The 271,057-nt window shown below is 40.5% G+C and overlaps 1 protein-coding gene and 1 non-coding gene across 3 annotated transcripts; both read right to left on the bottom strand.

The window, feature by feature from the left end:
- Positions 1-84,513: 84,513 nt before the first annotated feature.
- NEDD4 (NEDD4 E3 ubiquitin protein ligase) lies at positions 84,514-250,106 on the bottom strand. 2 transcript variants are annotated; one of them, XM_003266957.4, is made up of 29 exons: positions 249,903-250,106; positions 224,495-224,568; positions 209,625-209,703; positions 209,490-209,528; positions 182,475-182,528; positions 132,078-132,128; positions 130,575-130,636; positions 127,762-127,864; positions 121,122-121,288; positions 118,877-118,994; positions 118,623-118,790; positions 114,324-114,389; positions 110,370-110,489; positions 107,921-108,121; positions 106,185-106,265; positions 105,900-105,954; positions 105,751-105,809; positions 104,348-104,413; positions 99,323-99,552; positions 98,635-98,756; positions 98,476-98,546; positions 96,412-96,507; positions 96,009-96,082; positions 95,690-95,750; positions 91,818-91,877; positions 91,629-91,736; positions 90,598-90,694; positions 88,094-88,166; positions 84,514-87,582 (listed from the first exon to the last, which is right to left on the bottom strand). In XM_003266957.4, exons 1-29 carry the CDS (start codon positions 249,945-249,947, stop codon positions 87,480-87,482), a joined length of 2,703 nt encoding a protein of 900 aa, XP_003267005.1. In that variant the 5' UTR covers positions 249,948-250,106; the 3' UTR covers positions 84,514-87,479. The 2 variants fall into 2 exon arrangements, with proteins under 2 accessions (XP_003267005.1, XP_003267006.1); XM_003266958.4 differs by lacking the exons at positions 182,475-182,528; positions 209,490-209,528; positions 209,625-209,703; positions 224,495-224,568; positions 249,903-250,106 and adding an exon at positions 172,872-174,623.
- On the bottom strand, positions 213,701-213,804 carry LOC115835781. Its single transcript, XR_004030800.1, has one exon. It is a non-coding gene; the product is annotated as a small nucleolar RNA U13 (small nucleolar RNA).
- Positions 250,107-271,057: the final 20,951 nt, after the last annotated feature.

Here is a 271,057-nt window from a genome sequence, read left to right as displayed (position 1 = left end):
AAACTAAATCTGTGGCACATGATGAGGGCACAGGCTAAAAGCTAGCTTTCTTAAAAGCTGCTGATGGAAATCTAGCTTTGGTTACCAAGACGTCAACACACTAACTGCCTTTAGCACGTTCCAGAAATCCTCCTGGGACGGTGCGGTGGCCTATATTTGTAATCCCAGTACTTTGGGAGGCCGGGGCGGGCGGATCACTGGAGGTCAGGAGTTCGGGACCAGCCTGAGCAACATAGGGAGACCACCCCCCCCGTCTCTACCCACCACTGACCCCCGTACCCCCAAAACTTAGCCACTCCGGTAGTCCCAGCTACTTGGGAGGCTGGGGTGGGAGGATCACTTGAGAACAGAAGTCGAGGCTGGGGTGAGCTATGATCAGGCCACTGCACTCCAGCCTGTTTCCAATAAATGAATAAATAAACCCTCCTGGTGAAGAAGTAGTGAAAAGAAATAGTTTAGAACATTAGGATAGCACTACCTTCCCCCCTTAAGCTCATTATAGTAAGGAACAGCCTATTTAGCAATTTCAACTTAACTGCATGTAAAACAGTAACATCCTTGGTATATTGCTTCTAAAACTGTATTTGAAACTTAAATGAATTTAGACTATTTCTAAGCATCAGAATAAAGGTATGTGGGAAGGGAAAACGTTGAGAGGTAATAAAATGAAACATTTGCAAGTACGTTTTAAATTTCTGATAATTCAAATTTATACAAAATGATATTCCTGTTTGCCATTAAACTATTTTTTTTTTCGTTGTATCGCATTCTCCCTCTTCCCTTTCTCCCTGTTCCCTTTCAGTCGATCCCAAGTGCTCATATTTCCTGAATAACACAGTACATGTCTGCTTGGACACTTACATTTTCTCTCATGTATAATACTTGTCTTATATCATGTACTAGGCTACATAAGCTATTTAAGGACTTGTTATCTAGTTCTGGGATGCCCCACAATTTCCATCCAGCACAGTATCTTGCATATAGTGTGTAACACTGAGGTAATTAAAAGTCTGGTTTTTGGTATCTAACAGACTAGCATTCAAATTTTTGCGTTATATAGACAAGTCACTCGTGCACTCAGACCTAATCCATTTAATGGGAATAAGAATAGTATTGACAGGCGCCAGGCACGGTGGCTCACGCCTGTAATCCCACCACCTTGGGGGGCCAATGTGAGTGGATCACCTGAGGTCAGGAGTTCGAGACCAGCCTGGCCAACATGGTGAAACCCCGTCCATACTAAAAATACAGAAGTTAATTGGTGGTGGCACGTGCCTGTAGTCCCAGTTACTCAGGAAGTTGAGGCAGGAGAATCGCTTGAACCCGGGAGGCAGAGGCTGCAGTGAGCCGAAATTGTGCCACTGCACTCCAGCCTGGGTGACAGAGCGAGACTTTGTCTCAAAAAAAAAAGAATACTGATGAGCTGCTGTATTATAAAATGATGCATGCATGGAAAATACCTGGTGCATAGCTCTATAAATAATTGCCATTATTATGTTTAGTAAATAAATATTCCCAATAGTGGCAAATTTTTGTCCTTTCAGAGTGGGCTTGATATTGAAAAGTTTTTAGGAGTCAAAGCTAATTAATTTGTTTGGTGATTATGCTGATGGTGACTCTCATGACTTCTTTCAGTAGTTTCTAAGCTGGTCCTGAAAGAGGTTAGAAGTGCCTGGGTGTCTAACTTCCCAAAGCTACCCATTTGGAGGATAAATGTTGAGATAAACAACAAATATTGAGATAAACAACTACCTAAGCCCTATTTTGCTTTCATATTCTAAAACAATTATTTTTAGACCAGAAAGAGTAGAGTCTATATAGTTAAAGAGAACTGAAATCTGAGGGTAGGCTTAAAATAAATATACAGAATTATTTCTTTAACAAACTCAAGTCTTATGTCCCAACTCTGAGGGGGAAAAAATCACATAACTTCACCCATCAAATTATAGAGCTGTAGCAAATATCTTCAAGCCCTTTGACCTCTCAACATTATCTGGTTCTATGAAATCACAAGGCCATTTGCAGAAGTTTATGAATCACAGTGGCAAAAGACAGCAAAAGTCTAGTGAGTTGTTCAATTTTTCATTTAACAAATAATTATTGAGCTCCTACTATGATGATTAGAAGACCAAGCCCTGATGAGGATTACCTGCCACTATATTCACATTTCAGTAATCACTCCTGATGAGCTTAATATTTGTCATCAGAAATATTTTGAAATTGGTTATTTTAAAAGTGAGGCTGGGCGCGGTGGCTCACGCTTGTAATCCCAGCACTTTGGGAGGCCGAGGCAGGTGGATCGTGAGGTCAGGAGATCGAGACCATGGTGAAACTCAGTCTCTACTAAAAATACAAAAAATTAGCTGGGCGTAGTGGTGGGCGCCTGTAGTCCCAGCTACTCAGGAGGCTGAGGCAGGAGAATGGCGTGAACCCGGGAGGCAGAGCTTGCAGTGAGCCGAGATCGCGCCACTGCACTCCAGCCTGGGCGGCAGAGCAAGACTCCGTCTCAAAAAAAAAAAAAAAAAAAAAAAAAAAGAAGCTCCTGGCTGACCAGGCTGAGGCCCAAAGGTCTCAGACCAAGGAAGCACGCAAGCGCCATAAAGAGCGCCTCCAAGCCAAGAAGGAGAAGATCACCAAGACTTTGTCCAAGGAGGAAGAGACCAAGAAATAAAAGCTCCCCCTTTGTCTGTACATTACTAGCCTCTGTGATTACATAGTTCAGGCATTAAAATAAAACAAGCCTTTATCTACAAAGAAAAGAAAAATATAAATAAAAACAAAAGTGCGTTGTAACTGTTGGGATTGTAAAATGGTGCAACTGCTATGGAAAACAGTATGGAGTTACTTTAAAAAAAGTTAAAAATAGGCCGGGCATGGTGGCTCACACCTGTAATCCCAGCAGTTTGGTAGTCCCAGACAGGTGCATCACGTGAGGTCAGGAGTTCGAGACCAGCCTGACCAACATGATGAAACCCCATCTCTACTAAAAATACAAAAACAATTAGGCGGGCATGGTGGCAAGTGCCTGTAGTCTCAGCTATTCAAGAGGCTGAGTCATGAGAATCGCTGGAACCCAGGAGGCGGAGGTTGCAGTGAGCTGAGATCGCGCTACTGCCCTCCAACCTGGGTGACAAAGCGAGACTCCATCTCAAAAAAAAAAAAAAAAAAAAAAAGAGGGGCTGGGTGCAGTGGCATGTGCCTGTAGTCCCAGCTACTGAGAGGTTGAAGAAGGAGGATCACTTGAGGCCAAGAGTTTGAGGCTAGCCTGGACAATACGGTGAGGCCCTGTCTCTAAAAATGAACAAATAAACAAAATAAAAATTATTGATGGTAAATTTTGTTATGTATTTTTTACCACAATAAAAATAATTGCACATAAATGCATAGTAAATACAGTGATGGAGGCCATGCATGGTGGGTCACGCCTGTAATCCCAGCACTTTGGGAGGCCAAGGCAGGCGGATTGCCAGAGGTCAGGAGTTCAAGACCAGCCTGACCAACAGTGAAACCCTATCTGTACTAAAATAGAAAAATTGCCGGGCGCGGTGGCTCATGCCTGTAATCCCAGCACTTTGGGAGGCCGAGGTGGGGGAATCACGAGGTCAGGAGATCAAGACCATCCTGGCTAATGAGGTGAAACCCTGCCTCTCCTAAAAAATACAAAAAATTAGCCAGGCGTGGTGGCGGGCGCCTGTAATCCCAGCTACTCTGGAGGCTGAGGCAGGAGAATGCGTGAACCGGGAGGCGGAGCTTGCAGTGAGCCAAGATCAAGCCACTGCACTCCAGCCTGGGTGACAGAGCAAGACACCATCTCAAATAATAATAATTTAAAAATAATAAAAAGAAAAATACAAAAATTAGCTGGGTGTGGTGGCACGCACCTGTAGTCCTAGCTACTTGGAAGGCTCAGGGAGGAGAATCACTTGAACTGGGAGGCAGAGATTGCAGTGAGTCGAGACCACACCATTGCACCCCAGCCTGGGTGACAGAATGAGATTCCGTCTCAAAAACAAAAAATTATCCAGGTGTGGTGGCACCTGCCTGTAATCCCACCTACTCAGGAGGCTGAGACAAGAGAAACGCTTGAACTCAGGAGGCAGAGGTTGCAGTGAACCCAGATTGTGTCATTGCACTCCAGCTGGGCAACAGGAGCAAAACTCTGTCAAAAAGAAAGAAAGAAAGAGAGAGAGAGAGAAAGAGAGAAAAGGAAGGAAGGAGGAAGGAAGGAAGGAAGGAAGGAAGGAAGGAAGGAAGGAAGGAAGGAAGGAAAAGCAAAACATTTTTATTTCAACAAGACATTTGATCACTCAAATCTCATGAAATTCTTAAGCATTGGATGAATAAATGTTGATTGAGTACTAAAGGGATTATGCAAGATAACATTGGATGGAAGCTCCTATTCGCTCCCACTCAAAAACTCTCTGTTGCCAAGTACCTCCCTGGAACCTTTTAAAAATCCACTCTCCATTAAGTTTCTCTTGCTGCTGCCCATGTTTCAGCTCTCAGTGCCTCTCATCTGAGCCATTGCATTAGAATGGGCTCTCAATAGACTTCCAACAAACCTTCCAATCTTTTCATATGCCTATCCATGTTTATAGTCGCTACCAGGTGAATTTTCCTGTGATACAGTGTTTCTGCTGATCAAAATCTTTCACAGCCTCATTACCTGTAAAACGTCCTCTTTGCCTATAAAATGACAAAGTGTTCATTACAAACTTCTTAATTCAAAGGGCCCTCTGATCTGCTCCCAAACTACCATTACAACTGTACAGTAAATTTTTCCCTATATGTATTAAACACTCAGGCCAGGGTGAGCGATCTGGTGTTTTCCTAACAGCACTTGAATTGTCCTGACTCTGAGCTTTTGCAGGGTCTCTTCCCTAAACTTAAATACTCCCCTTACCCTTCACACCCATACTGACATTGAGACCTTTCCAAATCTTAATACATGTTCAGGGACAGTGCAGATGTGATTTTATCTGAAATCTTACCGTACTTTGGTGGCACATAACTTGTATGTATTTTATCGCGAGCCAGGAAGCATCTTGAAGTCACAAATCATACCTAATCCACCTTTGTGTTATTCACAATGTGAAGGACATTGCCTTGCAGTTACTAAGAATTGAATAGATGTTCGTTGACTAAAGGAATAATGAATTACTATACCAAAATGCTGATTAAATAGATGGAGAGCAATTGGGAGAAAGCTCTCTGGGAGAGGATTACAAAGTTCTGTATTTGGGGTTTTCTTTGTCTAGTCTACATTTATCGTCATCAGCTTAAGGAGATGTTTATCTGATTTTGCATTTAACACGATGTGTAATTAATATGTTACATGGGCTGGGCGTGATGGCTCACGCCTGTAATCCCAGCACTTTGGGAGGCCGAGGCAGGTGGATCACCTGAGGTCAGGAGTTTGAGACTAGCCTGGCCAGCATGGTGAAACCTCATCTCTACTGAAAATACAAAAATTAGCTAGGTGTGGTGGTAAATGCCTGTACTCCCAGCTACTCGGAAGGCTGAGGCAGGAGAATCACTTGAACCCAGGAGGCGGAGGTTGCAGTGAGTCGAGATCGTGTCACTGCACTCCAGCCTGGGCAACAGAGTGAGACTCCATCTCAAAAAAAAAAAAAAAAAAAAAGGTTACATAGAATAAGAGTTTTCTCCACTCCTGGTAGTTGTCTAGGAAGTTGGAGACTAAGAAAAGAGGTCCTGAGGGACTCCTCAAGTGAAGATGAGGAGTACAACAATTTCCAACAGAGAGGAAGAGAGGAGGAAACAGGAGCCAGAAGTAATTCAGGCACCAGAAATGAAAGGGCAGGAAAAGAGAAGTGATGAAAGGTGTGCAGGAGAGGGGAGCATAGGATGTTTAGAACTAAGGCCAAGGGCACTGGGCATCCCTGTGGAATATGCCAGCAATGGGAAGAGTCTTAGAGGAACAGCCGAGGGCTGGCCACAGTCACTCATTCAACAAAGTTCTGAGCATAAAATGTGTTTCAGGCATGGATAGATGTTAGAAATACAGCTATAAGAAAATTATATAAATACTGACTGGGTGTATTGGCTCACGCCTGTAATCCTAGCACTTTGGGAGGCCAAGGCGGGTGGATTACCTGAGGTCAAGAGTTCAAGACCAGCCTGGCCAACAGGGTGAAACCTCACCTCTACTAAAAATACAAAAAATTAGCCAGATGCAGTGGCACATGCCTGTAATCCTAGCTACTCAGGAGGCTGAGACAGGAGAATCACTTGAACCCAGGAGGCAGAGGTTGCGGTGAGCTGAGATTGCATCACTGCACTCCAGCCTGGGCGACAGAGCAAGACATCGTCTCAAAAAAAAAAAAAAAAAAGAAAGAAAGAAAGAAAGAAAGAAAGAAAATTATATAGATACTGAATATTATGATGAAGGCTGTAATGTTCAGGATAATATAAGAACAGAGTTTAAGGAACAATTTATATTCCTATGGTGGAATGAGATGGGAAAGGAGAGAGCATGCTACCAAAAAATGTGAGGAGTCTCAAATTTTTTCTTGCTTGCAAGCCAACAAGTTAGCCTACCACTGTTTCATGGATGCAGTGTCAGAGATGAAGGACATTATTTTGTTCATGGCAATAGTAATAATCAGAGTATCAGCAATTTTGCGTCAATTCCCAGGTCTCAAATCCCACAGAGCAACACAAAGGGAGCCGGCAATGGGAAGAGTCTTAGAGGACTCTTCTCCTGTACGTGCAGTGGGTTGTGTTACAAAACTTAGAGAACCCAAATATTTTATAATGGGCCGTAAGCATGCCTGCCTTGCTTTGGAGGGAGACACTATTTTTGTCTTCCAAGGCTGTTCACTATACAAACATTCTTGAAGATACAGTTCACATCAAAGTGCACTCAGTGTTTTTCCTGCAAGTCGTGCAAGAGACTCATGGAGAAATATCACCTAACATGTGCTGCACAGGGGAGCTTGTATCTGTGGTGAAACTGGAGGGTGAGTTGAAGTTTTCTAGTTGGACTGGATTGGCCTTCCAGAGAGAACAATAGGAATAAGGCATTGAAGTATGAAAGACCGAGGCATATTCAGGAAACTACAGGTAGTTTAGTACAGCTAGAGTGCAGGCCACATTGGAGAGAAAAGAGGCATGCCATGCAAAGGAGCTTGAACCTTTTTTTTCTTTGAGATGGAGTCTCGCTCTGTTGGCCAGGCCGGAGTGCAGTGGCGAGATCTCGGCTCACTGCAAGCTCCGCCTCCCAGGTTTGCACCATTCTCCTGCCTCCTCCCGAGTAGCTGGGACTACAGGCACCCACCACCACACCCAGCTAATTTTTTGTATTTTTAGTAGAGATGGGGTTTCACTGTGTTAGCCAGGATGGTCTTGATCTCCTGACCTCCTGATCCGCCCGCCTCGGCCTCCCAAAGTGCTGGGATTACAGGTGTGAGCCACCACACCCAGCCAGGAGCTTGAACCTTGTCCTGGAGGCCTTGATTTCCCAAAGGCCACCCTTTGGAATAGTTGCCATGTTTCAGCTCTCAGTACCTCTCATCTGAGCCATCGCATTAGAATGGGCTCTCAACAGTCTTCCAACAAACCTTCTAATATTTTCATATGCCTATCCATTTTTATAGTTACTGCTAGGCGAATAGATGCCCTGTTCCAGGTGCTTTAGCAGTTTTATCTCACTCAATCCTCATAACTAGATAAGTCTGGTAGAACTACTCTCATTTTACAGATGAGCAGAAGCTCAGAGAGGTTAAGTCGCTTAGTCCAGATCACACAGCAGATAGATGACAAAGGCATGATTTTCCCCCAAGTCTACCTGACTTAGAGTTTTTGTCCTTAGAATTCTGAGTATACTGTGAAAAGTAGAAGAGAGAGAGGAGTGATAGCTAGATGCAGACAGATAGAACTACTGACAGACTCTAACAAGGTAATTTTTATTAGCTGAGAGTTGATTCTCTATTTCCTGCGCTCTGAAATGACACTTCTCACTGGTTCTTTCTGTCACACTCCCCATTCTCCTCTCAATCTACCTGAGACTGCCACCTTTTTTCTGCTTTGCATGGACTAGTAAACCACAGACAACTTGTAGATAGGGGATGTGAAATATCTCCCTTGCTTTTCATGTAGCATGGAATTTCACTGAGATAAACATAAACTCCTACTCTTTGGTTAATTCAGTTGCATTGATGGATAAGAGTCAGGGTCGGGCATAGGGAAACCTGACTATTGGTGCAGTTGGTGAGAAGACTTGCAGGTATTGATTACAACTGAACCAACAATGTGTGTGATTGTCAGTCTCACTAAGGCAAACCTGTGCTGTGCTCATTGATGCGTATTGCCCAGGACAAGGAAAGCTTAGTTTCATATACACCACTTTGGTCATACTAGGTCTGGCATATTATAGTCATCTCTGAATTCTACGTTTTAAGAGGCAAAGACAGCCAAGAATGCAAGCAGAGAACAACTAAGAAGGTAAGATGTTTGGAAACCAAAATACAGAAGGTCTCCAACTTACAATGGATTGACTAACAATTTTTTAACATTACAATAGCGCAGAGACAATACACATTCAGTAGAAACTGTACTTTGGATTTTGAATTTTGATCTTTTCCCAGGGTAGTGAAATGCGATGTGATGCTCTCTCACAATGCTGGGCAGCCTTAATGGACCACAGTTCCCAGTCAGCCACATGATCAGGAGGGTAAACCACCATGAGATAGTCAGCACTTTATTATGAAATAGGCTCTGTCTAGTTCAACCATTGTGGAAGTCAGTGTGGCGATTCCTCAGGGATCTAGAACTAGAAATACCATTTGACCCAGCCATCCCATTACTGGGTATATACCCAAAGGACTATAAATCATGCTGCTATAAAGACACATGCACACGTATGTTTATTGCGGCACTATTCACAATAGCAAAGAGTTGGAACCAACCCAAATGTCCAACAACAATAGACTGGATTAAGAAAATGTGGCACATATACACCATGGAATACTATGCAGCCATAAAAAATGATGAGTTCGTGTCCTTTGTAGGGACATGGATGAAACTGGAAAACATCATTCTCAGTAAACTATCGCAAGGACAAAAAAACCAAACACCGCATGTTCTCACTCATAGGTGGGAATTGAACAATGAGAACTCATGGACACAGGAAGGGGAACATCACACTCCGGGGACTGTTGTGGGGTGCAGGGAGGGGGGAGGGACAGCATTAGGAGATATACCTAATGCTAAATGACGAGTTAATGGGTGCAGGAAATCAACATGGCACATGGATACATATGTAACAAACCTGCACATTGTGCACATGTACCCTAAAACCTAAAGTATAATAAAAAAATAAAAAATAAAAAAATAAAAATAAAAAAAATAAAATAAAATAGGCTCTGTGTTAGACGATTTTGCCCAACTGTGGGTGAATGTAAGTGTTCTGAGCATGTTTAAGGTAGGCTAGGTCAAGCTGTGATGTTTGGTAGGTTAGGTGTATTAAATGCATTTCTTTTTATTTCTTTTTGAGACGGAGTCTCACTCTGTCGCCCAGGCTGGAGCGCAGTGGTGCAATATCGGCTCACTTCAACCTCCACCTCCTGGGTTCAAGCGATTCTCCTGTCTCAGCCTCCTGAGTAGCTAGAATTAACAGGCCTGCATCATCACATCTGGTTAATTTTTATATTTTTAGTACAGATGGGGTTTCACCATGTTGTCCAGGCTGGTCTTGAACTCCTGGCCTCAAGTGATCCGCCCACCTCGGCCTCCCAAAGTGCTGGGATTACAGGCGTGAGCCACCGCACCTGGCTAAAATGCATTTTTGACAATATTTTCAATATACGATGGGTTTATGGGCGTTCCAACCACATTGTAAGTTGAAGAGCATTTGTGACACTAACATCAGCAACAGCAATAGCTAATCCATTTTACAGAGAAGGACACAGGTTTGGAGGGGTTAAGAAATTTTCCCAGCCGAGCGCAGCAGCCCACGCCTGTAATCCCAGCACTTTGGGAAGCGGAGGCAGGTGGATCACCTGAGGTCAGGAGTTCAAGACCAGCCTGGCCAACATGGTGAAACCCAGTCTCTACAAAAATACAAAAAAAAATTAGCCGGGCATGACGGCAGGTGCCTGTAATCCCAGCTACTCAGGTGGCTGAGGCATGAGAATCATCTGAACCTGGGAGGTGGAGGTTGCAGTGAGCCAAGATCGTGCCATTGTACTCCAGCCTGGGCAACAGAGCAAGACTGTCTCAGAAAAAAAAAAAAAAAAATTCCCAAGGTCATACAACCAGTAAGTGATAATGGAGAGAATTCAAATTTGGGCTTCTCTGATCCGTGCTTTATTGCTTCATGTATATTCTTTCCTTAACAACACCAAGAGTGGCTTTATCCCTGGGCCCCTATTTGTGTAGGGTTCACAGGTCCATAGTAGACAGGATTTAATATCAATTAAATTCTTATTTTAGGGATTCAACCACGATGCAAATGACAAGCAAAATACACACACGCATGAAAATATAGGGTGCCCGAATATAACTTCTAGGATCTAAAAGGGAATCATCCCCTCCTCTTCAGCAATGGTCTTATCTTCCTCTAAGAGTCCTATTTCCGGCTGTTTTATATAACTTAAGGAGAAGAAAGAAAAAACTTAGGAAATGAAAAAGTTGAGGAGGCTGAAGAAAAGAGTGATAATGAGAAGAGGTGGAAGAAATGTATAAAGAAGTAAATAAAAGTTGTGGGAAAAAAATCACAACAACATCAAAATAGCTGTGGATTTTGAAAAGTCTCCATCTGGGCTGGGTGCTGTGGCTCATGCCTGTAATCCCAGAACTAGGGAGGCCGAGACGGTGGATCACTCGAGGTCAGGAGTTTGAGACCAGCCTGGCCAACATGGCGAAACCCCATCTCTACTAAAAATACAAAAAATTAGCCGGGCATGATGGTGGATGCCTATAATCCCAGCTACTCGGGAGGCTGAGGCAGGAGAATCACTTGAACCCGAGAGGCAGAGGTTGCAGTGAGCCGAGATGGCGCCATTGCACTTCAGCCTGGGCAACAAAAGTGAAACTCTATCTCAAAAACAAAAAACAAAAAGAAAGTCTCCATCTGCCCACCCACCCTACTGCAGATCTCCTGTCCATTGAAGAGGTGCAGGGTCCTACTTGTGCTCTGTTTGGCGGATGAGAGAAGAAAAAAGTGGTGGTGAGGGGAGAAAATGCTGTGGACTAAGATACTGGCCCCAACACCTTCATGCTTCATTAGAGGCACTCTGGGGGTTTAAAGGGACTTCAGCACTCCATTTCCAGACACACCCATGCTAAGCTTTTACTTAGTACTTTCATAAATCTTTTATGACCGTCCTCAAATAGTGCACCATGCCTCAACACCTTTACATAGCACCTAGCAAAGTGCTTTGCACACAGCAGATGAGGGGGTCCCCAAATTTTTGAGGGGAGGAACAAATTGTTTTTCACTTTGTCCCCTGGTGAATGGAGAGGTACGGATAGTCTATAGTCCATGGTTGGTTCGTGTGTGGTGGGGTGATGTGGCAGTAGGAGTAGGGAAAGGAAAGATCGTTCACAATTAGAAGCCTCTGAACTGTGTCCTCCCTACCCCCAACTCACCTGGCCAGCATCTCAAGTGCCAAGCCTTCAAGGAACACCACACTCTCTCCACTTTCTGCCATGGGAAATTGTGATGATGCACGTGGAGAGAGATATCATGGCAACTTCTAGCCCATACTTTACTGACGTCTCAATTTTATGAACCAATCATTTTCCTGATCAGCTCCTCAAGGACTTCTACAAATTGTTAAGTATTTAACGTCTCATTGAAAATGGGTTTTATATCATTGGAAGATTTCAAACTTGTCACTCTGTATTGGTCTACTATTGTTCCTGCTCCTATCTACCGTGAACCATAGCATTAGTGGTATTTAGTAGTTGCTGTTTACTCTCTGCTGGGTAGCTGTATCCACACTGACCGCCATTTAGGAACCCAGAAACCTGTAGATTCTTGACACTAAGTACACATGCTTCCAGCTAACAAACATGTTTGTGTATTTCTCTAGTTTGTAGGTTGATGGCTATCATTGGCAAGGGATACTATGTGCAGGAGGTTTGGGGAGAATAGTTGTAATAATTATAATCAGAGACATAGACTTTTTTAAAGGTTGTATAAGATTTCCAAAGATTTTTAGACCAGTGCAAGGTATTTTCTAGATCTCTCAACTATGAGACTTAGAAAAGACAAATGAAAAGGTAATAAATGTAGGGGAATATGTAACTGTTAAATTATAATCCTATTACTTGGGTTTTGGGATTTTTCAGAAAACTGATATTCTGTAGGTTTACATTTTTTGTTAAAATAAAGACATGACTAAAATGTTGGTAACTGCCCTGTATTTGTTTTAAAAAAATACTGCCTACCAATAAATACTCATTTTTAAATACTCACAAGGTAAAGCAGCTGTCTTTTGTAGCGTTTTTAGTGTTAACATAAGAACTGTGAACAAAGACTGAGTATTTTGGTATGTTTTCATTTTTCTGAGATAATAATGTATGCCTATATATTTGGGGGATTAGTAAGTATGAGTTATCACAAGGAGCAACAAAAATTAATCCTTTTTGATTATGTATGTTTAAAAAATTAGAGGAGTTTTTTTTTTTTTTTTTTTTTTTTTTTGAGATGGGGTCTTCGCTCTGTCACCCAGGCTGGACTGCAGTGGCATGATCTTGGCTCACTGCAAGCTCTGCCTCCTGGGTTCATACCATTCTCCTGCCTCAGCCTCCAAAGTAGCTGGGACTACAGGTGCCTACCACCACACCCGGCTAATTTTTTGTATTTTTCAGTAGAGACGGGGTTTCACCGTGTTAGCCAGGATGGTGTCGACCTCCTGACCTCGTGATCTGCCCGCCTGGGCCTCCCAAAGTGCTGGGACTACAGGCATGAGCCACCACGCCTGGCCCTTTTTTTTTTTTAAACACAGAATCTCATTCTGTCGCCCAGGCTGGAGTACAATGGTGAGATCTCGGCTCACTGCAACCTCTGCCTCCTGGGTTCAAGCAGTTCTGCCTCAGCCTCCCAAGTAGCTGGGACTACAGACACCTGCCACCGCACCCGGCTAACTTTGTATTTTTGGTAGAGACAGAGTTTCACCATGTTGGCCATGCTGGTCTTGAATTCCTGACCTCAGGTGATCCACCCCTCGGCCTCCCAAAGTATAGGCATGAGCCACCGTGCCCAGCTGGAGATCTGAATTTTAAAGCTCAATTCTTAAAAGTTTTCCTTTAGGTTTGATGTCGACAGAGTAATCATATTGCTGTTTATAACAACCAAATCCCATTTATCACTGAATGGCAACCAACATGGAATGGTACCCTGGGTCCTCGCTTTTAGTTCAAAGCCCTTGTACTGGTGAAGAAAGTGTTGATTTCTTCAAAGTCTTCACAGAAGCTCCTTTTCAGCCTTTGAGAATGCAGGGACTCCTTTTCTGAGTCCCACAGAAATTGTTCTGCTTTATCACCTTAAATATAGGGAAGGAGGGAGGAGTTGCTCTCTCTTCTTCCTCCTCTACTTGAGGAATCTTACTTCGCTCAAGGGTGTTCTGACTGAAATCTTGCTGTGTGTTTTTTTAGGGCTGCCCTGTTTGCTAACAGAGTGAAGGGAAGCAGAGGAAGAACAGGGAGGAAGGGAGGTAAGACCTTCCCTGGCCATCTAAGGTACCACCCCATTCCTCCCCGCTGATATTCCCTCTCCTTACCCTGCGCTCTTTCCTTTCCCAGCACGGCATTCCTGCATGTATTTATTTGTGATCAACCTATTTCCTCTCCCTCCCACTACAGGACTTTTTCTGGCTTGCAGCAAACACAAGAGTTTCTGGACCAGAGTGAACTCTCAATATCTGTTAAATGAATGGAAAAAATATATATATATAAAAAATATTTATTTATTTATTTATTTATTTATTTTTTAGATGGAGTTTCGCTCTTGTTGCCCAGGCTGGAGTGCAACGGCGAGATCTCGGCTCACTGCAACCTCCGCCTCCCTGGTTCAAGCAATTCTCCTGCCTCAGCCTCCTGAGCAGCTGGGATTACAGGCACGCCACCATGCCTGGCTAATATTTTATATTTTTAGTAGAGATGGGCCTTCCCCATGTTGCCCAGTCTGGTCTCAAACTACTGACCTCAGGTGATCTACCCACCTCAGCCTCCCTAAGTGCTGGAATTACTGGTGTGAGCCACCGGGCCCGGCCTAATAAATTTTTTCTTTTAGAAATAATCATTTCCTGGCCAGGCATGGTGGCTCACGCCTGTAAATCCCAGCACTTTGGGAGGCCATGGAGGGTGGATCACGAGGTCAGGAGATCAAGAACATCCTGGCTAACACAGTGAAACCCCATCTCTACTAAAAATACAAAAAAAAAAATTAGCTGGGCGTGGTGGCGGGCACCTATAGTCCCAGCTACTTGGGAGGCTGAGGCAAGAGAAGGGCGTGAAACCCGGGAGGCGGATTTTGCAGTGAGCTGAGATCGCACCACTGTACTCCAGCCTGGGCGACCGAGTGAGACTCCGTCTTAAAAAAAATAAAGAAATAAAATAAATAAATAAAAAATAAAAATAAAAAAAATTAGCTGGGCCTGGTGGCCTACACCTGTAACCTCAGCTACTCAGGAGGCTGAGAGAGGAGAATCGCTTGAACCTGGGAGGCAGAGGTTACAGTGAGCTGAGACCGCACCACTGCACTGGGCAACAGAGTGAGACTCTCTCTCAAAAAAAATAAATAAATAAAAGGCTGGGCATGGTGGCTCACGGCTGTAATCCCAGCACTTTGGGAGGCCGAGGCAGGCAGATCACGAGGTCAGGAGATCGAGACAATCCTGGCTAACACAGTGAAACCCCGTCTATACTAAAAATACAAAAAAATTAGCCGGGCTTGGTGGGGCGCACCTGTAGTCCCAGCTACTTGGGAGGCTAAGGCAGGAGAATGGCGTGAACCTGGGAGGCAGAGCTTGCAGTGAACTGAGATCACACCAGTGTACTCCGGCCTGGGCGACAGAGGGACACTCCGTCTCCAAAAAAAAAAAAAAAAAAAAAATTATCCCTTTCTCCCCAGGGGCCTGAAAGCTTGAAGGGCCGAGTAACTCCTCCCTTCTCAGGCCCAGTCCCAAGGCACAAGGCCACTTGGGCCAACAACATGTGTCAGCAAGATAGCAGAAGCAGGAAGAGAGCCGGCCGGAAGACACCTACCCTGGTCGGAAGACCCGTACCCAATGAAGATCAGGAGGGAGGCCGTCCGGGTACCGCCTAGCAGTTACATCAGACTGAGACACTTCCTGTTTACAGGAGACTATAAAACCCCTGCCCCGTCGTCATTTGAGGCCCTGACACCATTTTAGGCCTCAGCCCGCAGGCACCAGGTGCTCATTAAAACAGCATGTTGCTCCACCCAGCCTCATGCGGTCTGTTGGCACGCCGTCGGGGTTGGAACCGATACAAGAACCTTTTACTGTCCACTGAGGCTCTCTGCTGGATGCTGAGAAAATCAAGATGAATTGCATGGCCCCGGCCCTTGTTTTTTTGAGACAGAGTCTCACTCTGTCGCCAGGCTGGAGTGCAGTGGCACGATCTCAACTCACTGCAACCTCCAAAAAGTCATGATGAAACTGGGAAGTTCAAGCAATTCTCCTGCCTCAGCCTCCTGAGTAGCTGGGACTAAAGGCGTGCACCACCAAGCCCAGCTAATTTTTGTATTTGTAGTAGAGATGGGGTTTCATCATGTTGGCCAGGATGGTCTTGATCGCCTGACCTCAGGTGATCCACCCGCCTCGACCTCCCAAAGTGCTGGGATTACACGTGTGAGCCACCGCACCTGGCCGAGCGCCGGCCCTCTTAAAGCCCACATCCTAACTGTGGAGATAAACAAATGCTGATGAGGCCCTGTAATGCATGCTGCAACAGCTGTATGTACACAGTACAGGGGGGACTTGCTTGGGTAGGAATGCATCTAGGTGGTGGTGAGGACAATTCAAGACAGGATATAACTGTAAATATTAATGTAAATGGTACTAAAGTAACACATGTGTATGGAGCAAAAAGTAATGATGAAACTGGGAAGTTCTGTACACTTCCTTGCCTCCTGGCCAGAGGCCTCCATCTCCCTGCTGCAGCCTGGGCTGGTTACTTTACTGACCTGTAGTAGCTGTTTTCCTGGGACTACCCTTTCCAGGTCTCCAGAATTGCAGCCGTGTTTCCTGGATTCCATGTCTACTTCTTTCTTGCTTATTTCTGTATTTTGCTAAAGCATATCCTTGCAGTATGTCTCAAGAAATGGTGCCTGGGATGTATCATTTGAGTAATTATATATCTAAAAATGTTTTTGTTCCACTCTCATGCTTGATTGATAGTATACCAAGATATAGAATTCTAAATTGAAAGTCATCATCCTTCAAAATGTTAAAGGCATCCACTGTCTTCTGGCATCAGTTTGCATCGAGGAGTCCAATATACTGTTCTGACACCTCATTCTTTGACTGTGGATTGTTTTGTCTCTCTGGTTGTTTTCAGGATTATCCCTTCAGTCAAGGTGTTCTGAAAATTCACCATCACATGTTTGGATGTGGGTTATTTTTCATTCATTGTTCCACAAACATGGGCTCCTTCTGAGTGATTTTTTTTTTAAGAGACAGAGTCTTGCTTTGTTGCCCAGGCTGAAGTGCAATGGCATAATCACAGCTAACTGCAGCCTCAAACTCCTGGGCTCATGCAATCTTTCTGCCTCAGTGTCCCAACTAACTGGAACTACAGATACGGGCCACCAGGCCTGGCTATCTTTTTTTTCATTTTTTTTAGAGACAGAGTCTCACTGTGTTGCCCAGCCTGGTCTCAAAATCCTGGCCTCAAGGAATCCTCCCACCTCCAAGTCTTTGGGATTACAGGCATGAGCCACCACGCCCAGCTCGAGTTACTTTACTGACTTTTATCAGTGTCTTCCATGGTTCCTTGTGAGATTGTGTACTCATGACTTTAGAAAAATTGGAGAACAAATTTTTGTATTTTGAATAGTTATTTTCAGTTGTTTTCCTTAGTCCAACTTTAAATATTTATTATATGAAAGAAATTCCAAAAACAGAATTCTTTTCCACAAAATAAAAAATATATCATAGATTAATGTCTTCCATTTATATAATTTTTATAGTTTAGTGTTTTCAAAAACTTGATCCGATACAATATCTTACCAGCTATGTTGTAATATTTTAAAGAAGATAGATCACAACAACTTATAAATCAATAAAAGCTTACAGGCTGGGCACGGTGGCTCACGCCTGTAATCCCAGCACTTTGGGAGGCCAAGGCAGGCAGATCACGAGGTCAGGAGATCGAGACCATCCTGGCTAACACGGTGAAACCCCGTCTCTACTAAAAATACAAAAAATTAGCCGGGCGTGGTAGCGGGCGCCTGTAGCCCCAGCTACTCGGGAGGCTGAGGCAGGAGAATGGCATGAACCAGGGAGGCAGAGTTTGCAGTGAGCTGAGGTCATGCCACTGCACTCCAGCCCGGGCAACAGAAACAGAGCGAGACTCCATCTCAAAAAAAAAAAACCAAAAAAACAAAAAAACCTACTTGACATTTTCTTTTTTCTGTTTTTTTTGAGACAGTTTCGCTCTTGTTGCCCAGGCTGCAATGCAATGCAAACTGGTGCAATCTTGGCTCACTGTAGCCTCCACCTTCTGGGTTCAAGTGATTCTCCTGCCTCAGCCTCCTGAGTAGTTGGGATTTCAGGCGCCCACCACAACGCCTAGCTAATTTTTGTATTTTTAGTAGAGACGGGGTTTCACCATGTTGGCCGTGCTGGTCTCGAACTCCTGACCTCAGGTGATCCACCCACTGCAGCCTCCAAAGTGCTGGGATTACAGGCGTAAGCCACTGCACCTGGCCTCTTTTTCTATTTTTGAAAAAAATAGTAGGTATATGTGTAATTTTCTTGTATCAGGGATTTGGTTAGTATTTTCTTTGCTCTAGATAAACGAAAAGAACAGAAAAGAAAGGGCTGTGTGGTGAAGAATGTAGAAAGCAAAATGGGTAATTTGGGGGTGGAAGTTGAAAATCCAGAGAGAAAGAAAAATACACACACACACACACACACACACACACACACACACACACACACACACACAGAACTAGTAATCTGTGAGAGGAACCAGGCTAATGTCTTAGAAGACAGAGACATTGAAACAAAATGTACTTTACGTACTAAAGCGACAACAAGGTTTAGCTTCATGAATTTGTAGAGTCCAGCTTGTCTGACAGCAGAATAAGCAATGAGTCCTCCACTTTTGCTGCCTGAACATGGGGTGACAATTTTTTTCTTCAGTCTTTGGTTTCACCACTAACTAAATATCGTCTGGGTTCCCATCCAGTCTGAGAACAGAAATATGTCACTTGCCTTGGTTTTAGGTTTAGAACTAGATTTCACAGTTTCTAAGTTATATGAATGCTACCAAAAGTAAAACAAAAATTGAAATTTTTATTAAGCCCATATCTCATTCAGTTATTTTTGCTTAATGTTTTTTTCTTTTTCAGCCCAAGAAAAATCCAAGTGTTAGACTACCTTGGCAAAAAAATCTTAAAATAATAATGCTCAGGTGCCTGGGGGTGGTGGCTCATGCCTGTAATCCCAGCACTTTGGGAGGCCGAGGCAGGCAGATCACCTGAGGTTGGGAGTTCAAGACCAGCCTGACCAATATGGAGAAACCCTGTCTCTACTAAAAATACAAAAATTAACCGGGCTGTGGTGGCACATGCCTGTAACCTCAGTTACTCAGGAGGCTGAGGCGGGAGAATCACTTGAACCTGGGAGGCGTACATTGCAGTGAACCAAGATCATGCCACTGCACTCCAGCCTGGGTGACAGAGGGAGACCCTGTCACAAAAAATAATAATAATAATAATTTAAAAAAGAATAATGCTCAGAAGAGTTAGAAAGAATAGTTAAAATGAAAAAGTTAATGTTAAAAAAATTTAAAGAATACTTAAAATAATTTTAGCTATTCATTTGATTAGGAACTAATTATATACAGTACTTGAAGGACTGTTCCCAAATTTCCTTTTTTTTTTTTTTTTTTGAGATGGAGTCTCGCTGTGTTGCCCAGGCTGGAGTGCAGTGGCATGATCTCGGTACACTGCAACCTCCGCCTCCTGGGTTCAAGCAATTATCCTGACTCAACCTCCCCAGTAGCCCCCCACCATGCTCGGCTCATTTTTTGTATTTTTAGTAGAGACATGAGCCACCTTGCCCAGCCCCAAATTTCCATTTTGAAAGTCACTGTAGCTATTAAAAGCTAATGTCAGGGCTAGGCTTGGTGGCTCACACCTGTAATCCCAGCACTGTTGGATGCCAAGACTGGTGGATCACTTGAGGCCAGGAATTCGAAACCAGCCTGGCCAACATGGTGAAACCCTTCCTCTACTAAAAAATACAAAAATTAGCCAGCTGTGGTGGCACATGCCTGCAATCCCAGCTACTTGGGTGGCTGAGGCATGAGAATCGCTTGAACCCAGGAGGTGGAGGTTGCAGTGAGCCAAGACTGCACCACTGCACTCCAGCCTGGGCGACAGAGCAAAACTGTGTCTCAAAAAAAAAAGCTCGCTGGGCACGGTGGCTCACGCCTGTAATCCCAGCACTTTGGGAGGCTGAGGCGGGAGGATCACGAGGTCAAGAGATTGAGGCTATCCTGGCCAACATGGTGAAACCCCATCTCTACTAAAAATACAAAAATTAGCTGGGTGTGGTGGTACCTGCCTGTAGTCCCAGCTACTCGGGAGACTGAGGCAGAAGAATCACTTGAACCCAGGAGGCAGAAGTTGCAGTGAGCCGAGATTGCGCCACTGCACTCCAGCCTGGGTGACAGAGAGCAAGACTCTGTCTAAAAAAAGAAAAAAAAAAAAGGCTAATCTCAGGTGTGACCACTTGGGTTCAAATATTATTTATGTCATTTACTGAGTTTTATGATCTTAGGCAAGTTGCTTAATCCCCTGAATCTCTGTTTCTCCACCTATAATATGTGGATAGTGGCCAGGCACAGTAGTTCACGCCTGTAATCCCAGCACTTTGGGAGGCCGAGGTGGGCAGATTACGAGGTCAAAAGATGGAGACCATCCTGGCCAACATGGTAAAACCCTGTCTCTACTAAAAATACAAAAATTAGCTGGGCATCGTGGTGTGCACCTGTAGTCCCAGCTACTTGGGATGCTGAGGCAGGAGAATCACTTCAACCTGGGAGGTGGAGGTTGCAGTGAGCGAAGATCGTGCCACTGCACTCCAGCGTGACGACAAAGCGAGACTATGTCTCAAAAAAAAAAAAAATGTGGATAGTAATAGTACCTATATAATAGAGTTGTCATAAAGATGAAATTAAATAATAGATATAAATAGCTTGGCAGAATGCCTGGCACATAATAAATACTCAACAAACGTGAACCACATTACATCTGCATAGATAATGCACGGTTGAGTTCCACATTCAGTTAAGCATTTAATACTCTGTAAATGCTCAGATTTTGTTTTCAGTTAATATAATGAGGATTCTTGGATTATAAAAGGTCGGAAAAATATCCGATGCATCCTTTCCTATATGTGAACTATCAGAATCAATGCACAGGTATCCAATTCCATGTCTGTTAATGACCAAGAAACTTCAAATCAACCTGTGCTATCAAACAGGATTACAAACCCACTTACAGAGTGTACTTATACACATCTCTTCCAGATAGCTATGTTATGTATAATGATCACCTTAGATTATAAGAATTTACTAGTTTAAAATAATTTTTTAGATATTTGAAGCAACTATGACCAGATACAAAGGTGCTTAGTATAGGAAGGTGCTGAGAAATTTACGAAATGAATTTATCAAGTTTTGTTTCTGCATGCTGTTTTGTTAGGCCCATGTATTACTTACCATAAATAATGATAGCTGCTGAAATTCTCTGGTTTAACACAATAAAAGTATATTTCATGCTTGTGCTGTATCCAGTGTAAATATTTGTGATTGGTAGATGCAGAGCCACATGGTCATTCAGGGACCCAGAGAGTAGAGGACCATGAAGGAAGTTTTTATAGGCCAGTTCTGGAAGTGCAGTGCATTATTTCAACCCATCTTGTATTGGCCAGAACGCAACCACATGACCAACTCTTACAGCCTGGAAGCTGGGAAATGTAGTTAGATAAGTTCCAGGAATAAAAGACATGGGCCAGGCGTGGTAGTTCGCGCCTGTAATCCCAGCACTTTGGAAGGCCAAGGTGGGTGCATCACTTGAGGCGAGGAGCTCGAGACCAGCCTAGCCAATGTGGCAGAACCCTATCTCTACTAAAAATGCAAAATTAGCCGGCTGTGGTGGTACATGCCTGTAATCCCAGCTACTCAGGAGACTGAGGCAGGAGAATTGCTTGAACCCGGGAGTCAGAGGTTGCAGTGAGCCGAGATCGCACCATTGCATTCCAGCCTGTGTAACAAGAGTGAAACAATGTCTCAAAAAGAAAAGAAAGAAAGAAAAAGAAAAATTAGCCAGGTGTGGTGGCCCATGCCTGTAATCACAGCTACTAGGGAGGCTGAGGCAAGAGAATTGCTTGAACCCAGGAGGTGGAGGTTGCAGTGAGTTGAGATTATGCCACTGCACTCCAGCCTGGGTGACAGAGTGAGACTGTCTTAAAAAAAGGAAGAAAGAAAAGAAAATAAGTGGGTTTTAGTGAACATATAGTCTCTGCCATACCCTAGTACAGAAAGAAAGCCAACAAATATTCTTAGAAGCTGTCAGAGAGCTGACAAGTCTTCAAGGTCTGGTTAGAGAAAAAGTTTTGGTATCCATGGCAAAGTGACACAGGAATAATGGTTTTTGGAAGCAGTATGCTCACCAGCTGAGTGACATTGCTAAGTTCCTTGATCTTGCTGAAGCTGAGTTGTCTTGCTCAGTAAAATAGGAGTAGTATATAATAGCATCTCTCTCTTAGGGGTGTAAGTATTATAATGTATATAAAGTCCCCAGAACATAATAAACACTTAACAAACGTTAACACACTGGACAAAGGGATGATTTATGTCCTGGTGGGGACAGAGTGGGTGGCACAAGATTTCCTTTTTTGTGTGTGATGGAGTCTTGCTCTTTCGCCCAGGCTGCAGTGCAGTGGAGCAATCTCAGCTCACTGCAACCTCTGCCTCCCGGTTTCAAGTGATTCTTACCATGTTGGCCAGGCTGGTCTCGACCTCCTGACCTCAGGTGATCCCTCTGCCTCGGCCTCCCAAAGTGCTGGGATTATAGGCGTGAGCCACTGTGCCCAGCTGGCACAAGATTTCATCATGCTATTCAGAATGGTACACAATTTAAAACTAATAAATTATTTCTGGAAATTTTTTTTCTTTTTTGAGACAGTCTCACTCTGTCGCCCAGGATGGAGTGTAGTGGCACGATCTCGCTGACTGCAACCTCCGCCTCCCAGGTTCAAGTGATTCTTCACCTCAGCCTCCTGAGTAGCTGGGCTTACACGTGCCACCACCTCACCCGGCTAATTTTCATATTTTTGGTAGAGACGGGGTTTCACCTTGTCGGCCAGGCTGGCCTCCAACTCCTGACCTCAAGTGATCCACCTGCCTCGGCCTCCGAAAGTGTTGGGAGTACAGGCGTGAGCCACCGCGCCCAGCCAGTTTCCAGCTTCTAGAAGCTGCCCACATTCTTGTGTCACGTCCCTTTTTCCATCTTCAAGGCCAGCAGTGGCTGCTCAGGTTTTCACATCACTTTACTCTGACTGTCCCTTCGGCTTCCCTCTGTCGCATTTAAAAGGGCACTTGTGATTACACTAGGCCGACCTGGATGATCCAGGATAATCTCCCTATTTTAAGGTCTGCTGATTAGCAACCTTCATTCCACCTATTACCTTGATTCCCCTTGCCATGTAATGTAACACAGGTTCTGGGGATTACAACATGGATATCTTGGGGAGGGAGTGCCATTCTGCCTGTCACAGTGGGTTAGAATTTCAAGAGCATCTTAACTCAGGTTTTCTCATGAGGGTGCAGTCAAGATGTCAGCTGCGTCTTCAGCCATTTGGAGGCCTGACTGGGCCTGGAGGGTGCCTTTCGTAGGGGACTTATCAAGTTGTGCTGGCTACTGCTGGAAGGCATCAGTTTCTCCCCATATGAGGCTCTCTTCTGCTGCTCACGTGTCCTCAAGACATGGCTATTGGCTTCCCCCAGCACAAGTGATCCAAGACAGCAAAGCAGCAGCAGCAATTTGGTCTTTTCTAATCTAGCCTCGAAAGTCACACACATTTCCACTATACTCTATAGGTCAAAGACTAAATCATACAATGCAGGAGGGGACCATCCAAAGTGTGAATACCAGAAGTTGAGACTAATGGGAACATATTGGAGTCAGGCTACCACACGACCACACCCTTCCTGTGAAATCTGTTCTAACCACTTCCCTACCCCCACCACACTCCTGCATGATTCTCTCTGCCCTCTTCTAACTTACACTACCCTTTATTTCACTCACGTGTCTACAGGTCAGTTTCCCTTTTCCTCATTCTGAGCACATTGAGGTTAGAGATAATGCTTCATTTACTTCTGAATTCTTAACATTCAGCATAGTGTGACTGAACTGAATTGAATTAAGGAAAGAAGTCAAATGACCAGAACTTGGAAACAAGCCCCAGTCTTTTACGGGAGCCTTGCTGAATGTAGATGGTAGATTACTTGAATTGGAAGACTAGCCAGAGAGGCTTCGTCTGGTAAATCCCTTGAGAAGTAAGGTATCTTTACAGCAGGCAACTCTGCCTATGGAGCAGCCATTTTGCTTACACTGTTGCCCTAATAAGCTTGCTTTCTTTTTTTAAAAAAAGAAGTTATCTTTATAGTAAATATAAGGAACGTGAGGGCTGAGGACTCTGTATAAAACTTCTTTTTATTACTTTCCTGTATTGAATAAAATTGAAACTTGATAACCATGCTGAATATCTGCAGTCTTTTTTTTTTTTTGAGACAGAGTTTCACTCTGTCGCCCAGGCTGGAGTGCAGTGGCGTGATCTCAGCTCACCGCAACCTCCACCTCCCTGGTTCAAGTAATTCCCCTGCCTCAGCCTCCCGAGTAGCTGGGATTACAGGCGCATGCCACCACACCTATCTAATTTTTGTATTTGTAGTAGAGATGGGGTTTCACCACGTTGGCCAGGCTGGTTTTGAATTCCTGACCTCAGCCAATCTGCCCACCTCGGCCTCCCAAAGTGCTAGGATTACAGGTGTGAGCCACTGCACCCAGCCTTTTTTTTTTTTTTTCTGAGACGGAGTTTCTCTCTTGTTGCCCAGGCTGGAGTGCAATGGTGCGATCTCGGATATCAGCTCGCTGCAACTCCCACCTCTCAGGCCAAGCAATCCACCCGCCTTGGCCTCCCAAAGTGCTGGGATTACAGGCGTGAGACACCATGCCCAGGCCTTTTTGTCTATTTTTATGTGGAGGCTACTCACCATAAACAAGTCTTTTTTTTTTTTTTTTTTTTTTTTTTTTGAGACAGAGTCTCACTCTGTCACCCAGGCTGGAGTGCAGTGGTACGATCTCCACTCACTACCAACCTCCACCTCCCGGATTCAAACGATTCTCCTGCCTCAGCGACCCGAGTAGCTGGGATTACAGGCATCCGCCACCACGCCTGGATAATTTTTGTAGTTTCTGTAGAGACAGGGTTTCACTATGTTGGCCAGGCTGGTCTGGAACTCCTGGCCTCAAGCAATCCACCCACCTCAGCCTCTTAAAGTGCTGAGATTACAGGCATGAACGCCCAAGCCCGGTAAAGTCATTCTTGATCTTTCAAGATTTAACTGTATGATGACAACTAATAAATAAGGATGACTTTTCTGCCTTATTTAGGCCCCTACTCTTTCTAAGCATCTTTCCATACACCAGAGAGACTGTTGACAATTCCTCCAAAGACAGGACTTACTTGGACCCCTAAAATTTAAAGTTTCTAGCTATTCTACGTTCTCTTCTTGGATGGCAGCATGAAAGATTCCAGGGCCATATGCTGTGTTTGCTCTGTGTGTCTCCATGTGAAATGTATGCAGTTTCCCAAACAGAGTATTAGCCTAGACTTTCTAGACATGCCTGTGTTAGTGAAAAGTACTGTAGCATCTTGTGTTAGTGATAATGGTTTCAAATTAGACAGCTTGAATTTCTTAATAGAAACCAAAGAGACTTTTGGGTAATATGTGAACCGAAAGGAAAGAATCTGCCAGTTTCTAGCCAAAAGGTGACCCTTTTAAAGACATATTTGTTAGTTGTGAGTGACAGAGGTTACAGAGTCAGCCAGGACCATTTCTAAAGTGTTAAACTGACCTTAGGTAACAAGGTCATGAGGTCAGTAGGGGTCAGGATTGGTCGAGGAGAACTCTTTGCCTTTTGTGGAGAGCTTTAAAAGGCTTCAACTTCCCGTCCCTCCCTCTCTTCTTTCTGGTCTCACCCTGCCTGGGTGTTTTCTAAAAGCCACCATGATTTGAAAACTGACTCATGGGCTGACCTCCCCAGCCTGAGGGCACACGGACAACCAGATGCTGTAGTTCAAAACATATTCCTGTGGCAGGGTGGCAGGAACCAGGAAGCCTGGAGATGGGGACTCTCCTCATGCCCCTTGCAATCTGTAAGAATTGTCTAATGAAGGCCGGGCGCGGGGGCTCACGCCTGAAATCTCAGCACTTTGGGGAGGCTGAGGCGGGCAGATCACTTGAGGTCAGCAGTTCAAGACCAGCCCGGCCAGCATGGTGAAACCATGTCTCTGCTAAAAATACAAAAATTAGCCAGGCGTGGTGGCAGGCGCCTGTAGTCCCAGCTACTTGTGAGGCTGAGGCAAGAGAATCGCTTGAACCCAGGAGGCAGAGGTTGCAGTGAGTCAAGATTGTACCATTGCATTCCAGCCTGGGCAAGACAGTGAGACTCAGTCTCAAAAAAATAAAAATAAATAAAAATAAAAAGAGAGAAGAGAGAGAGAATTGTTTTATGAAGATATGACCTTCAGTTCTGTTCTTACTTTGTTTTATTTTGTCTCTTTATGTTGCCAGGCTAAAGTGCTGCGGCTATTCATAAGCACAGTCATCACACATTGTAGCCTTAGTCTAACTCCTGGGCTCAAGCCATCCTCCTGCCTCAGCCTCCTGAATAGCTGGGACTACAGGATCTCACCACCATACCTGGCTTAGTCATCAGTTGTTTATATTATTTCCCTTTGGCTTCTCTGTGTTTATAAATGTTTGAATTGGTGTCTTTGATGAAGTTGAGCAAATCATTAAACCTTTTGGGGATTAACTTTTTTCTCATCAACAAAGTGAGAAAAACTGCATAAGCTGTTTTTGCTTCATGTTCGTTTGAGTAGCTAAAATGTCTATACTTTTTTTGTGCTTGATTAGTAAAAATTAGAGAAGCCTCATGCTCTTTTCTATAATATCTAAATCGCTCGGCTGGGCACGGTGGCTCATGCCTATAATCTCAGCACTTCAGAAGGCCAACGCAGGCAGATCACCTGAGGTCAGGAGTTCGAGACCAGCCTGGCCAACATGGTGAAACCCTGTCTCTACTAAAAATACAAAAAAAATTAGCCAGGCATGGTGAACCCAGGAGGCGGAGCTTGCAGTGAGCCGAGATTGCGCCACTGCACTCCAGCCTGGGCAACAGAGACAGACTCTGTCTCAAAAAAAAAAAAAAAAAAAAAAAATTAGCCAGGCATGGTGGCAGGTACCTGTAATCCCAGCTACTTGGGAGGCGGAGTCAGGAGAATCGCTTGAGCCCAGAAGGCGGAGGTTGCAGTGAGCCAAGACAGCACCATTGCACTCCAGCATGAGTGCCAGCATGGGCAACAAGAAACTCCGTCTCAAAAACAAAACAAAACAAAACAAAAAACTATATCTCTCTAGAAATGAAGACACTGTAGTACTCTTGCTCCTGCGAACAATTCTCTATGTATAATTACTGGCTTTACAGAAGGTGGAGTAAGACATTTGCAACCCTGCCCAGGTACTGACCCTTTGGTTTTAGCTCCCAATGACTTATGAAACTTCATAAATTCTTCTAAGCCCTTGCACATGATATATGCTCAGCATATGACTGTGTTTGGTTTCTCTGGCATGTAACTTGTATATTACTTATGTAAGCTTTACCACTTTACAACAGTGCTTTGGACAATGATTTCTTATTAAAAAGACTTTGGCTTTTCCCCTCCTGAACATGTAAAGCACATTTGAACTGACATCTTTTAAACAGAGAAATTGTGATTTGCTCACATATAGCTTAACTGACTCGGGGATATTTCCTCCTCATTAACCTGTCCCCATCAATTTGAAGAGGAAATCAGTAAGACCTCACCATGAATCCTCTTTACCTCTGTATTTCCTTTTTTCCTCTCTTTGAAAAATCTGCTGAAATCTGGGTCTGACATTTGAGTATTTTCCAGGCTTCCAGCCATAGTGATCTCAGCTCCCTAAGACCATCGTGGTCCGCAGCTTCAGGGCTCCCCATAGGAGTCTGGTCCAATGGCTGGAACCCCAGAGGCTCCTCCCTGCCCACCCCCACTCTGTGGTGTTCGACTGTCCAAGACTCAGGCGGACATAAGGGCAGTTCTGGCTGCCAGATGCTCATCCAATCATCTAGTTCCTTCCGCCTCCGTTTTAGGAGAAAATAACCAGGGAAAGAAGAGGAAATGATTGTGTTAATGATCAGGGCCCCAGAAAAATCTAGTGTATATGCTGGAGGAATAGAATGTGGGAAAGGAGGGCCCTGAGCACCTGATTGAGAAATTTCAATTTGTTTCTATCTGATTCACTTTAATATTTTTATGAGTAAAATTCTGTAATGTGAGCAGTGGAGATGCGTAAGACACACAAGAGGTATGTCCACATGCAGATCCACAATCCAGTGGAGGAGGAAGGAAAATACAGACAGAACTTAAATATAACCATATTAAAAACCTAGAAGCAATGCTCTGTGGGAATAGAGAAGAGGAAGAAAGTTATTTCAATGGGAAGACTCTCGGAAGGCTTTGTGTAGGAGGTAGCATTTTAGCTCAGTCTTGAAGAATGGCTAAGATTTAATGAAAGGATTTTTCTGGGAGTGGGGGCAGAGGTCAGGAAGGATATTCCTGGGAGAAAGGAGAGAAAACAGCTTGAATAAAATCCCATAGAAGAGACAGCAAATGAGGCCGGGCACGGTGGCTCACGCCTGTCATCCCAGCACTCTGGGAGGCCCAGGTGGGCAGATCACGAGGTCAGGAGATCGAGACCATCCTGGCTAACACAGTGAAACCCTGTTCTACTAAAAATACAAAAAAATTAGCCGGGCATGGTGGCGGGCGCCTGTAGTCCCAGCTACTTGGGAGGCTGAGGCAGGAGAATGGCGTGAACCCGGGAGGCGGAGCTTGCAGTGAGTCGAGATCGCGCCACTGCACTCCAGCCTGGGCGACAGAGTGAGACTCTGTCTCAAAAAAAAAAAAAAAAAAATAAGAGACAGCAAATGGTGACAGACAGACAGGTAGGAATCAGTAAGTTCTTGAACAATTAATTTTAGCTTAAAAATCATACGGCAGGCCAAGTGTGGTGGCTCATGCCTGTAATCCCAGCACTGTGGGAGACTGAGTTAAGAGAATCACTTGGCCAGGCGTGGTGGCTCACGCCTGTCATCCCAGCACTTTGAGAGGCCAAGGCAGGCAGATCACTTGAGGTCGAGAGTTCGAGACCAGCCTGATCAACATGGAGAAAACTTGTCTCTACTAAAAACACAAAATTAGCCAGGCGTGGTAGTGCATGTCTGTATTCCCAGCTACTCGGGAGGCTGAGGCAGGAGAATCGCTTGAACCTGGGAGGCGGAGGTTGCGGTGAGCCGAGAACATGCCATTGCACTCCAGCCTGGGCAACAAGAGCAAAACTCTGTCTCTAAAAAAAAAAAAAAAAAAAAGAATCACTTGAGCCCAGGACTTTGGGACCAGCTAATACAAAAATTAGCCAGGTGTGGTAGCATGCATCTATAGTCCCAGCTAGTTGGGAGGCTGCGGCAGAAGAATCATTTGAGCCCAGGAGGTCAAGGCTGCAGTGAGCCATGATGGTGCCACTGCAGTACAGCCCAGAGTGAGACCATGTCTCAAAAAATAAACAAAAACCAAAAGTCATATTGAGGAAGAAAAATATGAAATTATAATAGCTGCATGGAGCACAGAGAAAAAAATGAAAAGACTGGGTAACTTTGGAGGTTTCATTTAAAATAATTTTTGTTAAGAAAACACGGCAGGCTGGGCACAGTGGCTCACGCCTATAATCCCCAGCACTTTGGGAGGCCAAGGTGGGCAGATCACGAGGTCAGGAGATCAAGACCATCCTGGCTAACACGGTGAAACTCCGTCTCTTCTAAAAATACAAAAAATTGGCCCGGTGTGGTGGCAGGCGCCTGTAGTCCCAGCTACTTGGGAGGCTGAGGCAGGAGAATGGCGTGAACCCGGGAGGCAGAGCTTGCAGTGAGCCGAGATTGCACTCGAGCCTGGGTGATAGAGTGAGACTGCATCTCAAAAAAAAAAAGAAAAGAAAAGAAAACATGGCAAAGGCACCTTGGATGATATAGAACATCTTGGGAAATGGGTTATTCAGATACTATAAGGATAAGAGTAGAGGTTGGAAAAAGGAATAATACTATATGGGATAACAATTCTTATATTTAAGATTACTATAAGGATAAAGAAGGTAATTTAGGTAAAAAGCTTAATACTAACTCCGTAAATGGTAGTTGCTATTGCTATTATTTTTGAATTGTTTATTGCTATTGTTATGTTTATTGCTATTGTTTATTGTTACAAACTTAAGCATAAAAAAGCAAGACTTGAAAAATGCTCGTCTATGAGAAGAGGGGGCGGAAACTATCAAAACAAGACCCTAGAGCCGGCTCAGTGGCTCACACCTCTAATCCCAATGCTTTGGGAGGCCAAGGCAAGAAGATTGCTCGCATCTAGGAGTTTGAGACCAGCCTGGGTAAGATAGCAACCCTGTCTCTACAAAAATAAAAATAAAAAAATTAGCCAGTCTTAGCAGGATGTACCTGTGATCCTAGCTACTCAAGAGGCTAAGGTGGGAGGACTGCTTGCACCCAGGAGTTTGAGGCTGCAGTGAGCTACGGTTGCATCACTGCACTTGGCAGCCTGGATGACAGAATAAGACCCCTTCTCTGAAAAAAGAAACAAAAAACAAAAACACAAAACCAAAACATGACCCTAAGGATTTGGAGATAGAGGTGCCATTGGATAAAGAATACGGCTGAGAGATCTGGGACACTTTAGTCCCCTGCAGATCCTTTCCTCCAGCTTTGTGCTCTTAGCCTGCCCAGCTTTCTTCAACTGCCAGAAACCCCTTCTGTTTCCCCAGCAATTTCCTACCCATCCCTCTAAGCCCAGGTCAAATGCCACTCCCCTCCTAGAGGCTTTTTCCTTTTATCAGTCAGAATGCATGAGTGTTTCTTGCGTGTTCTCAGAACATGCTACTTGTGCTTTGATGATGCAAATATTCGTGTGTCTGTCTCCCCCACTGGATTCTTTTGGGTTCCTCGTACTTAGTGAGTGCTCAAGAAGCATTTATTGAGATAAAATGTGACACATAGTGAGTTTAAAGTTTACTATACATAAATTTTTTCCATAGATGTTAGGGTTAGCCTCAAGCCCCAGATGTGCAAAAAAGTAAATTTACTTTTCTGTAAGTCCCATTCATCTCTCTCAGGGTGACAGATAATTAGTAGTAGTTAGGGGTATCTCCTGCTTTCCCCCATGCTGCCTGTAAGTGCAAGGGGGCTCACTAGAGCCCTGTCTTCAACCTACACAGCTCATGGCTGAGTTGTCCCTGTTCCTTGAGACTTCTCTATGCCTCTCAGGCTCAGAGGAACTCATTCTACGGCCCCTGTGCTGTTTGGACCCAGTTGCTGAGACACTCTCACAGACATACCTGCTCTGGGCTATGCTGTCTTTGGGGTCTACAAGAGGACAGGGGCACCCTTTTCCCTAAGCCTCCCCAAATCCATCAGTCCATCAGTGGTTTCTGTTGTCATTTCCCACCACTGCCCCCTGAGGCCAAGTCATAAAAGGCAGGCTAGGAGCGCTTTAATCCCAGCACTTTGGGAGGCCGAGCCGGGTGGATCACTTGAGGTCAGGAGTTTGAGACCAGCCTGGCTAACATGGTGAAACCCTGTCTCTACTATAAAAACAGAAATTAGCCAGGTATGGTGGCGGGCGCCTGTAATCCCAGCTACTCGGGAGACTGAGGCAGGAGAATCGCTTGAACCCGGGAGGCAGAGGTTGCAGTGAGCTGAGATGGCACCACTGCACTCCAGCCTGGGTGACAGAGCAAGACTCTGTCTCAAATAAATAAATAAATAAATAAAAGAAAAGGCAGACAGAGCCCAGGCTTCCTTTCTCAGGGAGCTACGTGCTAATGATTTTTATCATTGTCTCCCTCCCCAGCCTGGACTTTCCTCCTCCCTTCAAAGCAGAAAACTTTCAAACTAGCCCAAGAGTGGGAAAACTTGCTGTGATGCATATGTCAAGTTTTTTTCTGTGCCCTAGGGGTTCCTTCAAGGCCTGGACTTTTAAATGTCAAAAGCCTTTCTCCCACTTATTAAGGTACTAAATGTCCTCTAGTGTAGCTGCCCAATTAAAGGAAGAGTGGAGGGGGTAACGGGAAATACTGCAGTGGGAGAATCTTTAATATTTCCACCATGCAGGCATCTGGTGATGTGCAACTCATGGTAGAGAATGGCAAATGTAAATCTGGGAATCAAAAACTTATCCTCGCAATAACCAAAGCTAAGAATGACTCTCCATGCATGTCAAAGGGGAAAAAGAAATCAATCAGGTAATTTTTTGAATTAAGCACTGTGCTAATTACCCCTAGGGGACAGACAGGAAGCTTGCAATTTAGTTATAAGAATCTTTTGCAATCTGGCCCCAGGCTCCCTCTGTAGTCTCTTTTGTCACCACTACCTTCCTTGACGGCACTCTTCTCAGCACTCTGCCTTTGCCAGCCTGTTCCCTGAGGCTAGAATGCCTGTGCTGCTTTCTCCCCTGTCTTCCCCAGCCGGCAAACTCATCCTTAAAGGAGATCACATGTCTTCTTCTCTTGAAAGCTTTCCTGATGCCTGTGGCAGTTTTGTAGCTCTCCCTCCAGGCCCGCATTATAGCAGCAACCACTGACCTGTGAAGAATCTGAGGGCAAGGACTGAGTCTCTCCCCAGCACCTAGTACATAGAGCTTGGTACACAGTAGATACTCAGTAAATATTTGTTGACTGCATAAGGGAATAAAATACACACGCAAAGCTGTCATAGAACAATGATACCTGAGCAGTCAACAATAGTAACAGTAAACATAGTAACTAGTGAACATTTTTCTTATGGTCCAGATACTGTTCCCCACCCCCACGCCAAGACGGAGTTTCGTTCTTGTCGTCCAGGCTGGAGTACAGTGGCGCGATCTTGGCTCACTGCAACTTCAGCCTCCCGGATGTAAGCGATTCTCCTGCCTCAGCCTCCGGAGTAGCTGGGATTACAGGTGCATGCCACCACGCTCAGCTAGTTTTTGTATTTTTGGTAGAAATTGTGTTTCACCATGGTGGCCAGGCTGGTCTCAAACTCCTCACCTTATCTACCTGCCTCGGCCTCCCAAAGAGCTGGGATTACAGGTGTGAGCCACCATGCCCGGCCTGTTTTGTTTGTTTGTTTGTTTGTTTTGAGATTGAGTCTCCCTCTGTCACCTAGGCTGGAGTGCAGTGGTGGGATCTCGGCTCACTGCAACCTCTGCCTCCCAGGTTCAAACGATTCTTCTGCCTCAGCCTCCTGAGTAGCTAGGATTACAGGTGTGTGCTGCCACCTTACCCAGCTAATTTTCCTATTTTTGGGAGAGATGGGGTTTCACTATGTTGGTCAGGCTGGTCTTAAACTCCTGACCTCAAGTGATCCACCTGCCTCAGCCTCCCAAAGTGGTGGGATTACAGGCGTGAGCCACTGCACCCAGCCCAGATACTGTTTTACCACTTTACCTTCGTTTATTTAGTCCTGGCTACAACCCTATGAAATAAGCACAATTTTTATTTCCATTTACAGATAAAGACCACTGAGGGATAGAGAGGTCAAGTTACCTGCTTAGAATTACTTGTCTATGTAACAATTTAGTATGGTAACTTAGTTACTAAATTAGGATTACTTAAATTTAGTAATAATTAAAGAAACAGTTGGACAACTGTTCTCAATTTTTTTAGACTAGTTTCCTCCTACCCAAAGTGAGGGGATTGGACTCTGTGATTTATAAGATCACTTTCAATTTGGAAAATCTCTTAATCAACAGTCAAGGATGTGACTAAAATGCAATGTATGCGAATGGTGGAACATGGGTGTCAAGAGCAGGGCTTGGAGGGAAAGATATAGTCTGTGAGCCAGGTGTGGTGGTGCACACCTGTAGTTCCAGTTACTCGGAAGGCTGATGCAGGAGGATCCTTTGGGCCCAGGAGTTCAAGGCTACAGTGAGCTATGATCATGCCACTGTGCTCCAGCCTGGGCATCTGAGCAGGGGAGGGGAGAGAGGGAGGGAGAGAGGGAGGGAGGGAGGGAGGAAGAAAGAGAGAGAGAGAGAGAGTCTGAAAGCAGGTGCTGAAGTAAAGTCAAAGGTCTAACTAACTAAGGCTCATGTCCTTTCAAAGAATCAGCCCATGTCATCCCCTCTCACAAAGGAAGTGGCTGGGCTGCACCTGTTATTTCCTTCTGCATGACCTCTACATGATTCCTTCAGAAAGGTACTGTGCAGTTTCTTTTTTTAACTCCATACTACCTGATGCTCACTTGCACTGCCTCTCCTTGTGGAATAGTGCTGCAGAAGCAGGTAGCACAGGACGATTTGCCTAGGATACATCCCCTAACATGGTTTCAGGCCCCACATCTTCCTGGGCACAACCCAGGCCAGCTGGTCATAGAGACTAGAGAAGTGGTGAGTATTAGGATGGAAAGAGGTCCCTCTAAGATGGCAGAGGATGGTGGATCGTCAGGGCTAGGCAGAGTGTGAGGGTGAAGAAATGGATCATTGGAGGTGCTCACTTCCTCTCTGTCTTCTCTTGCCCTCTTGTGTCCACACATCCAGTCAATGAATACACACCACCCATTCAGAAAGTCTGTGCCTGTCTCCCCTCTTTTCCACCACCTCCATGTAGTTTGGATTTTAAGTGCTTCTTTGGTTTGCAGAAGTAACTTCCCTAACAGTCTCCCTGTTTCCAGTTCATCTTATACCAAGCTGACAGGTTTGTTTTAATCACAGCTCTGATCCTGCAACACCAGGGCCACCAGCCTTCAATCCCTTTCCATTCTCCAAACTTCATATTCTTCATGTTCCAATTCTTTGTATTCTCATATTGTCATTTCCTAGTATGTATAGGGAAACCAGATGACTAACGACTCTTCCAACTTGCCCCTGCCCTCTCTCTCCACATTTGGGCTCAGGCTCTGTGTCTGTTGAAGTCCTATTAGACCCAGTTCAAATGGTATGGGTTTGAGTTTTTCCTTTTTTCTTTTCTTCTTTCTTTTCTCTCTTTATGTCTCTTTCTCCTTCCTTCCTTCCCCTTTTCTTTCTTTCTTTCTTTCTTTATTTCTTTCTTTCTTTCCTTCCTTCCTTCCTCTCTCTCTCTTCCTTCCTTTCTTTCTCTCTTTCTTTCTCTTTCTTTCTTCTTTCCTCCTTTCTTTCTTTCTCTCTCTCTTTCTTCTCTTTTCTTTCTTTCTCTTGAGACAGTGTCTTACTGTGTTGCCCAGTGGCAGGATCACAGCCCACTGCAGTCTCATCCTTCTGAGCTCAAGAGATCCTTCCAACTCAGCCTCCCAAGTAGCTGGGACTATAGGCACGAGCCACCATACCCCGCTAATTTTTAAAATCATTTTTTGTAGGGAAAGGATCTTACTTTGTTGCCCAGGCTAACCTTGAACTCCTAGGCTTAAGCGATCCTTCTGCCTCGGTCTTCCAAAGTGTTGCAATTACAGGCATGAGCCACATTGCCTGGCCTATGTTATGGTTTTTATAAAGCCTTCTGGGATATCTGCGTTCAAATTTAATTTCTCATAACACCTCATGCCTCTGTTATAGCAGAAAATCATGATCAAATTTGTTTTTAGATTTACATTTGTAAGTCTGTTTCTATTGGGTTGTCAAACCTATGAAAATAGGAATTCTGTGTTTTTATATTTCTCACAGAGGCCAGTATGCAACTTTTCATTCAGTGGGCACTTGATAGTTATTGAACATGTGACATAATGTATAAGTAAACATGCTGTGTTCATTAAGGTTGAACAACATAAACCAGCATGGTCTAGATTAAACCAACAAAGTGAATGTATAGGAGTCTATTTTGTTGAAAGCTGGATATAATGTGCTGGATAAAAGGGCACACTACTAGTTCCCATAGAGTTTTCTGCCTTTGGCTTCTACTCTAGTAAGTTGTGTTTCTCTGTATTTTCCTGTCCATCTCCTCGATTTTGTGGGCAATGCCCTGCCCGGTGGCCTCAGGTCTCTGTTGGATCTAAGAATAGTTATTGATGTTCGCTTTGCTCAGCATTTTTCTTGTACAGATGGGAGTGATGACTTCCAAGCCAGACCAGAAAGCAGGTCTCTGTAGGGTCTCTTTTGGAGTAAGAAAGACTCAGACAACTCAGATTCAGGAAGGAATGGACCCAGAGTAGTTCTGGGCACTTGTGCGGTAGAAGTTGATCTCTCTAGAGTCCTGCCATTTACATGGTTTAGCACTGACAAGGCCAAAGCTCTCCATCTCTCCCCTCCACACATTTTACATTCTAGGGAGGGACCCAAGGAGGGATTATCTACTCCTGGATCAATCAGCTATGACCAAAGTCACCTGGCCACAAAGTATGGATGTGCCCTTTGGGGGCCACCCCTGTGAGTTAGGGCCACTCTTCAGAGAAGGGGTCTTTGGGAGCTGTGCAGAATCTCAAGAAGCATCTACCTCACCATCAGAGGTCCTTGTTTGAAAAGTTTGGCAGCAGAAGAGAGAACAGCATGGGCGAAAAATAAATTAACTTCTAGAGGAGGCAAATATTGGGTAAGAAAATAGTTATTACTGGACGATGGGGAATTGTCCAACCACAGTGGCTCATGCCTATAATCCCAACACTTCAGGAGGCTGAGGTAAGAGGATTGCTTAGGCCCAGGAGTTCAAGACCAGCCTGGGCAACATATCGAGACATATCTGTTTTTAAAAAAGTTACTGTTGTCCTTAATGTTTTAAAGAATGGTAAAGTGGCAGCTGGAGGGGTCAAAAGTACATAATGAAGAAATTAATCATAGATCTACTGCTGATTTGGATCATATATTTGAAGAATCAGCTGTTAATAGAAAGAGAAAATAGGGTGGCAATTGGAAGGAGGCCATCAATTCCAGGAATTGTTCTCTTCATGTTGGTGGAAACCTTGAGGATGAAATTGGTTGGGTCAGTAGGATGGGAGGGTGAGGGGATGGGTCAAGTAAGCAGAGGTGGGGCATAGGTAGGGGAGTGTGTCCTTGAGGGGTTAGGAGATGGCTGTAGGAGCCAAGGTAGTTTCCAAAAGCAGACCTAGCTGCTAGCAGGATTTTAAGGAGTAAAGAAGGGATCAAGTTAAATTCTCTGATGGGGAGCCAAAAAAAAAAAAAAAGAAGGAAGAAGTGAGGGGAAGAAGAAGAAGGAAGAAGAGAAAGAAGGAAGAAGAGGAAGGAGGAAGAGGAAAAAGGAGGTGGAGGAGGAGGAAGAAGAAGAAAAAGAAGAAGGAGGAGGAGGAGAAGAAAGAAGGTGGAGGAAGGAGGAGGAAGAAAGAAGAAAGGAAGATGAGAGGGGAGAGGAGAGAGGGGGAGAAGGATGGAGGAGGATTAAGAAGGAGGCAGGAGAAGAAGGAGGTGGGAGAAGGAAGAAGAAGAAGAAAGAGAACGAGAAGGAGGAAAAAAAGAAGAAGAGGAGGAGGAAGAAGAAGAGGAAGAAGAAGAAGAAGAAAGGAGGAGGGAGAAGAAGAAGAAGGAAGAAGGACAGGAAGGAGGAGGGGAGGAAGAAAAGGAGGCACGTGATCAGAGCCAAAGCTTGGGTGGTCAGGTTATTATGTATTCCAGCAGATGAAAGACATCACTCTCTCTTTCAGACCACAGGGAAGATAAAGAGTTCAGCTGCAAAGGAAGGCAGTATGGAGCCTAAAGGCTGTAGTGGGGCTTATTACATATAAGCAGCCCTGACACTTTAACTGGTTATTTATTTATTCATTCATTCATTCATTCATTCATTCATTTATTGAGATGGAATCTCGTTCTGTCACCCAAGCTGGAGTGCCATGGCATGATCTCAACTCACCGCAACCTCTGCCTCCCGGGTTCAAGCAATTTTTCTGCCTCAGCCTCCCGAGTAGCTGGGACTACAGGTGTGTGCCACCATACCCAGCTAATTTTTGTATTTTTAGTAGAGATGGGGTTTCACCATATAGGCCAGGCTGGTCTCAAACTCCTGATCTCATGATCCACCCAGCTCGGCCTCCCAAAGCGTTGGGATTACAGGCGTGAGCCACCGTGCCCAGCCTACTTTATTTATTTCAAGATGAATGTGGTTCCTGTGTTAGCTTCCTAGTGTAACCAATTATCACAGACTGGGCGGCTTAAACTATAGAAAATTACCGTCTCACAGTTCTGGAGGCTAGAAGTCCAAACTCAAAATGCCAGCAGAGTTGGTTCCTTCTGAGGGCTGTGAGGGAGAATTTATTCTATGCCTCTCTCCTGGCTTCTGTTTACTGATAATCCTTTGCATTCCTTGGCTTGTAGGCACAGCATTCTAACGTCTGCCTTCATCTTCACATGCTGTTCCTCCTGTATCTTTACGAGGCTTTTTTTTTTTTTTTTTTTTTTTGAGATGGAGTCTCACTCTGTTGCCCAGGCTGGAGTGCAGTGGCGTGATCTCGGCTCACTGTAAGCTCCACCTCCCGGGTTCACCATTTTCCTGCCTCAGCTTCCTGAGTAGCTGGGACTATAGGCACCTGCCACCACTCCCGGCTAATTTTTTGTATTTTTTTTTTTAGTAGAGGCAGAGTTTCACCGTGTTAGCCAGGATGGTCTCGATCTCCTGACCTCATGATCCGCCCACCTCGGCCTCCCAAAGTGCTGGGATTACAGGCGTGAGCCACTGCACCCGGCCCAAGGCTTTCTAATAAGGATAATAGTCACATTGGATTAGGGACCCACCCTACTCTAGTGTGACCTCATCTTAACTAATTACATCTGCAATTACCCTACTTCCAAATAAGGTCACATTCTGAGTTACTGGGGGTTAAGACTTCAAAATATCTTATTTTGGGGGGAACACAATTCAACCAGTATTAGTTCTCATTATACAAATGAGCAGACTGAGGCTCAGAGAGGTTAAATGAATTGCCCAAGGTCATTCAGCTAGTGACTATCAGAGCCAGGATTTGAACCCACATTGCTTTAAGACTGAGATGCTCTTACGTCCTCTGAACTGAGGATTGGTGAAGACAGAAAAGGTCAGCAGCAGTCAGTGTGGGCAATGACCTTGAAATATCAAATGGCCAGGGCTCTACTGAGCTGGAGGACATATAATTCTTATGTCAGGTCTGCTAAATTGGATGTCAACTGATATATTTTAATGATAACTTACAATATTTCTGAACCTTAGGATGGGAATGGCAAATCTGGGGGGAAAGCTGATGAGTACTGTCTTTAGAGCAGAAGTTCAAAGAAATAAAAACAATGGTGAGAGCAATAATCGAGACTTCTATAGTACTTTACAGTTTCTACAGGATGTTCACATTCATTATATTACTCAAGTGTCCCTGTGCAGTACTTATTGCCAGCCTGAGTTTACCCACAGGAAAGTGAGGCTCAGAAAGTAAAGGACTTACCAGGACCTTCCAGCTAGTATGGAGAGGAATGGTCAGGGTTCTAATCCTATTCTCTTTCTACTGAATCACCTTAGGCATCTTCTTCAGAGAGATGACAGCTGAAGCAGTGCGAATTAGGACACATCACTGAAAGAGAGGACAGTATAGAGAAAAAAGGGCATGGGGTAAAGCCTGGGCCTCAGAGGCCGTGTTTTAAAGAGTCACGATAGAGACAATTAGAGGAACAAGTGGATGCACTCAGCAGAATCACAGAATTGAGGGAGAAAGCTACAAGGGTAAGCAATATTAAACGCTTGGGGAAGGCCAAGGAGAATAAAGATGGACAACATTTCATGGGATTTGGGAATGAGTAGTCCGCTGATGACCTCTTTAAGGTTTCAGGAGAACAGTGGGAGGAAACTGGAGTACAGGGGGTGGGGCTGAGGAAATGGGATGATGAGTGGCTCCATTTTTCATTCCGAAAGTTTGGCAGGGAAAAGGAAGAGAGAATAGGACCGTAGCTGGAGGGCACAGCAGGACCCAGCAAAGGTTTTTCCAAGGGGGAGGCAGGGGGACCTGTGCATGTCTGGAATACATCTGATCTCAAGGCTAGATTCTGTTTCCAGATGTGCAGTCACCAGTGATGAATACAATAACGTCTCCATCTGTTAGCTGACTATAGTCCTTCTCACACAAAGATGTCCATGTTTACTAGCATATGTTACTAATTTTATTTGCATTGTAGTGGACGGTATATTGCCTGACACTTGTCAGAGAAGCCCCTGCTCTAGATTTATGTCCACGTTACCATGCAGCAACATTTATTGCATAGTGATGAAGAGCTCAGTTTTTGAAGACAGAAAGACCTGGTGTGGACATTAGCTCTAATAGCCAGTGCAGCCTTGGGCCAGTTAACATCCCTTAAGCTTAGGTTCCTCATCTGGAAATCAGGAATCATATCCATCACAGAGTACTGTGAGTAGGATTAATGACCTAAGTTACGTACAGTGCTTAACTCAATGCCTGGAATATGTAAATACTCAGTACATAGTAACTATTAGTAGTTGTGGTCTTGGGTCAAGTAGTAAAAGCAATGCTACTATTGTTTTATCCTTAACAATCAAAGTGGGGCACTGTTTTTATGTGTATCTCCACACTGTATGGCAATCGTTTAGTCTCCTTTTACCAGGCTTTTAATTAGATCACAGACGAAGGGTGCCGAACTGGCTATACCCCACACCAGAGCAGACCCCTCTGCCACTTATTCCTCGACTATCAGGTTAGTCTGTGTGTGGGAAAAGAGATCTGAGTTCTTTTCAAGCAGATCTGGGATGGGGGAGAGGAGGAGGGAAGGAAAGACACCAAATGAAACTCTTTGATCTAAAAAAATGTCCTCCTCAACACACACACACAGACAAACACACACACACACACACACACACACACACACACACACATACATACACACTTGGTTTTGCTCTGTCCAGTCTGTATCCAGGAGGCCTGTATCTGAGGTCTCAGAGACAAAGATAAGAACATTGTTGAGAGTTTCAACTTTTATAAATATTAAAAATTGCAAAATCAGACTGAACCATCATAGCTCTTCCTTGGCCCATAAATCACTACTGGATTCGGTTCTTGGAAATCTTATTGAATTATAATAAACATTTTAACTTTTAGAAAAGTGATCCATTTGAGGGGAATAGATGGGGGGTGGGGTGGAGAAATGGCAGAGCTGCTGAATAGCTGTAGGCCAGACTGCCCCAGAAACCCAGACAAATATAAACAAATATCCATGCCCACTGCGATTTTCTTTCAAGTTTTCTCAGCTCTTCACAAATACCACTTCTCCTTTGATCAAAGTTTCTTCTGAAGACCTAGGGGGAAAGATGGAGCAGGCTTCCTGCTGCTCTTGCCCCATTTTATCTCATTGAGACCCACTGCTGCTTAGGAGAAGGCCACTTGGTCCAGAAGCCCACACATCTCTGCTCCTGGAATGTGCTCGCTACAGTACCCTCTGCTGTCACAGGAAGAGTGATTGCCTCTCTGGAGTGTGAAGATAAACAGATTTCTCTGTCTGCAAAGCTTGTTCCCAGCATCAACTACCCACCCCTGCTCTGGAAGAACCCTCCTAGCCATCCTGTGCTTTAAAAACAACCCCAAAATATGACAGCTCTGCCCCCAGAATCTTTCTACAGTCCCATATAATTGTCATCTCAGGATCCTTGGGGAGAGGAGTGGTTAGCACAACTCAGGCTTTCAGGAGGAGGCAAGGTCAAGACAAACTAGTTCAAAAATAGGTGAACAGGCTGGGTGCAGTGGCTCACGCCTGTAATCCCAGCAGTTTGGGAGGGTGAGGTGGGCAGATCACCTGAGGTCAGGAGTTCGAGACCAGCCTGGCCAAGATGGTGAAACCCTGTCTCTACTAAAAATGCAAAAATCAGCCAGGCGTGGTGGCGCATGCCTGTAATCCCGGCTACTTGGGAGGCTGAGGCAGGAAAATTGGTTGAACCTGGGAGGCAGAGGTTACAGTGAGCTGAGATCACACCAGTGCATTCCAGCCTGGGTGACAGAGCAAGACTCTGTCGGGGGGTGGAGGGTGGGGGAAGTGAGCAAACAGCAAAACAGAGAAGAAAGGAGTATTAACACATATTGGTTCTCTGATGTTACCATTGCCACTGTTGTTCAAATTTCTTTCTTAGGATCTACAGGGATCTTGCCAAAATCTGGGAACTCGTGTCCCTGTTATCCTGGGCTGGGTACCCAGTTGATCATGGTGGCCCCATCTCCCTCCACCAGAAGAGGAGCATCTCTGAAGCCCCAGAGACATCTTTTTTCTTTTTCTTTTTTTTTTTTTCTGTCTGTGATTCAGCAATGGGTCGGGGTGGGAATGGAGAGTGAATATCTGGAAAGGACTCAAATTCTCATATATTCTATATTGTTATAGTAGTTCAGGACAAGTGTGGTGGCTCATGCTTATAATCCTGGCACTTTGGGAGGCTGAGGCGGGTAGATTGCTTGAGCCCAGGAGTTCCAGACCAGCATGGGCAACGTGGCAAAACCTCATCTCTACAAAAAATACAAAATTGGCCAGGCGCGGTGGCTCATGCCTGTAATCCCAGCACTGTGGGAGGCTGAGGCAGGCAGATCCCGAGGTCAGGAGTTCGAGACCAGCCTGGCCAACATGGTGAAACCCTGTCTCTACTAAAAATACAAAAATTAGCCGGGCATGGTGGCATGCATCTGTAGTCCCAGCTACTCGGGAGGCTGAGGCAGGAGAATCACTTGAACCTGGGAGGCGGAGGTTGCAGTGAGCCAAGATTGTGCCATTGCACTCAAGCTTGGGCAATGAGCAAGACTCTGTCTCAAAAAAAAAAAAAAAAGGCCGGGCGCGGTGGCTCACGCTTGTAATCCCAGCACTTTGGGAGGCCGAGGCGGGCGGATCACGAGGTCAGGAGATCGAGACCACGGTGAAACCCCGTCTCTACTAAAAATACAAAAAATTAGCTGGGCGTGGTGGCGGGCGCCTGTAGTCCCAGCTACTCGGAGAGGCTGAGGCAGGAGAATGGCGTGAACCCGGGAGGCGGAGCTTGCAGTGAGCCGAGACTGCGCCACTGCACTCCAGCCTGGGCGACAGAGCGAGACTCTGTCTCAAAAAAAAAAAAAAAAAAAAAAATTTAGCAAGGTGTTGTGGTGCATGCCTGTGGTCCCAGCTGCTTGGGGCAGGGGAGGGGGCTGAGGTGGGAGGTTCGTTTGAAACCAGGAGGTCGAGAGTGTGATAAGCCAAGATTGCACCACCGCACTCCAGCCCGGGGGACAGAATGAGACCCTGGAGAAAAGAAGGAAGGAAGGAATGAATGAAGGAAGGAAGGAAGGAAGGAAGGAAGAAAGGAGGGAGCGAGGGAGGAAGAAAGGAGGGAGCGAGGGGAGGGAGGGAGGGAGGGGGAGCGAGGGGAGGGAGGGAGGGAGGGGGAGGGGGGGGAGGGAGGGAGGGAGGGAGGGAGGGAATAAATAAATCCAGTGAAAATCTGACTTGCATTTCCATCAGTGAAAGACTATGGGAGGAGAGTGGGCTGGGAATAGTTTGGTTGCAAGAAGCCACGGGCCTGCTCTCAAAATTCTTCCTTTTCATGGCAAAAGCAATGGGCTTTGTTGTCGGGACAATGACAGTTTCCTACTGGCATGATTTGCAAGCCTGGATTTCACTTTTCAAAGTGAAGGCCTCACAAAAATCGAAGGAATAAACACTGTCCCCTAATGGACTCACACATGCAAATATCAAGTCTGGTGGTATAGCTAAAGCATGGAAGAGCACAGCCCCCAGGCCAGGTAGGAATTTTAAACCGATAACCTTGTCAGAATAGCCAGTTGGGTCAATAATCCCCCAGCAGCAGGTAACAAAAGGCTGCTTGATGAGTTGCAGACAGGGCTCCCTGCCAGAGGCCCCTAATGGTCAGAAGTACATTCCCTGGTGTCTTCATGCTTTTGTTCTAGGAAAAACCTCTCCAGGCTCTGTGGGTTCCCTTCTGGCGCCAGCTCCCCAGGCAGGTAGGGGAAGGGAGGGAGGGAAACAGAGAGAAGAAGGGGGCTTTCTTCTTCCCTGGCAGCAGGAAAGCCTTCTGTGGAAAGGAGGGCAGATGAGCATGGGGAAGGGGGTGTACCTGACTCTGTCTTCTGCTTCCAGTTTTGGGAGCTGTGTCCCTCACCAGTGGGCAAACTGATGACCCCCAAATACGGCAGGGAAGTTTTAGTACTCCCACCTCAGCTCTCCAGGGCAGGCAGGATAGTGGGCTTGGGGGACTGGGGACTCCACTTGTTGGGCCCCCTAAGAAAAGAGCCAAGTTCCATCTGATCTTGGGCAAGAGAAGAGAGGTGACGCAAAAGTAGGAGGTATGAAAGTTCAGCTTTGGGGCTGGGTGCGGTGGCTAGGCCTGTAATCTCCCGGCACTTTGGGAAGTCGAGGTGGGTGGATCACTTGAGGTCAAGGGTTCAAGACCAGGCCTGGCCAACATGGTGAAACTCCATCTCTACTAAAAATACAAAAATTAGTTGGGTGCGGTGGTGGGTGCCTGTAATACCAGCTACTCGGGAGACTGAAGCAGGAGAATGGCTTGAACCTGGGAGGCAGAGGTTGCAGTGAGCCGAGATTGTGCCACTGCACTCCAGCCTGGGCGACAGAGCGACTCTGTCTCAAAAAAAAAAAAAAAAAAGAAAAGAAAAAAGAAAGTTCAGCTTTGGCACCCATTTTTGTCTCCTCTTTTTCCCACCAACTCTTTGACACCTGGCACTCCCACTTGTACTCATTCTCTTGGTCTCAGCTTGAATTCGCCTCCTTTCTGAGGCATCTAAAATGAAGTCACTCCCCTCTCTCTCCCATCTTCTTTTTAGGTTCCCCTGACTCCTTCATAAGCGAGCTCAGTGAGATGTGGGATTTGTTTGTATAATTGGCTCCCTCTAGACCTGAGGACCCTTGAGGCCGAGATGATGTCTATCTGGCAGGCTTGGCTGGCACATGGCAGCCTCTCTCTCTGTGAATGCTGAATTAATGGAGAAATGAACAGTGGATCACTCCCATGATGCCTCTCCAAAGCATCCTTCTCCATCGTTCCAAAATGTCATTGTCCTTTTCAGTTAACAATAGACAGTAGACACCTGGAGGGTTTCCCAGGTATCTGGCATTCTAGTGGAGGACAAAGAGAATAAAGACTAATACGTATAATGCTCACCATGTGACACGTAGCATACTAAGCACTTTACATTTCATCTACTCATCTTGACCTCACAACTCTGTGAAGTAGAATGATTCTTATAATCTCCATTACATAGATAAAGAAACTGGGTGTATGTGGCTTTCCTGAGATCACATGGCTAGTAAGAAGTGGTGGCCTGCCATGGTGGCTCATTCCTGTAATCCCAGCACTTTGGGAGGCTGAGGTGGAGGATCACTTGAACCCAGGAGTTCAAGGCCAGCCTGGGCAAGATGGTAAGGCCTTGTCTCTACAAAAACAAAATAAAATAAAATTGGCCAGGTACTGTGGCTCATGCCTGTAATCTCAGCACTTTGGGAGGCCAAGGTGGGAGGAATTGCTTGAGCTCAGGAGTTCAAGACCAGCTTGGGCAACATGGCAAAACCCTGTCTCTATAAAAAATATAAAAATTAGCCAGGTGTGGTGGTGCATGCCTGTAGTCCCTGCTATGCAGGAGGCTGAGGTGGGAGGATGGCTTGAGCGTGGGAGGCGGAGGTTACAGTGAGCTCAGATTGTACCACTGCACTCCAGCCTGGGCAAAAAGCAAGACCCTGTCTCTAAAAATAATAATAATAATAATAAAGTGACAAAGCCCATATTTATATCACACCCCACTTATCTGGCTAATCAATCTATAGCAGCAAATGAGGTGTCCTCTACAAAGGTTGTGTTCAGAGGTTATAGAAGGGTTCTAGTAGCTGCACTACAAGACTATCAAGGAAATTTTAAGTAAAAATAAATATATGTTTGCTTGGAAGGGCTGGTTCCTACCTCTTTTTGGTTAGTTGTCATATAATAAGTCAGAATGGCGAATAGCTTGATTAGCCCCCTTCAAAATCCCCTTCCCTCAATCTTTAATATTGACAGAATAAGGCAAGGTTTATGAGAACTCACATTAAGGTGTAAAAATATCTTAATTTACTGTTCTAACTTTTGGAAAGGAGCTTGATGCCAAATTACCTCTGAATTACCTTGATGCCAAATTACCTCTGAAGAGGTAGCTCAGCAGGTTGTGGGATCTCTTGTTGGGATCAGAGATGGTTTCCTGGGGCTACAGGAAGGACACCTGGAGTGGGAGTGGGTGGCAGAGGGTTTCCTCTCCCAGGCTCCTCAGATGATCTCACAGTTTGTTACCAAAAGGACTCACTTCACAGATTCCCCCCTTCCAAATGGGATTCCCTAACAAGGCCTGACATTTTATACTTTCTACACAGTATTCACCTTTATTCTTCTGTGGGATCCTTACCAACAAACTGGTGATTGAACAAATATGAAAAAAAGGGACAGGAGGACGTTTTCCTTTTGGAAAGTTGTACTAACAAATGGATGGCCCAGGTGTGATCATGCACTGTTCTTGGGATGCCGATGGGAGTGGGCACTGCATGCTGGGCAGCAGTGGGCAGCCGATAGTAGGGGGGTGCTGTTGAGGTTATGATATGGGGCATTTTGGGAGGAGAGGAGTGAAGAAAGAGAAATGATGGTGATTTTTTAAAAAGTGTCTAGAAAGGCCGTTGGGAGCCTGATGGTGAAGGGTCTTGCCTGCCTGCAGCAGGATCTGACCCTAATCACAGCCATTCATTGCTTTTCCAAGTCACACGAGTGCCCTCAAGATGTTAGGACATGATCCAGTTTGAAGGGGTCCTATGGTTTACTAAACTTAATCTTTGGGTTAGACAAGTTAGATAGGTTCCCCCCTCATATGGTTTGGCTCTGTGTGTCCCCAACCAAATCTCATGTCAAATTGTAATCCTCACTGTTGGAGGAGGAACCTGGTGGGAGGTGATTGGATCATGGGGATGAATTTCCACCTTGCTGTTCTCGTGACAGTGTGTGAGTTCTCACGAGATCTGGTTTAAAAGTGCGTAGCACCCTCCCCCTGCCCCCGCCCATTTGTTCTCTGTCTCCTGCTCTGACATGTGAAGACGTGCCTGCTTCCCCTTCACCTTTGGCCATAATTGTAAGTTTCCTGAGGCCTCCCAGCCATGCTTCCTGTACAGCCTGCAGATCTGTGAGTCATTTAAACCTCTTTTCTTTATAAATTACCCAGTCTCCATTAGTTTCTTATAGGAATTCAAGAACGAACTAATACTGCCCCCCCCACCCTCCACCACCTGCCCCAAGAATTTCCAGAGTCTAATATATTCTAAGAGGCTTTATTATTATTATTATTATTACTATTTTTTAGCATGGAACATGATGTTTTATTATATAGGATAAAAGCATTTTTGTATGATTCAACAAATCTTCAGCACTGTATTAGCCAGGGTTCCCCAGAGACACAAAACATGCATGCACATGCACACACACGTGTACACACACACACACATACACACACACGCACACACACACACAGAGAAGAGAAAGAGAGATATTGAGATTTATATGAGCTAACCAGCAGGCTGGAAATTCCAGCAGGAGTTGACACAGTCTTGAGTCTGAAGACAAAGTTTGGTGGCAGCATTCCTTTCTTTTCTGGGAACCTCAGGCTTTTCTCTTAGGGCTTTCCCCTAATTGGATGAGGTCCACTCACATTATGGCAGGTAATCTTTATTACTCAAAGTTTACTGGTTTAAATCTGAATCTCATCTAAAAAAATACCTTTGCAGCGGGCCGGGCGCGGTGGCTCACGCCTGTAATCCCAACACTTTGGGAGGCTGAGGCGGGCGGATCACGAGGTCAGGAGATGGAGACCATCCTGGCTAACATGGTGAAACCCCGTCTCTACTAAAAATACAAAAAATTAGCTGGGCGAGATGGCGGGCGCCTGTAGACCCAGCTATTCGGGAGGCTGAGGCAGGAGAATGGTGTGAACCCAGGAGGCGGAACTTGCAGTGAGCCGAGATCACACCACTGCACTCCAGCCTGGGCGACAGAGCGAGACTCCATCTCAAAAAACAAACAAACAAACAAACAAACAAACCTTCACAGCAACAGCTAATTTGTTGTTTGTGCAAGCAGCTAGGCACCACAGCCTGGCCAACTTGACACCTAAAATTCACCATTATGAATACCCAGAAGGCACTAAACATGGCTCTAGACACTGGATGACAGAGGAGTAAACTAAAGAGACAAGCTTCCTGCCCCCCATGGAGCTTATGTTCTTATAGATGAGTCTGAATGTCATGTCCAGGATGAGTTGGGAGTGGGAGGCCAGGCAGAGAGGGAGCAGAGGAGGTTGGAGTCTAGAATGTTACTCTTGTGTTAGCATGAAAGCCAAAAGGTCACATTAAGACTGGAGTAGGGCAGTCAGCCTGGGGTGAAAGGGGCTGATAAAAGATTTGTTTTGGAAGAGGACTCAGGAATAATTAGTAATAGGACAGACACCAACTCTTCATTTTATAGGGGGAAAATAAGCTCATATAGGGTCTTGAGAGGTGACACAATGAGTTCAAGATCTCATGACAGGTAGTGACATTCTTGATTTAAGGCACTTCTCAACATGTTTGCACTGACGTCCTGGAATACCCTGAATCACAGCTCTGGGCCAAATTTTAATCAACCAAGGTTTTAAAATATGTATAAACAAGGATGCCTAATGTCTTAACAAAATACCACAGACTGGGTAATTTATAAAGAACAGAAATTTATTTTCTTACAGTTCTGGGGGCTGGGAAGTCCCAGATTAAGGCACCAGCAGGTTTACTGTCAGGTGAGGGCCTGTTCCCCACTTCAAGGTGGTACTTTGTTGCTGTATCCCCACACGGCAGAAGAGCTGGAAGGATACAAACCCACTCTCTCAAGCCCTTTTATAAGGGCCCTAATCTCATGCAGGAGGGCTCCCCCTTCACGCTTAATCACCTCCTAAACATCCCACCTCTTAACACTCTTACACTGGTCATTAAGTTTCAACACATATATTTTTGGGGACACATTCAGACCATACCACCCTATTTGGCCATAACTAAGCATGGCCTATTGTGAAAAACCAGACCAAGATTTGAGAGCCAAGCAATGGAATATAGAATGAAACACCCCCAACTTGAAAGTAATGGGATAACAAGTCAGATCACCTGGCCTGTTATCTGAAATTTGCCTCAGATAAATGTGGAGTGACCCAAAAGGAAATCAGATGACAAAGGAGCATAGCAATCCTGGTTTGTTTTTCTGATCACCCAGCCCCATTGCAGGAAGCAGAGGGAGTGGAGTCTTTGAGAAGAGCAGGCTGGAGAGAAGCAGCAGCACAAACCTCACCCTCAGTGGGTGATGAGTGTTTACGTTAGCCGAGTGCAGCCCAGGAAGTGGCAGGTGGGGCATCCTTGCCTCCTTCCGAGCCCAGCTGTAGTGTCACACTACTGGAGGGGCTTTAACTATAATTAGCATTGGTTCTGATGACATTTTGGAAATATTTTCTGTGGTAAAGCAGCACCACAGCATTTAGACATTGAGAAAACACTAGAGAGTGGACTGAACTCATCTTACTCCAGGATGGCAGCTGTCAGACCAAAGACCACTTGTCCACAGACCACTAGCCAGCCCAACACTGCTGGGTGTCCCTCATCCCCCTCCCAAAGCCTGGTGTGGGGTCAGACCACTACTACGGCTGTTGCAGCAAACCCAGGCCAAGCTGAGCTTAGAGTCTGAGTTTATTTAGAAAGGAGCCCCAGTGTCCCATTCAGTCTGGGGCCAGCTGAGATCTGGCTGTCTTCCTAGTCTTTCCCAGGCAGTGCTGAGCTAGACCACTTTCTTCCTCCCTTTTCATAAGGCCTCCACTTCCTCAGGCTCACACAGGCCCAATCAAGCTGTGAGGCAATAAAATCTTAAGACAACTTGTGATTAGGCACCTATTGTGGGTATAGCAAAGAAGAGTTTCCTGACTATAGCAAAGGATGCAGTGACTGCAGTGAGGGCAGGGAACGCATCCCAAAGTAGCTGGAAATGAAATTGAGCCTGGTTAGTGAGAACTCAGCCTCATCAGATGTTTGGAATAATCGTGATGACTATTTTTTGAGAAACTGCTGTGTACCAAGCACCCTGCTTAGCAGTTTGCATATATCTCATTCTTCATGTTCCATGAAGGCAGTTAACATGATTGCTGTGTTCACTGCTGTATCTCTAACATACAGAGCAGTTTCCTGTACATAGTAGGTGCTTAATAAATATTTGTACAATACCTGAGAGGTAGGATTATTATTTTTCTTTTTATTTATTTATTAGGGACAGGATCTCACTCTGTTGCCCAGGCTGGAGTGCAGTGGTGTGATCACAGTTCACTGCAACCTTGAACTCCTGAGCTCAAGCGATCCTCCTGCCTCAGTCTCTTGAATAGCTGGGATTACAGGCGTGTGTCACCATGCCCCGCTAATTTTTTTTTTTTTTTTTTTTGTATAGACAGGGTCTCATTATGTCGTCCAGGTAGGTCTCAAACTCCTGGCCTCAAGTGATCCTCCCAAAGTGTTGGGACTATGGGCGTGAGCCATCATGCCAGGCCATAATTTCTCTTTCACAGTGCTGAAATTTAGGTTTGGGGTGTGTTATAGTTTGGCTGTGTCCCCACCCAAATCTCATCTTGAATTGTAACTCCCACTATCCCCACGTGTTGTGGGAAGAACCTGGTAGGAGGTGATTGAAATATGGGGGTGGGTCTTTCCTGTGCTGTTCTTGTGATAGTGAATGGGTCTCATGAGATCTGATGGTTTGATAAGGGGAAACCCATTTCACTTGGCTCTCTCCCTTTCACCACCATGTGAGATGTGCCTTTCACTTTCCACCATGATTGTGAGGCCTCCCCAGCCAAGTGGAACTGTAAGTGCAACAAACCTCTTTCTTTTGTAAATTGCCCAGTCTCAGGTATGTCTTTATTAGCAGCATGAAAACAGACTAATACAGTAAATTGGTACGAGTAGAGTGGGGCATTGCTGAAAAGACACCCGAAAATGTGGAAGCGGCTTTGGAACTGGGTAAGAGGCAGAGGTTGCAACAGTTAAGAGGCTCAGAGGAAGACAGGAAAATGTGGGAAAGTTTGGAACTTCCTAGAGACTTGTTGAATGGCTTTGACCAAAAGCCTGATAGCGATATGGACAATAAGGTCCAGGCTGAAGTGGTCTCAGATAGAGATGAGTAACTTTTTGAGAACCGGATCAAAGGCAACTCTTGTTATGTTTTGGCAAAGAGATTGGCTAGGCCCAGGGTCCCTGTGCTGTGTGCAGTCTGGGGACTTGGTGCCCTGTGTCCCAGCTGTTCCAGCCATGGCTGAAAGGGGCCAACTTAGAGCTCGGCCTGTAGCTTCAGAGTGTGCAAGCCCCAAGCCTTGGCAGCTTCCATGTGGCGTTGAGTCTGCGAGGGCACTGAAGTCAAGAACTGGGGTTTGGGAACCTCTGCCTAGATTTCAGAAGATGTATGGAAATGCCTGGATGCCCAGGCAGAAGGTTGCTGCAGGGGTGGGGCCCTCATGGAGAACCTCTGCTAAGGCAATGTGGAAGGGAAATGTGGGGTCAGAGCCACCATGCAGAGTCTCTACTGGGCCACTGCCTAGCGAGTCCATGAAAAGCAGGCCACCATCCGCCAGACTCCAGAATGGTAGATCCACTGACAGCTTGCACCATGAACCTGGAAAAGCCACAGACACTCAGTGCCAGCCTGTGAAAGCAGCTGGGAGGGAGGCTGTACCCTGTAGAGCCACAGGGGTGGAGCTGCCCAAGACCATGGGAACCCAACTCTTGCATCAGGGTGATCTGCCAAAATCATAGAGTCAGGACTCAAACCCAGGTCTTACTGACCTAGAGCAAGACTCTTAATCACTCTATTGCATTGGAAACATTTGGGCTTTAAAGAGGGCTGTGCCCAGTGCCTGCAGTCTGTAGACTGGACTTAGTGCAAGGACATACCTACCTAGTTCTCTGGCAAATTAAACCAAAGAATCAACAGTATTCAGCATACTTTTTAGCCCCTTTTTTGAAACCGCCCCTCATCCCTGCAACCTGAGGGATTTTCCTCTTAGCTCCTTTTAGTCCTACAATGCACTGCTGGCACATAGTTATAATACTACCTAATGAATATTAATTTGAATAGGTGTTTGTTCCTTACATGTTGCTCATGATATTCCTTGCATTTTTTCTTGCATTTTTGAATTGCTGCTTAACTTTTTTGCATGCACACCTGGTTGTCTCAACTGGACTATAAGTAAGGACTGTGCTCCCAGGGTTAGTCTCTGTTTTATCTTTCCTACTCTATCCAGGCCAGGGCTAGTCCATTGCATGGCGTTACCAATTTTAACGCAAATGAGAGAGGCTGTTCTAAAACTCTCTGTGGGCAGGAACTCCACAACTACTCAAGGTATTTTCTTCTTTCCACTATTAGTTCTTTCAGTTGGTCCATTTGTAAGGCCTTTTGCATGTGCCAGAGGCTGAGCTAGAAGGGGTGGATGAGGAAAAGCCTGCTTCCTGCCCTCAAAGGGCATACACAGGGCGGGTTAGGTGTGACACAGACAGGGTTATTAATAACCATTACTTGAAGTAGGAAGAAATAGTTTCATTAGAGACGCATAGACAAAGCTTAGTAAAGCATGTCAGAGGAGGGAGAGATTGTTTCCAGCTGTCGAGATCAGGGAAGGTGCCTCCCAGGATGTTCACTGTCTTATGCCACTCACCCCCATCAAAGAGAGGTGACTCCGAAAGACTTCAAAGGGTACTACTAACTAAGTAGATAACTAAGCAACTGGAGAACCTAGCCTTGTCTATGTCCCTTGGAGTACATTTGGATTTGCCAAATACTGCACAGCGGAATCCTGTTTTAAAGAATTGCATTGACTATATATAGAATTCTGAGAGAAGAGAATGGAGAAACAACCTCGAGCTTTGGTGATCAAGTTAGAGGTTGTGTGTGAATGCAATTTTGAAAGAGTGGTAAGAGCAGAAGCCAGACTGCAAGGACATAAATTGGGAAAGCATGATGAGGAAATGGAGACAGTCATTTATTCAACAAATAATTGAATGCCAACTATGTTTATGCCAAGCACTAGGCTAGGCACTGGAGATACTGAAATATACAAAGCAGACACGGTCCCTACTCTTTGGAATTGGCAGCCTGTGAATCCTCTTTTGAGAGGATTGGAAGTTCCATGAGGAGAACTGGGAGGGTGGCTCCACAAATAGGTTGAGGGGAGTTTTTTTTTTTTTTTTTTTTTTTAAGTAAGAGAGACCAGCAGGAGTTAGAGATCAGCCTGGCCACATGGTGACACCTTCTCTACTAAAAATACAAAATTAGCCAGGTGTAGTGGCACATGCCTGTAATCCCAGCTACTTGAGAGGCTGAGGTAGAATTGCTTGAACCCAGGAGGCAGAGGTTGCAGTGAGCTAAGATCGTGCCATTGCACTCAAGCCCGGGCAACAAGAGTGAAACTCTGTCTCAAAAAAATGAAAAAATAAAAATAAAGTAAGAGAGACCAGGACATGGTTTCAGGCTGAAGGGAGAAAGTAAGAGATAGTTTGAAAATGCCAGGAGGGATGGATAACTAAGAATGTAAAATCCTAGAGGATATATGTGTATAATGTTTAAATCATGCCAGCACTGTGCTCCACACATCTTGTAAATGATCCTATTCCATCCTTTTTTTTTTTTTTTTTTTTTTTTTGAGACGGAGTCTCGCTCTTTCACCCAGGCTGGAGTGCAGTGGCGTGATCTTGGCTCACTGCAGGCTCCACCTCCCGGGGTTCACGCCATTCTCCTGCCTCAGCCTCCCAAGTAGCTGGGACTACAGGCACCCGCCACCTCGCCCAGCTAATTTTTTGTATTTTTAGTAGAGACGGGGTTTCACCGTGTTAGCCAGGATGGTCTCGATCTCCTGACTTCATGATCCGCCCCCCTCGGCCTCCCAAAGTGCTGGGATTACAGGTGTGAGCCACCGCGCCCGGCCAATCCTATTCCATCCTTACAATAACCCTATGCAGCAGTTATTGCTAGGTAAGGACACTGAGATGCAAGGTCACATAGCAAGTAGGTAGAAACTGAGATGTGAAGCCAGGTCCCACTGTCAAAGACATGCTCTTGAGAACTCCACTGCTTGGAGAGAATGTGGCCAAAAAAACATTCGCTGGGTGTAAAACTCACTCCAGCTGGTCTACATCGCAATGTTTTGCAATCTTCTCAGCCAATGTTTACCTGAACTTTTCACAAAGTTTTGAGCTGTGCAGCATGAGAGAGGGAGAATTACCTTCCCCTACTTCAGGCTGCTCGGAGTTTCATCTGCAATAATCTTCTGGCATAGAGCCAACCCTAGGAATAACACTGCCGGCTCCTTTTTCACCTCAGGCCCCACATTGTGAATCATCCTTGGGTGCCATTGTTGCTTCCTTTCGCACATCCCCAGCACCTGTTTTCCCAATTCATCTCTCTAGGTGTGGGCAGTCACTCTCTCTCTACCCACCCCATTCAGCACCCCCACCCCCAACTTAACACAGTGTCTAGCACACAGCAAATGTTGTAGAAATGATTAACAACATTTTACATCTCTGCAGCACTCAACTTCAACTCATATGGAATTTAAAAACAAAAACAAAACAGGATTTGGATCAGACAGAGCTAGATTTCAGTTATCTTTCCATTACCTAGAAGCAGTGTGACTCAGGACAAGGTACTCTGAACCTGTATCCTCATCGAAGAAATGAGATACCATGGCTGGGCACAGTGGCTCACCCCTGTAATCCCAGCACTTTGGGAGGCTGAGGCAGGCGGATCACAAGGTCAGGAGATCGAGACCGTCCTGGCTAACACATTGAAACCCCGTCTCTACTAAAAATAAAAAATTAGCTGGGTGTGGTGACGGGCGCCTGTAGGCCCAGCTACTTGGAAGGCTGGGGCAGGAGAATGGCATGAACCCGGGAGGCAGAGCTTGCAGTGAGCTGAGATGGCGCCACTGCACTACGGCCTGGGTGACAGAGCGAGACTCTGTCTCAAAAAAAAAAAAAAAAAAAAAAAAAAAGAAATGAGATAACAAAACCTCTTTCATACAGTGTAGTGAGGATTAAGTGAGGCAATTGATGTCTTTGTTAAATGTCTCCTTCATGGTATATTTCCAGTATAAATGGAATCAAATGTTGATTTGATTTCTGCCCCCTTCAAATGCGTTTTATTTTATGTTATTTATTTATTTTTTGAGATGGAGTCTTGCTCTGTCACCCAGGCTGGAATGCAGTGACATGATCTTAGCTCACTGCAGCCTCCACCTCCCAGGTTCAAACGATTCTCCTGCCTCAGCCTCCTAAGTAGCTGGGACTACAAGTGTGCACCACCACACCTGGCTAGTTTTTGTATTTTTAGTAGAGATGGGGTTTTGTCATGTTGGCCAGGCTGGTCTCACACTCCTGACCTCAGGTGATCCACCAGCCTCGGCTTCCCAAAGTGCTGGGATTATAGGCATGCACCACTTTGCCTGGCCCAAATGCATTAACAAAACACTATTACCCCTAACGAGAGTCTGTTGAATTAGTTTTCTGATCCTCATTCCACTCTATGGGGAAAATATCAAAGAAAGAAACAGGACCTAAAGCACCTTCCAGTTTCTCAGAAATTCAACTGAGTTTGTTTCTCAAAACTGAAAAGACTCTACCTTTCACATGCTGCCACAAAAGGCATTGCACACCAGAAGGGTGAAGTTAAAATAAGCAAGAGAAAGGAACTACCTTTTGCAAGGACTGTGCATGGTATTGATAAAATTTTTAAAAAGCTACTACAGGATTCCCTAATAGAGTTCATTTGTTGTTGGTGTCCTGAGATGCTTGGCTGACTTTAGAGTAGAACTTATTCATCAGACCAGGAGAAAGCCAAACCCTCCGCAGGGATGTCCTCTTTCCCTAAGCAACAACTGATGAAACCGTGATAATGTTCTTGCCCACAGTCATCTGCTCCCATTCTGCAGATTAGGTAGGGGCAAGAGGAGGAGGGAATGTTCTGGGATGTAGCAACCCCTGACCTCCCTACCCAATGAAAAGACAAGCCTCCAGTGAGACTGCACAATGAAGGTGCAGAACTAGCATTTTGACAACCCCCGATCCTGTTCCGCCTCGTGAACCTTGAAAGATTCAAAAGACATGGGTTTTTAAATGTAAATTTCACAGCCACATACAGAGCACTTGGTTAGTCAGTAACGAAGAAAAATGATTTTACTTAATAAGATCTACATCATCATCAATGGGACTTGACGGTGTGTGACGTGATTTCTCTAGCAATTTAAAATAATCAGGTTAGCTCTAATAGAAGGGACCAGAGAGGAAACCGTTCTGCCTGCTCTGCCTCCTTCACCATCAGCAAGGAATCACCGTGGCTTTTTTGGACAATTAAAAAAAACTTTGCATGGTGTCTCACAGTAATATTTTTCCTCTTCAGAAGGGATACATTTGAACTATTCTGCTAAGGCTAGCATTAGAGAAGAAAGTTTTCACAACCTAACATTGGAAAGGTCAGAATCAGTCCACAGGATGATTTGATTTAGCCCCTTAATTATCCAGGCTGACAACTAATAAATGTTTAGTGCTTACATGTGTAAAGGAGATAGAGCAAGCTAGAAGCAAAGACCAAATAATACATTTCTGTTTTATATTTAAATCTTAAAGCATTTTACTTCTTCTGAGAGAAAAGGCAAAATAATTGATTTGACTCAACTATTTCCAACAAGTAATCTACCTCTCTCTCCTTTCCTCTCCCTCTCCTCTTCCGTTTTTCTCCTTCCTCTCTCCCTCCCCTTTTCCCTTCCTTTATCTTCCTCCTCTTTCTTTCTTCCTCTCTTCCTCCCTACATCTTCTGTTTCCTAAACTCTCGAGAAAAGTTGAAGGGTGGGATACAGTTAGGGAATTTTCATCTTAAACTCACTTTTCATCTCCAGGACTGGCTTTGGGTAAAATGAAGAATTTGGCCCTCTTGGCCTTAAGTCCTTTTCCTACCCTGCACACAGTAACCCGAGAAGACTAGAAAACCACATTTTCTGGGCCTCTCCAGCCTAGCTGCTGCCAGAGATCTGAGGCTGCAAAATTGTATCTGTGACCCTCTGTGTGGCAATTAGGCAATTGCCAGCCTAAGTGGCCATTTGTGCCTTCTGAACAGCATGCAAATGGCTGATTGTAGGTGCAATTCAGCAGCACATGCTCTTGGATATCTGCAGTTTTGCTTCTGAGCAAAGGGAAAGACCACAGTGGGGAAGTGCCCCTCACCACCCCCCATTTCTCTCTTTACCCCTTCCCTAAATACTGAGGACTAAATATTGAGAACTGAGGAAGACAATTTTGATATTCTTGGAGCAAGCAAAAAAGTGGAAAATTCAGTCACATTCAAGAAACATCACCCCCAGGACTTAAAAAGTTAGTTTAGAGGCAGCTGCTAAGCAGGTGAGTTTTGAGGCTCCTTTTCAAAGCTAAGGGGAAATTAACAAATGGTCAGCCCACCTCCCTGCTGGAAACACGAATCAGTGGTGCCACCTCCTGGCAGAAACGACCTTCAGACCGAGGCTGGGAAAAACATGGCAGCCATTTTGTTTTGGGTGCCAGAAAGTTCAATGCTGGGAGAAATCACAAGGCTGGTTCCAGTACAACCTCGTCATTTTAGAGGAAATGAGGCCTGGAAAAGGGACATGACAAAATCTGTGAGCTGAGACTGGGCAGCGAAATGAACCAGTATGTGTTGAATCTTTTACTAAAGGCTGAACGCTGTGCAAAGCATAACTACATCCTCACAACAACTCTACGAGGAAGATATATTTTGTACCATTTTCCAGGTAAGAAAAGTAAGGATCAGAGAGGTTCAAGTGATAGCTAATAAATTACAGAGGTATCTCTACCTTTAAGACACATGATATCACATGCAACAGATATTAAACTCAGGCTGGAATATGTCTGGAAAAAATGCTGCCATATTGTCCCACTCTGGAGTCCTTCGAGCCTGAATGAAAACAGGCCCTGTTCTGTGGAGTGGGGGTTCCCCAGGGAGCAATGGAATGGTATCCTGAGAAGGCAAGTGGTTCCTGAGAAGTCGATCAGTAAATATCATTTATCCCACACCCTGTTCTCTCCATTAGTTTTTTCATAAATGTCAGACCAGCTTCTTATTTGGAAAATATGGTCGTTATGTGGAACACAGCAGAAACTCAACAGATAGTTTTAGTTAAATGAACTGTTGCAAAAGGGAATTTGGAAATCATTTCTTTATTCAATGCTGTAACCTCCTCTAACATGCATGCACACATACACACACACTTCCAATTCTTTTATTTTTTTTTTGAGATGGAGTCTTGCTCTGTCACCCAGGTTGGAGTGCAGTGGCCCAATCTTGGCTCGGTGCAAGCTCTGCCTCCCGGGTTTATGCCATTCTCCTGCCTCAGACTCCCGAGTAACTGGGACTACAGGCACCCGCCAACACCGCAGCTAAGCTTTTTGTATTTTTAGTAGAGACGGGGTTTCACCGTGTTAGCCAAGACGGTCTCAATCTCCTGACCTCATGATCCACCTGCCTTGGCCTTCCAAAGTGCTGGGATTACAGACGTGAGCCACTGCGCCCGGCCATACACTTCCCGTTCTTCATCTGCAGTCCAGCACTACCTCTGAGCTATACCCCCTCCTTACACTTCTTTTTTTTTTTTTTTTTTTTTTTTTAAGACGGAGTCTCGCTCTGTCACCCAGGCTAGAGTGCAGTGGTGCGATCTCTGCTCACTGCAACCTCTGCCTCCTGGGTTCACACCATTCTCCTGCCTCAGCCTCCCGAGTAGCTGGGAATACAGGCACCTGCCACCACACCCAGCTAATTTTTTGTATTTTTAGTAGAGACAGGGTTTCAACGTGTTAGCCAGGATGGTCTTGATCTCTTGACCTCGTGAACTGCCTGCCTCAGCCTCCCAAAGTGCTGGGATTACAGGCGTGAGCCACCGCACCCAGCCGCACTTCCAGTTCTTTACCCAGCTTGAATACCTCCAGGAAACTCACTAGTTTTAGAGGTGACCTATTTTCAGTAAGTGCCTATTATTAAAATTATTCCTGTTGTTGAGTCAGTTTGTCATCCAACAAATGCGCTCTCTTGTCCTAGCTATGACCTATTAGGCAACACAGGACCTATATTGTCTTCTACATCATAGTGGTCAAGTTTTGACCGTGCTCCTCTTCTTTAAGCTGAATCTCCTTGCTTTCTTCCATAGGTCCTCAACAAGTTTTCCTTCTCACCATACAGCCTCTATTTCTGGTGACACTGTGTCCCCAGAACCCTACCCTGCCTACTGAGAAGCTTGACTGGTGAGGAGCAGGGCTGACTTCTGCTTAGGCCCAGGAACATCCAGACCCAGCACTGCCTACCTCTGGATTATCGGGTAAGATACATGAACCTGTAGAGCCAGCTTTCTGTTAACTTACAGCTGAACACTTTCCTAACGGATACAGGTATGTGCTTTGTACCTCTCTCTGTGAAGACTGTTTACTAATGCCATCTTAATCCTGGGGAAAATGGATTAACTGTCCCCCTCTCAGATTGTCTTCCATAGAACAAAGGATCTGGGCCTGATTACCTCTGTGGTCCTTTCACATCTCTGATGTAAGTCCCATTGGCATCACCACAATAGTGCTGAGTGCCTACACTGGACTCTAATAAGCAGCAGTGGCATTTTTCTTCAGTGATTTACAGTCACAACTGCACTTCATTTGCATTTTAATATTTTGCTTCCTGAAAATAGTTTTCATAACTATTCCAGGTTATTTTGGAGAAGAGAGAAGGGTTTTTGCAGAATCTGTTCCAGCTGACTTGGAGAACCCTTAATATTCCAGGTCATCTCTCTTTTCCTTGCCCTCTTCCCACTTGTCAGCCAGCTCAGGCAAGTCACTGCAAGAACAAGTGCCCCAGACACCAGTTTCCATTGCTTGGTTGCCCAGAGAGGAGTGGGAGGTGGGCAAGGGTTGCGGTGTGGGCTATTGCCCACTGTCCACCAAGCTCAGGCGGAGGGACCACACTGAGAGTACTGTCTGATGAGCCCCATACAGCACAGGCTACTGACTAGTGTCAGGACATCTCAGGCCTGTATGTCTTCACCTGTGTGATGGGTTGGTCATGATATCCCCTGCCCTGCCTAGCCTGCCCTGTGAGGTTGCACTGAGGTTTAACGCTGTGAGGAGGCTATACAAATCAGGATTAATTTTAAGATTATGATAGCCACTCTTTCCATGTAATTATAATTTTTATGATCAAGCCTATCATTATTATTTATTACAATTCCGTAAATGTGGAATGTTGTCTTTATCTACCTATCTCCATGTGGTTAGAACATAATTTGTGCAATTACTGCATTTATCGTGACGGAGAATACAGAGAATTTAGAGCATATAATTATTCTGGCAAAAGAAGCATTTATGATTGTATCTTCCTAAAAGGGAAATGCACTCCTTTAAAGTAAATTATAGTTGCCTGGTTATGGCCATTCAAAGACCCCATTATTTCTGACTTTTTCTTGTAAATCTCTGAAAAGCAAGGCAAGGATTAAGGCTGAAACTCTAATTTGAGCCCAGCTTCAGGGCTGGAGGCTGCCACTGAGTGTTCTTGGGTTTCCCTGTGGGTAATGGAAGGCAGCGACTCCTCTAGTGGCCACCACTGCATGGGAATAATCATCAAAAGAGAGAAGAGACAAAAATACTTTAATTGCCTTGTAACCTCTTGTTAGCTGTGAAACAAGGTGGCCTTTACAGCTGCCCCCCAGAGAGACTAAACACTGGGCTGGGACTGTTTTGAATGGAAAGCTATAAAGTGCAAGCATCTAAAAGGGGCACTACTCTGTAATCGCCGCTGCTATTTATAGAGCTTGCCCAGCTCCGCAGGCTTATGGCTGCACAGGGAACACCTCTCAGCAGCTGCCTTTACCAGCTGACCTTGCTCAGCTTTGGGGTGGAGGTCCCCGTGGAACCTGCAGTTGGAGGAAACCTGGGCCCTATGATGCTGCAGTCACTCACACAAGGTGTCCCAGGAAGGGACCAGGGCTTGAGTCCAGGCTAGAGCCTTCTACCATGCCAGGCTGTGTGGGAGGAAGGTGAACAGACCGCTTGATCCCTCGTCTCTTCTCTCTGTCTCGTACACAAAACTTGGAAGCCAGGATTTATTCCCTCAGAATAATAAAATACCTAGGAGTTCTCTGCTAACGAAATTGAGCAGCTCTAGAGTTGTCTGGATTCTAGCATTTAGGGTCTGTTGAGTGTACAGCTGGCTTCCTGCTCAATCACCTGCTAGCTGACAGGCTTTTCTCCTACTCACACTCCTTAACTCCTGATTCTTTTTTTTTCTTTTTGAGATAGGATCTCACTGTGTTGCCCAGACTGGAATGCAGTGGTGCAATCTTGGCTCACTGCATCCTCGACCTTCCAGGCTCAAGTGATCCTCCCACTTCAGCCTCCCACGTAGCTGGGGCTACAGGCATGCACCACTAGGCTCAGCTAATTTTTGTATTTCTTTTTCTAGGTGAGGTTTTTGCCATGTTGACCAGATTGGTCTCAAACTCCTGGCCTCAAGTGATCTACCTGCCTCGACCTCCCAAAGTGCTGGGATTACAGGTGTGAGCCAGTGCACCGGCAACTCCTCATTCTTTTTTTTTTTTTTTCAGATGGAGTCTCGCTCTGTCATCCCAGCTGGGGTTGAGTGGCATGATCTCAGCTCATTGCAACCTCGGCCTCCTGGGTTCAAGTGATTCTCCTGCCTCAGCCTCCCAAGTAGCTGGGATTACAGGCCTGTGCCACCACACCCAGCTATTTTTTGTATTTTTAGTAGGGATAAGGTTTCACCATGTTGGCCAGGCTGGTCTCGAACTCCTGATCTCAGGTGATCCACCCACCTTGGCCTCCTAAAGTGCTGGGATTACAGGCATGAGCCACCACACCTGGCAGCAACTCCTCATTCTTAAACATGAGCAGAAGTGCAAGGATTACCAGACAGTTGGTTAAAATAAATGAAAAGGTTAAACAAGAAGAAAAATTGACCTCTAGAAAACAAAGGTAATTCAGAGAACAGAACTTAAAACAAAAATACCAGTCTGTATATAGTATGCTCAGAAGGTATCATGTCCATAAAACAAGAACAGGATGTTATAAAATAGGAAAAAAAAATTAGAAATTAAAATATGATTGCTGAAACAGAAACTAAACGGAGATATGAGAAAATAAAGACAAGGAAATCTCTCAGAAAAACGAAAAAAACAAAAAAGACAAAGACATGAAAAAGTAAAGATATAGAAGATACAGGCCAGGTGCAGTGACTCATGCCTGTAATCCCGGCACTTTGGGAGGCTGAGGTGGGCAGATCACTTGAGGTCAGGAGTTCAAGACCAGCCTGGCTAATATGGTGAAACCCTGTCCCTACTAAAAATACAAAAGTTAGCCAGGTGTGGTGGCACACGCCTGTAATCCCAGCAACTCGGGAGGCTGAGCCAGGAGAATGGAAGTTTAGATCCAGCCTTCAGTCTCCTAAGTTTCAGAAACAAAGAACCATGAACATGGAAGAAAGGAAATCATGAAGGAAATAATATAAGAAAAATTTCTAAAGCTGAATGACATTACAATGGCAATGAATGACATTGTAATTAAAATGAGCCACTGAGTGCTTAGCACAATAAATCAAGAAAACAGATGTATACCTATGTATAGCATGAAAGTTCACAATACTGAAAATGAGGAATATCCTAAATATTTCAAAGGAGAATAAAACAGGACATCTACAAAGAGGCAAGAATCAGAATAACAATAGCAACCATAAATGCTAGAAGTTAGTGGGAAAGACCTCAAAATTCTGAGGGAGAATGATTATCAACAAGAGATCAATATCCAACAAAACTACCATTTGAACATGAGAGTAAAGCCAAGATATTTTTCAGGACTCAAACAATTTCATGCAAACTCTTTCTTAGGAATTTGCTTTCAGATATGCTGTAGAAACATGAAGAGCAAAATCAGGAAAAAAATAAGATCTAAGCAATAGTGGATCCAATGTAGGGGAGTAGTCAAGATGTTCCAGATATCCCTTCAGCAAGTAGTCCAAACTGGAGCAGGAAGACAGGAATCCCAAGAAAGATCTCCAGGAAAAATGGGACACATAATAATTAAGTTATGAAGAATTTGGAAATAATTGGGAATTAAAAAAGGCAATTGGTGGAATAAACATAAAGGAAAGCAAATGAGAAATTCCAGAAAAAAACCCAGAAAGCTAAACAAAAGGTAAAACTTCAATTAAAGGCCAGGTGTGATGGCTCACACCTGTAATCCCAGCACTTTCGGAGACTGAGGCGGGTGGATCACCTGAGGTCAGGAGTTCAAGACCAACCTGACCAACATGGTGAATCACCATCTCTACTAAAAATACAAAATTAGTCAGGCATGGTAGCTCATACCTGTAATCCCAGCTACTTGGGAGGCTGAGGCAGGAGAATTGCTTGAACCTGGAAGGTGGAGGTTGCAGTGAGCCGAGATCATGCCATTGCACTCCAGCCTGGGCAACAAGAGTGAAACTCCGTCTCAAAAAAAAAAAAAAAAAAAAAAAAAAAAACGCTAGAGAAGAATCAAATAGATTCAATAAAAAATGATAAAGGGGATATCACCACCAATCCCACAGAAATACAAACTACCATCAGAGAATACTATAAACACCTCTACACAAATAAACTAGAAAATCTAGAAGAAATGGATAAATTCCTGGACACATACACCCTTCCAAGACTAAACCAGGAAGAAGTTGAATCCCTGAATAGACCAATAACAGGTTTGAAATTCAGGCAATAATTAATAGCCTACCAACCAAAAAAAGTCCAGGACCAGACGGATTCACAGCCGAATTCTACCAGAGGTAGAAAGAGGAGCTGGTACCATTCCTTCTGAAACTATTCCAATCAATAGAAAAAGAGGGAATCCTCCCTAACACATTTTATGAGGCCAACATCATCCTGACACCAAAGCCTGGCAGAGACACAACAAAAAAAGAGAATTTTAGACCAATATCCCTGATGAACCTTGATGCAAAAATCCTCAATAAAATACTGGCAAACCGAATCCAGCAGCACATCAAAAAGCTTATCCACCACGATCAAGTCGGTTTCATCCCTGGGATGCAAGGCTGGTTCAACATACGCAAATCAATAAACATAATCCATCCTATAAACAGAACCAAAGACAAAAACCACATGATTATCTCAATAGATGGAGAAAAGATCTTTGACAAAACTCAACAGCCTTCGTGCTAAAAACTCTAAATAAACTAGGTATTGATGGGACGTATGTCAAAATAATAAGAGCTATTTATGACAAACCCACAGCCAATATCGTACTGAATGGGCAAAAACTGGAAGCATTCCCTTTGAAAACTGGCACAAGACAGGGATGCCCTCTCTCACCACTCCTATTCAACACAGTGTTGGAAGTTCTGGCCAGGGCAACCAGGCAGGAGAAAGAAATAAAGGGTATTCAATTAGGAAAAGAGGAAGTCAAATTGTCCCTGTTTGCAGATGACATGATTGTATATTTAGAAAACCCCATCGTCTCAGCCTAAAAGCTCCTTAAGCTGATAAGCAACTTCAGGAAAGTCTCAGGATACAAAATCAACGTGCAAAAATCACAAACATTCCTATACACCAGTGACAGACAGAGAACCAAATCATGAGTGAACTCCCATTCACAATTGCCTCAAATAGAATAAAATACCTAGGAATCCAACTTATGAGGGATGTGAAGGACCTCTTCAAGGAAAATTACAAACCACTGCTCAATGAAATAAAAGAGGATACAAACAAATGGAAGACCATTCCATGCTCATGGATAGGAAGAATCAATAACGTGAAAATGGCCATACTGCCCAAGGTAATTTATAGATTCAATGCCATCCCCATCAAGCTAATAATGACTTTCTTCACAGAATTGGAAAAAACTACTTTAAAGTTCATATGGAACCAAAAAAGAGCCCACATTGCCAAGACAATCCTAAGCCAAAAGAACAAAGCTGGAGGCATCACACTACCTGACTTTAAACTATACTACAAGGCTACAGTAACCAAAACAGCATGGTACTAGTACCAAAACAGAGATATAGACCAATGGAACAGAACAGAGCCCTTGGAATTAACACCACACATCTACAACCATCTGACCTTTGACAAACCTGACAAGAACAAGAAATGGGGAAAGGATTCCCTATTTAATAAATGGTACTGGGAAAACTGGCTAGCCATATGTAGAACGCTGAAACTGGATCCCTTCCTTACACTTTATATAAAAATTAATTCAGGATGGATTAAAGGCTTAAATGTTAGACCTAAAACCATAAAAACCCTAGAAGAAAACCTAGGCAATACCATTCAGGACATAGGCATGGGCAAGGACTTCATGACTAAAACACCAAAAGCAATGGCAACAAAAGCCAAAATTGACAAATGGGATCTAATTAAACTAAAGAGCTTCTGTACAGCGAAAGAAACTACCATCAGAGTGAACAGGCAACCTACAGAATGGGAGAAAATTTTTACAATCTACCCATCTGACAAAGGGCTAATATCCAGAATCTACAAAGAACTTTAACAAATTTACAAGAAAAAAATCAAACAACCCCATCAAAAAGTGGGCAAAGGATATGAACAGACACTTCTCAAAAGAAGACATTTATGCAGCCAAGAGACACATGAGAAAATGCTCATCATCACTGGCCATCAGAGAAATGCAAATCAAAACCACAATGAGATACCATCTCACACCAGTTAGAATGGCCATCATTAAAAAGTCAGGAAACAACAGGTGCTGGAGAGGATGTGGAGAAACAGGAACACTTTTACACTGTTGGTGGGACTGTAAACTGGTTCAACCATTGTGGAAGACAGTGTGGCGAGTCCTCAAGGATCTAGAACTAGAAATACCATTTGACCCAGCCATCCCATTACTGGGTATATACCCAAAGGACTATAAATCATGCTGCTATAAAGACACATGCACACGTATGTTTACTGAGGCACTGTTCACAATAGCAAAGACTTGGAACCAACCCAAATGTCCATCAGTGATAGACTGGATGAAGAAAATGTGGCACACATACACCATGGAATACTATGCAGCCATAAAAAAGGATGAGTTCATGTCCTTTGTAGGGACATGGATGAAGCTAGAAACCATCATTCTGAGCAAACTGTCGCAAGGACAGAAAACCAAACACCGCATGTTCTCACTCATAGGTGGGAATTGAACAATGAGAACACATGGACACAGGGTGGGAACATCACACACCCAGGCCTGTCATGGGGTGGGGGTAGAGGGGAGGGATAGCATTAGGAGATATACCTAATGTAAATGACGAGTTAATGGATGCAGCACACCAACATGGCACATGCGTACATATGTAACAAACCTGCACATTGTGCACATGTACCCTAGAACTTAAAGTATAATAATTTAAACAACAACAACAACGACAACAACAAACTTCAATTATGGTGCATACACTGTTTGAATCAGTAGGGAACAATATTTTCCTGGTCATAATAATGATTGTGGCTTACTGATATTCACTTGTTGGGCTTAAGCAATAAGCAACACAAAGAAAACTAAGTTATGTTTTCGGAACAAAATGTAAACATTATAAATCTTCAAAATACATAAGTAAATTTAGACGAACAGGATTAGGGGAGGAAAGGAGAGGAGACCAGCTGGAGGAAAAAAGAATGGGGGTTCTGATAGGAAACCAAGAAATATTATCTATAGGAGATGGAAGAAGAGATAAAGGTATTGTCTTTAAAGTGATAAAAATGGTCAACAGAGGCCGGGTACGGTGGCTCATACCTGTAATCCCAGCAGTTTGGGAGGCTGAGGTGAGAGGATCACTTGAATTCAAGACCAGTTTGGCCAACATGGTGAAACCCCACCTTTACTGAAAATACAAAAATTTGTTGGGCGTGGTGGTGGGTGCCTGTAGTCCCAGCTACTCAGGAGGCTGAGGCAGGAGAATCGCTTGAACTCGGGCAGCAGAGGCTGCAGTGAGCCAAGATTGTGCCACTGCACTCCAGCCTGGGCAAAAGATTGAGACTCTGTCTCAAAACAAAACAAAACAAAACAAAAACAAAAAACAAACAAAAACCCCAAAAATCAGGTCAACTGAGAAATTGAGACTTGAGGGCTTACGCAGGTAAGAAAGTGACTGAGCTAAATCATCTGTTATGGTAGGAAGTAAATAGTAATGCATAAAATTTATAAATCAAGAAATAGAGGCAGGGCTGGGCGTGGTGGCTCATGCCTGTAACCCCAGTACTTTGGGAGGCCTAGGCAGGTGGATCACCGGAAGTCAGGAGTTCGGGACCAGCCTGGCCAACATGATGAAACCCCGTCTTTACTAAAAATACAAAAATTAGCCAGGTGTGGTGGTGCAGGCTTGTAATCCCAGCTACTCAGGAGGCTGAGGCAGGAGGGTCGCTTCAACCTGGGAGGCAGAGGTTGCAGTGAGTCAAGACTGTGCTACTGCACTCTAGCCTGGGCGACAGAGGGAGGCTCATCTCAAAAGAAAAAAAAAAAACAAAGAAACAGAGGCAAAAATATTGTTTATAGTTGTGGATCAGGAAAATAAAACTTCGAGGGTAGAATAGCTGTATTGATAAAAATTTCAAACGACATTATTTTCTTTATATTTTGCAATAATCTTAGATTGAAAGAAAAGTTGCAAAAAAAAAAAAAACAGTACAAAGATTTCCTATATGCTTTTCATCTAGATTTCCTTTATGTTACCATTTTACATAACCATACCTCAGTGATGGAAACCAGGAAATTAACATCGATACACTACTATTAACAAAACTTTAAGGCCCTCTCTGAATTTCACCAGTTTTTTTTCCCCTATCATGCTTTTTCTGCTCTAGGATTCAACCCAGGAACCCATAATTCATTTAGCAGTCATATATCTTTAAGTCAGCTCCAATCTGGGACAGTTATTTAGTCTTTTCTGGTCTTCCATGACTTTGACACTTTTGAAGAGTAAGTTATTTTGTAGACTGTGTCTCAATTTGGGTTTTTCTGATGTTTTCTCATTATTAGATTTTGGCAAGAAGGCCACAAGTGATGCCGTGGCCTTCTCAGTGCCTCATATCAGGGTCGGGCGGTGTATGATGTCAAAATGGCTTATTATTGCTCAAGTTAACCTTGATCACTTGGTTAAGACGGTGTCTACAGTGTTTCTCCACCATAAAGTTAATATTTTTCCTTGGCAATTAGTATCTTCGGAGAGATGCATAGAGCATATGCTCATGTCCTATTTTCTCCTCACCTTTGGCCACTTAGCATCCATCAGTGAGTCTTGTTTGCCTAATCATGCTTTTCAATTCTTTGTTCCTCTCACATTAATTGGAATTCTTCTGTAAGGAAGAGCAGTCTACCCTGTATATAGTATTTTTAATTTTTAATTTTTTTCAGGAACAGAGTCTTGCTCTGTTCCCCAGGCTGGAGTGCAGTGGCACTTTCATACCTCACTGAAGCACTGAATTCCTGGGCTCAAGGGATCCTCTTGCCTTAGCCTCTCAAAGTGCTGGGATTCCATGTATTTATTTATTCAATTATTTGTTTATATCAGTATGGACTCATGCATATTTATTTTATTCTATGGGTCACAACTTAATACTGTCATTTATTTTCTTGCTCAATTTGCTCCAGCTTTCTCTATCAGGAGCTCCTTCAGGTTGGCGCCTGTGTCCTTTTGATGTTCCTTTATTAGTTTTTGAGCACTTCCTTGCTTTCTGTAACCACAGGAGGTTCCAGGGTCATCTTTAATTTTTCCTGCCCCAGCCCTGGATTGAACTATTTTTTCCAGAGACCTGGTTCCTTTTATTGGAGAATAATAGATGTATGTATATATGTATGTATGTATGTATATATGTATGTATGTATATATGTATGTATATATGTATGTATGTATGTATGTATGTATGTATCTTTATATATATTACAAACCACAAGTTCCTTGTTATTCCTGCAGATCTAATCCAACACCATAGAGCTCCTTCTAGGCTTTCCCCTTTTTCTTATTAGTAACTTCCTTCTGGAACCTTGAGAAATGTGGCTTTCAATATCTGTAGTGTATTTACTTATTTATTCTATACTGGTATATACCTATAGTCATTTCAGAATTACTTATTAACTAGAATACAGTATTTATATAGTTTGCCTTTGGTCTTATATTATCCAATCAAAATACTGTTTTGCAAAGTTATTTAAGTTATTTCTTTTCTTCCTTACCCCTTTCAGTGAAGTTATTTGCAATTCAATTAGTTTTTTACTATTTTATGCTACTTTGGATTCCCCCCAATCCTGGTTGATTTTTTTTTTTTTTTGAGACAGAGTCTTGCTCTGTTGCCCAGGCTGGAGTGGAGTGGCGTGGCGTGATCATAGCTCATTGCCACTGTAGCCTTGACTTCCCAGGCTTAAGCCATCTTCCTGACTCATCCCCTCAAGGAGCTGGGACTACTACAGGTTTTCACATCACGCCCAGCGAATTTTTTTTTTTTTTTTTTTTTTGTAGAGAAGGGGTTTTGCCATGCTGCCCAGGCTGGTCTCAAACTCCTGGGCTCAAGCGATGCACTTGCCTGGGCCTCCCAAAGTGCTGTGATATGGCCGTCTTCTTATATGAACCCCAGTCATATTGGATTCAGGGCCTACCCTACTCTAGTATGACCTCATTTTAACTGATTACATTGGCAATCACTCCATTTCCAAATAAGGTCACATTATGAGGTACTGGGAGTTAGGACTTCAACATATCATTTTGGGAGGGATGCAATTCAACCCATAACAGTAAGCATTGTCTTTAGTTTCTGGCTTATCCTCCCTGTATTTCTTCTGAACAAACAAATACAGTAAGTTCTCACTTAAGGTCATTGACAGGCTCTTGGAAACTTCAAGTGCAATGAAGTATAACAAAACCAGTTTTACTATAGGCTAATTGATATAAATAAGCAAAGTTCTACACAAAATTTCAAATCACAAAAACATCACCAAACTTCTAAATGAAGATCCCAAACACCGGCTGGGCGTGGGGGCTCACACCTGTAATCCCAGCACTTTGGGAGGCCAAGGTGGGTGGATCACCTGAGGTCGGGAGTTCAAGACCAACCTGACCAACATGGAGAAATCCTGTCTCTACTAAAAATACAAAAGCTGGGCATGGTGGCGCATGCCTGTAATCCTAGCTACTTGGGAAGCTGAGGCAGGAGAATCGCTTTCACCTGAGAGGCGGAGGTTGCGGTGAGCCAAGATCGGGACATTGTACTCCAGCCTGGGCAACAAAAGTGAAACTCTCTCAAAACAACAACAACAACAACAAAATCCTAAATGCTTCTTCTTTTTTTTTTTTTTTGAGACAGAGTCTCGTTCTGTCCACCCAGGCTGGAGTGCGGTGGCGCGATCTCGGCTCACTGCAACCTCCGCCTCCCAGGTTCAAGCGATTCTCCTGCCTCAGCCTCCCAAGTAGCTGGGACTAAAGGCGCATGCCACCACTTCTGGCTAATTTTTGTATTTTTAGTAGAGAGAGGGTTTGGCCATGTTGGCCAGGCTGGTCTCGAACTCCTGACCTCAGGTGATCGGCCCACCTCAGCCTCCCAAAGTGCTGGGATTACAGGTGTGAGCCACCATGCCTGACCTCTCAAACACTTCTAATATTAAACATTGAAATAAATGTGAGTTATACTTATATTTAAGAAAGATGAAAACAAGATAATTGCTGGGTACAGTGGCTTATATCTGTAATCCCAGCACTTTGAGAGGTTTAGGCAGGAGGATCGTTTGAGCCCAGGAGTTCGAGACTAGCCTGGGTGACATAGGGAGACCCCATCTCTACAAAAAAGAAAAAGAAAAATATTAGCCAGGCATGGTGGCACATGCCTGTGGTCCCAGCTACTTGGGAAGCTGAGGTAGGAGGATTGCTTGGGCCCAGGAGGTCAAGGCTGCAGTGATCTATGATTGCATCACTGCACTGCAGCCTGAGAAAGACGCTGTCCTAAAAAAAAAATACAATTATCCAACTTTTGGTGAATCAGTAAGTGATGGCAGTCATAGTGATGGTGGGTTAAATCAAAGAATAAATGTTTGCAAAGGGAAATTGTAAGGAGTGCCTCCTCCCACCACACAATGCAAAAACAATCATAAATATGGTGGGCTCCCTGAGTCCTTTCACACCACGTTGTTTGTCAAGCATGTGTATAATTATCATCTACTTCATGAATTTTTATTTTACAATAACTTGTGTCCATTCATTCACTCATTTCCCAACCTGCTCATGCCAGCTCAGGATCGGAGGTGGCCCAAGTCTATCCCAACAGCTCAGGGAGGAAGGTGGGAACCAATCCTGGACAGGACACCATCCCAACACAGAGCGCACACACACACTCACTCAGACTGGCCAACTGAGACATGCCTATTCACCTAAAGGGCACACCTTTGGGATGTGGGAGGAAAGCAGAGTATCCAAAGAAAACCCACACTTACCTGGGGAGGGTGTGTGAACTCTGCACGGTGGCCCCAGCTGGGAATCGACTTATTTTCCTCATGAATCTTATAATGAAACAATGTTGAAGAAAAGATGTTATTGGAGGAACTGCTATACATGTATTTTTTCTTATATTCCTTCTTTATTGCATGTAGGATAGCATACTATCAATGCTCTTTTGCATGTTATGTTTTCACTTCACAGTATATCCTAGAATCTACTGATACCAGGTTTATAGACTCTTCTTTTTTTTTTTTTTTTTTTTTGAGACGGAGTTTTGCTGTTTGTTGCCTAGGCTGGAGTGCAATGGCATGATCTGGGCTCACTGCAACTTCCACCTCCCAGGTTCAAGCAATTCTCCTTCCTCAGCCTCCCAAGTAGCTGGGATTACAGGCGTGCACCACCACGCCTAGCTAATTTTTATTATTTTTAGTGGAGACAGGGTTTCTCCATGTTGGTCAGACTGGTCTCTCGAACTCCCGACCTCAGGTGATCCACTTGCCTCCGCCTCCCAAAGTGCTGGGATTACAGGCGTGAGCTATTGCTGCCAGCCTCCTCATTGTTTTATAGAGCCACTTAATACTTTGCTTTATGGTTGAGTGGTAGTTTATTCAATCAATCTCCTATGATTGAGCATTTAAATTTGTAATGACCAGAAATGATGCAATTAATAACTTTGTGCATATATATTTTTTCACATTGTTAGAACTATATCTTCAAGATGATTCCTAGAAGTGCTATTGCTTAATTAAATTGCATATGTAGTTTTGTTAGGTATTGCCAAATTCTCTTTGCAGTTTGCATTTCTAACAGCAGTGTATGAGAATGCCTGTTTCCTCACAGCTCACAGAATGTATCATCATACTTTTCTTTTTTGCCAATATGATAGGTGAGTATCCCACTGTCTAATTTGCATTTCTCTAATTATAAGTGAATCTGAACAGTTTTTCATATATTTGAAAAAGATCTTGCCCATTTTCTGTTGGGTTTTGGTCATTTGTCCCTTCATTATTTTTTAAACATCTTTATCAACTTCATAATATACTTTCATCCCTTTCAAGCGTACAGGTTTTAGTGTATTCACAGAATTCTGCATCCAAACACAATCTGAGTTTAGAACATCTTTGTTCTAATTTGGCAATATTAAACAAAATAACGGCCGGGCGCGGTGGCTCACGCTTGTAATCCCAGCACTTTGGGAGGCCGAGGCGGGCGGATCACAAGGTCAGGAGATCGAGACCACAGTGAAACCCCGTCTCTACTAAAAATACAAAAAATTACCGGGTGTGGTGGCGGGCACCTGTAGTCCCAGCTACTCGGAGAGGCTGAGGCAGGAGAATGGCGTGAACCCGGGAGGCGGAGCTTGCAGTGAGCCGAGATCGCGCCACTGCACTCCAGCCTGGGTGACAGAGCGAGACTCTGTCTCAAAAAAAAAAAAAAAAAAAAAAAAAAATCTTCGTTACCCAAAAAGAAACCCTAAACTCACTCCCTATTATCCCTCATCCCTCAGCTTTATGCATTTACGAACCTACTTTGTCTGTATGGATTTGCCTATTTTAGACATGTCATATAAATGAGCCATATAACATATGCTCTTTTGTGACTGACTTCTTTCACTTAGCGTAACATTTTCAAGGTTCATCCACACTGCAGAATGTACCAGTATTTCATTCTTTTTATTGCTGAATATTCCATTGTATGAATATACCACATTTTGTTTATCCATTCATTAGGCAACAGACATGCGGGCTATTTCCACTTTTTGCCTATTGCTAAGAGCACCATTTAGAAAAATGTCAAGTTTTGCTCTCAGATTTGAGATGCCACCTTTAAAATCTACTAAATTTTTGATATGTACTCTGGTCTATTTTGGGGCTTTCTATCCTGTTTTACTAGTCTATTTGTCTATTTATGTGGTACTACCACACTTTTAATCATAGAGGATTTATAGTACAATACGTTTCAATGTCCTATAGAGCTAGTCAGCTCTCATAGCTTTTCTTCAGTGTTTTCCCACCTATGGTTGGATATGTTTTTCCATGTAAACTTCGTATCAACTCATCTAAAAAAAACTTACTAGTAGGCCGGGCGCCGTGGCTCATGCCTGTAATTCCAGCACTTTGGGAGGCCGAGGCGGGTGGATCACCTGAGGTCAGGAGTTTCGAGACCAGCCTGACTAACAAGGAGAAACCCCATTTCTACTAAAAATACAAAATTAGCTGGACGTGGTGGCAGATGCCTGTAATTCCAGCTACTTGGGAGGCTGACGCAGGAGAATTGCTTGAACCCGGGAGGTGGAGGTTGTGGTGAGTCGAGATTGTGGTGAGCCAAAATCACGCCACTGCACTCCAGCCTGGGCAACAAGAGTGAATCTCCATCTGGGAAAAAAAAAAAAAAAAAGCTTGTTAGTATCATATTAGGTTTTAAATTAAGTTAGGGAAAATGACATCTTTATAATGTTGAGTCATCCTATGCAAGAATAGGAGCTATCCTTCCATTTATTCAAGAAAGCTTTTGTGTGCTTCAGAAATGTCAAATTACATTTTAAACTGTACTTGTTTTTTAACTACTTTAGGGACTGTATTGAGTTTTTCGGAATGTGATACCATACAAAATGGATAAAATATATGTCACATTGTCTGCAGAAAAAAGACCAGTATCTTAAATGCTAATCTGATTCACACAGTAAGTAATGTTTTAAAAGCCTGGAGTCTGATTGACCAGTGCCTCTGATGAAGTTTTTATCAATCTCAGCTGTAGAAGGATGCTTTGGGCAGTCAGGAAATGCCAGAGATACAGGATTATTTTCTTTTTTGGATCTTCCTCTCAGTGCTCTGCAGGAAGCCAGATCTTTCCCACCTAAACCATAAAACTTCTTAAGATAAACAGTTTCTCTCTTCTTGAAGAGAGGGGAAAGGAGGCTGATATAACCAGTGGTGTCAGTGATCTGAGATAAAAACTGTCAGAATAAAGTAAAGGAGAAAAACTAAGCATGTAAGTGTTTGTAGCCAGGTCAGAAAGCTCTTGTAATAGATCAGGCGTTGGTTATATTGCAGATAATTGACACATACACACCCACCCTTTCTACTCTCATACACATACAGAGGGGAGAGGATGACAGGAAAAAAACTTATCAAGACACAGAGAACAGAGAACTCAGAGGTGCAGAACAAAGACCCTCATTAAGCCACCCTAGCTGGAGAATCTTTGCCACGGCCTCCTCTGTAAGTTAAGTCTGGTGTTCTGAGCCAAAAGCATCTCAATACATTAGATTTCTAATTAGTTGTAATATTTAACTATTTAGGACATTTTATTTATTGCTGGTATTCAAGTTATTTTGAGAATACGGTTCACTGCAAGTCCTGGTTTAAGAATCTAAGAAGTCTATATGAAAAAATGCAAATCTGGCTAGGTCCTACTGCCTATTAGTCCTTGGATCAGGGATGGACAGTTTGCATTTCATTTATCTACACCCATTGTGTCTGGAAGAGAGAAAGAAACACTAACTATATGACTGATACTCCAAATAGACAGTTTGCCGCCAGCCCTCACCTGCAGGTCAGGCAGAGTGAGATTTAGGTGAGCTCATTAGTCCTAGACACAAGCTCTGAAGTTGAAGGGTCAAGATACCACCCAAAGAGGCCGACTTCAACTTCTAGATCTGCTCCTAATTTGCAGTGCACCCAAAGGCAAACCCTTGCTGTGTCTTATTTTCCCTTTGTGAGCTATCAAATGAGAATGAGAAAGTGTGCCCTACCTCCTTTACTGGCATTTAATAAGAGGAGACAATAAATGTGAAAATGCATTAAAGTGAATTAAAAGTGCGATCTAAATGTTAAGAGTGATTCAGTGAATTGTGTTCCAGCATTCTTCAATGTCCTAATGAGGAAGAAATGTTCCTAACGAGGAACAATTAGATAGCTTTCCAGCATATTTATCATGAATTTAAAAAGTGTCCACTCACTCAGTGGCTGAGTCACTCTTCCAACCTCTGTTGTATGCATGTTAGATCATTTTAAAAGGGCTGGGAGGCTGGGCGCGATGGCTCATGCCTGTAATCCTAGCATTTTGGGAGGCTGAGGCGGGCGGATCATGAGGTCAGGAGATCGAGACCATCCTGGCTAACACAGTGAAACCCCGTCTCTAGTAAAAATGCAAAAAATTAGCCGGGCGTGGTGGCAGGTGCCTGTAGTCCCAGCTACTCGGGAGGCTGAGGCAGGAGAATGGCATGAAGCCGGGAAGCGGAGCTTGCAGTGAGCTGAGATTGCACCACTGCACTCCAGCCTGGGCGAGAGCGAGACTCTGTCTCTAAATAAATAAATAAATAAATAAATAAAGGGGCTGGGAAACCTCTGTTCTACCAGCTGAAAAGACTTCCAAGCCCCCATAACTTGGCAAACAGGCTTCGGATTGTGGCCGTCCCACATTGCTGGCAGAGTGGGCTGAGGTTGAGTCAAAGGAAAAAAGTTATTGGCACTCTAGAAAAGATTTTGTAGACTCAGAGATGTAGTGCCTGTTATCTATAACTAGGGAACCAATATAATTAAGGAAAACCTCACATTTTTGTCTGTCCCTCTTGATGTAAGCATATTTGCCCTCTGAGTTCATGGCCATGGGTAGTAAGCATCTTTTGGGTAATTGAATACTTGGAAGTATTTCATGACATAGAGATTTGTGAAATACTTCTCCTACACAAAACCCCAAGTGAAATCTTATGCAGATAAAATAATTCAAACAATGACCTGTGCTGTGACAAAGACCATCACTGCCCACACTGGAAACTGTTCCAGCTGTTTCTCTTGGTCTGAATTGGCTTCAGGTAGACAGAGCCTAAGATAAAATGGCAATGCTGAGAATATCGGTCTTTTAGGCTCTTGATCTTCTATTTCAGGGCTCTTTTCCATCCTAGGAGAAGTGTCCCTTTTTCTAATCTCTATCAATACTGGAACAGCTCTTATCTTTTACTATGAATATATTTGGGGTCAGAAGTCTTTTCCTTTGTATTATAATTTCAGTCTTCTAAGTATGGAAACGAAAGGCCTTATTTGCTATTAAGTTCAGTCATCAGAAAACAGGTGAGAGCATATTTGGTTTCTCTTGAACCTCACCATTCCTGCTATGGGGGCCAGCCCCGAGAGGGAGCTACATTTAGTCATTTAAGAGACTTTAGGGTCACTTGTTATTTGGGATAGAAAGGCAGAGAGGAGGGGCTGTCTCTCGCTCCCCTCCAGGGTCTGCTACCTTAACCTGGTCGTCCATCCTGGGGCTGTCAGGGGCTTATTCCAGGTAGTGCTCGAGACCACACAGACTCCCTGCCAAGGAGCCTGCATCCCATGTCCTTCATGCTCTTTTAGGCCTCCCTAGCTCATCTCTAATCTCTATTTCTTTTCCTCCAACACTCTTCCAAGGGCCTCAGAGTCCATTTTCATTGTGCTTCTCCCTCCCCAGGGCCACCTGGCCGGTTGCAGCCTCCCCACTCCCCACCCACGCAAACTTCTTTATGGAGATCATAGGGCTGTTACCTAGCAGTGACGTTATCCACAGGTGCAGGGTCCAGAGCTCCTACAGCTTTTGGCCCTCTAGCACCTAGATGCCAAAGTGAAGAGCAACAAGAGGACCACTTTACAGTGCAAGGCACAGGCAGGGTCTCAGGTGAGAGCAACTGCAGGGAAATTGCGCCTCGCACCAGGGAGATTGGGAATGGGAGCCAGGTCATCAGCAGCCATCAGGTTACGGCTGTGCACACACGTGTGCGGGTGTGGGGGAGGAATCCCACCCTGAGTGGAACAGGACACAAGAGAAAACTTGGCAATAATTCTAGAACTTGGAATACCTAACAGAGACAAAAGAAAAACCTAAAAGCCTCCTTTTGGCTAGGAAAACACTACCAATTACACTGTTTATAGTCTTCCCTCACTCACCACTTATTCTATTAAGTATAAAATAGATCAGAATTTGCTTATCAGAAGTGATGCTTGATAATTCACTCAGCTTTCTTAGTGTGCTGCACATGTAACAGGGTCTCCTCACGGGCTAATGATTATTTGCTGAGAACCTCCATATCTCTACCCACCTTTAGACCCACAGCCGCCTGCCGGCAGCCTCCCCTCTGATATCTCCGTGATCTGTTTCTGTTTCAGCGGCGGCACTAGCTCTCATCCAGCTGGCCCAGTTAGAGACTTAGGTGTGGGCCTACACTCCTGTCTGTGCCCTTCCTGCCCTTCCCTCTCCAAAAACAAGGGCAGTTCAGCCTCCCCACGTCTCTGCATCCCAGCTTCTCCAGGCTGACTTCAGACTGCCACCATCTCTCCCGTGTCACTGGAATGCTCGCCAAACTAATGCCGGCTCCCGGTGTTACTGCCCCCGGAGAGAAAGAATGAGCTTTCTAAAGTGCACATCCCATCACACCACCCTTTGGCATGTAACTTTTGAATAGTTCCCCTATTGTTGACAGGATACAGATCAGATTCCTTTCACTGTCAAATCCCTACTATTTCTCTCAATATAATCTGCTATTTCACCCATTGAGAGTAACTCATAATGGCCTCTGATGATCCCTTGTTTAATTTCACTCTTTCTTTTTCATGGGCCACACGCACTGCTGAAAAGTAGAAGGCTGGTTCCAGTTCAAAGCCTTCAGCTGGGCTGAGCTCCATCTGCAGTCTATTAGCCCTTCTGATCACATTTTGTTATTCTCCTTGCACCAGAAAAAACAAACAGATGCCTCTCCCACAGTCTATGCCTTCCCCTCAGTGTCAGAGGTTGGCTCCCAGGTGACCCCCTGCGACCTCCTCAGCAGTGGCTTTACCCTCCTAGTTGTCTTGTCTCAACACTGCTCGTGATTTCTAGCCATTTTTTTTCCTTTTTTAAATTTTTGAGATAAGGTCCCACTATGTTTCCCAGACTGACGTCGAACCTCTGGGTTCAAGAGATCCTCACACCTTAGCCTCCCAAGTAGCTGACACTACTTGGTGTGCTCCCCCCAGGAGCACAGGATGGAGCTACCAGGCTTTCTGGTAAACCCCCCAGGTGCCAATGTGCCGCCTCTGTTCTGGTGATGATCCTTCAAGGTGCTAGATCCAGCACTTCATACTGGATGCTGCTTCCCAGCTCTTCCCACATGTTTGCTTCTGCCCACAGCTTCCATGACCTTCAGTAGGGACCACCTCAGTACCGGGGGGGCGACTGTCAGCAAAATTCCTGCCTCTATAGGAGCTACAGTGCACACTCAGGTATGACTTGGGGGCTTAGCCCACCTCTATATAATCTGCGTAAGCCTCTCACCCGAGCCACCCCTAGCAAACATATAACCTAAATGAAAGTCACGTGCTTACAGTGGAAACACAGCTCCTCCTCAAACCAGACCACCATCCTTAAGCTCCTGAGTGTAAATTATATTTTTTTATTTTTGGTGTAGGCATTTTAATCTGGCGGTGCGTATGTATTTTCTAAACATTCTACAATTTGTACATGTTCTATTTAAAATAAAACAGAATAAGTGATTTTAAAATTTAAAGAGGTGAAAGAAACTGTAAGAAAACAGACGCTTTAAATGAGGTGGTTTCAGCTGGGCGCAGTGGCTCACGGCTTTAATCCCAACACTTTGGGAGACTGAGTTGGGCGGATAACTTGAGGTCAGGAGTTTGAGACCTGCTTGGCAAACATGGTGAAACCCTGTCTCTACTAAAAATACAAAAATTAGCGGGTGTGGTGGCGGGCACCTGTAATCCCAGCTACTTGGGAGGCTGAGACATGAGAATCGCTTGAACCTAGTGGGGTGGGGCAGAGGTTGCAGTGAGCTAAGATCATGCCACTGCACTCCAGCCTGGGCGACAGAGTGAGACTCCATCTCAAAAAAAAAAAAAAAAAAAAAAAAGGTGGTTTCAAAAGAAGGCATAAATTTTTTTTAAACAGTTAACAATTAAATACATGCCAGAGTACTGCACAAACTTTTGGAGAACAGAAGACATGCAAAAGTACTTCCAGTCTTCAACATAAAATAAGTACGAGCATTGCTTCGTATGTTTGTTGGCTATTTGTATATTTTCTTGTTTTTTTGCTTCAGCTTTTAAGTTCCATGGTACATGTGCAGGAAGTGCAGGTTTATTACATAGGTGAACGTGTGCCATGGTGGTTTGTTACACAGATCAACCCATCATCTAGGTATTAAGCCCGGCATCCATTAACTGTTCTTGATGCTTTCCCTACCCCCCGCCCCCACTGACAGGACCCATATGTGTTTTCCCCTCCATGTGTCCGTGTGTTCTCATCGTTTAGCTTCCACTTATAAGTGAGAACATGTGGTGTCTGGTTTTCTGTTCCTCATTAGTTTGCTGAGGATAATGGCTTCCAGCTCCATCCATTGCAAAGGACATGATCTAGTTCCTTTTTATGGCTGCATAGTATTTCATGGTGTATACTACATACCACATTTTCCTTATCCAGTCTATCATTGATGGGCATTTGGGTTGATTCCATGTCTTTGTTATTGTGAATAGTGCTGCAATGAACATACGCTGGAATGTATCTTTATAACAGAATGATTTATATTCCTTTTGGTATATATCCAATAATGGGATTGCTGGGTCAAATGGTATTTCTGCTTCTAGGTCTCTGAGGAATCACCACACTGTCTTCCACAATGGATGAAATAATTTCTAAGTGTAAATTTTCAATTTCAAAACGTGACTATCTAGATTAGAATGTTGTTTGAATTTCAACATTTGGCTTTCCTGGAAGAACTTCTTCCTAGTCTCTGGGGTTCCCTGGAGGAAGCAAAATAATTTAGCAACATCGCTAGGTGAGCCACTTGTAGCTGCCTCTCAATTCCTTTATGTTGTGTGGAAGTTTGTCTTTAGGCCCATGGATTCCAGCACTGTCCAGTATGGCAGCACCAGCCACATGTGGCTATTTGAAATGTGGCCAGTCTGAATTAAGATGTGCTGTAAGCATAAGGTACATACTGGGTTTCAAAGACTTAGTACCAAAAATGGAAAATATCTCATTAATAATTTTATGTTAATCACATGTTGAAATGATTTTTTTTTTTTTAGACGGAGTTTTGCTCTTGTTGCCCAGGCTGGAATGCAATGGGGCAATCTCGGCTCACTGCAACCTCGGCCTCCTGGGTTCAAGTGATTCTCCTGCCTCAGCCTCCTGAGTAGCTGGGATTATAGGTGCCTGCCACCACGGTTGGCTGATTTTTTGTATTTTTTAGTAGAGATGGGATTTCATCATTTGGCCAGGCTGGTCTTGAACTCCTGACCTCAGGTGATCCACCCGCCTCAGCCTCCCAAAGTGTTCGGATTATAGGCGTGAGCCACTGTGCCTGGCCTGAAATGATGTTTTGGATATACTGAGTTAAATAAAATAGATTATTACAATTAGTTTTCTTTTTATATTTTAAAACATGGCTACTAGAAAATTTAAAACTACAAACATCGCTTGCTTTATATGACTATTAAATAGTGCTGGACTAGTCCTAAGATATTGTAGCTCAACTGTGTCTTAATATACCTTCCAAAGGCTTGCAGTATGTGCTGTGTGTAACTCCCTTCCCCTACCTTGTCAATGCCTATATTAGTAATTAGAGGTCTTGACAATAAATCCCAAATTCCATTTCACAATGTCCCCAGATGGAGATAGGGCAAGTATATATATTGAGCCCCTGGGGGAACCACAGATATTCCAGAGTCGTAGTAGTGGCTGAGTTAATAGAGCTTTCTTTTTTCTCTTCGCACACTTCTTTTGAAGGGGCGGACAGGGATAAAACATGGCAGAATTCCTTATAAAACCACACACCATCACCATCTCTTCACAAGCACGACCCCATTCCAACAAACAGCAATACTAAAAAAGCGAACCTATTTGGCTGCCGTCCATCAATCACTGAGAACTTGGTTATCCCTTTGGAGGGCTAAACATAGGATATTTCACTGTCATCAAGTCTGGAAGAATATTTATGCTACACTTGGACTTATGCCCAGTGACTGGGTATTAACAAAGTCATTAATCTGGATAGTGTTTTCAAGTCCAGCATCAGTGAAAATCCTGTTTGTTTAAACTGAGATTATCTTAGTTCACTGTGCTCATTACCTCCTATTAGTTTGAGAAAATACGCTTGAATTTCTCATTTATAAAATATTCTTGTTCCAGAAAAACAACTTTTAAGAAGGCATGATGTTTGCCTTTATAATAATTGATTATTTTTCAGAAGAGAACTTAAGTCAGGACCTAAGTAATGAATAGAGTATAACTCATGAGCCTATAGTTATGGCTTTAATCTTTGGTTAATTTCACCAGGAGAAAAAACTTTGTTCCAGGCTCATGTGATTGCACAGGAACTTTCATTTACTTGGGTGTTTGGAGGCCCTCCCTTGCACATCTCTCCAGAGATTTAAAGCAGGTCTAAACACATCTGCAGAGAATGTTCAGCAGCTCTGGGCTGTGAACTGCTTTCTTCCCTTCACGGCTCTAGTCTGATTTGGACCCACCTTATAATCTTGACCATGATTTCAATGGAAAGACAACCTTTCCAATAAAAGGAGCAATTATGGTTTTTCATTTCTCTTTATATAAGAAGATTGTAAGGATGAGTTGAATATAATTTCAGGCCAATGCAACCTTCTGGTATTGGGAAAAAATACAAATTGATGGCTCATCTGAGAGTAGTGACTTGTGAATTTACAGCTGCTGAAGTGGCATCTTACCGGCTGTTGTTAGCATTAGTTTATTTAGCTGGCCTTTCATTGACAAAGAGTGGAAAAATGAACTGCACATTATAAAATTAGATATATATGTGTTTTTCAAGGTGAATCTCCATAATCCTTAACTTTTCTATCCTTAGCCTTTACCTTGTGTGGAAGGCAGGATTTTCTAGTAATGATCTAGGAAATATCTCATCCTCCTAATCTATGCTGTTTATGAACATGATAAGATCTTGGTCCCATGACTGTGTTCTGCCTATGGTACAATTTTCTTTTTTTTTTTTTTGAGATGGTTTTTTTGTGTTTTTTTTTTTGTTTTTTGTTTTTTTTTTTGAGTTGGAGTTTTGCTCTGGTCACCCAGGCTGGAGTGCAATGGCATGATCTTGGCTCACTACAACTTCTGCCTCCCAGGTTCAAGTGATTCTCCTGCCTCAGCCTCCCAAGTAGCTGGGATTACAGGCATGCGCCACCATGCCCGGCTAATTTTTGTATTTTTAGTAGTGACAGGGTTTCACTATGTTGGTCAGACTGGTCTCAAACTCCTGACCTCAGGTGATCCACCTGCCTCGGCCTCGGAAAGTGTTGGGATTACAGGCGTGAGCCACTGCACCTGGCCAGTACAGTGTCCAAAAAGGAAGACTATTCAGGTGGGCCTGATCTATTCAAATTAATCTTGAAATGCAGAGAACTTTCTCTGTCTGGTGGCAGAAGAGGGCAGCCGAATGGGGAATCAGAGATTAGAAGCATGAGAGGCATTGTTGGCTTGAAGAGGCAGAGAGGGCCAATCCATGAGGAATGTGGGTGACGCCCGAAAGTTAAGAGTGCCCCCCAGCTGCCATCCAGCAAGAAAACAAGGACTTCAGACCTGCAGCTACTAGGAACTGGATTCTGCCAATAATCAGAAAGATCTTGGATGCAGGCAAGAGTCCAGACACCATGATTTTGGCTTTGTGAGACCCTGAGCAGAGAACCCTAAGCTAAGACCATGCGCACTTGTGACCTACAGAACTCTGAGATAATAAATGGGTATTGCTTTTAGCTGCTAAGTTTATGGCAATTTGTTTTGCAGCCCAAGAAAACGGATACATCTTGGTAATTTGTTGGATTCCATAGCTTTTCTTCGTTGTGGTTCATAAATCCACTGAGTTTACAAGCTGTGTGGCCTTAGGTGTATTACTTGTCCTTGAGCCTATAAAACCTGTCTCACTGAGTTTTTATGAAGATTAAATGAGATCCACACAAAGTGTTTACTGCAGAATCCAGCACTCAGCAGGATCTCAATCAAGCTCCCTCTGCTTGAATATTTACGTAGTCCCCAATGTCCACCTGAATACAGAGCTCCTGCACATTATTGCAGTTCCAGGCACACCATACGTGCTCCTAAATGGATTCTATACACAAACGGTATTTTTAAGCTCAAATTCATCAAATATTTGCATGGGAAATGAACATATGAAAAAGATGGATACATAATTGTCTTTGTCCTCAAACTGCCCAGAAGTTTGTAGGACAGAATTATATAAACAAAGAATTGTAATGCAGTCTCATCCGCACTAGTATATACCAACTGCTGAGGCCACAGCACCGTTCCACTGTGTCCAGAAAGTGGAGTGACTTATCAAGTAGACATGAGAAGCGAAAGCATTCAGGCGGCACCGGAGTCTGCAGTGATGAGGGGCTGGAAGGACTCTGATTTGGAGGGGAACCAAGGGCGCCTGAGTGAGGTATGATGGAAGGTGGAATTGAGACCTTACGCTGAGGATGGACTGCATTCCATGCGAACCTCCATGCTAACGGGTTTGTGCTTCATGCTTTTGGCTCTGGGGAGCTCTCAGGTTTTTTGGCGGTGCAGTAACCTGATCAAATCTGTGCTAAAAAGGAAACACTGGTTGTGATGGAGGGACTGCATAGGATGCATTGCAGGGGAAGAGACGAGTGGAACAAAGAGGAGGCTAGTGTAGTGATAGGCCTTAACTTTCAAGGAAAATACACAAAAATCTACTAAGTTTCTTTCTTCATAGTGAGGTCCTGACATTCTAATACCTTAGTTTAATATCATTTATAAAATAAATGTCTGCCGTGATGGACAGCAAAGCAAGGACTTCTTGTACAGGTGGGGCATGGTGTGGGTTGGCTGCTGCCCAAGCTGGCTAGAACAGGAAAGGTGGAAGCAGAGGGCCATGGCCTAGGCCCCCAAAATTAAAAGCTATGGTCTGGATTGTGGCAGAAACAGGGGGCTGGAACAGCACCTTCCCAGGCTGGCTTGAGTGGGTGGGAGTGGATTCCCTTCTAACTGGGAAACTAATTCTCATGCCTGAGAGGAAGGAGGAAAAGACACTTCGTTCTGAATTAACACTCCGAACTCTTTTTCTCATAGAAATGATGTTATAAATAGTGGTTGGCTACAAGACTGGCTTCTTTGATGAGCAGCAAGGTGCCTGAAATCCAGTCCATTTTTAGCTATTATTTTTATCTTCTGGCTATTTCACTAACAACCAGACTTATGCAATACGACCTTTTTGTAAAGTGGAAATGATTATCTGTGGTTGAGAGTTTATAATCATGTTAGTTCATCAGGTAGTAAGTTTAGGGTTGCATTGAGAATTTAACGTTTTGCTGTAAGGAACTAGACCAGAAGACATCACCCAGCATACTGACTTGGAAACACTCCTATTTCATAATGAACCACTGTTTTTTTTTTTTTAAATCAGAACACAACTTTATTTGTGGATTCAAGATTTTAAAAAATGATTTTACACTTTAAAGTGTGCAATAAATTTTGATACATCAATCTTGATATATATATTTACTGTATCAGAAGATTTTAAAAAGTCAAATAGTTTATAATAAAAATGAATTGTGTTTAACTTGATACTTATTGGAATAACTTCAGCATTATAAATAAAAACCCAAAACAAACACCATTTAAATTTGAGTTCTGATGAAATGCATTTGTAATACAATTTTGTTAAAATTTTTTAATAAGAGATTGTAGGCTAAAGTTATATGCTTATAATTTCTAGAAACACATGATGTCCTTGTTTTATGAAAATGATCCTACTGACGGTCCTGCAGTAGAATGCATTTGAGACACTTTTCTGTCTGGGATAAGGGGCTGTGTTGCTTGATACACGTTCTTTCCGGACCATGAGCCCCTAGTGGGAGATGAAGGGGATGAAGGTCTGCAGCTGGGGACTGGTGGCAGTGAGTCTGGTCTCATTTAACACCATGTTCTATGAGTCACAGAGTCATCCAAATGAGTATCAGCCAGATAAAAAGAAAGCTTTGTATTTTCTCATGCTTAGATAGTTCACAAACATAGTATTTAAGTAATTGTGGCAAAATCCTGTTTTAACAAAAACGATTTTCACATTCCATTCTACATAATGAGGACATTTCCAAAATGCATTGGCCCACATTACTATTACTTTGCTGATATGAAGAAAATGAATTATGATGGTAAGATCCATATACAGATATACACATGTGTATCTATATTATTTATGTATTTAATATCAGATATGTTCCTACTTCCTTGTCTCTTAGAAGTCACTTTACTTTTAAATGATTCTTTGGGAGTGTGGTCAATTTGCACACCTGACTTGACACAATCTGACGGTCAGCACAAAGCACCTTCTGATTGTGTAACACTTTACAAAGTACTTTTTGCTTTCTTATCTGTCTGGAACTTCTGACAATGTGGCATGACAATGCGGGTGGGCATGATTATTCTCATTTGACAGATGAAGAAATATGAATCCAGAGAGGTTAAGTAAGCTGCTTCAGTTCACATGGCTGGTGAGAGATCAAACCAGGACTATACCTGGTGCTCATCCTTGACTGCTGGTTGACAATGGTGAAGACAAAACGCAGGGGACATTAATCTGTGAATTGCTTCCCCTAAACCATGCTGATGATGTGGTGTTTGGAAAGTAGAAAGTGGTTTTGCTACTGTCACATTTCAGATTTCTATCAGGTGCTAATGAGTACTCATCATGTTATACCCCAACAAACTTAAACCAAGAACCAGAGGTACTTTTTACAGTTCTCACAGGGTGTGTATATATATATATATTTAAGAAGATTCATAACATATATTTACAATTATTCCTAAATCACCAAGATACCATGCTGAGAAATAGGTTTAATCTTTTTAAGAGCATTTTCTATATAATCATTCCAATATAAGGATGAAACAATTTAAGTATGAAATATAAATACAGTCTTGGCACACTTTATCTTTGCAGGTGTGCTGGAACCTAGAACACTTTCCCTTTTGCCTTATTCTGCTTACCCCTACTTTGGATTGTTTTACAAATTCATCGACACATTTGCAAGTTCCTTGAGGATCAGGACTCAGCTTCTCTGAAGCTGACAACTCTTACCGCAGAGCATAGCATAGCGCTAGGCACGCAGCATTCAATAAACGTTTGATGGATACATGTACATGGTCTTTATGTACTTCAGTTTGGTTAAAGGAAGATTTGAACTGTAGCATTTTGCCTACAGAGTTCTGGATTTGTAATTAAAAACATTGTCTTCATAGTAAACAGTATTTTAAAAGGCATAAGAAATAGTAATAAATTTAATACAAATTATGCATTATAACAACTCTTTGGTTATTTTAAACAAATCATTTGGTTTTTTTTACTAGCGTGATACTAAAATATAAAAACGCGACTACAGAAATTAGCTTAATCTGTAAACATGATAAACCCTGTAAACATATATTTACTACATAATTGTACAGGTGTAAAGAATGTCTAGTAAAGGCAAGTGCTATACACTTCATTTAGTTCTTCAAGGCATATTTAGAAATACTGCTTTGTGGATCTTTAATGTTTGAAGAAGGAATTCTTCTAACTACACTAAAATATGAAAAAGTGATGAGTATACCAATGGTCAATAGGATATGCAGGCAAGAGAAAGGCTTTAATACTTTTTACCCATTGCAAATATGAATTTGCTTCACATGTCTTATGAACTATCTGTTTAGTAAAAGCTGCATATTAACAAAAGCCAAATACTTCAAAAGTGAAGAAGTAAACAGTTTTTCTGTGAGTTAGTTGGCTAGAAATATAGGTAACACACTTTCCAAAGTTTTTTTCCAAAAATCTAGGCAGTAAGGTGCGTAAGGCAGGTCTACAAAATAATAAATAGCTGCAAGTAGCACTAAATATATTGTAGTTTACTAAATAGTAAAATATTTCTTTTTCCAAATTTCAGTTTTCCATCTCAAAATGCATCAAACTTTTCACACATGACACTTATCACAAATATTTCACAGTTATCATCTCAGTAGTTTAAGAAAAAACTGCCTGGCAGATATACTATACAAGAGGTAAATGTTAAGGACAAAATTCACTATTTAAGTCATACCAGACTTATATCCTATTGTGTGAACTCTAAAGCCAGGTGTGGTGGTGCCTGGCTTTAGGCAGGCACCTAACTCTAAAGACAGAATGAAACAACTGTGTAAATGCAATGCATTATTTAAAAGTGATTGAAAATAAGCTGTCATACTATTTCTTCAAATGCTTTTTATATGATTTTCTTCAAGATCTGGGAAGAATCAGTGGCCACGTTTTAGTAGTTCCCTGGAAAATTTTAAGTCAAGATTTTGGTTATAAAACTATGGCAGTAAAAACACTATAGATTGTTATTTGTAATCTAATCAACTCCATCAAAGCCCTGAGTGTTTTCAATTGCCATCTGAAGTTTATCCCATAATTCTTCAAATGATTCATAAGGTGGCAAGTCCAGGCGATTAAAACTGAAAGAACAGAGAGGAACTGGTTATGAAAGACACTGACAAAGCAAGTACCACCAGAGCAAACAGAGCAATGCTGCTATTCATGATGAGTGTGTTCCAACAGCACCAAAATACGTCTTTTCACCAGGGGTAGAAGTAAGACGTAGGACTGGGTTCTGGGCATGGATACTCTGCACAACTCCTTGTGGAGTGCTGCCCCCACCACATCTTCCAAATGTCTGAGTTCTCTGCCACTTCAACCTCCAAAATGGAATGTTCTAGCCCGTCTTGGGACAGCCCATCACTCAGTTTAGATGCGTCTCTCTGATCTTCAGCTACCTGGACTTCAAGCCTGGGCAGACTTGGTAACAAAACACCTGTTCGTTGGGTGTCACCAACTCCTCCTTACCCATAATCCATACCTGCCACTGACATAACACAGAGGAGACTAGCCCTGCTGTAGCTAGGCTAACAGTCAGAGGAACCTCAATCTCTGAGGCTTTGTTCTATCAAGGTCCAAACAACTGCTTACCAGGTATGAGCTCTTGGCAGCTTTTCAGGAGTACCCCACTGTTCAACTGTAAATGACTGTGGTCCGTTTGAACCTACAAGGAAGAATTTATTTGGTTTCATTTACTCTCTACAGGGATCTCCAGGCATATCAAAACTTTTTCTAGTGTAGAACCTACACACACGCAGGGAACTAATCTGGTTTATTTATTTATTTATTTATATTTTAGAGATGGAGTATCCCTCTGTCACCCAGACTGGAGTGCAGTGGTATGATTCAAGCTCACTGTAGCCTCAAGCTCCTGGGCTCAAGTGATCCTCTTGCTTTAGCCTCCTGAGCAGCCAGGACTACAGATGTGCACCACCACGCCTGGCTAACTTTTAAAAAAATTCATTTCGTAGAGATGGGGGTCTCACTATGTTGCCCAGGCTGGTCTTGAACTCCTGGCCACAAGCCATTCACTCTGTCACCCAGGCTGAAGTACAATGGCATGATCTCGGCTCAGTGCAACCTCTACCTCCTGGATTCAAATGATTCTCATGCCTCAGCCTCCCAAGAAGCTGAGATTCCAGGAGTGTGCCATCACACCCAGCTAATTTTTGTATTTTTAGTAGACACGGGGTTTCACCATGTTGGCCAGGCTGGTCTCGAACCCCTGACCTCAGGTGATCTGCCTGCCTCAGCCTCCCAAAGTGTTGAGATTACAGGCGTGAGCTACCCCACCCAGCCGACTTAACTTACTTTTTATTGGCTATCTAATACTGTAATTTTAACATTTTGAAATAACTTCTTCCTATAAATACGTAAGAATTTGACTGTATATTCTAAGAATTTGACTTTGTATTCTAACACAAACAACTCTGGCTCTATGTGTGGGATATTTGCCCCAAATTTCAAACAGTGCATGAAATCAGTGGATGGCTATAGGGCTGGGTTACATAGAAGAGAGAAGAGAGGCCAGAGATGGAAAGGGGCATTTGTTTGCCCTGCCTTCATTTTTCGCTACTAACTTGTTAAGGTAGAGAAGATGGAGGAAGGGGAGTCAGGTGAAACCATGAAAAAGAAAGAGGCTATGAAGTCCAATTAGGCAAAGAATGACTGAATTGGTTACTGGCAAAGCTAATCACTTTGAGTGATTACTCTAGGTAGAGAAGTAGCAGCTGCTTGATCGGTTCTGCAAACACACATTAATGAGGCTTGGCAAGCTGACCAGATTTGCCATGGAGAAGAAAGCGTTTAGCTATCCCATCAGATGGTCAGCTTCTGTTTGCACAAAAAATTCAGCTTAGCAATTTCTTAGGCAGCAGTCCCGACTTCTAGTCCCCAAGACAATCCTAATCTTACTCATCGTTCTGAGTAGGCCTCCCACTTTAGGTACATCCTTTCTAAAAGATTTATTCTTGGATTCTTGGTTTCCTTAAAAGCAAGTAAATATCATTCCAATAGACAGAATATGAATCAATATGAGAAAAGTTGCTGTAATCTACATCAGAAATGGCACTTTTAAACAAAACACACTTCCAGTTTTACACATCAACTGGAAAATAATTTGATAGAATACATAGAATCTTACTTTACCTAAAACTGCATTAACTATTCTGAAAATCAAGAGATATGTGCAGTCTTCTTCCCAGTCCTGCTGCCTCCCCCAAGAAATGAAAAATAGTAGCCTAATGAGATTCTCCACCCCTATCTTGAAAGGAAAAAAAAAAAAGATTTCATGATCAAGTAAGTTTGGGAAACAATGCTTTTGTTTTCTTCTAACAGTAAAGTTTCTACAAAAGTCATGAAGAAATCCATTTAACTTTGTTTAGTCCAGCATTTCCCCAAAGGTATTCAACCATGACTGTTTGTTTTTATTTTTTTAAAAATACACTTAGTAACATTCTGTGAAACTTCAAATGCTATCCTGAACTATCACATTAGAAGTAATGCTTTTTCTTTTTTTTGAGACAGGGTCTCAGTCTGTCGACCAGGCTGAACTACAGTGGTGTGATCTCAGCTCACTGCAACCTCCGCCTCCTGGGCTCAAGCAATTCTCCTGCCTCAGCCTCCTAAGTAGCTGGGACTACAGGTGTGCACCACCAAGCCCAGCTAATATTTGTATTTTTGGGTAGAGACAGGGTTTCACTGTGTTGGCTAGGTTCGTCTTGAACTCCTGACCTCAAGTGATCTGCCTGCCTCGGCCTCCCGAAGTGCTAGGATTACAGGTGTGAGCCACCCCTCCCGGCCAAGGTAATGCTTTTTCTGTAACTGATGCATACTTGGCATAGAATTTGAAGTTAAAGAATGGAAAGTGACTCAAATCATTTGATGTTTCCAGTTTTCCCCTTTATTATCTGATTAGAAGGTGTAAATATATTTTAGCCTACTCCAGTGTTCCTAATGGTATCACTTTCAAAATCTTAATTCTTTTTAAAATTAAGCTAAGTATTAGTAAATGATGGAAGCTTGAGGATTCATCAGCCATGAAAAAGACAATAGGCATTATTCCATTTTTTTAATGATCTATGGAAAATCCTTACCATATAGTTCAGCAAATCCATTCATAGGCACCCGAGATGTGCCAGTGACAAACTGAAGTAATCTTATTCTTTTTTCTGAATCCATCATTAAAACAGCCTGAATAAGATAAAAACATCATTTAGGGAATAGCACTGGGAAAAAGGTAAACAAATTATCCTGAAACATAAACTATCAGAATTTAGTTAGAATATTAATAATCCCTTACTAGATGTGGATGTTTCTTTTAGTTAAATTTTTGTTTATAGGTGGTTTATAAAGTTCTTGAAAACTTTATTTCTAAGGCTACAATGGCAACTTTTTAGAATGGGATTATAACCTAGTGAAGTAACAAGATTTCTGTTGAGATATGATTCATGACTTTTAAAAATTATATGCTGGGTGCAGTGGCTCATGCCTATAATCCCCAGCACTTTGGGAGGCTGAGGTGGGTGGATCACTTGAGGTCAGGAGTTTGAGACCAGCCTGGCCAACAAGGTGAAACCCCGTCTCTACTAAAAATAAAAAATAACCAGGCATGGTGGTGCATACTTGTAATCCCAGCTACTCGGGAAGCTGAGGCAAGAGAATTGCTTGAACATGGGAGTTGGAGGTGGCAGTGAGCCGAGATTGCACCATCGCACTCCAGCCTGGGAGACAGAGGGAGACTCCATCTCAAAAAACACATTATATTAATATTATTGAATGGCATACCTATTTCTCTATGAGAAATTTTAAAAGAGCCATCCAGGAGTCCCTAGGAATACCCTGCAGGTTATTACAAGTTCTTTCAGTCCCCACTTTAGTAGAAAACTAAGTGCCTGTCTCAGCCTGTCATTCCACTTACTACCTTCTGAACATTTTACTTACCTAGTAATAGTTACAGACCCAGAAGGTGCATGTATACAGTACAAAACCAAAGATAATTTTTGCTGGTCTGTATATTTTTCTGTATCAGTTAAGTGTAATCCACCAGTATAGTTAATCAAGAGTTGACTTAAATATGATTTGATCTATCAAAAAGTAATTTACGAAAATAAAAGTTTCAAATTACCTTCCAAAACCACTGTATAACCTGATGATTTGCACTGTAGCCATTTTTATACTTTGTATGTTCCCTCCAGTCATTCACATCGACATCTCCCAGTCCACACATAAGAAGCTACATAAGAAATGTCAAATTATAAACAAGGAAAATAATGGGTTCAAAATTTCTGTTTCAACATAAAATGTTATGTCTTACCTCTAGTTCATTTTCATCAAAAATTTTGATGAGGTCCTGTGGTATTAGTTCAAAGAATCCCTAGAAAAAAGATGTATTTAAAAACTTGATGGGCAGGGCCAATGGCCTTTCCTGTGCCTCAGCTTCTGGATGCCACTGGAGGAATCCCACATCCACACAAGTTTCTACCACTACACAATCATGGGCTCTTCACTGAGATCTCAATATTGGCCAGAAAATGTACATGTGCACAGTCTGTTCTCTCTCATTTATTCCTCAAAGTGGCTATTTTTAAAACTTCCTGTGGCCAGACGGGTGGCTCATGCCTGTAATCCCAGCACTTTGGGAGGCCGGGTGGGTGGACTGCTTCAGCCAAGGAATTTGAGACTAGCCTGGGAAACATGGTGAAACACCGTCTTTACAAAAAAATACAAAAATTAGCCAGGCATGGTGGTGTGAACCTGTGGTCCCAGCTACTGGGGAGGCTGAGGTATTCCAGCCTCGGCAACAAAGTGAGATCCTGTCTCAAAACAACAAGAACAACAACAACAAACAAATTTCCCATCCTTCTCAAGCCTCCACATCACCCCTTCTTTACAGTAGGTAAGTGTAAGTTCTATTTGAGGGAAAAGAGGCAATTAAGCACGATGGAACTCCCTCAAGCTTCTGCATCCCTGCGTCCCAACCATCACGAACACCCATCATGGCCTCCTTCCCGCCGCAGTGGAAGACAGAGGTGCTGCCTCTTCTTTCAGGCTAGACCTGCACCTGTGCTTCACCTGCTCCTCAGAGAGGTCATCTCACTAGATATCTTTCTCTTTACTGGCTCACTCTGTATGCATTTAAATTTGCTCAACCCATATCTACCTTTAAAACAAAGCAAAACAAACAAACAAACAAACAAAACTAATGACTCTTTTTCCCTTCACAGCCAAGTTCTTGACAGTGTTATGCACTTACCAAATCCATTCACTCACCTCCCATCTAACCCTCAACCCACTGCAATCGGACTTCTACACTACAGCTTCCTTGAAATTGTTCTGGAAAAAGTCAAAGATGGCTTTGCAGCTATATCTAATAAACACATTTAATTCCTTATCGTATTTGACTTCTTTGCAGTATATGATTAAAACCACCTTTGCTATTGAAACTCTTCTACTCTTGATACCTTTCTGTCTGCCTCTGTTAATTTCCTTATTTCCGGCCGGGCGCGGTGGCTCACGCCTGTAATCCCAGCACTTTGGGAGGCTGAGACGGGCGGATCACAAGGTCAGGAGATCGAGACCATCCTGGCTATCACGTGAAACCCCGTCTCTACTAAAAATACAAAAAATTAGCCAGGCGCAGTGGCGGGCGCCTGTAGTCCCAGCTGGGAGGCTGAGGCAGGAGAATGGCGTAAACCCGGGAGGCGGAGCCTGCAGTGAGCCGAGATCGCGCCACTGCACTCCAGCCTGGGCGATAGAATGAGACTCCGTCTCAAAAAAAAAAAAAAAAAATATATATATATATATATATATATATATATTTCCTTATTTCCTTTGCAGTCTCCTGTTTTTTTTTTTTTTTTTTTTTTTTTTTCCCATGCTCTAAACTGTCCATTCATAAACAATCCATTCAAAACAACAGTTAAGATGCTGGTGTTCCCAGGTCTCTCTCCACATGTGAGGCCATCCACTTTCACAGCCCTTTCACATTTTCCATCGTATCGAGTTCACAGCTTCACTACACTTAGGCAGATGATCCCCAAATCCATACATCTCTATCCTTTAAGTCTCCCTTTCTGAATGCCATTCAAATGCACATGCAGCTCTGACCACCACCACTATCTTCACTCCCTTACCATTCCTATCTCAACTCCCTCACCATTCCCTTAATTCCTTACCATTTCTCACCAAGATTACTGTAGCACTTTCCCAACTCTGCTGGGAAGTCTCTGCTGCTAGTCTGGCTCTCCTCTAACTTGCTCTACATAGCACTTCCAGAATGATCTAAAACATAAATTGAATCTTGGTGTCTTATTGGTTAATAGCCTTTAATGCTACCTTCCTTCTCCCTCACTGAAATTCAGAGAAAACTCCGAACTCTACCACTTCACACACAGGCCCTGGATAAGCTGGTCTGTTAGCTCCGCAGGCTGATTGTTTCCCTCTTGCATTCTCTCACCCAGCATATACTCAACTGCCTGTGGGTACAGCCTGCCTTATTGCCAGACTTCACATATGCTGCTCCTGCTGCTTAGAACTGCATTTCCCTCTTCTCCATGGTTGGCCAATCCCTCTAGTCCTTCTTTGTCCCTTCCTTTGCCCCTCCCTGGTTTGTACTTCTCTTCTGTGCTCACCTAGCACTTTATGCTTGCCTCTGTTCATTTCACTCTTTACATCATACATCCCTTAATAACAGGACCTATGTCTTTTGGCCTGGTACAGCACCATACACATAGTACTCAATAGTGAATTTATGAGAAAGTATGTGACACACACACACACACATTTTAGAGACAAGGTTTCACTCTGTAGCCCAGACTGGAGTGCAGTAGTGCCATCATAGCTCATAGCTCACTGTAGCCTCAACTTCCCAGACTCAAGTGATCCTCCAGCCTCAGCCTCCCAAGTAGCTGTGACCATATGCACATGCCATGACACCAGGCTAATTTTTTTTTTTTGAGACGGAGTCTTGCTCTGTTGCCCAGGATGGAGTGCAGTGGCGCGATCTCGGCTCACTGCAACCTCTGCCTCTCAGGTTCAAGCAATTCCCCTGCCTCAGCCTCCCGAATAGCTGGGACTGCAGGTGCACACCACCATGTCCGGCTAATTTTTTTGTATTTTTAGTAGAGACAGGGTTTCACATTAGCCAGACTAGTCTCAAACTCCTGACCTCAGGCAATCTGCCCACCTCGGACTCCCAAACTGCTGGGATCACAGGCGTGAGCCACCGTGCCCAAATTTTTAATTTTTTATAGAGATAAGGTCTCCCTATGCTGTCCACACTGGTCTCAAACTCCTGGGCTCAAGCAATCCTCCCGCCTCAGCCTCCTCAAGTGTTGGGATTATAGGCATGAGCCACCACACCCAGCCAGATACATATTTAACAGAAGATTGTAAGTTAGCTTAAGAAATGAGTGCTCTGACAATCTGTCTACCAATTAGAAAAGTTTAAGTAACTTTTTAATTTATATTCTGAATAAAATATAGCAACAAAGAAAGGCAGCTATATGTCTTCACATGTAAATATCCCCAATAAATATCTGATAAAGGAAGAAAGTAGGCCGAGCATGGTGGCTCACACCTGTAACCCCAGCACTTTGGGAGGCCAAGGTGAATGGATCACTTGAGGTCAGGAGTTTGAGTTTGAGACCAGCCTGACCAACATGGTGAAACCCTGTCTCTACTAAAAATACAAAAATTAGCCAGGCATGGTGGCAGGCACCTGTAATCCCAGCTACTTGGGAGGCTGAGGCAGAAGAATTGCTTGAACCCGGGAGGTGCGGGTTGCAGTGAGCCGAGATCATGCCACTGCATTCCAGCCTGGGCGACAGAGTGACACACTCAAAAAAAAAAGAAGTAAGTCACAAAACAAAACATATAAGGTGATCCTATTTAGAAAAACAAACAATATGTTATACTATCCCTAAAGCACTCTTGTTCTTTTGCTGTCCTAAGGTGAAGAGAATGGAATAGGGAAAAGGCTCGGGGGAAAGGGGACCTGTCCATGTTTATTGTCTAGACTTGTTGAATGACTGAATGGAATATTTAGTTAATATAAAAATATAATTTAGAATGATTTCACAAAACAAGCCATATACTTATTTTTCTCAGATGTCATAAGGCCTAATATTTGAAACTGATAGGTTATACTGTGACAGTATGGAAGAGCAAATACAAGAAAATGAATACCTCTTTAAAAGCAGCCATTTGCTTCTGGATTCGGTTTACAAATCGCCATTGTATTACAAGACTAAAAAGAAACAACATTTCATTTTCATGTGAACCAAAACAAAATTCTGAGGCACAATTATTCCAGTTAGAAACAAAAACTAAAGGCTAGCTGAGCCCAAGGTAAAAGCTGAATATGAGTGCTTGCTACTGCATTGTGACAGAGAAAAAGAACACTGAGATTCTGGCCAAGGGGACAGAGAAAGATGGTAAGAAGAGTCTTTTTGGAATAAAGTACAAAATTATATCTAATAAAATAACTTATTAATAAAATACTTACTAAATATATTCCTTTTTGTTCTTATTGGTGACAACTATTTCTGATCCACCATTTTTCAGCTCATGTTGGTGTGTCTAAAATTAAACACAATAACTTGATATGTTATTTTAGTGAGAAAAATTTAAAAAGTATACATATTGTAGTTATAAGAGAAACTCGGTATTTTAAATTAAGTCCAGTCAAAAGTTAAAAGCTAAGAAAACTTAAAATACTAGTTTTACTAAAATAAATATGGAACAAGTCAAATGTTAAAGAAAGTACAAAATTCTTGCTCAGAGACAGCTTTTGTTACTGGAAAATAAATGTAAAAACAGAGCCTAGGAATGTATTAAGTGTACGTATTAACATCTAAACATTTGTTTCACAATTTATGTGCCATTTTAACTGATCAGAATTCACAAACCTGTCCAAAAAGTTCTTCATCTATGATAAACCTGAGGTCCAATTCTGTTGGGTCATTTTCAAGAATCCATCTTAGGGAATTGTAATATTCACTATCCTAGATGGGAAAATTACATATTTAAAATGTGTATACATAACACACCTGAAATTGCAAAAAACAGTGTGTAGAAGGTCTGAATAATTGAGTAAAAGATGAGAGGTCAGATGGACATCCTTTACTTACACACATACATAAACAAAAATGTATGTGTGTATGTGTGTGTACTACAAAAAGAGACGGATGACAGGTAAGGGCAAGAGTAAAAACGCATCAATCAATCAATCAATTGGTGCCTGCTTAAAAGTTCAGAATCTATGTTTATGTGGAAGCAGTGGAGGTACAGATTTTATTATCCAGTTAAAGGAATGAATACAGAAGTTTTCAGACAAAATCTAACTTCTTTGAATATCCAGGGGCACTTAACGCATTCCTCATATGCCTATGTGATTTCGTGTTAAATGTTTTATTTTTATTTTTTAATTTAATTTTTTTTTTTTTTTTTGAGACAGGGTCTCGCTCTATCCCTTAGGTTGGAGTGCAGTGGGGCGATCGTGGCTCACTGCAGCCTCGACATCCTTGGCTCAAGTGATCCTCCTATTTCAGCCTCCCCAGTAGCTGGGACTACAGGCACGCACCACCAAGCCCGGCTAATTTTTGTATTTTTTTGTAGAGACAGTGTATCACCATGTTGGCGAGGCTGGTCTCAAACTCCTGATCTCAAGTGATCCACCCGCCTCAGCTTCCCAAAGTGCTGGGATTACAGTTGCGCACCCCCATGCCCGGCACTGTGTGTGAAATGTTTAAGTAGCTACGAGGAGGCCACTGTTTATACGCAGCCCGAGTTAAAGAAAAATCTCTAAATACATATAGAGGCTCAGTGAACCAACTCAAATAACTGTGCAATCTTATGATTTATAAAGAATCACACTGTTTGTGCTGTTAATATGTAATAAGAAAAGAATAAAAAATGAACTTGGTACTAAGGAAGATGTCCTGGAGTTCATGTGTGCACACATCGTGTGAGGCTATTCAGCAGCACAGGAAACAACATGGCTACAGTCCGGAGTGTAATCCTTGGGCTTCTGTTTTTTTCTAGGAGCCTAACCATAATGCTTTGCCTTTCGACTGCCATTTAAAAAATATACACCATTTGGCCGGGCACGGTGGCTCATGCCTGTAATCCCAGCACTTTGGGAGGCTGAGGCGGGCAGATCATGTGGTCAAAAGACGGAAACCATCCTGGCGAACATGGTGAAACCCTGTCTCTACTAAAAATACGAAAATTAGCTGAGTGTGGTGGCGTGTGCCTGTAGTCCCAGCTACACAGGAGGCTGAGGCAGAGAAATGCTTGAACCTGGAAAGCAGAGGTTGCAGTGAGCCGAGATCACGCCACTGCACTCCAGCTTGGCAACAGAGCGAGACTCTGTCTCAAAAAAAAATACATATATATATATTATATATATATATATATTATATACATATATTATATATGTATATTATATATTTCTATATATTATATACGTATATTATATACGTATATTATGTATTTATATATTATATATGTATATTATATATGTATATTATATATATGCACATATATATGTGCATGTATATATATATACAACATTCATCATAAAAGATCATAATGCAAATACTGATTCAAAAGATACATAACTTGTACAACCTATTGAAGTATTTAGTGGGATATTTAATGTTATCTATAACTTATTCTGAAATGCATGAAGAAACTAAGATAGACTGATGGATAGACAGATAGGTATGTGATAAAGTAAATCTAGAAAAAAGCAATTGTGAGTAGTGGATATGCAAGTGTCCAATGTAAAGTTCTTCCAACTTTATTATATGTTAGAAAATTTTCATAATAAAATGTTAAGGAAAAAGTTCATTTGTATTTTGAAACATGATAATATATTAATTTCCATGTAATTAAAAGCAAATTCTTCAAAATGTTCAAGGTGCTTGTTAAATTATACTTCATCTATACTACAAGTGAAAAAGACATACCACAGATTCCATATCATGAAGGGTTATTGGTTTGTGAAGCATCATCTTGTAAAATGGGCGGATGAAAAAACCTTGCAAAAAAACAAATATATTTAGAATGATTACCAAGTAAAAGAAAACAAGTAATTACATTGTAAAAAGTTTATACTTAATACTAACCATCCAACAGTTTGCCATGATAAACTGCCATTCCAGCTACCCGACCAATAAACTTGAAGTAAGAGAGGTGATCTTCGTTACACAATCCAGAGTTTGGATTTATCTGTAGGGTATAATTGTCCCTGTAAAGACAACCCCATTTAAATACTTCATCTGAAAAACTTTAATATGGCAAATAATTATAAATAATCCTCCTCTTTTAAGAGTTGTCACTGTTAGAACCACATTCCTCCACTGGATTTAATGGTTTTAAAAGTAGTAATTTCTGTCAAAAAGTGGAAATAACCCAAATGTCCTTTGGCAGATGAATGTATAAACAAAGTTTTGTTTGTTCGTTTGTTTTTGGGATGGAGTCTTGCTCTGTCGCCCAGACTGTAGTGCAATGGCATGGTCTCAGCTCACTGCAACCTCCGCCTCCCAGGTTCAAGCGATTCTCCCGCCTCAGCCTCCTGAGTAGCTGGGACTACAGGCGCCCGCCACCACACCTGGGTAAGTTTTTGTATTTTTAGTAGAGACAGGGTTTCACCGTGTTAGCCAGGATGGTCTCGATCTTCTGACCTCGTGATCCACCTGCCTCGGCCTCCCAAAGTGCTGGGATTACAGGCGTGAGCCACTGCGCCCGGCCGACTCTTACTTTTAAAACAGTGATTTTTCTTTTTCTGTCTATAATCATTGTAAAGGTACTTACGTAGCAGAATATTCAAACAACCCATAATAAGGGTTAAACATTTCCTTTGAGATCAGGAAGAACCATTCTCTGGCGACTCCTCCATAATCCAATCCCTTTTCACCATCAAACTCAATCCACAGTCGAGCCTTGAGGAAGTCTGCTCTCTTGACACCCATAATTCTCCGGTAAGAGTCTTCAAGAACAGTTGCTCGGCGAAGTTTCATTTCAAATTTGTTTGGAATGTCATTCTGAAAATCCAGAGGAGAGACTTATTGTTTAAATCAGTTCAACATAATAACAAACCTATCTCTCATAAAGTTATACCATTCCCTCTACACCCTGTGTCCAAGTCTCTTTTTCCTTATATAATATACTCAGGGAAAACACAACTACGTATATTGTCTTGGTTTCCTCTATGGTATGAGAGAGTTCCTGCATTTTCTCTAATCACTTTGTAATATAGACTTCTTTATATCTGAAGATGCCTTTTTTTTTTTTTTTTTTTTGAGACAGCTCTGTAGTGCAGGCTGGAGTGCAGTGGCGTGAACATGGCTTACTGCAGCCTCGACCTCGTGGGCTCAAGTGATCCTCTTGCTTCTGATTCCTAAGTAACTGGACCATAGGCGCATGCCATCATGCCTGGCTAATTTTTTAAGTTTTTGAGGTCTTGCCATCTTGCCCAGGCTGGTCTCAAACTCCTAAGCTCAAGCAATCCTCCCGCCTTGGCCTCCCAAAGTGCTGAGGTTATAGCCATGAGCCACTGCACCTGGCCTAAAGAAGCTATTGATGGTGATGGTAATGCCCCCATGAAGGCATTTCGTTAACAGTCCTTTTCATATTAAGTTCCAATGAACACCGTTCTGTGACCTGTAGGACAGCCACTGCCTGCTAGCTGTTGTGCCTGTCTGTTCAGGGTTTTCCCTACCTCTACTTTCCTCCCTGGAGTCTGTCTTCCTTCACTCATTAACATATGGTGACATTTACAGACTGTGCCAGTGATATATTTTGGTTGTGTCCCTACCCAAATCTCATCTTGAATTGTAACTCCCACAATCCCCACGTGTCATGGGAAGAACCCAGTGGGAGGTGATTGAATTATGGGGGCGGGTCTTTCCCGCACTGTTCTCGTGATAGTGAGTGGGTCTCACGAAATCTAATGGTTTCTATACACAAGCTCTCTCTTTGCCTGCTGCCATCCACGTTAAGATGTGACTTGCTCCTCCTTGCCATCTGCCATGATTGTGAGGCCTCCCCAGCCATGTGGAACTGTAGGTCCAATAAACCTCTTTCTTTTGTAAATTGCCCAGTCTCGGGTATGTCTTTATCAGCAGCGTGAAAACGGACTAATACAGCCAGGCATGGGTCCCCTGGAATGGTAGGTTAACTCATTTAACCTTATAACAACACTATGCAAAAGCTACTATTATTGTCTTCATTTTACACATAAAACTGAAGAAGACAACAAAGTCTTAGCTCCTGAGTCTGTGCTCTTAATTAATGGAGCTACATTGCCTCACTAATCTTTAGTACCTTCTTTGCTTATGTGACAAATGTACACAACTATGATTTAGGCAGAACTTATTGTAAATTTTACAAAAGATATATCTAAATATTTTATTCCTCAGTACTTCATGGGCAAATTTCCAGGGGAAACCAGTAAGAGAAAACATGCCATCAATATTCTGTCACCTCCAAAAAAGGTTAGCTCTAAGGAAAAAAAATCAATTTCATTTTCAATTTATTTAGGGAAAATGGAAAGCTCTATAGAAATATAATAATGTAAGCAGTTGATATAAGCAATATAAGCATGATATGAGCAGTTTCCTATACTGCTTATGTCATTAAAAAAATGGTAAGCTTGCAGAAAAGCAACTTTAGACTGGATACTAGGCAGCTGGTGCAGGTAAGCATTTATCAAAGGCCTACTCTGGGCCAGGTGGTATTGTAGTAGGGTCAACGATGGGGAATAAAGGGAATAAAAACATAGGGTAAGATGTCGTTGCTTCCTCAAGGAGTTTCTCATCTGGTGCATATGTGAAAAACAAGTATAAATGCTGCTAATTCTGAGACTTAAAATAGGAGGACAATTGCTGATGACAGAGATGGAAGCAATGTCTGCGGGGCATAAAAGACTGAGCTATTGACTTCAAATGAGGCAATCAAGAAGGCTTTGAGAGGAAGTCTTTAGACAGAGAAAGGGAGGGAAGGATGGAGGAACAGCATACATGAGGGGTCTGATACATTTAATACCTAGAGGGCACAGAAGGAGAAGACGGGAGAGGAAGGGAAAGAAAGCAGGGATTATAGTGAAAAAATGCGAAAAAGTAGTCTGGGGCCAGAGGGTGGACAGTGTAAATGCAGTTGGGAAGAGAGTTTCTGGGTATGGGAGCCACATGGTCAGATTGCTGGGTTCTCAGAAGCTGATGGGACAGGGTGCAAAGGGTGGTTCTAAAGAGGAGAAACAAGAGGCACACTGGTCAGTTAAAGACCCCTGGAATAGCTCAGTGAGAGAAGACAGAGGGACCTGTGAAGACGCAATGGTAGTGGAAGAAGAGAGGGCTACAGGAGAAACTTCAGTGTTTGAACTGAGTAGTAGACAAGTGCATGCATTCTGGAATCTGGCCATGTTCAAATCTTAACTCCACCGTTCACTAGGAGTGAGACTTTAGGCGGGTTACATGTCTTTTCTAAGGATTAGTTTCCTCATCTATAAAATAGGGATAATAATAATGATAGCTACCCAGATGGAGTTGTTTCAATTCCATGCATTAAAAATGCTTACACAGTATCTGGCATATGGTAATTGTTAGCCATCATTATTCCTAACTACAAGATGTTGAGGATAAGGAAGAGGAAAAGGTTAAAGACAGTGCACGGCTTTCAAGCATCAGTTTTTAATTTTTGTGTTTTTTTTTGAGACAGAGTACTGCTCTGTCATCCAGGCTGAGTGCAGTGGCATGATTATAGCTCAGTGCAGCTTTGAACTCCTGAGCTCAAGTAATCCTCCTGCTTCAGCCTCCCAAAGTGCTGGGATTACAGGCATGAGCCACTGCACCTGGTGTTTTTAATATTCTTTATTTCTGTTTTGGTGCTACACGTTCTTATATTCTAAGTGTTCTGCTCTTTTGCTATGATGTGTCTAGATACAGATTTTATTTTTAAAGTACTGCTTGGGCCTTTTTATTAATGTGAGAATTCATATTCTTAGCCTTCTCCTCATGATCTTGGTCCCCTCCTTCTGGAGTGACTTCATGTCTTTTAACCTTTCTTTTATATGTTTATCCCTTTACATGCCTTTGTTGCATTCTGGGTAATTTCCACACAAATTAATTAATTTCTCTCTTAATTCTCTTAGTCACCAATATGATATGTCATGTTGCTTAGGAACATGGGATCTGGAGCTAGACCACTTAGTTTTTCTACTTAATAACCATGGGACTTGATCACATTGCCTATTCTCTCTGTGCCTCAGTTTCCTCATCTGTGAAATGTAATAGTCCCTTCCTTACAGAGTTATTGTAGATAGTAAATGAATAACACATGTAAACTTCTAAGAAGAATGCCTGGTATGCAGTGAGAGATCAACGAATATAATTGCTTTTATCTTTGTTTTTTTTTTTTGTATTTTGTGGCCTGTAATGGCATTCTCCCATCTTCTGCTGCCTGGAAGACATTAACAATTAGATACTACAACATGTTTCAACCACTCAGAGTGGCAAATGGAGAAGCTAGTGCTTCTATTCCTCCAGCATATTCTCATTAACAATGAAAACATTTAACAGAACAATAAATCAGCAAACATTTAAAATCCCAAAGTCTAGAAGTAGAAAACAAATTTCCAGGGAAATTTTGACACAAAGTTATTCGTTTTTTTTTTTCTTTTTTTTTTTTGAGACAGGGTCTCACTCTGTTGCCCAGGCTGGAGTGCAGTGGTGCAATCTTGGCTCACTGCAACCTCTGCCTCCTGGGTTCAAGCGGTTTTCCTGCCTCAGCCTCCCGAGTAGCCAGGATTACAGGTGTGCACCATCACACCTAGCTAATTTTTGTATTTTTAGTAGAGACGGGGGTTTCACCATGTTGGCCAGGCTGGTCTCGAACTCTTGACCTCAAGTGATCCACCCACCTCGACCTCCCAAAGTGCTGGGATTACAGGCGTGTGCTACTGCGCCTGGCTCACAAAATTATCCTTAAAAATGAGTTTAGAAAGTTGATGATATTTAAGGATTTTATTAGGGCATAAAATGTTTACACTAGAAAAACTATCATGTTTTATTTCTGTTAAAAATTTGGGTGAAAATCTGAGGTAGCCGACCCACCATCTTGAATCTTTGTGAAAGCCAGCTTCTGGCTTAGAATGCAAGAAAGTATAACTCAATATGGCCACCTAGTGGTAGTATTCCTAAACTGCAGGCAAAGGAGGACAGGATGAGCAAGTGAGAGAGGCGTTAAAACCAGTAGACACCAACAGAAATGAAATAGATGGCAGATGATGAGTTTAGTTCCAAACATATTGCATATGTGGTGATGGGAAAAAGTGTAGTGAACATAACTGATAAACATAAGGAAGCACAGTTCCGCTCATGACTGTATTTTTAAATGATGCAGAGACATTACATTTGAAGCTGTAGAGAATGAATGACTTTCGCTGGAAAACAACAAAGTCATAAAAAAATCCAGAGAGTCCTCCAACACAGTCAAAGACTAGGCCAGAAGATAATTTCCTGAGCCACTCTTGCTCAGATTCTACAAAGATCAAGCCCCATAAACCCCACAAGGATACACCAGGTTAGAGCTCTGGAAAGCAAACTTTAAATGCCATTTTTCTATATTATAAAATATATTGAAAAATAAAGACATAAAGTAATTATGGTCTGTAGTGATATATCACAGCTACTCAAAAAATGAGCATCCTTTCTCTAGGAAAAACTGTTCACTCAAAGTTGTTACAAATATAGAACAAATTATTACTTTAAAAAAACATTTCCCATTACTTTCCATCTATATATTAATGACTCTTAAGTATTTATTACAAATACCACTAACCTGCTTCTTCAACTTTCTTCGGAAGAACTCATACTTTCTTTTGTAATCCCTGGAGTAGGGCACTGCCTTTAGTTGGAAATTTTGGAAAAATAAAGAAATTTAGGTTGTTTTTATTCTGGAACAATTTTTAAAGTTCCCTGCAGGGTATTTTATGAACCTAAGTTAAGGGCATTAAAAGAAAAATATTTGGAAACAAAAGTTTAATTAGAAGAAAAACAAATACAAAACTTTAAACTTTAAAATATTTAATTTCTCTGTTTAAGATAAAATTATATTCAGCAATTCCTATGGCTGTAATTTTCATTATGCAATATACTTAAAATGCAGCATGCCAGAAATAGGAAATTTCTTCCAGGTAGAGAAATATTAGAAACAAAAATTTCCATTTCTAAAGAGGCTTTCAAAGTGATTTCTCCATTAAAGGGACAATGTGAAAAGTGTACCTTTTCCTTGAACTCCAAGGAGTTGCCTTTTTGAGCTATTAAAGGACTACATGTTGAGATAGTAAATAGTAATAAAAAGCGGTATCTTCAGTTTTATTTATTTTTATGAATTAGAAAAAATCTGAATAAAATGGAAAAAGCTGCTATAAAAAAGGATAATTTTCCTATCAATCTGACTCAAGAGTAGTACAATTATCATACATGGCAATATTTATACTTAAGTGTGGATGTGTCTTACATACTGGGCATTTACAATGATTTCTTTTTCTTTTTTTCTTTTTTTTTTTGAGATGGAGTCTTGATCTGTCGCCCAGGCTGGAGTGTGGTGGTGCAATCTCAGCTCACTGCAACCTCCACCTCCTGGATTCAAGTAATTCTCCTGCCTCAGCCTCCCAAGTAGCTGGGACTACAGATACCTGCCACCATGCCCAGCTGATTTTTTTTGCATTTTTAGCAGAGACAGGGTTTCACCACCTTGGCCGGGCTGATCTCAAACTCCTGACCTCAGATGATCCACCTGCCTTGGCCTCCCAAAGTGCTGGAATTACAGGTGTGAGCCTGGCTTGATTTCTATCAAAAAATTTAAGAATGACCCTGGAGTGGATAGGGTGCTGCTGCTTCCTCATCCGCATACACTCTCTGCTCCTCTCTGATTTGTGGAGGACTGTCATCATTCTTGTTCAGACAGTGGGAGCCACCAGCCAGAGCTCAGCAGCCCACACTGCCTTAGCATTCTGACTGTCTGGCTCACTTGTCCCCCACTGCTATTGCGTAGGGTAAGGATAATGACGTTATAGAATCTTTTCAAATAACGGAGACTTGGAGTATGGGAAATGGGGGAGAGGAGAGAATATGTGCTTTACTCTCAATGCCTGTAGGGTTATGCCCTTGACTATCTGCTCTTGAAGAGACAGGTGAGAGGACAGTCCCATCAGAGCACACTGGCACAGAGAGACTTACTGGTCCAGTTATTGCTACATTCTCCAACCGAGGATCTTCCCATTGTGTTCTTTTTATATCTGAAGGGAAGAAAAAGAAAAAAGATGTACTTTCTCACACATAAAATTTATTACAAAAAATAACATAATGAAAAATCGCACTGCACATACTGTGATTTATGTAGAAGATTCTTCCATCTGTGTGAGTTCTCTCTTCCCATCCTGGCTATAATTAAGAATGTATTTCAATTATTTTAGGATAGGGTTTTAGATGAATGGATAGAAAAATAACACTGGTTATATGGGTAATTTAACTTGCATATTCCATTCCATTCTTAGAAGGTATCAACATTTTAATAATAATATTAATGATAGCTGATAAAGAACTACTATATCTGAAAATGCAAAATATTTGAGATAGCCAAGTTAGATGGGTTAGCATTTCTATACACTTACAGGTAAAGGCCCTAGATCATTGGAAGTATCAAGTGATGTCTTTCCTCTCAGATGGACTGGAATTTTCAATCTTGGATCTTCCTTTTTTGGTGGAGTAAATAAAGAACAATACACACACATTTTAAAATAATGAAAGTCAGTCTGTTACCATATTTTCTAACATCAATGGATATTTAAAATATTCTCTGGTAAAAGTCAATTTATACTTTATTTCCTAAATATGTGACACAATATTTTCTCCTTCTAAAATCTATCACTGTCAGGCTATAATATCAAAAGGAATAACGATCAGTTTTCAGGGATCACCACTAACTGGTCATCTCTTTTGCCCTGCCCTTTAGGAAATGTGTCACTATATAGGGCTTTTCTCTATGTAAAAATTGGTGAAAGAGTGGGACACATGATATTTCTTTCTTTTTTTTTTGAGACAGAGTTTCACTCTTGTCGCCCAGGCTGGAGTGCAATGGCACCATCTCAGCTCACTGCAACCTCTTCTTCCCAGGTTCAAGGGATTCTCCTGCCTCAGCCTCCTGAGTAGCTGGGATTACAGGCATGCACCACCATGCCCAGCTAATTTTTGTATTTTTAGTAGAGATTGGGTTTCTCCATGTTGGCCAGGCTAGTCTTGAACTCCTGACCTCAGGTGATCCACCCGCCTTGGCCTCCCAAAGTGCTGGGATTACAGGCATGAGCCACTGTGCCCGGCCCTGGACCACATATTTCTAAACCCCAGAACATGCATTTTGCCAGCTATCTGTTCAAGGGTTGATTAATATTTTTGAATAGCAGAAAGGTAAGCCCAAAAAGGTTATCAAAGGCCAATTCAGAATGTTAAAAAAGAGAACAAAATTCAATTTATTTGGTTTAATTTACATATATTATTAATTTATTAAATAATTTTAGTATTATTTAAGCTATGTTGGTGTTTTAATAATTTATTAAAATCTATTCATCTGCTGCTAATTTTAAGTAATTTTTCTTTCTTTCTTTTCTTTTTTTTTTTTGAGATGGAGTCTTGCTCTGTTGCCCAGGCTGGAGTGCAGTGGCGCAATCTCGGCTCACTGCAAGCTCTGCCTCCTGGGTTCATGCCATTCTCCAGCCTCAGCCTCCCGAACAGCTGGGACTACAGGCACCCGCCACCATGCCCGACTAATTATTTTGTATTTTTAGTAGAAACAGGGTTTCCCCATGTTAGCCAGGATGGTCTCAATCTCGATCTCCTGACCTCGTGGTCTGTCCCCCATGGCCTCCCAAAGTGCTGGGATTACAGGCATGAGCCACTGCACCCGGCCTTTAGGTAATTTTTCTATTAGTGGTAAGCCAAGCACTAAACAATTTTAAGCCTTATCTTAAAATAAAAATACTTGTTCTACCTAGCCTCACAAGGTTTTTTTGATATTAAATGAGATATGGATTCAAAAGTGCTTTGGAGCTATAAACCCTCATATAAAAGCAAAGGATTATTCCTATATATCTTCTTAAGCATTTATGGCTAGTGAGCTAAAAACTGGAAATAGGAAGTAAACATGAATATCTCCATCATAATCCAAAACAATATTAAAAAGAGGCATAAGCATTCTCCTGAATACAAATAATATTATTAAGAATTCAATATATCTTTCAATGAATATTAGGAAACATAGGTTATACTAATATACACGTAAAGATTTTAAGGAACTATGCATAAGAGATGATTATTGTTGTTATACATTTAAATGGAAGAGTATCAGAGTTACCCAGGTGGTGGTTTTAGTGTTATGGTCGATAAAGAAAGGCCTCCCATTTGGTGCATGCCGGACTTCCCAGCCTTTAGGAAGGAATCCTCGCTCAATTTCAGATGGCTGGGTCACCTGCTGGCCCGAATCACTGGTGAAGGCTTGTGATTGAGGGCCTGCAGAACTCTGGCTTGAGGTCAGCTGACTGGTCTCCACTGTGGCCTGGCATATTAATGAAATCATATTGTAATATTTTATAGAGAGAGAACTCACAAATAGATGCAGTTAAAAAGGTAACTTAACCTGCAAATAGAATACACACCCTCCATTAAAGAGACTCTAAATATTTGAGGCTCATTTTCAAATGTAGTTATGGCATGTTAATATTTTCCCAACATTTCAATAATGCATTACATTTAATAACATTTTTCCAATAAATTATTTTGTAAAACTTTATTTTTTACAGTAATTTATAATTTCTCAACTAGTTCTCAAGCAGTAAGATGATAGTTAACAGTCTGCTGTGGGTGCATCTGACTGAAGGAGCGAGGTCCACAAGCTCAAGCCCTAGATGCAAGGGGAGCTCTGGTGCCTATAGGAGGAGGTCGCCTTTGTTTTCCCAAAACTCACAGGATGGGGAATTCCTCATACACAGAAGTAGATTCAAACGTTGGGCAGACAAAATGAATGGCAAATATCTACCACAGAAATGGATAATTGAAGTGTAATATATTCATGATGGAATATTAGTAGTTAAGAGAAATACACTGGATCTATAAATAACAACATGGACAGAGCTTTAAAACAATGTTAAGCAAAAAAGGTGTAGACTTACAGGGCCACAACATCAATGCAAAGTTTTTTTTAATCAAGCAGCACCTCATTCTATGAAATAAAATGAGTGTTCTCTCGTTGCAAAATTAGAAACAAAGGCATATAAACAATATTTTACATTTTCTTTTCCTTTTCCTTTTTTTTTTTTTTTTTTCAGATGGAGTTTTGATCTGTTGCCCAGGCTGGAGTACAGGGGTGCAATCTCCGCTCACTGCAACCTCTGCCTCCCAGGTTCAAGCAATTCTCCTGCCTCAGCCTCCCAAGTAGCTGGATTACAGGCATGCACCACCACGCCCAGCTAATTTTATTTTACATTTTTTAAGCTCTTTATCTAAGTATATAAAAAAGGCTAGAAAACACAACAAATTTAAGATGGTGGTTCCCCCTGGGGAATGGGACCAAGAGCTTGGCTAAAAGGAATTTAATCTATAAGACTTTATTTTTAAAAATAAAATGTCTAGAAATTAATATGGTAACTTGTTAATGATGGTAATTCTGAGTGTAAACAATATGTGCATTTGCTGTATTATTCTCTGCACTTTTCAATGTTAAAACATTTCTCAACAAGAGACATGGTGATAAGAGAAAATAAATATTTTGCTAAACACTTACAAGGAAATATTATAGATGACACTGTTGCCAAGGGTGAGGTGTCATCAGCATCAACTTTTTTTTTTTTGAGATGGAGTTTCGCTCTTGTTGCCCAGGCTGGAGTGTGCCCAGGCACACTCTTGGCTCACCGCAACGTCCGCCTCCTGGGTTCAAGCGATTCTCCTGCCTTAGCCTCCTGAGTAGATGGGATTACAGGGATATGCCACCATGCCTGGCTAATTTTTGTATTTTTGGTAGAGACGGGGTTTCTCCATGTTGGTCAGGCTGATCTTGAACTCCTGACCTCAGGTGATCCTCCCACCTTGGCCTCCCAAAGTGCTGGGATTACAGGCGTGAGCCACCTTGCCCGGCCCAGCATAAACTTCTTTAATAGATCCCAATTGCCAAGAGTATCTTTTAGTTAAAATAATGATCCTAACTATTCAAATTACAAAAATACCCAAAGACTAGATCATTTGCTTTTTCCTCTTATTCTCATTTGTACTTGTTTTATATAATAACAAGTGGTAATTCGTGTATATTAGAGATTCATAGGAAATGGTAGACACTTAACATCAGTGTCAGAAAATAAATAATTAGAAGATGCTATGGCCAGGCACGGTGGCTCATGCCTGTAATCCCAGCACTTTAGGAGGCCGAGGTGGGTGGATCACCTGAGGTCAGGAGTTTCAGATCAGCCTGGCCAACATGGTGAAACTCTGTCTCTACTAAAAATACAAAAATTAGCCAGGTGTGGTGGCGGGTGCCTGTAATCCCATCTACTCGGGAGGGTGAGGCAGGAGAATTGCTGAACCCAGGAGGCAGAGGTGCAGTGAGCCACGATTGCACCATTGCACTCCAGCCTGGGCGACAAGAGTGAGACTCCATCTCAAAAAAAAAAAAAAGCTGCTAGAAGTATCCAGTGTATACTACAAAGTGATGTAATAGAAGTATCCAGTGTATACTACAAAGTGATGTAATAGTTTACATAGGGATATGACAGTTTAAATCCTGTAAGAAAGCAAGTTAATAGACTGCAGGATACCTGTACAGTGGGCTTTGTCCAAGTAGTCGTTCTGGAATTGTGATCTACATAATATGATCTTCCTCTTTCATCTTGTTTTTCTTCCCAACCTGGTGGTAATCCAGATGAAGTAGGCAAAAGCTAAAGTGAAGAATAACAGAAGAATTAAATACATCAAGTTTAAGAATCCTTCTATCACCCCCAAAAGTTCCCTCCGTCCCTATGCCTACTCCCAGGCCCCAAGCAACCACTCATCTGCTCTCTGTTGCTACAGTTTTGCCTTTTCTAGAAATATATATATAATATATTATAGATATTATAATAAATAAATATATATAATATATTATATATATTTCTAGAAATATATATATTTATTTATATATTTATTTATTTTATATATTTATTTATATTTATTTCTAGAAATATACATAATATATATATTTATTTATTATAATATATAATATATATATTTATTTATTATAATATATATAATATATTTATTTATTTATTATAATATATATATAATATATTTCTCTCTCTCCCTCTCTCTGAGAGACAGAGGGAGAGAGAGAGAGAGAGAGAGAGAGAGAGAGAGAGAGACAGAGACAGAGACAGAGTCTTGCTCTGTTGCCCAGGCTGGAGTACAGTGGCATGATCTCAGCTCACTGCAACCTCTGCCTCCCGGGTTCAAGCTATTCTCATGCCTCAGCCTCCCGAGTAGCTGGGATTACACGCATGTGTCAACACACCCAACTAATTTTTTTTTTAGTATCAACAGGGTTTCACCATATTGGCCAGGCTGGTCCCGAACTCCTGATCTCAAGTGATCCACCTGCCTTGGCCTCCCCAAAGTGCTGGGATTACAGGCATGAGCCACTGTGCCTGGCCAGAAGAATTAAATATTAATAAGAAAGAATCCTTTAAAAAACACCACATCCCTTCTTCACTATTTGTTTGCTTTAAAACAAATTATATTTTATTTTGAACTAAAACCATGTATTATAATAAAAATGGGTAAATTATATATTTTAGTGAAATAAACCACATTTTAAATATCTTAAAGTGTGCAAAATAAAGTGTACAGTACTTCACTTGGGAAAAAAGACTAGAACAATAATGATGAGAGTGATAACAACCCTAATAAAACATAACAACAATAACAAGCACGTGCTCTGTTTAACACAGATAACGTCATTTACTTCCCACCTGAATTTCAATGAGATAATTACTAATACGGGCTCATTTTACTGCTGAGTAAACAGAAGCTTACAATATGGAAGTAACTTGTAACTCCACTTGATCTTAGCCAAAAGGTCCAGAGTGATGGAAGTAACTTGTTAAGCGACATTGCTTCTAAGGAATGGAGCTGAGATTTGAACCCAGGTAATCTAACAACAGAAATCATGCTTATCTGCTGAATGAACAGTCCTACTCCTGCCTTGTTTCTCTAAAAGCTAGGAGATGCTACTTATCATAGTTTGTTACAAATGAATAAAGAGAGGTCTGGTTATTTCCAGGCTTACTTAAAATAGTCCTAAATCCAGGCTGGGCGTGGTGGCTCACCCCTGTAATCCCAGCACTTTGGGGGACTGAGGTGGGTAGATCACCTGAGTTCAGGAGGTCGAGACCGGCCTGGCCAACATGGTGAAACCTCGTCTCTACTAAAAATACAAAAAAAATTGGCTGGGCATGGTGGTGGGCACCTGTAATCCCAGCTACTCAGGAGGCTGAGACAGAAGAACCGCTTGAACTGGGAGGCAGAGGTTACAGTGAGCTGAGATCGCACCATTGCACTCTAGCCTGGGCAACAGAGCAAAACTCCGACTCAAAAAAACAAAAATTAGCTGGGCATGGTGGTGCGCGCCTGTAGTCCCAGCTACTCGGGAGGCTGAGGCAGGAAAATCACTTGAACCCAGGAGGCGGAGGTTGCAGTGAGCTGAGATTGCACCACTGCACTCCAGCCTGGGCAATAGAGCGAGACTCCGTCTCAAAAAAAAGAAAAAAAAAAAAGTCCTAAATCTGGCCTTCCTGTTGTCATTTTGAACCAGATAAGCCCTGGTTTGGTGTGGCTCCCTAAGGTGGCTTACAACATAAAAACCATCACCACCAGTCTCCACACTGAAGACACCACTTACTAAATACACGGGAGCCCTACGTACTTTGGGGACAGTTGTGATGAGCTGTTAGATCACAAAATGATGGATTTAAATGCTGCCCAGTTCTACAAATGTCCATCAGCTGGTGAACAGATAAATGTAGTGGATATATCTCTACAATGGAATACCGTGCACTAATAGAGGCATGCAATAACATGGGTCTATGTGAAAAACAGCATGCTAAGTGAAAGAGGTCAGACACATAAGCCTACACCCTACGACTCCCTTTACATGAGATTTCTAGAAAAGGCAAAACTGTAGCAATAGAGAGCAGATGAGTGGTTGCTTGCAAGAGAGTAGGCATAGGGATTGAGGGAACTTTTAGGGGTGACAGAAGTTTCTTAAACTTGATTGTGGTGATGTCTCCATAACCGTATAAATTTACAAAAACTCTTTAATTGTATGATCAAACATGGGTGGATTTTATGGTATGTAAATTATACTCCAAGAAAGCTCTTACCAAAAAAACCCCTATCAATGTATTGAGGGAAAAAAAAGGAATGGAAACAACTTTTCTGGTACTAAAATATAAATCATCTCGAGATTCTGCTGCTCATCTGGTGCACCTAAAGTTGTGTCTTGGGTGAATGTCTGTCAGTCAATGAGAACTTCCACGTATTCATTGTATAGAGGACATTATAAGGTGCAGAGGGAAAAATACCATGGAACTCAGCTTGAGCAGGCTCTGATCTAATGGAGGAGGCTGGACAGATGACAGTGAGAGTAAGGTTGGCGATGATAGCCTTTCAATGGCATCTGTCCTGTTGTTGATGGTCAATATTGACCAGAGCAATGGATGCATAGGTGGGCGACCTCTCATTCTTCAGCACAGGATCTGGGTCCCTTTCTTAGTGCAGGGTGTTATTTAGACAGATAAACCACTCGTGGGCTGAGGATTTTGGAGACTGCATTCCTGTGCTAGAACATACCCTACTTTTCAAAGCTGATACCTAGACTGCCATTCAAACTTCCAGATGGTTGGGGAAGAAAATGAGAAAGCCATTCCAAGTGGGGAAATGGAATGCACACAGACTCAGAAGCGGGAGAGAATCAGGACATGGGAACAGTCTGCTTCGAAAAAAAAAAGCACAGACAGGAATGAAGGCAGCAGGAGGCTTCTGTTCGGGGATAAGGAGAAGGGTAGGCTGAAGAGGTTGGGAGCCTGGGAGTTTTACTTTGGTTTCAAAAACAAGTAGGGCCTCTGGAAAACAGAGACAAACTCAGAGTAGTGAGGCTTATGTCAGGAAGAGGATGCAGGCAGGGTTAAGGTTCAAGCTGCCATCCAGGCTGTGGCTGGGACAGCACTGAGCAGGAAGCAGAAGGCCTTGGTAGACTGATGGATGTGATACTGCAGGGAAGAAACAGACCAAGGACTGATAAACTCCAGCCTGGCTGCTGGGCATGTCAATACCAGTGCACACCTGGGTGATGAAACCCTGGCTATGCTTCATGTACAGGGCAGACATGGCTGCTGGATGCCATGTGCACACGCAGAACATGGGCGACTGGACACAGTGATCCTGAATTGTGTGCTGCATGCAGCGGATCACCTCTAGCCAGCACAGCGCTTCAACTGACAAGCCCAGATACCACCCACAGTCACCAGCATGCAACACTTTGCTTTTAACATGGGAGAGATGATTCTCCATGTTTTGTCTTTAAGGCCCTTCCCTGAACATCACCACCTGGAGCCTACATTCTGTGCTGTATTGGCTCCTTGTAAGGCAAACGTTCACACTCAGTCTTCCAAAAAATAAAAAATAAAAAGAGATGCTGAGTTTTATATTTTTATTGATTGATGGGAGAGGGTAAAACTCACCACAGGAAGGGTAGGTTGTTCCTCAAAAGTATAGGCTTGTAAGCTGCCTCTTCTGCTGGAATGATTCTTGTAAAAAAACAAGACAACAGAAGAATACCTTGAGATTTGTGATTTGCCTTTGAGTGACAGCTAAGGTAGTGAGGGTAAGTATGACAGGGCAGAAGGGAGAAGGCTGGCTAGGATGCAAATGTTGAGAGTGCAGGCTGAGGCACATGGTCGCTCTCAGCCCCCTATGTGGACACCTTCACACATCCAGCTCCCACGCCCCCGGTGCTGGACTGCATCCTAGACACCTTCTCTTGAATGTCTCACAGAAACCATTCTCAAATACACTCCCTTTCCACTTTAGTTACTAGTTTTATTGTTGTTTTAACTTCAAGTTTTCATCTTTTGTCACTTTGATTACAATGGCAGCAATATCCTAATAGCTTTCCCCGTTGCAAGTCTTACTTCCTTAAGTCCATTCTCCGTGCTGCACGCTGCAGGCTCAGAGCATCCTGCAATGCCGGTCCTGTCCTTCTGGAGCTGAAGCCAATGACAGCATAGAAAACAATGCTTCCTGAACACCACAACCTGCCTCTTCCTTACTTCTTCAGCCACTTCCCACTTCGCAATCTACCTCCTGGACATTCCAGACTACTTGTTTCCTGGAAATCTCATGTTCTTTGTTTCCTTATGTTTTTCTATACATGCTATCTGAAATATCTTAGTTATCACTATCTGAAATATCTTAGTTTTGTTATTTAATGACATCAAAATTTACAATGCACAAATTAAATCAGAATATCCACTGTAGTACTGTTTGTAATAGTACTGTAAACAATCTAAAGTCTTTCAATAGGAGACTGGTGAAATACCTTAAGGGTTACTTGTACAATGGAATATGCCAGAGTTTAATGATTGTTTTAGTTGGTTTTTAAGGGAGTACATCTATATGTACTGAAATGGTTCAACGTCTAAGAGACAGCAAGTGAAAAAAGTAAGTTACCAAAAAGTATGTGTAAGATGATCTCAGGTTAAAAAATCATCTACAAATATATATGTATGCATGCACGTTTATGAATATACAGAAAAAGTTTCTATATATGTATGCATGTGATTTATCACCAGCAAATCAATATCATTGATTCTTTAGGTCTTTGACCACTAATAGTAACTGAGGGAGCATATATTAGTGGTAAGATGGAAGGTTTAATTTTTATTTATTATTTATTTATTTATTTATTTATTTGAGACAGAGTCTTGCTGTGTTGTCCAGGCTGGAGTGTAGTGGTGCGATCTTGTCTCACTGCAACCTCCACCTCCCAGGTTCAAGCAATTCTCTTGCCTCAGCCTACTGAGTAGCTGGGATTACAGACACGCGCAACCGCACCCGGCTAATTTTTGTATTTTTAATAGAGATGGGGTTTCGCCATGTTGGCCAGGCTGGTCTCTAACTCCTGACCTCATGTGATCTGCCTGCTTTGGCCTCTCAAAGTGCTGGGATTACAGGTGTGAGCCAAGATGCCCAGCCTTAAGTTTTATTTTATATACCTAAATACAATCTCAATTTGTAACCATAACCATACAGTGCTTTAAAAATATTTTTTAAAATAGGTAACACTCATACACGTTATAAAATTTGAAAGGAGCCTGGGAAACAATACTATACCAAGTCTTTACAAAAAATTTTTTTAAAAATAGCGGGGGTACAATGGCATGTGCCTATAGTACCAGCTACTCCAGAGGCTGAGGTGGGAAAATCCCTTGAGCCCAGAAGTCTGAGGTTGCAGTGAGCTATGATCATGCTACTGCACTCCAGCCTGGGCGACAGGGTGAGACCCTATCTCAAAAAAGCAAAAGGTATAAACAATATATATCCTGTTCACTCTTTGCCTCTTTGCCTCTCTTCAGAGGCAAGCAACATTATTAGTTTCCTGTTTAGTCCTCGAGTAAATTATACACATATTTATGCTCTGCATTTAAATAATTTACATTGGTGTAACAAACACACTGTTATGTACTTTGCTGTTCTTCATTTACCAGCATCTCTTAGGGATTGTTCCATCCAACATATACACTCGAGCCCACCTTGTTCTCTTCAATGGCTGCATAGTATTACACTATATGGTTGCCATGTATTACTTTAAGTAAAAAAAATACCAGGAAGAAGGGGAATGTGATTTATCATCAGCAAATCATTATGGTTTATTCTTTTTTTTTCTTGAGACGGAGTTTCACTCTGTCACCCAGGCTGAAGTGCAATGGTGCAATCTCGGCTCACTGCAACCTCTGCCTCCTGAGTTCAAGCAATTCTTCCACCTCAGCCTCCCAAGTAGCTGGGATTACAGGTGTGCACCACCATGACCAGCTAATTTTTGTATTTTTAGTAGTGACAAGGTTTTGCCATGTTGCCCAGGCTGGTTTTGAACTCCTGACTCAACCCATCTGTAATCCCAGCCTCCCAAAGTGCTGGGATTACAGGCGTGAGCCACCACGCCCGGCCTAATGTAGCTTATTCTTTAGGTCTTTGACTAACCTGTCCCACTCCCCTGTGAAAAAATGAAATGAATGGAAGACAGAACAGACAAATGGAAGAAAGGAAGGGCAGGAGGCAGGCAGGTGGATTTACTGGCAGATATTCATATTCACATACAACTATCTACTGTGAAGCTTCTTGGAGAAGATGCTAGAGCAGAGGTTAGCACACGTTTCCTGTTAAGATCCAGACAGTAAATACTGGCTGTGGGCCATATGGATGCTGCTGTAACTACTTAATTCAGATGATGTTGTGTGAAAGCAGAGATGGGCAATACCTCAACAAATGATGTGGCTGTATTCCAATGGTAATTATTCATAACAGGCAGCTGCCGATTTGGCCCACTGGTTATAGTTTGCTTTCCTCTGCACTGGAATATAAGTCCCATGAAGGCAGGAGATATTGTAAATTTTATTTACTGATGTATCCTCAGTAACCAGCGTATAGTACCTTGCATATATGTGATCAGCTCTCAATAAATATTTACTAACTAAATGAAAGGCAGGGAAACCTCAACTGGAAATGACAAATAGCATCCTCAGAGAATAATCTTTGTCTTTTACTGAATCTCCCTTGATGATACATATTAGACAGCTAGCTATGAAGTTCTCATCATGGAAGCATATGCTGGGATACTTTATTCTGAACCCTATGGACAACAGTTTTTACAGTGGTGGCTGAAGTAAAAATGTCATCTATCTCCTTGTTTAGTCAAAGTATATCAGTTCTTATTCATATATACCTGTTGGTGACATCTGTGATATAATGTTAAAACTTCAGGCCAGAAGCAGTGGCTCATGCCTGTAATCCCAGCACTTTGGGAGTCTGAGGTGGGTGGATCACTTGAGGCCAGGAGTTCAAGACCAGCCTGGCCAACAGGGTGAAACTCCTCCATCTCTAATAAAAATACAAAAATTAGCTGGGCGTGGTGGTGTGTGCCTGTAATCTCAGTTTTTCAGGAGGCTGAGGCATGAGAATTGCCTGAAGCTGGGAGGCGGAGTTTGCAGTAAGCTGAGATAGCGCCACTGCACTCCAGTCTAGGTGACAGAGTGAGATGTCTCAAAACAAACAAACAAACAAACAAACAGACAAACAAACAAAAAACCAACTTCAGCATAACTAGGAGAGAAAAGCAGTCCCTAACATCCAGGAGCTGGCCTGGCACTCATAGGTAAGATCAAGACAAAATCAAGACCACTCTGTAATCGTGGCTGAATATAGACAAAACATGAACACTGTCCAAGCCACAAAATACCAAACATTTCCCTATCCTGGCAAATGTGGGTGACTGTTCTACTTTGCTAATCATAGCTTTAGCCTCACTACAGATAAGATTTGAGATACAAAATCATAGAATTATCCCTGCTTCCCAACAGCATCTCATGTAGAGCAAAGTCCTGCTTCCTAAAACCCTCTTCAAAATCACCTAACAGGAGCCCAAATCCTTGAAGTCTTTTCTAACATTCTGCTACCAAAACACCAATGGTGCGTGTTCTCCCTTGCTGAAATGAATAATAAACCCAACTTGTTCAATGACAAATGTGTCCCTCGTGATTTTTGACTGGAGGGCACTGACATAATGGAAATTTGGATGCCATGACTCTGGTCCATACTATTAATGAGGATATCTGAAAAATGACCATGTTGTAAAGTCCCAAGGTCCCTAACATATTATTACACATTATTGCATTTAAGACAAAATTTTACATAATAGTTGTTGAATGGTATAATATGCATAATATAAACTACTGAAGCCATAACAAAATCTAAGAGCATCTTACTGAGCTGGATGCTGGCTGGCTCATGGCTGAATTTCCAAAAATGGTGAGCCTGGCATTCAATTCTTCTGCAAGATGAGTTGGAACATCCAAGTTACTTGATGGTGGAGGTGATGGGAAGGCCTGGCTACTATACATGGTGGCTTCATCTTCTCTTATAATTTCCCAGTTCTAAAATGAACAGAATAAGCTTGAGCCATACATACTTTATTGCTATAGCATGTGTCTTTCAAGGAGAACTAGGAAACTACTTATACCTCGGAAGACTCTCGGTTGTCAACACTTTCTGTTTCCTCGGATATTTGCCGCCTGGTGGTAAATGCACGTTGTGCTTGCAGTTGAATGTTGCCATTCTCAGCATCTGTTAGGTTGTCCCTATATTGGAAGTATAAAAAGCCATGATCCATGTCTTAAGTAGTTAAAATGATTGTCAAAGATTCTGTGATTGTTGAAAAAATATCTACATTAGATCAATAAAAAAATTTATTGTCTTTGACCAAAGGCTATTTCAACATGCAAAGATTCAATCATGGGCAGGCAGACTGGTATATTTAGAGTACCTTATGGAGTTTAAGGTTTTGTGAAAAGGTATATAACATGTCTGATTTGATATTTTAGTTTGTCACTATGTCTAGGATAATGTCCAACACATATAGGTACTCAAAAATATTTGTTGAATGAATAAATATCAGAGCACTTCATAGATTATTTCATTATATTATTTTGCCATGTTATTATAAGAGTAATAGAGTTACACATACATACTTCTTTGTGAATCAGATAGTACATTTTCTAGAATTAGTCTTAAGCCAGGAGTAGAGTACTCCATGCAGCAATGTGAAGGGCAGAATGAAAGATGGTGTAAGAACTTTATAATGAAAAGCTTAATGGTTTAGGAATTACATATCTATTAGGAATGGTATCTGTTTTTCGTAAAATACAGTCATGAGCCTGTCCTGAAAAAGGTAATAGTAAAGATTTGTCTAAGCTTAGGAGAGGTACAATAAATCAGATTGGATGGTTAATGAGTATTAAAAAAAATAGAAAGAATGAATAAGACCTAGTATTTGATAGCTTAACAGGTGACCACAGTCAATAATAATTTAATTGTACATTTAAAAACAACCAGAAGACTATAACTGGATTGTTTGTAACAAAAAGGATAAAAGGCTTGTGAGGATGGATATCACATTTTACGTGATGTGATTATTATGCCTTGTATGCCTGTATCAAAACCTCTCATGTACCCCACAAACATATATACCTACTAGGGACCCACAGAAATTAAAATTTTAAAAAATCAGATTGAACACCCTCACCTCAGTCATTTATATCATTCTAATTATTTGCATTTAATATAACCAGTCTATCAGATCAAGAATTTTGTTCAAATATTTAATAATAAAATTATTGTTAATTTATTTAATGCCACATGAGCTCAGGCTAGTCAGAAGACCAGTTCTTACTGTACCATAGCTAAAGAGAACATAATTTTGATACATGGTTCTAAGGGAATGCTTCAGTTTTTTTCCCCCTAAATATTTGATTTTGGCTACCTGAAAACGACATCAGCCACAGTGAAAGAAATGTGATTTTGCTCATGTAAGGCTTGCCATAATACTGAGGTATGCAACAGGGCAATTCTGCAGAATTTTATAGTGTCTTCAGCTTTGCAGTCTGTACCTCACTCTATGAAGACTGAAGCTTCTGTGCCATGAAGTACTTGAACTGCTGATTTGTTTTGGAAGGATTTGAGAACAGAAAATATCTATGAAAGTGCTTGGCATATATCAGGCACAAAATATCAAAGCCAAAAATTCGGAGGCTAATGAACACATTAAAAAATTACAAGTATGTTTCAAACAGAAAAGTAAAGGAAGACTTTATAAGACTATATGGAAGGAAAAATGGAAGGGGATTTGAGAATAATATGAATAATAGGAGATTTTATAAATGTATATACAGTCTAATAATAAAAAAAATCACTGAGGAGATGTAAGTTAGAATATGTTGAAAGCCATTCCGTCCTTGATCTGTGCATGCTGGAAGTTATGTGGACATTGACCAGACTGTCAAATGGGCATTTAACGTAATACCCTTATTATTGAGTCCTTTATATTTTATAAATAATTTATATTTTAAAAATAGAGTACTATAGAAATTAACATTTTATTATATTTTAATAACAAACTACAAAAATTCTCCAAGGCTTCTAATTCAGCCTAAAAATAAAAATGTACCATTTGTGGCTACATAAAATTAAAAACCTATTAAAATTAAGACACAATTAAAAGGGTAGTATCTAGAGTCAAGTAATTTTGAATATTATCAAGTCATTTAAAAAACGAAACAGCAGAGTTAGGATTTTTAAAGTCCTGGGCAATAAAAATCCTAGTATTCTTATAGTTTATGGATCACTATACTGTTATGAATCCATCTGAGACACGACTTCAAAATGAAAAGTGTTTCTAGATTAAAATTGTGAAAGCCATCAGCACATACTGAGGGGTTGGTCTTTTCCACTGTGTTCTTCTAGATTCATGGTTTACATAATAGGTCCTTCCAAGGATATCCTGCCTCTCTTCCCACCCTGGAGGTAGAGGAGAAGGTTCTTGTCGTTGCTGCAAATGGCAAGCAGCATCTGGTTGGTCCAAAACAACCCAGCCAGGCTGAAAAACAGGATGGTAGCAATTAAGTTTATGCATGATTTTTTGAACTTTATAAATTATATGCTAAAGGAAATTTAAAAAGAGATTTATTATATCAAGTTTTTATGCATAGACAGAATTAACAACCCTCAACTTTTAAGGCCATAATGTAAATACCTTATGATAATGAAGACTTTTTTGGCAAAAATGATAACCATTTAAATTTTGTTTAAAATTGTCCAAAATTTTTTCAAAAAAAACTTTAAAGGCACAAGCCTGTAAAGTTTCCACCAGGTTCTTCCTGGGTGACAGAACCAGACCCCATCTCAAAACAACAATAAAACAGAACTTTAAAACAAATCTATTTAAAATTTTCATAACAAAAAAGTAAAAGTATGTGAGGTGACAGATTTAATTAGCCTGATTTAATCATTTTGCCTTGTAAGTATGTATCATCACATTGTCCTACATAAATATATACAATTATTGTCAATCAAAAATAAAATTAAAACAAATCTAATAGAAAAAAAGCACAAATAATCTTTTAAATAAACAACCGTGGAAAGTTAGAAAGTACTGAGAAATTGAGAAGTATAGTTTAAACTACTAGTGTAATCTTAGGCTATTCTCTAAATTATCAGCTGAATGAAGGGCAAGGATTATTTCTTATTGGTCATTGTCTTTCCCACCGAGAAAGCACCTTGCTTATGGTAGAAATCAATAACTATCTGACACATGGAAAAAATCATTTGATAAAGGTCAAATACACAGAGGGGCAAGATGGGGAAGGCAAATGATTTAGAAATAACTGCTACAGTGAACTCTCTAGTGATGGAAAAGTCATTCTGATTCCCTTGTCTGATTTCTCTCTCCGCTGGACCAAGGCAAGGCATTTTATCAAGTCGTAAAACAGCCAAGGAAAGATTTTTAAAAAATGCACTGAGAAGTTTGGTTTCTCAGAGACTAACAAGGGGCAAAATTAACATAAAGCCTTAGGGCAGTTAAAGTAAGGAACTGATACAAAAGAGTAGCAAGAATTTATGCTTTTATATGAGAAACCTCATAAAAGAAAAGGCAGTAGTTCAAAGATTCTATTAAATACTGATTGGTTAGGAAAGCATTAGAAACTGAAATAAACTAGTGAGAAAACTTTAAAATGCTCCCAAAAGGACACAAAAGAAGACCTAAATAAGGGAAAGACATAGTCTGTTCTTGGCTGGGAAGACTCAGTCTCACAAAGGTGTCTTCTTCCCAAGTTAATCTATAAATTTGCCAATATTCCAACAAAACTACATTATGATTTAAAAAAAAAATAGGCCAGGTGCAGTGGCTCAGGCGTATAATTCCAGCACTTTGGGAGGCCAAGGCGGGTAGATCACTTCAAGTCGGGAGTTTGAGACCAGCCTGACCAACATGGAGAAACCCCATCTCTACTAAAAATACAAAATTAGCCATGTGTGGTGGCGCATGCCTGTAAATCCCAGTTACTCGGGAGGCTGAGGCAGGAGAATCACTTGAACCCGAGAGGCAGAGGTGACGGTGGGCCGAAATCACGCCATTGCACTCCAGCCTGGGCAACAAGAGTGAAACTCTGTCTCATAAGAAAAAAAAAAAAGATACAAGGCAACTCTCAAGTTCAATAGAAACATAAGCAGGAATAAGCAGCACAATTTTTAAAAAGAAAAGCAAGTAGTGAAGATCAACCCTACCAGATAAAAACACATTATAAATGACAACAATTAAAGCTGTATGGTTCTGGTGCATACATCGACAGGCAGCTCAACAGATTTGCCCAGAAAGAAACGCAACTTTATAGGAATTCTGGCTGGGCACAGTGGCTAACGCCTGCAATCTCAGCATTTTGGGAAGCTGAGGTGAGGGGGTCACTTGAGGTCAGGAGTTCGAGACCAGCCTGGCCAACATGGTGAAACCCCATCTCTACTAAAAATACAAAAATTAGCTGGGCATGGTGGCAGGTGTCTGTAATCCCAGCTACTCGAGAGGCTGAGGCAGGAGAATTGCTTGAGCCCAGGAGGCAGAGGTTGCAGTGAGCTGAGCTCGCACCACTGCACACCAGCCCGGGTGATAGAGCAAGACTCTGTCTCAAAAAAAAAAAAAAAACTTTATAGGAATTTAGAATATGATAAAGACATTTGAAATCTGTGGCAAAATAGGCAGATTACTTAGAAAATGGGCATCCATTTGGAAAAAACTTCACTTGAATCCCTACCTCATGCCTTATATCAGGATAAGTTACAGACTGAAGAATATCTAAATGTTTAAAAGTGAAACCAAAAAGTATTAGTAACAAACTTTTGAAAATTTTAGAAATATATTTTAAAAGTGGGACACTGTTAAGTATGACACCAAACCTTGAAGGCATGAAAGAGAAGATCCATAAATTTGACAACAAAACACCCACATTTGTATATGGCCAAAACTATTAAATAACATTGAAAAAAAAAGAGCAAATGACAAAGTGGCAAACATTTTTGGTATTTTGATAACTGACACAGAACAATTTCCTTAGATACACAGAGCTTCTGTTCTAGGCCTGGAGATCAGCAGTAAATGACTGCTGTGTGACAGGCAGTGGACTGCTTCCAAGATGGAAGAGAATTCTTCTATGTTGGAAGGCTAGACCTGAAAACGAGGCCTCAGGGAAAAGAGTTGGGAAGGAAAGGAATGTTTTTTGGTAGCAGGGAGAAATGGATAGGGGTTTCTGCAGCAAGGTTGATCTATTTTGGCTAGCTCTGTATAGAAGGTGATGGGTAGTGGGGGAGGAAGATGACAGAATAAATTATTTTGGGAGAAAAGGTCTGGATGGGAATTTCTCTCTTTCTTCTCTCTCTCAACAGGGTCTCATTCTGACATCTAGGATGGAGTGCAGTGGTGCCATCACAGCTCACTGCAGCCTTGACCTCTTGAACTCAAGCAATCTTCCACCTCAGGCTTTAGGTGCGTATTACCATGCCAAGCTAATTTTCAATTTTTTTGTATAGATGGGGTCTCGTTATGTTGCCCAGGCTGGTCTCAAACTCCTGGGCTCAAGCAGTCCTCCTGCTTTGGTCTCCTAAAGTGCTGCGATAACCAGCATGAGCCACTGTGCCCAACCTTTCTTCTTTTTTTTTTTTTTATTTTTACCTCTTCTATAAGAATTGTTACCTCTATTTTTTTTCTTTTTATTGCCCAAATTTCATTCACTTCTTTCCATATATCCTCTTACTTTGTCTGCCCATCCATGTTTATCTTCCTTCTTTCTTTCTTTTCCTTTCCCTTAAATTATGATAATATAGGATCTAGCATACCTAAAATTTAGTCTTGCATATATTGAATCAGATTGTATTTTTCTGGTTTCAATCCCAAAACACGTAAGTTTTTATATTTTACTCTTTTGAGAAAATACAAGTTTAACATTTTTTGGTTGAATATAATCATTGATTACTTTCCTTTAAGATTCATACAATTTATTAATAAAATAGTTCTCACTACCACTATAAAGGATTATAAAAATACTCAGTGCTAGAAAAATGGTACCAAAAGAATACTTCTTTTAAAGCTTCTTAGAGATTTCTCTCTTAAATGTCTGCTTAATGTATTTTTATTATCTGAACAAATTCAAGAAGAGAAAGAACAAAAATTAATTTAATTAAGGGCTTAAAAAACACCTGTCTCAAGTTTGTGGAAGGAGAGTTGTACAATCAAACACGGCTTAGAAAGACTGGATAGAATGCCTCTATACAGTGGATTTTTTGGATAGAAGGCCTTCCTATTAAATATGGATCAGCTGTTATTCTTTGTAAAATAACTTTCTAAGTATCAATGAACCTTATTTAAGTTCTAACCGCAAAGCCAATATGTAATTGCTCACAATTTAATCAAGTCAAAGAGGGTCAGAAAGAAAGCATTCAGAGGTACAACCAATATTTTATATGTTAACTTTGTAAATACATACAAGTAACCCTAAAGTTGCAAATGGTACAAAAATCAAACGTTACATAATTATCTATTATAGCCATACTTTACTACAGAATACAAACTACCTAAGAGTGAGCTTCATTTCAAAATTACAATTGTTTTCCTTAAATAGTAGAATTTTATATATACAGTCACAAACTAGCTGTCAAAGGACTAGGCAAGACTCTTCCAGTCATTAGCTACACAGAAGGTAAATAAGCACAGATTCACGTGTTTGAATTCCTAGGGCCTTTCATAAATAAACTCCTACATGCTTACATCTCCTGAAATTATAAGGTGCATTCTGAGGGAATTCAAACGTTGAGACATGAGACCACAAAATGAAGTGAAGCAGTTCTCTCCACAGAAACTCAACTGTGAATAGGGTCCTATGATGTATGCATGTGGGCAAAACTTGGAGCAGGTTACTAAATAATGAAATGCTGTTAAATTTTTTTAAGTTACTAAATAAATAATTTTCTTTCTTTACAGCAGATATCCTTCATTTCAAACAGAATTCCATTATGCAAGATACTCTGGTACACCAAAAAGCCAGGTAGAGAAACTTCTACTGAATAAATACTTGAAAACTTTAAAAATGATTATTATATGAAAATCAGAGAAAAATACATAACAAAACGTTAATCAAATATGTGAAGAGAGTTCTTTGATCACCAAACTAGGGGCTATCTATACTCTGTGGTTTGAAGAAAAAAGTTTCTTTCCTGGCCGGGTACCCTGGCTCACGCCTGTAGTCCCAGCACTTTGGGAAGCCAAGGCAGATGGATGGCTTGAGGCCAGGAGTTCAACACCAGCCTGGTCAACATAGTAAAACTCCGTCTCTACTAAAAATACAAAAATTGGCCAGGCATGGTGGCACATGCCTGTAATCTCAGCTACTTGGGAGGCTGAGGCATGAGAATTGTTTGAACCCAGGAGGCAGAGGCTGCAGTGAGCTGAGATTGCACCACTGCACACCAGCATGGGCCACAGAGCAAGACTCTGACTCCAGAAAAAAAAAAAAAAGAGGTATTTCCTTCTATTATTATAGATTCTCCTGCAAAGCAAAATCTCATTAGTGCATTTAAAATTTTCCAAGAAAGCTCTGCTGCAAATCACTACTTGTTCTAGAGCTTTTCTTTCTCAAGGTACATGGGCATGTGAGGTAGAGCCTAGCCCCTGGGGAAGGCCCTCAGCTTCACTGTTCTTATGGAGACCTAAGCATGCCCTCAGTCAGAGGAGAAAGTGTTAGCAAGGCAACAAATAAGAACCCTCCAGAGCAATTTCGTGCCTTACGCTGTGTGCTTTGCTTTCCGTAACTGCTGTTAATATGGTTTGGCTGTGCCCCCACTCAAATCTCATCTTGAATTGTAGCTTCTATAATCCCCTCGTGTCATGGGAGGCACTCAGTGAGAGGTAACTGAATCATGAGAGTGAGTTTTCCCAGTGCTGTTCTCATGATAGTGAATAAGTCTCATGAGATCTGATAGTTTTATAAAGGGCAGTTCCCTGGCACACACTCTCTTGCCTGCCACCATATAAGCTGTGCCTTTGCTCCTCTTTCACCTTCCACCATGATTGTGAGGCCTCCCCAGCCATGTGGAACTGTGAGTCCATTAAACCTGTTTTTAAAGCTTTATAAATTACCCAGTCTCGGGTATTTCTTCACAGCAGTATGAAAATGGACTAACACAGCTACTGAATAAATGATATTTCTTTTTGATGATAATGTGCTTTCAAAGGGAACCTCAAGGAGCAGGTGTTTTTTTGATCCCTTTCCAAATCATAAATTTTTTTGCTGGAAGAAACCCTCGAGGTCATCTGATGCCATCCTGTCACTCTGCAAACAAGATCCTGAGGTTCAGAAAAGTTCAATGACTCACACAAGTCTGGCTAGATAGAGTGTGCAACTAGGATTCCAGTCTCCAAACCCTATCCAATTCTATTCCAAATACATACTTTCTGCCTCGTACTTGCTTACTCCAGATGCATGTAACTCTACACAAATCTTGACTTAGACTTTCCTCTCATCCTGTCATCCGTGAAAATTGTTAAATTCTACTTGCCCCACATACAGAAGGCTCTTTATTAGATCACTTAAATTCTCCTTGCTCCCTAATTCTCCTCCTTTCCTATGAGCCTCCCACCATAATAAGAATATTAACAGGACTTAAATTTCATAAAAGAGTTCCTAATCAGTGGGGTCTCCTCAAAATGTCCATATATTTAACTTCAAAATACTAAATTGTGTTCTTACTTTAATGGAGAATATACAGTTTTAGAAAACTTTGAAAAACTAGACTTATATTCTATTCTCTACTCCTTAACCTTTAAGAAGGCCATTAATAATGGCCATTCCTTCTACAGAAATATCCTAGAGGAAAAACTACTAACGAATGCTTGGGTGAAATAAATGTCCAAGTAAATAATCTTTATTGCACACGTTAACTTCATTCAATAGTTATTGTTCTTTAGAGTACAGCAAAATAAGAAATTAAAATTTTTCTTAGTTTAACCAAATATTTATAAAATCTCACCTCTAATTCCTCAGCCTGTTCTGCATTATCGTCTTCTGAGCCACTGGTTTTAGGTAAATAAGTCATTTTTAGTCTCAGATAACCTTTAACTCTTGATTTGTGACTGTAGAAAAGAAAATAAATATTCATAAAACTTTAACGCCAGGGAAAAAAGTATTCAATTAATAAGAGTTTAATGAACACCCACTAGGTACCAGGGGGTCTACAAAGGGAGGTTCAAAGACAAGTTCCAGGGCAGAAGATATCTAGGGAAAGGAATAGAAGGCAGAGAAAAGGGAAACATATATAAATAAATAATTGTTATGATACAAAGAAGATGCTAAGGAAGTTTAAGTGAATGATCAGAGACAATGTCAAAGAGAAGCTGGCCTTTGAGTTGGGATTAGAAGATTGGGGAGGATTCTTATCTGTGGCAGTAGAGGAAAAGGCATATGAGTGGAGAAGAGGGCAGATCCAGGAAACAGATGTGAAATCTGGGGTGCAATTAAGGAAATTGCAGTAGTTGAGTTTGGCTAGATTACAGGACATGTAAAGGGGACTACAGGAGATTGGGATGGCCCAGAGGTCATGCCAAATCAGACAACTTCAGATTTTATTTTCATATTTTGGTAAATCACTGAGAATTTGGGGGATAGAGAAAGGTATCCTCAGAGATGTGCTTTAGGGATACTAATCTGGCCATATTTTTTTGGATGACAGAAGAGTAGAGGGTAAGGCCTGATAAGTGTCTGAAACCTGCTACATCTCTTTGGCAGCTGTTTGAATCTGTCACACATTAATTTACCTAATCTATTTTTATATTGTATCACCTCTTTGAATTAGTTGTCCAAGCTAAAGACTGCTGCCTGCTGTAGTAATATTTTAAATATTTTGAAAACCTGTCTTTCATAAGCTGCTGCTTTTTTTTTCTTCTTTTTTTTTTTTTTTTTTTTTTTTTTTTTTGTTTTGAGACAGCATCTCCCTCTGTCGCCCAGGCTGGAGCGCAGTGGCTCAATCACGGTTCACTGCAGCCTTGACCTCACAGGCTCAGGTGATCTTCACACCTTAGCCTCGTAAATAACTGGGACTACAGGCACACGCCACCATGCCCGGTTAATTTTTGTATTTTTTTGTGGAGATGGGGTTTTGCCATGTTGCCCAGGCTGGTCTGGAATTCCTGGGCTCAAGCAATCCACCCACCTCAGCCTCCCAAAGTGCTGTGATTACAATGCTTTCATAAGGTTCTAATTTAAGGCTTAATTCTATTGTCCTCATCCATTCTAGCATCCTATGATTTACTTAAGAAATCTTTGCTTATCTCAGTTCTCTATATAGATTTTTTGGGGATGATTTTTTTTTACAGATATCAGATATGTAGCAATTATCCTTTGTCTTTCTAGAAAAGAGTCCTAATCCTTTTATTCTGTCTTCAGGAGATTACCTACCCCCACTCCCAAGCCTCCCCTAATCTTTTTAGCTCTTCTCTGTATAGTTCTCATGGATTTGGCAAATTTAGTGTATCCTTTCATGAGTAGTCAGTGAAATCCCCGATGCTTATTTCCAAGGCCGCTAATGTGGCTTGTGTCTCCATACTGAAGGAGATGTGAACATTCTGACTTGTGGCTATAGAGATGGATACAGAAAATGTGCTCAGATAATGTTTTGTTGAAAAGTTTCTCTACAATTGTATGTTTCATGTCTTCTCAATTGGAAAAGAAGCCTCAAGGTTTTTACTTAATGGGGCTCAAACAAATTTAGGAATGTAGTACATTTTCTATCTGAATAAGGTTCTTTCTACACTTGCAATAATATTCATTGCAGATAGAAGAAGCAAATTGTATTTTTTAAAGATAAAGACGCTAGAAAGCATGTGACAAATTGAAAAGCAGGCTGCTAGGACAATCAAGTAAGAAAAACAATTTAGTTATTCTTGATATGCAGATGTCACAATCAGTCTAAAATTAAAAGACGAAAAGAGATTTACATTCCAGACATCTACAGAAATTAAATGTGACTTCCTTTACAGAGAGTAAATATTAGGTCAGTGAGCACTCCTTTTCATTTTGTTTTAATATTTATATTACAAACAATAATTTAAAAAATCATTTTTAAGTGAAAAATTTTACTAAGTTCCAATAGTACATTTTCAAATGCATTTTATAGTTTAAGAAACAAGACAAATACTGTTGCTTTCACAGATGTCCTTTCTATGCTTTAGTTTGAACTTTTTGACAGTAAATCCACACACGTTTTCACTAGATTTTACTTGTCAATGAGGTACAGAAGATCAAAAGGAGTTTTAATTACAGCTTAAGTTTAAACTTTTTTGATAAACATCAAGTAACTTTGGGAAAATGGAATTATAAGCATGCTATGTGGGTTTTAAATTCCAGTCTTATGTTATTTTCTCTAAATATTTGAGTCTTCTGAAATACTTTTTAAAGTATGCAAAATATAGTTAGGTTTTTCTGAAATTGGCTTTGTGCATGTCGAGTTGGATAATGGTTTTAGATGAATTCATGTTTGTGATTTTTTAAAGCACAGTATGACAATATGACATAAATAGCCTTCTAGTCTGATAAGTACTAAGAGGATGAATCTTTCCCAAAGGGCTGTGATCACTTTCTGTATTTTCAGAATGTTTTGCAATGTGCATATAGTACTTTTAATCAGAAATAGCAATGAAGCTTTTAAAATAATAATAATAATAATAATAATAATATTTACAAGTAGCTTATTTACAGAGGTTTAAACCCTGAATTTCTAATGAGGCTACTATAAGGTGTAATGAAGAGATAAAAAATTTAATATGCTATTATTTTATATTTACTGACCTTCTTGGGTGAAGAACAAAATCCTTAAATGTATATGGTCTCTCCAATCTTGGATTTTCTGTCTAGAATAAAATAGTGGGTTTTCAAAATATATCTGTAACACCAAAAGCATGTACTTTTCAAGAATACTCATGAACTATCACCTAAGGCATAATTTAAGTTGGAAGTGAGAAAAAAAAGTAGCTTTAGTTTATCAAATGCTAACTTGACAGTGCTTTCACTTTCCTGCCCAAGAGGAATTGCAGCCGACATGACAACTCAAACGAAAACTAGCTGAGCAGGTGGGTTGTGGAGCCAAAGGGAGGGCAGAAGAGAATAGGCAGAAAAACGGTATAGCGTGGTTAGTATGTTGACACCCCAAAAGAATACGGACTATGCACATGTCTGCAGGCTGGCTTGGTTAGAGCATGGAGATAATCCTAGGAGATCAAAAAAGTCCACAGCCTGGAAAGTAAGACTGGATTAAATATATTACTGAAAGCTTATGGTCCTGCACCCTGTTTAAAAAAAAAAAAAAAAGATTATGCTCTGGAAAGACTGTGGAGAGCTAAGTAATATAACTCATTAGACTGAAAAAGAAGTATTTTTTCTCTTTCTTTAAAATTCAGCAGCTGTTGGTTTTTATTATCCTTCTCTGATGTTTTGCATTGTTAACTACCCAGTCTGCCTTGAAACTCTTTGCTTAAATTCTCATGACATTATTTTACTTGGTTCTTTTCCTGTTTCCCCTTGTCTGTTTTCTCTTTCTTTTCTGATCCACTCACGTTGACTGAGGGTCAATGGCTGGCCCTCCGTTCTTATCTCTTTTATCAGGAAAGCCCATTATTCTCAGAGATTCTGCTGTTATCTGGACAGTGATAACACTCAATCCTTCCAGTCCCTTTTCCCTACATAGCTGATTTTTATCTCTCTGTCAGCAGTCCACTTTAAACTTTCATTTTCTTTGTTTCCTATCAAAACTCTGTCCAAAAATAAATTTTTTGCATTTCAAAACAAAATGGCTTTTCTTCCTCACTTTTCTACATGAGATGCCACTCTTATCTTCCAAGTTCAACTTGTATTATCTTTACTTCTTATTTTAAGCCTCCATGTCAGACATGTGATTCAATAATGTTCTATTTTGCAATGTTTCCTGAATCTGTTTTTCTCCTTGCTATATTCTTAGTCCTGATTCTCAGCGTTTTATGTTTCAATTGTCGTAAACTATCTTAGTTTTCTTCTGTGAGCTTAGGCACTCCTCATTCTAGTTATTCAGCAGAATATTTTCAAACTAATCTTTTTTACACAGTGTTTTCACAATGCTAGCAAACATCAAAAATTCTCTATTTCTCACTGGGGTTCATGTATGGAAATCTTAAAGAGAAAATGCAAACGGAAAATTGAAATGAGTTTTTAGAAAACAGTATGTAAATCAATTATTTACATTAACTATATTATATATGTAAGTATTTATTAAATTAAAAAAATAAGCACAAAAGAAAAATCATGGACACCTATACCAACCGGTAATGGATAAAGTGGAACATCCACTTGACCTAGGAAATCATCTCTTGTCTATAAGAGAAAGAAGAAAAAATATAATTAGTAATATGCTCAATTCCTTTAGAAGAGTTTTATGAGATAGTGCCACCATTCACAGAAAATGTAGAATTTTTTTATTCAGTTCTATGCAGCACCAATGGAAAATAAAGAGTAATGTGGTACAACTTCTCGTAATAGCAGAGTAGCACATATTAGATTAATCCTTCTGCAGATAACAATTATATTCTGTGACAAAATACTAAAAGAGCTATTTGAAAGTACAACAGAATGACCCAAAACAAGCAGAAACTGGAGGGACGTCAATCCTTCAAAGAAGGAACTACACTAGGTAAGATTCAGTATTTATATGGCTTTTCCTCTAGTAGTGTTCCACAGTCCACATAATGCAGAGAGCCTAGAACTTAAGGTGAAAACCGCACTATTACTGGCTTGAGGAGTCAGAAGGCCTAGTTTGGGGTTGACAGCATATCTAGAAAAAGAGGAGAAAAATCCCAGAAAAAAAAGAAGCCACCAGAGTTCTTCCAAATCTATATATAAACTCTTACCTAAACCCCTAGTTTTACCCTGAACTGAACAAGTGAAAGTCAACAGCTGGAAGACTAAGAGGGCTCAGCACTGATTTCAGCTGATGTTCACCAAAAGGGAAGTAGAATTTGGAGTTCAGCTATGTGAACTTGCTAGAACAAAAATCAACACTGGGCATGGAGGCTCACACCTGTAATCCCAGCACTTCGGGAGGCCGAGCCGGGTGGATCACCTGAGGTCAGGAGTTAGAGACCAGCCTGACCAACATGGTGAAATCTCATCTCTACGAAAAATATAAAAATTAGCCAGGTGTGGTGGCACATGCCTGTAATCCCAGCTACTTGGGAGGCTGAGGCAGGAGTGTGGCTTAAACCCAGGAGGCAGAGGTTGCAGTGAGCCAGGACCATGCCACTGCACTCCAGCTTGGGTGACAGAGTGAGACTCCGTCTCAAAAAGAAAAAAAAAAGAAAATCAACACTCCTCAGGGAAATATAATAAAATTCACTGTCTCTATTAGTTACTATATTCATTGTCTAGCCCACAATAAAAAAAAAATTACTAGACATGCAAAGAAATAAAAAAAAACCCAGTATCAAGAGAAAAAGTAATTAACAGAAACCAGCCACAAGATGACGCAGATCATGGAATAAGCAGACAGGGAAAATAAAGCAGCTATTATAAAGATGTTCAAAGGACTTAAAAGAAAAATAAGGTCATAATGAATGAAAAGATGGGGAACCTCAGCAGTGAAGGGGAAACTAACAATGAATCAAATGCACATTTTATTTTATTTTATTTTATTTTTGAGACAGAGTCTTGCTCTGTCACCCCAGCTGGAGTGCAGTGGTGCAATCACAGCTAACTGCAACCTCTACCTCCTGGGTTCAAGTGATTCTCTTGTCTTAGCCACCCAGGTAGCTGGGATTACAGGCATACACCATGCACCACCATGCCTGGCTAATTTTTGTATTTTTAGTAGAGACAGGGTTTCACCATGTTGACCAGTCTGGTCTCAAACTCCTGACCTCAGGTGATCCGCCTGCCTCAGCCTCCCAAAGTGCTGGGATTACAGGTGTTAGCCACCACGCCCGGCCAGATGTACATTTTAGGACTGAAAAATATAATACATGAAATAAAAAAATTCAGTAGATGGGTTTAAAAGACGATCCATAAAAGGGGATGGGTAATAGGGCAGAAAAATATTTGGGGAAGAAAACAGCCAAAATACTCACACATTTAGAAAAACACAAGCTGAGACAGTCAATAAAGTCAGTGAACTGAAGCAGGATAAATATAAAGAAAACATGGGTAGGCACATCATTATTAAATGCTGAAAACAAAAGATAAACAGAAAATCTTGAAAACAGCCTAATAAAAATAATATATTACACACAGGAGAATAAGAATACAAATAATGGTTGACTTTTCATCAAAAACAATGGAAGCCAGAAGACAACTGAATGATCTCTATAAGTGCTGAAATGGAAAACGTACCAAGAATTCTGTATCTAGCAAAAACTATCCATCAAAAAGGGAAGGAAAATAAAGGTACTTTTGGATAAAGTTGAGATAATTTGTCATCAGCAGACAAATCGTTGGCACTACAGAATATGATACAGGAAGTTCTTCAGGCTGAGGATAAGTGGCACCAGATAGAAATTCAGATCTAAAGAGAGTAATAAAGAGCACCAGAAAACGGTAAATATGTGGGTAAAGTTTTTTTTTTTAAAGAACAAATTGTTGTATACAAAAAAAAAAATTGTATCGCTATACTATGGGTTTAAAATATATGTAGATGTAATAAAAATGACAACATTGTGCACAAGATAGGTGGAATAATCAAATCTATATTGTTGCAAGACATATTTTATATAAAGTGGTATGATTGATATAAGTTAATCATTAATTGACTGCAGAGCTAAAAAGCACAGAGAAGAGTTAAAATGGAATATTGCAAATATCTGACTAACCCAAAATAAGGCAGGAAAAGAGAAACAAAGAAACAGATGAGATGAACAGAAATAAACTGCACATTCTGACAGCTAAATCCAGCCATATAAATTATGACAAACTAGTCCAATTAAAGACAGAGATTGTCAAGCTGAATAAAAATGCAAAACCTAACCATATGTTGCCTATAAAAGACATCTATCATTATTATTTAAAAATATTTTATTAAATATTTTTCTTTTTTTTCACTTTTTTTCTTTTCTTTTTTCTTTTTTTTAAAGAGATGCGGTCTTGCCATCTTATGCAGGATGGTCTCAAACTCCTGGGCTCAAGCAAGTCTCTGGCCTTGGTGTTTCAAAGTGCTGGGATTACAGGTGAGAGCCACTGTGCCCAGCCAACTTCTCATTCTAAAAGAATTTCAGATTTTAAAAAATTGCAAAAATACTGCGAGAGAATCCTCATATACTTTTCACCCAGATCCACCAAATGTTAACATCTTAAATAACCATATTATAACGATCAAAACCAGAAACATTATTAACTACTCTACAGACTTGACTCAAAATTCACCAATTGTCTGCCTAATTTTAGTCCAGGGTCCAATTCAGATTAACATATTGCATTTAGTAGTCCTGTCTCCTTAATTTCTTTTAATCTGGAAAGTACCTTAGTCTTTCTTTGTCTTTCATAATCTTGACATTTTTGAGCAGTACTGACTAGTTATAGAACATCTTTCTAATATTTCTTCATGGTTGCATTTAGATTATGCATTTTTTGCAAGAATACCATAAAGGTGATGCTTGTGCCCTTCTCAGTGCATCATATCAGGAGGCACATGATGCTGATTTGTTGCATTACTAATGGTATTAACTTCAATCATTTGGTTAAGGTGCTGTCTTCCATGTTTCTCAATATTTTCCCCTTTGTAATTAACAGTATCTTATGGGAAAAGCCTTTGAGGTTATGTAAATACCCCATTTCTCATCAAACTTTTTCTCACAAACTTTAGCATCCATCGATGATTCTTGCCTGCAACAATTATTACTGTGGTGCTTGCCAAATGTTGACTTTCTATTTCTACCATTTCCGTTATTCTTTTTATATTAATTATTAGTCTACTTAAGAATTTTCCCCTTCCTCCCATTTATACATTCTAATTTATATCATCATAGACTCATTGATATTTATTTTATATTATCTTATAAGATATAATCCATTATTGTTACTTATTTTTTTACTCAAATTGTCCCAGATATGGTCATTGAGAGTCACTTCAGGTTAGTTTTTGTGCATTTCTGATAGCTTCTCAATTTTTTTGTATACTTCCTTACTTTTTGGCACCACAAAAATGTTTCAGGTTTAGCATATACTCTTCTTATCCCTGCTCTACAATCAGCCACTTCTCCAGAGAACCCTGATAAATTTTACTGGAGAATCATATTTAGATATAAAGATCCGGGTTCAAGGTGCTTATTAATTTTAGGCTCAAGAGATGAACTTTAAATTCAAATACACAGATAAATGAAAATAAAGGTATGGAAAAAATAATCAGGTATATAGTAAGTATAAGTGGCTATAATAATATCAGACAAATCAGATTTCATGACGAGTATTGCCACAAATAAAAAGAAACATTTCATAATAATAAAGAGATCAATTCATAAAATATTACTGTAAGTCAATAATGTGAATCAATAATAAACAGAAAACTATCCAATTAAAATGGGCATAAGACTTGAACAGATATTTCAAACAAGAAGATAAATAAATGGTAAATATTATATGAAAATATGCTTATCACTATAATCATCAGGGAAATGCAAATTAAAATCACAACGCAGTACCACTTCAAACCCCCTGGAATAGCTAAAATAAAAAAAGTCTGACAAAAACAAATATTGGTCAGGATGTGGAGCAATCAAAACTCTCTTATAAAGTTAAACACATACCAGTATATGACCAAGAAATTCTGCTCCTTGTATTTTCTTAAGAGAATAAAAACAAATATCCTCTAAAATACTTCTTCAAGAATGTTCACAGAATTTCATTCATAATAGCCTAAACTGGAAATAACTCAAATGTCCTTTGAAAAATGAAACTGTGGGATATGCAATTAATAGAATTACTCAGCAATGAAATAAAATGAACGGATATACAAAATAACATACATAAATCTCAAAGAAAAGTGTTTTTTTTTTTTTTTTTTTTTTTTTGAGACGGAGTTTCGCTCTTGTCACCCAGGCTGGAGTGCAGTGGTGCGATCTTGGCTCACTACAACCTCCGCCTCCCTGGTTCAAGCGATTCTTCTGCCTCAGCCTCCCAAGTAGCTGAGATTTCAGGCATGTGCCACCACAACCAGCTAATTTTTTTGCATTATTAGTAAAGACAGGTTTTACCATGTTGGCCAGGCTAGTCTCGAACTCCTGACCCCAGGTGATCCACCCGTCTTGGCCTCCCAAAGTGCTGGGATTATAGGCGTGAGCCACGGCGCCTGGCCAGAAAAGTTTAATTATAAAAAGAAGATACAAAACAGTACATGCTGTCCGATTTAATTTACATGAACTGTAAAAGAAAGAAAAAAGGGAGACTGGAAGAATAGATGACAGCAGAGAGAGAAGTGAGAGAATGAGTGAAAGTCCTAATACCAAACAGTAAGGACCTCTCCAACTCCTTTGTTTCACTTGGCTTCTAGAATACTGGCAGACAAATATATACTTCCCAGGAAAGAAAATTCCTCTCTGGAACAACTAAGCAACCCAATGAGGCAGACTTATAGATATTAAATCCAGGAAGTCTTCCAATAAAATGACTAATCCTCTCTGCTCACCCCAAAGTGAAGTCCACTAGTCAGTAGATGCCCATGAACAAAACCCTTCCAATAAATATTGGAATCTTATACATTATGGACAGTTAAGGACTACTAAATATTTGGGGAAAGTTTATAACATGAAACACACAGACCTAAATGAAAGACGGGAGTCTGATGAATAAGAATCAAGTCAAATTGCAAGAAAAATACCTCAGAAAAACCGTAATATTCCCAGAGATAAGAGGAGATGAGCCATCTGTCAAACAAGATAGGAGGCTGCAAAAAAGAAGCAATTAGAGGACAAGAAATATCTCTTAGAAATAAAAAGTATAACTCAAATAAAAACTTCAAGATAGAGTTAGAAGATAGAGTTAAAAAAATTCTCAGAAAGCAGGACTAAAAGACAATAGACCATAGGATTCTTCAAATAAGGAAATTACAGGAGAAAATTCAAAAGTCAACATCGAAATAATAGGCACTCCAGAAATAAAAGAGGAAAGGGAGGACATTATCAAAAAAGCATTTTAAGTAACTTTGCTTGAACTCAAGGAAGAGAATATTAAAAATAAAAGGGCTGGCTGGGCACGGTGGCTCACGCCTGTAATCAATCCCAGCGCTTTGGGAGGCTGAGGCGGGCAGATCATGAGGTCAGGAGTTCGAGACCAGCCTGACCAACATGGTGAAACCCCAACTCTACTAAAAATACAAAAATTAGCAGGGCGTGATGGTACATGCCTGTAATCCCAGTTACTCAGGAGGCTGAGGCAGGAGAACTGCTTGAACCCAGGAGGTGGAGGTTGCAGTGAGCCGAGATCGCACCATTGCACTCTAGTCTAGGTGACACAGCGAGACCTTGTCTCCAAAAAAAAAAAAAAAAGAATAAAAAGGCCCACTGAATATTAGGCAAAGTGCATGAAAGAGGTAAAAGACTTGCTGCAAGGCACATCACTGTGACATTTCAGAGCACCAGAGATAAAGAAATTCTAAAAGCTTGGAGAGTAACAAAGTAGATAATACACAAACCTGAAAGATAAGAGAGTACTTCCTGCAAAATAATGAGAGAAAGATATTTCTTATGTAGAATCTACATTCAGAAAAACTATCTTTTTCAATTATGATGGTAGAATAAAGATATTTTCAGATACTGGTATTTTCAGGGAGGTAATGGAGGATATACTTCACCAAAATGAGGGAGTGTGCCGTGATATGGAAGATGCAGGGGATTCAAGATAGGAGAGCATAGAGGAATCTCAGAAGGACAGGGAAAGGAAGTCTTAGAGTAACAGTTATGTAACAGCTAGAGAGCAAACAGTGCACACCGGAGCAGGAAGCTACAAGAGAGATGTTTCCTAGAAGAGTAGGGATAATCATATCTACTAGTAGGGTTTGGTGAGAATTAAATAAGAGAATACAAAGTGCCTTGCATAATACCCAGCACACAGTAAGTATTCAATACATGTTAGGTAATATATATTTAAAATACTGGCGTCTATAATGAAACCCCTGCTCCCCTTTCCCTGGACCAGTTTGTGGACATTTCAAACAGGTATATCCAAGAAAAGGAGTATGGTTGGAGACTAAGGCTTGACAAATTAGCTTAGCTTAACGCCATGTTCCTATTCTAGAACATGAGTTGATGATAATTTTTGAAATGGGTAAGTTAGCTTTTAATGATGTTTTCAAGGCTATATTGTAGTAAGTTTTTCTTTTCTTTTCTTTCTTTTTTTTGAGATGGAGTTTTACTCTTTTTACCCAGGCTGGAGTGCAATGGAGCAATCTCGGCTCACTGCAACCTCCACCTCCTGGGTTCCAGCGATTCTCCTGCCTCAACCTCCTGAGTAGCTGGGATTACAGGCACACACCACCATTCCCGCCTAATTTTGTATTTTTAGTAGAGACACGGTTTCACCATGTTGGCCAGGCTGGTCTTGAACTACTAACCTCCAGTAATCCACCCACCTCGGCCTCCCAAAGTGCTGGGATTACAGGCGTGAGCCACTGTGCCCAGCCAATATGTTTCTTTATTCCTGTTTTTATCACAAGTAGATGTTATACTTCATAAGTCTGATCTTTAAGAAGCTCTAAGTGAATAAGTAAAATATAACAAAAAATAGTAAAATCTCAACCAGGATGACTGAGGAATAAAATATTTTCGTAATTGAATTATCTAGTTAACTTAGGTTTAGGCTTAACCAGATTTAAAAAAAACAAAACTTTTTTTTTTGTTCAGTCTTATTAAATAGCCTTGTCCTGAGTAAACAGAATACGCTGAACATCTGTATGTTTGATGATCTGTGACCTTGCAGTGCTTAAAAAACATAGCTGTGATCAACTGTCACCAGAGTAATACAGGCATAGAACAGGGTTTCTCAGCTTGGGCACTACTGACAATTCAAGCCAGATAATTTTTTTTTGTTGTGGGGGCTGTCTTGTGCATTGAAGGATATTTACCAGCATTCCTGGCCTCTACCCACTGTGTGTCAGTAGTGCCCGCCCTCCAGTTATAACAACCAAAAACAGTTTCTGGCTTTGCCAAATATCCCCTGGGTGGCAAGATCATTCCTCATTAAGAACCACTGCTACAGAAGGTATAAGACCAAATGTTCCAACAAATGTGCAGAAGTCTCTTCCTAATTTTGGTTTTTAAAAGTAACAGCTTTTAGGTAGGAAGTGGAACAAGATAACCAAATAGAAGCCTCCACTGATCATCCTCCCTGCAGAAACACAAAATTTAAAAATCACACAAAAAGCACCTTCCTAAGAACCAATCACAGTATCTAGTTTTAACTTCACATCACTGAAAGAGGCACTGAAGAGGGTAGGAAAGACAGTCTTCAGTTGCTGACACCCACCCCCTCTATCCCCTGGCAGTGGCTCTATGGCATGGAGGATCTGTGCACTTAGGGTTGGGAGAGCTCAGTGACAGTGGGACTTTGCATTGGAACTCAGTGCTGCATTGTCACAGTGGAAAGCAACACCAGGCAGAACTCAGCCATGGTCCATGAAGGTGGCATTTAGATCAGCCATAGCCGGCGGAGAATTGTCCATCCTAGTGGTTGGAGCTTGAATTCTGGCAAGCCTCACCACTGTGGGCTAAAGCACTCTGGGGTTCTAAATAAACTTGAAAGGCAGTTTAGGCCACAAGGACTGCAATTCCTAGTTAAGTCCTAGTGCTGTGCTGGGCTTGGATTGGAGCCAGTGGACTTGGGGGACAGGTGATCTAGTGAGACACCAGTTGGAGTGGCCAAGGGAGTGTGTGTGCCACCCCTACACCAACCCCAGGTAGTGCAGCATGCAGCGCTGAAAGAAACTCCTTTGTTTTGCTTGAGAAGAGTAAAGAGGACTTTGTCTTACAACCTGGATACCAGCTCAGCCATAGTAGGCTAGGACACTTGCTGACTAAAGAGCCTTAGGTCCTGAATAATCAGCAGCAGTAACCAGATAGTATACATCGCAGGCCTTAGGTGAGACTCTGAGACATACAGGTTTCAGGTGAAATCCAGCACATTCTCAGCTGTGTTGGCTATAAAGAGAGACTCCTTCTGTGTGAGAAGAGTAGAGGCAAGAGTAAAAAGGACTTTGTATTACAGTTTAGGTACCAGCTTGGCCACAGTGGGGTAGAGCACCAAGCAGGCTCTTGGGGTCCTTGATGCCAAGGCGTGGTTCTTGGATGGCATTTCTGGACCTTCCCTGGGACACAGGGGAGCCCACTTCCCAGTAGAGTGAATTCCAGGCCTGGCAGCATTCACCATCAACTGACTGAAGAGAGCCCTGGGGCCTTGAGTGAACACTGGTGGTAGTCTGGCAGTACTCCCCATAGCCCTGTGGCAGGAGTGGCCATGGGGAGACTCTGCCTGTGGAAAGAGAAGGAAAGAGTGGGAAGGACTTTGTCTTATGGTTTGTGTGTCCACTCAGCTGCAGCAGATTCCTAAGCTTTCTGACTCCAGGCCCTGACTTCTAGACGGCATCTCTGAATGCACTCTGGGCCCAGGGTAACTTGCTGCCCTGAAGACAGGGTCACAAGCCTGGCTGACTTTACCTGCTGATTGTAGAGCCCTAGGGCCTTGGAGCAAACAGAGGTGGCGGCCAGCGAGCGGTTACGGCAGGCCTTGGGTGAGACTCAGTGCTCTGCTGGCTTTAGGTTTGACCCAGTGCATTCCCAGTGGTGGTGGCCACAGGGATGCTTGTGTCATTCCTCCCCTAGTTCCAGGCAGCTCAACACACACACACACACACACACACACACACACACACACACACACACACAGAGAGAGAGAGAGAGAGAGAGAGAGAGAGACTCTATTTGTGAGAGAGAGAGACACTCTGTTTGGGAGAAAGTAAGGGAGAAGAACAAGAGTCCTGCCTGGTAATCGAAAGAATTCTTCCAGATGTTATCCAAGACCACCAAGGTGGTACTTCTTCCTTTTTTTTTTTTTTTTTGAGACAGAGTCTTACCCTGTTGCCCAAGCTGGAGTACAGTGGCATGATCTTGGCTCAGTGCAATCTCTACTTCCCAGGTTCAAGCAATTCTCCTGCCTCAGCCTCCCAAGTAGCTGGGATTACAGGCACCTGCCACCATGTCTGGCTAATGTTTGTATTTTTAGCAGAGATTGGGTTTCACCATATTGGCCAGGCTGGTCTTGAACTCCTGACCTCAAGTGATCCACCCACCTTGGCCTCCCAAAGTGCTGGGATTACAGGCATGAGCCACCATGCCTGGTCCCAAGGTGGTACTTCTATAGGTCCAAGAGCCACAGCATTACTGGGCTTGGAATGTCCCCTAACACACATATGGCTGCAGCAACCAAAATTCAGATCACAACACCCAGGTCCCTTTGAATACCTGGAAAGCCTCCCCAAGAAGGATGGGTAAAAATAAGCACAGACTGTGAAGACTATAATAAATACCTAACTTTTCAATGTCCAGACATTGGCAAACATCCACAAGCATCAAGACCATCCAGGAAAATATGACCTCACAGAATGTGCTAAATAAAGCACCAGGGACCTATCCCAGAAACAAAGATATATGTGACCTTTCAGACAGAGAATTCAAAAGAGCTGTTTTGAGGAAACTCAATGAAATTCAAGATACACAGAAAAAGAATTCAGAATCCTGTCTGATAAATTTAACAAAAGAGATTGAAACAATTAAAAAGAATCAAGCAGAAATTCTGGAGCTGAAAAAAGCAACTGACATATTGAGTAATGCATCAGAGTCTGTTAATATCAGAATTTATCAAGCAGAAGAAAGAATAGTGAATTTTAAGACAGGCTATTTGAAAATACACAGTAAGAGGAGACAAAATAAAAAGAACAAAAAACAATGAAGCACACCTACAAGATCTCAAAGGGGTAATAACAGAGAACTGTCCAAACCTAGAGAAAGAGATCCATTTTCAAGTACAAGAAGGTTATAGAACACCAAGCAGATATGACCTAAATAAGACTCCTCAAGATATTTATTAACAAAACTCCCACAGGTCAGGGGTAAAGAAAGGATCCTAAAAGCAGCAAAAGAAACAAATAACACACAATGGAGTTCCAATACATCAGGCAGCAGACTTTTCACTGGAAACCTTATTACCTTGGAGATAATGGCATGACATTTTAGAAGTGCTGAAGGAAAAAAAGTTTCACCCTACAATAGTATATCTGGCGAAAATGTCCTTCAAACATGAAGGAGAAATAAAGACTTTCACAGACAAACAAAAGCTGAGGGATTTCATCAATACCAGACCTGTCCTACAAGAAATGCTAAAGGGAGTTCTTCAATCTGAAAGAAAAGGATACTAATGAGCAACAGGAAATCATCTGAAGGTACAAATTTCACTGGTAACAGTAAGAACACAGAAAAGCACAGAATATGATAATACTGTAATTGTGGTGTGTTAACTACTCATATGTTAAGTAGAAAGACTAAAAGATAAACTGATCAAAAATAGTAACTATGACAACTTTTTAAGACATAGTATAAGAAGATATAAATAGAAATAACAAAAAAAATAAAAAGCAAGGGGACAAAGAGTTTTTATTAGTTTTCTCTTGGCTTGTTACTTTGTTTATGCAATCAGTGTTGTCATCAGTTTAAAATAATAACTTATAAAATATTTGCAAGCCTCTTGGTAACCTTCAATAAAAAGACATAGAAAGGATACACAAAAAATTAAAAGAAAGAAATTAAAACATACCACCAGATAAAATCACCTTCACTAAAAGGAAGACAGGAACGAAGAAAAGAAGGAAGAAAAAACTATAAAACAACCAGAAAACAAATAACAAAATGGCAGGAGTAAGTCTTTACTGAACAATAGTAACACTGAATATAAACAGACTAAACTCTCCAATCAAAAGACATACAGTGGCTGAATAGATTAAAAAAAAAAAAATCAAGACCCAACAATCTGTTGCCTACAAGAAACACATTTCACCTATAAAGACATAAAGACTAAAAACAAAGGGATGGAAAAAGATACTTCATTAAAATGGAAATCAAAAAAGGACATGAGTAGCTGTATCAGATAAAATAGACTTCAAGATAAAAACTATAAAAAAAGACAAAGAAGGTCATTATATAATAACAAATGGGTCAATTCAATAACAGGATATAACAATTGTAAGTCTATATGCACCCAACACTGGAGCACTCAGATATAAAAAGAAAATATTATTAGCGATAAAGAGAGAGACAGACCCCAATACAATAACAGCTTGAGAATTCAACATCACACTTTCAGCAGTGGACAGATATCTGGACAGAAAATCAACAAAGAAACATCAGACTTAATCTGCACTACAGACCAAATGGATCTAATAAATATCTGGAGAACACTTCGTTCAGCTGCTTCAGATTACACATTATTCTCAGTGCATGGATCCTTCTCAAGGATAGACCATTCATTAGGCCACAAAATAAGCCTTAAAACATTTTAAAAAATTGAAATGGGCCAGGCGTGGTTGCTCATGCCTGTAATCTCAGCACTTTGGGAGGCCAAGGCGGGTGGATCACGAGGTCAGAGATCGAGACCATACTGGCTAACATGGTGAAACCCCGTCTCTACTAAAAATACAAAAAATTAGCAGAGCGTGCTGGTCTGTAGTCCCAACTACTTGGGAGGCTGAGGCAGGAGAACTGCTTGAACCCATGAGGCAGAGGTTGCAGTGTGCCAAGGTTGCGCCACTGCACTCCAGCCTGGGCAACAGAGCAAGACTCTGTCTCAAAAAAAAAAAATTGAAATAATATCAAGTATCTTCTCTAACCACAAAGGAATAAAATTAGAAATAAATAACAAAAGGAATTTTGGAAATGATACAAAAACATGGAAATTAAATAGTATGTTCCTGAATGAATGACCAGTGGGTTAATGAAGAAATTAAGAAGGATAGTGAAAATTTTCTTGAAACAAATAATGGAAACATAACATACCAAAACCTCTGGGATACAGCAAAAGTAGTACTCAGGGGAAAGTTTATAGCTAACAGTGCCTACATCAAAAAAGAAAAAAAAAAACTTCAAATAAACAGCTTAAAAAGTGCATCTTAAAGAACTAGAAAGCAAGAGCAAACCAAACCCAAAATTAGTAGAATGAAAGAGATAATAATGATTAGAGCAAAAATAAACGAAATTGAAATGAAGAAAACGACACAAAAGACCAACAAAAAAAGTTGGTTTTTAAAAAAAGATAAAATTAACAAACCTTTAGCAGACTAAGAAAAAAAGAGAGAAAACCCAAATAAATAAAATCAGAGATGAAAATGGAGACATTACAACTGATACCACAGAAATCAAAGGATCATTAGAGATTATGACCAAGTATATGCAATAAATTGGAAAATCTAGAAGTGGATAAATTCCTAGACACATACAACCTATTAAGATTGAGCCATGAAGAAATCCAAAACAGGAACAGACCAATAACAAGTAGTGAGATTGAAGCTGTAATAAAATGTCTATCAGCAAGGAAAAGCCCAGCATCCAATGGCTTCACTGATAAATTTTACCAAATATTTAAAGAACAAATGCCAATCCTACTCAAACAATTCTGAAAAACAGAGGAGGAGGGAATACTTCCAAATTCATCATATGAAACCAGTATTACTCTGAGACCAAAATCAAACAGACACATCCAAAAAAGAAAACTACAGGGCCAAATCTCTGATAAGCATTGATACAAAATACTAGTAAACTGAATTCAACAATCTATTAAAAAGATCATTCATCATGACCAAGGGGGATTCATTACAGGGATGCAAGGATGGTTCAAGATATGCAAATTAATCAATGTGATACATCACACCAACAGAATGAAGTATTGATTATAAACAGAATGATCATTTCAATTGATGCTGAAAAAGTATTTGATAAATTTCAACATCATTTCATGATAAAACCCTACAAAAAATGGTATCAAAGAAATATAGCTCAACATAACAAAAGCCATACATGACAGACCCATAGCGAATATCATAGTGAATAGGGAAAAACTAAAAGCCTTTCCTCTAACATCTGGAACATGACAGGAATGCCACTTTCACCACTGTTATTCAATGTAGTAAGGGAAGTCCTAGCTAGAGCAGTCAGGCAAGAAAAAGAAATAAGGGGCATCCAAATTGGACAGGAAGAAGTCATATTATCCTTGTTTGTAGATGATATGATCTTATATTTGGAAAAACCTAAAGACTGCACCAAAAAACCATTAGAACTGATACATTCAGTAAAGTTGCATGATACATAATTAACATACAAATATCAGTAGCATTTCTAAATGCCAACAGTAAACAATTTTTAAAAGAAATCAAGAAGGCAATCCTATTTACAGTAACTACAAATAAATTACCTAGGAATTAACCAAAGATGTGAAATATCTCTATCAAACACTGATGAAAGAAATCAAAGAGGACACAAAAAATGGAAAGGTATGTTCATGGATCAGAAGAATCAGTATTGTTAAAACACCCATACTACCCAAAGCAATCTACAGATTTGATGCAATCCCTATCAAAATACCAATGACATTCTTCACAGAAATAGAAAACAGAATCCTGAAATTTATGTGGAACCAGAAAATACCCAGAATAGCCAGAGGCATCCTAAGCAAAAAGAACAAAACTGGAGAAATCACATTACCTGACATCAAATTATATTACAAAGCTATTGTTACCAAAACGGCATGGTACTGGCATAAAAACAGACACACAGACCAATGGAACAGAATAGAGAACCCAGAAACAAATCCATACATCTACACTGAATTCATATTGGGTAAAGGTGCCGAGAACATACACTGAGGAAAGGACAGTTTCTTTAATAACTGGTGCTGGGAAAACTGGATATCCACATGCAAAAGAAACAAACTAGACTCCCATTTATCACCTTATACAAAAATCAAATAAAAATGGATTAAAGACTTAAATCTAAGACCTTGAACTATGAAAGTAATAAAAGAAAACTTTGAAGAAACTCTGCAGACATTGGAGTCAGCAAAGATTTCTTCAGTAATACTCCATAAGCACAGGCAACCAAATCAAAATGGACAAATGGGATCACATCAAGGTAAAAAGCTTTTGCACAGCCCACAATAAACAATCAACAAAGTGAGGAGACAGCCCATAGATTGGAAGAAAATAGAACGACCACAGAATCCAGCAATCTCACTACTAGGTATATGCCCAAAAGAAAGGAAATCAGTGTATTGAAGGGATATGTGCACTTCAGTGCTGAAGAGATATTTCAGCCAAGATTTGGAAGCAACCAAAGTGTCCATCAACAGATGTATAAAGAAAATATGACACATATACACAATGGAGTACTATTCAGCCATAAAAGGAATGAGATCCGGTCATTTGCAACAACATGGATGAAATTGAAGGTCATTATGTTAAGTGAAATAAGCCAGGCACAGAAAGACAAACTTCACATGTTCTCACTTATTTGTGGGAGCTAAAAATTAAAACAATTGAACTGAAATAGAGAGTAGAATGATGATTACCAGAGGCTAACAAGGGTAGTGGGGTAGGGGGAAGTAGAGATAAGTAACGGCTACACAAAAAAGAATAAATAAGATCTAGTATTTGATAGCACAATAGGGTAACTTTGGTCAAAAATAATTTAATTTAGTGTTTTTTTGTTTTTTTTGTTTTTTTTTTTTTTGGAGACAGAGTCTTGCTCCGTCACCCAGGCTGGAGTGCAGTGGTGTGATCTTGGCTCACTGCAACCTCCACCTTCCAGATTCAAGTAATTCTTGTGCCTCAGCCTCTTGAGTAGCTAGAATTACAGGCATGTGCCACCATGCCCAGCTAATTTCTTGTATTTTTTAGTAGAGATGGGGTTTCACCGTGTTGCCCAGGCTGGTCTCAAACTCCTGAGCTCAGGCAATCTGCCCACATTGGCCTCCCAAAGTGCTTGGATTACAGGCATGAGCCACCACACCCAGACTAATTGTATATTTAAAAATAACTAAAAGAGCATAATTCTACTGTTTGTAACAGAAAGGATAAATGCTTGAGGGGATGGATACCCCATTTACTCTGATGCAATTATTATGCATTGTATGCCTGTTTCAAAATATCTCATGTACCTCGTAAATATATATACCTACTATGTACCCACAAAAATTAAAAATAAAAAAAGCTTTATTAAGATATAATTCACATACCATACAATTAACCCACTTGGAGTGGACAATTCAATGTTTTTTAGTATTTTCACAGAGTTGTTCAACCATTAGACAATCAATTTTAGAACATTTTCATCACCCAAAAAGAAAACCCTTACCAATCAGCACTCACTCCCCATTTCCCTACCCCTCCTTCAGTCCTAGGCAACCACCAACCACTTTCTGTCTTTATGGATTTGCCTATTCTGGATATTTCATATAAGTGGAATTATATACTATGTGGTCCTTTATGATTGACTTATTTTGCTTAGCATGTTTCCAAGATTCATCCACATCGTAGCATTCCTTTTTTATTGTTGAGTATTGCATTATATGGATATACCACATTTTATTTATCCATTTTTCAGTTGATTGACATTTGGGTTGTTTCAACTGTTTGGCTATTATAAATAATACCACTGTGAACGTTTGAGTAAAAGCTTTTGTATGAACATATGTTTTCATTTCTCTTGGGTATATACTCAGGAATAGAATTTGCTAAAAATCTGCCAGACTGTTTTCCAAAGTTGCTGCATCATTTTACATTTCTATCAGCACTGTAAGAAGATTTCAGTTCCTCCCCTGTCTTACCAACGATGACCTGTCTTTATGACAATACCCTTCTTAGTGGGTGTGAAGTATTATGTGATCCTGGCTTTTTGCACTTCCCTGACAGCCAATGAGGTTGAGCATCTTTTCATGTGCTTATTGTGCTTATTTCCTAAAATCTCTTATAATCTTCCCTACAGCTTTCATCTCCATTGGAGAGGCAGTGCCTGGTCACTCAGGGACAGAGAGAAAACTCATCCCATCCCATCTCCCTAAAAAAATCACCTGTTTTTATTGCTCTATATTCGTTTTGTTCATTGGTTGTGTTTGGGAACAAAAGAACAAAAATCCCACATGGTGAGAATTTTCTTGTCTCAAGTACCTACATTTTAAATATTTCTTGCAACGGTGTTTTGTTTAAAGCCAATGATCTGAAATGAGTTTCTTCACTTCTACATAAAATCAAATGATCCCAAATAGCTGTATTTCCAGTATTTGAAAAATAAAAAATTTTCCAAACTAAAAGTCAATATGCATGGTCTCGGAAGGAGATGGAGAATCTGAAACTGGGAACTATCCTGGAAAGTCTGGGACATATGGTTGCTATAAATACAGGACAATTAGAGGTTCTTTTTCCATTTACAAAGGAAAAGTAATAGTTTTAAATGCATTCCTATGAAGACAAGTCAGTCTGTGATGTTCATTAATATTTCCCTAGCCAACCAATTGTTCCAAATTCTGAATATCAAGCATTTCTTTGCAAGAGTTATTTCCTATATTTGAACTGCATGCAGCCTACTTCATAAAACAAATTTGCATTTGGTACAATATAAGTAATTTAAGAATGCCTGAAAGTCTGAAAAAGAATTTAGAACACCAGGTGATTTTAAACAGGACCATCTGCAATGGACACAGTTTAGTCAGTAAATAATACCTTTTCTAATACTATAACGACACGAATTTCAGTTTCTTAAAACAATTTTTAGAACAAGAAAAAAATCCAAATTGCTGTTTTTGTAAAAACTTTAATTAAAGATGCTCTAACTTTAGGAGGACAAGTGTTGTTAACTTTAATAAGAATGAATAGTAGCTAAATGTTATGCTTTAAGAGAATCCAATGTAATAAAAAATCAGAATTAAAAAACAGTTAAGTGTCACAACTTTGAAGAATCCTTTGCTTTAAAAAGACTTTCTATTAAATATGAATTATAGGCTGGGCACAGTGGCTCATGCCTGTAATCCTAACACTCTGGGAGGCCGAGGCGGGTGGATCACCTGAGGTCAGGAGTTCAAGACCAGCCTGGTCAAAACAGCAAAACCCCTTCTCTACTAAACATACAAAAATTAGCCAGGCGTGGTGGCAGGCACCTAGAATCCCAGCTACTCGTGAGGCAGAGGCAGGAGAATCACTTGAACCTGGAGGGGCAGAGGCTGCAGTGAGCTGAGATTGCACCACTTCACTCCAGCCTAGGCAAAAGAGCAAAACTCCAGCTCAAAAAAATAAATAAATAAATAAGTAAATGTGAATTATAAATAATTTTCCAGGGCAAATCTACTGTAAAAACCAAAGGATTACAGAAAGAATAATTTCTTCATAGCCAGAGGCCAACAAGATAGCCAAGGTTTTCTGCTGTAATATCAAACTTTTTGTTTCAATCATGCTTTTTAAAGAGTAAAAATAAATTTTATACCTGAATATTAGATATAGTATAATTTATGTTTTTTCAGTTTTCAGACTTAGCTATCAGCACTTTTCTTTCAAGAACATGTTTTAAAAAGTAATTTAAAAATATAAGTAACACATATACCAAGTACAAAATCAAAAAGAAAACGAAAGAGTTTCTACCCTCCAGCTATCCATTTCTACCCTCTGTCCTTGCAAAAGGTGATAGCTGTTTTATTTTTGTGCCTATCCCCCCTTTAGAGTTTTCTCTGACGTAGTGTTATGCAGCTTGCTTTCCCCCCTCAACATTATCTCTCATACTTTGTTCACATATCAATATATATAGAGACGCTTTACCATTTTGGTGGTTGTATGGTATGCCATTATATGGTACACCAAAATTTACTTAACTAGTTCCCTATTGACAGACAATTAGATTGTCAATCTAAATTCAGACTGACAGTCTAAATGGTTTCAAATCTTTTGCTATGCAAACAATGCCTCAACTAAGCTGGTATTTATTAATTTGCATATATACCTAAAATAATTTTTATTTTGTGTAACAATAAAGACTACAGTAAACTAACCTGAAGTAGAAACACATCTTAGTGATTAATCAGATGCTACAGAAGGAAATACTTTTCTGAGTGAGCCAAGAAGCCCAGATCAGTTTAAATACCTTTCTTCAAAGATAAGATCAAGATCAAATATTCAAGATCAAGAGGCTTACATTTGTATTAATATCTTAATCTTTGCTAATAACAACTGTTTTCACAGAGCTGTATTAAAATCCTCTATGCGCAAATGTCATGATTCCTCTGTATAGATCATATAATTCTAAAAACAAGAACTGGGGCAGGCAGTGAAAAAAGAAATTGAATGAATTTACAGCCATAAAAATGTTCAAGCCGTTATTAATCATATTATTTAAATTAAGCTAAGAGATCAAGAAATACTTCAGAGATCACAAAAGACCAGAACACAATTAAAAACTGTGAAGCTGAAACACTAAAAGTGAAATTATTTAAGAACCTCTTTGTTTAAAGTGGAGTTTAAATTTCCATTCTATTTATAACACATTAAATTTTTTTTTATTTGAATGTATGAAAAGTGGGTATTTGGACACAGATGATATTCACACATGAGTCTCTCAGAAAAATAAGCAGAACTTATATGAATAGACCATTTATAGTATTTTAAAAATAAGAAAGCATATTTTCTGCTTGCTGAATAAAAACTATTATTTTAAATGAACATCCTTCCTCTCAAAATCCATACTATATGGATTCATACTACATACTAGATATAGATAGAAAAAAGGCTCATAAAAATCACTGTAAATTTAACTTAACTGTTTTCTAAGGTAAACCAATCTTATTAAACAAAATTGCATTTGTATAGCTGCTTCTTTCCTGCTTCCTTATTGACTGTGCTTTATACTATAGTGGGCTTCTTTAAAACGTTTTCCTAGAAGTTCAAAATTTACTGAGTCAATCTTTTTAGCATGTCAATGAGGAAATGGAGTTAGATAAACAATTTAATCTGTGCTATAAAATCACAGTGCTTTGGAAACTGCGAATCTTTGCATAAAGCAAGCATTCCATGTCTTCAGTTTGTGATTTGCTCAGCCTCTAGCCTTCCTGGTACATCTGACTATAAGACATAAACTGTATAGTCAGCTCTCTGTATCTGTGGATTCAATCAATTCGGGATCAAAAATATTTGAAAAGAAAAAATAACACAACAATAAAAAAATACAAACTAAAAAACAATGCAGCACAAGTATTTACATAGTGTTTACATTGTATTAGGTATCATAAGTAATCTAAAGATGACAAAATGTATGGGAGGATGTTTGTAGGTTACATGCAAATTTTATACCACTTTATTTAAGGAACTTCAGTATCTGCTCATTTTGGTGTCTGTGGGGTCCTGGAACCAGTCCCCCTGCAAATACCAACAGACACCTGTACTTGGTTCTTTGATAGTAGCTTCACACTACTTGAAATTCTACGGCCCTTAGAAACCCTCACATCTTTAAAGGGACTTTTACCTCATAGATGGGGGTGAGGTGGAAGTCAGGAGAAACCACTTTCTCAATCAGTTTCGGTTTGAGTTATTGTCCTTTGAATTTCAGTTTCTTTGGTAGTTCTTACTTTCTAATTATCACAGACTTGTGAAAACAGATGATTTACCTTGTCAAGTTTATCTTTACACGCTCTGAAGTTTCATTCATGATTTATTGTGAGGATTTAAAAATACAAACCACTTTTTAATATGCTACAGGAAAGAAGGATCTGAAGCAGACAAGACATAACAGGAATCAGAGGTTGTGTCTGTGTCAAATATAAATAGGATTTTATAATTATTTCCAAAGTTAAAATTTAATATATACAACACTTTTAGGAGCAATTTATATTGTATGCTCCTAAACTAGATGACTACTAAAGATGAGAAAAAGGTTTTGCATTTGTTTCAACTTTCTTTACACCTCTAAAAAAGGGAGGGGCTCATCCCATTGTTTCAAATTTATATTTCTGAACAAAGGAAAATAAGAAGAGAACTAAGTGTATAAAGTTATAATTTAGCCAGGAAATACCCACAGCTAGGTAACTGCTAAAATGGATAAAGCTCTTCCTTTCCAAAAGAAAAGTATTCACTCTCGACTGAAAATAGAGATTCACACTTCTGAGCGCTAATTATGATATTAATTTTTTTCTTTTTAGAAACGTCTGCCAAGCTACTAGGGAAAGGAAAAGATAACTTTCAAAGAGATGGACGCTAACATTCTCTGGAGAATTATCTCTGGAGTTTAAATGAGAAATGAAATCAGCAGACGGCTGCTACTGTTGCAAAATATAGAGTGCCTTCAATTCTAAGAAACCAAGGAGCTGAGCTGTGTAAAATCTTGGATGTTCAATTTAAAAACAAGTAAGTGTGAGAAGGTGAACTTTAAAACAGATAAACAGGAAACTACTTTAAAATGGATAAAAGGAAGCTGTGGTAGCTGAGGAAAGCCGGAGGCTCTGTGCCCAACCTAATCTAGAGTTTCAAGATTCAGGCTGAATTTCAGTGTGTTAAAATCACCTGATAGGCTTTTTAAAGACAGATTGCTGGGCTCTACCCCCAGAATTTCTGATTCTGCTGATCTGGGATGATGTGTGAGAATTTGCAGTTCTCGGGTGATACTAATGCATCTGGCCAGCAATACACCTTGAGAAACACGTCTCTATTCAACGTTTGGAGAAACCAGGAGGAGTGAGCAATGATTGTTAACAGCTGAAGATAAATGAGCAGGCCATCTAACGCTGGTCATATAATTGGGATACATTTGGTTAAGCCAAGCTCAAAAGTTTATTTCCTACAGAACTTTAGGAACTTCGATTTACTAATGTGCATTGTGGTATTCCAAGATACAGCATGTGACATTATACAAACTTATCTGTCAATGGGGTAGGTTTTATATGAGGCATCTTACACACTGGTGAGGACCACATTTCAAAAATACTGGTCCAGAGGAAAAACTAAATTCCTTGGCGTGGGATTCTAGTTTGTTTTTTCCAATCTACCTTTCAGCCTTCTATTAACAAAAGCCCCCCAATAGCTGCAATGATCTTATATTTTGCCCTCTCAAGCTCACTCGGCACACCCTCTTGCTGGAAAATTTCTTTTTCGTCTCTGCCTGTGTAAATCCTTAACTACTTATAAGACCCAGCTCAATGTCATTTTATTTATTTTTGTCTTTATTTATTTTGAGACAGAGTCTCACTGTGTTGCCTGGGCTGGAGTGCAATGGCACGATTTTGGCTCACTGCAACCTCCACCTCCTGGGTTCATGCAATTCTCCTGCCTCAGCCTCCCCAAGCACCTGGGATTAGAGGTGTGCACCACTATGCCTAGCTAATTTTTGTATTTTTTTGTAGAGACAGGGTTTTGCCACATTGGTTAGGCTGGTCTTGAACTCCTGGCCTCAAGTGATTCACCTGCCTTGGCCTCCCAAAATGCTGGGATTACAGGGTGAGGCACCATGCCTGGCCTCAATGCCATTTTAATAAAAATTTACCTGATGATACTAAATTGCTAATTTCCTCCTCTGTAATTCTACTTCACTTTGTATCTATTTTTAATATCTGTATTATAGTTCTCTTGCACTCCAACCAGATGGTAAATTCCTTGAGGTCAACAAATACTAGTGACTAGCTTCTAGAGTCAGGCTCCAGGTTAAGTTCAGGAGGGTATTTCTGGTATCATGGAGCCTCCAGTCATGCATGATTGACAAACATGCATATATAATTAAAATCTGTGTAAAAATTGCAAAGGAAAAGCATAAAATTCTATTCATGTATATAGAAATGTTAAGGAAAACTTTTATTCTTTGTTATAGCCCAATGTGCCTTGCCTTTATAGTTTTAACGTAATTTATCTATTTAAGACCTAAAGATAAATTCTAAATTATTAAACATGATAATTTATAAACATATTTGTTTATATTTATGAATATACAATTTATGAAATATTAAATATGATTATTGATATGGCATTTTTTTTTTTTTTTTTGAGATGGAGTCTCACTTTGTTGCCCAGACCGGAGTGCAGTGGCGCAATCTCGGCTCACTGCAAGCTCCGCCTCCCGGGTTCACGCCATTCTTCTGCCTCAGCCTCCCAAGTAGCTGGGACTACAGGCACCCGCCACCATGCCCGGCTAATTTTTTTGTATTTTTGTGGAGATGGGGTTTCACTGTGTTAAACAGGATGGTCTCGATCTCCTGACCTCGTGATCTGCCCGCCTCGGCCTCCCAACGTGCTGGGATTACAGGCGTGAGCCGTGTGCCCGGCCGATATGGCATGTCTTAATGGAAAACTGTGCTGTGTCATCTTGGTCTTACTTAATCCTTCCTTTGTAAACATTAGCTATTTAGACCTGAGGAACTACTCTAGGATGTGGAGGGAATTTTCCAAGAAGGAAATAGGAATAGTTCTAGCATTACAAAACTAAATCAGGAGTTGTGACAGGAAATGCTGCAATATCAAAAGAAGATGGTATCAGATTTCCCTTGACTTTTCAGTCACTAGATTCTTAAAGTCCCACTTTGCCCATTTCAAAAGGGTCAGTATGTTCAACTTGGAGCAATAATCATGAGGGTCAAATGACCTGCTCAACTCCCTGCAATCTGACTGCCTTCTTCAACCTGGCCTTAAATTTAGCTTTCTGCCAGCAGTTTGACAACCTGGTAAGGTTTGGGCTTCAGACTGGTTTATTAATTCCCTGCCCAGTTTATTAATTCCCTGCCCATGTGTCCTCCTGGCTTTGACTGTGGCTTATGTTCCTGCATCGTTTACTGGCTTTCCTGCCTCAGGGACTGAATTGTGTTTGCTTCAAGTTGTGGGAAGTTGTCTTCCTTACGAAGGGGTGATCCAAGCTTTCCCCTATACTTTTCCCCAGGCTTCCGCATCCGGTTCCTGACCTTTCCTGCCCTCTAGTGGCCATGAGCCACACTCCCATCCTTGGCTGTGGAATCTGCACATGGTAAAGTTTGACAGATTAAAATGTTTTACGTGAATTTCTATTATTCAAGTGCCATGATATTATAACCCTGATCTTCCATTGACATTACCCCACAATTAAAACACACATCCATAAGAGGTGAAATCCACAACTCAAGTGGACTTAGATTCAGATAAAACTACCCCATTTAATAGTTTAAGTATAATCTAAGAATGTTTACACAATGTTTCGAAAGGAAGGTTAAAAATAATTCCTAAGTTTTTCCATATAGTGGAAGGCTTACCAATACACTGCACATGGTTGGAAGTCACTATTTAGCTCATCATTTGGTTGTCGGATTTATTGCTCCAGATTCCGGTTTTAATCATTTTCAAAGGTAAATGAATCTAAAAGTTATAAACTACTGAACTTCATATTCAATTTTTTCTATGTATTAAGCAACACTAGCATTAGTGGGCCTGAAAACACTGTTAACAACTCAGGGTTTATGAAGGTTTTCAGTCTATAGACTTTACTGAGATTATCCTCCTGCAAACTTCCTTAATTCATGGGCAAGCAGCCTTGATGCTTACAATAATTTCAACACTCTGATCCTTCTTTAATAATTTCAAAACATCTTATATATGTTCTTTGTCTTCCTTGCCTAGACTGCCCTATCAGAAGTTGGGATAATGTCTTCTAGTCTTTTGTATTTCACAAAAAAGAACTTTTTTCCTTTTTCTTTTTTTTGAGACAAGGTCTTACTTTGTTGCCCAGGCTAAATACAGTGGCACAATCGTAGCTCAATGCAACTCGAACTCCTGGGTTCAAGTGATTCTCCTGCTTCAGTCCCTGAGTAGCTGGGACTATAGGCAAGCACCACCACACCTGGCTAATTAAAAAAAAATTTTTTTTAATAGAGACAGGGGTCTCACTCTGTTGCCCAGGCTGGTCTTGAACTCCTGGGCTAAAGTGATCCTCCTATCTCAGTCTCCTAAGTGCTGGGCTTACAGGCGTGAGCCACTGTGCCTGGCCAAGAAAAGACCTTTAAAAAGCAAAATCTGCTTGTTAGATTTTTAGTAGTCTTTTTCCTATTCATTAACAAATAGTAGTAAGCATAAATGATGCACAGTGATCAGTGAAAACAGATTTCTTCTCAGTAAAATAAACACACTGCAAGAAGTATGTGTAAAGATTGTACATATGGCCAGAGAATATTTCTAAACAACAAACAAAATAATTATCAAATAATTCCCAAAGTAGTTTTTCTTCTTCTTTTTAATTCTCTTTTTCAAACCTTGGTACAAGACATTATGTAGTGGCAGAATAAAATGTTTTCTATAAAAAGTTTTACTTTTTGAAATGAATAGCCTTTTCTTAGTTTTTAAAAATGTATTTCAGAAGTAGAAACTGATTATTCTTACAATTTGATTACCTGGTTATCTGATCAAATGTAAGTTTAGCTGATCTATAAACAGGTTTTAAGATTTTTTCCAGGGTTGAAAACTCACATAATTTTTACTGAAGACTATAACATATTAATGAAGACAGGAAAAAAGGGGATGTGGGTTACTGTTGCCTAAGAAATAACTCAACGAACCCCTTTAAAACCAGTATTTTCTTGCTTAAACATTAGGGCAGGTACCAGTAGAGAAAAAGCCATTGGGATGGGGCTCCACTCCTTCAGCCATAACCACCTAGTACAGCAGCTTTAGGCGTTTTCCTCAATACACTGGATCATTGTGAAAGTACAGGGGTATCAATGTCTTGCAGCTTGAAACCTAATGTTCTAGGGGAACCCTGTCCAACAGAACTTTCTGTACTGATGGAAATGTTCTGTACTACTGCTGTCCAATGCAGGAGCCAGTGATCACATGTAGCTATGGAGCACAGGAAATGTGTCTAGTGCAAATGGGGTTCTGAATTTTAAATCCAATTTAATTTAAGCTAATTTAAATCTCAATAGCCACACGTGGCTACTGGCTACTAAACTGGACAGTGGTGCTGTAGGAAATTTTTTTTAGTAAAACAGTACTTTCTGGTTTTAAGATCTTAGTTTTAGTTCTTGCTATCTCTGAGATTCAGACACGTCCTCAAAGCTGAATGATGCCCCACACCACACTGTGTTCAGAATCATGACTCCACTTTTTTTTTTTTTAAACTAGTTAGGCTCATTATACCTAAGAAAACGTTGAGATAAGCTTTTTAAGGATGCTTCTGGACAAGAACTCATCGTAAGGAAAGGAGGAGGAACCAGGGCCCAGTGGGACACAGCAGGGCTCCAAAGTGACAACAGGTGTGCTGCATATGCCTGGAAATACTGCTCCACAGGACTGGATTTGTTCTAGAGTGCATGGGAGCCATGCCTGGGAATCCCAGAAATACTGAACAGCACTTTATAGCTGCTTGGGATCTTTCATGAGTAGAAGAGAAGAGCTAAGTAAGTGAAATTTGGGTTATAATTGTTCTTTTGTATCTACTGGTCCCTGCAGGCTGATGAAGCTTGGGAAACAGATTAAATGGAGTAAACAGATTTGATTAGTTTGCTCCAAATTATGGTATCAGTATAATATAGTTCAGCAGTTTTAGCACCTGTTGCTAATATTTATAAATAACATGCCAGGGTCATACCCAAATTAACCTTAGAAGGTTAAAAAATATCCTAAGAGCCAAATACATAATTACTGTCAGTAAAGGGAGAGATAGCTGTAAGAGAGCTTTACAAAAGCCCTATCAGACTGACAAAATTGAGTTGCTTCTATGAATCATATAAAATTGAGCTTTTATGTATGTCTCCAAGAGTAACTATATAAATGTAAAATTATAATAGCTGAATTACTTTGCTTTTACCCTGTCAACAACTGCCAACTAAACATTTTAATATGAAGATACATTGGCACACTAGGATATATTTCCCATTGCAAATGTATTAATAATATTTTGTTAAAAATATGAGGCAAAAACATTGATGACAGCTAGAAGATGAACTGATTCCTAAAGATCAAGAGTAAGATAAAAACCAAGTTATAATAGTGGTTTTTACAAAGTAAGATGTTTATTTTAATGTTTTCACATATAATAAACTCATTTAAATAAAAATAATGCTATTAGTGAAAACTGGTATCTTAACTTTTTTAATTTTTAATTTTTGTGGGTACATGGTAGGTGTATGCATTTATGGAGTACATGAGATGTTTTGATACAGCTATGAAATGCATAATAATCACATTATGGATGATGGGGTACCTATCCCCTCAAGCATTTATCCTTCGTGATATCTTAACTAGTGAGAGCTCTGGGAATTCTTTAGTTTAAAAACTGAAGAGAAAAAAGTCTCCAATTTTATGTTTTACGTTTATGAGATCATCTCCATAAGTCAAAATTTTCAATGGGGGATCAAAGAAACAAGAGTTCGCTTTAGAACTACCAATTATCGGAGATTCAATGTGGGGCTTGTGGCCCACATATAGGACTTTCTAGCTGCTAATTATTTACTCCTGTTAATTTGCTGTATAATTCTTATTTTTGTCCTCCTTCAGTACATCCAGTGTTGACACTGTCCCTAAGAATACATCTAATCAAAATTAGTGAGTAGAAGTAAAAAGAATTGTGGCTTAATTGTTAATAAGGCTTTAGAAATCCTGTATTCCTTTGAAAACAGACTTTGATCTTTGCTTTGGTTTCTTATGAAGAAGTGCTTCCCCAGATTCGTGGTCTGTGTATTTTTACTTGACTTTTTAATGTGTTATTTTCATGCATTTCCCATTACTTAACTGTTCATCTGGATTCATAATTACCTATATGATTCCATTTGTACATATAAAAAACAATTATTATGTGTTACATATCATGGCACTTCACAGTTTACAGTGCCTTCAGATACTCTCACAACAACATAAGGTAGATAATGAGAGCTACTCTTTATTGAGCATCAAGTATTTGCCAAACATAACATTTCCAGTACTTGAAACACTGCTGCAATGTTTCACAAATTTTATATTATATAAATATAAAAATCAGGATTTGGAAAAGCTATAATAGGAACTAATAGAGTTACTTCAACATAGAGTACATTTTCACCTCTGCCCAGGAGTGAGTAAGGTAGCTATCCCAGATGTTTGAACCCTAAATACAGTGCGGCAATTAAGGCTGAGATAAGATGTGGTTAGATGATAAATTCCAAATCTGAACTCGAATCTCTTGGTTTTAGGTTCCAAAGGAAGGCCTCAATTATATTGGTAATCCATGTATTATCAAAAGTTATCTGATTAAAGAAAGAGAAAACCCTATAGTAAATAACTGACATGCTCCATCCCAAAGAGATGTGAATATCAGAAAATAGATGAATTAGACAGGCACAAGTCAAAGGAGATGTATCCATCTTGAATTCTATCAATACTAAAATGACATAGTGACTTAGAGATTTATCCAGCCAAAACAGTTTAGAATTAATGTTACTTTTACCATTAATTTTGTCACGACTGCGTGGTGGCTTTATATATGTAAAAGGCTCCTAACCATCACAGATGCATTTCAATGTGTTTATGCATAGAATATGTATTTTTAAAAAAATATTCTAGAAAAAAGAAGAAGCGAGGAGGAGATGGATGATATAATCAACAAAATGTTGATATATTTTAGAACTGGATGAGGCATACATAGGGGTTCACTGCAATATTCTTTCTACTTTTGTGTATGTTTGAAATTTTCCCTAACAAAAAGTTTTAAAATATTTGGGAAAAAACTAGCTTATAATAATGTAGGTAGTTTATAACATTTATTAAATAACAAGAACTTAAGGATGAAATTCATAAACAATGTTATAGGAGGCAGAAAACAAAGCATGTGTTAATCAATAAAAGTAATCAGAAAAAAAAACAAAGTAATTATAAATCACAAGTTGGAAGACAAGGAAGGAAATATTTGAGAGAAATTAGGTCAGCATGGTGGTGGGTGCCTGTAATCCCGGCTAGTCAGGAGGCTGAGGCAGGAGAATCACTTGAACCGGGGAGGTGGAGGTTGCAGTGAGCCGAGATTGTGCCATTGCATTCCAGCCTGGATGATAGAGCGAGACTCCATCTCAAATTAAAAAAAAAAAAAAAAAAAGAAATATTTGCGAGAGAAACTGGTTCTCTGGTAGTTTAATAGTAATCCCTAAACTTTTTTTTCACTCAACAATGGCCATAAGAAAGCACTTGATCTGGACTATACATTCTTCAGAGTGTAAACGTTATTCATCAGATTGTAGTCAGCCCAAATGGAATTTTTCCTTTAGACAACTCTTTTTTTTCTTTCTGATGCTATTTTTACCAAAGTAATCTTTTCCAAGCAGCTTTGTCCTGTAGGATTCTCCCAGTGCCTGATGAGAGTCCTTTTGGCTAGTGGTAGTAGAAAGGTGCTTTAAAATACATAATGGAGTTGAGTTTTGGTTGAAGTATGACATTTACTAGATTTGTGATTTTCAGCAAGTCATTTAAAAATTTCTGGGCCTTTCTACTTATTTCTAATATGGAGATATAATTACTATCTCAGGCAGTTTCCTAAAATGTGGCACATGAAGTATGCTGTTTTAAACTTTTACAAATATAAGGCTAAGGGTTTAAAAAAGAATTTACTGGGGCCGGGCGAGATGGCTCACGCCTGTAACCCCAGCACTTTGGGAGGCCGAGGGGGGCAGATCACGAGGTCAGGAGATCGAGACCATCGAGGTCAGGAGATCGAGACCATCCTAACTAACACGGTGAAACCTCGGCTCTACTAAAAATACAAAAAATTAGCCGGGCGTGGTGGCAGGTGCCTGTAGCCCCAGCTACTCGGGAGGCTGAGGCAGGAGAATGGCGTGAACCTGGGAGGCGGAGGTTGCAATGAGCCAAGATCGTGCCACTGCACTCCACCCTGGGCGACAGAGTGAGACTCTATCTCAACAACAACAACAAAAAAAACCATATATATATATATGCTGGGCACGGTGGCTCATGCCTGTGAATCCCAGCACTTTGGGAGGGCAAGGTGGGAGGATCACCTGAGGTTAGGAGTTTGAGACCAGCCTGGCCAACATGGTGAAACCCCATCACTACTAACAATACAAAAAAATTAGTCAGGTGTGGTGGCGGGCACCAGTAATCCCATCTACTTCGGAGGCTGGGGCAGGAGAATCATTTGAACTCGGGAGGCAGAGGTTGCAGAGAGCCGAGATTGCACCACTGCATGCCAGTGACAAGAACAAGACTGCATCTCAAAAGAAAAGAATATATCAAGGTTTTCTCCAAGCTAAAAATCACACTTGTGGCTTCAAGTCCTAGTGACAGTGAACATCCAATATTAAACTCTACTAGAAGGCTGTTATGGTCTCTTCCTCCTTGTTCTATTTCCATACACCTTTTATTTTATTTTATTTTATTTTATTTTATTTTATTTTATTTTATTTTATTTTTTTGAGACAGAGTCTCACTCTGTCACCCAGACTGGAGTGCAGTGGCTCGATCTCAGCTCACTGCAACCTCTGCCTCCCAGGTTAAAGAGATTGTCCTGTCGTAGCCTCCTGAGTGGCTGGGATTACAGGCGTGCACCACCACGCCTGGCTAATTTTTCTGTTTTCAGTAGAGACGAGGTTTTACCATGTTGGCCAAGCCTGTCTCAAAGTCCTGACCTCAAGTGATCTGCCCACTTCAGGCTCCCAAAGTGCTGGGATTACAGGTGTGAGCCACCACACCCGGTGTATTTCCATACACATTTTAAACAGGTTGATCCTCTTCTTCTGAGTGACAGGTATGCATATTTGCACTTCAATGTATTACCAAGAATGCAAAAAGTTGAGAAATACGTTAAGGAAACCACATTTTCTACTACAGAGTGTTTACTTCAGTCTTTCTAGGAGTGTGTATGCTTCTAGAATATATACAAGGTATGTCAGACCAGAGGTATGAAAATGAGGCATTTCGGCCAGACATGGTGGCTAATGCCTGTAATCTCAGCACTTTGGGAGGCCGATGTGGGTGGATCACCTGAGGTTGGGAGTTCGAGACCAGCCTGACCAACATGGAGAAGCCCCGTCTCTACTAAAAATACAAAATTAGCTGGGCGTGGTGGCACATGCCTGTAATCCCAGCTACTCGGGAGGCTGAGGAAGGAGAATTGCTTGAACCCAGGAGGCAGAGGCTGCAGTGAGCCAAGATCGCGCCATTGCACTCCAGCCTGGGCAACAAGAGCGAAATTCCATCTCAAAAAAAAAAAAAAAAAAAAGAAAAGAAAAGAAAAGAAAATCAGGCATTTCATTTACTGCAAATGAATTAAATTATCATCAGCATGTTAAGAATTCTGTAAGTAAGTATCACTTTTAAGACATATTTTACCTGGAATTCACTCAGTTGCAGAACTTATATAAAGGAATCACCTTCACTCCTGATTTGTCACTAACCATGGCTGTAAAACATAACTGGGCAATCATTAGAAGTTTCTTCTCTGGAGAAACAAATTGACCTCAGAGAGAAGACACTAACAATTGGGGAGTTTCCCAACAGTGAAACCTACCAGTTGAAAAGCCCAACATAATTATAGAACCTCCAGGCAACTTCATAGTGACTTACTCTCAAATATCAACAACAGATATCTGGAGGAAAATGTCCAGCATTAAAGAGAAATAACAACAGCAAAGGGACCAAGGGGAACCAGAGACAACATAGGACCTGAAACAAAACGTAAGAAAGAAAATAGATCAAACCTGAAGTAAAATATTCTCAGAGAAATAAGAGATTGTATTCATAAAAACAAGTAGGACGTTAGGACTAGGAAATCATCAGAAACAAGAAAGAACTTTATAAATTAAAAATAAAATTTTATATCCTTCGCCCACTTGTTGATGGGGTTGTTTTTTTCTTGTAAATTTGTTTGAGTTCTTTATAGATTCTGGATATTAGCTCTTTGTCAGATACGTAGATGGCAAAAATTTTCTCCCATTCTGTAGGCTGCCTATTCACTCTGATGGTAGCTTCTTTTGCTGTGCAGAAGCTCTTTAGTTTAATTAGATCCCATTTGTCAATTTTGGCTTTTGTTGCCATTGCTTTTGGTGTTTTAGACATGAAGTCCTTGCCCATGCCATCAACAAGTGGGCGAAGGATATGAACAGACACTTCTCAAAAGAAGACATTTATGCAGCCAGCAGACACATGAAAAAATGCTCATCATCACTGGCCATCAGAAAAATGCAAATCAAAACCACAATGAGATACCATCTCACACCAGTTAGAATGGCCATCATTAAAAAGTCAGGAAACAACAGGTGCTGGAGAGGATGTGGAGAAATAGGAACACTTTCACACTATTGGTGGGACTGTAAACTAGTTTAACCATTGTGGAAGACAGTGTGGCGATTCCTCAAGGATCTTGAACTAGAAATACCATTTGACCCAGCCATCCCATTACTGGGTATATACCCAAAGGATTATAAATCATGCTGCTATAAAGACACATGTACATGTATGTTTATTGCAACACTATTCACAATAGCAAAGACGTGGAACCAACCCAAATGTCCATCAGTTATAGACTGGATTAAGAAAATGTGGCACATATACATCATGGAATACTATGCAGCCATAAAAAAGGATGAGTTCATGTCCTTTGTAGGGACATGGATGAACCTGGAAACCATCATTCTCAGCAAACTATCGCAGGGACAAAAAACCAAACACCGCATGTTCTCACTCATAGGTGGGAATTGAACAATGAGAACACTTGGACACAGGAAGGGGAACATCACACACTGGGGCCTGTTGTGGGGTGGGGGGCTGGGGGAGGGATAGCATTAGGTGATATACCTAATGTAAATGATGAGTTAATGGTTGCAGCACACCAACATGGCACATGTATACATATGTAACAAATCTGCACATTGTGCACATGTACCCTAGAACTTGAAGTATAATTTAAAAAAATAAATAAAAAATAAAATTTTAGGCTGGGCGCAGTGGCTCACGCCCGTAATCCCAATACTTTGGGAGGCTGAGGCAGGTGGATCACTTGAGGTCAGGGGTTCAAGACCAGCCTGGCCAACATGGTGAAACCCCATCTCTACTAAAAATACAAAAATTAGCCAGACAGGTGGCACATACCTGTAATCCCAGCTGCTCGGGAGGCCAAGGCACCAGAATTGCTTCAACCTGGGAGGCGGAGGTTGCAGTGAGCCAAGATTACGGCACTGCACTCCAGCCTGGGCGACAGAGCCAGACTGTCTCAAAAAAAAAAAAAAAAAAAAAAAAAAAAGAATAAAAAATAAACAAAATTTTAAAATTAAAGAAAGGGGGAAACTTGGAAGAAATCTTCCAAGAAGTAGATTAAGGAGGCAAAGAAACAGAAAATAGGAGAGAAAAGAAAATTTTAAGGTCAATCCAGGAAGTGCAAACTTTGGCTAACAAGAATTCTAGGAAGAGAAAACATGGAGAAAAAGACAGAAAATCTTCAAAGAAATAATATCTGACTTTTAAAATGGGCACATGTGTTACCTTGATAAAAGTAATTAAATCATATGGGCAACCATATATCTCAATGTTTAGGTGTTTACTTGCATGCAGTAGGTATATAAACATTATTATATATTATCCTATATTGTTCTCTGGTTGTTTTCTATGGATTATGCTGTTTTCTCATTTCAATTATAACCTCTTCAAATCCAGGAAGAATATTTGCCACTTATGGCAGGCACATATTCTATTTCTGATAAATACTTGTTAAACTCATTTGCTTTGAAGACGACTTGAGTTTCCAGTAAGCTCTGTGACTGTTTAAGAGGGTTCAGTCTTTCAGCCTTGTTACAAAAGTAAAGGTCATTCTTAGCTGAAACAGTTACTTTAAACTCCAGGAACTAGTCTGAGAATCCCAGCTCTTACATAAAGTCTAGAGGGAAGTCATTTTATAAAACAATGATAAACTGAAAGAAAGCTAGTCAAATGGCCTTTGTCTGAATACCCTTAAAGATCTTTGTCCATTCAATCTTCTTTTCAGAAAACTTGATCTGAGCCTCTATCCAGACACCCAGTTATATGGTACCAGTTAGTGGAATATGTAGGCTATGAATCAGACTCCGCTGTGGAAACTAATCCTTGAGTCACGATCATAATATTCCATTGGCATTCACCCCAGGGACAAGGTATTCATTTAAGAGTGCCACTCTTCCATGCAAAGGATGAAGCATCACGTAGCTCCCACTCATCATCACAGTCCTCACTCAAATATCCTAGTTTGGTTATCTGTTTCTGCAAGGCTGTGTGTAGTCATCCTCACCTATCAGGATTCTGCAGTCATCTCTACCCTATTCCAAAGGGTCCCTGGCTTTATTCATTAATTTAATAAATATCTATTGTCTATTTTGAGCTAGTCATTGTTCTCTATACTAGGGAACTGTATTCTAGCAAATCTGAGCCCAGAAAAGATTTGCTTAATCCATTCTCCAGCATACTTCTCTAATCAATTCTAGTGAATTTACATTTGCCTACCTATTGCCATATCTCCATCTTTAACTTTTTTTCTGCTGCATGTACACTTACTATCTGAAGTATTATTGATATGTTTTTAATGAATTACTTATGATAATGGCCACAATAATGGCATTGCAGGAACTCAATGGATACTTCGACTTTGAACTGTATTACTGTTCTCACCAAAGAATGGCCTTAAGACTTATTTCTCAAAGTGTGTCTGGGGAATTACCAGCATTGGTACAATTTGTTATAAATACAGAAATCTCAGGCCCCCACTCTGAGACCTACTGAACCAGAACCAGAATCTGCATTTTAATAAGCGCCATGTTATTTACATGCACATGAGAATTTAAAAATCACTGGCCCAGCTGACATCTTAATAAGCCATTCTCTAATTCCTTAATAAAGCATTAGAGGGTAGCCTGTGAGTGGGACACAGCAGTGCACCTGTAGTCCCAGCTATACAGGAAGCTGAGGCAAGAGGATTGCTTTGGCCCAGGAGTTCAAATCCAGCTTCTGTAACATAATGAGACCTCATCATAAAAAAAAAAATTGAGAGAAAAAGTAAATAAAAGGAAGCAATCCTGGATAATATTATTTTAGGTATATCTGTACTTAACTTCAGGTATAACTATACTTAACTAAGTTTAGTTATAACTGAATTTAAAGACATTGTCTACTATATCATCAATATCTTGCTTGGGTAATGTATTTTTCTACTAAGGTAATCACAATGTTTCCTAGTGTTATGGTTTTATAATACCTCTAAGTCAAGAGAAGGCCTATGCTCTTTCTCCCCCAACAGACATCCTCGAGCCTAACTAGAAATGCCATGAATTTACTTACTCGTTCAAGGTGTTCTTTGTTGTGACTCACCCATGAATCGAGCTACAAGGTACACATACACACTAGCTGGTTGCTCGTCTAAGCCCTCAGGTCTGCTGCTCTTGTTCTATCCCAACAGTTCGCTTCAGTCTTAGTGTGGGTAAAATTGCTTTTCAACAATTGCTCCCATGTTGAGTCCTTCCCAAAACATCTCATTGAACTGGGACAGATCTGCTCATCTCTTGTTTTGAAATTATTATATCTCTAAGTATCTGTCTTCATCTGACCATAGTCTTCCAATTTTACACAAGGAACAGAGGATACTGAACCAGATGTGTGAGCAATACTTTGGATTATTTCCAGGGTATGCTGACAAGACAACTGGTTCCCTTTCTCAGCACTCATTTGCTCCTTCTGCTAACCACCTTCCTGACCTCAACACATCGCCTGGCCTCACCCAGAGACTCTGCCAAGCCCCTTCAGACTACAAAGCCTCTTGTCCTGGCTTCTCCTGGTCTGTCTTGTTTCCCTGTCACCTGTGATGTAAAGGGAGAGTGGATACAAATGGGTGAGGCCTCACAACAGCTAGCACATGGTAGGCTCCATAGCCTGGAAGAAGCCAGCAACATAGACAGTATTGCCTATTCTCCAAGTAGTTTCTGGGAATAGGCCTCAAAACCTTGACTTGTTTTCTACATGGAAACTCTGTTTTGTTTTGTCTTATTTTTGGTGGTAGAGAGGGGACCGAGAAAGTTAGACTAATGCTGTCCAAAATTAGGTATGAATATTCATAAGCGATTTCAAGTTTTCACTTGTAATTTTCTGTTTCCTTCATTTGATATTGCTGAATTTCCATTTCAGTTTTCACTGATCATACTTGCTTATTCTATAGTTCCAAGGGGAAAGAACAGAAGACTGTAACCTTTATTTTTTTCTCCAGGAAAAAGAGACTGTACTCTCCCTGTAGAGAGGGAGTTTGTCTTATACATCTTATATCCACTTCACATATGCCTTCTGTATAACAATCACTACATATATACCTTGCCTATGCAATCTCATGCTTATTTTATGACACCGAGCAAGCAACCTATGCTGGCTGTTTCTGCTTCCTTACCTGTTTGACTCTTTCTTCAATCTGGCTTTTAACCCTGCATTCTCCTGAGCCCATTCTTGCTAACGGACCTCCTAACTGCCACATCCAGTGGATACTTATGTTCTCTGTGGTACTGTCTGCTTTCCTCCTTCCCTCGCCTTTCACCCATGCCTGCATGCCTCCACACCTCCATGCTCTCCACACCTCCATGTCGATGCCTCCATGCTCTCAGCCTCTGTGTGGTTCCTCCTTAGTCTCTTCTTTATCCCCTCTTCTACCACCTCACCAAAGTTGGTGGTCCCCACGATTATAATTTATCTTCCCTTCCCATCTCACTGTATACCTTCCCTAACATGTTCATCCTTATCTGAGGCTTTGACTATACTCCTGACTCCCAATCTATATTTCCAAGTCTCACTTCTCTCCTGATCCTTGGTCCTGTATGTCCAACTGCCCTACTTGAAAGCAGCACTACCAGGGCAGCCTCTGATGCACATAAACTTAATACATGATTTCTTCTTCACCCTCTCAATCTGGCCCCTCTCCTGAATTCTCCATCTTAGTTCATAACATCACTGTTAACCCAGTCATCCAAGTTAGGAAAACTTTAATTCATTTATAATCCATGAAACCATGAAAAATTATCTTCTAAAAACCTTAAAGAGAGCACTTCACACTCTCAAATAAAGACCTCCACTGCCCAACTACTTACTATCAGCAGAAGACCACCTTCTTTGTCTTCAGCATGAAGCACCAGGCCTAATCGGACTCCGACCCACTTTCGGCAGATCACCTCTTCCCACATCCCCAGGCTACCCTATGCTTGAGCCCCACTGGACTATTTACAGTGTGATATTCTTTCACATCTCTAGCCTTGCATATGCTGCTGCTGCCGCCTACAGCAGTGACTCTCAACAGGGGACAATTTTGCCCCTAGGGGACATCTGGCAATGTCTGGGGACACTTTTTGATTGTCACACTGGGAGAAAGGGGTGTTACTAGCATTTAGTGGGTGGAGGCCAGGGATGCTGTTAAATATCCTACAGTTCACAGGATAGCCCCCACTACAAAAGTGTCCAGCCCAATATAATAATGCTGAGATGGGGAATCCCTGCCCTAGAATCTCTTTGATTTCTCTGCCTGATGAACTCCAGTTTACCTATCAAGACTCGGTTCAAATGTCACCTCCTCTGCAAAACTTTCCTCTACCAACCAGGTCCTCTCTCCAGATAAATAATGTCACATCTTTCTACTCTTTCACACACACCTCTATTTAGCACACCACATATTAGACTGAAAATTTTTATGTTTACCAGCATGTCCCTATTACTAGAACGGGAGCTCCCCTAAATAGAGACTGTATTTTACTCATCTTTTATTCTCAGTGCTTGGGACAGTGCCTGGCACTCAAATGTGTACTGGATGAATAAAACAAGACACATCTACAGAGAATACAAAACATTTTCAAGCAAACAATTCAGCACTCTGAACCTGTCTGAAATTAATGATTCCTCAGTTCTAAGAAATATACATGTACAAATATACATTTTTCACCAACTTTCTAAAACTAGTCATTAACATTGTGGCATCACATTTTAGAATATTTATAAATTACATTGGTTTATATAAGTGCTGCTCAAAATAAATTTAACCAAATCTCTCTAAATATTCTGCTAAATTTAGTAAAATAGGGACTGGAAAATAATGGAACATTAAAGTAAGTATATATTTAAAACATCTATTTTAGGAAGAACAATTAAATAAGAAAATATTGAAATGTATAATCTTGAGATTAGTGTTAAAGGCTTTGAAATAATTAATACATAAGTTTATTACAGTTCTACTATACTAGGCTTAAGCAATTTACCTATTTAGGATTAAGTTACATATAATGAACAAAAACTTTTATAACAAAAAGAAAAAATGTAAAAAATAATTCTAACAAAAATATGAATATAAGCAAAGAATGGAAGACATTCAAGCTTGGGCAAAATGCTAATGCACATTAAATAATAGGGTACTGAAATCTCTGAGCATCCTAACAACATAACATAGGAGATTTCGAAAACAACAGATGGGGGAAATAAAATAACAGTAGAGAAAACTAACTACTATACAGATTTAGAAATCTGAATAGCAATCATTGTTATCACTGTATACATAGTACCTTAGCTCCTTAACCTGCTTCTTGATTGAACTGACAAAATATTACACATACCGTTAAAATATCAAGTATTTATTTTCAGATCAAAGGTCATTAAATAGCCTTTACAAAAGCAATACTGTATTTCAAAAGGCATATATAATAAACACATGCCAGTCACTGTTATGTTGTTTGCTATGCCTGAAATAAACATTATTATGCAGACAGACTACAAAGTCTCATCTTCACTCTTAAGTTGTAAACACAGAACACAGACGTCCCAGATACAGGTAAAAGTCCTCACTAGATTTAAAAAATCAGTCATTAATGAGCTGTTGATTATAGAAAGCTAGAAACTCAATTTTATACTGCTAGAGACTGGTAGCTAAACATATAAGAAAAGAATTTGTAGACTCTCAGTGCTTTAGAAACCAGGGTCTCTGACCAAAGCAGTGATTTAATTTCACGGCTGCTCAGTACAGATAGCTGACATTACTAAATGCTACTCTAATATCAACTTGTTAAATGTGAATCCAGACTCAGCGTATCAGAATACTAACCCAGACTAACTGGAGTCATGGGAAATATTTTGGGAGCTGTTTATTTATAAATGAGTTACAATATACCACTATAATTAGATTAATATATAATTATTGATAAACAGGATTATTTCTAAAACCCATTATTGTTGCCACTGCTATATTTAGAAAAAACAACACTAGAATCTTCTCCATAAAACAAGCCTTTGATTTATCAATTAAATCTATTTAGATATAGCATAAATTAAATTTAACTGTCACTATATGGTTTACAATGCTTTTATAAAGAGAAGTCTAATAAACATTAAAAGGGGGGACAATTTAAATCTCCAGCAAACTGCACACTTCTGAATTATTTTATAATCCAATAATCTACCAAAAGATAGAATCTGCACAAAGTTATACATTTGATTGTCACAAAAAATATTTAAGTTAGCTTACCTAAGCATAAATAAAACCAGTAACAATGGATATTTTTAACAATGCAAAAGGCATTTGATGCACATTTCATTAAAAAAACACATTTAAAATACTCTTCTCAAAAGCATCCACAACAAACTATAATTATTACCACAAAATAAACTATTTTAAGGTGTTTCTACAAATATTTCTACATGAATTATTCCTTTCAGATTATTTCATTAAGTGTAAAATAAATTCATAAGTAACATTAATTCAATTAGCATACTATTAATGTTTCTTCTCAGTGCCACCTCATTTCTTTCTTTTAGGAAGAAAAACAGTAGACTAGAATATAATCTCCCAAAATCTGGTTTTAGAAAAGTTTCCTAAACGGAGTTTACAATTCTAAAATATAGATCAGAATTTGAAATCTGATCTTTTTTTATCCTTAGTAAAGTAGTGGCTTATATTAACATCTGGGCATTGGTAACAATTATTATATTTACCAGATTTCAGAAGAGAGAAAATAAACTAGCAATTACTATTTTATTCACCTAAAGCTACTTATCCAGAAGTTTTTTTAAAAAAACAATCTTTAATAAACATATTGGATGTTACAAAAACACAGATAAACAGATAAGGTTTTTCCCCCCAAAACTATGATTTACTGTCATGTAAAACTGCTTTAGTTAGAAAATTTTTTAAATTTCCTGGAATCTGGTAAAACATTTCAAATACAGAAATTTTAAAAATCTATTTCAGTTCAAACCATTTTAAATACTTTGGAAAGGCCAAATTACATAAAGAACTTTTGGCTAAGATTCATAAGAGTTAAATTACTAATATAATAAAGCTGAATTGTCAAAAAAATGAAAAGATAAATAGAAAATTGTGGGAAATGCCTAGCAATTTAAACCAAATTCAAAAATATTAAAACTTAGAATTCAATATCGGTGAAAGAGTGAGTTACATTTTAGAAGGCAGTATTAACTCGTGGCTAAAGAAAAATAGGGTGGAAACAAAATTCCTGTGGTTAAGGGTATATACAAATACAAATGCCATTTATTTTTCCTCTGCTTTAAACATGCAGCATAATAGTTTTTATGAATGATCTTATAAACACATGTATTTGAGATATAGTTTCTCTATGATAATTTATAACAAGATCTTCACACTTTGATATGGGTTTTTGTTTAACATTTTAAATAGGCACTCTAAATTTTACTCTATTTCATAATGATTAAGAAGGGGAGAAAACAAAATGATCGTTTGAAAATAGGAATAAAGTATTGAGCTACACAACAGAATAGTATACCATTTAAAGGAAACATATACCAAGATAAAATGTTATGAAATAGACTGTTATTCAAAGTTTGTTTTTATGTTGTAGAAAAGTTTTATAGCTTAAATCACTTAGGAAGATTTTTAAAAATATACATTTTGGTAAAAATAACAAATAGAGTAAAAAACTATACATAGAATTCTTCAGATTTACAAATATAAAATTTATGACTACAAAATACTGCTAGCTAAGGACCAGGAAAATATATAAAACTGCTTGGTTATAATAATATGTTCTCCAAATATTTCATTAAGTTATTCTCGTATAAATTAACATTTACCAAGACCAAAGGAAACTTACCTTGCAAGAATTAGACAGTTCATTTGTGTAATCTCTGTTGCTGTCTCTTGATAAATTATCCACTTTACTTTCATTTCCAGATGCAAACTTTATGAGTAACTGAGATGGTCCCCCTTTAGAACAATTGTGCTTAAGGCTGGATAGACAGGAAATATTTGGATAAGCTCCTCCCAATGAAATACTTCTTTGTAAAATACCATGGTTTTTGTTCATCTGTGAATGTGGTCTTTCCAATTCTCCATTGATATTTATTTGATAATCTACATTTTGGGAGGATGGCAAACATGCAGATGTCCTATGCGTGAGCTTAATATACTCTGAATCAGAATTAAGCTTAATTTCTGACATTTCTGGTTTACAATCACCATTTGTTGTTTCACAATCTAATGTAGTTGCTTTTTGTTGGGTGAAATGCACTGAAGCACAAGAATATCCTTCAGATGACTTTTCACAGACAGTCTGTCTGGGAGTATTATTTGAAAGAACAATCTTCTTCTGTAACGAGCCCTTCCTGTGAAGCGGCCGTATGTCTCTTACTTCTCCGGGGGTACAAATTGTTTTGGATAACCGAAGTCCATTGACAGCTGTTGAAAGAAATCCTTTAGCACTAGTGCCATCCTCATTATGTGCAATTTCACTAGGAGAAATAATAAACTGGTGTGAAGTTTGATAGGATCCTTTGCTCAGAAGAGTACATGGACTTGTTGGAGAAGTCGGTGGGGTATTTGAAGGACTCCTAGGAAAAATGACTAAGGAGGAGCAACGTTTTAGTGGAATTTTTGTGTTCCTGCTCACTGGCAATTTCATAATCTCTAATCCATGTTCCAAGTCATCCTGGACAAAAGGATCTGTACTTGTACTTCTTGAAAAAATTTCACATGGAGTAGTATTCCTGTTTGGCACACTTCTATTGGAGGTGCTGTCAGAAGGTAAGTTTCCACTCAAAACAGTATCATCACTTGGTGGAAAAGTGTAACTACTACTGTCACTGACGACACTGTTAGTGTATGAACCTCCACTTGTGATACTTGCACATGACCCAAAATCACTGCCGTTGCTGCTGTAAGACCCATTATCACTGGTTGAAAAGTTACTAAGGCTACCACTACAAATGGCTGGATTGCTTACAAGGTTACCATCATTCACAGCATTCAGTTCATTATCGACCACAGCACTGCTGTAAATACCATCCTTCAAGATACAAGTAAATGAAGCATCATCACTATCAGCTAAGACATTGCTAGACTGAAGATATGCACTGTACCTTGTTGGCTGTAGTGAAATCTGTAGACAGCTGCTCTTTTTATTAACATTTTCAGATGAGGGAACAGATGATCTTTCTTGAGACTGAACGTTTTCCTTTATTAACGGAGCTAATGCAGTCTGTCTGGGAGTCAGCTTCATTTGAACAACATTAGACGTTGAAATCCGTGTTGGTCTTTTGAAGCACACATGAACATGGCTATCCAAGTCATCTCCGGAGGTTTCTGACAAAGGGTAAGTATTGCTTCTTCTGGCTGCAAAGTGCAATCGTAAGCTTTGTGCCATTTGTTCTCATTTCCAAACATGTTAAGGGCTGAAAGTCATAACAAAGATCTCTGTCCGTAGACAGGCTAGAAGCAGCTGCACTGCATCAAAAGAAAAAATCATTTGTGGTGCCTAAAAGAGCTATTAAGTAGTAGTCTTTATCCTAAGTAAAACATTAGATACCAGATATCATAGAAAGAAAAAGACGACCCATTCCAGAGACTGACGTTTCCAAAATGTCTTGAATCGCTTGTAGTCAAAATGCCTTCACTTACAAAGCACTTGATTTCCAGCGACCTTTAAGCTGAGCTCAGCTGCAGCACACTGACTCAAACACAGCCAACCTTGTTTCAATTATACCTTCTCCAATTTGCATGAATGAGTAACACAAGAACAACAATCTTCTAACATTTCAAGTTGAAACAGTATTTTTTCACCCCAACTCTACTAAATGAACATTTAACTATGTGAATCGCAGTGCCTATACTTTCTCCAGCCGACTTTGACCACTAATATTTTTACCCATAGGTATAGAATTACAGGAAGTTGGTAGGAACGAAACCCCATGTAATTAAGCATCAAATCAAAGATTGAATTTCCAAATAGTAGCCATACTAGGAATCTAGTCAAGTTAGTTAATATAGGGACTGTTAATTTTTTTTTTAAATGAGTGAATTCAGTTAGGTAAATTTGGAAATACCAAAACTTTAGGATAAATTAAAACTTCAGCACTACATCAAATAGATACATATTTCAGCTTCCAAAGTGCTAGTTACATAAAAAGTGAAAGCCTAAGGACAGAACTACAAAATTAACCTAGTAATACCATTGCAAAACTGAAGCATAGGTTCGAGAAAAAAAGTTTAAGAGAAGCTGTCACTAAGCATTTTCTCCTGTAATTTTAAGGCCTTTTCCAGCCAAGTAGAACAGTCTTTAAATGATGCCATTTATACTTTGACTATTAAAACTGCCAAGAAATAGCCTAAGCAACCATTCCAATGAAAATATATGCAGATTAGAAAAAAAAACTACACCCCAAGATAGTTTGAACACATAGGATATTTTATTCCACTGTCTCTGCAATTCATTCACTTAAGAGAGTGTTGTGGTAAGTAAAGAAGTCTAAAAAGGATTTCACACATCAAATAAATATATCTCAATGCCAATTCTGTTCTGAAAAACTCTAGGAGCTCTTTGCTGGCCCCTGCTGGTGCTTTGAAACAATCCATTTAGCAGTTTGATATCTATAAAGAAATACAAACCAAGCTGCACATTTCTTTATATAAACAAAGTACATACTTGTTTACATTTTTGAGAGCTAGCCCTACCCTAGAGGTGGAATTACTCACCAGTGCTGATAAAGCTCCCACAGTAGAGAACAGTGGACTGTTTGTCCTTTTAGAGGTTGTGATTTTGTATATATATTTTTTCTGCTTTGTATTTATTTAACCTTTATTTTCAGTTTACTAGGCAATAAAAATTTAATATTTTAATTTCTCTCCCAAATGCCATAGACCAAGGTTGGTATTCTATTTGAAAGAAACAAATTTATTTTCAAATAATACTCTAGGGTATATTTAAACCCCTTACCTAAATTTTATAGCTGGAACTCCAGTAATAAATATATACTGGCTCATTCATAGGAAAGTAAAAGGTAAAATAGTTCCGTTGTTTATACCACATGCTACTACACCCAAGTTGTATTTTTCTAAGTAAGTTTTTTTCCCTAAGTAAAAGTAAATATGTAAAACATATACTCATACTTTGTTAAAAAAAAAAAAAACTGCTTAAGATAGATCTGTTTTCGATCAGAATTTTCTAAACAGATTTTTAATCAATTAAGACACAAAACAGAATTATGGGAATTTACTGAATTTCATTTGACTAGAATGAAACAGCACTGTTTTCGAATGCGTACAATAGTTGGAAACAGTAATACAATTATTATGTTATTTTCGGTTTTGTATAAACTACCTCCTTTATGATTTTACAGACTTCAGTCAATATTCTCTTAACATCTTTTTCTTTTAAATAAGGAGGAGTCCTGTTTTACTCTGCCTTCAAATGACCTCAGCGTTCTTTCTGGGATTAAGTGTGGGGTCTAATAACTCAAAGAATGAATCCCTTCTAATAGGCTAATCAATGAGATCTAATTGTTCATGCCTGTGGCCTAAAACTTCCATGAAATAAGAAAAGCTCCTCTGATTATTAACATATAAAATAATGAACTCCAAGTATTTGGCCAGATAAATGTCTTTTCTGGTAAACTTCACTACAAGCATCAGTACCATGTCCCCTAACTAGATTTTAACTTTCCAGAGAGCATGGGCCATAACTACACATTTCTTCTGATGCTCCTGAGCTTGTCCTGGGCACAAAGTAAGTACCAAAAGACACCAGATAGAAGTCTGGATGGATAGATGGATGGTGTCATCACAGTCACTCTGAATGCCTAATGCTTTCTTTCAGGATTTTTCTTGTTGTCGTTGAAGTTGATCCAGCTGCCACTTTTAAAGAAATATCAAAAAGCACAGCAGGTGGACAAGAAAGAATGACGTTTGAAAAATTTACAGAGAGGGTTTCAGCTAAGGAAAAGTAAGGTAAGAGAATCACATGCACTTCCTAGCACTCTAGTCTGAGTTTAAATTCTAGGGAGGCTGAACAGTTTGCATTGCTGGCTGAGGTCTGAAATTGCATAGGGTCTATACTGCTATTACAGCAGTTACATGGGAAATCGGGGAACTAGATATAAAATGTAGTCCCTCAGTCCAGCAAATACCAAAACAGGAGTGTTAACCCTAACCTTAAGTGTAGAAGAACTGGAGGGACATGGCAGCCCTCATCTGGAAAGAATCCATGCAAGTCCTACATAGAATTTCATATTCTGGAATGAAACAGATAATGTCTTAGGATTGAAGCTAAGAACCTCACATTCGGAGCTGTTGGTTACCGATCATCTACATGGAAAATAATGTGATTATCTACATGGTATGGACAGGCTCTGGGTAATCTTAATCATTGACTGAACTTTGAAGGCCAAAGTCAGCTGCGGCCTTTACAAAAATGTAAACAAGTATGTACTTTGTTTAATTGTATGTATCAAATTCGACAGGTTATGGTACCCACTTGTTTGGTCAAACACCAGTATAGACATTGCTATGAAGACATTTAGACAGGATTAGCATTTAAATCAGTAGACCCTGAGTAGAGCACATTACCCTCCACAATGTGTGTGGGTCTCATCCAATCAGTTGAGGGCTTTGAGAGCAAACACAGGTTTTGTAAGAAGCAGCAATGTAGAATCCCTGCCTAAGTTCTCAGCCTCCTGGCCTGCCCTGCAGATTTCAGATTGAAGTCTTCACTATATATATATTGTGTGGAATATATATATTCATATATTATACATAATTTCATATATAAAATATATGAAAAATAAATAATACATAAAATACATACACAATCTATTGTTTCTGTTTCTCTGGAGAACCTTCACTAATACAACTGCTAAACGTGAGAAGCACAGGGTCTCCACCCAGAATATACGTGGCTCCTAAAACCGGTGGCTGAATGTGTACAGGTGTATGTCTTAGACTGGTGACATAGTGCTAACTTTTGCATTGGTGGGTAGAATTTTTTTAAGACACATCATTCGGAAATGTTCTGTCATTATTGCCACCACTACCACCACCATCACCATAATGAAACGACAATATTTTATAACCCTCAAGTCTTAAAATTGGCTGGAAAAAAGTGATATAAGCCTACTCTTTCTTGAAAGCAAATATCACTTATATTACAAACGTTTTCCAGATGACTAAAGTTGTTTCTGCTTAATATTATACTTGTGTTCTTCACCCTCCATTTTCAAAGAGAATTTGCTAGCAAAATGGTACATTTTAAATTTAGTTGTGAGTGCCTCAGCAGAATAAAGACGGAATGACATTTATAATGACACCGGTCACTTGTTGCTATACAATCAGGTCTGTTACTCCACCAATGGCTATAGTTTCTATAACATCTCAGGTCATCTCTATACCTCCCTTACCTGCTAAGACTAGCAACAAATCAGAGAACTAGAATGACACACACCACCATGTTCTAATTATCTTTGGCTCTTTGGCTGGTAAACCAAGTTTCTCGAGAAAAGCTGTATCTCCCACGCATAGAAGAGCATCTAACACAGTAGATATACTAAATGGTATATCTTAGCTAACACAAGATATACCATATCAGAGAGCTACAAACGCGCAAGTCCATGAATGTTAAATGACACTTTATATTTCTATCACGATAAAGAATTTTCCAAGTATTTTCATTGTCACTGTCTCATTTTATCCTCACAATATGCTTATGAGATAGGCAGGGCAAATATTGTTGTCCTCGTTTTTTAAATGTGAGAAGGTATTTTTAGAAGGACTGAATAATTTGTTTAGGGTTACAAGCTAATGCCCCAAAAGAAAGGCAGGATTATAATAGAATTTCTTAGTCCTTAGTGTGGGGATCTATAATAACTTTTTTTTTTTCCCCTGAGATGGAGTCTCACTCTGTTGCCTAGGCTGGAATGCAGTGGTGTGATCTCAGCTCACTGTAACCTCCACCTCCTGAGCTCAAGCAATTCTCATGCCTCAGCCTCCAGAGTAGCCGGGACTACAGGTGCGCACCATCAGGCCTGGCTAATTTTTGTATTTTTAGTACAGACGCAGTTTCACCATGCTAGCCAGGCTGGTGTCGAACTCCTGACCTCAGGTGTTCACCTAACCTCAGGAACACCTCCTGATCCACCCGCCTCAGCCTCCCAAAGTGCTGGGATTACAGGCGTTACAATATCTTGATTAATGTGTTATTTTTTTTTCATTTGGTTAAAAGTTTTAAAAATTTTATCATATTTATCCATCTATAAATATCCAACTGTTAATATCAAAGGCAATACTTTTTTCTTCCAACCTATCATGATACACTTCATAGTATTATATACACAGTAAATGCTTAAGGAATGTTAATTCACTGATTAGTGTTTGACAAACAGCCATTCTGGCCATTAATAAAGAGTCACACCAATACTAAAGTTACTGGCAAAATGCACCAGACAATTAAGCACAAATTTGGTGGAAAGCACAAATGTGAGCTGTCCCTCCTTGTGGACAACATGCAAATAACACAAATAAAATAGTTCACCAATAATACACCCAATGATCAGGCAGAATTCACATAGGTATCAGTGGCAACAGGAAAAATAACAGTAATACTATGATCTAGCAATTCAACTCTAAAACATATCTCTTAGAGATAGACTCAGACACGTACATAGGGAGACATAAAAGTGTTTATCAATTGGTAAGAGCAAAATACTGGAAATAACACTAATATCTATTAAGGAGGTTAAATACATAAATTATAGCATTATGATTTTTCAGAATATAGAAAAGTATGCATCATTGAAATGTGTAATCACAGATCTCACAAATATTATGTTAAGCAAAAAAGCATATCAGAGGAATGTCTATAGAGATATACTATTTTTATAAATTAAAAAATATGCAAAATAAACAATGTGGGTTTTTGTTTTTTGGAGACAGAGTTTCACTCTTGTCACCTAGGCTGGAGTGCAATGGTGTGATCTTGGCTCACTGCAACCTCCACCTCCTGGGTTCGAGCAAGTCTCCCACCTCAGCCTCCCGAGTAGCTGGGATTACAGGTGCCTACCATCACACTTAACTAATTTTTGTATTTTTATTAGAGACAGAGTTTCACCATGTTGGCCAGCCTGATCTTGAACTCCTGACCTCAGGTGATCCACCTGCCTCAGCCTCCCAAGGTGCTGGGATTACAGGCATAAGCAACCATGCCCAGCCAACAATGTGTTTTTTAGGGATATATAGATATATATGTGATATAAAATATATATATGTGATAAAAGTATTTTAAAAAGCAAAGAATGATAAATACAAAATTGAAGACAGTGGCTACTACTTGTGGAGGAAGAAAAGAAGATGCTACTAAGGAGGCATCTAGGGAGGGTTTCAAAGATTTTGGTAATGTTCTAGTTCTTAAGCTGAGTAATGTGTATACATACTTGTCTTATTATTTAAAATATTTATATTATGTGGGCTTTTTTGTATGTATATTTCATGAGTTAAAAACAAAACACACACAAAAACTCCACCAATACGGAGTTTAATTTGTTTCCATCTAGAAGGGACCAGCCTGGCCAACATGATGAAACTCTGTCTCTACTAAAAATACAAAAATAAGCTGGGCAAGGAGGCGGGTGCCTGTAATCCCAGCTACTTGGAAGGCTGAGGCAGAGAGTCGCTTGAACCTGGGAGGCAGAGGTTGCAGTGAGCTGAGATTGCGCCACTGCACTCCAGCCTAGGCAACAGAGTGAGATTCTGTCAAATAATAATAATAATAATAAATAAAGGAAAACAGATCTATAGAGACAGAGGGGAAAAAAAGGAAAACATTTTATATTCTTTTAAAAAAAGCAAAAAAAAAAGGCAGAAAACAAATAGCTCTGTAACTAACCATATTTGATAATCAAATCAGCAACATCTGTCACTTAGCCTTAAAAATTAGATTGCCAGGCTGGGCATGGCGGCTCATGCCTGTAATCCCAGCACTTTGGGAGTCAGAGGCAGGCAGATCACGAGATCAGGAGATCAGGACCATCCTGGCCAACATGGTGAAACCCCATCTCTATTAAAATTCACAAAAATTAGCCAGACATGGTGTTGTGCGCCTGTGGTCCCAGCTACTAGGGAGGCTGAGGCAGGGGAACCGCATGAACCCTGGAGGCGGAGGTTGCAGTGAGCCGAGACTGTGCCACTGTGCTCCCACCTGGCGACAAAGCGAGACTCCATCTCAAAAAAAAAAAAAAAAAAAATATATATATATATATATATATATATATGTGTGTGTATATATATATGTGTATATATATATGTGTATATATATATGTGTATATATATATGTGTATATATATATATGTGTATATATATATGTGTATATATATATGTGTATATATATATATGTGTGTATATATATATGTGTATATATATATATATATATGTGTATATATATATATATATGTGTATATATATAGAGAGAGAGATTGCCAGTCAGTGATAGTCTTCTTTGGCAGCAATAATATACTTTTGCTTAGTATGATGTTTATTAAAGATTTCATTGGCAACATCTTTAGTTGCTAGTATAATTATCATTTCTTGAGGGCAAAAAAACATGAATGTAGTTTAACACTAAAAACAGACTTTTTTTTTAAAAAGCTAGTTTCTCTGTTAGCTAAAAAATGAACAAAACTGTTTAATTTTTCTGGTGCTTGTAACTGATAAGCTTTGCACACATAACACTGTTTCTATGCTTACCTGTTCAAATTTTACAGGTTTAAAATATAAGATGCTAAGAAGAGGGTTTGAGATTGGATCCTCAGAGACAAAATTAGGAAAAGGATAGGACTTTAAGAGAGTCTTTGGGAATTCAGAAATCAGAACAATCATTTTATAAAAAGAACATCAGGTTTAACTTTGCTTTTTGCTTCTGTAAGAACTGGCCATCCTTGAGAAGACTTTATTTGCTCATTCCTTATCAGTGTAAAAAGGACAGATTTCCTCTGTAGAAGAGTGGGGATGAGAGAGTGGATAGGATGTCCACTGGATACAAGTAACCCTAAGAAAGGCCACTGTAGTGAGGAGGCACAACTGAAGGATACCCTGGGGGAAGATTCCCAGAGCCATGGACTAGGAACCAGGGGTCATGGGCGAGTGAGAGGGAAGGCAGGACAAAGAGATTGGTTTTCTGTCCTCTCCTGTCACAAGAGGTCTTGAGTAAGACCTTATAATATGTTGGCAATCAGAAGAGGTGCTTGGGAGGAGAATGGAAAGGGAGCAAGTAGGACAAGGAGGAAGAAAACAAATCCTATCTCCCTCACCATTTTGCCCAGAGTCTCCATAACCACCCCCAAGCCATCTCTCAAATCCCAGATTGCTTACCCACTTCCCCTGGCTGCTCTTCTGAAACGTACCCTTACTTCATATTTCACACAAGCACAATATAACTTACCAATCGGTTTTCGTCAAACACTTCAAAAAGAAGCCGGTGCTGCTGAGGATGAACCTAGTAAGAAAAAGACAATCTTTATTTAAAAACAAGTAAACATCAACCCACGGATACTCAGAAATAAATGCTTAAAGATGCTGCCATTTGGTCGGGCGCGGTGGCTCATGCCTGTATTCCCAGCACTTTGGGAGGCCGAGGTGGGTGGATCGCCTGATGTCAGGAGTTCGAGACCAGCCTGGCCAACATAGTGAAACCTCGTCTCTACTAAAAATAAAAAAATGAGCCAGGTATGGTGGCACGTGCCTGTAGTCCCAGCTACTTGGGATGCTGAGGCAGGAGAATCGCTTCAACCTGGGAGGTGGCGATTGCAATGAGCCAAGATTGTGCCATTGCACTCCAGCCTGGGTGACATAGAGAGACTCCATCTCAAGAAAAACAAAACCAAACAAACAAAAAGATGTTGCCATTTGCTAATTCCGATTATTTGGAATGCATTTTTAAATTACATGAAATAAGAGCAGACTAGTCATGTGTCACTCATTTACTAGTAGTTTCACAACAACAACAAAGTGAATCTGGTTGTTTATTTTTCAGATTTTTCTAACAGAACGAAAGGAAGTAAAAGAAAATTTCAAAAGATTACTTAAATGTTTGCAAACGCTTATAAATACAGACTAGATTTTGACATCTTATGATCAGTTTTATTTACTTGCTTTTTATTTATCAGTTTAGAGCCACCCAAAGTGAACATTTATTTTTCAGAAACTAGTGTTGTGAATCCTTTTATTATTGACTTAATAAAAATACATGTTGCTTTTACTATATAAAGTACATAGCAGTCAAAAGTATACACTGCATTTTCACTTAAGGTTTAAATTTTATAGCACACGAATAAAAATTACAAGCAATATTTTATTTTTCAAAGCCAATGCTTTCATTCTTGTAGGAATGTTTTGATATCAAAATAAAAATCTATGTAACATCAAACAGAAAGGCAATCTTTAATACTTTTTTTGTACCAGAGTTTAAAATGAACAAAACATATTCATGTTTATGTTGATTTTTTGCCTACAATACATGTATTATATTGAACACTGAGATATCTTAAAACATTGGTGTACATGTCAAAAGTACTGATAGAAAAAAGTCCTATGCTTGTGACAAAGATATCTAGATACCTAACTCAGTGTCTACTTTTCCCTCTGAGAACATAATCCTAGTTTTACCTACAGCCATGTTCCCAGGCTCACCACAATACACACCTCTTGAGGAAACCATTAATTTTTGAAAACTGAAGTACAACACATATTCAGTGAAGTATAAAGTATACTAATGTTGTGATGAGGAAGAAAAAAGTACACTAATCTTAACTATACGGCCTGATAACTTTTTACATATACATATTGTATCAGACAGTATGTATATGTAAAAATACATATACATATGTATCATATACATATACAGTATGTAAAATACATATACATATACATATGTAAAAATACATATACATACTGTATATGTAAATGATATGTATATGATACATATGTATATGTATCAAACTCAGATAAAGATATTGAATACTCTGTTCTATTCTATATTTTTTTTTTGTGAATGGTGTTCTATGGAATTGTTTAACATGGAGACCCTGAATATGTCTGTCTAGAAATGTATCCCTTGTACCTAGGGGCAACCAATGAAGCCAACCTAGTGCCAGTCACTCCTCAGGACAGCTTTTCAGAGGTGGCTGACTCAGCTGGGAGAGATGTCCCTTTTGCCCCTTGCATTTATCTTTCCTGTCTGAAATGCGGTTAGGATAGCTGGCACTCCTTCAGCCATATTGTGACCATGGAGTAACTGAGGATAGACATGCCAAATATAAGGCTAGACAACGGGGGGATGGAAAAATAGTGTGAAGATGGCCGGATGTGCTGGTTCACACCTGTCATCCCAGCACTCCCAGGCTGAGGCAGGAGGATCACTTGAGCCCAGGAGTTGGAGACCAGCCTGGGCATCATAGGGAGACCATCTCTACAAAAATAACAAAAATTAGCTGGGCGTCATGGCACGCGACTATAGTCCCAGCTACTCAGGACGCTGAGGCACGAGAATTGTCTGAACCTGGGAGGCGGAGGTTGCAGTGAGCCGAGATCGTGCCACTACACCCCAGCCTAGATAACAGAGTGCCAACCTGTCCCCTCCCTTCCACCCCCCCCCCCAAAAAAAAGGGTGGGCATGGTGGCTCACGCCTGTAATCCCAGCACTTAAGGAGGCCAAGGCAGGCAGATCACTTGAGTTCAGGAGTCTGAAACCAGCCTGGCCAACAGGGTGAAACCCTGTCTCTACTAAAAATACAAAAGTTACCTGGGCGTGGCGGCAGGCACCTGTAATCCTAGCTAGTTGGGAGGCTGAGGCAGGAGAATCGCTTGAACCTGGGGGACAGAGGTTGCAGTGAACCAAGATCGTGCCACCGCACTGTCCAATCTGGGCAATGGAGTGAGACTACGTCTCAAAAGAAAAAAAAAGGAAAAGAAAAACAGTGTAAGACGATTTTTTTTCAAAGAAGATGTAGAAGAACTTTTGAGGAGATGTAACCGAGCTGAGACTTGAAAGATGGGAAGAATTTAAATGAGAAGGTATACAGAACATGCACAGCAAGGTCACATGAGAAAAGAAGGCATGGGGGCAGAATGAGCATGCTCTAAGGAAATGAGACTGACAAAGACTGACAAGATTCTTTTTTTTTTTTGAGACAGAGTCTCACTCTGTCACCCAGGCTGGAGTGAAGTGGCGCGATCACAGCTCAGTGCAACCAGGCTCAAGCAATCCTCCCACCTCAGCCTCCTGAGGGTCTACAGGCATGCACTACCATGCTCGGCTAATTTTAAAAAAATTTTTATAGAGACAAGGTCTCACTGTGTTGCCTAGGCTGATCTTGAACTCCTGGGCTCAAGTGATCCTCCCGTCATGGCCTCACAAGAATATTTTTGCATTAGACACTGGCAAGAAAAGTTTGGTTAGTTAGGGTAGAGCCAGGGTGGGGACACTGACATCCAGAAGAAGAGTTAAGACTTGATTGGTAGGGGGACCAAAGCAGTTTTAAAAGGAGAAATGACATAATTTATGTCACATCTGAAGATTATTTTGTCAGTGGTGCACAAAATGAATTGGACTGGAGAGAGACCCTGGTGTCTACAGGAGCTGGAGCCCTAGTAACTCAGGCAGGGAGTCAGCAGAGCTTTGCTCAGGATGGCTCCAGTGGGAGTAGGGAGGGAGACGGGGCTATAGAAACCATTTTGAGGAAAAACCTCCAAAGTATCAATGTCTATCAAAATATCTAGCAGACACTGCAGATGTTTAATGAATATTGCTAAGAAACTAATCTGCTGTCCTGGTTCAGACTGTAATTAATAGCTTGTAACAGGATTCACTACCTCAACTATCTTTTTTTTCCCCCCTAACTCTGTCACCCTGGCTGCAGTACAGTGGTGCAATCCCAACTCACTGCAACCTCCGTCTCCTGGGTTCAAGCGATTCTCCTGCCTCGACCTCCCAAGTAGCTGGGACTACAGGGGCATGCCACCAGGCCTGGCTAATTTTTGTATTTTTTTTAGTAGAGACAGGGTTTCACCATGTTGGCCAGGCTAGTCTCGAACCCCTGACCTCAGGTGATCCACCCACTTCGGCCTCCCAAAGTGCTGGGATTACAGGCGTGAGCCATCACCCCTGGCCTATCTTATCTTTTTAATCTATCTTTCCTACTGTAATCGGAGTGACTTACCTAGAAGACATTTAGGCCATCTTTACACCCTACTTAAAAGTTGTCCCCAATGGTCTAAATAACAAAATCCAAACGCCTGAGTATGGAACGACCCTTCATGATCTGAGTCCAATTTGCCTTTCTGGCCTTGTGTCCTACAGATGTCCCCCTGCCCAGCCAAATATACATCTACCCTATACTGTAATCACACTGGAAACTCACTACTAATTGCTTCTTACATTTTCTGATTTGTACTTCTGTGCATGTTAAGGTCTATCCACTTGCAACACCTTCTCCACTCTACACGTCTACATTGTGCTCATCATTCAAGCCCAGCTCAAATGCCAGCCTGTCCCTAGAGCCTGACCTCCCTATTCACCACTACTCCTCTGTTTTCAAAGTAGTTGATCAGATTTACTACATTTTTTCCTTTTATTAAAGTTAATTTGGCATATGTGTGATATCTCCCTACTGAGTTATAAACACCACAAATGACTTATTCATGTTGCTTTTTGTATTTCAGAAGCACATAATAAATTCAAAAATATAGTTTAAAATGTGTAGTGAGAATACTAATTAAAAATACTAATTAAAACATGAACATAAATAGCTATCTTCTCTCTTGGGAGATTCTATTTAAATCGTAGGCAATAGTTTGTAAAAGATACAAAACCATTACAGCAAAGAAGATGAGAGGGCCATCAGCAGCTGAGCAATTTCAACAGTTACCTAGCAGACAGATGAAGCAGGGATGGAAGTGATGATGGAGGGCAGAGGAAGCTGAAAACCACCAAAAGAACCGAGTGTCAAAGCAACAGGGGCAACTGCCCTAATGACAGAATGTCTCAAATACCACCTTAGCCTCTGGATGGTACATGTACACACACGCACGAGCACGCGCACACACACACCCTCTTATTAGAGATTTTCTCTTTATGTCTGATTTCAGGAGGAGATTTAATGAAAATATAAGCATCAGATTTTTTTCCTGTTTTAAAAAAATTATTTTAGTTTTGGCAGTACACGTACAAATTGGTTCTATAGATAAGCTGTGTGTTATGGGGTTTTTTTGTACATATTGTTTCATCCCAGGTAATAAGCATAGTACCCAACAGGTAGCTTTTCTATCCTCACCCTCCTCCTGTCCTCTACCCTCAAGCAGGACGCGGTGTCTATTGTCCCCTTCTTTGTATCCATGTGTACTCATGTTTAACTTCCACTTATAAGTGAGAACATGTGGTGGTTGGTTTTCTGTTCCTGTAAGCATCAGTTTTAATATATAAAATATAAATGGTAACTAAAAATGTAACATATAATTGTTAAATGTTTATGCATTTTACCTAGAGAAACAACAGATGATTTTTCTATTTTATCACTGTTAAGTATGATAGATTACCAGAGATCATAAACGTACAAATTAGAAAAACTGTCCTCAAAGGAAAAAGAGATAATTTAGGAAACAAAAGAAAAGAGTTTTAAAAACTATAAGGAGTGTCCTTAGAAACATTTAGGAATGTCTTGCATGCATAAAACAAAAACAAGATACTAAAAAAGGGAACTGGAAAACAAAAAAGAAGTGCTGGAATGAAAAATGACTGTTGAATTAAAATAGAAGTGCTTTAAGAAAAATTTGTGGAAATCTCCCCAAAGGTAAAATAAAAAGCTAAGTTGAAGGGAAATGAGTGAAAATAAAAAAGAGGATTTTCTGAACAGATTCAGTGAAAGAATTAACCCCTAATGCCCTAAAAAAGAGGCTGGGCAAATTATGGCTTGTGTGCTAAATCCAGCCAGCCATCTACTTTTTAATTTAATGGCTCACAAGATAAGAATATTTTTTATATTTTTAAATGGCTACATTTCAGATAGATATATAAATACCTACACCATAGCCTTGATTTTGCCTCCTAACCTACAACACCGAAAATATTTACTATCTGTCCCTTTAAGAAAAAGTTCACTGACCCTTGTCCTAGACAATCACTGTATGTTATCTATTAATTTCTCTCATGTATCTAGAATGGTACTGGTTAAGACCAGCCTTGGAAGATGTGAGAAAAAAGTTACTCAAACCATTTGCTGAGTCTGTGGTTCACGTGAGGAATTCTGATTGAGAAGAACAGAAAATCACTCTAGGTGACCTTCCATTCAACTAGTTGGAATCCCCAAATGATAATACAAACAGAGGGAAGAAAATTATTACAGAAATTATTCACACAATTTCCAGAGTTGAAGAGAAACAGTATTCATTAGACTGAAATGCTTACTGATATGGTTTGACTGTGTCCTTACCCAAATCTCACCTGAATTGTAAGAATCCCCATGTGTCAACGCCAGGGCCAGGTGGAGATAACTGAATCATGGGGGTGGTTTCCCCCATACTGTTCTCCTGGTAATGAATAAGTCTCAGGAGATCTGATGGTTTTAAAAATGAGAGTTTTCCCTGCACACACTCTCTTGCCTGCTACCATGTATGATATGCCTTTGCTTCTCCTTTGCCTTCCGCCATGATTGTGAGGCCTCCCCAGCCATGTGGAACTGTGAGCCCATTAAACCTCTTTCCTTTATAAATTATCCAGTCTTGGGTACACCTTTACTAGCAGCATCAGAATGGACTAATCTACTTACCAAAGGCCAAACACAATGGATTTTAAAAACTGTACATACAAGGCATATCACTGTGAAATTTTAAAACACTGGCATAAAGATAATTATTAAAATTTTTCAGAGAAAGAGAAGAGGGAGAAAAAAGGAACAAGTATCTCTTTCAACAGGAATACAACATACAATTGTAAAAGATAATAAAGCAATGTCTTCAAATTTATGTTCACCCAAGAATCCTATGAATGGCCAAACATAAGTTGGCTGTTTATTCATCTATCACAGTTGGAAATCAACTTGGAACATGCATGCATGAGCTTTTTAATAATATGGGAAATATGATCAGAGTAACAAACAGAAAGAGTTAAAAAGTGGGTAGCAGGAATAGGAGGGAGGACAGAGCACCAGAATTTGTTGTTTTTCATTATAAGCCCTTTTATACTATCTCATTTTAAAACTATGTGCAAATTCTTTCACAAGATTTTTTAAATTTATTGAAGATAGAAGTAAAACTATGCTCACAAAAAATAGAGTTTATAAGATGATATTTTAAGGAGAGGCAAAAGCAGAAAAAAATAAAAATATCAGTGACAGACTTATTGAAAAAAAGGATAACTATGTTCATCTATAAATGCATAAAACAACAGAGGAACAAAGTTGCCAAAAAAGTATCCAATTTTCCAAAAAGAACAAAGGTGTTGATAAGTGTATGATTCTATTGTGTTCATAAAGAAACTGAAGCAATATTCCTGAAAATTCTGCCAGTGGTTATGGGAACAAACAACACAGGTACATCTTTAAAACAGCCTTACTAGCTATAATTCACATAGCATACACTCATCCCTTTGAAGTATACAATTCAATGGTTTTTAATATATTCAGAGAATGTGCAACCATCACCACAATTTTAGAACATTTTTACCATTACAAAATGAAACCTTGTGTCTTTTAACAGATACTCCCCATTTTCCCTCGACCTTCCCAGGAAACCACTAATCTACTTTCTGTCTCCATAGATTTGCCTATCCTGGACATTTCATGTAAGTGGATTCATACGATACAGGGTCTTTTGTAACTGGCTTCTGATATGGTTTGACTGTGTCCCCACCCAAATCTCATCTTGAATTATAGTTCACATAATCCCTATGTGTAGTGGGAGGGACCTGGTGGGAGGTAATTTAATCATGGGGGCGGTTACCTTCATGCTGTTTTTGTGATACTGAGTGAGTTCTAATAAGATCTGATGGCTTGACCCGCATTGCCAAGACAATCCTAAGCCAAAAGAACAAAGCTGGAGGCATCATGCTACCTGACTTCGAACTATACTACAAGCCTACAGTAACCAAAACAGCATGGTACTGGTACCAAAACAGAGATATAGACCAATGGAACAGAATAGAGCCCTCGGAAATAATACCACACATCTACAACCATGTGATCTTTGACAAACCTGACAAAAACAAGAAACGAGGAAAGGATTCCCTATTTAATAAATGGTGCTGGGAAAACTGGCTAGCCATAGGTAGAAAGCTGAAACTGGATCCCTTCCTTACACCTTATATGAAAATTAATTCAAGATGGATTAAGACTTAAATGTTAGACCTAAAACCATAAAAACACTAGAAGAAAACCTAGGCAATACCATTCAGGCCATAGGCATGGGGAAGGACTTCATGACTAAAACACCAAAAGCAATGGCAACAAAAGCCAAAACTGACAAATGGGATCTAATTAAACTAAAGAGCTTCTGTACAGCAAAAGAAACTACCATCAGAGCAAACAGGCAACCTACAGAATGGGAGAAAATTTTTACAATCTACCCATTTGACAAAGGGCTAATATCCAAAATCTACAAAGAACTTAAACAAATTTACAAGAAAAAAAATCAAACAACCCCATCAAAAAGTGGGCAAAGGATATGCACGGACACTTCTCAAAAGAAGACATATGTGCCGCCAAAAGACACACGAAAAAATTCTCATCATCACTGGCCATCACAGAATTTGCATAAATGCAAATCAAAACCACAATGAGATACCATCTAACACCAGTTAGAATGGCGATCATTAAAAAGTCAGGAAACAACAGGTGCTGGAGAGGATGCAGAGAAATAGTAACACTTTTACACTGTTGGTGGGACTGTAAACTAGTTCAGCCATTGTGGAAGACAGTGTGGCGATTCCTCAAGGATCTTGAACAAGAAATACCATTTGACCCAGCCATCCCATTACTGGGTATATACCCAAAGGATTATAAATCATGCTGCTATAAAGACACATGCACACGTATGTTTATTGTAGCACTATTCACAATAGCAAAGACTTGGAACCAACCCAAATGTCCATCAATGATAGACTGGATTAAGAAAATGTGGCAGATATACACCATGGAATACTATGCCTCCATAAAAAAGGATGAGTTAATGTCCTTTGTAGGGAGATGAAGCTAGAAACCATCATTCTGAGCAAACTATCACAGGGACAGAAAACCAAACACCGCATGTTCTCATTCACAGGTGGGAATTGAATAATGAGAACACTTGGACACAGGAAGGGGAACATCACACACTGGGGCCTGTCGTGGGGTGGGGGGAGGGGGGAGTGGGGAGGGGGAAGGGATAGCATTAGGAGATATACCTAACGTAAATGACGAGTTAATGGGTGCAGCACAGCAACATGGCACATGTGTACATATGTAACAAACCTGCACATTGTGCACATGTACCCTAGAACTTAAAGTATATTAAAAAAAAGATCTGATGGCTTTATAAGGGGTTTTCCACCTTTTTCTTGACACTTCTACTTGCTGCTGCCATGTGAAGAGGGATGTGTTTGCTTCCCCTTCCGCCATGATTGTAAGTTTTCTGAGGCCTTCCCAGCCATGCTAAACTGTGAGTCAATTAAAACTTTTTCCTTTATAAATTACACAGTCTTGGCTAGAGGCAGTGGGTCACACCTGCAATCCCAGCACTTTGGGAGGTCGAGGTGGGCAGATCACCTGAGGTCAGGAGTTTGAGACCATTCTGGCCAACATGGTGAAACCCCGTCTCTACTAAAATACAAAATTAGCTGGGTGTGGTGGCACACGCCTGTAATCCCAGCTACTTGGGAGGCTGAGACAGGAGAATTGCTTGAACCCAGGAGGCAGAGGTTGCAGTGAGCCGAAATTGCACCACTGCACTCCAGCCTGGGCAACAAGAGTGAAACTCTGTCTCAAAATAATAATAATAATGATAATTAAAAAAAATTACCCAGTCTCAGGCATATCTTATGAACAGTGTGAGAATGGGCTAATACAGCTTCTTTCACTTAGTATAATGATTTCAAGGTTCATCCAAGTTGTAACTTGTATCAATACTTCATTCCTTTTTATTGATGAATGATATTTCATTATATGTGTATATCTCATTTTGTTATCAGTTGATGGATATTTGTGCTGTTTCTAATTTTTGACTATTATGAATAATGCTGCTATGAACATTGGTACACAAGTTTTCTGTGCATTTAAGAACATTGTAAAAAGTTAAATAAATTAGACAAGTATTTTCATAAGCATAAAACAATATATGAATAGAAAGTATTCCGGCATTTTAATTTAAATGTTTTATGTCTTTCCACTTTATTTCTTTATGCAAATAGTTATCTCTAATCAACAAATATAAAAATAAGCTGTAGATACACAGCCAGGGAGAAAAAACCCAAACAGTAAAAAAGGATATATAGTAAATTATAAATCTCTGTCTTACCTTTGTCCCACCCCCAGAGCAAATACAGTAAACAGTTTCTTAGGTCCTTCCAGAATTATTTTCTAAACATATCAGCATATAAGAAATTTTATTATTATTAAAATTTATTGTATTAAAAATTTTTCTGGTTTTACACAAATAGTATATTCCTATATACAATGTTCTGCTTTTTTTTTTTTTTTTGAGATGGAGTCTCACTCTATTGCCCAGGCTGGAGTGCAGTGGCACAATATCGGCTCATTGCAACCTCTGCCTCCCAGGTTCAAGTGATTCTCCTGCCTCAGCCTCCCAAGTAGCTGTAATTAGAGGCACCCACCACCATGCCTGGCTAATTTTGTATTTTTAGTAGAGATGGGGTTTCACCATGTTGGCCAGACTGGTTTTGAACTCCTGGCCTCAGGTGATCCACCTGCCTTGGCCTCCCAAAGTAGTGGGATTACAGGCATGAGCCACCATGCCTGGCCTTGTTCTGCATTTTTCTTGCTTCATTTAATATAATCTGAAATGAATTATCTATAACAACATATAAACCTGCCTCTTTTTAAACAGCAGATTAGGATTTCATTGTATGAATGTATCATAATTTACTTACTGCTCCACTGATGGGGTGTCCTGCCTTCTTCCTAGCTAAAAGAATTATAATTTTATTCAAATATTGGGTGACTATGTATGTCAGAGACAGACAGCAACTCCTCTCTCCCAGGGGCTGAATTTTGATTCCTTTAAGCCTTAGGCTAACACCATTTTCCTCACCAACAATGGGGTAGGAAATATGCACATTACACAATTCTGGCCCAAGAGAAAAAGATCCAAAGTCTTCTGGAGGGTCTTCTGGAAAAAGGTTTTTTACTTTTTTAAAGGGATACTCAGCAAAGGCCGGGCGCGGTGGCTCATGCCTGTAATCCTAGCACTTTGGGAGGCTGAGGTGGGCGGATCATGAGGTCAGGAGATCGAGACCATCCTGGCTAACACAGTGAAACCCTGTCTCTACTAAAACTACAAAAAATTAGCCAAGCGTGGTGGCATGCGCCTATAGTCCCAGCTACTCGGGAGGCTGAGGGAGGAGAATCGTTTGAATTCGGGAGGCAGAGGTTGCAGTGAGTTGAGATCGTGCCACTACACTCCAGCCTGGGCGACAGAGTGAGACTCTGTTTCAAAAAAAAGAAAAAAAAAAAAGATACTCAGCCAAAAGCTCTCCCTTTTCAGCCTCTAGACATCATCATGTCTTTGGAACTGCTATAAGTATCTGTGACCACAGAGAAAAAGCCAAGAGAATTCCAGAGAAGCTGGGTCAAGCATGACTTCTTTCACCTGCTGCAATGACCAACCTTCTTCTATGCTTCTTATGATTAAAGCTAACCAGTGTGCTTATTGTGAAGGCGGTTTTCATTGCTATTTCAAGTCTATAACTTGAAGCTGAAAGCATCCTAAATGATAACTTTGTCAGAGGGGTCCCTCCTAAACCTCCTAGGCTAAGTGATCCCCCCATCCCTGTATTTACTCTCCGGTACCATTGTTTTCCCTTCCATAAAGCTCAGCACACTGGTAATAATTTTGAGTTACCTGTTCACACTGGTCCATACTAGACAGTAAGTTTCATTGAAGGCAGGGACTGTGGCCATCTCATTAACAATCATAGCAAAGTGCCTGAGAAATAGGTATAGAAAAATATCACGCCAAATTTGTGTGCATATGTAGGTAAGTTTTTTCCCCCTATCCATAAAAATACAAAAGAAAAAAAACCACATAGGAAATCCCAGAAGAGCATATTATCAGTGGTGGTTTATCGAGATGAAATTATGGCTGATTTTCATTTCTCTTTTTGTTAAAAAAATCTATCTTGTATAAGTTACATTACTTCTATAACATAATATAAACATACACCTGCATATATATACATTACATAAATCTAATATATTGAGTATAAATGCTAAAAATATACACAGAGCACCTGCAGAATGTAGGAAACGGGGTGAGGCTTTTTCAGATGCCCATGCACAATTCTCATGCACGGAGTAAATAACATGTGCATTGCACCTAATGTGTTGCACTTTTTTCCCTCTAAACATGTGAAGTGTAGATTTTAATTAAAATTTGCTATTTTTTTTCCTTTTTTTTTTTTTTTTTTTTGAGACGGCGTTTCACTCTTGTCGCCCAGGCTGGAGCACAATGGTGTGAACTTGGCTCACTGCAACCTCTCCCTCCCAGGTTCAAGTGATTCTCCTGCCTCAGCCTCTTGAGTAGCTGGGATTACAGGCATGCGCCATGATGCCCAGCTAATTTTTGTATTTTTAGCAGAGATGAGGTTTCACCATATTGGCCAGGCTGGTCTTGAACTCCTGACCTCAGGCAATCCACCCTCCTCGGCCTCCCAAAGCACTGGGAATACAGGCATGACCGCTGCGCCTGGCCATAATTTGCTATTGAATACTAACTTCAACTTGGAGTTTCCCGTTTGTGTTGTCAATAACAGTTTTTCACAAAAACTTTTTTTGAACTTCATGTTTTCTCAAAGATATAAAGCTGCCTTCAACTTCTGACCACAATTTCCATTTGGCCGAATGCCCAAGAACCAAGGTTTTGCTGTAATATGTTATCTCAACAGACATTTTTATGGCGAATACATTCAGTTGAAAACATTCTGGGATATATAAAAATGATGATATAAATGACAAAGAGGAAAATAGAGGACCACACATCATAATGTCCTTTGTACAGAAGATATTTCACCATACGTTTTCAGTTTTTTTCTAAGCATAGTGAATTAGCATTGATCCACACAAATTTATATAGTTATCCTTATAATAAAATAGCAGAATTTCTAATTGAAACAAATGTGCAGCCTATGATCCCAAAAATGAAGTAAATATTTGGTAAATGTTACTAGCTAAAACATTTGGTAATAGTGAAGTTATAGAAAATGAAATAAAAAATAAGGAAATGGCAGTAGAGTCCTAATCCTGATTTGTCAATTACAAATAGCCTTCTTTCAAGACAAAAATAAATGGAAAGACACCCTGTGTTCATGGATTGGAAGAACTTAATATTGTTAAAATGTCCATACTATCCAAAGTAATCTACAAATTCAATGCCGCATCCATCAAAATCCCAATGGTACTTTTTAAAGAAATAGAACAAATAATCCTAAAATTCATATAGAACTACAAAAGACCCTGCATCTTGAGAAAGAAGAACAAAGCTAGAGGCATAATAGTTCCTGATTTCCAAATATATCACAAATCTACAGTAATTAAAACAGTATGATACAGGAATTAAGACAGACAGAGACCGATGAAATAGCTCAAAAACAAACCTGAGAAATACAGTCCACTGATCTTTGACTCAGGTGCCAAGCATACACAAAGGGGAAAGGACAGTCTCTTCAACAAATGGTGGCCAGGTGCATTGGCTCATGCCTGTAATCCTAGCACTTTGGGAGGCCGAGGTGGGCAGATCATGAAGTCAAGAGATGGAGACCATCCTGGTCAACGTGGTGAAACCCTGTCTCTACTGAAAATACAAAAATTAGCTAGGCATAGTGGCATGTGCCTGTAGTCCCAACTACTCAGGAGGCTGAGGAAGGAGAATCATTTGAACCTGGGAGGTGGTGGTTGCAGTGAGCTGAGATCGTGCCACTGCATTCCAGCGAGACTCTGAAAACAAAACAAAACAAAAAACAAAACAAAAAAACAACAAATGGCTTGGGAAAACTGGATATCCATATGCAAAAGAAAGAAATTGATCCTTATCGTAAAACAAACACAAAAATCAACTCAAAATGAATTAAAGACATAAATAAGACTCGACACTGTAAAACCCGTAGAAGAAAACAGAGAAGAAGCTTCTTGACTTTGGTCTTGACAATGACAATGATTTTTTGGGTGACACCAAAAACACAGGCAATGAAAGCAAAAACTGACAAGTGCGGCTACATTTAACTAAAAAGCTATATGACAAAAGAAACAATCAACAAAGTGAAAAGGCACCCTACAAAATGGGAAAAATATTTGCAGACCATGTATAAGATAAAGAGTTGATCTCCAAACTTCAAAATTACATACAAAAGGAACTCCCATAACCCAACAGTAAAAAAAAAAACAAGCATCCACAACAACAACAATAACAAAATAAACTCCCACGCACAGTGGCTCATGCCTGTGATCTCAGCACTTTAGGAGGGCAAGGCAGGAGGATCATTTGAATCCAGGAGTCTGAGACCAGCCTGGGCAAAACAGTGAGTCACTACAAAAAAAAAAAAATTAAAAACAGCGGTGCGTGATGGTGTGCACTTGTGTTTGCAGCTACTAGAGAGGCTAAGGTGGGGGGTCATTTCAGCCTAGAAGGTTGAGGCTGCAATAAGCCATGATTGTGCCACTGCACTCCAACCTGGGTAACAGAGTGAGACCCTGTCTCAAAAACAACAACAACAACAACAAACAAACAAACAAAAAAACCCACCACCAACAATAATATGGTTTGGCTCTGTTCCCCACCCAAATCTCATCTCGATCCGTAATCCCCACGTGTCAAGGGAGGGACCTGGTGGGAGGTGATTGGATCACGGGGGCAGTTTCCCCCATGCTGTTCTCATGACAGTGAGTTCGTTCTCTGGAGATCTGACAGTTTTACAAAGGGTTCCTCCCCCTTCACTTTCTCTTCTCTCTCCTACCATCTTGTGGAGAAGGTGCCTGCTTCCTGCTCATCTTCTGCCATGACTGTAAGTTTCCTGAGGCCTCCCCAGCCATGTGGAACTGTGAGTCAGTTAAATCTCCTTTGTTTATAAATTACCCAGTCTCAGGTAGTATCTTTATCATAGTGTGAAAATGGACTAATACAAACAACAAAGAACCTAATTTAAAAAATGAACTAAGGACCTGAACAGACATTTCTCCAAAGAAGACAAACAAATGGCCCACTATGTAAAAACGTGCTCAAAAATCACTTATCATCAGGGAGATGCAAATCAAAACCACAGCTGTTAGGATGACTATTACAAAAATTTTTAGATTTTTTTAGGTAACAAGTTTTGGTGAAGATGTGGAGAAATTGGAATCCCTGCACAAGTTGGTAGCAATGTAAAATGCTCCAGCCTCTATAGAAAACAGTACAGCCTCTATAGAAAACAGTACAGCCTCTATAGAAAACAGTATAAAGGTTCCTCAAAAAATTAAAAAATAGAACTACCGGATCATCCAGCAATCCCACTTCTAGGTATGTAGCCAGAGGAAATAAAATCACTGCAATTACAGTTATGTACCCTCCCACGTTCATTACAGCATTATTCACAGTAGCCAAGATATGGAAATAATCTGAATACCCACTGAAGGATACATTAAGAAAATGTGACATATACATACAATAGAATATTATTCAGCCTTCAAAAAGGAAACCCTGCCATTTCCAACAAAATGGATGAACCTTGAGGACATTACCCTAGGTGAAATAAGCTAGTCCCAGAAGAACAAATACTGATGATCTTACTCACAAAAAGTATCTAAAATAGTCAAATTCATAGAAGCAGAGAATAGAATGGTGGTTTAATACTAAATTATACACCAAAACCTTTGTGAAGAGGGTACATATCAAGTGTTCTTACCACAAAAAAGAGGGTAACAGGAAGAAACTTTTGGAGGTGATGGATATGTTTATGACTTTGACTGTGGTGATGGTTTCACAGCTGTATGCGTATGTTTAAACCTATCAAACTGTATGTATTAAATATGTGCAGGCTTTTTCTATATGAACTATACCCCCAATAAATCAGTTAAAATGTTGTTTAAATGGCTTATTTTTCTCATTAACATCTCTAATTCCAAAGTAGTCCTTCCTCCCTCTCTCCCTCCTTCCTCCTTCCCTCCTCCCCCTTCTCTCTCTCTCTCTCTGTCTCTCTGTCTCTCTGTCTCTCTCTGTCGCTTTCTTTTGGGACTACGTCTCACTATGTTGCCCACGGTATCCTCGAATTCCTTGACTCAGAGTGTTCTCTCCCATGTCAGCCTCCCAAGTAGCTGAACTATAGGTGTGTGCCACCATGCCTTGTGAAGAGGGTCGTTTTTTTGGTAGAGATGGGGTCTCACTATGTTGCTCAGGATGATCTTAAACTTTTGGGGGGCCCACCCTGGCCTCTCAAAGTGCTGGTATTACAGGCATGAGCCACCATGCCAGGCCAAATATTCTTTCTAATAGGAGAATAAGATCATCAAAAAGAATGGCAATATTTTTAAATTATAAACACCTTAAATTCTTTAAAATAAAAAATAAATTATAACATTAATTCCTCTAACAGATATCCATATTTTCTGTTTCTACTTATATTGGTTTTAGTATATTTTGGCTTATAAGAATTTATCTATCTAAACTAAGTTGTTAAAATTACAGGCACAAAATTAGTTACAGTATTACCTTTTAAAAAGTATCTGTAGGTTCCCTCCTCTGATTCCTAATATTGGTCATCCGAGTACTCTCTCTGTCTCTCTCATATAAGGCCAGCTGTTGTATATCAATTTCATTAATTTTTTTGAAGATCCATCTTTGGTTTTATTTATTTTCTCTACTTTTTGTCCATTTTCTTGTCCATTGCTTTCCACTCTTATTTCCTTCCTTCTTTTTCTTTAAAGAACTTAAGGTGGAAGCTTAGATCATTGATTTTGAATATTTCTTCATTTATATACAAGTATTTAAAGATATAAATTAATCTCTAAGCACTGAATTAGCTTCATCCCACATTTTGGTATGTTATGCTTTAACAATCAATCAGTAAAAATGCTTTTTAATTTCCCTTATATATTCTTTTTTGATCCATGGCTTATTCAAAAGAAACTGTTTAATTTCTAAACATTTGTGATATACATACGTGTGTTACTGAATTGTAACTTAAATCTGTTGTGATCAGAGAACATATCCTATTAAATTTCTTTTTTTTTTTTTTTTTTTTTGAGACAGAGTCTCACTCTGTCACCCAGGCTGGAGTTCAGCAGCACGATTTCAGCTCACTGCAACCTCCGCCTCCCAGGTTCAAGTGATTCTCGTGCCCAGTCTCCCAAGTAGCTGGTATTACAGGTACGCACCATCACACCCAGCTAATTTTTGTATATTTTTTTTTCTTTAGTAGAGGCAGAGTTTCATCATGTTGGTCAGGCTTGTCTCAAACTCCTGACCTCAAGTGATCTGCCTGTATCGACTTCCCAAAGTGCGTGGATTATTGGCGTGAGCCATTGCGCCCAGCCAATCCTGTTGAATTTCAATCCTTTTAAGTGTATTGAAACTTGGTTTATGGTCCAATATGTGGTCTATCTCGGTAAATGTTCCATGGGCATATAAAAAGAATATACACTTGGGTATTAGCTGTAGCGTACTATACGTGTCAAACAGGTTAACACGATTGGTAGTGTTGTTCCAATCATCTATATGTTTACTAATTTTTTTTGTCTAGTTGTTATATCAGTTACTAGAAGTGATAAAATCAACTATTGTGGATTTGTTTATTTATTTAGTTTGTCAATTTTGACTTTGTAATTTTAAAGATTTATTACTAGGTCCATACACATTTCAGATTGTATGTTTTCTTGTTGAATTCACTCTTTATAATCATGAAATGCCCTTTTTATCTCTGGCAATACTGTCCTGAAGTCTAATTTGGCTAATGTTAATACAACCATTAGCATATTTTTTCTGGTGTTTGTATGGTATCTCATATGGTTTGGAATTATGTCTCTGCCCAAATCTCTGTCAAATTGTAATCCCTCATGTTGGAGGAGGGGCCAGATGGGAGGTGACCGGATCACGGAGGCAGACTTCCCCCTTGCTGCTCTGGTGACAGTAAGTGACTTCCTATGAGATTTGGTTGCTTAAAAGTGTGTAGTACTTCCCCCTTCATTCTCCTCCTCCTTCTCTGGCCATGTTAGATGAGCCTGCTTCCCCTTCACCTTCTGTCATAATTGTTAAGTTTCCTGAGGCCTCCTCAGCCAGGCTTCCTGTACAGCCTGTGGAGCTGTGAGTCAATTACACCCGTTTCTTTATAAACTGCTCAGTCTCAGGTAGTTCTTTATAGGAATGCAAGAACAAACTAATACAGAAAATTGGTAATGGGAAGTCGGGCATTGCTATACAGATACCTGAAAATGTGGGAGCAAGTTTAGAAGTGGGTAATGGACAGAGGTTGAAACAGTTTGGACAGATCAGAAGAAGAAAGGAGGATGATAGAAAGATAGAACTTCCTAAAGACTTGTTGAATGGTTGTGACCAAAATGCTGATAGTGATATGGACAGGAAAGTCCAGGCTGAGGTGGTCTTGAAGATGAGGAATCTTTTGGGAACTGAAATAAAGGTCCCTCTTGCTATGCTTCTGCAAAGAGACTGGCAGCATTGTGCCCCCGCTCTAGAAATCTGTGGAACTGTGAACTTGAAAGAGATGATTTAGGGTATCTGGCAGAAGAAATTTCTAAGCAGCAAAGTGTTCAAGAAGTGACCTGGCTGCTTCTAACCATATGCTTATATGCATTCACAGAAATGATCTGAAACTGGAACTTATATTTAAAAGGAAAGCAGAGCATAAAAGTTTGGAATATGTGCAGCCTGATCATGTGGTAGAAAAGAAAGCCCCATTTTGTGGGGAGGAATTCAAGCCAGCTGCTGGAGCTGAATGTTCATAGCCAAAACAATGGGGAAGATGCCTTGAATGCATTTTAGAGATCTTTGTGGCAGCTCCTCCGATCACAGCCCCAGAGGACTAGAAGGGAAGAATGATTTCATAGACCAGGCCCAGGGCCCTGCTGCCCTACACAACCTTGGGACACTGCTCTCTGAGTCCCAGCCACTCCAGCTCCAGTTGTGGGTAAAAGGGCCCAGATATGTCTCAGGCCACTGCTCTAGAAGGTTCAAACCGTAAGTCTTGGTGGCTTTCACGTGGGGTTAAGCCTGCAGGTGTGCAGAGGGCAAGAGCTGAGGCTTAGGAGCTCTTCCTAGATTTCAGAGGATGTATGGAAATGTGTTGATATCCACACAGAAGTCTGGATATCGCAGGGGCAGAGCCCTCATGGAGAACTTCTACTAGGGCAGTGTGGATGGGAAATGTGGGACTGGAGTCCCCACACAGGATTCCCACTGGGACACTGCCTAGTGGAGCTGTGAGAAGTGGGCCACTATCGTCCAGACCCCAAATGGGAGATTGACTAACAGCTTGCACTGTTTGCCTGCAAAACCTGCAGGCACTCAACACTAGCCTGTGAAAGCAGCTGAAGGGATCGTACCTTGCAGAGACACAGGGGTAGAGACACCCAAGGCCTTTCGGAACCCACCCCTTGCATCAGTGTGGCCTGGATGTGAGACACAGAGTCAAAGGAGATTATTTTGGAGCTTTAAGATGTAATGATTGGAAGATGGCCGAATAGGAACAGCTCCGGTCTGCAGCTCCCAGTGTGACTGACGCAGAAGACGGGTGATTTCTACATTTCCACCTGAGGTGCCTGGTTCATCTAATTTGGACTGTCTGGACAGTTGGTGCAGCCCACAGAGGGCAAGCCGAAGCAGGATGGGGCACTGCCTCACCTGGGAAGTGCAAGGGGTCAGGGGATTTCCCTTTCCTAGCCAAAGGAAGCTGTGACAAACTGTACCTGGAAAAACGGGACACTTCCAGCCAAATACTGTGCTTTTCCCATGGTCTTATCAACTGGCAGACCAGGAGATTCTCTCCTATGCCTGGATCAGCGGGTACCACACCCACGGAGCTTTGCTCACTGCTAGCACAGCAGTCTGCGAGATTGACCTGCCAGTCTGCAGACTGGTGGGGTAAGGGGTGTCCACCATTGCTGAGGCTTGAGTAGGTAAACAAAGCAGCCAGCAAGCTCAAACTGGGCAGAACCCACCTCAGCTCATCAAGGCCTACTGCCTAAAAAGACTCAACCTCTGTGAGCAGGGCATAGCTGAACAAAATGCAGCAGAAACTTCTGCAGACTTAAACGTCCCTATCTGACAGCTCTGAAGAGAGCAGTGGTTCTCCCAGCATGGCATTTGAGCTCTGATTACAAAAGACTGCCTCCTCAAGTGGGTCCCTGACCCCTGTGTAGCCTAACTGGGAGACACTTCCCAGTAGGGGCCAACAGACACCTCATATAGGCAGGTGCCCCTCTGGGACAAAGCTTCCAGAGGAAGGATAAGGCAGCAATATTTGCTGTTCTGTGATATTTGCTGTTCTGCAGCCTCCACTGGTGATACCCAAGCAAACAGGGTCTGGAGTGGACCTCCAGCAAAATCCAACAGATGTGCAGCTGAGGGAACTGAGTGTTAGACGGAAAACTAACAAACAGAAAGGAATAACATCAACATCAATAAAAAGGACATACACACCAAAACCCCATCTGTATGTCATGAACATCAAGGATGAAAGGTAGATAAAACCACAAAGATGGGGAGAAACCAGAGCAGAAAAGCTGAAAATTCTAAAAACCAGAGCACCTCTTCTCCTCCAAAGGATCACAGCTCCTCGCCAGCAACAGAACAAAGCTGGAAGGAGAATGACTTTGATGAGTTGACAGAAGTAGGCTTCAGAAGGTCGGTAAAAACAAACTTCTCCGAGCTAAAGAAGCACGTTTTAACCCATTGCAAGGAACCTAAAAACCTTGAAAAAAGGTTAGACCAATGGCTAACTAGAATAAATAGTGTAGAGAAGACCTTAAATGACCTGATGGAGCTGAAAACAAGAACTTTGTGATGCATGCACAAGCTTCAGTAGCTGATTCAATCAAGTGGAAGAAAGGCTATCACTGATTGAAGATGAAATTAATGAAATAAAGTGAGAAGACAAGTTTAGAGAAAAAAGAATAAAAAGAAGCAACCAAAGCCTCCAAGAAATATGGGACTATGTGAAAAGACCAACTCTATGTTTGACTGGTGTACCTGAAAGTGACAGGGAGAATGGAACCAAGGTGGAAAACACTCTTCAGGATAATATCAAGGAGAACTTCCCCAACATAGCAAGGCATGACAACATTCAAATTCAGGAAATACAGATAACACCACAAAGATATTCCTCGAGAAGAGCAACCCCAAGACACATAATTGTCAGATTCACCAACATTGAAATGAAGGAAAAAATGTTAAGGGCAGCCAGAGAGAAAGGTCGGGTTACCCACAAAGGGAGACCCATCAGACTAACAGCAAATCTCTCAGCAGAAACCTTACAAGCCAGAAGACAGTGGGGGCCAATATTCAACATTCTTAAAGAAAAGAAGTTTAATGCAGAATTTCGTATCCAGCCAAACTAAGCTTCATAAGAGAAGGAGAAATAAAATCCTTTATAGACAAGCTGAGAGATTTTGTCACCACCAGGCCTGCCTTACAAGAGCTCATGAAGGAAGCACTAAACATGGAAGGGAACAACCAGTACCAGCCACTGCAAAACCATGCCAAATTATAAAGGTCATCGATGCTATGAAGAAACTGCATCAATTAATGAGCAAAATAACCAGTGAACATCATAATGACAGGATCAAATTCACACATAACAATATTAACTTTAAATGTAAATGGGCTAAATGCTCCAATTAAAAGACACAGACTGGCGAATTAGATAAAAAGTCAAGACCCATCAGTGTGCTGTATTCAGGAGACCCACCTCATGTGCAGAGACACACATAGGCTCAAAATAAAGGGATGGAGGAAGATCTACCAAGCAAATGGAAAACAAAAAAAGCGGGGGTTGCAATCCTAGTCTTGGATAAAACAGACTTTAAACCAACAAAGATCAAAAGAGACAAGGAAGGCCATTACATAATGATAAAGGGATCAATTCAACAAGAAGAGCTAACTATCCTAAATACATATGCACCCAATACAGGAGCACTCAGATTCATAAAGCAAGTCCTTAGAGACCTACAAAGAGACTTAGACTCCCACACAATAATAACGGGAGACTTTAACACCCCACTGTCAACATTAGACAGATCAACAAGACAGAAAGTTAACAAGGATACCCAGGAATTGAACTCAGCTCTGCACCAAGACCAAACAGACATCTACAGAACTCTCCACCACAAATTAACAGAATATACATCCTTCTCAGCACCACACCACACTTATTCCAAAATTGACCACATGGTTGGAAGTAAAGCACTCCTCAGCAAATGTAAAAGAACAGAAACTATAACAAACTGTCTCTCAGACCACAGTGCAATCAAACTAGAACTCAAGATTAAGAAATTCACTCAAAACTGCTCAACTACATGGAAACTGAACAACCTCCTGCTGAATGACTACTGGGTACATAATGAAATGAAGGCAGAAACAAAGATGTTCTTTGAAACCAATGAGAACAAAGAGACAACATACCAGAATCTCTGGGAAACATTTAAAGCAGTGTGTAGAGGGAAATTTATAGCACTAAATGCCCACAAGAGAAAGCAGGAAAGATCTAAAATTGACACCCTAACATCACAATTAAAAGAACTAAAGAAGCAAGAGCAAACACATTCAAAAGCTAGCAGAAGACAAGAAATAACTAAGATAAGAGCAGAACTGAAGGAGATAGAGACACAAAAAACCCTTCAAAAAATCAATGAATCCAGGAGCTGGTTTTCTGAAAAGATCAACAAAACTGATAGACTGCTACCAAGACTAATAAAGAAGAAAAGAGAGAAGAATCAAATAGATGCAATAAAAAATGATAAAGGAGATATCATCACGGATCCCACAGAAATACAAACTACCATCAGAGAATACTATAAACACCTCTATGCAAATAAACTAGAAAAGCTAGAAGAAATGGATAAATTCCTTGACACATACACCCTCCCAACACTAAACCAGGAAGAAGTTGAATCTCTGAATAGACCAGTAACAGGCTCTGAAATTGAGACAATAATTAATAGCCTACCAACCAAAAAAAGTCCAGGACTAGACGGATTCACAGCTGAATTCTACCAGAGGTACAAGGAGGAGCTGGTACCATTCCTTCTGAAACTATTCCAATCAATAGAAAAAGAGGGAATCCTCCCTAACACATTTTATGAGGCCAGCATCATCCTGATACCAAAGCCTGCCAGAGACACAACAAAAAAAGAGAATTTTAGACCAATATCCCTGATGAACACTGATGCGAAAATCCTCAATAAAATACTGGCAAACTGAATCCAGCAGCACATCAAAAAGCTTATCCACCATGATCAAGTGGGCTTCATCCCTGCAATGCAAGGCTGGTTCAACATATGCAAATCAATAAACGTAACCCAGCATATAAACAGAACCAAAGACAAAAACCATATGATTATCTCAATAGATGCAGAAAAGGCCTTTGACAAAATTCAAAAGCCCTTCATGCTAAAAACTCTCAATAAATTAGGTATTGATGGGACGTATCTCAAAATAATAAGAGCTATTTATGACAAACCCACAGCCAATATCATACTGAATGGGCAAAAACTGGAAGCATTCCCTTTGAAAACTGGCACAAGACAGGGATGCCCTCTCTCACCATTCCTATTCAACATAGTGTTGGAAGTTCTGGCCAGGGCAATCAGGCAGGAAAAAGAAATAAAGGGTATTCAATTAGGAAAAGAGGAAGTCAAATTGTCCCTGTTTGCAGATGACATGATTGTATATTTAGAAAACCCCATCGTCTCAGCCCCAAATCTCCTTAAGCTGATAAGCACCTTCAGCAAAGTCTCAGGATACAAAATCAATGTGCAAAATCACAAGCATTCTTATACACCAATAACAGACAGAGAGCCAAATCACGAGTGAACTCCCATTCACAATTGCTTCAAAGAGAATAAAATACCTAGGAATCCAACTTACCAGGGATGTGAAGGACCTCTTCAAGGAGAACTACAAACTACTGCTCAACAAAATAAAAGAGGATACAAACAAATGGAAGAACATTCCATGCTCATGGGTAGGAAGAATCAATATTGTGAAAATGGCCATAGTGCCCAAGATAATTTATAGATTTAATGCCATCCCCATCAAGCTACCAATGACTTTCTTCACAGAATTGGAAAAAACTACTTTAAAGTTCATATGGAACCAAAAAAGAGCCTGCATAGCCAAGACAATCCTAAGCAAAAAGAACAAAGCTGGAGGCATCACACTACCTGACTTTAAACTATACTACAAGGCTACAGTAACCAAAACAGCATGGTACTGGTATCAAAACAGAGATACAGACCAATGGAACAGAACAGAGCCCTCAGAAATAACACCACACATCTACAACTATCTGATCTTTGACAAACCTGACAAAAACAAGAAACGGGGAAAGGATTCCCTATTTAATAAATGGTGCTGGGAAAACTGGCTAGCCATATGTAGAAAGCTGAAACTGGATCCCTTCCTTACACCTTATACAAAAATTAATTCAAGATGGATTAAAGACTTAAATGTTAGACCTAAAACCATAAGAACCCTAGAAGAAAACCTAGGCAGTACCATTCAGGACATAGGCATGGGCAATGACTTCATGTCTAAAACACTAAAAGCAATGGCAACAAAAGCCAAAATTGACAAACGGGATTTAATTAAACTAAAGAGCTTCTGCACAACAAAAGAAACTACCATCAGCATGAACAGGTGACCTACAGAATGGGAGAAAATTTTTGCAATCTACTCATCTGACAAAGGGCTAATATCCAGAATCTACAAAGAACTCAAACAAATTTACAAGAAAAAAACAACCCCATCAAGAAGTGGGCAAAGGATATGAACAGACACTTCTCAAAAGAAGACATTTATGCGCCAACAGACACATGTAAAAATGCTCATCATCGCTGGCCATCAGAGAAATGCAAATCAAAACCACAATGAGATACCATCTCACACCAGTTAGAATGGCAATCATTAAAAAGTCAGGAAACAACAGGTGCTGGAGAGGATGTGGAGAAATAGGAACACTTTTACACTGCTGGTGGGACTGTAAACTAGTTCAACCATTGTGGAAGACAGTGTGGCGATTCCTCAAGGATCTAGAACTAGAAATTTCATTTGACCCAGAGATCCCATTACTGGGTATATACCCAAAGGATTATAAATCATGCTGCTATAAAGACACATGCACACATATGTTTATTGTGGCACTATTCACAATAGCAAAGACATGGAACCAACCCAAATGTCCATCAATGATAGACTGGATGAAGAAAATGTGGCACATATACACCATGGAATACTATGGAGCCATAAAAAAGGATGAGTTCATGTCTTTTGTAGGGACATGGATGAAGCTGGAAACCATCATTCTCAGCAAACTATTGCAGGGACAAAAAAACCAAACACCGCATGTTCTCACTCATAGGTGGGAATTGAACAATGAGAACACTTGGACACAGGAAGGGGAACGTCACACACTGGGGCCTGTCATGCGGTGGGGGGAGGGAGGAGGGATAGTATTAGGAGATATACCTAATGTAAATGACAAGTTAATGGGTGCAGCACACCAACATGGCACATGTATACATAAGTAACAAACCTGCGCGTTGTGCACAGGTACCCTAGAACTTAAAGTATAATTAAAAAAAAAAGAAAATACATATGTTTCTAACAAAAATGTAACAAAATAAGTAAAATAAAACAAAAGCATAAATAAATAAATAACTCAACAACTTGGGAATTTAAAAACACTCTCCTGACCAACACTTGTGCCAAAAAAAGCAATCAAAACCAGACATTATCAAGTCTGGAATTTATTCTGGTTAAATAGTAAAAACAGAAATTTAGCTTCATTTTTCTTCATTTGATGATCCAATTGATTCAATAGCATTTCCTCAAGAATCCAAAATTTCCAAACCGATTTAAAAGGTTGTTTTTATGTCATACTACATAGAGTGGGGAAAATCTTATTCCAAACCAAAAAAACAGAAGCTATTTAATTGATGCCGTTCGCTGGATCTTCAGCAACAGCTTCCTTGCTCTTAGTGTCAGCAATTTCTTCCCTTCAAATTCACTTTATTAAAATTGAACAAAACAAAACAAACAAAAAACTTTAAACATGAAGTACAGAAGAACGGCTTCTGTTTTCCTTACTGAAATCAAGTATGGTACCATAAAAGCCTCCAGAGAGGCTGGTGCTTCAGGAGTGATCTGCCATGTCAAATGCTGCAAAGAGCATGAGTAAGATGAGATAAGATAAACTTGGCAGCAGGGAAGTCACTGGTAACCTGAATAACAGCAGTTTCATTTGAGTGATGGGGATTTAGAGTACAGTGGGTTAACGAGCATCCCGGAGAAGCAGAAATGATGAGGGCAGACAACTCTTCCATGAATGTTCCTTATTCAGGTGAACAGAGAAATGAGTCAAGAGCTAAAGTGGAATATGGGGTCAAGGAAGAACATTTTAAGGGTGATACAAGTGGGAATAATCCAGAGAGGGGAAATTCCTAAAATGCATCTCTACCACTGCGCTCTGGTAGGGTTTCGATTCTGGCAACAGTAAGAACTCTGATATGAAATAGGTACAAGGAGACGCTGTCAGTTTGAGGGCCTTGCTGAGGAACTGGAAACAACTGCTGATTGGAATTTACTCTTATGGTAAATGAGGCAGATAGGGTGGAAAGGCAGCAATGTGAATGATGTGTGGATAAAAATAAATGTATTCACTTGATAGGCCCTAATCTACTTAATAATAAATGACTGGGGAGACATAAATATAATTTGCATCATCTTTATGAGAAAACACTGAATCTGCTCAACTGGAATAAGACTACTGTAAAGTCTCTAAATCAGTTTTAGTAGAATGAGATAATTCTAGTCTTTTACCTCTCCATTATCTTACATTTATGTTTTTCATAAGACAAAATTTCAATTCCTTTTATATTTTCACAACTGTAGGCAAATTCTGAGATACATCTTCAAATATTAAAAATGAGAATTCATCATTCTAACCTCCTGAGAAAAAAACTTACTTTTTCCACTTTAGTAAAATAAAATATATACTTACTCTGAATAGTATTTCTTCATTCCACTTTGGATTCAAACTCTAAAAAATAATAAACATAGTATAACTGAATAAGGTTTTGTCTTATAAAAACAAAACAAAGTACATTAAAAACTTTTGAATATTGCTAAGTCTAACCTTTTTAATGGTGTTTGTTTGCACACTTGTAAGAACTCCATTCATTGGGTCATATAACGTCACTCTCACGTAAGGATCACTGTTAAAAAAAAAAGAAAAGAAAAATTTTAATTATTGCTTACCCCAAGCTCAGATTACCCAGACTATAAAATTCACAGTTTTCCTTGTTACTTATGTCTACAATTATTTCCTGAATTTAAAAGTCAGGATTCTTAGGCAGGTGAGCAATTAAAGTAATTTTGGCATCTCATTAAAAACCTGAAGTACCATGTTAGTGAAAGACACAAAGAATTAGAAAGAAAACCTTTTAATCACAGGCCTAATGATTATAACCGTCCTAGATTTTTAAAATTCTGTTGGATTTTTATTACATTCTTCTTTTGAGTTAAGACGATTAATTCATGATTCTAAGACTGGTTTTGTAAGACCTCAGGTTGTCTCAAGTTATCTCATGGGTGTAAACTCTTCTTATAAAGTAAAGGCAAACTGCTTTCACTTAAAAAAAAAAAAAAAAAAAAAAAAAAACTAGGTGTGGCCGGGCACGGTGGCTCACGCCTGTAATCCCAGTACTTTGGGAGGCCTAGGCAGGCGGATCACGAGGTCAGGAGATCAAGACCATCCTGGCTGACATGGTGAAACCCCATCTCTACTAAAAATACACACAAAAATTAGCCAGGCGTGGTGGCAGGCACTTTTAGTCTCAGCTACTCGGGAGGCTGAGGCAGGAGAATGGCGTGAACCCGGAAGGTGGAGCTTGCAGGGAGCCAAGACCATGCCACTGCACTCCAGCCTGGGCGACAGAGCAAGACTCTGTCTCAAAAAATAAAATAAGATGAAATAACTAGGTGTTATGTGACCACTTCTAAAAGGAGACATGGAGAAGGAAATTCTTGTGAAATATAGGGTTGTAAACCACAAGACTTTGGACACTTTACTTGTCCATGGTTAAATTTCTCCTATTTTCCTTGGGTATCGAAAGTACTCACCATTCTCCACCAAGTACCCTCCAAACTAATCCAAACTATCCTTCCCCCAACTCCATTTCCTCATACCACGTTACCTCTTAATTGGCCAAAATCAAAGGCACCAGAACACTCACAACATACTGGTATTTATCAGAATCCATCCTTACCCCTAACCTAGTGAGTCAGGAGCCCTCTTGTTTTGAGTCTCATCCCCCTTGTTCCAAGTTCTCCGAACTTTGGAGCCTTGCATCATCTGTTCTCATTGCTCTCTTTTAGACCTTTGGCTTTTTCTTTGATCTAGGTTTCTCTAGGCATATAAATGTTTTTAAACTCCTCTTCCCCTTGACTTTCCCTCCCTTCTCCAGCAAAGCAAAATACATCTTTTTCTTCTATTCCCAGTCAAACCTTTTCAGAGACAGTTTTTAATAATAAAAACAAGAACACTTATATAGCAATCATTCAGTGCCAGACACTGCTGTAAGCACGTTTCATGTATTAATTCTTTTTTTTTTTTGAGACAGAGTCTTGCTCTGTTGCCCAGGCTGGAGTGCAGTGGTGCAATCTCGGCTCACTGCAACCTCTGCCTCCCGGGTTCATGCCATTCTCCTGCCTCAGCCTCCCGAGTAGCTGGGACCACAGGCGCCCGACACCACGAGTACAGACAGGGTTTCACCATGTTGGCCAGGATGGTCTCGAACTCCTGACCTCAGGTGATCCGCCCGCCTTGGCCTCCCAAACTGCTGGGATTACAGATGTGAGCCACAGAGCCCAGCCCGTATATTAATTCTTTGAATCTCTATAACCACCTGTGAGGTAGGTACTATTCCTTTCTTTATTTCATACAGATCACACAGCCAGGATTGAAACTCCAGCACCTGGCTCCAGAGGCCATACTCTTCTTTTTTTTTTTTTTTTTTTTGAGATTTAGTCTCACTCTGTAACCCAGGCTGGAGTGCAGTGGCACAATCTTGGCTCACTGCAGCTTCTGCCTCCTGGGTTCAAGCTATTCTCTTGCCACAGCCTCTCTAATAGCTGGGATTACAGGCACGCGCCACTGCACCTAGCTAATTTTTGTATTTTTAGTAGAGACGGGGTTTTGTTGGCCAGGCTGGTCTCAAACTCTTGAACTCGGGTGATCTGCCCGCCTCGGCCTCACAAAGTGCTGGGATTACAGGCATGAGCCAACACGCCCGGCTTAAACTCTCTTGCTCTGTCACCAGGCTGGAGTGCGATGGCATGATCTCGGCTCACTGCAACCTCCTCCTCCTGGGTTCAAGCAATTCTCCTGCCTCAGCCTCCTGAGTAACTGGGACTACAGGCGCCCACCACCACGCTTAGCTAATGTTTTGTATTTTAAGTAGAGACGGGATTTCGCCATGTTGGCCAGAATTGTCTCAATCTCTCAACCTCATGATCCACCTGCCTCAGCCTCCCAGCCTATACTCTTAACCACTATAGCATACCAGCTCCTTTTCTTTATTTCCTTAATTCCTGTTACACTTCAAAACCCTACAGTCTGGTTTCTGTCTCTTCTCTTCAGATCCATTCCTATGAAAAGGCTGTTGTAAAGTCACTAATCTTGTTAACGCAATCAACATTTTCCAGATACTTCTTTTTTTGGTCCTCTTTATGTTTTTAGATACTACTGACCATTTTCTCTTTGAAACACTCATCTCATTTCGCTTCTCTGACACATCTCTTCCAGTGCTCCTCATACCACTCGAACTGTTCCTTCAGTGGCTTAGTCTCCTCTTCTACTACCTGCCAGTCAAATACTGATATTCCCTAGGTATTGCTCCAGCCCTCTGTTCTCTCTACATTTTCCCTTTACAATCTTATCCATGGTTTTTTACAACTAACTATATACTATTAAATATAAATACAAAATATAAATGTAATTATATATCTATCCCTAATCTCACCATCCAGCTAGACAAATACACTTGAACAATACACAGACACTGTCTGTTCAAGAGTTTTTCCTTTTTTTTTTGAGATGGAGTTTCACTCTTATTGCCTAGGCTGGAATGCAATGGCGTGATCTCGGCTCACCGCAACCTCCGCCTCCTGGGTTCAAGCGATTCTTTCGCCTCAGCCTCCCAAGTAGCTGGGATTACAGGCATGCATCACCACACCTGGCTAATTCTGTATTTTTAGTAGAGATGGCGTTTCTCCATGTTGGTCAGGCTGGTCTTCAACTCCCAGTCTCAGGTGATCCACCCGCCTTGGCCTCCCAAAGTGCTGGGATTACAGGCATGAGCCACCATGCCCAGCCGAGTTTTGCCCATTTTTAATTGGCTTTTTGATTATATTATTATTGAGTTGTAAGAGGTTTCATATATATAGGGGGTTAATGGACTTCATCAGATATCTTTGTTTCATTGTTTCTCTTGTGGTAAGAATATTTAACATGACCTCTACCCTATTTATTTATTCATTCATTCATTCCATTTCATTTCATTTTTTGAGACAGAGTCTTGCAATGTTGCCCAGGCTTGAGTGCAGTGGTGCAATCTCGGCTCACTTGAAACTTCTGCCTCCTGGGCTCAAGCAATCCCCCCACCTCAGCCTCCCAAGTAAGCGGGGACTACAGGCACACACCACCACGCCTAATTGTTGTGTTTTTTTGTAGAAACAGAGTTTCACCATGTTGCCTGAGATGGTCTCAAATTTTTGGGCTCAAGTGATCCATCTGCCTCAGCCTCTCAAAGTGGTGGGATTATAGGCATCAGCCACCACACCTGGCAGCTCTACCCTTTTAAATTTTTAATTGCACATACATTAATGTTAACTTTAGGCACAACATTGTACAGCAGATCTCTAGAGCTTATTCTTCCTGCTTGACTCAAGTTTAATGCCTGTTAATTATTAACTTCCACTTCTACTTACCCCTCACCCCAACACAGCAACCAGCATTCCACTCTTTGATTCTATGAATTTGACTACTTTAGATATATAAATGTAAACATGCAGTATCTGTCTTTCTGTGACTGTCTTATTTCAGTTAGCATAATATCCTAATGATTAATCCATATTGTCATATGAATTTCCTTCTTTTTAAAGGCTGAATAAACATTGTATGAATATACATTTCGTTTTTTTTCCTTTTCATGTGAGATTGGTAACCTGCCCATGTTGTAACAAGCTTCAAGGGTGGCACATCTTACACATGTGCATGGACACCCCATCATGACACTTAAAAACTACAAAAGGATCTATACTACATTTTTTTTTTTTTTTGAGGCAGGGTCTCGCTCTGTCACCCAGGCTGGAGTGAGGTGGCACAAACAGGGCCCACTGCAGCCTCAACTTCCTGGGCTCAAGTGATCCTCCCACTTCAGCCTCCTGAGTAGCTGGGACCACAGGCGTGCATCACCACACCTGGCTAATTTAAAAAATTTTTTTTGTAGAGACAGGGTCTTATCACCAGGCTGGTCTCGAACTCCTGGGCTCAAGTGATCCTCCCACCTTGGCCCCCCAAAGTGCTGAGATTACAGGTGTGAGCCACCATGCCCAGCCCACATTTCTTCTTTTTATGTTTTTAATTTTTGTGGGTACATAGTAGGTGTATGTATTTATGGGATACATGAGATTACCCATTCATTTGGCGATGGACATTTAGGTTGTTTCCAGATATATGTCTGAGGTTACTTTTTCCCAATCTATGGCTTGCATTTTCCGTAACCTTGTTTCTTAAAGAAGAAAAGTTTTAATTGTATTGAAGTTTCTTACAACATTTTTCTTTTATGGCTCATCCTTTTTGGTACTGTTCACGAAAACTGTGTAACCCAATAGAGCAAAGATTTTTTTCCTATGTGTTCCTATAGAAGTTTTATCATTTTAGCTCATACTAATTTTCTGAATGATGTGTGGTAAGGGCCAAGATTCATTTCATTCTATACAGACCAGTTGTTCTAGTACTGTGTACTGAAAGACTACCCTTTCTCTTGCATTACATCAGCATTTTTTGTTAAACAGGAACTGATCATACATATGTGTATATATTCTCTTGCTGTCTCACACACACACGCGCACGTATTTTTACGCTCTCCATTCCATTGAACAATATATCTATTCTCATGCCATTGCCGCTCTGTCTTATTATAACTGTGTAGCAAGTCTTGAAATGGAGTAATGTAAGTCTTCCAGTTTTGTTCTTTTTTGAAATTGTTTTGGCTATTCTATGTGCCTTGACTTTCCATACAAATATTGAAATCAGCTTATCAATTTCTCTGAAAAAACTTGCTGAGATTTTTATTGGGACTGTGCCAAACCTAATCAATTTGGAGAAAAATGCCACCCTAACACTATTGAGTCTTCTAATGAAAACAGCATATGTATTCATTGATTTATGTGGTCTTCGACTTCTCTCAGCACTGTTTTATAGTTTTCAGTGTCCATTTCTTGCAAATCTTTTGTTGTATTTATTTCTAAATATTTAACTTTTATACAATTGTAAACACGTTTTTAAATTGTTATTTTCCAATGGCTCAATGATAGGATACAGAAATATAACTGATTTTGGGTTATATAAACACTGACTTTGCATTTTGTGGTGGTGTTAAATTCACTTAGTTCTTCCAGTAGTTTTTTCTGTAGATTCCTTGGGGCTTTCTACATACAAACCATGTTGTCTGCAAATAAAGACAGTTTTACTTCTTCCTTTTTTACTGTATGATTTTTTTTTTCTTTGCCATACTAGATGGCTAAAATATATAGTACAATGTTGGATAGAACATGAAAGCAGACAACTTTGCCTTATTCCTGAGTTAAGTAGAGGGCCTTCAAACTGCCACCATTAAGTAGGTGGTTAGCTACTGGGTTTTTTCATAGATTCCCCTGATGAGGTTTAGGACATTTCCATCTATTCCTAGTTTGCAGAGTGTCTATTATGAATGGGAGTTGAATTTTGTCAGTTGTGTTTTCTGCTTTTATTAAGATGACTGTCTTCTCAGTGTGGCGATTCCTCAAGGATCTAGAACTAGAAATACCATTTGACCCAGCCATCCCATTACTGGGTATATATCCAAAGGATTATAAATCATGCTGCTATAAGGACACATGCACATGTATGTTTATTGTGGCACTATTCACAATAGCAAAGACTTGGAACCAACCCAAATGTCCATCAATGATAGACTGGATTAAGAAAATGTGGCACATATATACCATGGAATACTATGCAGCCATAAAAAAGGATGAGGTCATGTCCTTTGCAGGGACATAGGTGAAGCTGGAAACCATCATTCTAAGCAAACTATCACAAGGACAGAAAACCAAACACCGCATGTTCTCACTCATAGGTGGGAACTGAACAATGAGAACACTTGGACACAGGGTGGGGAACATCACACACCCAGGGCCTGTCGTGGAGTTGGGGAAGTGGGGAGGGATAGCATTAGGAGATATACCTAATGTAAATGACGAGTTGATGGGTGCAGCACACCAACATGGCACATGTATACATATGTAACAAACCTGCACGTTGTGCACATGTACCCTAGAACTGAAAGTATAATAAAAAAAAAAGATGACTGTCTTCTTTTATTCTATTAATACAGTGTATTACATCAGTTAATTTTCAGATGTTAAGCCACCTTTGTATTTTATGTTAGTTTGCTGAGAGATTTTATCATGACTGGGTGTTAGATTTTGTCAAAGGCACATTCCATGCCAAGTGAAATGACCATGTGTTTTTTCTACTTTACTGTATTAATACGATGAATTGCATTGATTAATTTTTTTAATGTTGAACAAACCTTGCATTCCTAGGAAAAATCCTACCTGGTGATATATTGCTACATAATGTTCAATTTCATTTTTGCATCTATGTTGAGGGATATTGGTTTTAAGTTTTCTTGTGATGTCTGTGTCTGGTTGGGGGATCAAGATATTATTAGCCTAATAAAATGAGTTGGGAAATGCCCTCCATTTTCTGAATGCATTTGTGTAGAATTTGTATTTTTTTTCCTTAAATGTCTGATAGCTGTATCTAGTGATACCATGTGGGCCTGGAGTTTTCTCTGTGGGAAGGACAAATTCAATTTCTTTTAACAACAAATTCAATTTCTTTCAATAATAAACATCTATTAAAGTTTTGTATTTGTTCTGTGGCTAGTTCTGTAATCTGTGTCTTTCAAGAATATTATCTACTTCATCTAAATTGTGTGTACTTCTTTATTGATATGAAATTGTACAAAATGTTTTCTTTTTATCTTTTTCATTTCCACAGGGTCTATAGCAATGCCCCAGTTTTCATTCTCATTACCAGTAATTAGTGCCTTCTCTCTAACTCTTGATCATTCTAGCTAGAGGTTTAAAACTTTAATTGATGTCTTCAAATAACAAGCTTTTGATTGCAATAATTTTTTTCTACCATTGTCCACTTTCTCTTTTATTGATTTTGGCCCTTGTCTTTATTATTTCTTCCCTCTACTTATTTTAGAATTCATTCGCTCTTCTTTTTCTAATTTATTAAGGTCAGAACTCAAAACATTCATTTATATCTTGCTCCTTTTCTAAGTTAAGCATTTTAAAGACATAAACTTCCCTCTGAATATAACTTTAGCTGAATTCCACAATTGTGATATTGCTGTATTTTCATTTTCATTCAGTTCAAAATGTTTTCTTCTTTAACATATATATTATTTAGAAGTATATTAAATTCCAAATATTTGCAGTTTTTCTAGATCTTAATATTATTGGTTTCCAATTGAATTCCACTGTTCTCAAAGAACATCCGCTATATGATTTCAATCTTTTGAAAATCTCTGAAACTTGTCCTGTGGACCCACACATGGTCTATGTTGATTAATGTACCATGTGCATTTCAAAAGAATGTGGTTTATTGTTTTAAGGCCCAGAATATTGTGGCATCCAGACACTACAGCAGCTCCTATTACCCCCACCTCCTAATATTCATGCTCTTTGTGTTCCTCTCCTCTTAAGCATGGGACAGATCTATATATTCTAACCAACAGATTATGGCAAATATGACAAAAAGTACGTGATTACATTACATAAGATTGTAATCCATCTTGCTAGGAGACTCTTGCTAACTTTGAAGAAGCAAACTGGCAGCTTGTGAGCTGCTGAATGGCAAGAAGCTGCGAGGGCCTCCAGCTGACAGCTAGCCAGAAATGCAAACGCTCAGACTGGCAGCATGCAAGGAACTGAATGCCACCAGCAACCACATTAGCTTGGAAGTGAATCCTTCCCTAAGCAAGCCTCAGCTAAGACCACAGCCCTACCAATACCTTAATGACAGCTGAAGTGAATTCCTATAATTTTATGTTGCCTCAGCATCCATACTGAATGTTAAGTTGGACATTTTTATACCAGAAGCAGGTCTTAGTCACCCTTAGCACAGTTTCCAGTTCTCTACCTCCTCTCAGCTCCTCAATGTGGTCAATCCAGATAAACTACCTTACACAAGTGCCTCCTGGTAACCACCTCCCTAAGGAACAACTAGATTCAACCTACTTGACTTGCTCCACTGACCCCATACCCCCAAGGACTGCAGAAAAAAGCCACAGTAACCACCTCTCTGTGATGGTTAATATTGAGTGTCAACTTCATTAGACTGAAGGATGCAAAGTATTGTTCCTAGGTGTGTCTGTCAGGGTGTTGCCAAAGGAGATTAACATTTGAATCAGCGGACTGGGAGAGGCAGACACACCCTCAATCTGGGTGGGCACCATCTAATCAGCTGCCAGGGCAGCTAGAATAAAGCAGGCAGAACGTGGAAGGACTTGACTTGCTGAGTCTTCTGGCCTTCATTTTTCTCCCGTGCTGGATGCTTCCTGCCCTCGAACATCAGACTCCAAGTTCTTCAGCTTTTGGACTCTTGGACTTACACCAGTGATATGTTAGGGGCTCTTGTACCTTCGGCCACAGACTGAAGGCTGCATTGTTGGCTTCCCTATTTTTGAGGTTTTGGGACTCGGACTGGCTTCCTTGCTCCGCAGCTTGCAGATGGCCTATAGTGGGACTTCACTTTGTGATCATGTGAGTCAATTCTCCTACTAAATTCCCCTTCATATATACATCTATCCTATTAGTTCTGTCCCCCTAGAGAACACTAATACTGATTTCTCAGACACAGCATGACTCCATGAAATTTGTGCCTACTTGCTCTAAACCCACCAATTACAACTCCCTGAAGGAAACCTGCTTGGAAAATGCCCTGGACCCCAATAAAAGCCTCAGCCCACAAGTCCCTTGTACTCTGCCCTGTTCCCCACCCACTAGTTGACTATGCATGTCCTAGATGGCTCCCCACTTCCTGTTGGCCCTGAGAGGCATGCTGCCCTCTTCTCTCTGGCATCTGTAAGTAATAAACTGCTGTTATTTCATGTGTTTTGTTGAGTTGCCTCCCGTGTCTCACCTGACCGATACACTCGACCCTAACTTCTTTGTCAGGATTCTCCTAGAGAGTGGCTATCTGCTACTTTGGTAGGAATAAACTGGACACAAACGAGAGCTATAAGAGCATCTGCCAGGATATGCGAGTTTGCTGTGAGAGGGACATCTGGTCACAGGTCAGACACTTAGGCATGAGGGCACTTGCCAGGATAAAGAAATACCCATGAAAGGCACACTGTAAACATCTATGTCCAAATTCCTAGAGTCTCATCAGGGCAGGGCTAGAGTTTACAGCCACTCTCATGTGACAGACTTCAAGACTGCAAAATTAGAAAAAATTAGAAAAAAAAATACAACAGCAGCTTTGCAAGACCCTATAGCAGAGGACCCAGTTAAACAATGCAGGAACTTCTGAACCACAGAAACTGTGAAACAATAAATGTACGTTCTTTTAAGCAACTAAGTTTGTGGTATTATTATTATTATTATTTGAGACGGAGTCTCACTCTGTCACCCAGGCTGGAGTGCAGTGGTCCCATCTTGGCTCACTGCAACCTCCACCTCCCGGGTTCATATCAATTCTCCTGCCTCAGCCTCCTGAGTAGCTGGGACTACAGGTGCCCACCACCACACCCGGATAATTTTTTGTATTTTTAGTAGAGATGGGTTTCAAGGTGTTAGCCAGGATGGTCTCGATCTCCTGACCTTGTGATCTGCCCGCCTCGGCCTCCCAAAGTGCTGGGATTACAGGTGTGAGCCAACGCGCCCGGCCAGTTTGTGGTAATATTATTATGCAGCAATAAACTAATATAGCCCATGTGTGGTCTATGCTAGTGAATGTACCATGTACACTTGAAAAGAATGTACATTTGAAAAGAAAGTTGTTAGAAATAGTGTTCTTTAGGTCAAAGTTGTTCATAATATTGTTCAAATTTATGTTTTTGATTTTTTTATTTAGTTGTTTTATCAACTGCTGAAAGAGAAGTGTTAATACCTCCAACTATGACGGTGGGAGTTTTAAATATTTCCCCTTTAATTCCGTCAAATTTTGATTCATATTTTTCTAAGTTCTTTTAGCAGGCACACACACATTTATGATTGTTATATATTCCTGACTGACTTTATTCTTTATCATCATGAAATGTTTGAAAATTTTTATGTTGAAATCTATTTTACCAGATACTAATATATCCACTTCAGTCTTTTTATGCTTACTGTTTGCATGGCATATCTTTTTGCATCCGCTTTCTTTCAACTTAGCTATGTCTTTATATTTTAAGTGCATCACGTAAGACAGTATATAGTTGGGTCTTGTTTTTTAATTTATCCTAACAACCTCTGTCTCATATTTATTTTAATCCATCAATGTTCCATGTAATTATTGATATGATTGGATTTAGTCTACCAGGTTTATTGTTTGTTTTCCATTGCCCCTGCCCTTTACGTTGTTTTTTTTTGTTTTTGAGATGGAGTTTCACTCTTGTCACCCAGGCTGAAGTGCAGTGGCATAATCTTGGCTCACTGCAACCTCCATCTCCCAAGTTCAAGCAATTCTCCTGCCTCAGCCTCCTGAGTAGCTGGGATTACAGATGCCTGCCACCACACCCAGCTAATTTTTGTATTTTTAGTAGAGACAGGGTTTCACCATGTTGCCCAGGCTACTCTCAAACTCCTGACCTCAGGTGATCTACCCACCTTAGCCTCCCAAAGTGTTGGGATTACAAGCATGAGCCACCACACCCGGCCTCTTTTACTTTTTTTGTTCATTTGTTCCTCCTTTTCTGGTTTTTTTTTTTTTTTTTTTTTTTTGGATGTGTAGCTCTTTTGCCCAGGCTGGAGTGCAATGGCGTGATCTCAGCTCACTGCAACCTCCGCCTCCTGGGTTCAATTGATTCTCCTGCCTCAGCCTCCTGAGTAGCTGGGATTACCGACATGCACCACCACACCCAGCTAATTTTGTGTCTTAGTAGAGATGGGATTTCACCATGTTGGCCAGGCTGGTCTCAAACTCTTGTCCTCAGGTGATCCACCAGCCTCAGCCTCCCTAAGTGCTAGGATTATAGGCATGGGCTACCACAGCCGGCCTTGGTTACTTTTTTAAATCATTTGTTTCTCCTTTTCTGGCACTCTTTTTTTTTTTTTTTTTTTTTGAGACAGGGTCTCACTCTGTCACCTAGGCTGGAGTGCAGTGGCATAATCATGGCTCATTGGAGCCTTGACCTCCTGGGCTCCAGCAATCCTCCAACCTCAGCCTCCTTGGTAGCTGGGACCACAGATGCATACAACCACACCTGGCTAATTTTTTGACTTTTTGTAGTGACAGGGTCCCACTTCGTTGCCCAGGCTGATCTTGAACCTCTGGGCTAAAGTTCCCGGCTTTTTTATTTAGTTTTTCAACAACTTCATTTTAAAGTTTCTACTGTTTTTTATCTATAATTCTTTGCATTATTTTTTATTGGTTTCTCTGGATATTACAATATACATCATTAATCTTTTATTCAACTTATACTTAGTATTGTACCATTCTAACAAATAAGTCCATAACTTATATCTGCTCCATCCTTTATGTTATAGTTGTTTTACGTATTCCATTAACAAACTATAAATCCTACAAAACAATGTTTCAAGTTGTGATTTCAACAGGCGTATGTTTTATTTTAAAAAGGTATGATGATAAAAGCAAAACATGTTTGTATATTCCCAGATATTTACTATTTTTGATGCTCTTTATTCCTTTCTCAGGACCTGAGTGTCTATCTGGTTTCAATTTTCTTCAGCTGAAAGGACTTTCTTCAAGATATCTTACAGCGCAGGTCTGCCAGTGATGAATTCTCTAGTTGTCTTTTTTTGGAAAATGTTATTTTGTCATCTTATATATATATAAGGTTGCTGTTATATATATATATATATATATATATATATATATATATATATAACATATATATAACATATATATAAAAAACATAAAAATATATAACATATATATATATGGTTGTTATATCTTATATATATATCCTTATATCTTAAAGGATATTTTCACTGAATATAAAATTATGGATTGATGGTTATTTTATTGTTCCATTTTCTCCTGGTCTCCATAGTTTTGGGTAGGAAGTCAGTAATTAATTGAATTGTAGTTCCCCCATATATAAAGTGTCATATTTTTCTCTTTTTGTCAAGATTTTTTTCTTTATACTTGGCTTTCAACAGTTTGACTATTATGCACCTCATTGTGTTCTTAATGTTTATTATCCTGCTTGGTGTTTTTTAATACTATATAAATTTAATCAAATTTGGAAAAAAACTTGGCCAAAATTTCTTCAAAAATATTTTGCCTTCTTCTTTTCCCTCCCCTTTCTGTGTTAGACTGTAAGATATTATATAATGATATTCATGTTAGACTTTTATATATTACCTAACAAATCCTCAAGGCTCTGTTTTTTTTTTCCTCCAATCTTTGTCTCTCTCATCTCTCTCATCTTCCAACTGGGTAACAATTTCTACTGATGTATCTTTAAGTTCAGTTAATCTTTCCTCTTCTCCATTTGGCTGACAAACTACCCAACAATTTTAATTTCAAATGCTGTATTTTTCACTCCTGGAATTTTCATTTTTTTATGGTTTCCATTTCATTTCATATTTTTAAAATTTATTGTGGGCATATTTTCTTTTCTCTACTAAAAATGCCTTCCATTTTCCTGGTTCTTTTTAGATAAGTAATCCTGGACATATATGATAAATGTTAAGTTTTGGAGACTGAATTTTGCTGCTGGTGTGTGTGTGTGTGTGTGTGTGTGTGTGTGTGTGTGTGTGTGTCTGCTTATCATTCTACGGTTGGATATTTGTATCCTCCAAACCGCATGTTGAAATTTGATTTCCAATGTGGGAATATTGAAAGATGGGTCTCGGTTGGAGGTATTAGGGTCATGGGAGCAAATCCCTCCTGAATAGATTAATGCCCTCCCTAGGGAGTGAGTGAGTTCTCATTCTATTTGTTCCACTCAATTTGTCAAAAAGAGGCTGGCACACCTCCCCCCTTGCTTCCACTCTTGCCATGTGATTTCTTTGTGTACGCTAGGTCCCCTTCCCGTTTCTGTCATGACTTGAAGCAGCCTGAGGCCCTCACTAGATGCAAAGGCCCAGTCTTGAACTTTCCACTCACCAAATCAACCTCTTTTCTTTACAAAATACACAGTCTTAGGAATTCTGTTATAGCAACACTAAACAGAATAAGACTATCATGCAATTAATCATCTTGTTTGGACAAGAGCCACAAATCCTGTTTTTGCTTGTTTGTTTTTTGAGACACGGTCTCACTTTGTCACCCAGGCTGGAGTGCACTGGCACAATCTTGGCTCACTGCAGCCTCAACCACCCAGACTCAAGCAATCCTCCTGACTCAGTCCCCCATTTAGCCAGGAGTACAGGCATGCGCCACCATGCCCAGCTGATTTTTTGTATTTTTTGTAGAGACAGGGTTTCACCTTATTGCCCAGGCTGGTCTCAAACTCCTGAGCTCAAGCAATCTGTCTGCCTCAGTCTCCCAAACCCCGTTTCTTAGGCAGTGACTGTGATCTCTGTTCAGATCTTTTGTCTTCAGCTGAGTTGCTGAGCTCTTCAGCTCTCTCCCTTCCAGAATCCTTACCATTGCTATGTTTTCTTCAGATTCAGAGATTCAGTAAATCAACAATTGGAAATATTATTCTACTTTCCACAACAACTTACTAATACTATTTGGTATGTATGTATGTATGAATATGTATGCATGTTTGTATGTATTTTTGTTTTTGAGACAGAGGCTCACTCTGTTGCCCAGACTGGAGTGCAATGGCACAATCTTGGCTCACTGCAACCTCCACCTCCTGGGTTCAAGCGATTCCTGGATGATTTTTGTATTTTTAGTAGAGACAGGGTTTAACCATGTTGGTCAGGCTGGTCTCAAACTCCTGACCCTTGACTGATCCGCCTGCCTCGGCCTCCCAAAGTGCTAAGATTACAGGCGTGAGCCACCATGCCTGGCCCTATTTGATTTTTAATTGAACCAAAGTTTGGATTCTGCTATTTTCCCAGGCCATGAAGACTACAGTTTTTCCAGGTTCTGATTCTACTTGCCCTCAGACCAATTCATAATATCGGGAACTCACTCAGTACAATTCCCTTCTTCCAAACATGAACTCCCCGCCAGAATCTGCCTGCTGTGTTCACTCTCCACTGCCTTCAGGTTGCTGCTTTTTGTATTAAGTCCAGAGTTTATGGTTGTTATCTGCTAAAGGATTAGTCTGTTATAATTTTGCAAATTTCCAGAAGCAGAGCTCAATAATGTATCTTGTGACTATTGCTATCATTTGTACTTCTGCCTAATTTCACAAATTTAGTAATTCAGATACCAAGAGATTTAGTAAACCATCAACTGGTAATATTATTATTATACTTTCCACAACAATTTACTAATACTATTTGATTTTTAATTTAACCAAAATTTGTAAAAACTAATTAACAAATGCAAAGTTTTAAAATTATAATCCAAATTGATATACTTACCTAGCTCCCAATATATCCTTCTTGGCAAGGCCTATTCCGGCTATAACTTTTACTCTCACAATTCGTGAATTTTCCTAAAATACAAAAATTTAGATTTCATTTTCATGTACTTATAAGTTAACTAAGACACAATCTTTTAAAAAATATATATCAAATAAAGTAATTAGGATATTAAAATTAATTGAAGAATCTTTTTCAATAATTAATTTTATTAAAAGTTACACAGGAAAAGAAGAAAGTTATTTGTAGATGACCTGATTATTTACAAAGATAAGCAAAAACTTGAGTCAACTTATTACACTGAATAAGAATTTATCACTGCGCTCAAGAAAATCTAAAGCCAAAGTATTGCAACTAATATGAATTTCCAATTATTGCTATATACGTACACAAAATTGAAAGTTCATAACCATTTGTTTTTTGTTTTTTGTTTTTGAGACAGAGTCACACTCTGTTGCCCAGGCTGGAGTGCAGTGGTGTGATCCTGGCTCACTGCAACCTCTGCCTCCCGGGTTCAAGCGATTCTCATGCCTCAACCTTCTGAGTAGCGGAGATTACAGGCATGCGCCACCATGCCCAGATAATTTTTCTATTTTTAGTAGAGACAGGGTTTCATTGTTGGCTGGGCTGGTCTCGAACTCCTGACCTCAGGTGATCTGCCTGCCTCAGCCTCCTGAAATGTTGAGATTACAGGTGTGAGACACTGCACCCAGCCCATGATCATTTGTAATAACTACTTAGAAAAAGTTATTTTTTAAATCCCATTCAACAGACAACAGAGTATATAATAATGTGTGGATATTGTAATGTATCAAATATTAAATATCTTTGATATGATGGCATGGAGGTTTTATAAAGAGTGTCTTAGATTTAAGAGATACATACTGAAGTGCTTAGGGATAAAGTATCATAAAGCTTGCAACTTATTTTCAAATAACTTACCAAATAAAAAATTGAACATAACTATGCTGTGTGTGTGTGTGTGTGTGTGTGTGTGTGTGTGTGTGTGTGTGTACGCAAATAGAGGGGAATAAGCAAAATGTTACCAATTTGTGGATCTAGTTCTTGGGTATACAGGTGTATACTGTACTACTTATATTACTCTTTTAACTGTTCTGTAGGTTTGAAATTGTTCAAAATAAAAAGGTAAGAAAATATAAAACATTATGCATATTTTTTAAAAAATTCACAAGTTACAAAACTATTAGAACAGAAATAAAATTAATAAGAAACATAAAAAACCTTCATAGATAACATTATAAAATATTGCCGGTTATGCTGGCACACACCTATAATCACAGCACTTTGGGAGGCCAACGTGAGAGAATTGCTTGAGCCCAGGAGTTCAAGACCAGCCTAGGCAATATAACAAGACCCCATCCGTCCAAAAAATAAGCCAGGCATGATAACTCGTGTCTGTAATCCCAGCTACTAGAGAGGCTGAGGCAGGAGGATTGCCTGAATTTGAGGTAACAGTGAGCTATGAACACCACTGCACTCCAGCCTGGGTGACAGAGCAAGACCTTATTTTTAAAAATTTATAAAATATTGAAGAATGTAAAGAAGCCTTCAATAAATGGAGAAATCCACTATGTTTATGTGTGAAAATATTTAATATTATCTTTTTTCTCCAAAGTAATCTATAAATTTAATACTATTCCCACTCTCCCTTCAAATTTTTTCATGGATCTTTACAAATAATTCCAAAATTCATAGAGAGGAGTAAAAATGAGTAAAGAAGTAAACAACATTCAATCACTATCTTATACTAAAATATAAAACCGAATTCCAGATAAAGTCTAAAAGTGAAAAGAAAATTTTTTTTAAAGTTCATTTAAAATTTTAGAATAGTTCTATAGCATTTGGAAAGATTTAAAAAATACAACCCTAATCGCAAAAATTATTAAATTCCACAATAATACAATTATATACCTTTAGTATGAGAAAAAATATCATGTGCAAAATGAAAAAAAAAGGGGATATTTTAGATACTTCTTCCTGTAGATGTATTTAAAATATCTACAGAAGTATCTAAAATATACATCAAGACAAATGATAATTATCCAGAATATGTGAATAACTCCTAAACATCAATATGTAAAATATAATTAACCTAGTACAAGATACCATATAGAATGGCTAAGAAATACATGAAAAGATAATCTCACCGGTCAGCAGAAAGAGCTCTAATGCACTGTTGGTGGGAGTGTGAATTGATGGATCATTCTAAAGAGATGTTTGACACGCTTACTAAAGTTCTAAAACAAAAACCCAGGAACTGTATTTTTAGATGTTTCCCTAGATAAATGTACATCTATGTACACAAGGACTTAAGTACAACAGTATTTACAGGAGCATTTTTTAAGATCAACCAATATGGAGGAGGAGGCGGAGCAAGATGGCTCATTAGAACCCTCCAGTGAGAGTCCCCACCAAGGAACATCAAATTAAACAATAATTCTAACAAGAAAGCACCTACATAAGAACCAAAAATCAGGTGACTGATCATAGTACCTAGTTTTAACATCGTATCAAGGAAAGAGGCACTGAAGAGGGTAGGAAAGACAGTCTTGAATTGCCCACACCACCCCTCCCACATGCCCTGGCAGTGCAGTGTGGTGGCTGAGAGAGAATCTATGCCTTTGCGGGAGGAAAGGCAAAGTGATTGTGGGACTTTGCATTGGAACTCAGTGCTGCCCTGTCGCAGTGGAAGGCAACACAGGGCAGAAGTCAGCTGGCACCCACGGAGGGAGTATTTAGACCAGCCTCAGCCAGAAGGGAATCGTCCATCCCAGCAGTTTAAGGCTAAGTTTGGGCAAGCCTTGCCCCTGTAGGCTAAAGCACTCCGAGATTCCAAATAAACTTAAAAGGCAGTCTAGACCATGAGGACTGCAGTCCCTGAGCAAGTCCTGGTACTGTGCTGGGCCTGGAGCCAGATTTGGGATGCACATGAACCAGTGAGACACCAGACGGGGCGGCCAAGGGTGTGCTTGTGTCACCCCTCCTCCAACTTCAGACAGCACAGTTCATAGCTCCAGGAGGAGAGGTAAGAGTAGAGGAGACTATGTTCTCCAGTTTGGATACCAGCACAGCCACAATAAAATAAAGCAGCAACCAGAGTCCTGAAGCCCCCATTCTAGGTCATAACTCCCAGACATTTCTAGACCCATCCTGGGCCACAGGGGAACCCGCCACCCTGAAGGAAAGGACCCAGTCCTGCCAGATTTCACTACCTGCTGACTAAAGAGCTCTCGGGCCTTGAATAAACATCAGGGGTAGCCAAGCAGCAGCTGCCACAGGCCTTGGGCAAGACTCAGTATTATGCTGACTTCAGGTGTGATCCAACACATTCCCAGCTGTGGCGGCCACAGGGAGACTCCTGCTTAAGGAAAGGAGAGGGAAAAGTAAAACAAAATTGTCTGCAACTTGGGTACCAGCTCAGTCACAGTAAAAATAAAGCACCAATCAGACTCCTAAAATCACTGATTTCCTGGCCTTAGCTCCGAGAGGGCATTTCTAGACCCACTCTGGGCCAGAAGGAAACCCACTGCCCTAAAGGGAGAGACCCAGGCCTGGCAGGACTCACCATCTACTGATTAAAGAGACCTTGGGCCCTTAATAAATATCAGCAGTAGCCAGACTATAGTAGCCACAGGTCTGGGGCAGTGGTGGCCATGGGCAGAGACTCTGTCTGCTTGAGAAAATCAAAGGGAAAGAATAAAAAGGACTTTGTCTTGTAACCTGGGTACCATGACAGCCCCAGTGAAATAAAGCACCAAGCAGATTCCTAAAGTCCCTAATCCCACACCCCAACTCCTGGACAGCATTTCCAGACCCACCATGGGCCAGAAGGGAACCTACTGCACTGAAGAGAAAGACCCAGTCCTGGAAAATTCATCTCCTGCTGACTGAAGAGCCACTGGGTCTTAAATAAACACAAGCGGTAGCCAGGAAATAGTCACCACAAGCCTTAGGCAAAATCTGGTACTGTGTTGGCTTCAGGTGTGTCCCAACACAGTCCCAGTGATGGTGGCCACAGGATTGTGTCACCCTTCTGCCAACTCCAGGCAGCTCAGAACAGAGAAAGAGATAGAGAGAGAGGGAGAGACTCTAATTGGTTGGGGGAAAATAAGAGAAGAGAACAAGAGTCTCTGCCTGGTAATCCAGGGAATTCTCCCAGATCTTACCCAAGACCAGCAAGTTGGTGCCTCCATGAGACTACAAGAGTCACATCATTACTGGCCTTGGGGTACCCCCTAATATGCTCACATATGGCTTCAGTGACCGAAGACTTAAGATTCCCTCTGAATACTTGGAAAGCCTTCTTAAGAAGGATGGGTACAAACCAGTCCAGACTGTGAAGATTAGAATAAATACCTAACTCTTTAATGTTCAGACATTAGTGAACATCCACAAGCATCAACATCATCCAGGACAACATGATCTCACCAAACAAGCTAAATAGGGCACCAGTGACCAATTCCAGAGGGACAGAGATATGTGAACTCTCAGACAAATCAAATAGCTGTTTTGAGGAAGCACAATGAAATACAAGAAAACACAAAGAAGGATCTCAGGATCCTATCAAATAAATTTAACCAAGAGATTAAAAACCTCTTTGATTCTTATAAAGAATCAAGCAGAATTCTGGAGTTGAAAAAATTAATTGGCAAACTGAAGAATGCATTAGAATCTCTCAAAGGCAGAATTGATCACGCAGAAGAAAGAATTAGCGAGCCTGAAGACAGGTTATTTGAAAATATACTGTCAGAGGAGTAAAAATAAAAAAAGAATAAAAGTAACAAAGCATGCCTACAGGATCTAGAAAATAGCCTCAAAAGGGCAAAGTTAAGAGTTATTGGGCCGGGCATGGTGGCTCATGCCTGTAATCCCAGCACTTTGGGAGGCCGAGGCGAGTGGATCCCTTGAGGTCAGGAGTTCGAGACTAGTCTGTCCAACATGGTTAAACCCCGCCTCCACTAAAAATACAAAAATTAGCCAGGCGTGGCAGCATGTACCTGTAATCCCAGCTACTCAGGAGGCTGAGGCAAGAGAAATGCTTGAATCTGGGAGGCAGAGGCTACAGTCAGCAGAGATTGCGCCACTGCACTCCAGCCTGGGCAACACAGTGAGACTCCGTCTCAAAAAAAAAAAAAAAAAAAAGACTTATTAGCTTTAAAGAGGAGGTAGCAAGAGAGATTGAGGTAGAAAGTTTATTCAGAGAAACAACAGCAGAGAACTTTCTAAGCCTAGAGAAAGATATCAATATTCAGGCACAGGAAGGTTATAGAATATCAAGCAGATTTAACCCAAAGAAGACTACCTTAAGACATTTAGTAACCAAACTCCCAAAGGCCAGAGATAAAGAATGGATCTTAGAAGCAGCAAGAGAAAATTAAAAACAAAACAAAACAAAAAACAAAGGAGCTCCAGTACATCTGGCAGCAGGTTGCTGAGTGGACACCTAATAGGCAGGAGACAGTGGCATGATTTATTTAAAGCACTGAAGGAAAAAATGTTTATTGTAGAATAGTATATCCAGTGAAAATACCCTTCAAACATAAAGGAGAAATAAAGACTTTCCTGGACAAACAAAAGCTGAGGGATTTAATCAACATCAGACCTAGCCTTCAAGAAATGCTAAAGGGTGTCCCACGGTCTAAAAGAAAAGGATATTAATAAGCGATAAGAAATCATCTGAAGGTACAAAATTCACAGGTAACAGTAAGTACACAGACAAATACAGAATATTATATCACTGTAATTGTGGTGTGTAAACTACTCATCTCTTGAGCAGAAAGACTAAAAGATGAACCTATCAAACATAATAACTACAACAATTTCTAAAGACATAGACAATATAATAAGACACAAATAGAAACAATAAAAAGTTAAAAAGCAAGGAGGATAAAGTGTAGAGTTTTTATTAGTTTTCTCTTTTCCTGTTTGTTTTTGCAGAGTTAAATTGTCATCAGTTTAAAATAATGCATTGTAAGATGTTAATTGCAACCCTCATGTAACATCAAGTTAAAAAATCTACAATAGACAAATACAACAGATAAACCAAGAAATTAAAGCCTACCACTAAAGAAAACACTTTCACAAAAAGGACCACAAAACAACCAGAAAACAAATTAAAAATGACAGAAGTCCTTACTTATCAATAATAACAATGAATGTAAGTGAACTAAACTCTCCAATCAAAAGACATAGAGTGGTTGATGGATTAACAAAACAGTACCCAACAATCTGTTGCATACAAGAAACACACTTCACCTATAAAGACACACATAGACTGAAAATAAAGGGACAGAGAAAATATTCCATGCCAATGAAAACCAAAAAGAGCAGGAATAGCTATATCAGATCAAACGGATTTCAATACAAAAACTAAAAAAAGAGACAAAAAAGGTTATTACACAATCATAAAGGGATCATTTCAGCAAGATGATACAACAGTTGTAAATACATATGCATCCAACACTGAAATACCCAGTTATATAAAGCAAATATTGTTAAAGTCAAAGAGTGAGCTAGACTTCAATATAGTAATAGTTGGAAATTTCAACATCCCACTTTCGGCACTGGCTAGATCATTCAGACAGAAAATCAACAAAGAAATGTTGGACTTAATCTGCACTGTAAACCAAATGGACCTAATAGATATTTACAGAACATTTCATCCAATGGCTGCATAATACATATTCTTCTCCTTGGCATATGGATCATTCTCAAGGATAAACCATATGTTAGCCACAAAAGAAGTCTTTAAAAATTCAGCTAGGCACAAGGGTTCATGCCTGTTAATACCAACACTTTGGGATGCCAAGATGGGAGGACTTCTTGGGCCCAGGAGTTTGAAACCAGCCTGGGCAACATAGTCAGACCCTATCTCTTAAAAACAAACAAAAAAACAACAACAAAAAAACAGGCAGAGTGGTACTCCCAGCTCGTCAGAAGGCTGAGGTGGGAGGATCACTTGAGCCCAAGAGTTGGGGCTGCAGGGAGCCATGACTGTGCCACTGCAGTCCAGCCTGGTCAACAGAGTAGCCCTGTCTTGAAAAAGAAAAAAATTAAAAAAATTAAAATCTTAAAAGTGTCTTCTCTGACTACAATGGAATAAAACTAGAAATCAATAATAAGCGGAACTTGGAAATAATACAAACAAATGGAAATTAAACAGTATGCTCCTGAATGATTGGCAGATCAATGAAAAAATTAAGAAGGATATTAAATAATTTCTTGAAACAAATAATAATGGAAACCCAACATAGCAAACCTATGGAATAGAGCAAAAGCAGTACTAAAAGAGAAGCTTATAGCTATAAGTACCTACATGAAAAAGTAGAAAAACTTCAAAACAAAAAAACAACCTAGATATGCATCTTAAAGAACTAGAAAAGCAAGAGCAAACCAACTCCAAAATTAGAAGAAATAATAAAGATCAGAGCAGAAATAAATGAAATTGAAACAAAGAATATAATACAAAGAATCAACAAAATGAAATGTTGGTGTTTTGAAAAGATAAAATAGACAAAACTTTAACTAGACTAAGGAGAGAAGGCCCAAATAAATAAAATCACAGATGAAAAAGGAGACATTACAACTGATACCACAGAAATTCAAAGGATCATTAGAGACTACTGCGAACAACTATATGCCAATAAATTGTAAAACCTAAAGGAAATGGATAAATTCCTATACACATGCAACCTTCCAAGACTGAACCATGAAGAAATCCAAAACATAAAAAGACCAGTAACAAATAACGAGGTTGAAGCTGTAGTAAAGTCCCCCAGCAAAAAGAAGCCTAGGACCTGATGGCTTCACTGCCAAATTCTACCAAATATTTAAAGAAGAATTAATACCAATCCTACTCAAACTATTTCAAAAAATAGAGGAGGAGGGAATACTTGCCATACTCATTCTATAAGGCCAATATTACTCTGATACCAAACCAGACAAAGATCCATTGAAAAAAGAAAACTACAGGCCAATATCTCTGATAAACATTGATGCAAAAATCCGTAATAAAATACTAGCAAACCAAATTTGACAACACATTGAAAAAAAAATCATTCATCGTGACCAAGTGGGATTCATATCAGGGATGAAAGGATGGTTCAACATACACAAATGAAAGTGAAACATCATATCAACAGAATGGAGGACAAAACTCATATGATCATTTCAACTGATGCTGAAAAAGCATTTGATAAATTTCAACACCTCTTCATGATTAAAAAAACCTCAAAAACCTGACTATAGATGGAACATAGCTCAACACAATAAAAGCCATATATGACAGACCCACAGCTAGTGCCATGGTAGATGGGGAGAAACTGAAAGCCTTTCCTCTATGATCTGGAACAAGATAAGGATGTCCACTTTCTTTTCTTTTTTTTTTTTTTTTTTTGAGATAGAGTCTTGCTCTGTCACCCAGGCTGGAGTGCAGTGGCATGATCTCAGCTCACTGCAACCTCTGCCTCCCAGGTTCAAGCGATTCTCCTGCCTCAGCCTCCCAACTAGCTGGGACTACAGGTGTGCACAACCATACCCGGGTAATTTTTGTAGTTTTAGTAGAGACAGGGTTTCACCACGTTAGCCAGGCTGGTCTCGAACTCCTGACCTCAGGCAATCCACCCACCTTGGCCTCTCAAAGTGCTGGGATTACAGCCACTGTGCCTGGCCGCCCACTTTTCCAACTATTATTGAATACAGTACTGGAAGTCCTAGCTACAGAAATCAGATAAGAAAAAGAAAGGGAAGCTAAATTAGAACCGAAGACATCAAATTTTTCTTATTTGGGAATGATATGAACTTATATTTGGAAAACCTAAAGACTTCACCCAAAAGCTATTAGAACTGATAAACACATTCAGTAAAGTTGCAGGATACAAAATCGATATATAAAAAATCAGTAGCATTTATTTTAAGAAACAAGGTATTAAAATCAGTAGCATTTTTATATGCCAACAGTGAACAATCTGAAAAAGAAATCAAGAATGTAATTCCCAGTTACAATCCCTACAAATAAAATTAAACAACTGGGAATAAACTTAACCAAAGAAGTGAGAGATCTCTACAATGAAAACTATAGATGAAAGAAATAGAAGACGACACCAAAAAAAAAAGGGAAAAATATTCCACGTTCATGGATTGGAACAATCAATATTGATAAAATGTCCATACTACCCAAAGCAATCTACAGATTCAATGCAACTCCTATCACAATACCAATGACATACTTCACAGAAACAGAAAAAACAATCCTAAAATATATGGAATCACAAAAGACCCAGAATAGCCAAAGTCATCCTGAGCAAAAAGAACAAAATGGAGTCAAATTAATTACTGGACTTCAAATTATACTACAGCATTATAGTATCCAACACAACATGGTACTGGCATAAAAACAGACGTACAAACCAATGGAACAGAATAGAGAACCAGAAGTAAATCTACACATCTATAGTGAACTCCTTTTTAATAAAGGTGCCATGAACACACAATGGGGAAAGGACAGTCTATTCAATAAATGGTGCTGGGAAAACTGGATATCCATATGTAGAAGAATCAAACTAGACCCCTATCTCTTGTCATATACAAAAATCAAATCAAAACATTGAGGAAACTCTCCAGAACACTGGTCTAGGCAAAACTTTCTTGAGTAATACCCAAAAGCACAGGCAACCAAGCATAAATGGACAAATTGGATCACATCAACTTAAAAAGCTCCTGTACAGCAAAGGAAACAATCAACAAACTGAAGAGACAGCCCACAGAATGGGAGAAAATATTTGCAAACTATCCAACAAGAGACTAATCACTAGAAAATATATGAAGCTCAAACAACTCAAAAGGAAAAACTCCAATAATCTGATATTAAAATGAGCAAAAGATCTGAATAGATATTTCTCAAAAGAAGACATACAAATGGAAAACAAGTATTCGAAAAGGTGCTCAACATCACTGATCATCAGGGAAGTGCAAATCAAAACTAAAATGAGATATCATCTCACCCCAGTTAAAATGGCTCTTATCCAAAAGATGGGCAATAACAAATGCCGGCAAGAATGTGGCAAAAGGGGTACCCTTATCCAAACTGGGCGAATTTTTTTGTTTTGTTTTTTTTTTTTGAGACGGAGGCTCGCTCTGTGGCCCAGGCTGGAGTGCAGTGGTGCAATCTCACTTCACTGCAAGCTCCGCCTCCTGGGCTCATGCCATTCTCCTGCCTCGCCTACCTAAGAGCTGGGACTACAGGCGTCCACCACCACGCCTGGCTGATTTTTTTTTGTATTTTTAGTAGAGACAGGGTTTCACCATGTTAGCCAGGATGGTCTCGATCTCCTGACCTCCTGATCTGCCCGCCTCAGCCTCCCAAAGTGCTGGGATTACAGGAGTGAGCCACCGTGCCTGGCCAACATTTTAAAAATTTTAAAAGATCAACAAATATGAAATATTATAGCACAAGAGATAGCAAATTAACTGATTCTATTCTAAAATGATTCCACTGGCAAGCAGTAGCTTGTATGCCTTTCTCAGAAGAAGTCTGAGTGGGAGAAAATATGCATATCATAGATTATTTATTTTAACCTTCTTTCTTCTAAAGACTTACAAACAACCCTGTTCCAGGAGGCCTAGCTAAATAAGATAGTCATGGTTGCAGAATGATATTTTGGCCAATGATGGACAGCATATATGATGGTGGTCCCATAAAATACCACATTTCTACTTTACCTTTTCTATGTTTAGGTACACAATATTTACATTGTATTACTACTGCATACAGTATTCAGTACAGTATCATGCTGTAAAGGTTTGTTGACTAGGAAGAATAGGCTATATCACACAGCCTAGGTGTGTAGTAGCCTATACTTTCTAGGTTTGTGTAACTACACTCTGTGACATTTGCACAATGATGCAATTGCCTAATGACACATTTCTCAGAATGTATCCCTGTTGTTAAGCAATGCATGACTGTAAATATTCTACTAATTCTAAAATCCATATGGTAAATTAACACAACACAAAAAACTCTGACTGGAGATGCTAGATAAAAATAACTTTCTTCCATCACCAAATAAAATTAAATATATAGCTGATCTTTCAAGAAAGAAGGGAAATCCTCAGGTATCAGAAATAAAGATGGAATTGAAAACCAAAGAGGAAATTTCAGTTTTCTGAGGGGAGGGATTCACAAAAATCGGAGATTTTATTTAATCTTATTTTTTTTTAATTTAAAAAGATTATCCTTTTTTTCTGGAAGGTCACTGAATAAATAGGCCAACTGAAATATTCCATTGGCCCTGATGGTCAAATTCTCACTACACCAGTTTACTGGGAAGTAACCATACTACGTTACATAGGCAGGAATCTCCAAAACTGAATTCTGCCAATTAAAAATCTCTTCTGTGATGACTTAATTAACAAGTACAATTTCTCTCAAGTGGTAAAGTATAATTGAAAGTGACAACAGCAAATAATGTTACTTATTTTTTCTAAGTTCAGGTAGCAGTTATAATTTACATGACCTTAACTGAGAAAGAGATTATCATATATCTCTAAAAAGTTAATCCATATTTGTGGAGCTCCTGATATTAAAAACCATCCACGTTAGCCTTGACTGAAACACTCCCCAGCCTCATGGGGAAAATTTAACAAGCATTAATCAAAAACAATTCCAGGGGAATTATAAATAACACAGCTATCCCAGATACATTTAACTTTTAACCTTTCTCCTTGCATTTCCCACCATAAAAATCAGAACTAGTTATTTTAAACGCTAAGATTAATTGATAAGCTATATGGATTAAAAACTTCTTTCATAATTAAATGCCATTTATTTTAATATTTGCATTGGTTTTAACTTCATTTTATAATTTCATGCTACAGAATTGTCAAATTAGTCTTTTCCATCACTTTCATGTGTTGAGATTGTAATCTCTCACGTTTGAAAAGGAAGGAAAACAGCATAAATGCTGCAACTAGAGAAAAATCTCTTCAATAATTTTAGAATTCTGATCCTGAGTACTATTAACAGAAATCTGGATAGTGCTTAAATAAGTAAAAAAGGAGCAAAAGTTAAACACCCTTTCTGTAATCAAAACAGGGACAAAATTATACCAGACCAGGGCTCTTCACTAAAGCTTGAAACTTCCCTCTTCCAAACTCATGAGTAAGGAGAGCTTTATTGTTTTTTGAAAATAAAATAGAAAGTTGCAAATTATAGGCAAAGAGATGTGGCTTTTTTGAATAACAAGGAGAAACAAATCGGTAATGTGATGTAATGTGTTATCTATGCAGGCAGCGTCAGTAATTAAAAGGTAGCTTCTTCGGGCTGAGATTTTCTCCACAATTCATGAAGACATCTACTAACGGCTCTTCAATTTCTTGACCGTGAAAAAAAAAAAAAAAAAAAAAAAAAACAAGAACAGGAAACGCAGGGCTGTACGTCTTTCCATTTCTCACAAGTCTTGAGAGATTTTATCTTTTATTATTCTTCATCCTTCTCCCATTCCTCTGTTGTCCTCTCCCCTCATAAGTCTATTTTTAAAAATATATATATACCCCATTTTTACTTATTTCTGAGTTTTTATACAAACTGGATTCCCTTACTACTTCACTATTAAAATCCTATATCATCTGGGCAGAATCCTTTGAAGCCATTAAAAAAGTAATTATTATTATAACAGATTAATTATAGTAATTGAAAAAATAAGAATGCTGAAATATAGTCTATGACAACTGTAAAAACACACACAGAAAGATTAGAAGGAAATATGCAAAAATAAAAATAGCTATTTACTTCTTAAACATTTTGTAAATTTTACATTCTATTTTTTCTTTAAAGAAAGTTCTGTCCTTTCCTCAAAGCCCAAATGCCATCTTTTCTAAAAGCCTTAGATGAAATTAATCTTCTCATTGTCAGAGGCTCATTTATGTAGCGTTTATCACATACTATCTTGTATCTGAGGCAATAAACTTTATGCCTTTCTCCACTTTTAAAACTGAGATTTTGGAAACTTTCTTTTAGTTAACTTTTTATAATCATAATTATAATTATAATAATTATTATTTTTTGAGACAGAGTCTCGCTTTGTCGCCCAGATTGGAGTGCAACCTCTGCCTCACGGGCTCAAGCGATTCTCCTGCCTCAGCCTCCCGAGTAGCTGGGATTACTGGCGTGCGCCACTATGCCCAGCTAATTTTTGTATTTTTAGCTTCGCCACGTTGGCCAGGCTGATCTTGAACGCCTGACCTCAGGTGATCTGCCTGCCTTTGGCCTCCCACAGTGCCGGGATTACAGGTGTGAGCCACTGCACCTGGCCATCTTTTCATTAACTTTATACCCTCTGTAGAAACGAACAGAATACTTGGCACACAGTGGGGGCTAACAAATTCTGGATTAACAAGAAACCTTTCTAAAGTAGCTGAAAATAGGAGTAAGACACCTTATTAAAAGCAGGGAAAAGTTTGCCCAATGAGACCCCAGCCTCATCCCCCAACTTAGGTTTGAGAACAGCAGCTGTTGTACCCACCAAACAGAAGACTGAGCAAACTGGGTGATCCAAGGGGAAAAAAATGCTATAAATCGTGACATGTGAGAATCCCACAATGAACTGGTAGGTTCAGATCATTCTACTGTGAGAGGCTCTAGTCAACAGTACCTGCCCCTCGTACAGAGGATGTAAGCCACCAAATAAAGGAATAAATATGGAAAGAAGAAAACAAGAAATTAAAGAAACAGTGGATTCAACATGGAAAAGAGATCAAGTGAATTCTCACAATGATGGCAAATGGAAGCCCACAGAAGATGGTTACACAACAGGTGTAGAGAACAAGCAGTCCAGATGGAATGCAACATAGCAAGAGGCTGTCTTCAACAAGAACAAGGAAAAGGAAATGGCTAGCATTCACTTTTTAGTGTGTGTAGGGGTGTGTGTGTGCATATATATATATATATATATATGCACACACACATATATATATATATACACACATATATATATATATATACACACACACATATATATAACATTTTTACTGCACTGAGTGGTTTTAAAGCTCTGTCCAACAGCTTGCAATTAAATTTGTGGCAGACATACAGAAAACTAAACCAAAGAAAAAATGTGAAATAAATAATTATAAACATAGTATAGTGATTCAGATGTGAATAATACTGTATTTATATAGGGTAATAAGGTAATCACAAAATATTCAACAAAAAATACTGCTAGGGAGGGATGCATATTTTTTCCTTTTTTGTTTTTGAGACGGAGTCTCACTCTGTCACCCAGGCTGGAGTGCAGTGGTATGATCTCGGTTCACTGCATGCAATGTCTGCCTCCCAGATTCAAGTGATTCTCCTGCCTCAGCCTCCTGAGTAGCTGAGACTACAGGTGCCCACCACCACACACAGCTAATTTTTGTATTTTTAGTAGAGACATATGTGGGATTCTCATATGTCACCACCATGTTGGCCAGGCTGGTCTGGAACTCCTGACCTCAGGTGATCCACCCGCCTCAGCCTCCCAAAGTGCTGGGATTACAGATGTGAGCCACCATGCCCGGCCTCCTTTTTTTTTCTTTTGAGCAACATGCTACATCACTTATGGCGACCGTATTTTCCAAACTAAAAACTGGAACCTATGGATTGACAGCAGTTTTCTTCCTCTGGTATGTAAATTTATTTGAAACCGTCTATAAAAATGTAAGTGAAAGATCACCCATACTGAGAAGTAAAATTAATTAGAAGTGTCCTTGTAAAGCTGGAGTCTATGATACCCATATGCAGGAGTCAAAATTCTTCAAGAGTTTTTGACCGTAATGGCCATAATAAATAAGAAATATCCAGAATCCTTGGATTTAGGAGCAAGCAGTAGTTCTCAAACTGGATTCCATGGACTAGCAGTATGAACATCACATGGAAATTTGTTACATATGCAAATGTTGAGGCCCACACCTGCTGAATCACACACTGTGGGGTAGTCTGTATTTTAACAAACTCTTCAGATGAATCAGATGGACACTAAAGTTGACAACCACAGGTACAGAACATGGGGGTAGGAAAGGAAACTGCTGTAGTTAATGTGGTTATGGAAGTATTCCTCATTTAAAATACTAGACTTTATTCAATCAATACTACATAATTTCTAAGAAAGAACAACTCATCATTCCATCTTATCACTACTTTTAGTGTGATAACACCATATCTATTTTTTATACACAAAGTATCACTGGAAGGATACAGATGGAGCTGATAACCTAGGTTACTAGAGAAGGCTGGGAGACAGGAGTAGGAGGAAGGCTTTGGCTGAAACTTCAAATGTTGCTGAAAGAATGTGCAGCAACTAGAACTTTCACGTATTATCAATGGGAGATTAAAACGGTACAATCGCGTTGGGAGACTGTTGGGCAGTTTCTTATAAAGTTAAACACATATAACCCTATGACCCAGAAATTCCATTCCTAGGTATTTACACAAGAGAAATAAAAATATACTTTTATGAAAAGATTTATAGATGAATGTTCACTGTAGGTTTATTCATAATAGCGCAAAGTTGGAAACAATCAATGTGTCCATCAAAGGAGAATGGATATATTCATACAATGAAATACTATTCAGCAAGAAAAAGAATGAGCTATTGATACAAACAACCCCATGGATGACTCTCAAAAAAAGAATCAAGACACAAAAGAGTACATAATGTACATTCCATTTACATGAAGTTCTAGAACAGGCAAAAGTAATCTATGGTGACAAAAGGTTGCATATAGAGTAGGGGGTAGAATTGACTGGAAGAGGGCCCAAGGGAGCATTCTGGAATGATGGGAATATTCTATATCATAATTGGGTTACTGGCTTTACATGTTGAAAATCATCAAATTATACATTTATAATCTGTGCATTTCACTCTTTGTAAATTTTACTCTTCCCTACCCCCATTCCATAAAAGAAGGCAAAATCAATACATTTTCAGACAAAAACAAAAACTGAGAAACTTCAATTCCAACAAACAGTCAGTAAAAGAAATTCTAGGGCTGGGGGTGGTGGCTCACACCTGTAATCCCAGCACTTTGGGAGGCCAAGGCAGGTGGATCACCTGAGGTCAGGAGTTCGAGACCAGCCTGGCCAACATGGTGACACCCCGTCTCTACTAAAAATAAAAAAAATTAGCAAGGCGTGGTGACTGGTGCCTGTAATCCCAGCTACTCGGGAGGCTGAAGGAGGAGAAGCGCTTAAACCCAGGAGGCAGAGGTTGCAGTGAACCGAGATTGCGCCATTGCATTTCAGCCTGGGCGACAAGAGTGAAACTCCATCTCTTAAAAAAAAAAAAAAAGAAATTCTAGATGATGTACTTTAGGCAGAAGAAGTGATCCCAGATGGAAAGGTGAAGAAGCAAGAAGAAATAAAGAAATAACTAGCAAACAAATGTTAAGCATATGAGGAACAAATATTAACTATGAAAAATAATGATGATGATAATGGGGTGTGTGTGTGTGTGTGTGTGTGTGCGTGCATTTGATTTCCATTCCACTTGGTATCCAATTCCAAATCCTCAACATGGCATGCCAGGCCTTGCCTGATCAGGCTATCCTCTCCAGCCTCATCTGCTGACATTGTCCCTCTTGTTTTAGCACTCCAGCCTTCATGTTCGTCTCCATCCCATCTTTTGCACACGTGGTTCTATTTACTCAGAAAGCTTTTTGCCCCACTCTTCAACTGCTAACTCCTATTCATCCTTAGTTTCAATTTCCTTGATATTTTCTCCCTTCTCCACACCATATAATTAATTTTTAGAAATATATATAATATATATCATATATAATATACAATAAATATATAATATATAATATATTATATATAATAAATAATATACATTATGTATAATATATAATAAATATATAAATAAATAAATATATATATATATATATATATATATTTTTTTTTTTTTGGAGACAGAGTCTTGTTCTGTTGCCCAGGCTGGAGTGCAGTGGCACAGTCTCGGTTCACTGCAACCCCACCTCCCGGATTCAAACAATTTTTCTGCCTCAGCCTCTCAAATACCTGAGACTACAGGTATATGCTACCATGCCTGGCTAATTTTTGTAATTTTGATAGAGACAGGGTTTCACCATGTTGGCCAGGCTGGTCTCAACCTCCTGACCTCAAGCGATCCACCCACCTCAGCCTCCCAAAGTGCTAGGATTACAGGCGTAAGCCACTGTGCCCAGCCTGTTATATATACTTTCATCTTGCACTGCTTTCCTTAATAACACTTATAAAACATTGATGTGTGATAATTTATTTAATGTTTCTCTCTCCCTCTTGGCTATAAAGTCGGTAAAGTATATTGTATATCATTATACCTCATGCCCTGACCCACGTGCCTGATACATAGTGTTCACCAAATATTTGTTAAGCAAATACAGAAATCAAGTACTTCAGAGGTCCACCTAAAAGCTTTATCAAGAAAAGACAAGAAGATGTGGAAATGAGAGCATTAACAATTACAAGTTAATTTTGCACATATTCCATTCACATTCATCATCTTCCTGAGAAAAAGTCTTCTGTTAAACTATTTTATTTGTGTATTAGTAGCAGGAAAGTGGAAGGACCAAGTGTTTGTTATGAAAGAGATCTGCGTTTCAAAACCAGATCTGCTACCTACTGGGAGAAGGTTCTTGAACAAATCAGAATCTCATATTCCTTATCTCTAAAATAGGGGTAATACTTCCTACTTCTGCAATAATGTTGTGATGATTACAGCTAAAGTATGAAAAAATCTACGTGCCTGGCACGTAGTGGGTATTCAGTTAAAGGCAGTTGTTATTTATTTAGGTTGACTCTTTTTCCCAAAGGAGAATACTTTCACTAAAGCATCTTTATTGACAGCCATGATTGTTTGTTCATATTACTCTCTTCATTGCCCCGACATGTCTCACATCAGTCAAAGCTAGACATTTGAGTCCAGCCATGACTTATAATAATGGGCTACAGACATATTTACTCAACTTTCAGAAAAGTCTTATCAAAATGCTTTTTATTTGTTTGTGCTGTGCATTTATCTCCAGACTTCTCCTATCTCCTCCCCATTCATCCTCTTAAACTTTGATACAATTGGCAAGGAGGCCAGAAGAAATAGAAGTTGTAAAGAAGTAACATCAATTGCCACAGAATTCAGCAGAACAATGGGTTTAGCAATTCAAATCAGCAATCTGACTTAAAGATTCAGCTCTGGAGTAGATAACCATGATAGATTGAGAAGCAATTGTGTTCAGTTGGTTCCTGCATGTCTCCAAATGCTATAGAATATTTCTGAGACAGCAAGGGGATGGGAGAATCAGCAGACTTAAATATCCTGCTCTGACTGATGTTAAACAATTATGCAAGATTCACCAAGTAAGTGATAGGGCCAGAATTCGAACCCAAAAGAATCCCATTTTCTATACCCCTGGTCACCCTAAATGATTTATTTACAAGGTCTCTTCCAGCTCAAAGATTCTACTCCTATGTGATATATGAATTGCTAATTACCTATAAAAGAAATTATAGTTCCTTCTCCTCTTCTGTGCCTGGCACAGAGCAGTCAACCACGGTCCACTACAGAAAATGTCTGTGGGGTGAGGGGGAATTTCACAGAGGTGCACGGTTGGCATGCTCGCCAGCATGGAGCACTGAGGGGAGGAGGGAGGTGCCATACAGAGATGCATCAGAAGGGTGCCCACTGGCAAGGGTACTGAGGAGGGGAGGAGAGTGTTGCATAGGGACGCTGCATAGAGAATAGCAATATTCCCACTGGCATCCAAGGATGTGAAGAGCTGACGTGGCAGAGGAGATGTCTGCGTGGTCAGGAAGTTAGTTACACTGAACACGTAAGTAAATGAACAAATATATTAAGGATAATAAAAGTCAAATTTTTTCACTGTTAGAAAAGGTACTTATGGCTATAAAGGAACTCAGGTATTAGGTTTGATCGCGCGATCTCGGTTCACTGCAGGCTCCGCCCCCCGGGGTTCACACCATTCTCCTGCCTCAGCCTCCCACGTAGCTGGGACTACAGGCGCCCACCACCTTGCCCGGCTAATTTTTTGTATTTTTAGTAGAGACAGGGTTTCACCGTGTTAGCCAGGATGGTCTCAATCTCCTGACCTCATGATCCGCCCGCCTCGGCCTCCCAAAGGAATTCATGATTTTTAAAGTTATGTATTTACAGACTGATATAGAAATAGTTATAGATCTTTGTGTATACTTATATATGTGTGTATAGTACACATACACACACAAACACACACACATACGCTTCTTAACTGTTCAGAGATGGCCCAAGAGTATATCCCAGTAACAATGAGCACACCAAGTACCCAAATTGTAGCATGTAAAAACCATTTTACACTAAATAGGACCAGTGCTCCTAGGGAAAATGGCTGATTGCAGATAGCTGAGCCAAGCAAAACACAAGAGAAGCCTGGAACAACTTCTGCCAGAAAGTGTTCAAAGAATGATGGGGACTTGTTATGAAGACCTAGGAACCTCCTTGAAAGGGCTCCCACTGGACAAATTGGGACAGTATGAGCAATAAAATATTTAATGACAGTAACTGATTACAACCTGCTGAATAAAGTGGGATTTTACAAGTCTATGCTGATATAAATAAATGACAGGAAAAGGAAAGCTCTTCTTACATAGAATGCCAACTAACAGATGGAAATAAAACAAAACAGTGGTGTTTGGTTCAGATAGAATTCATCAATGGATGCTAAAACTGAAGATGAAGACTTGATGAGAAATAGGATATTGGCATAATCTTACAATATGTCCCCCGAAAATACTATCAGTTATAAAGAGAAAAAGGGTGACATTACAGAGAAGAAACCTGGCAGACACCAAGGTGACCAAGTGATTAAGGTCACTGACAGTGTTGGGACAAGTCAGCATCATGTGTCCCCTGGTGTGATGCATGGGAAGAACACAGCATCATTTCTGTGATTCCTGCCAAGAGAGTGTGACCTGAACATGGTCATCAAGAAACACTAAACAGACCCAAAATGAGAAACATCATAGGATGTAAGGCCTGTCCTTTTTTTTTTTTTTTTTGATGAGACAGAGTCTCGCTCTGTCACCCAGGCTGGAGGGCAGTGGCATGATCTTGACTCACTGCAAGCTCCGCCTCCTGGGTTCATGCCATTCTCCTGCCTCAGCCTCCCAAGTAGCTGGGACTACAGGCGCCAGCCACCACGCCTGGCTAATTTTTTTTTTTTTGTATTTTTAGTGGAGACGGGGTTTCACCGTGTTAGCCAGGATGGTCTCAATCTCCTGACCTCTTGATCCACCCGTCTCGGCCTCCCAAAGTGCTGGGATTACAGACGTGAGTCACTGCGCCCGGCCAAGGCCTGTCCTTCTTAAAACTGTTTAGGATAAGAAAAACTGAGGAAATGTTACAGATTAGAAGAGACTGCAAAGGCATGCCAAGTAAATGCAATATATGCTCCCAGATAGGTTTTTAGACAGAAAAGGAAAAAGAGAAATTATTAGTAACATTTATCAAAATTTGGATGGTATCTGTGGATTGAATGGAATTGTTGTATCAGTGTCCACTTCCTAGCTTGGAAGGGTGTATGGTTGTTATGCAGGAAAGTATTCTTGTTTTAGAAAAATACACACTAGAGTATTTAAAGATGATGGGGTATTGTGTCTGCAGCTTGCTCTCAAGTAGTTCAGAAAAAGATTAATGAAAATGACAAAAAAAGGTGATGGAACAACTGCAGTGAAAAGGTTAACAGTTGCAGAATCTGCATGAGAAGGATACTGGAGCTCTTTGTGTTGTACTTTCAACTTTTCTGATGGTTTAAAATAATTTTAAAATAGGATGGGCATGGTGCCTCATGCCTGCAATCCCAGCACTTTGGAAGGCCGAGGCAGGCGGATCATCTGAGGTCAGGAGTTCGAGACCAGCCTGGCCAACATGGTAAAACCCCATCTCTACTAGAAATACAAAAATTAGCTGGGCGTGGTGGTGTCCACCTGTAATCCCAGCTATCCTGGAGGCTGAGGCAGGAAAATCGCTGGAACCTGGAAGGCAGAGGGTGCAGTGGGTTGAGATCACGCCATTGCACTCCAGCCTGCGTGACAGAGCAAGACTCCATCTCAAAAGTAAATATATAATTTAAAAATAAATTATTTTAAAAATACACTATATTTATTCACTTCTTTAGTCCCTGGGTCCATGAAAAATACTTCATAATGATCCTGGAATTAAAGAGTTGCAAAAAAGCACTAATGGCAAAAACAATACCTGAAAGATTGGGAAAAATTACTAATACAGCTGCTGCTTAACCTATGCTTCTCCTCCTTTGTGTGTAGTACATAAAGGTTTGGGAAGTTTCTTCCAAGACTGAGTAAGGGTCTTCTGCTCAGCCTTAGTGGGTCCAGAAGTATCATAATATGCCCTTCTTACCCTTTTGCTTATGCATTGTTGTGGCTGCTGCCACCAGGGGCATCTATTATTCTCTATGTGCAAACTGCACTCTCCATACCGATAGCGGAGACTCTAAACTCCTCTTTATTTCCTTCCTTTTTTTCCTTGCTTCAGTCAGGCTTTCTTATAGGAAAGAGAAATCATTCTCGATGCTTTAAGAAGAAAGAAGCTAATACAGGGGATTAGATGCTTACAAAATTTTTGGAAGAGCTGGAAGAGTAGGTGCTAGGCTGGACTTCTAGAGCAGGGGTCCCCAACCTTAAGAACCAGCCACACAGCAGGAGGTGAGTGGCAGGCCAGTGAGCAAAGCTTCATCTGTATTTACAGCCACTCCTCATCGATCACATTACCTCCTGAGCTCCGCTGCCTGTCAGATCAGCAGCGGCATTAGATTCTCATAAGAGCATGACCCCTATTGTGAACTGTCCATGCAAGGGATCTAGGTTGTGTGCCCCTTATAAGAATCTAATGCCTGATGATTTGTCACTGTCTCCCTGTCTCCCATTACCGTCACCCACACTTGGGACCATCTAGTTGCAGGAAAACAAGCTCAGGGCTCCCACTAATTCTACATTATGGTGAGCTGTATAATTATTTCATTATATATTATAGTGTAATAATAATAGAAGTGCACAATACATGTAATGTGCTTGAATCATCCTGAAACCACTAGACCTCATCCCTGGTCCATGGAAAAACTATCTTCCATGAAACCAGTCCCTGGTGCCAAAACAGTTGGGGACTGCAGTTCTAGAAGATCAGAAACATGGCAGAACTGACCCACCCAGGAAGCTACTACCTCTCCCAGTCAGAAACGTAGATGATCAGGAGTCATCACCAGAACTGATGACTTCAAGAATATAATCAGTCTTGACCTCTGGAAGCCACCATCACCACTACTTCGGTGACTTCCTATCAATATGTACAAAGCAAGTTACCAGATACTGGAATACTTTTCCAGAAAAATCAGACGTTTACATGACTGTGCCTATCAGCAGAAAAAGCCAAAGAAACAAAACAATATGCTCCACCTCATTTCCACTCCCCAAATCTCAAGTACACTTAACTGGGGTGCCTATTTTGGATCCAGACCATTAATTTCAATGGAGTGTGGGAAACAGTGTTTAGTTTTCCCACCTCCATATCACAGGGAGGTGCATGGGAAGGAGGTGGGAAGCGATGCTGAATTCCAGTCCCCGCATCCACCACACTGCTCCCCAATAAAGATCAGTGCATGTTATTCTCTACCGTTAATCTCAAGTGACCAGAGCAAATCTGGTATAAATTAGACTACACTTCCTCCTTTGTTTGTTAACACTTTAATGGCAAAATCCTGCACATGCAGCCAGGGTGATCTCTCACTATAAGTCACTTATATGTGGAAGAAGAGCCAAAACTCACTGAAAAGTGAGAGAAAGGTATTATGATCTACATTTTAGCATACTTCAGTGCTAATATGCTCAGACACTGACTCAGCGACTATTCACTATATACTGATTAAATTACAATTCTTTCACTGTCTTCTATCCCATTTCAAATTATTTTTCTCCCTGTTTTAGTTTCAAATTTAAAATAAGAATCCTCTCCTTTTGTTGTAATGAAAAAGCACTTTACTTTTAATCAACAGCAGAGGGCTGCCTATTTCCAGACTAGTCTGTGAGTTTTAGAAGTGACATAGCTGCAATGCTTTCTTCCTCTAACAAAAGGGGTGTTTGGGGGTGGGGAGGGCGGGGGGAGTGTGGTTTCAATCCTTCTTTTACTTTTGTGATGGACCAGAAAATAAATGGCAAATGATAGTGGAGACGGCAACCTCCACAAGAAAAAAAGTGACTTTTATCTTTCCCTCAGTCCTAGGCTGAAACTGTCTTTTTTCCCTCTCTATCCCTGGTGCCTAGCACAATTCATGATACAGAGCAAACAGTAAATGAATGTCTGTTGAATGAATAATCCAATTACAATGGAAGAAGTGGAAGATTCTTCATCATCATGTCTCTTATCTTCCTATCTCACTCCCTTCCTCAATGTGGACAAAATAGAAAGGGGATAGAAGCAAATTAGAGTCACGGAACTGACAGCCAGAACTCCCAGAATGTGAATGGGATAGGCCACATTCCATGAAACTTCCTAGAAGTACAAATCCTTCAGCAAGTTGAGGAAATCCACATTTCAAAGGGTGGAGTTTCTGGCCTTTGGCCCCAGTTCCTTACCGACCACCCATTAACTGCCACAATTAGTTTTATTTCAGCTGGGCAGAGGGGTGATGATTGAAAACAGAGAAATTACTAAAGTAGATAATTGAAAACACTGATCATGTACCAAGAGGGAGAAAACAGATGGTGAATGATACCTTTGGCACTATTTTCTTTAAGATCAACTGGCTCTGCTGGAAGGCGGTGAGATGAGACATCTGCAATTAGCAGGGCCTACCTGTGAATACAGCAGGGAAAGAAAGTCCAAGGCCAGCCTGTCTGGGTTGGACACCAGCTTGAAGTTAACTGCACTGGGCTGTCTATGTAGCAAGCAGGGGAATCTGTCTGATAAGAAAGCGACCACAGGTGAAGTGCTGTATTATCTTCTGATCTCGTCTACAGAATAAAGGTGCCATTAGCTAGAATGATATCTTTAGCTATAACACATTGACTATTGTTTCTGAGGGACTATGAGCCGCCACCATTTGTCCATCATCACTTCGTTTCTCTTCTGGCAGCAATAACTAGGAAATTAAATTCTAATCGCATCACGTAAGCATCCTCAAAATATCCTGAAATAACTTGACTGCATTAACAAATTGCCCACCCTTTATAAACAAAGAGCTCTCAAGAGAAGTGTACAATGTTTGACGACACCAAGGTACTAAGAGAAGGAACTATACAACTTAAGTATTACAATACTTAAGCAGTATAAATTAGGTTGATGGATTTTCAGTTAACTGGGTCTAATCTTGGTAACAGGTACATGTGGCAGCTTAGCCAACAAGAAGGCAAAAAAATTGATTTTTTTCACTCGGAACCAGTCACTGTTAGACTATATACAGCCTTTTCATCTCCCAACCATTTGCATTTTTGAGACAATCTCCAAGAACACACAGAAGCCACATAACATTTACGACGGAACAACCTTTCCAAATGGTCTTACGATATTTTTAATAAGCATAGGCATAATCAGCATGTTATTTAGCTAAAAAGAAACAGCTTTGCCTTCTTCAAATCCCAGAGCTTAATCTAGTTTTCAAAGGGAACAGATGTGGTAACTTCTTTACGAAGTATTTATACTTTTTTGGCTTTACTTTTTAACATCAACGACGACCGGTGAAATAAAGCATGAACTTCTCACACTGGACACTTGTTGCTAAAGAAGAGGAGGAACATTTATGTTCCTGCTCTCCCATCCCTGTCTCTAGTTAGGGGATTAAAAAGGATTTCAGATAAAGAAGAAAAAAACAAACCAGCGAATGACAATTCACTTGGAACTCTCCAGACCGAAGTCCGTAAAGTTAACTCGGCCCGGCCTCTGCCAGAGCAAGCGAATCGACAGCGGGGATGCTGCAACCCTCTCCCAACGCCTGGGAGCTCCGCACACCCGGCGGGGGTGGCAGGAAGGGGCTGGCGCGGTGATGTGCGTCCCCCGCCGGCCGCCTAGCCCCCTCCTCAACACTTCCCGAAGGAAACCGAGAAGGAAGGCGGCGGCCGCTCCGGGAAGGGGCGGGTGGGACCCGACGCGCTTGCTCCCTCCAGCGAGCTCCCAGCGCCCGCGCGCCGTGCCGCCCCCACAGTCCCCGCGGCGCCTCGCGCGCTCCCCAGGCTCGCGCCGAGGGAGGAGGGGCTGACAGCGGAGCCTCCGGTCGTGGCCGCCGCCGCTACCTCCCCGCGTCCGGCTGCTGAATCACCCGAAGGGAAGCCCGCCCCGCAGCCCCGCGGTCCCCGCACCTCGTCCTCCGGGAGCCCGAACACCTCCACCGCGCAAGTTGCCATTTCCGAACGCTTCCAGCAAACCGGACGCGCTCGCCCCCGCCCAGGGCAGGCAACTGTGGAGGAGGAGGAGGAGGAGGAGAAGCGGGAGGAGGCGGGGAAGAGTTGGAGGAAGAGGAGGAGGCGCTTCCTCAGCGACAGCAGCGCCTCCCCCGGCGAGCGGGCACTAGCGGCCCCCGGCAGCGCGGCGGGAAAAGGCCGGCGGCGCGCGCTCCTGGGGCTGGGCGGGGGCGCGCGTGGCGGGGCTCGGGGAGCGGGGAGGGCGCGCGGCGGGGCTCGGGTGGGAGGAGCGCGCGCGCGGCGGGGACCATGGCGTGGGGAGCGCGCGCGGCGGGGCTCGGGTGGGAGGAGCGCGCGCGCGGCGGGGACCATGGCGTGGGGAGCGCGCGTGGCGGGGCGCGCCCTCGGTCACTTCCCCGGGAGGTGAGTGGTTGACCGGTCCGCCGGGGAGCCGGGGAGCGCCGGGGAGCCAAGCTGCAAGTGTTCTTCAGCAACTAGTCTCGCTGAGATCCGACCCAGAGTTCGGCCTCTGACTGGACGCCTGGGAATCCGTGAGCTTAATCCCCGCTTAAATCCCAAACTGAAAATCATAGCGCTTTCTTGTTGGTTAAGGCTGTCATTCCAATAAGAAGCTGGACCTGGGGACCGCCAGGGAAAGCCTGAGCATGGCAGCGAATGGGGAGGCCTGGAGGGATCGCAGCAGTCTTGGACTCGGGGTCTGAAATTCTCTCCCTAGGATTTGTAAACAGTGCCAGTTCCTAAGCTATTTGCTGTCCTGTGGTCTGTCCATCTTTAAAGCCCACCAGTAACCATCCAACCTCCAGGCTGACCCTCTAAACCTGCTTTAGCTGGGCGTTGACCCGCAGCACCACCGGAAGGCAGTGAAGAGGAGGGAAAAATAAAATGAACTAGGACCTCCTGTAGAATAACTCCTCCTGTGGAATAAGGTTATGGAATAATCATGTTTTTTAATATTCCTGTCTGATGGGCTTTATAGTTCCATAATTACAGGAAGACCTCCACCAAATAAGGCATCCATAAAAGAGTCTGGGGAGAATTATGAACACCCAGGCCACAATTTATATCATGTTGTTTTTATACATTTGCAGAAATTTGCACAATTCTGCAATCTCAAAATCTAATTTTTATTTTCCTCAATGATTTCAGAATAACTCTGATTTATTTTTAACAGTTTAAGATGCTACGTGGGAACAAGGCTATAGCCCATATTACTGGTTTGTTACATAAGATTTTTGTCGTACTTGGCCGGGCGCGGTGGCTCACGCCTGTAATCCCAGCACTTCGGGAAACCGAAGGGGGTGAATCACCTTAGGTCAGGAATTCGAGCTCAACCTGGCCAACATAGTAAAACCCTGTCTCTACTAAAAACACAGAAATTAGCTGGGCGTGGCGGCGGGAGCCTGGAGTCCCAGCTGCTTGGGAGGCTGAGGCAAGGAAATAGCTTGAACTTGGGAGGAGGAGGTTACAGTGAGCCAAGATTGCGCTGTTGCACTCCAGCCTGGGCAACAGAACAAGACTCCATCTCAATTGTCGTACTTTATGTTTGGTAGGATCCATTTCATTCATGTAATATGTATCAAAATTCTGTTAATACATAATTCAGATTTCATCCGTATTGGGGGAAAGAGATGGCACTTAAACATGACTACAAAATTACAGAATGGTCAGGAATTGTTGGCTTACCTAAATCTAAAAAGCCATGAGAGCATTAATTTGTCTTTTAAGTTGTCACATATCTGTCGGATTTGTGGGTTAAGAATAAAATAATCTGAAAATATTGTGTGCCCTTCTATTTTGCGAATATTTCCCTCATCTCTCATGATACACATTTTTATATTTAATTTTAAGTCAGTTAAGTCATTTAAATTTAAGTTAATTCATTGTCATTTCAGGGCACAATTACAAACGTGTAAAAACAGCTTCCGTTACTGCTACTAGAATGTAATGAATATATGAGAACTATACACAGCCTAAAACTGGTAATTTAAAAAAAAAAAAAATCAGTAAATCCCCTAGGGATTATAAAGTAAAGCAAATTGGCCATTTGATGTACCCAATAGCTATTAGTGATGATACTTCTAAAGACCACAGATTTGACTCATGATTTCTTATTCTGTCTTTCTGAATATGAAATCATGAAGAATTAAACAGGCAGCTACCAATACAAGATGAACTAGAGTAATTATTGTATCCCAGTCAACAGCTAGGAGGGGCACCTGAAATTAAAGGAAGCTCAAATCGAGATGGTGATATCAGCTTGTGGTCAAGTAACCAGCCACCACTGAGAAAGCTGTTTAGAATGAAGAACTCCTCCACATATCACTCAACTGCACAGAACTCTCATGAGGGCCTTTTGTCCACCTAGGCTGCCTTCGATTAGGTTCATGTTGATTTGGTTTGAGTATGTGTATAACCATGTGAGGCACGTGTGAAGAGTGTGACATGGTGCATAACAATTTATTCTGTGCCTCATACCTGTGCTAGGGATCATCCCAAGTCAAAACCCAGGCAATTCTAGCAACCTCCAATAGCATCACTGCTTCTATCTCTTGTTCTTGAGTCTTTTCTCCCTTCAAATCTGCCTTTACATGAGCCTCCAAACTGATTAAGAAGCAAGAAATGAATGAAAACCAGTGAACCTGGTCTAGACTTTCTAGTAGTCTATGTACCTAACCCTCTTTAACTCTGCCTATAGATTTCACTGTGATGCAGAAATTGTTTCTAGTTTTTAAAATATCACCCATTGGGATCAAAATTTGATGTGGAATGTAACAATATGAAAGGTAATGATACGAAATGCATTTCAATGTTGGTAATTAATTCCCTAAGGGATATAAAAAAAGTCTTGTTCCGAAGTTCTCCTTTAATTCTCTCTTACTCTTAATATCTGCTGGCTGCTTCCTTTCTAATAGTTAATGTTTGAGATTTTTAAGGTTCATTTTTTCTTCCACTGGAAACTCCCTGGACCTCATCCATTGCCATTGCCATTACCATAGTTTCAGCTACTCTCTTCATAGAGCCCATCTCAGATCCAGAGCTCAGTAGTGCAAGAAATGTTTATTTGATTTTCTGAAATGAACTAAGTTTCTACCTCCAGTGGTAGAATACATAGTCCCAATCAATTCATTGGTCTTCCCTGAGCCTCTTTTTGCTAAGCTGGATTCTGACTTCTAACAGGCTGTTGTGCTCCCTCATCTCGGTGATGGAGGTTCTCATCACTCCCTCCTGGAATTAGTAGATGTATCCATGTTCCCGCTGGCCTCTAGCTGTGGACATCTTTATCAAGTAGAATTACATTTGGCTGTTACCTAAACTAATGAGATTTAAAGATTCATGTTATATGGCTGCCATGTAAAAGTCTAGACAGTGGGCAGGGCAGGGTTAATATGGCTAGTTTGCTCTGCCTAAGTGTGAGAAATTCAGGCACTTCACAGCTCACTGCTCTGATGTTTGTAGGTGTGACCCTTATCCTCATAGTCCAGACAGTGGCTCAAGCTTCAATCATTACATCTATGTTCCAGGTAACAAGGCAGAGGAAGGAGTAAAGGAGAGTTCAGGTATCATGGTCATCTTTTCAAATGCCCTCCTCACCCCACAAGGGGTGGGAGGTAGTGAGAGAGATGGCCAGGTGCAAGGCAGTGGGACCCAAGTGTGTTCAAGGAAGGGTTTGCTTGGTGGACTGGTGATGGCAGAAATGGGAAGTTAGTTACTTGTAGAGACAAGTGATCCAATAAGTGAATATGTGAATGATAATGAGAACCACATTCATCACTGTTGAAGTTATAAGAATGGAAAGAGAAAACTTGAATGAGTCTTGTGTTGTTATAATGAAATTGGTGGTGTTGATATGAACTCAAAAGTTTTTAACATATATATATAGTATATAAATAAATGTTGATGTAAACCTCTGCTGCATACACACACACACACACACACACACACACACACACAAATATTTTCTACATTTGTACTCTAAGAGGGCTTGGGAACAATGACACCCCAAAAGGAATGAGCATATCTTGCATCCACATTTTAATTTTTTACTAAAAGAAACCAGGGCTCCTTGGAAAAATGGCTGATTGCAGGACTAGGACAAGGCAAATAAAAGTTGAGCCTGAAACATCTTGTTATCCCAGAAAATAATGAAAGTAATGATGGAGACAGAATACAAGGACACAGGAACCAACCTGAAAAAAGCTCCCACTGGCCAAAGATGGTCTAACTTGAGCACTAAAATAAATTATGATAGCAACAGATTATAATCCAATGAATAATTCTGGTACCATGAGTTCATTACAGATATAAATTATAATAAATGAGTACATTCAAAGTTCAATGACCAGTGAGATTTTTACAGGGTTCAACGTATATTTCCACAAAGTACTTAGTTAAATAGATTAAAAGGCTGAAAGATACCACCTTAATCAAATGATCAAAGTGAACATTTGACAGATCAAAATCTTGCAACCCATTGCTTTTCCTACATAACTTGCATCTAATCATGAGAAAACAAATCCAATTTAAGGAACGTACTACAAAATATCTGCCCTGTAATCTTCAAAAGTGTCAAGGACATAGAAGTCAAGAAAGTTGGAGGAACTGTTCCAGACTGACAGATTAAAGATACTGTATTATGGTTCCCTAGAGAAACAGAACCAATAGGATGCAGATATATAAAGAGATTTATTATGGCCGGGCGCGGTGGCTCACGCCTATAATTCCAGGTTTGGAGTGCAGTGGTGCTATCTTGGCTCACTGTAACCTCTGCCTCCTGGGTTCAGGTGATTCTCCTGCCTCAGTCTCCTGAGTAGCTGGGATTACTGGCATGTGCCACCATGCCTGGCTAATTTTTATATTTTTTGTAGAGACAGCATTTCACCATGTTGGCTAGGCTGGTTTTGAACACCTGGCCTCAAGTGATCTGCCTGCCTAGGCCTCTAAATTGCTGGGATTCCAGGCATGCGCCACCATACCCAGCATCAACATATTTTTTCTACCAGGAGTTTCAAAGCTCTATTTTAAAATTTATAAGCTGAGCATTGACTCATCTTTCTCTTTTCATTTCTGTAGTAACAGTTCTAGCCTGAGGGCAGTAATCAGAAAGCCTCACTGCTGTCTGACTGGAGCCAGAGGAGAGGTGGCAGGATATTCCAGGAATATAAGTAGTTATCAACAATAAAATTTCACAATACCTTGCTATAGCTTCCACACCCTTATCTCTTACCTAAGCTTCAGACCTGTATTTCCCACTGCCTTGGTATCATGAAAAAAGTCTCAAACTAAATAGACCCCAAAATGAACTCATCATCATCCTGTATTCTGTGTCTCTGGAAATAGCATTATTGTCTATCTAGTTGCAAAGGCTAGAGACTTCTGAGTATTCTAAAATTCATACTCCCTGCCCATTCCTACAACTTCTTCCTATCACCAATTTGTTATACAATTGAAATGCTTTCCTCTTCTACCTAAGAATTTTTTTCTCATCTTATTGGTATCCATGGCTAATGTCAGTACACCCATCATTATCTGGTAATTGGCCCACACTGGTAGCTTTTTGTCTTTTTTGTCTCACCCTGTATCTTCTGAGACAAATGTTTGCATGCAGTAATTTTTTTGAGACACACTCCCAAGTAGTAGTGTGCTGGACTCAACTCATACTGGCATCCAAGGTACAATTGTGTACACCTCTCTCCAACTGCAGATTTGGTGATGTCATGTTGGTAGCTTGAAATTATGGTGTATTTATGTCACAGAAATAGGCAAACGCTACAAACCAAGATAATTTTTTTTCCTGGAGAGGCAGTTATTAAACATTTATCAGAACACGACTGAGCCTAGGAAACATGAGTGGGGGACTGAAAAGAGTAAAACAAGGAATGGCATAAAACCCATGCAGTGATTTTAAAAATCTTTTAGTATCCTTTACATGATTAACCTGATTTGGGCTCGATATCACTAAGGACCCTTCAGGAGCCATATAGAATGTACCTCAGAATTGTTCTACCAAGAAGGGAGTATTTATTCATTAGTTTCCATTCCCCATTGGACAGGGATTATTTCATAGGAGGTTAATATTTGCAGATTTTCTTGTGTATAGAGTGGCTGAATTGGCTCCTACAGGTATGTCCAACAGCAGTGGCAGTGAGGCGCAGGGGCAGAAAGTGAAATATACATTAAACAACTAAAATGAGTTGCTGTCTGGTTACATCTCTACATCTTTGGTTGCTGCAGCAAGGACTGGAGTAAAGGTTAGTTGAGAAGATATGAGTCAGAGTGCAAGAGGAATCTAACACACGTGCAGATCTGCCCTACACTTAGTCCATTCTGCCATAGAGTCTTTGAGGTGTGTCCAGTATTTACGTCTCCAAAAGACTTGATAGACAGGAGTTTCTAGGATAAGCTGCAGCATCTACTGTGTAACTGGTCTCAGGGCCATAATGATATGCATTATCTCTCTCCTATACCACCCACTCTCAATTTTCCCATTCTTGGCCAGTACTTCAGCAAATCTAGGTTATTGCCTGGTGGGGACTCAGATTTTCCTCCCCAAGAGGTATGATTTGCCTGTTGTGTTAAACTTACTGGGTCATGGTTCTAGTAACTGCCCATTTAGAGTTGTCATTGGATATGCAAGTACTAAAATATGCAGTGAATCCCCTGAGTTCCAAACATACGCTTTCTTGTCTTTCTTGTGTAACTCAACCATAGCTCCTATACCTCCCTGCCAATACGGTAATTACTATGTTTGTCTATTGGTCCAGTAACATGAGAAGCTCAAAAATGACCAAGCGGTGGTCATAGCTTCCAGTACAGTAGGACCCTTGCTGTGTCTCCTGGAAGAAGCATCCCTTCTACTAGGGAACTAGGATTCCTAATCCAGCAGTACCTAAATTGTCTTGTAGCTCTCCCTGAATTAGTCTGGGAGTTCTTTGAATATAGGAACTGTATTTATCTTCCCATTGGACACATAGAAGCCAATCAACAGTTATATGAATGAAAGATTATATTTGCCAGAAGCAGGGAAAAATGTATATGTAACACTGATTTTTTCCCTCATAAAATCTTATTTATGGATTTTATGTTGTTTCTTATTGCATATGACTCAATTCTGCAACAGATAAACCATATCTATACCATTAATATGCCGTAGTTCAAAACCTTTGAGCAAATGCTGTTATTTTAGCTCCCAAATACAAAATAAACTTACAAAGAGCATTCCATTTCAATTATTAGCAATTTTTAAGTGGTGAAAAAGAGGTTAAAATATCAATATTACAAAAGTGTTGCCTTTCTAGAATAACTTGAGCTTTTAGCTAAAATGAGAGCATTTAGAATTTGTCCGATTATATTTGCCTGAATTATTAAAACAAAAGAAATAATAATTTGAAATGCAAAATGCTTTTTATGGTTCCCTAGGAGAAGAAAAGACATTATTTGTGGGTTCTTTTACCCTAGCTATTTTTTTTTTTTTTTGAGAGTCAGTCTTACTCTGTCACCCAAGCTGGAGTGCAGTGGCGCGATCTCAGCTCACTGCAACCTCCACCTCCATGGTTCAAGTGATTCTCCTGCCTCAGCCTCCCAAGTATACACTAGCTATTCTTAATTCTGAATAAGAGAATCTGCCTATAAAAGTGATTTGTAAACATTTAAGATATTGCTTCCATTCTATTATAACATGTAGAGTAAAAGCATTATAAAAAGGATTCCTACTAAAGGTCTGGTGTTTCTACACTATTATTTAAAATGACTCAAATGTGTGAATGAAAATAAGATTATCTCCTTATAAGATCAAGAAGACAAGCTGGCAAGCAATTAGAAGTGCTCAATATTATTCTATAGGTAATGTGTGTGTGTGGTTTTGTCTTCTTTCTTAAATGTAATATTTCTGAGGCAAATAAGTAGTTTTAAGTTACATACAGCTTCAAATGTCTAAACCATTTGATAAAATGGTCTCTAACTTTTTCTGCCAAAAATAGATTAACATTCCAGTTTTGTTTTTAAGAGATGATGAGTGATAACATGGCTTGAGGGCTTTGCAGGAAGCCGCTTATAAATTAAGCTAAAGGTCCTGTCTACCTGTACAAACTTGTTTAGCTTTTGGTTGAAGAAACTGAAGAGCAGATAAATACTTTGTAAGCAACTTTCATGATAGATTTGTAGCATGTGAATTCTTCCTCTTTCTTCTAACACATTTCTGAGGCCAAAACTAAAGTAACTTCTGCTATGGTTTGAATATGTCTCCCAAAGTTCATGTGTTGGAAATTTAAACCCCAGTGCAACAGTGTTGAGAGGTGGGATCTTTAAGAGGTAATTATCAGCTGGGCGTAGTGACTCATCCCTGTAATCCCAGCACTTTGGGAGGTTGAAGCAGGACGACTGCTTGAGGCCAGGAGTTTGAGACCAGCTTTGGCAATATAGCAAGACCCTGTCTGTAAAAAAAAAAAAAAAAAAAAAAAAAAATTAATAAAATTAATTAGCCAGGCATGGTGGTGCATGCTGCATGCCTGTAGTCTTAGCTACTTGGGAGGCTGAGGTGGATCACTTGAGCCCAGGAGTTCAAATCTCTGTCCATTTAAAATTACCCAACAGATATTCTGTTATAGCAGCACAAAGTTTGAGGCAGATATTTTTGAGGTTAAAACACTATCTGTCACTGGGCGCAGTGGCTCAGGCCTGTAATCCCAGCACTTTGGGAAGCCAAGGAGGTCAGGAGTTCGAGACCACCCTGTCCAACATGGTGAAACCCCATCTCTACTAAAAATACAAAATTAGCCGGGCATGGTGGCACATGCCTGTAATCCCAGCTACTCAGGAGGCTGAGGCAGGAGAATCGCTTGACCCCAGGAGGTGGAGGTTGCAGTGAGTTGAGATCACGCCATTGCCTTCCAGCCTAGGCAACAGCTGGGACTACAGGTGCATGCCACCACAGCCAGCTAATTTTTTGTATTTTTAATAGAGATGGGGTTTCACCATATTGGCCAGGATGGTCTCTATCTCTTGACCTTGTGATCCACCTGCCTCGGCCTCCCAAAGTGCTGGGATTACAGGCGTGAGCCACCCAGCCTGGCCAACACCCTTATTCTTAAAGGGGTGTACAACCAGAGTTTCTTTGTTGTTTATTTTTTTCTGCCCATTTCTCCCCAAGTAATCCCTAGCTTCCTGTCATCCTTTTCCTTTCTTTTCTCCACCCTCCATTCCCTCATTACCAAGAACTCCAATATCTTCTTTCCTTAAACTGCAGAACAATTCAACTCTTCAATCCCAAATTTAGCTCTAGGCTCATTTTGCATACCTAAACCTATCAAGGTATTCAGCAGAACAAAAGGGACTTTCTTATAACAGAATGCACCCTCTTTAGAAGAGAACTCTCCTTATAAGTTAGCAATTTTAAACATTCTTTAAACATTCTAGTGTTCTTGGTTGCACTAAGGATATTAAGGATCATGTTTGGTCAGTGTGCCCTAGAGAAGTAATTGGCAAGAGACCCCCAGCCTGGATGCTGTTGCCACTGTGAATATGATTCTTTTAATTCTGATCTTAGACCTGGATTTTATTGCTATTAAGTTTGAAGGCATTCCCTTGTAATACAGATGCCAGTTATATTAATTTATTGCTTACAGTCAAACATTCCATTGTACTCAATTAGGGTTCTATAGTGTATAAGAGAAACACATTTTTTTCTGCCACTTTACATATAAGGTATTTGTCTTTTTTATAAAAGGCAGTACTGGTGGCTCATGCCTGTAATACCAGCACTTTGGGAGGCTGAGGAAAGCGAATCATGAGGTCAAGAGTTCAAGACCAGCCTGACCAACATGGTGAAACCCTGTCTCTACTAAAAATACAAAAAATTAGCTGGGTGTAGTGACGGGTGCCTGTAATCCCAGCTACTCAGGAGGCTAAGGCAGGAGAATCACCTGGGAGGCGGATGTTGCAGTGAGCCAAGATCGCGCCACTGCACTCCAGCCTGGGCAACAGAGTGAGATTCTGTCTCAAAAAAAAAAGCAGTGCTGTTTACCTCAAGAATAATGTCAATTTCTTCCTGAAACTCAAGTGGGTCTCAGTAAGAAACTAATTATTATTATTTTGGGGGAGATTTTTATTGTAAGGATCAAGAGAATCAAAAAAAGAACAACCAGTTCTCAGGAAGGAGAGAAACTGGAACAGCTCTCGGGGCCTCAGAAGGGGGAACCCACAGACAATCTTAGGGGCCACCCTTGGGATAACTTGGCACTAACTGCCTTATCTCCATGTGACTCTGCTAGAGATTTTATTTTATAAATATTTTATTTTACTTTATTTATTTGAGACAGGATCTTACTCTGTAGCCCAGGCTGGAGTGCAGCGGCACGATCTTGGCTCACTGCAATCTCTGCCTCCCAGGCTCAGGCAATTCTCCTACCTCAGCCTCCCAAGTAGCTGGGATTACAGGCAGATGCCACCACACCTGTCTAATTTTTGTATTTTTAGTAGAGATGGGGTTTTGCCATGTTGCTCAGGCTGGCCTCAAACTCCTCTGAGCTCAGGGGATCCTCTGTCTCAGCCTCCCAAAGTGCTGGGATTAGAGGTGTGAGCCACTGCGCCCGGCACTAAAAACATTTCAAATTGAAGTACAACACACAAAAAGTGAACAGGTCTTAAGTATACAGCTGAATGAATTTTTACCAAGTGAATGCATATACTAACTGGCACCCAGATTAACACTCAGAACATTGTCCATGCTCCAGAGTCTTCATGTCGTCTACTAGTCATTGCTCCCACAAGTATTCACTATTCTGACTTCTATCACAAATTTGTTTTGCTCATTTTTGAACTTTATTGAAATGAAACCATACAGTATGCTTTAATGTCTGCCTTCCTTTGCTCAGCATTATGCCTGTGCAATTGTCATGCCAGACTCCCATTGACCCCATTAAGGATGGCATCCTGTCTAAGAGGCTGAAGAAGAGACGTGGAGACTGCAACTGAGACATAGGGTTTATTGGAAGAACTTACATACAGGGATGGTCCAGTGGCAGCGCCTGGACAGGAGAACCACTCCCATTTGTAAAAAGCATGCAGTTTTTATAGCATTTTTGCTTAGCACCCTCCATCTAGCAACCTCCAGCTAGCAGTTTTCATTTAACCCAGAACAAAGGGCCTCAATCCCATGTACAGCCTGCATTCCAAGGGATGGACTAGGGGTTCAGATGTCCTTCATAGATAAGGAGGGAAACTGGGTTGACCACTCCCAAGTTCCTTAGCTCAGAACTCTGAACACACATTCCTCTTAGATCATAGGTTCATTCTTAAGGGTATACTTAAATTATTGCTGTCAGGTTCATCTGTCATACAGCAATGTATCCTACTGTTGCATACAACAGTAACGTGTTCTGATTGTTATACAGTATTCCACTCTATGAATACTATACCCTTGATATACATTTGGGTTGTTTCCAATTTGGAGATATTGTAAACAAAGCTACAAATGAACGTTCTTGCACTGTCTTTTGGGTCACCCATGTTTTCTTTCATCAAGAGTGGAATTGCTGGGGGATAAGGTAAACGCATATTCAGATTTAGTAGACTGTTGCCAAATGGCTTTCCAAAGAGGCTATGCCAATATACATTCCCAACAGCAGATGATTACTTTCAGTTGTTCCAGATCCTGGCTAACATGTGGTATTGTCATTTTAAAATTTTGTATCCTTCCTGATACGTGAGTAGTGCTGTCTCATTGTGTGCATTTCCCTGATGACTAATGATTGAGCACCTTCTCCTCATATGTTCATTGAACAATTAAATATCCTCCTTTGTGAAGTCCCGGTTTAAGTATTTTGCCTGCCTTCTTATTGGGTTGTCTGTCTTTACATTATGGAGTCCTTTATTAGAATTCACACCTAAAATTTAAATTTCCAGAAAAGCCTGGGCATGGTGGCTCATGCCTGTAATCCCAACACTTCGTGAGGCAGAGGTGGGCAGATCACTTGAGTCCTGGAGTTTGAGACCAGCCTGGGCAACATGGCAAAACTCTGTCTCTACAAAAACAAAAATTAGCCAGGCATGATGGTGTGTACCTGTAGTCCCAGCTACCTAAGAGGCTGAGGTGGGAGGATCACCTGAGCCCAGCAGCCATGATCACACCACTGCACTCCAGCCTGGGTGACAGAATGAGACCCTGGCTCAAAAAATGTAAGTTATCCTAAAAAGCTCTCTGGTTCTTAATAATTCTAAAATTGTTTCCCTGCAATATTATTATCAAATAAGAATCAGGAGTAATTTTGGTTAAATTACTCCTGATAAATATGTAACACAAAACATATAAATATGTTATATAACAGATAAATATGTTTGGTGGAATATAACATATTTATATTCCAACAAATATCATCTAGTATTCTATGTGTTTTATTAAAATCTTATGTTAATGTAGTAACAGTATTTTTCATTAATTGATATGGTTGGGCTGCATCCCCACCCAAATCTCATCTTGAATTATAGTTCCCATAGTCCCCACATGTTGTGGGAGGGACCCAGTGGGAGGTAATTTAATCATGGGGGCAGTTACCCTCATGCTGTTCTCGTGATGGTGAGTGAGTTCTCATGAGATCTGATGGTTTTATAAGGGGCTTTTCCCCCTTTTGCTTGGCATTTCTCCTTGCTGTTGCCATGTGAAGAAGGACATGTTTGCTTCCTCTTCTGCCATGATTGTAAGTTTCCTGAGGCCTCCCAAGTCCTGTGAAACATTGAATCAATTAAACCTCTTTCCTTTATAAATTACCCAGGCCAGATGTGGTGGCTCATGCCTGTAATCCCAGCACTTTGGGAGGCCGAGGCTGGGGATTACCTGAGGTCAGGAGTTTGAGAACAGCCTGGTCAATATGGTGAAACCCCGTCTCTATTAAAGATACAAAATTAGCTGGGCGTGGTGGCGGGTGCCTGTAATCCCAGCTACTCAGGAGGCTGAGGCAAGAGAATCGCTTGAACCCGGGAGGCAGAGGTTGCAGTGAGCCGAGACCACACCATTGCACTCCAGCCTGGGCAACAACAGCAAAACTCTATATCAAAAAAAAAAATTTACCCAGTGTCAATATGCAATCTCTACCTCCCAGGTTCAAGCGATTCTCCTGCCTCAGCCTCCCAAGTAGCTGGGATTACAGCCACCTGCCACCATACCTGGCTACTTTTTTGTATCTTTGGTAGTAGAAACGGGGTTTCACCATGTTGGCCAGGATGCTCTTGATCTCTTGACCTCATGATCTGCCCACCTCGGCCTCCCAAAGTGCTGGGATTACAGGCATGAGCCACTGTGCCCGGCCAGCACTATTCTTTAAAAAATTAATACGTTATAAATAAGGCTAAAGTCATTTTTTATTTGAATTCCCCAAATCCTAGTACCCTCCCCTGTGCCAGAAGTAGCCATTGTTTTAAGTTTGATGTGCACAATTCACTACAGTAAACAGTATATACATTGTTCTACAACTTGCTTTTTCCCTTCCACACTTTGTCTTGTTATGCTGTGTTGCATACTCATCTAATTAATACGTTTCGGCAGCTTTAAGGAAAAATACAATATCAATATACCACAATTTATTTAAGCTATTCGCCTATGGATGTCAATTGGGTTGTATAGAGTTTACATTGTTTCATATGACTTTTTCACATAGTAGGGAAGACATTTCTGTACACAAAATTGATCAAAAAAGCTCAATGTTTAACACAGAAAAAAATTACATTTGCAGTCAATACTTTTGTATCTATTCTGCAATAAAAACTTTTATGTCCTTTGGCATCACCTAAAACATACAATGAGGGAATGCCCTCTTATTCTAAAATTCTGCGATGTTGTAAGTATTCCCAATAGGCTATGCCAAGTTGTTTTTAGTTTTCTTACCATACACTGGATAGGTAGTGGGTTTTGTTTGCTTGTTTGAAATAGGCTGGGCGCGGTGGCTCACACCTGTAATCCCAGCACTTTGGGAGGCCAAGGCGGGCAGATCATGAGGTCAGGAGATCGAGAGCATCCTGGCTAACACAGTGAAACCCCGTCTCTAATAAAAATACAGAAAATTAGCCAGGAGTGGTGGCGGGCGCCTGTAGTCCCAGCTACTCATGGGGCTGAGGCAGGAGAATGGTGTGAGTCCGGGAGGCGGAGCTTGCAGTGAGGTGAGACTGCACCACTGCAGTCCAGCCTGGGTGACAGAGTGAGACTCCATCTCAAAAAAAAAAAAAAAAGAAGAAGGGTGTTTAACATTAAAGTTGTTGGCATTTTTACAATATAAGTCCCTTATCCGTCCCCAAAAATTTGATCACGTTTATTAAACATAAATATCTCTTTCATGTACGTGTGGATCTTGAATAGAAGGGTATGTTTCATGTAAAGGTTGGTATGATGTTCAACAGACAGCACAGAGTTCAACAGAGAGTGAGATGACCCATAAACTGAACCAGAGCTAGTAGTAATGAACATATAAACATGAGTACATGTAGAGTTCAAAGAAATCTAAGGGATTGCTTTGAATTTCTCTAGAGCCTGGAATAATCATTAAAGTCACTCTCAGTATAATCTCATGGGCAAGGAAAACTTCAATTGCTCATGGTGTACACAAGTCTTTACTGGGTTAGGTGCAGTGGTTCAAACCTGTAATCCCAACATTTTGGGAGGCCAAGACAGGAGGATCACTTGAGCCCGGGAGTTTGAGACCAGCGTGGGCAACATAGTAAGACCTCATCTCTACAAATAATTTTTTTAAGATTACCTAGGTGTGGTGGTGTGCACCTATAGTCCCAGCTACTCAGGTGAGGTGGGAGGAGTGGTTGAGCTCAGAGGTCAAGGCTGCAGTGAGCTGTGATGGCACCACTATACCCCAGCCTGGGCAACAGGGTAAGACCCTGTCTCAAAAAAAAAAAAAAAAGAAAAAGAAAAAGTCTTTACTAAAGGCTAGGCAATAGCGAATAACCAAAAGGAAATAAACACAACATGTAACACCAAACTAGATTGTCTGGTTATTACATGACTGTAATAGGTCCATTGCCTGATGTGCATGGTAAGCCAATATGCCAAGACACCAGGTTGCAGCAAAGAAAGAGTTTTAATTGTAGGGCTGCCATATGAGGAGATGGGAGGAAACCTCAAACTCCCTGAGGAGTTTGGGGCTAGAGTTTATAAGGGTTTTGGAGTGAGCCAAGGCGTGACGGTTGTTGCTTGGTTGAAGAGTGCAAGATGAAGTCATGGTACAGAGAGATGAAGAAATGATATTCTCATGTTGATGCTGATTGAGTTACCCTATGAGGGTCTTAAACTGCTTGGCATCAGCTGTTCTGCTGGAATTCGGGATCTGCTTAAGCAAGTCCTAAAAGTGTTAGGACTCTAATGTCAGAAATCATATCTATCTTAAACAAAAGCTATATGATTCTAGGGCCAGGAATCCTATTTATAGGTATAATGGGAGTGCAGACGGCCAGTATCTAGTGTGACATGACTTTCAGTAACAAGGAAGTGGGTCAACATGCAGACTGATTACTACTTGATTATAAATATTTCTGTCCAGAGTTCTTGTAAAGCCATTGAGGGTGGTATATTAGTCTCTTTTCATGCTGCTGATAAAGACATGCCCAAGACTGGGAAGAAAAAGAGGTTTAATTGGACTTACACTTCCGCATGGCTGGGGAGGCCTCAGAATCATGGCAGGAGGTGAAAGGCACTTCTTACATAGTGGCAGCAAGAGAAAAAATGAGGAAGAAGCAAAAGCGGAAACCCTGATAAACCCATTAGATCTCATGAGGCTTATTCACTGTCATGAGAATAGCACTGGAAAGACTGGCCCCCATGATTCAATTACCTCCTCCCACTGGGTCCCTCCCACAATACGTGGGAATTCTGGGAAATAAAATTCAAGTTGAGATTTGGGTGAGGACACAGCCAAACCATATCATTCCACTCCTGGCCCCTCCAAATCTCACGTCCTTACATTTCAAAACCAATCATGCCTTCCCAACAGTCCGCCAAACTTAACTTATTTAAGCATTAACCCAAAAGTCCACAGTCCAAAGTCTCATTTGAGACAAGGCAAGTAAGTCCCTTCCGCCTATGAGCCTGGAAAATCAAAAGCAAGCTGGTTACTTCCTGAATACAATGGGGGTACAGGTATTGGGTAAATACAGCCATTCCAAATGGAAGAAATTGGCCAAAACAAAGGGGTTACAGGGCCCATGCAAGTCTGAAATCCAGTGGGGGCAGTCAAATTTTAAAGCTCCAAAATGATCTCCTTTGACTCCAGGTCTCACATCGAGGTCATACTGATGCAAGAGGTGGGCTCCCATGGTCTTGGGCAGCTCCGCCCCTGTGGCTTTTCAGGGTACAGCCTCCCTCCTGGCTGCTTTCACAGGCTGGCATTGAGTGTCTGCAGCTTTTCCAGGTGCATGGTGCAATCTGTCAGTGGATCTACCATTCTGGGGTCTGGAGGATGGTGGCCCTCTTCTCACAGCTCCACTAGGCAGTGCCCCAGTAGGGACTCTGTGTGGGGGCTCCAACCCCACATTTCCCTTCTGCACTGCCCTAGTAGAGGTTCTCCATGAGAGCCCCACCCCTGCAGCAAACTTCTGCCTGGGCATCCAGGCATTTCCATACATCTTCTGAAATCTAGGCAGAGGTTCCCAAACCTCAATTCTTGACTTCTGTGAACCCACAGGCTCAACACCATGTGGAAGCTGCCAAGGCTTGAGGCTTCCACCCTCTGAAGCCGCAGACCAAGCTCTGTGTTGGCCCCTTTCAGCAATGGCTGGAGCAGCTGGGACACAGAGCACCAAGTCCCTAGGCTGCACACAGCACAGAGACCCTGGGCTTGGCCCACTAAACCATTTTTCCCTCCTAGGTCTCCAGGCCTGTGATGGGAGGGGCTGCTGTGAAGTCTCTGACATCAACTGAGAGACATTTTCCTCATGATCTTGGGGATTAACATGAAGCTCTTTGCCACTTATGCAAATTTCTGCAGCTGGCTTGAATTTCTCCTCAAAAAAATGGGTTTTTCTTTTCTGCATCGTCAGGCTGCAAATTTCCTGAACTTCTATGCTCTGTTTCCATTTTAAAACAGAATGCTTTTAACAGCACCCAAGTCACCTTTTGAATGCTTTGCTGCTTAGAAGTTTCTTCCACCAGGTACCCTAAATCATCTCTCTCAATTTCAAAGTTCCACAAATCTCTAGGGCAGGGGCAAAATGCCACCAGTCTCTGCTAAACCATAACAAGAGTCACCTTTGCTCCAGTTCCCAGCAAGTTCCTCATCTCCATCTGAGACCACCTCAGCCTGGACCTTATTGTTCATATCACTATCAGCATTTTTGTCAAAGCCATTCAACAAGTCTCTAAGAGGTTCCAAACTTTCCCACATTTTCCTGTCTTCTTCTGAGCCCTCCAAACTCTTCCAACCTCTTTGTGTTACCCAGTTCCAAAGTCGCTTCCACATTTTTAGGTATCTTTCCAGCAATGCCGCACATTACTGGTCCCAATTTACTGTATTAGTCCATTTTCGCGCAGCTTATAAGACGTACCCTAGACTGGGAAGAAAAAAATGTTTAATTGGACTTACAATTCCAAATGGCTGGGGAGGCCTCAGAATCATGGTGGGAGGTGAAAGACACTTCTTACATGGTGGTGAAAAGAGAAAAAATGAGGAAAAAGCAAAAGCAGAAACCCCTGATAAACCCATCATATCTCATGAGACTTATTCACTATCATGAGAATAGCATGGGAAAGACCAGCCCCCACGATTCAGTTACCTTCCCCTGGGTCCCTCCCACAACGTGGGAATTCTGGGAGATACAACCCAAGTTGAGACTTGGGTGGGGACACAGCCAAGCCATATCAGCTGGCTTCAATAACTTGCCCACCAGAGCACCCAATCCGCCATCCAATTGCATTCATCTTAGACTTATCACTTAGGGGACTGAGCCTGGACACCTACTGTTTTAGTTAAGAGGCTTTCCACCTCAATTAACAGAAAACCAACTCCAATCCTTAAACAGTGAAGCTGGCTTATATAACCAAATGTCTTGATACATGCAGACTTCAGGTACAATATTGTCATTGCCCGACAGGTTCTTCCTCTCCACTGCACAGACAAAATCAGTCCACTGAGATGGCAGCATTGCAGTAGAGAAAGTTTAATTGACATGAGGCAAGCCCATGAGGAAGAAATGGGCTCAAATCAGTCTCTGAAGATTTGGAGGTTAGGAGTTTTTAGGGAGTAGGTGCTGCTGATTGGTTGGGGATGAAATCATAGGGGTGTGGAAAATAGTCCTCATAGGCTGAGTCTGCCTCTGGGTGGGGCCACAGGATTCATTGAGTCATGAGTTCATGTGGGGTCTATCTGAAAAACATCTCAAACCAATTATACGTTCTGTAATAGTGATGTTATATAGGAGCAATTGGGAAGGTCACATGACTCCTGGGCAGTAAGGGATTAGAAACTATGCCTACATTTTAGCAGAGTTCAGGCCCCTCTCATAGTCGGAAGCTTGTGGCTTTTTATTCATTTTACAAAGGCAGTTTAGTTTTGGGAAGGGCTGTTATCACTCCTGCTTTAAGGTTAAACTATAAACTAAATTCTCCCCAAGGTTAGCTTGGCCCACACCCAGGAAAGACTGAGGACAGCTTGGAGGTCAGAAACAAGACGGAATAAACTATGTCAGATTTCTCTTACTGTCATAATTTTTCAAAGGCGGTTTCAACATAATCAAAGTTCTAGCCTGATTTTCTTGCAGTGTTTGTGAGTCCATTCTCCATGTGTAGGTTTTGTTCTCAGGCTGGCTTCCCTCAAGGACACAAATTAAGCAACAGGTTTCTTTGCTTACATTCAATATGGAACAGTGAGATCTACTTTCCATCATTATCACTCAAATATAAAGAACTTTCCCAAAAGCTATTAGTAGCTCAAATTTTATTGGCCAACACTGAGGTACATTCCCATTCCTAAACCATTTGCTGGCCAGGGATGAGATTACCTTAACCAGTCCTTACTTTGTGAGCTGAGGATGGTGTTAGCTCTCCCTAATCCCAAAGGTTGGATAAGGATGGATACCAGAACAAAATTGGGGATCTATGAGAAGGAAGGAGTGGGAAATTGATTATAGGTAGGCACCAAGAATATCCACTATATATGTATTTTTTCTACCTTCTTTAAATTCTCACACTATTATTCCCTTGATTTTTGTGGTCCAACTGCACTGGCTTTCTTTTGGATCATTGAACATGCTTTGCTCCTTGTCACCCTAAGATCTTTGTTCAGACTATTTTCTTAGCCTGGAATTCTCTTCTCCCACTCTCTTTCCTGGTAAAATGCTACTCACTTAAAAGTCATTTCTTTCATAAAGCCTTCCCTCAGCCCCTTACTACATTATGTGCTGCTTCTTCCAACTCAAAGTAATTTAAGCAAAAGGAGAATACAGTCAGTTCTCATTATGTGCAGTAGTTATGTTCTATCAAGTTGCCATAAACACTGCATTAGTGAATACTGAACCATTACTCCCAGAAGATTTAAAAGATTAGTTTCCAGGGAGCCTCTGGTCACAATATTTTCATCAATGGATCAATACATAACCTTGTTTTATGTGTGTTTTGGCTTAAAGACATCTCATTTAATATGTATTGTTGATTCGTTAACACTGAACTACCAACATGCTAACTCATGCCTGAACAAAGCTTATCTAACCCATATATTTTCTCTGTAAGGCACATCTCAGTCTTGTACTCAGGAACGCTAAACAAAACAGCACTTTAGCACTAAGCTTGAGGGCCATTTTAAACAGTGAAATCAACGAAAAGCACAAAATGTGAAAAACGTGGCACTAAATAGATTGCAAAAAGGACATTTGTTTACAGTGTGAGAGGTGAAGCAAGACAGCAGACGTCTTGTTGAACCTCAGCTGGAAACATGCGCATTAGGTGACTCAAATTTTTCACTACTCTGTACATACATGTCAGTGAATGATTGTGAAAGTGCTGTTGGGGCTCGGAAAACAATATCCCGTAGTATGGCACTGTGGCATGCTGAGTGCTTTGACCTGAAGGAGAACCAAGTTCTCACCGACTTTCTCCTGTGCTCTTGTCTCTTGCCCTTCTCTTCTGAAGAGCAAGAGGGAGCTCTCTCTGAATTTCCCTTACCTGCCTAAAAATGGATCCTCCAAAAGGGACTCATTTGTCCCCTCTCTGCAATCTCATTGTCTAGGGAAGATTAATTATATCACAGGAGAGGAGACTAAAGGTTGGTACCTTGCCCAGATAGACTTTGTCAAAAGTTGACACCTATTCTTCTTCTTGTATTTTTTTTTTTTTTTTTTTTTTTTTTTTTTTTTTTGAGATAGGGTCTCATTCCTATCGCCCAGGCTGGAGTGCAGTGGCACTATTGTGGCCCACTGCAGCCTTGACCTCCCAGGCTGAAGGGAGGTCCTGCCTCCGCCTCTTGAGTAGCTGGGACCGTGGCATGTGCCTCCACACCCAGCTATTTTTTCTTCTTTTTTTGTAGATATGTGGGGTTTTTCCATATTGCCCAAGCTGATCTCAAACTCCTGGCCTCCAGTGATCTGGCCGCCTCAGCCCCAAATGCTGGGATTACAGACATGAGCCACTGCCCCCACCCCATCTGTTCTGAGGGTTGCTACTTGAGATATTTTCTCTGTATAACAAGACAACTTCGTTCACTATAAATTTCCTCCTCTCACCCTCTCATAACCTGTCACCACCTCCCCACAGAAGCCTCAAGCCCCTATTTCCTTCTATGGCTCAGGATGCTATAAAAACTTTGACCATCTACCCCTTTGAATCTTATAATTTGTGAGGCTCCCACGTGCATGCACATAATAAAACTGTATGCCTTTTCTCTTGTTAATCTGTATGCTGTCAGTTTATTCCAGAGACTCAAATTATCAAGCCTTCAGAAAGTAGGGGGAAGGTTTAAAACTCCCTTATAGTTTCAAGAGTATTAATCTAGGGGTTACAAATACATTTTAGCAGGTAAGCAAATTTGCAAATACAGAATCCACGAATAATGAGTGTGGTGGTTAATATTAGGGGTCAACTTGATTGAAGGATGCCTACATAGCTGGTAAAGTATTGT

Source organism: Nomascus leucogenys, chromosome 6 (assembly GCF_006542625.1).
Source record: "Nomascus leucogenys isolate Asia chromosome 6, Asia_NLE_v1, whole genome shotgun sequence".
NCBI classification, from domain to species: domain Eukaryota; kingdom Metazoa; phylum Chordata; class Mammalia; order Primates; family Hylobatidae; genus Nomascus; species Nomascus leucogenys.
This window is presented reverse-complemented; position numbering and strand designations above follow the sequence as displayed.

Bases quoted from the DNA above. Each gene is read 5' to 3' on its own strand.
- NEDD4 (XM_003266958.4), bottom strand. From the start codon at position 174,419: ATGGCACAAAGCTTACGATTGCACTTTGCAGCCAGAAGAAGCAATACT. The intron at 118,995-121,121 runs GTATGTGCTGAT...CTTCCAATATAG, and splicing joins TGGAAAAGACCAACCCCTCA to GGACAACCTAACAGATGCTG. The intron at 96,083-96,411 runs GTTTGTGAATTC...GTTTAATTTTAG, and splicing joins ATGAAGAACTTTTTGGACAG to ACACACCAACATGAGCTGAA.